Source organism: Erithacus rubecula (assembly GCF_903797595.1).
Source record: "Erithacus rubecula genome assembly, chromosome: 1".
NCBI classification, from domain to species: domain Eukaryota; kingdom Metazoa; phylum Chordata; class Aves; order Passeriformes; family Muscicapidae; genus Erithacus; species Erithacus rubecula.
Genome location: NC_136658.1, coordinates 56,083,314 through 56,371,671, shown reverse-complemented (window position 1 = coordinate 56,371,671; position 288,358 = coordinate 56,083,314). Strand labels below are relative to the sequence as shown.

At 38.3% G+C, this 288,358-nt stretch overlaps 6 protein-coding genes across 10 annotated transcripts; 2 read left to right on the top strand and 4 right to left on the bottom strand.

Moving 5' to 3' along the window:
- Nucleotides 1-25,351: 25,351 nt before the first annotated feature.
- On the bottom strand, nucleotides 25,352-29,924 carry KCTD12 (potassium channel tetramerization domain containing 12). The gene has a single exon (XM_079304260.1). It carries the CDS (start codon nucleotides 29,773-29,775, stop codon nucleotides 28,777-28,779), a length of 999 nt encoding a protein of 332 aa, XP_079160386.1. The 5' UTR covers nucleotides 29,776-29,924; the 3' UTR covers nucleotides 25,352-28,776.
- Nucleotides 29,925-50,292: 20,368 nt separating this feature from the next.
- Nucleotides 50,293-63,062, top strand: ACOD1 (aconitate decarboxylase 1). 4 transcript variants are annotated; one of them, XM_079297507.1, is made up of 5 exons: nucleotides 50,293-50,403; nucleotides 56,685-56,846; nucleotides 57,911-58,000; nucleotides 59,957-60,162; nucleotides 60,699-63,062. In XM_079297507.1, exons 2-5 carry the CDS (start codon nucleotides 56,769-56,771, stop codon nucleotides 61,651-61,653), a joined length of 1,329 nt encoding a protein of 442 aa, XP_079153633.1. In that variant the 5' UTR covers nucleotides 50,293-50,403; nucleotides 56,685-56,768; the 3' UTR covers nucleotides 61,654-63,062. The 4 variants fall into 4 exon arrangements, with proteins under 4 accessions (XP_079153633.1, XP_079153634.1, XP_079153631.1 ...); XM_079297508.1 differs by lacking the exon at nucleotides 50,293-50,403 and adding an exon at nucleotides 55,061-55,277 and having other exon boundaries at nucleotides 56,689-56,846; XM_079297505.1 differs by lacking the exon at nucleotides 50,293-50,403 and adding an exon at nucleotides 55,062-55,277.
- A 115-nt stretch (nucleotides 63,063-63,177) lies between these two features.
- On the bottom strand, nucleotides 63,178-68,591 carry LOC306797887 (glutamine amidotransferase-like class 1 domain-containing protein 3, mitochondrial). Its single transcript, XM_079297547.1, has 4 exons — nucleotides 68,414-68,591; nucleotides 66,401-66,572; nucleotides 64,362-64,566; nucleotides 63,178-63,471 (listed from the first exon to the last, which is right to left on the bottom strand). Exons 1-4 carry the CDS (start codon nucleotides 68,519-68,521, stop codon nucleotides 63,279-63,281), a joined length of 678 nt encoding a protein of 225 aa, XP_079153673.1. The 5' UTR covers nucleotides 68,522-68,591; the 3' UTR covers nucleotides 63,178-63,278.
- Nucleotides 68,592-74,066: 5,475 nt separating this feature from the next.
- On the top strand, nucleotides 74,067-81,520 carry CLN5 (CLN5 intracellular trafficking protein). Its single transcript, XM_079308297.1, has 4 exons — nucleotides 74,067-74,300; nucleotides 77,097-77,262; nucleotides 78,371-78,596; nucleotides 80,385-81,520. The coding sequence occupies exons 1-4, from the start codon at nucleotides 74,188-74,190 to the stop codon at nucleotides 80,894-80,896; spliced, it is 1,017 nt and encodes a 338-aa protein (XP_079164423.1). The 5' UTR covers nucleotides 74,067-74,187; the 3' UTR covers nucleotides 80,897-81,520.
- Nucleotides 81,521-84,618: 3,098 nt separating this feature from the next.
- On the bottom strand, nucleotides 84,619-101,866 carry FBXL3 (F-box and leucine rich repeat protein 3). 2 transcript variants are annotated; one of them, XM_079304244.1, is made up of 5 exons: nucleotides 101,624-101,866; nucleotides 97,092-97,455; nucleotides 94,868-94,990; nucleotides 91,735-91,906; nucleotides 84,619-87,046 (listed from the first exon to the last, which is right to left on the bottom strand). In XM_079304244.1, the coding sequence occupies exons 2-5, from the start codon at nucleotides 97,452-97,454 to the stop codon at nucleotides 86,403-86,405; spliced, it is 1,302 nt and encodes a 433-aa protein (XP_079160370.1). In that variant the 5' UTR covers nucleotide 97,455; nucleotides 101,624-101,866; the 3' UTR covers nucleotides 84,619-86,402. The 2 variants fall into 2 exon arrangements, with proteins under 2 accessions (XP_079160370.1, XP_079160371.1); XM_079304245.1 differs by lacking the exon at nucleotides 94,868-94,990 and having other exon boundaries at nucleotides 101,624-101,863.
- Nucleotides 101,867-109,816: 7,950 nt separating this feature from the next.
- On the bottom strand, nucleotides 109,817-283,303 carry MYCBP2 (MYC binding protein 2). Its single transcript, XM_079304272.1, has 83 exons — nucleotides 282,857-283,303; nucleotides 260,389-260,464; nucleotides 252,512-252,727; nucleotides 248,012-248,165; nucleotides 246,545-246,741; nucleotides 246,061-246,303; nucleotides 245,715-245,786; nucleotides 243,853-243,949; nucleotides 239,435-239,508; nucleotides 238,126-238,264; nucleotides 237,437-237,513; nucleotides 235,742-235,946; nucleotides 234,673-234,837; nucleotides 233,832-233,990; nucleotides 233,160-233,364; nucleotides 232,336-232,481; nucleotides 231,498-231,599; nucleotides 222,457-222,564; nucleotides 215,187-215,306; nucleotides 214,376-214,457; nucleotides 208,435-208,552; nucleotides 206,228-206,432; nucleotides 205,720-205,879; nucleotides 203,234-203,406; nucleotides 201,007-201,132; nucleotides 200,786-200,913; nucleotides 199,039-199,130; nucleotides 198,045-198,179; nucleotides 197,877-197,960; nucleotides 196,548-196,644; nucleotides 194,923-195,115; nucleotides 194,033-194,307; nucleotides 192,851-193,072; nucleotides 191,040-191,231; nucleotides 190,036-190,242; nucleotides 189,162-189,293; nucleotides 188,439-188,617; nucleotides 185,752-185,894; nucleotides 184,881-184,981; nucleotides 183,479-183,697; nucleotides 182,633-182,858; nucleotides 182,214-182,332; nucleotides 180,868-180,955; nucleotides 177,834-177,883; nucleotides 176,986-177,158; nucleotides 176,604-176,748; nucleotides 174,717-174,929; nucleotides 172,247-172,302; nucleotides 171,676-171,791; nucleotides 169,594-169,691; nucleotides 165,336-165,452; nucleotides 164,397-164,537; nucleotides 156,028-156,252; nucleotides 155,001-155,133; nucleotides 152,195-152,320; nucleotides 137,651-139,294; nucleotides 136,575-136,744; nucleotides 135,934-136,178; nucleotides 135,092-135,259; nucleotides 133,291-133,448; nucleotides 132,689-132,888; nucleotides 132,261-132,410; nucleotides 131,005-131,165; nucleotides 130,242-130,398; nucleotides 129,409-129,633; nucleotides 128,761-128,826; nucleotides 127,336-127,575; nucleotides 127,157-127,255; nucleotides 126,484-126,564; nucleotides 125,621-125,887; nucleotides 123,921-124,204; nucleotides 123,653-123,749; nucleotides 121,693-121,812; nucleotides 120,000-120,101; nucleotides 118,486-118,614; nucleotides 115,826-115,958; nucleotides 115,499-115,602; nucleotides 114,198-114,386; nucleotides 113,616-113,723; nucleotides 112,426-112,635; nucleotides 111,710-111,817; nucleotides 111,355-111,520; nucleotides 109,817-110,602 (listed from the first exon to the last, which is right to left on the bottom strand). The coding sequence occupies exons 1-83, from the start codon at nucleotides 283,126-283,128 to the stop codon at nucleotides 110,487-110,489; spliced, it is 14,013 nt and encodes a 4,670-aa protein (XP_079160398.1). The 5' UTR covers nucleotides 283,129-283,303; the 3' UTR covers nucleotides 109,817-110,486.
- Between the last annotated feature and the right edge of the window lie 5,055 nt (nucleotides 283,304-288,358).

Here is a 288,358-nt window from a genome sequence, read left to right as displayed (position 1 = left end):
AAGATTTCCTGTCAAGGGAATGGACAATTTAGTGTCAAATCAGACAGTCCTGGAAGATCCGAGAAAACTGAAAGACAGACAGCATTCACAAGAGCCTCTCCAGTCCACTGAAGGCAAAGCATCCCACAGCTTTTGGCCCTAAGATTAGCATAACTTCTTCCGTGAAGCTTGTTTTCCAAGTGACTCCTCAAGTGAGAAGAAAAGGCTGACTCCCTTGACCTGTCTCTTCATGGAAGATCCCAAAATACGCAGATGCTCCCACAGAGCATTAGGACTGTTCCTGCTTTCTCTTTTCTGTCCCTACAAAAAGATGTGGGTGCTGACAAACAGCATGTTCCTGCAGATACAGCTGCCTGTTTCAGCTGGCAGTGGAGACAGCTGTGGGAATCTCTCATTTTAGAGAAGCAGAGTGGGTTTGGGAGGGGCTATGTAGAGACATCACATCAGACATCATGATCTTCCTTGGGTGCCAGCAAGACTGTGAGACACATCCCTCTTTTTCCTATTCTAGACAAACATTATTGTTTTTAATAATTTCAATCTCACAGGCTACAATACTCTCCTAAGACTATTCCAGGACCTTTAAGCCAGAAAAACCACCCACAAAATAAATAATGAAATCTGCAAGAGAATCCAATGGGACCCAGGTCTGGAGCATTTTACAGCATGGATGTGGCTGGGTTACTGGAGTACAGCATAGCCCTATCTGCACCCTACTTGTCCTGCAGACTCAGAATCACTGTCTGGAGCAATTACATTTGTCAGGATGCAATTGTCACCCTGCACTAGACAGGTGAAATCTCTATTTTCCTATTTTTAATTTCTGTATTCATGCATCTGCCACCATTGAATCTTTTTCAACTCCAGTACACATAAAAAATAACTCAATTGCAGTCAACTGGAATATAATATTTTAAAGAAGGTGCAAGAAGAAAATCAGGACTAGTGGTGGTTTAACTTCATCTAGCAACTGAGCTCCACATAGCCACTTGCTGACCCCCCCACTAGGAATTGGACAAAGAAAATTGAAAAAGTTAAAGTTGATAAACTCATCTGTTGAGATAAAAGCAATTGAACAGGTAAAGCAAAAGGCATGCACAGGCAAAGTAAAACATGGAGTCCATTCACCACTTCCTTACTCTTGCTCTTGACTGACACTTTAATCCTTCAATATGACATTTTAACTACACCAGGACCTTCACAAGACAAACTAGTGAATTATTATTTTAATACATATCAACCAAAATTCCACTGATTGTTCAAAAGCACGCAAAAGAAAATTATATCAAAAGGCAGCTTTTACTGGAACATAAACACCTCTAACCAGCTAAATTTCTTAAGGCATCTTGGCTTTTAATTTGAGTTTTTGCAATTTGCTTGCCTGCATTTCAGGCATCACTGGACTGCAGTTAGTGAATGGAAAATTAAATCTGCCTTCTCTAATAGTCAAACCTCTTCTTCAGCTGAGTGGTTTGGAAGGGTTGGAACATGCAACGACTTCAAAATACTATAAAAATTACCTCAGTCATGAGGGTGCATCAACTTCACAGCACTTGTAGCTTTATTTTGACTCAAGTGCAACCTGAGCAGCTCATTATATTCAAAATCTAGACAAATGCACTGGCATAAGCCTCAGTTTTCTATTCATGGCCATATAAAGAATTTATGTTAGCAATAGAGCATTTTAAGAGGCTCTACACAAATTTTGACAGTTGAGATTAAAAAATGAACGCTCTATTTCTTTGTTGTTTTTTTTTTTTACTTCCTAAATCCAATTAACTCACTGTTATGTAAAAAAGGAGTGATGAAAGTATTCCTCTAGAGCTGGAAATACTTATCTAGAGCTTCATTCTCACCTATATTGGGGTTTTATCTCCTCTCTCATGAGCACTTCTGATATTACAGTAGAGGTATTCACAACCAAAAGGCCCCCTAGAAATCTCTTAATAAGTTTCACAAATGTTGGAGTATTTTTCTTCTCTGTGAAGGCCTTATTTGAATACTGCTAAATAATCTAAACCAAAAATTATTTGTAAATTAATTTTGCAGAACAAAGTTTTTGCCTTTAGAAAAGTCTGAATTGCTGTAGATTACAATTTTTTCCTATAGAATATCATCCAATGTGTTTATAGAATCTTAATTTTAAACCTTTATTCAAATTATATCAATTGAACACAATATTATACTACAAGTGTAGGGAAAACTTCATTTCAGGAAGTAGATACAAAATTTTTATCTATTTTTTTAGTAAAGAGCTATTGAATACAGATTGCCCTTCTTGTTATAACCATAAAACCAGTCCTGTCTTAAACAAGATAAATAGCTAATTTTCATGTATTTTGATATACATTTTCACACACGTGTGCCAAAATAACTCATACTTCTTTTACACTGGATTTATTTTAGACAAAACAGTACTTGTCTTCTTGCTTTAGGTTTTGTTAACTCTCCAATAACATGTTTGGGGTTTATTCATTTCCCCTTTTCATTTCAAGTATTTTCACAATATAACTCCCAAAGACAGACTGACAGCTGGGATTTTGTAATATAAGTATCCAACTTACATGACCTGACTTCTAACTTTTAAAATCACAGAGCTAGAAGGGATTACAGGTAATCATGAGGTCATGCATCCCTATATATAAGCAAGTTTTTACAGTTATTAATTGCAGTCTTCCCTCTCATAATTTCATTATTCTTTGTCCTATTCACTGTGGAAAAAAGGGACAAATTACCATCTTCTTTGCAACACTCTCACACATCTGACTACTGTCATCTTCATAGCCCTCGTCTCTATGATTAAATAATTTTTTCAGGTTTTCAGTGCAGGTCATATTTTACAATTTTGTGATCATTTTTCATCCTTTTCTCTGAATTTGTCAGATGCCTTTATTGAAATGCATTGTCCAAACTGAGTTACTGCTCTGTTACCTTGATATTAACAAGCAGAGGGAAAGCATAAGAAATATTATGACTTACATACTGTATTTCCTGAATATATAACAATTACTTTTTCCTGTTCCATTTGTGTCTTCACTCACATTGTGATCCACCTCAGTCCCAAGATCCTTTTCTGAACTTCTGTTATTGAACTAGATATTTGTTTCCCATATGTGTCTAGTTCATTACTCCTGCCCAAGAATAATACATTACACTTGCTCCTACTCAATTTCATCTTACATTTTCAAGTCAGTCAATTTTCTGAGGTCAGTTTGAACTCCCTGGTATTCTCAAGCCACCCAACTTCATGTCACCTGAAAATTGAATAGGAGTATTCTTCAGATCATTAGAAAAAAATCTGAACAAAGACCAACAAATCGTCTCTGGTGAACCATACAGGCTTTTGTCTGTTGAAAAACATTGATCATCATTTCCTGGCTTGTGAAACTTTCCCAGTCTTTCTGTATCCACACTATGTCAGTGCTTAAAGAACTGTAGCCTAGCATAGGTTCTGCAGGAAGGGACCTTTGAAGGCCAGTTAGACAAACAGCTAATGCTGATATAGATCATATTTTTTTCAGTTTGTTACATAGGTCAATACAGAAAGCCCTTATAGAGTCAAGATAAATCGTGTTTATGTTCTCAAATCCTGTTTTCCTGCTGTGAAAGGAAATTACATGGATTTTATTATTTTGTTTTGGCTATACTCATATCCTTATTGTCTTCCAGTTCTAACAGCTCCAGTTACTTGTTCAAGCATTTCGTGAGAGCAGAAATTAAGTTACTCGCTGAATCATACCCTGATCTTCATTTCTCCTTATTTGAAGACAGGCACTGGCTCTCCCTTCATGAACTTTTCAAGTGTCAAGCCTATTACATGCACTCCAGTGCAACATGAGTACCCAATACTTCATCATAAAGTTCTTAAAATTTATTAGGAAACTCATAATTCCTTGATGACTTGATAAACCCTAATCTTTAAATTGTTCCTTTTTCATTCAAAGCTCATGTTTTTACTTTACTGTACTACTCATTTTTTCACTTGATCATGCTTGCAAGGACTAAGGCAGAACGTTATTATAAAATTTAACCTTCTGAGTATCATCCAGTAACAGCTTTTCCTCTCTGCTGAACAGCTGACCAATTCACCCTTTCCTTCACCTTCCCTGTGTTACAATTGCACTTCCAAATTGATTGATATGTCTTGGCAGATGAATCTTGTTTTGAGCTTTGACTTTTTAAAATTTTGTTCCTACATGTTCAGGTTATATTTATCACTCATCCTCAGCAGCCTGACCTAGTTTCTGCTTCCAGCTTTATTCTTTCTTATGTTTAAGGTTCATGCACAGTTCATGTTTTAATCAAGCTGATCTCTTACTGCATTTTCTCCCTTTTTCTTCACAGTGGGGTAGAATACACCTGTGGATGAATACTGTCATTGTGTGTACTTTTTGTAAGGCACATAATTATTTGTAACCCTTTAGCAACTTCTTTCTTCACATGAGATCTTGCTTACCCATCCTGTCAATTTTTTGAAATCTATTTTCTGTCCCTCAGCTGCTATTCTGCCTTCTTGTCCTGAACAACCATGAACCTGTTTCTAATGGCCACTCTTAAATGGACCTTTCAGCCTCAAATTCTTATATATTCCTCACAATCATCAACAGATATAAAAGAATCTCACCTTTACTTGCTTTCTATGCTTCTTGAGTCAGAAACATTTTTCCTCATACAATCCAAAGGTTTTCCAAGCAATCTGCTACATTTATTTCCCAGCAGACATTCCTCATTATCTCCGGTTACATTCTGCTTAATATAAAGGTTCTTGCAATTTACAACCACTTCTTTTATTTCCCCTCCATTCTTTTCTGCTTATAGCACAAAACTTGAAAATAAGATGCAATTTAAAACTACATCTTGCACTTGAGCACTGAGGTTTTGGATAATTAATGTCTAGCATGTGTTTTGCTTGATGGGAGTACAAAGATCAGCTCAGGATAGCATTTTCAGGATAGCTTCAGTCATTGACAGAGCCCACGAGCTCTTGCAAGTGAGGGAATTTCCTAGGCTCCCAATATGGGATATGGCATTAGGGAGTGAACATGTCAGCAAGCAAACCTAGGTAGCCCATGTGCTTGTCCACAGCCAATCTGGGGTTTGTCTACAGGACATGAACTGTGGCAACCAGTGGATTTGGAAGGAAGCCAGACTGCTAGACACTCATGTTTATCCTGTTTAAACTCATTATAATCTCACTGAATTACGTGGAAGGAAGTGCCCTGCTCCATTAAAAGCATGCCCTTTTCCATGCAGCTAGAAAATGAAAGGCACTTCTTAATATCAAAGTCCCAAAATATAAATCTCAATAATTTTGGTAGCTTGAGAGCTAAAAGAAGAAAAGGAAGAAAGAAAGAGAAAGAAAGAAAGAAAGAAAGAAAGAAAGAAAGAAAGAAAGAAAGAAAGAAAGAAAGAAAGAAAGAAAGAAAGAAAGAAAGAAAGAAAGAAAGAAAGAAAGAAAGAAAGAAAGAAAGAAAGAAAGAAGAAAAGAAAGAAAAAAAGAAAAAAAGAAAGAAAGAAAGAAAGAAAGAAAGAAAGAAAGAAAGAAAGAAAGAAAGAAAGAAAGAAAGAAAGAAAGAAAGAAAGAAAGAAAGAAAGAAAGAGAAAGCAAGCGAAAATGCAAAGACAATGTAATTCTAACACACTAAATGTAAACTATTTTATTTAAATATGTGGGAGGTATATAGTTTATAAAAATACAGCATGAATATAAAATAGTGATCTCATAAGAGTGAAATTTTCATGTAGCAGCATATTGGCCAAATATCCTTATATCCAAATATCCTTAGCAGAAGCAGATGCAGAAACTGTCATTTCAAGTCAAATGATTACTCATCAAGCGTAATGCAAATGATAAAATGCAAAGTTTGCAAGATGAAGCTAGATCCTGAGTAACTTCTTGTATGCAATGACATAAACACTGTCAGCTTCAGTTTGAAATTAGCCCACTGCAGGCTTACTAAGCACCACAGATACAGTGCCAGTGGACAAGGTACTTCAAGGGAAGGAAACAATACCTCTCAAGAAGAACATAATGATGAAGTTTTCCTTTTCTTACTATATATGCAGAACAAACTGGCTCTACAACAGAGCCCCAAAAATCCCTATTCTCTACCAGATCATACCTAGGGCTTGAAATTACTTCTTAGCATTTCAGCTTTTGTTCTAGTAAGAAGTGTTAGACATGCTGAATATTTTAAAAAAATAATAATTTGACTTGATATAACCAATATCTTGAATTCTGTCTGCATCTGTAAAGTTCTGGAATGAACAGATGTGAAAACACAAATTGGTCCATATATCATAATAAGGTCTTCTTTTCAAGAATGGTCAACCAAACTTTTAGACCTTCAACTTCCAATTTTTAGATATATTAAGTGAAAAGGATTTTTAAATTCTATGTATCTTTAGAGGTATAAAACTTTAGAGAATATAACCACCTGCACCATAAGAACTTCAACAGCTTGGGGACCTCAACAGCCTACTCTTTAGGGTAAACACTCCTTGCAGGAAGCAGAAAAACAGAGAAGGATGCAAAAGATGACCCAGTGTTCTCCAGAAAATACTTAAGAAATCTCAGTGGTAAATAATAGCTATAAGCACTTGTCTTAGTGATGTAAAGATTAGCTTAGTGATAAAATATTAGAACACTTCAGTCCAAAATGGCTCTTTTCTACTGAACATAGAGAAGCCTCTCCTTGCAAGTGTCACCAGGAATTTATAAGAACTTAGGTCAATTTAGAGTTATCTGAGCTACTAAAGATGTCTTGCATCAATAACAGCCTCTTTCCTTTAATTGCACCGATACCTTGTGCAGTGCATTATTCTTCAGTAACCTGTTGAGTCGTGTTTGTATGTAAATTTTTAACTGCTAGGTGATAGACTCTTGGTGTCTCTACTATTAATTTCTGATACTCTAATGGTCACAGAGCAGTATTAGGGTTTATCAGAATGACTACAGGGGGATGAGAAGATTTACAGAGACTATCTTCCCTGCCCTGTATGAGAAGAGCCCACTATAGCAATGCAGTGGGAATTATATAGCCAGTTAACTGCATGTCACTGAGGTGAGGGTGGCCTTCCTGATCTCATAGAACATCCCCTGGTCCCACTGGCAGGGGAAGTAATAGTTCTGAAATTGTTATTCTTCCATCAAATAGGAAAGAAGAGCTCCATCAAGGTTTATGAGGCCTTTGCTCTTTGTCATAGACAGTAGGTGCTGGTTAGACATTTTAGTCTCTTTCTCCTGGAGCCAAATTTAATCGTGAGCACACAGCACTCTGATTTTGACCTATTACTAAAAGGTTCTGAAAGTGCCAAAAAGTGGTTTTATCACACAGTTTATAATTTGAAACATCTGTAGCATATCCAGGTCTTTGTAAAACTCCCCAGATCACACCCTAGTTCCTGAGATTAGATTCCTTCAGCTGCTGTACTTTTCCAAGAAAAGTGCTCATCTTTATTGCCAGCCCTAAGCACTTCTGTAACCTTTAATTTTTTAAAAAATTATGGCTTAAGCACAATAAAATTAAGACTTTTAAGGCCAAGAAAAGAAAGAAGAGAAATGAAAGTAGAAAGTAGAAAGTAGTAGAGTAGATGTGGCAATCTACCCAGACAAATAGCAAGCAGAACTGCCTGAAAAAACTGTAAGAAGCTGTACAGCAAGAAGCATGCATAGTGAAAGCTATAGAACAGCTAGATAAAACAGTTAAACACAGGAAAGGAAGCATAGGAGCAAGCAGGCAGACTATAATAGTGGAGTGTTCATATACTCAGAATCACACTTATCTTACAAGTAAAGAGCTTATAAAGCACAATTCTTCTATAATCAGGAAATCAAACTAAGCTCCTATTAGAAATGGAGTCTTGCTCCCAGGTTCTCACCTGTCATAATGGCCTCAAATCCACATCCCTAGTGGGCCCACAGAAACAAGAGGCACCAGTGCTGTGACATCCTGGACAAAAGCATGTGCTGAGGCACCAGCCAGATCCATCACTTTCTCCTAGCTGGCCCATTAGCTTGGGCCTCCTTTCTCTCCAAGCATCAGCATTCATCACAAGGGTGGTAACACAACTGTATTTTGAACTCCTACTTGTCTTGAGGTGGCTCAACAGGCTCAAAGCTTAGCAGGGGAGAGAGGTCACATCTAAAACACAGTTTGCATCTTTTTCTTTTAAAAAAGACATTAAATGTTCACTAAAAACCTTACTGTTCTCAAAACAATTTTCTAATATCACAGATAACAAAACCATTCAGTATACAGGTAGTATATGCAGTACAGAATAAAAGAGTAATTTTATACTGTCCAGGGATGGTTACCCACTGTTAATGTGTCAGTTTATGAATCATGCTGTGGGGTTATTATTAAGAACTATAACATCAAACATTTTCTTTCATTCTTTCTGACTATTATATGCTTATCTCAGAGTTTCATCACCAGTGTATGAGAAACGTTTGATTTTATACTTGGCAGCATTACTTGACTCCTTGGAGCCTGATCTGGTCTTACAGCCTGAGAAAATGAAATTTTGCATAAAGAGAAAGAGTTATAAGAGACTTTTGACACGCCAAGGAGACTTTACTACAGAGATTCAAGTGTATGTGATAAATAAATATACAAAATGGAGGAGCTATCCCACATGCAGGTAATCCTGCCTTTGATTTGGGATTTGGGGATTTCATTGTGTCTAATGGTTAAACATCTACTGCTTGGATCAGTCTTCCTCAAGTAAAGGAGACAGCAATAGAGGGAAAAATGCTTTTGAAGATAACCAAACCTAAGCTCTAATTCACCAAAAGTAAGTACTTAGTGATTGATAATAAGAAATTTTTAAATTAATTTTAGATTGAGTGGATCTCCCTCTGGAGGTCTTCAAAAACACCTAACCTTTCTCCTATATCCAGGAAAGAAATTTATTTATTATACATGTTATTTATTTATTTATGTCCTTACTTGAAAAATTCAGAGAGAGAGAGAGATGCACTTAGTATGAAGACCCAAGTGATGGAGATACAAAAATGTAGGTACTTTTTCTTTGGTGAAGCAGAATTTCTGAAAAGTTTCTGAAAGAAAAATCGAAACAACCTAGCTAGCACCATTAAAAACAAAACATTGTTCCATTTCTTTATTTCTAAACTTTGTTACCACTGGAGATATCTGTAAGAAAGCAGCAATGAAGGTAAAAGAAATACCTTTCCAGTATGAACGACTGATCAATTAGGTATGTATTAAAGACAGTGGCATTGATACAGTTCTTATCTGAGGTTTTGCAAAACTTCTCATTCCTTCTCCCATCTGCATGCAAGACAGCACATTAAACTTTTCCTAATAAGTTCCCAAAGCTTTGTGTTAGTGTACACTACAAAAAAATAGGAACTAAAAAAAAAAAAGGAAGGCAGCTAATAAGTTAGCAGGGCTGGAGTACACGAGCAAAGAAAAACAAACCACTGTGCCCTGAGGCAGTTTCTGTAGTGAAAACGAAATGCTTGGCCTGAACTCAACTATACAGATTTAATGCCAAAAATGAAGTAACTCCTGGCTTTAAAGCCCCTGAGAGTCACTAGAAAGCTTCTCCAGACTTCAGATTACACTGTAATTTATTTTCCAGTGATTCTGTAGTGAGTAAATTGGTAACTGCCATTAAGGAAATAGAGTTGGTTTCCTGTTCCTGAAACAGATTACTCACAAGACCCTGGATCAGTCACAAGGCAGTACTGAAAAAGATAAAATTATTTTTTGAGTGTATACATATCAATATTGGAGTATTAAGCCAGAGGATAGTGATGGAACCAATTTTAAGGCTGCCAGTAGAGAGGTCATAAGTGAAGTATGATACCTATAACACAGGAAGGATGCGTGTAAGTTAGTGACATTTAAGACAAGAAATAAGTGTTTCCCAGTCCACAAAAAGAAGTTATTGAGCCTCTTGAATCACCTATGAAACAATTAATAGACCTAACTTCCTGAAAGTACTTACCAAAGAAAAAACAATAATGCAGAATGCAACAGGAACTTCTAGCCAAATACTGGTAAGTGCTGATAAGTAGAGTGTATGTTTTGTCATATTATACATAAGCTAGATATTTAATAAATGAAATCCTTGATCATTTGCATTTATTTAAATATTCTATATGAGTTTAAAGCATTTATCCCACACATTAAAATTAGTTATCTGATACAGAAATTATCTGATATGTGATAATCTGAACCAACCAATGTTTCTTCTGGTTTTTGGAATCTTGTGGTTGTACCTTATCCATCTTCTGGTTGTATCTTTATCCATCTCCAGCACCTTTTTGTAACAGGGTATATAAAGTAATTTTTAGGTGCTATTACTATGTTGTTTGTTTTACAAGCAGACAAAAAATAGACAAACTGTATCTATTCTAGGTATCTATTCCTATACTACACAGAAAGTATGAGTTTTAAATCTCTCCTCTTTCTGTCCTCCTTACAGTCTATACACTCAGGAGCCAAGGGAATGCTGCCCATGACAGTGGCTGTTTTACTGTACTGACAACAGAGGAAATTCAGGAAACCTGGTTTCCCCAGCTCAAAACAATTTTCTGGAGATAGAAGAGGAAATGAGGGGAAACTTCAAAAGGTCCATACTTAACACAAAAGCCATTGGTAATACTGAGAATAAAGTCCTTGTTCATGGATCCTACAGTTCTAGAAGCTGAGATGGTTGGACTTGCCAAGAGCAGAAACCATAATGATCTCTTAGATTAACTAAATCGAGGGTGGAAGTTTCCCTTCCAGGGTTTTATGACCAGCTGAAACAAACAGCTTCGTGCAGAAAAAGACAGACGCACACAAAGATGTCCTTTGTCACATCCTGGCTGGCTGTGAGAGCCCAGAGTTGGGGGCTGTGCAAAGGTGGCCCTTCTGGTGTCAGAAGGTCTTGTTAGAACCTGTAAACTCATAATTGTATTTGTACTGAGCACTTCCTACTTCTCATGTCCTTCCTTTTCTGGAGGGACAAATTGAACTTGTCTTTTGAAATCTCATTACCGCAAAAATTTCTCCTCCCTGCGTCAGCCAGACCTTACTGGCTGATGAAGAGAGAAAACAAGTTTTAATAAAAAGTAGGATTATTAAGTATGAAGTTGTTTACACAGAGACTGGTATGCCCAAGTTACAGCACACACTGAAAGTTGCCCAGCTGCTGCTCTGCCATCAAGCTCTGTATGTGGCAATAGCCCAGATTTTGGGGCTAGCAGGAGATCATATACAGTCTGGCAGATGATGACATGCATTGCAAGAAAAAGGAAGTGGTGGGGTGGCATAGATAAAACTGTAGCAGTGTTAATGCAACAGAGCAAGCAAAATAAACTGAAAAACACAATGCATCACAGTGTGTAGAAAGCTTAGTTTCACTCCAGCAGAAAGATATTGTGGTTAATTCATGCAATCATTTTGCTATCACTTGTGTGCCTGCTCCGGATAACAGAAAGGCTCAAAGTACTTTTTTACATCTCTGACAGAAGATACTGAATATTAATAAGAGCAACAACAAGGGACCATTCAGGAAGCCATCTCGCTAGCTGGCATTCCCAAAATTCCCTCTTGCTATCTTAAGCAAAGACATCAGCTGTAGTGAAGATATTTATCTGACATGCTATGAGACAAATGCACAACTTGGAAGGAAAACACAGGGAAACTCAAGCTCAATTTTTTTCTGAGGAAAGGACTGCCATGCATAACTGATGGCATTTTTCTGCAACTAGCCTGTGTGCCTTAGTTTGCTGTCCATCATGTACATTGGGAATGAAATGTAAGGAGGCTGATAATGGGAACATGAAATCAAACAATATAAAACAATTTGATTCCTCAAAAGAATTATGTAGGAAATGTAATGTTTGTTTCCTTCAGGCTCTGTTGATTTTAGCTTATTATTTATAAGGCTAAAAGCTGCTTCCAGGAAGAAATGGAGATGAATACACTGTTAACAATCTAAGGATTATTCTCAGACTGACTCAAACCCAAAAAGGTCAAAGATGTGAGCAACAAACTCTGCTTTTCTAAGACAAGCTGAGAGCTAACTGTGCTGGGAAGAACTCACTGAAAGAGAGGAGAAATACATACACAGAAATACTCAGATTTTTTTTTCAAGGTAGATGTACAAAATAACTGTTTTCTATAGCAAAGTTAGGTCTATTTGTTTACCAAAAATAGTGAAGTCAGAAACAGACACAAAGAGCACATTTTATGTTAAGTGGATTCAAATATATGTATTATACATACTTCTAGTTAAACCCACAAATACTCATTTCCCAAAGAAATAAGACTATTATGCCTAAAGTATATACTGATTGTAGGCATTATCTTTTTCATCAGAAATCAATAGGACCTTACATTTGTACTTAACTTCCTGTGGCTTTACGATTTTCAATGGGAAATTTGACAACAAAAAACTGTTTATGATTTGGTGTTATGTTGGTATGTACTGCAAAAAAGTGGAAAGATCTGATCTGTGAGATTCTTCAGACTTTTATAAAACCCATACATCAAGAAAGATAATGTTCAAAATAGGAACCTATCTAATTAGCTATGTGCCAGTTAAAATAAATTACATACACAAAGAGTTACTGAAGCAAGAGTCTATTGGGTGATAGCAAAGGCAAGTAACACTATCTTGGCTCATCCTGTAACCACTAAAACTGTGGAGAGTAATATTTTTCAGAAGAATTCATATAGATAACTCCCACTCTAAGTGAAAGATTAATCTCCTCAATAAATCATCCTGAAGTTAATTATCCCCAACTGACTTAAAAGATCCATGCTGAAGCAGCAGTTTTTAATTGCATTTTAAGTGATTCATTCCTTTATACAGTCATTACATGTATGTATGATCAGTTCCTTAGATGGTCAAAATGTTAAGTAGTGAAGGCTTTTGAGTTCATTAGAAGGCCTATACAAGGTGGGCACTTCTCAGTTTGCCCACATCACTGTATTGCCTGAAACCAGGCTTCAGCAAGGATCTTCTGCAGTCAACAGTTCATGATCTGCTATGGTAACTGAATTTTGCAGCATTCTGTATTTATTTGCTACTGTAGAACAATTTCAGAGCAGAGACAGTTTCAGATTTCAAAGTGGTTTTTTTCCCCAGGAAATTACTTTTCAGGGTGAATACAAAAATTTTATTCTTTCAATTAATAGTTATGACTGAATATTCTGAGCTTGTCTGCATTTCAGATCTTTTTATAATATAATGCAATCTCTCTTAACAGGGAAATCTCTTCCTGTTTTTGACAGTCAAAACAGAACTTGCAATCAGTAGACTGAGTCACCTTTTTAGTTTATTGTTGGAAGTAGGGGTCAAAGCTGGAGATTGAAAGGGTTAGAAACTGTCTTTTGGACAAGCCTAAATATTGCTCCATTTGAAAATGGTATGAAAAACAACTTGCAATGCTTGAACCTAGGGTTTAAATTGCAAATACTTTTGAAGAACTGTCTAGTCCTACGCACTTCCCTAGATACCTGCTATATGGGTACCCTGAGAGAGAACAGTAAAAAGACTTTTGGTCTGATCCAGTTCAGCTCCTCACTTCCAGATCACAAACTGCAGGAGTTCGTATAAAGGAATCAATGTAACTACACTTGTGAGATCTACAAGCAACAAAGAGAACATGAGAAACCACACTGAAGATGAAAATAGCATAAGACTGACCAGAGGCAGGAAATGGCAAGGAATTACCAACTAGACAGGGTGCCTTATCCTGGGAAAGTGAAGACCTAGGGGAACAATATGACAGAAGGCTAAAAAACAGCCATGTCAGGAAGAAGGTGAATGAGAAATTATTCTTTTTCTGTAAAAGAGCTAGTGGTTGTCAAATAAAATCATGTGGCAGGTTGAAAGCAAAAAGGGGAATTAAGCCCTTTAACATGATATCTCTAAAGTCTTAGAATTCTCTGTTGCTAGATGCTGAAGTTTGCATAGGTTCACAGGTGTTTGAAAAATAACCACATAAAGTCATGAACAAGAAATCCCCCAAGCATTATAAGATGTAAGGACAAAGCTACTGGTTTAGAATCTGAGAACAGGAGTAGGAAATATCATTACATGTTTGCTGTATATCTGTGTGCCTCTGCAGGTTTCCCCTACTTCTCCCCTTCTTCCCTAAACTTCCTTATTGCTCACTTGGAGAAAGACAATACTGGCCTAAATGAATCTGTTACCTGACCTGGCACACTCATTTCTAGAAGCCCCTTGTTCAACTCACAATTCTCTTAATTTGTTTTTCGCCTGAACTACACAAGCTATTGAACAGTTGAGTACTTAAAATTTCAGAAGGCAAAAAGAGTAGAATGCCCTTCCCTGTCACAACACATTTGGAACTTTCTCCTCAGACGTTGGGTTTCAGGTCTAAGAATCCAAAGAATTGTAAAGATATGGACAGATGAAAAATTGAAAGATGCCAGTGGCATCTTTAATATTTAAATAAAACAAATCCACACAAAAGTCCCAATGTCCTTGACTTAAGGCTAGGATGTTCATGAAGACTCTGTGGTACCTCTCAGCCCTATAGCTCCTAATTAGGACCTTGGCAGCTTTGCCTGCTTCTACCCCAGCCTAGGTTCCGTCTCTTCAGGGATCATACTTCACTTTGCCAAGCCCTGCAGTATGGTTGGCAAATGCTGCTTTGGGGTACAAGGCTCTGGAATGCATTGCACTCAGCATCTGCAAGGTCCCAGGGACTCTGCTGGAAATGCTGGCTTCACTAACACTGTCAGGAGTGAAGGGGGAGACAATTAGGGTAACCCTAGGCTCCCAAAAAGACTGTGGGGTAGTGATGTTACTGACAACTAAAGGAGAGAAAAGAGAGTGGAAATGCCACAGAAAGTCAAGCTCTTTGTCCACCTATACAACAGAACGGTTCTGCTGTTAAAAAGTCAGAATAAATTCTGATTTTCAATGCTCCCATAAATGTTCACATACTGTAAAGGTTTACAAAGAAATAATTGTCTCAGTGTTCTTCCTGGTTACGCACGCACATCTTATAATGAAAAAAATATATTACAATGTCTTTGTTGTACTATATTGTTCTATACCTGAGAATTAGGTTGTGTTTCATTTTAAGTATTTCCAAAAAAATACAGATAATTACAGCTCTTACTAACTGCACTGAGGCAAAAGTGAATTCTCAGGTGGGCTTTTAAGCCTCATCTCAGATGTTTGCTGTAGAAACAAATATTAAAAGCACACTAGTATTTTTTGCCAATGCTTTCCTGAATAAATTCTATTAAAAATATAGATTCTTTTGGTCTTTCATGCAGAAAGCACAATGAAAACAATTTTAATCTTAAAATTACTCATTGAGATGCCAAAGATTAAATTAGAGATCTCAACTAACAATCCTTTTCTCATTTACTTGCAGTTGGTCATACCCATCTTCAGACAACACATGTGAAGTAGGCCATCTCTACTATTTCCATTACTGTGTTATGACACAATTTGGCAGATTTTTAGCTCAGTTGCAAAAATCAATGGTGGGCCATACACATTCACAATGATATGTGATCCCCAGCAACTGTAGGGTAGTAATATATTTTTAAAAAGGGTTATTTTCTTAAATAAATGAAGAAAAACTGCATGCATTATGGAAATGAGAATTTAGTGCAGTATTTGACTGACAAAGGACAGGTCCAGCTCCTTTTCAGCTACTTCACAAAGATATTCTACCATATGAAACAATATCTAAAGTAGACATTTTTGAGCTGAAGAAAGAGCAAATGAAACAGAAAAGAGAACTGAAGTCTGCAGCAAAATATTGTTCCTAAGGGAATTTTTTTTTTGCCATCTGCATAAACACTTGAATAATTGCTCATCAGTTCTTCAAACTGGAAATTTGCAAAAAGTTGTTGAGCTTTCAGTAGTTTAAAGAGCTAAAGCTCTTCAGGGTCTCAATTACATCCTTGGAGGAGCTATAAAAAATGAAAACATGCAGATTGCTCCAATCTAAGAGAACACCTTCATTTACTACTTATTTGTCAAATTGAACAAACTACCAGTGATAGCCATTGCAAAGTTTTAGATAAATAAAATATGCTTAAAAGTGGGAAAAAATTTGTACTATCAGGTAGCTGCAGCTTTGCTGGGTGAGCTAATTATTCATGCAGAGACATTTTCTACATCTGTCACTTCAGACAGTAATGGCTTCTAATTCTAGAAAGCCATTTGCCTAGAGCAGTAGTTGCTATTGCTCTAACTTAGCAACAAACCCAGTGCAACCTCCACTCCTTCAGCTGAACAAAGACACTTGGCTCTCACCAAGTGTCTCTGTCATGGGCACATTTTTATATTTATATTCACATGTAGAGCACTGAATTGTGGAATGATTGGCTCAGAACACTGCTAGGTTAATATCAATCTACCTTCCCTGTCCTGGTAGCAACACTTTCAACAGAAACAGGCCAGACCTGACACTGCTATACAAGTATGCCTGGTTTACAGGTATGTTCAGTCCATGCCCAGTTTTGCAGCTCCAGCATAATTCTGTGTTATTCATTCTTATACCCTTCATGCCTTAACACTTCAGCAGCTTATACTGCATATTCAAGGAAGTCTTTGCAATCTACTTTTCACAAAAGCACCTTTTTTTAAGCTCAGGCCTAACTTCCAATATACCCAGAGTGGACTTTAAACCTAGGCTTCAGAATACACGTCTGCACACATTTCCTACATGGATGTGATTGCAAGCTGGAGTTGGAGTTCAGCAAAAAGGATAAGGCGCTGTTCTGTGGAAACTTTCTCTGGACTCTGTCATCCAAGTTCATCCTTTTTGCTCCTGCTCCATACCAAAAGAGAGCCTTTTGAAGACTGGGGTGACTTTTGCTTTCTTCCAGTCCTCAGGCACCTTTCCTGATTACCATAATCTTCCAAAGATGATGATGAGTGACTTTGCTATGGTATCCACCAGCTCTTTCAGCACTCAGGAATGCATCCTGTTGGGGCTCATGGACTTGTGGATGTCCAGTTTCCCTGGGTGCTCTCCAAACCAAATCTCCTTGGCCAGAGGAAAGTCCTTCAACACTGCTTTACCCTGGTCTCCAGGGTCAGAGGTTCCTGAGGGCTGGTCTAGCCAGAGAAGATGGATGCAAAGACTGAGCTCAGTTACTCTGCTTTCTCTGCATCCTCTGTTATCAGGGTCTCCTTTCCATTTAGTAACAGAACCACAATGATGTCAATGATGTATTTGAAAAAGCCCTTCTTGTTATCCTTGACATTCTTGCCTGGATTTAATTCCAGATGGACTTGGCCTTTCTTGTTTCATGCCTACTTAACCTGACAACCTCTCTGTATTTATCCAAGGGGCCTGACCCTGCTTCCATCTCCTGTTTATTTCCTGCTAACACTTGAGTAATGACTGGAGTTCCCTGTTCATCCATGCAGGTCTCTTGCCCCCTTTGCCCAATTTCTTGTTCATCAGGATGCATTCTTCTTGAGCCTGCAAGAAGTGATCTCTGGAAATCAACACTCTCTGCAGGGCCCATTCCTATGGGATTGTTCCACGAAGATCCCTGAAGAGGCTAAAGTCAGCTCTCCTGAAGTCCATGGTGGCAATCTTACTTGCTGCCCTGCATCCTCCTCACCCAGTACTGAGCTCCACAGTCTCATGGTCACAACAGCTAAGGCTGCTCCCAACCTTAACATCACCATCAAAGGCCTTCCCTGTTGGTTAATGAGGTTAAGCAGAACAACATTGCTCGTGGGATCCTCCACTACCTGGCACAAGAAGTTATCAGTGCTTTCCAGGAACATCTGGACTCTCTGTGCCTCTCTGGACTGTGTAGCTTCTCCAGCAGATGCCAGGGTAGATAAATGCCCCACAAGGACCAGTGCCTGTGACTTTGAGGCTGCTTCCAGCCCCATCCCCTTCCTCCTCCTGCTCCAGTGGCCTGTAGCAAACACCCACAATAGTGTCACCCTTTCTAGTCTGCCCTTCTATCCCAACCTACAAGCTCTTTTTATATAAAAATGAAAAGTACTGTGTAGCTTTTTTCTGCATACAAAAACCAGAAGAACATTCAAAATGCATTTTTTCTCATGACCCTTCCTTAGAGAAGGCAAATCAGCAAAGCATATTGCCATTTCATAGTACATTTACAGCATACAATTCCTTATTAAACTCACACAGGGCTTTGCCACATACTTAAAAATGGGTTTGTGATACAGTACTCTGAGAGGCTCTGTGGGCTTTACTGAGATCCTCATTATTTTCTTATTCTGAAATTATTGTCCTGTGTTTGAGAGATGTCTGTGGGATACATACTTCATCTTGAGAAAAACACGCAGTATTAAGCAACTGCTGTTCCAGAAGAGAGATGCCCTGACCATAGTTTCCTGCTTGATTGAAACCAGTTTTTTTCAGAACTACCTCTTCTGTATTCTCTGTAAAGGGAACGACTTGCTGAGTTCAGACAGTGACTTTTTTATTTCCCTTTGCTGCTATCAAAATTAAGACTAAAAGTAATTTCACATTGTCTAAGGATGCTAATCTAAAGAAATATTTCTTCCTCTAATTCCTTGTAATTTAATGTTGCAAATGAAAAAGTGGAAACTACTTAAGACAACATCAAGGGGCAAATGAAGAGCATGACTCTGTAGAGAGGAAATTATAGCCAAGATCTTCTCTTGAAGAGTAACCTGATGAACACAAAGTAAGAGAAAAGCTACTACAACCTATTTCTTTTAATTTTAAGTGTTTGTTATGTATCCAGACAGTATCAGCCTTCACACACCATGAATTTGTGGGGTGGGTAGGCAGAGTGCAGCCTCTAGGAAAGGAGAGGCTGTCAGCAACAGCACTCTTACTCAGCCACAAGCCTTTACCACAGTTGAATTCCATGATATCCATCTGATTTCCATAGCAGTCCATACATACTGGAAGCAGAAAAAAGCAAATACCAACTCTAGCAAGTGCAAGTCCAAGTAAGAACAAAGGAATGGCCTGTGTGCCAAGTATGTAATACTTCAAAATGTGTGCCAGTAATGTTCTTAGGTAATTTGGTAAATGGAGTTTAGGAATAACAGTATTTAATGAAGAAACTTCTAAATGTGTTGAAAGTGTGCTAGGAAAATCTTAGAAAATACTCCTCTGGTATCCACCTAGGTATTCTTTGTACATATACCACAATAGACAGCAAGAGATTAAACAGTCAAAACAAAGTAACATGATGATATAAATTCACACTAACTGTATATTAAGACACCTTTAAAAATACTCTATTTCTAAATCCTAGGTTACAGGTTCAGCAAATAACTGCAAATATAAAGTCCAGAAAGTGAAAAAGAGAATACTGTTTTTTGGCTAAGTTCTCATTAACATCCTGTGGTGACAGCACATTTTGTTGAGATCAACAGGAGTTACAGCCATCCAGTATATCCTGGGACAGGATCCAGATAGTTGCTATTAAAAGGTCATAGATATAAAGCCTGAAATGGAAAGAGAAGGCTATAACAATCTGCATAAATCAAAGCTATAAATCCCAAATACTGTACTAACTGCATTGTATAAATGTAATAAGGTAAGAAAAAAAACCACAAAGAAAGTAGTAGTCAGCATGATTACAAATGAAATTATTTAATTTTATTTGGAACAATGTGAAAATTTGTACAGATTCTTTACTAGATGGAATTTGTAGGCTTGTTAGCTCAGGAAATGTATAAACATTTTGCTCATCAGGTCTCTTAGGAATAATTATCAATTTCCCTTCCAAAGTTAATTAACAAAAAAAAAAAAGAGCAACAAGTATTCTTTTCAGTCAGGTCTGGCTAATTTAGATCTGGTATGTTTACAAGCCTGTGCAATTACTAATGCTACCTTCTCTAAAATCTCAGATCCTTGGGGAAGCCAAAGGATTGGAAAAGGACATGGACTGTTTGGACCATGGTTAAAAGAAAATTGGGTAATTTAAGAACTTTAGGCCTGCCAACCTGACAATCAATGCTTAGGCATCCATTCATGTGGTTGAAAACTACCTATGCAATGTAATAACCAGTGAAAATGATACTGAACATTCTTGTCACAGGGATGTCAATCAATGCTGGTGTGTAGAAAAGAGATCCACTTTTACTAGGCTTTGTTCCTTCATTGTTAGATGTTAAACTGTGGCATAATGTTTAATAAGAAAACATCTTAGGTACTCCCATGCATTTCAACTGATAATTGGGACAGAATTCTGGGGACAGAATTCAGGTGCTCCCAGTCATTGTTTACTGAACATAAATTCCAGTGGCACTTAAACCCCTGGGCCTGTTAATACAAACTTTAAAAAGAAACTAATGGAAAAAACCAGAAGATATGACAATGTTACTTTTCTTTGGTGAATTCCCTTATTGGAAGAAGAAGTATCTGAAATCAGAAGTTCAAAACACATTGATAAATTGAAGAGGATTTAGAGAAGAGACAGGAGATGACTAAAGGAGTAAAAAACATGCCTTACTGACAGACCACAGAAGCTCATTCTGTTTAGATATTCTTCTCCTGACACTAAGACCTTCATTATGCTGTGAGCCCGCTCTGGGAGCTGATCCAGCTGAAAGTAGGTCTGTCTTTTCCTGTTTGCTCATTTTAAGGTTTCCATCAACACCAGATCCCTTAACTGGTCCACTCCATGGACACATCAGCAGTGCCAACACAAGACTGGTTGCAGGGACAAGTGGCAAGGAAGTGAAGAAAATGACAGGACAGTTCATCCCCAGGTCTTGATCAATGGAGCTACTTCTGCACACCCCCTCCTGCAGAACACTCACTGCAGCCTCATGGTGTCGATGAAGACAGTGCAGACCCTTCTGGGTGAAAGCCAAAGCTGGTGGCATTCACAGCTTAACAGTTAACCAGGCACTGTGATGCCTCCTTTTCCACAAGCAGTATCATCCATGAAGTTAGATGACAGCCCAAGAAATTTCACTGCCTGATTTGAAGACTCCATTAGGGGAAGCACTACAGTGTGTGCTATGCTGAACCGCAGACCATATGATCTGGACATTTCATTTCTTAGAGATGTTGGAAAACATCCAATCTGATAATTGTCAAGCTGAAACTTCTCTTCTAGAAAAATAAACACTGGTGCATTTGTATACATATACTCTTTATCTAACATTTTCTAAAGAAATCGGACTGGTTGGCCCAGTCACCTGCAGGTGAGTTGTCTTCTGCTTTTTGCATGATATAAATGAGTCCAAGAGGATAAACATGCTAATGCTCCAGCAAAAGGGATAAAGCTATCATTCTCACCTTAAACAGAAAAGGTGCCTTTACACAGTGTTAATATAGTTTATAGTGCACTTTTCATGGTTTATTTAGACCAGAAATTTTTAAAGAACTGTAAAACTCTTTTAAGTGAGTTGTCCTTATTGTCCCTTGAGTGCCATGGCAGATAAGTAATTAGACAGACTACTGTAAACAGCTGAATCCTTTCCATATTCCGACCATACCTTGAGCCAGCAGATGTAGTGCACACTGTGAAAGCAAACCCTGGTAAATAAGTGGGTCAGAAGTCAGTGGAGAAGAAGTGCCAATTCCTGGCTGCTGGGCTGCACAGAGCGTACCAGAATACAAATGCTGCCCCTTTATTCAGACAAGGCACCACAGCAGGACTGTGCTGGCTCAGGGACCACTGTGCTACCTTGGTCATGGCCAGGAAGGAGCAAGGCACAGCTCTGGTCAGGGCCAGGGGGAATCCTGGGACTCTGCTACCCACCTGTAAAAGTGGCAACTGTACTGCTTAATTAGTGGCTTGTCTTCATTTTTTTCTGTTTTCACTTAGAGTTAGGATTAAAAACATGAAGGAGGCAAATTTTTTCTTGTTTGGGCTTGGTTGTTGATTAAATCTTATTTAAAGCATAGAGAGTTCTGTAACACTTCTAGCTAAAAGTGACTCAAATGGAGGCCTCAGTCTAGTTATTTATAAGGTCTTTTAAACAGTCTAATAAAGAATGAATGCTTATGTTATTTATATTTTTGACTTAATAACCGAAACTTATGTGACCCACAGTGCAGTACTATCCAACCAGAAACTATTACCTGAAATCATGAAGAAGGAAGAAGATAGAAAAAGACAACACCTAAAATCTTCCATCTTGTCCTATACTTATTATTATATTCTAAAACCTTCAAACTAAAAACCCTTTACTATATGAAACACACTTTTATTTTAACTACACACTTGTGACTTTAATTCCATCATTAAAATTTGGAAGCCTTCTCCAAGGCCTCAAATAAAAACAGTGTTCTCCTGGGGTCAGTGTCAGAAAGCTCAAAAATCTCAGGTTTTTTGGTTGCAACACCCACCTAGCTTGGTTCTGACTGCTCAAGGGACCACAGCAGGAAGGGATTGCTATGGAACAACTGAGAATCACTGCAGGACCTCCTGGTGCTTGCAGCTTTCAGAAATATTCATGGCTTGAGCTGTCAGCCATAGGAAGAAGTGGAAGTGAATTTTACAAGGTGGGAAAAATTATGAGTGTTTGTACAAGACTACAAATTTGGAAAGTGCATCATAAAAGGTCATTCTTGGTACAGTCTCTGCCCTTTTAAAGGGAAAAACTTTTAACTTCAGGCTTCTAATAATCACAAGCTTTGCTGTAATATGAGGATAAAGATTGTCACTAAGCTATTTGGAAAATATGAGTCAAAACCAAACTACATCCAAACCTATGGAAGTCTACATAGTTGTGAATATATGCTTTTCTAAAGGACTACTTATTAAGGGTGGTAGTGATCTTAAAGTTCAGCCAAGACCAGAAAAACAGACAAAATTGAGATGGCAACACTGTAGTTACTTCAATTATCTCTGAAATAAAAAACATAGGTTGTTCTCATCACACAGGCACTGCATTCCCTCCTCAAGAATGTGGGAGAGTACTTGAAGACTTTTCCTTTTTGTTTTTTTTTTTTTTTTTTATAACAGCCTGCTTATTAATAAATTAACCAAGGCTCTGTTCTTACCTCAAAACTACAAGTTAAAAACATAGATCACATGGTCATTATCAATGGACCTGTTTTTGTCATCACAATCTACATATTCTGGTCTCAACTTCTTTGGCTGAACGCCAGTGACTCTACACTTACTTCTAGGCTGAGAAAATTATTAAATTGGAAAAGCCCAGTCAGAGGCTACATGGAGCTAAGCAGTTTAATCCTAGTGATTCCATGATTCTATGACTCCTATATGCTCCCATGTGAACTTCCCTACCTTTTGCATTATGTTGAAACAAAAAGGATGATGTTAACTCAAAGCAAGGTGTGCCACTAACATTGTCACTTCCCAGCTGCTAAATACTGAGTTTCTTTGAAAGAGAAAAACAAATACTTTCTTTCATCTAGATGATACAAAATAAAACCTAGAATAAGAAAATATCATCAAGGACTTTAGCTTTCCAGGGCGAGTTGGCTTTGCAAGATGGGTGTAGTGTGTAAGTGTATTACTTGAATTATACAGAAAAATATATTTGATTGCTTACTATTGAGACCAAGAATTTTTCCCAAACTGCTTGAAGCTGCTCACACTTTGTGCAAGGCTATTTCCTAGCCTTTATATCCTCACAAGGAAAATAGAGCTGCTTCAAATCTCTCTCTGACTCACAGTTGCCAACAACTTTGACAGAAGAATCAAATGCTCCATAGTGTGTGCTAAAAAACTTGTAGAACAAGAAACATGTAGCAAGTTTAATTTTATTCCAGTTTGAGCACAGTGGAGAGTAGAATGGGGAAGAAATGTGATAATTTGACTAGCTATGGTTTTGACTGTCACAGTGGTTGTGCTGCATATTTCCAACACTGTTTGCAATGGTGGCATTACTACCTCAGCAGTCAAACATATGAGTTTTGTTTAGCAGCAGGGGAAAAACACATGCAGCTCATTTTAATGAAAAACAAAATTAGCATTCGGTTTCATAAAACTAAGTACTTTCCAAATAAATATCACATTAGCTCTAATATTTCATCGAAAACTATACTGAAGATTTCCTACAATAAAATGAAAAACAAAAAAAAACAAACAAAAAAACCCAAAAAACACCAACAGCAAAAAAAACCAAACCAAACAAAACAAAAATAAAATCTTGCCCTAAGACAAATCAATTCTTCAGAAAATATTTTCCATCAAACTTTGATTCACCCTTGGAAATGCTGCAGAAATTAAGAGTTTTTAAGTATTTTTAAGACATTCTGGCATACCCATTAGTTTGACTGACTGGCCAGAGAGCTGCAAAAGTAAGAGTGACTGCAGCCTTCTCGCTCTATAGGTATTTAGTACACTCAGACTATATTGAAAGTGCCAGGTATAAACCACAGTATTCTGTTAGCCTTGTTTCCTGCTGAAATAAGGCTCATGGCACTCGCATTGTCCATTTGGGTAGATGTCTATACCCCTTAACTTCTGAGCTGATGGGTAATTTAAACATAATCAAAAGAACTGGAAAACCTCACAGCTGTTATGTTCTTACAAATTCTATGAATATTGATGGCTGAGTAAAGGAAAGGAAGAAGAAAATACATAGCTCACAGAGGGACAAAGCCAAAATTCAGCCATAACCTTCAACCTAGCAGAAGGTGGCTCTCTCAAAGCATGTGCCTCCTTTTTCAAGTAGAAATTTAATAAAACCAGCAGGGATGAGCAGAAGGGGTAGTAAAAAGAAAATGAGACCTAAGCCTTCAGAAGGCAGTCTTAAAGTCTTGTTGCTCATAGAATGACTTCCTTTCTTGTATTACTGCCTGATAACAAAGCACTCAAATACTATCAAGTTGTCAATTAAGCAGCTGATTAAACTTCCTACAGCTGGTTCCCTTGTAGTATATCCATGATACCCAAGAATGAACTACTAAATGTACAGGCACTTCACATGTGGATTATACTAACAAGTCACTACTAATTTTGCTAGAAGCTGATCACAGGTTTCGAAGAGTTTTCTAGGTATCACAGGGTAGCTAATAAAAATTTTTGGATGCAATTCTCTCAGATCATGTATAACTTTGGGTATTAATGTTTCTTTCATTGAATGAGCACTGTATCTCACATTATTATTATTCTTATAAAATCAACATTTGACTCCAACAATTGCTCAGTGCTATTCAAATTAAACTGTACAATCACTATTTCTTCCAGTACTACAAAAATTCTCTACAATGCTTAAAAGGAAATTATGCAGTCTGAGTATTATACATTTCTGTTTATCTTGCCACAGGTGCTACTAGAGGTCTCTGTATACATAATTTTCTTTGTGTTTCTGCTTTACACATTAGTTTGGAGTCGTTGCTGAAGTTACAAATATGATACTGTGGGAGAGCAAAGCTAACAACATCTGCACAGAGAATTAAAAGGACAGCATAAACCACACAACCGAGTTAATATTTAAAGAACAAAAATTTAATTTGGTATGCAACTTTTTCCTAGGAGGATCTTTATTTTCAATGCTATACATGTGAAAATAAGAATGAGTAAGTGGCTCATTATCTACATGTATAAAAATATAAACATCCTATCAAACATACGCAAAATCACCCTTCATGATATGCATCACTGAAAAGACCTATGCCTTAATTTCTAATTAAAAGAAAGACTGCCCTTGTGGGTTTTTTTAATAGCACTTGTAAATGCTACTGCATTCATCCATAAGTACATGAAGTGTGAACAGCAACAGCTACAAAATGTATACAGGACTCCAGTATTGTGCCTTTTTATTTTTGTATGCTTTCATGTGAACAAGTCAGCAGTCATTGTGTTTATCCATTTTTTGAGCTCTCAATAGAACATATCAGCAAAACTCATTGACTTTGCCTTAAGCCTTTTTCCTTTTAAAAAGTTTACTGCCATTACTAAGTAATGGCTCAGAAAAATATCATCTTCTGTGGCAAAGCATCAAATTACTATTATATTTATGGCAGCATCATTTTAAGGCTGCTGACAATACTGATAATGAGTTATCAGTAAATTAAAGGCCCATTTCTTAACACTATTAACGCTTAAAGTTCTTAGCACAAAGACTAAAAAAAATCCTGTGTATATTACAACCATTTTTACATTAAAAATGAGAATTACTGGGTTGTCTGCCAGGAAAGGAATAGGCAACCATTAATCAAAAGACAGGCAATCTCTGTTTTAGAGATGCATTCAGCCACCTGGAAGATTCACATTCAAGCAAATATGTCATCAATTTCAGTTCTACAAGCTGATGATACTCATATTCAGTTTTTCCATAGAAACAGGTGTAAGAAACCAGTAAAACATGACCATGTTATGTACATAACATAATGTGAAAATGCTCAGCTAGATACATTATGAAATCCTGTAGCACTAAAATGATTAAAAAACTAAATGATTCGTGTAAAATGTTTATATACTGTATATATATGTACACTAAATCACAAGGTCAATTTAAAACTGCCCCTATTCATAGCTCCTATGATGGATTCAGTAAGCTACCAGATTCTTAAAAAAAGAACGCTATCTAGAGCAAATTTGAACACTTTACTGAAAACTGATTTTATACAAAATCTTAAAAAACGTACTTCAGAGTTACTTAACAGAAACTAGAAAAAGACAGTCGTTACTCTTGAGAAGGGCACTGTAAAGACCTAGTATCTGTGATCTTTCACTTGTGGTGAAAGTTAAGCACAAAGAAGTCATCTCAGAGTAAGGCATAGGACAAACAGACTTTATTCCATCCTCAGGTGTATTGGCCTCTCACTGTATCTTATTGCTCATCTAATTTGGCAGGTTTGCATTTCTATCCTTTTAAAAACACTCTGTAACACACCCATCTACAAACGGACAGTAACCAGTGCTTTTATATGCACATCTTCAATTTAATCACGTCGATAAACAATCTTGCTAACATTAAAAAAAAGAAGCTATGATAATGTAAATTATTTTCAGTTTCATGTAGTTGTGCATGCACTTAATGCAAGACTAAGTGAACAGAGACTGAGCACTAAAACTCGATAGAAATGTAGCTATAGCTGTTTCCAAAGGAATTAGGGTTTTTTTTAAAAAACCCTACTGTGAAATTCTTTGGTTAGAACACAGGTGCTAGCAGTATTTCTAAATTTGGAGTTAGAACTAGAACTAGAATTATTGTTCAAGAGTTTTAAAAACATAACTCCAAGCCTTTAATATGTACTACTAAATTCTTCAACACTTCAGATACATATAGGATATTTTTCTGTGATGGTCTGAACAGGCTATACACATTCTTAAACCAAGTTTAGGTTTTTAAAGGGAAGTGCTTTTGTACTCCAGACTTTGAAAATTTATTAGAAAGAGCTGCTCAATCTCCCCTACCGTAAAACCTGCGGCTCAGATTATCTTCCAAAGCAGACTCTGACTGCCTCCTCTGGAAAAGACTGTTATTCAGCAGTAACAAAAACAGCTCAGAAGAGGTAATTTCCCCTGAAGAAAGTTGGCATCATTCTTGTTTTTCTAAGGACATGGCTCAATCTTTTCTAAGAAGCACTAGGTTCGTCTAGGAAGAGGTACAAAACTCTTAGCAGTGTCAGTGCCCAGATAATACTGCTATGAAAACTAAGGATATGATTCTTTAAAAAGTGATTTTTATCAACTGTTGGCTTCAGAATCTTACAGCACTAACATGACAAAAAGTAACAAGGGTGCCCTTGATTACATCTATAATGCATGTCTGCACTAATTCAATGTACATGATTTCAGCCTCCCAGGACCCAGGCCCTACCTTTCCTTAGAAAAGCCTGGCCTCACCTTGCTCCCATAATTTTGAGGGTGTTTAAGGAAATATGCATTGAGATTTCTGTCCATATTATAGACAGTAACTTCAAGAGAATTATAAGGACTTCAGACCACCCATGAAAGTCACAATTCACAAGCACTTTAATTTTTCAAAGTGTTGTTTTACCTCTCAAGGAAATAAACACATGTCTCTGAGGACACTTCATAGTTCAAATAGTTGGTTATCCAGCAAATCTGTCCTTTCAGCCTTACATGCTCGCTGTGCAGGCCCCGGTCCAGTTTAACAGCTTAGAGAGAGTTCAAAAACAGGGGAGCAAAGAGGGGAGATGGGAGGAACCAGTTGTGAATGCATGCCTCCTGCAAAATTACCTATCTCAACAGATAAAGTATGAGCCAGTGCAAACCCCTGGCAGTCGGGCTTCCTTTTTATGTGACAGTCCTTCACAGACAGGCATCACTTTGATGGGTGGAGAGGGAGGAGTTAAAAATGGACCATTTGGGGTCTGCCCACCAAGGCAAACTCCCTCGTAAGGGTACTGGGATGGGGAAAGATAGCCATTCACCATACCATCTTCAAGAGAAGCTGCTCAAAGCAACTTTAAAGTTTCTCAGCCCCTAAGTGGATGACTTTTAAAACGCCCCACCCTGACAGAGCTGTATTTCAGCTCTGTGTGGGGAGAGGGACAGACTGCATGCATGCTTTTGTGGGACCGGCATCTGTCTACTCCCAACATTTCTCTCCTTCCTTGCTACCAACACAGCTACTGGGAGATGTAGGAGGGAGGGTGAGGGTGGGAGCCAGGCTATGGTGGCTGATCAGGGACGTGGTGGCCAAGCAGGGACACGACAGCCGAGGCACAAGACAGTGACCTGCTGCCCCCGGGGCCGTCAGGAGGGGACGGGGGCTGCGCCGGGACTGGCCCGCCTTGTGCGTGGAGGCAGACACCTGGCTGAGAAAAGCACGGGGAGACGCAGCCCCGCTCCACATCCTCCTTCCTTCGGGATGCGACGGAGCCGCGGGTGCGAGGGTGGGCAGGGCCGGCTGTCTTGTCCCCACGCCGCGGGATGCTCAGTCCCGGCAGAAAACATACTCGGTGTAGCTGGTCCAGATCTTGTCGTCGGCAGGTCCGCCCTGCTCGGGGCCGAAGGCGCAGGTGCCGGTGGAGGAGCAGGCGGCCATGCGGAAGCCGGCCTCGGAGAGCCGGTCGAAGGCTTGCTCGAGGAAGTTGAACTTGAGGTAGTAGCGGGCGGTGTAGCGCTCGGGAGGGCGGTCGGGGTCGCGGCTCTCGTTCAGGGTCTCCCCGAAGACCTCTTTGGCCAGGGCCGTTTTGCCGCAGACAGTGATGCGGGCCACCCGGCGGAACTTGGCGTCAGCCTGCGCCTCCCGCCCGATGGTGTAGGAGCCGCGGTAGCCGATGGTGATGTAGCCCGAGCGCCGCCCGCCCGCCCCGTCCAACGACTGCGAGGGCGTGAGCAGCGGCCCGCCCGAGGGGCTGCGGCTGGCCGTGGGCGACGGGGCGGACGCCACGGCCCCGCCGCCTCCTTCCAGCGGCTCGGCCTCCAGGTAGCCCAGGAGCGGCGGCGGCGGCTCCTCGGCGCAGACGGAGCCGTCGCGGTGCAGGGCGGCGGGGCGGGCGGCGACCGCCCGGGTCTGCGCCAGGCGCCGCGCCAGGTCGGGCAGCTGGAAGTACTCAGCCTCCCGCTGCAGGCGGCTGCGCTCGGGGAAGTGCTCGGGCAGCACCAGCTGCAGGTCCCGCAAGTAGTCCAGGATGTAGCGGAAGAGGAAGCCGTCGCGGTCGAGGAAGAAGCGGCCCTTGCTGTCCCGGGGCAGTTCGCTGGGCTGCTGCTGCGAGAACATGCGCCAGAGCAGCGAGTCGCGCACCGAGACCACGGTGCAGCGCCGCGTCACGTACACCTGCCCGCCCACGTTCAGCTCCACGATCTCCGGGAAGGACGCCCAGCCGCCCGGCGCCGCCGCGGCCGCCGCGCTGCCCGGCGCTCCGCTCCCCGCCGCGGGCGACACGCCGCCCCCGTTGGGCAGCCCGCGGGCGCTGTCCGCCAGGGCCATACCGGAGCGAGCCCGCCGGAGCCCACGCCCTTCCTCCTCCTCTTCCTCGGGCCGCCTGGGCTACGGCGGGGCCGCCGCCCTCGGGGGAGCTTCCCGCCCCGTCTGGCACCGGAGCCGCGCTGCCGCCGCTGCGCTCCCCGCGGCCGCTCTCTGCCCGCCGCCGGACGAGCTCCTCCGTCGGGCTGCGACCACAGAGCCCCGGCGCCGGCGGCAGGGCCGTGTTTATGTAGCGCGGCCGCACCTCGCGGGAGGCGTGGGAGGCTGGCGGGAGGCAGAGCCGAGCGCACGGGGAGGAGAAGGGGACGGCCCTGCACTGACGCAGGGTCCCCTGGCGTCGTCCGTCCCCCGTTCCCCCCCACCCCGGTCCTCCTTCCCCGGTTGCGGCGGGAGCCCTCTCCCAGCCGGTGCGCGTCCAGCGGGGATAAGACCTTGTGGGTCCCGCCTCCCCAGCCACCCCGAGCGGGGCTAAGGCTGCGGCTCACTCCTTGTCTTCTCCAAGACGTCTCGTTTCTCCAGGCGGGAAAAGCCCTCCGTTTGCCCCGAGGTGCTGGAGCGGGCAAGCGGTGGGGCGCTGCTGCTCTGCCGAAGGCGCTGTGCTGCACTCCTGCTAATCTTCCTAGGGCTTGTCCCAGCCCTCTCCAAATGAGAACCCTGGCGAGATAACCGTGTCCCCTCCCTCCTGTCGCCTTCGCAGGAGAAAACGCGAGTCTGTGGTGCTGCCCGCTCTCGCCCCACGCGGGTCCCCGGCCTGTTTCGGGCTTGTAAGGCACCCCCATCACTGCGCAGGTTTTATTGCCCTGAAGGAGTCCGCAAACCCCCCGGCGATCCTCATTCCCGCAGGGAGGCGCGGCGGATCGCGCCGTCGGGAGCGCCGTCCGAGGGATGCCCCGCCGGCCGGGGAAGACCCTGGTGGCGAGGGACGTCGGGCGCGGATGGGGTCCCCTGCAGCTGTTTGACAAGCGGCACTTCACCCTGAGAACCAGGCTTCTCGTGTCTGCCTGCATATCTGTGTATTTAGGTGCCCTTACAGCTCAGATTTAATTAGGATTAATTAGGTACATCGAGATCTGCGTGAAACATAAGCACCTATTTAACATGCGTTGGTAGAAAGCATTTAAGTTGTTTCAGGCTTTTGCCTGAATTTAATCCACGCTTCTGTATCTCTTTGCCGGCACCAGTAAGAGCTGCTGCCTTGATGCATTCGGCTGCTCTCTCGTGGGAGTTCAAGTGTGTATTCTTCCTCGGGAGAACAGCTCGGAGGACAGCAGGAGCTGAGGAGTAGGAAGACAATGGTCAGTGCTCACCTTTCGTACGGGTGAAAGAAACCCTCTCTCTACCCTACTGCAAGTGCCCCAGTGCAGTGCTTTGTGAAGTAGAAATCAAAAGATGCAGAGGCAGGGGTAGAAGTCTTTCAAAAATTGAGAAGTGGGAGAGGAAGGAAAGGCAAGTTAGTTATCAAGAAGCAAGATAAGTTTGCCCAAGAGAAGAAGAGGAAGAAGGGGAGTTGAGAAACAGTTTTCAAAAGGGAATGGATGGTAAAAAAGAATAATGTGTCTAGGGAGAGTTGACAGGGAGATACTGTGGTCTGGGAAGAGTAGACACTCAGAATTTACAGGAGTTCATCTGAACAAGACTAAGAATATGGTAACAAATATGTGAACCATTACTTTTTCCACGTTGAAAAGCCAGTTACCAGGACTTTGACCACCAAGTATTTTCGTTCGTGAAATGGCAAAGTAGGTTAATCTGATGCTGACATTTTGTTACAAAAGCTTGTTTCTTTTTTTTTTTTTCTTTTTTTTTTTTTTTTTTTTTGGTTGGTTGGTTTGTTTCTGGGTTTGTTTTTGAGAAAAGTAGAAGAGGGGTTAAAACAGTTCTGAAAGATGAGGGGAAAATTAAATAATCTTGATTTAAGTTAAACATTTAAACAGCTGAGTTTGTTGCTAGAGGAAAAAAGGAGGGGAAATAACATGACTCCTACTGCCACACACAGAATCTTTGTTTTCTTTCTGTATACTATTTCAGGGTCAATTCACCAGAGTAAAAGCACATGAAATTTTCACGTGGTGGTTTGCTGGTGACAGTTTCATGGAGCCGCTTTTACCTCTTGGTCTGTTAATGTGGCATCTCCCCCCACATCACCCTGCTCCCGGCCATACTTAGCAAGAAGCCACCTCAAGAGCCTCCCACAGATTCGTATTTTAAACTCCACTTCCCTCGTGTGGGCTCTCTATTGAGAGCACTGTGATTAAACTGTGCACCCAGAGGATGAGATCATATAATGCTTGAGCAGGCGCTTATTCATAGCAGAATTTGCAGTGGAAGATTTTGTACCTACCAGCAGGTGAGTTTAACAAATGCTCCCATATAAGAAAGAGGGATTTTTAATTAAATCATCTGTTTATTAAAATAATTTCATTTTTCTGGCATTAGGTGAATATTGCAGGTTAAGAAAAAACAAACAACCAACTAACACATTCATTAGACTTGAACTTTGTTTGTTTTGAGCTTTGTTGGATTTGAGACCAGACTTCATAAGACCTGAGCTTAAAGGATTCTACCAGTGCATATTTCAGAAGCCTCAGAAATGACTAAGTAATGCTGCTCCTTCAGACACTGTCTGCCCAGAGCTTTACCTTCTGTCTGCCTTCTGTCTTGTGGGTGACAAGGACCCACCGTGCTCCTGCGCAGCACCCTGTGATGTCTAAAGCCATGCACATTAGAGGGGTGGGGGGCAGCACAGGTGACACCAGAAGTCACTTGGCCCACTGTCCCAGGTCTCTTTTTAAGGACACAAGCCAGTCCATCCCCCTTCAGTGTTCTCTGTCAATGTGAAGCTGTATCCAGACTCCCCTTTGAAAAGGGAGGAAGGAGCCTTCTCATAGGAAAACGTTGTTCATACAGCCTGTTCAACAGTCCTGGGCAAAGAACCAGCTTGCAGTGTTTGTCTCTGAGATAGATGCCATTTTCTGGGCTTAAAAACATGCCCAGCACTGAAATAACTGTTTGGAAGCTACATCTCTTCAGAGAAATTATATTCTGTGGGCATCTCTCTGCTGCTTTATGCCTTGCCTGGCTGCAAGGCTTTGGTATTGTAACTTCTTTCGTCAACAGATTTTTCCTCTTTTCACAATATGTTCATCTAATTTCTTCTCCATTTCCTATCTCTCTTCATTTGGCAATGTTTGTCTCAGTGAGGAGGATTGGACTTCATCTGTGGGTATTACAATGGGTAAATATATCAACAGTTTTTTACTTACGTGTCAGTCACTGGGTTGCGTAACACAGTCATAGTGGTTTATTCTTATTTTGTGTGGGAGACAGTGAAATATTGGTGCATGTAGCATTAAAGGCTGCCACAGAATGCCTCCTGTCAGGCATACAGCCTCCATAAAGGGCAGTAAATATTAAATAGGGTCTAATGAACGGGCAAGGCTTTATGACAATAAATGTGTAGTTGAATGTCTCTGACTGTGCAGTACTGGGACATTTCTGGGCAATAGCTCTTTCAGTTAAGGCAGTCACATTTCAAAGTTTGCTGTTAGCTGCTGACCTGAACTAGCTATAGGGATAGTCTTAACCTGTCAGAATTCAACAGTTTTTCTCTTTTAATGTTTTGAGAAGTTTACATTGGTTTGGGGGGATTGGTTTAGTTGATTTAGGGGGGTTTGTGAACTCTGTTTATTTGTGGGGGTTTTGCAGGGGAGGCTTTTTTTGTTTCCATGTTTACAAAGATGCTTCCATCACAATAGGCCCGTTTTGGATTTTGGGTGGTACACCCACGGATGATCCAGGTTTGTTCAGAGGACAGTTTTCTCCACAAATGGAGGAAGGGTAACACCTAGTGGGAATAAATCCACATTGCAATTAAGAAATTCAAAGGGCTTCTATGTATTGCCAGCATGACCAAAGGCACATCAAGATAAAAAGTATACTTTTTCAGTAGATTATGTATTCATTATTATGTAAATTAGAAAATTAGAGAGAGAGAAAATTAGTAGAGCAAGAACATATTTTATCCCTGTTCTGAACTAAAACGTTAGTTTATTATTTCTTCTAGCAGTCTTCAGTGTGTGAAGTTGTTTAATATTGCTTAGAAAATACCTAATTGCATATGACTGCGTTTTTTGAATTTTAATACTAAATTCAGTGAAATATTTAGCCTTCTGAATAAAATCATCAAAAGGAGTTAGTGATCTAAACTGAACTGGAGGTTCAAGTGCGTTCATTTAAGCTCCACAGTCTTGTTTAGACAATGCAAGAAAAAGAGTCTAGTAGTCCCACAGCAGAGCATGTTGCCTAAGAGTCAGAAATCCTTCACTTTTTTGGGACTTAGATGCTTTCTAAAACGTGTGCAGTTCCATAGGTTTGACTTTGACAGTCAATGGATGGCTATTAGGTTGAAACCTATCCCATTTCTGAATAATTTTTCAGAGTGAACTTTTCAGCCTCGGCATTAAGCTCAAGTGCTACCAAGTAATATATCCAAAAACTTGAATTATGCATTATTCCACCCCATGACAGGAGAAGAATTCAACTCCTTTTAAAGAGAGTGCTCTTCCTCTCTCTCTGCAAACTCAGTTTCACAGGCTGTACATAGTTGAACACAAATACATACATTCATAGATTTCAATATTTCATGTGAATTGTAATGAATGCTACCTGTGAAGTTACATCTGATAATATCTGTTCACAGAGATTGTTTTGTCTCTGTGTTTGCATATGCAGCTGAATACATTTAGCTGGAACTGCATGTTCTAGAAAATCCAGCTGCTGTGAAAATCTGCACATTCAAGCATGAAAGAAATTGAAGAACCAGAATAATATAGGCTGTGAGGGACCTCAGAAAGTCATCAAGGGCTCATGCACTTTCCTCCTGCCAGGGTGCTACAGGGTGCTTTGGATAATTTTGTGGAGCAATGCTCAGCAGAGTCTGGGGAAGAGGGAGGGAGAGGAGGAGGACAGACATTAGATGTGTATTCTATGTCCTTGGCTGATACAGAGCTATAGAGTGTGACTGAGAAACATAATCATGGGAGCAATTAGTGAAGGTCAGAGCTGTGTTCATTTCCTTCAAGCACCTTTGCAAAAATTAGAAGCCAAAAAGTACCCCTCAATGGGGACATGCAGGTAGTTTCTGCCTCAGTGAAGAAGAGCACCGAAGGGGACACTTTCCACAAGCATCTTGAGCATCACTGAATTTGGAGAACACAAGAAAAGAGGCTATGCACCTTATGTCAAATAAGGAAATACACACAGCTGCTTCTTTTCAGGTAGTATCTAAGAAGATGTGATACTTGATCTCTTGGTTACTTATCAGGAAGTTACAGCCTGTCTGATACCAAAGGAGCAGAGGACAGCTGTGTCATTTTATAACATGCAGTGGTGTGGTATTTTACATGCACAGCATGTGAGACTTTTCTCCTGTGCTGAATTACTCACAACCCCTATGGAGCAGCTTTAAATCAGAGTTCTTTTTGTGAGCCTGGGCTCTCTGAAAGTAATCTTCCATATCTCTGTGAACCATTTCAGTCATGTCTTCAAATCTCTCAGCAGTTCTGCTGTCTGTCAATAAATAGCATTCTGACCTGGCTTCTACCACAACAATAGAAGGACAGCCAGACCTCTGCAAGACACGTGAGTGGAAACTACATCCATCTTCTACATTGCCATCAGAGTGAGTCAAGAGCCTTAAGCTGTCTCTTAGAACTTAACAGTGTGAGGATTCAGCAAAAGACTCTCCTAACAGGGAAAATACAACTCATCATCTAGCTAATCGGGATAAAAAAGGCAACCTCTACTCCTCCTTCTTGCCAGTCTACCTTCCTGTGGGGTTGGACAGGCTTCAGAATAGGTTTTAAAGGGGTAAAAGCACATTTTTGGTGTTTTTGGATACAACTAAATGATAAGAGCATTGATCTGCAGAGGAGCAAGTTAAGGGCTATCCCTAAGTCTGTTCTTCTGAGAAGATAATCATAAGGGTGGTATCGTTCCTGGGTAGGAATTCCATCCAAGAGAAAATGCCTTTTAATGAATTTCTTTCAATTTACAGGTCTTACTTACACCCTTTTCTTACAAAAATGTGTTTTTAAAAAAGGAATTTAAAATGTATTGATATAATTACTACTTTCAACAGAGTGATCCCTCAAAGGTAGAATAGTTAATAGTAATGACATTGGTGGTTGTGTGCTTCAAGTTTTTGTATTCACTTTAGCTGTGATTGGTGGTATACTGCTCACTAATCGAGCATGTTTCAAAATCATAACTGGTCAGTGAACAGTAATTAATGCATTTGCTTTTGCTTTCTTCCACTATGTACCAATGCAAGCTGTGCTTAACCAACGTTAACTCTTTAAGTCAGATTAAATAAGCAAATGAAATGCATTCATTTCAACACTCAGAAATTGAATGTGCTGCTTTGTTCTCTTTGCATCTTTTTCTGTTGAAAATAATTTAAAATGTTTGTTATGTTTAATAGGAGAAATAACTAAACCCTTAGCAGGGGTGCTTACAGCATCTGCAAAGGTGTGAAGGGGGTGAAAGCTCACAGCAGGCACTCTACCACAGATGAGTTGGTGAATTATTTTTTAGTACCTTAGGTACCTTGCTTGACTACCTGAGAAAAACATGTTTGCACTAGTTTAGTTTATTTCCTCTGCTGAGACCCAGGTTTCTATCCCTGATGACAGAACTGACCTTATTGGTGTCAAACCCTGCTGGTTTCACACCCCATGTAAATTACTGAATAGTGTTAGACTGCCAAGGAATGAATGGCACCACAGAGTTTGTGCAGTGTTTCACAGTTCCCTGCTTGCTCCTGTCCCCGCAGAGTATCAGTCCTGAAGGATGCTTGGAGTGGAGGTGGCTCCAGCTTTCCACTGTGCTTCACAGTTAAGTGACTCTCCACCAGATTTCATCATCTCTTGACAAAGGCTGAAAAGAAATTAATGAAATCTCTTTAGAGAATTGCTGTTCACGTCCACAGAAGTGAAGATTAAAAACTATCTCTGTACACATAAAGAGAGAGAACCTTCAATGTTAGCATACTCAAACTTGTTTCTGTTATGGCCTCAGAGCCTCCTACATGGTGAGTGAAGCTCCACAAGCTCTTAGCTGCTCCAGACGTGCTGGAAAACATCCATTCTATCAAGTTGTTGCCAAAGTACATGTCACCAGTGGCTAGAACTAGAGTTCATGCCAGGGAGGACATCTGTGAGTGAAGGCTGTAATTACATACTCTTAGCTCCTGCAGGCAGTGTCTCTCAGCTGTTCAACCCATGCCAGAAAGGGATGCTGGACCTCTATTCACTGATACCCTTCCTGACCTGCTATGTCAAATAATGTGTCATGGAGAATACATTTCAGTTACTTGGCAGGGGAAATTATTCCCTCCTAAACTGCCAAAAATCTCTGCCTAGAGGGTGAGATAGCAAACAGCCTTCTTTTAGGGCCAAAATTGATTTTGCCAGAACATTTCCTTCATTATCCTTTGCAGTGTTTCTAGAACTTCTACCTGTTATCCATGCATAAACCAACCTTATTTTTTCTTTGGACTGAACCAAGCTTGAAGAAACCTGGAATCAACTTAATCAGGCATTGCTGATGTTTCCCAGCTTGCTGATGTGTTCTGCTAATGAGATGTTGCTGCCCAAAGTCATGAAAAGCATCTGTTTCTTACCTGTAAAGAAAGATTGAGGGTTGCTGCTGTTTCCTGGAAGGTGAGTTTGACAAGCTTGTCTTCTTTCTTAGAAAAGTTCACTGCATATATTTTGCTCTTGGCCTCTTGGAGAGGCCCAAATAGAATTCAGTTCATGTGTTTAGAAAATTCTGAATGAGCTTTCCTCTTCCAAGTGTTTACATAGAGGGATTATTACTCTGCTTTGTAGGGATTTCCTGTAAGATACCATCTATCAATGATCCATGTTTGTAAATGCAAATAATACATTATCACTAAAAATAAATATGTCAACAGAATAAATATTTGAGAGACATGTAAGAGATACAAAATGAAGAGTGTGTTTAGATTTAATGAAGTTTTAATGAAGCAAACATCTGGATTTACAGAAAAATCGCAACCACTTAATTCCAGCAGCCTACAGAGTCTTCAGGCCCTTGAGAATATAGGAATTAGATTTTTAAGAGGCTCTCTTCTCTTTGTATATTGCAAGCTGTTGAAAAAGAAAGATTATTTATTAATTGCTTTATGAACTAAGCACAGGAATTATCTTTCCTGTGTTAGCAACATGACAACAGCAGAAGTATATGCCCCAAAGTTTTCCTAGCCTGGAAAGCTTTATGCCCATGCAAAGCAAATTATTTATTTGTTTTTACCTTTTAATTTTTCATGAATGTTGTGTGTGTACAGTTCTTGCCAAAATGCCTTTCCCAGAAAATTGAAAGCTTTCTTCATTATTGTTTGTATTTTTTAACTGAATGCCAAGAGTCTAGATTGTATCAGAACTGAGTCTTTTTCAAATAAAACAAGCTGAAAAAAATCTATTCATCTCAAGGAGGTTAAATCACATATAAATAGGTTGAGATTATAGGATGGATCTTAGTGGAGGGGAAGCTTGTCTGAAAAGCATGAGATAAGCATAAAGCCTGCAGTCATAGTGACAGTAAAAGGCTTCTGAAATAAGAAAAGATATCTTTTTAAGTCAAGATACTGTTTGTGACTGACAGTTTGAAAAAGGAAAAGAATTAAAACTGCCAAGTATAAGGATTGTTAAGAGAGAAGACGAGAAAAGAAATTAAATATATTTTAAGGAAAAGCAAAAGAAGTATGGAATTATTATTTCTGTATTTTATGAGCCCTCAGGCACATCTTTTAAGTGTTTTAGGGGAGTACAATAACCATGTATTTAATACTGTGTATAATACTGATATATATAATACTAACAATAAATGTGGTTCTTCACACCTGTTTAATAGTGGAGTGACTTTAAGATACTCACCAATAACCTGCCCAAGTGATGTTGTCTCCTTAACCTCAGCCTCTGTCCCCAGGTCAAGGCTGGTGTGCCTCTCTGTGATTTCTAGTGGACAAAGATGATGTTTGAATCACTACCAGATGAAAACAGGAAGGCACATATTGTAGGGGGGTTCCGATTACTTTTTTCCAAGAAACCTCTACCTTTATTGTTTGTTTTTTTGCTTTGTAGTGGAAAGAAAATATTTGTGAAGGCAAAGAAGGTGCTTACCTATGACTCTAAGAGTTGACGTCTTTGCAGGTCCAAGGGGGCACATTCTCAACAGTGCCGAGTTAGCTACATGTCATGCATCCAGAACAGGGCTCAGGAATAAGATGATCTGGAGGAGCAGATGAATGGAATGGAGGGGTCTTCTGGTAGCTATATGGAGGAAAAATATTTTTAACTATATTTGGTATGAGTAATCATACTACACACAGGAGGTCTTCAGGAGTGAGCTGGGTACATTCCAGCAGTATGTATTAGATTTACAGGTTGGGAAACATCAAGGTAACCTCACCTATACATACTATACTGACTGATATCTGTAAAACTGGCTGTAACATCTGTAACAATTAGTTTCTCCCTGCTTCATGTAATTTATGCTAAATAAACCTGTTTTTTTTCTCCATACGTTGAGCAAAATCGGTTTTGCTTATACTGCGCTTCCTCTATGAAGAATAAAATTTTGTTTACTGATCTCAGCTGGGTATTGTCAGTAAGTTTATTGGGTATTTAAACCTTACAGACCACACCAGATTAAGCTAATACCTGGTTTGTTCTATTCACCATATTAATATCTTGAATGTTCTTGTAGAATTTAAACAATTCTTCTTCTATATAGCATTCAGCTTACTCAGAGCACAAAATATGAGGCTGTATAAGAAAACTTGTGACATTCTAAAGATTCTTGGTTGAAGATACAAACTTATGAGTTGTCTTAGCCACACAACTTGTATTAATTGGAGCTATTTGCCTAAATCTTGGAGCAGGTGATCATTGTAGGTCCCATCTGACTGAAATATTCTGTTCTGTTTGCCTCAGCTGTGAGTATTTCAAACCTTGCTATGCAAATCACAAATCCATCCACACTTCTTCTGGCAAATTGCTGCCCAGGAAAGCATAACTAATTTAATGCATTAATCTCTACCTCTGAAGCACAAGCATCTATCACCTGAGCTAGTAAGACTGTAGTTAGGCTTGTGGTCTTTCAAGTTGCTGTATCAGAGTGAGAAACAATGTACTGTGAAGTGCCCATGAAGCCTGACCATGTTTTGTCTGCTAACATTGTATGAATAAGAAAATGTGTACTAATTTACCCCATATATTTTTTCTTAACTTCTGCTTTCTGTCTTTACTAAGGTTGAACTTTGTAGTAGCTATATATATATAACCCTAGTTATATTCAATGATTTCTTGATTTTATATTTTTTTATTATTATTGTTAGTAGTAGTAGTAGTTTGTGTGTTGTGCCATCTAACTAGTCTGGGAATATCAGGTTCAACATTTATGTTAAGATTCATAATAATTTTCCTTAGAAAGAATTCTGAGTATGTTTACAGTGCTTTGACTCACAAACCTCCTAGCCTGATGCATCCAAATGAGAGCCTCAGTTGGGAAATGCCAGGCACCTAGTTGTCCAGAAGATAATACTCTATTAGTCTTTTTCTCACATTTGAGAATTATGTCTGTCTGGGGGAATATTCCTTTGCTCCACTCTTGTTCAAGCTGCTGGTGCTAGAAGCTAACCTGCCTGAATTTGCACTGCAGGAGGAAAGAAATAAGCTGGAATGCATTTGTTTCATTTGGCTCTTTTTGACATCCCAAAAAGTTTCCAGCTGTAAATAAAGCTTACTAAAGGCAGCAGTAAAGCAGGGTTCAGGCTGAGGGATTTGAATGATTCATGAGCAAGGACTCTAATAGGGAAGAAGAATGGGCTTACAGAGTGGTGCTGATACACCTTGCAAACAGCTTGACTTGATGAGCAAGGATGATCCTGATTCAAAGCACTGCAGGACAAAGCATGGGCAGGTGTTAATGCCACACTGTGTTCCAAGCACTGCTTTTAATATGAAAAGCATATTAGAATCTAGCACAATAGAATCTAGCCCCAAAAAGTGGTGTTCCAAAGCCAGGAAGCAGTTCTTTCCCAGTGAAATCAACATGCAAATGTAAATATAGAAGTTGAAATGTTGGCCTCTCTCAACTTGGTGGCTGCAGTTCCCTGCAGCTTTTGCCAGGATGCGTGACTGGCTGCACAGCATGCATGTCTTTCCATATCCACTTCTGAATTTCATCTAAATGCTTTCTGGGGAAAGATCTGAAATTTAATTTCTGAAATAGTACAGTCACTTTAAAAATTGCATTGACATTGTTGTAAGAAAAAATCATCACCCATTATCAGTTTCTGGCAGCTTGTGCAACTCAGTAGTTAAATCACAGATTCTAATCTAATTCCTTATTAAAATGTCATCAAAAGCTTCAGGGTCACAGGCCTAGCTGTTAAAATCCCAGTATAGTTTCATTAGCACCAACTTTATAGTAACCCTCAGATATCCTGCACTACTCAGTCTGTTGTGACTGAATTTATTTGCAGGAACCACAGCGCTCACCAGCCACAAACATCAGTGCCCCATTTCCACTAAACTTTATAGCAATTGTAGTGGTTACTGTCTTTTACAAATAATGTACCATTTTAGCACTAAAAATGTTGTGATGGTTCATAAAATGACATTAAATAGTGTTACTTTAGGTGCAGTTCTGATAGTGTTTATCAAAGACAAGGTGTGTAAGACTCAGGCTAATGATTTCAGCTCTATAGGAACAGGTGATGCAGAAGAGGAGTAAATACACACACTGACTCTTTTAGATCATGCATTTCAATAGGATTTTAACATATTTTTCTTGCATATTATTCTTACCACTTTCACTCCTGTCTGTTGCCCATCATGCCTTTCTTTAAGGCCAGCATATGTTCATTATAAAGTCTGGTGAGACTTTATATGGTGAGACTTAGTCTAGTGAGAGGCCAATTGCTTGCAGTTTCAGTAAATTCCTAACCAAATTCTACACTGAACTAGCCAAAGACAGCATCAAAACATGTGACTAAACTGCAAAACAGGGTGGCAAGGCAGCTTGCTTTCTTTTTAGAACTGTGACAGGACAGTAATGGTAGCTTATGTTATTGCCTGATGCTTTGCAATGATCAAAGTTGGTATTTCGTTTTATGGTAAACAAATTTCAACTATAAATTTTTAAATTTTTATAACATTTACTTTGGCGGTAAATGTATTTTTACAGTGCATACCAATTTTTAGCATCCACGCTTTAAGAATTGGAGTCAGTGACCTTTGTGGGTCCTTTCCAGCTCAGAATATTCAGGAATTCTAAAGGAAAGCCTTGATGCCCTTGGTGAGCATGAGAGCCATGTCCCTAGGAGCAGCAGTTGGCAGTGCTGTCTCTGCTCTCTGTTTTTAAGGCACTGCAGCAGCACAGCTGGATGAAGCCATTTTATGAAGGATGTTTAATAGTTCGGGTTCCTACAAACAAAGGTACTTCCGCTTATGGGCAGTGCCAACTGGCCTTAGCCTTCTTTCTCCATGTGAAATTTCTCCAAGTTATGCATGTAGCATTTTTTCCACTTTATGTAGCAAGGAGTAAAGGTATATAGCAAGGAGTACAAGTGAATTTTCTGTCATTTTAATTTTAGCTCAAGATTTATTTGCCTAAAAATGGTTGAACTGTGTATCTTTACTGATCTTGTTGGCAGCATCCTCTGGCAAGCACAGTTGTCACTCATCCCTAGAGGTTCTCAGCACTAGTGTCAGTGACAGGAGCAAACACTACTGCTCCTTCTTTTTTTAATTCTCCTTCTTTTTTACTAGCATATTTTTAACAACCAAGACAAAAGCAGAACAAATGAAAACAAGGAATGTCTTCTGTGGTCTCTGTTATCCCAAGAGGACTCACATAAAATATGAATTAAGTCACAGGAAGTAAGATAAAAAGCATAACTTTAAACTGAGAAAACAAGTGAAGTAAAGAATTTTTTTTAAAGGATGAGATGTGAATCACTGAGGTCAACAATTTCAAAACATGTTAAACTAGATGTCTTTCTAATCACCAAAGCATTTTTGTCAGCTTCTTTATTACATAAATATGAATCTGGTTTTGTTTTTAATCTGAATTCCTCAAATGGGACATCTGAGTTATTTGATGCAGTGTCAGCAAAATAAAGAAAACCCTTGACCTTTCTCAAAATACATATCAAAGAGGAGAGATTTAAAAGTTCCTCTCTGAGAATAATTTATAAAATTTATTCTTGTTAGTACAGGTGTCTTATGAAATGCTTTTGTCAGAAAGGGCTTGGATAAGAAGTGGTATTTTGGTGAATCAGCTGAGAAAAGCAAGGGCATACAGAAGTGGGAGAAGGAAATAAGCAGAATATACTGACCCAATGTTCACTGCCAGGGCTGAGAAAGGTGAGATAATTTGTCCATCATCCTGCTTTGGACTGAAAGGTACTGCCTCTGGCAATGGGGTAAACTGACAATATTAGCACAGATCAGCATTCCATGAGTGAAATTAAATTAAATGAATACACACACACAGATGTCTGGAGGAATTACCGACCCATCTTCAGAATTTTGTTAGCATTTTCAGAGAATCACAGAATAGTTACTAAGATCATTATTGAGTCCAACTGTTAACCATATTTTGTCCTTTCCTATTCCATGTGTCAGTTATTACTGCCCTTCTCACTGAATTTTTCTTTTAGTACTCACAGCCACGTATCACACTGCTGAATCAGGATCACGACAAAAATGCATGAAGCCCAGAGGGAAAAATATGGGAGAATCCCATCTGAAATAGAGGAACTGTTCATTTTACAATGTTTCTGCAAGCTTCAGTGTTCTCACACACAAATGGAAAGAAGATGCTAATGTTAAAGGGCAGAATGAGGAACAAGTTAAAAAATAAAGTATGGTGCGTGTCACAAGAGTTTGTCAGTGCAGCCTTCTGACTAGTTAGTTCACAGAGCAGTGAGGTCTTTTGAAGCTTCCTCTCCCTCTTTAATCAGTCCTTTTAGAACAAGCAGTTCCCAGCTTCAAAGGCTGCAGGGCTTGTCAAAGAAGAAAGCTGCCTGCTCCTCAAACTGAGGATGGCAGCCCAATGTCCCACAGTGGTGGTTCCCATGTGAGGCTGCCCAGCTTCGCAGGGTGGGTGTGATTGCACAGCAACTCCTGGGCTCAGATGTCTTTGAAGGGTTTCTGTGCTCTCCCTGCATTAGTATCGATCCTCTCCATTTGACAGGACTTCCAAAGACTTGAAAAGATACTTGGTAAAGCATACTTCTCAGCTTAATCCCTCCCCCAGAAAGTCTAGATGAATCCACAGACTTGCTGCATTTAGCAAGTTTTATCTAGTTCTTTAAATAATAAGGTTTTCTTAATTAAAGGGATTGTTATATTTTCTTAATAAATGCCTCTACTTTTTCTTTTCTTGTTCTACCTACAAGGCTTTTCCCAGAATTTACTTGCAGTAAAGTGAGTAGAGAATTTTGTATAAGAAAGCTGCAATGTTTAGTTTGTCTACAAAACATTTTGTTAGAGAACATCAGTAATAATGACATTTACTGATTCTGGGGAGACAGAAGGTTAAGTGCATTTCAGTATTTTCCAAATCTGTGTGTGTTGATCCCATAGCCTGTCATTTCTGGTAAAAGTTTTCCAAAGGAAAAAAAAGTCCCTAATACAGCACCTCTACTCATTTGATTTTCAATTTCCCATTTCTGCACTACTGTATTTTAAATGTGAACACCAGTTATATTTCAACAAAACTTTACTGTTTGCTATACTTTTCTTCTGATATATAAATAAGACTGTATATCTCAGCATATACATTTCCCTGTTGGTGACCCTGCTTCCCCTATTTATTTGGATTTCTGTCGTGCTTCAGCAGCTACTTGCAAGAGCTGCAACCCCATTTGCATGACATATCTTTAACCTGGAAATCACCTCTGATGTGTGACTTGTTCTTATGGGCTTATTTTCATTCTCATTTTATTTAGAGACCAGCTAGGACCAACTAGGAAGTTTTCCAGAATGCAAAGCAGATTGTGAGAAGTGTGTCTGGTAATGGGTCCATGAGCAGTGTATTCACAGATCCTTCTCTGGTCTTCAGCAAAATATAAGTCAAACAGCAATATTAGAATCTGGCACTGTTCTTGTTTAAGTCACTTTTTCAAGCACTATTGAATTCTGTTAGAGCTAACTCAGACAGGATGTGTGAACTTGGCAAATCGTGAAGTCAGAAAAAAGGAGGGATAGAATGAATCTCAATAGATCATTCTCAAAATCCACATCTGCCCCAAGGCAGGATAAAAACCCTTGAACTAATCCTGGCAGATTAGGGTGATACATTGGTAGTGATTCCAGTGAAGGAAATTCCGCTATATTCTTACATACAATATTTTAATACCCTTCCTGTTATAAAGGAATTTTATCACATCAGTCAAGAATCTGATAAATATTTAACAGATTCTTTTTTTTTTCTTTCTCAGGAAATAGAGCAAAGTTGCTCAACACTCTCTACTTCTAAAATATACCGTTTGTATTCCTGTATTGTGTATAGAAATACACTTCCACACTAAAGCTGTGCCAATCTCAAGGTCAGATGCTGCAAAATGAGCCACCCTATATTTTTCCCCATTCATCCAGCCCTTGCGATTGTGATGAACCAGTTCAGAGGATAAAGTGGAGAAGCATTCAAATAAATAATAAAAATTGTTTCCTGGTGATTTAGTTTGCTGGATTAAGCCCTAAGGAGGGCATCAGACAAGTGCCAGTGGTCAGACTGGCTTAGCTGTGATGTGGAATGGAATTTCTTCCCTTTTCTAGGCTAAACAGGCCTCCTCACATCTCTTTCACAGACCATGCTTTCTAAGGCTGTTATTGTTCTTAGGCTTCTCTGAATCCTTTCCATTTTTTCTGTGTCTTTTTCATACAGTATATTTAATGTATTTCTGTGTCCAAAGAATATTAAAATGGTTCAGTTGTGAGTGAGCAGGACATCAGAAGCATAAAAGAGATCAGTTCTTCCTCATATACTCTTCTGCACAGTTTTTCCCTGCCTAATTTGTGTTGCTGTTACCATGACTTTTCCTGCCTGTGTAATAATTGTTCTTACAAGATGATGGATAAACACAAGTGTGTCACCCTGTTCAGAGATTTTTCAGTTTAAGAAATTCAGATTCCTTAAATTCAGTGCAGTCATTCCAATGTGCACCATTCCCTATGTGGTCACTGCTCATGTGGCCATCTTATCATTTTCAGTTTTAACTTAAGACATCATCTAAATTCCAGAAGAACCTCAAGCAAGAGTTTCTCAAGTTTCCTTCCGTTTCACTCTGTGTGTACACTGACCTACATTGAGAGTAGGCACATGACAGATTCTCAGTCTTTCATGTAATCAGAACTCTTTTGGGGTTAATGGCTTTGTGCAAGTATAATTTTGTGGCACTCTAAAGGAATGAGATGTTAAGATTTGCTGTATTCTTTTAGATATTTATACATTTAGATTTTTATAAATAATTTATATTTCCCCCTATAGATTAACTCCTCATTCACATTCATGTATTTCTCTCAACACATTATCTGGAATCTTGAAACTTTTTTTTTTTCTTTTAAAGCCATCACCACCTGAAGCTATGTAGTCAACTGAGAATTTAAGTTTTTACTATAAGTTTCTCATTATTACCATTGGAAAAATGGGAAGCATTTGATATACCCACCACCAGCATTTGATACAGCAACAGCAAAGTTAAAACAGTAAAATTCCAAATACGTGCAGCCTTATAAATCTCATCAATTGTTAACCACTGTGAGGTTGGAGTTTGTGCTAGAGTGTGCTGTGGATAAAATTCACACTGTAAAGAAGGGTGTACCAGTCATGGTTCCATCACTGACTTGTATCCCACCACAGGCTCTGGTAACCTGGGTGTTGCTGCATCATTTGTAATCAGATCTGGTCTGAGATTGTTCAGAAACATTCCAAAATGCCTGATCTGAAGATAAGGATTGCCAGGCCTTCCTGTCCTTCCTATGAAGGCTCTCGTGTGGTTCTCAGAGTACAGGAGCAGCAGAAGCCCATGGACAGACTCTGGATACCCTGCCCTGCAGGCTCAGAGATGATGTGGGACCTTTGGGCAAGTTCTCTCCACTCCTGGCTTCTTTGTGGTGACATGGAGGAAGGAAGGAAGGAAGGAAGGAAGGAAGGAAGGAAGGAAGGAAGGAAGGAAGGAAGGAAGGAAGGAAGGAAGGAAGGAAGGAAGGAAGGACGGAAGGAAGGAAGGAAGGAAGGAAGGAAGGAAGGAAGGAAGGAAGGAAGGAAGGAAGGAAGGAAGGAAGGAAGGAAGGAAGGAAGGAAGGAAGGAAGGAAGGAAGGAAGGAAGGAAGGAAGGAAGGAAGGAAGGAAGGAATGAGGAAGGAAGGAAGGAAGGAAGGAAGGAAGGAAGGAGAAGGAAGGACGGAAGAAGGAAGGAAGGAGGAAGGAAGGAAGGAAAGAGAAGGACGGAAGGAAGGAAGGAAGGAAGGAAGAAGGAAGGAAGGAGGGAAGGAAGGAAGGAGGAAGAGGAAGGAAGGAAGGAGGAAGGAAGGGAAGGAAGGAAAGGAGGAAGGAAGGAAGGAAGGAAGGAAGAAGGAAGGAAGGAAGGAAGGAAGGAAGGAAGGAAAGGAAGGAAGGAAGGAAGAAGGAAGGAAGGAAGGAAGGAGGAAGGAAGGAGGAAGGAAGGAAGGAAAAGAGGAAGAAAGGAAGGAAGGAAGGAAGGAAGGAAGGAAGAGGAAGGAAGGAAGGAAGAGGAAGGAAGGAAGGAAGGAAGGAAGGAAGGAAGGAGGAAGGAAGGAAGGAAGGAGGAAGGAAGGAAGGAAGGAAGGAAGGAAGGAAGGAAGGAAGGAAGGAAGGAAGGAAGGAAGGAAAGGAGGAAGGAAGGAAGGAGGAAGGAAGGAAGGAAGGAAGGAAGGAAGGAAGGGGAAGGAAGGAAGGAAGAAGGAAGGAAGGAAGGAAGGAAGGAAGGAAGGAAGGAAGAGGAAGGAAAAGGAAGGAAGGAAGGAAGGAAGGAAGGAAGGAAGGAAGGAAGGAAGGAAGGAAGGAAGGAAGGAAGGAAGGAAGGAGGAAGGAAGGAAGGAAGGAAGGAAGGAAGGAAGGAAGGAAGGAAGAAGAAGGAAGGAAGGGAAGGAAAAGGAAGGAAGGAAGGAAGGAGAAGGAAGGAAGGAAGGAAGGAAGGAAGGAAGGAAGGAAGGAAGGAAGGAAGGAAGGAAGGAAGGAAGGACATGCTGAGGGTGGCCAGAGACCTACCAGTATTGTTCACCTGGACTCAGTGAACAAGGTCACCACACATCTTACTCTGCTGGAGCATGGGAATGTTTCTGGGGCCTGAGAAGAGAAGACCTCTGAGCAATCAGGGGACCTTGGATGGGAATATTTAAGGGCTTGGGGTATCTTTCTTCCCTTTCCTTTCTCTCCCTTCTTTCCCTGTCCCACAAAAATGTGCTTTTCCAGTGTCCTTGTGAGACATGTCATGTTTTATTCCCACACAGACATATCTTCTCTTTTCTCTCCTCCTTCACTGTTGCCATCCATCTTCACTAATTGATTTGACTGGAGAGGCTTCCCAAATCTGCACAGAGTAGACAAGCATGGGGAAATATGCCTGGCCCTTACTAACACAGGAAGAAAACGGGCAGTGCAGGGCTCAGCTGGGCTGGGCATGTCAGGGAGAGTCCTGTTGCCTTTGGTAGGGTGAGACAGCAGGAAGCTGTGGGGAAAATCAGCTTCTCTGCATCAGCCATTCCCTTCCTCCTTAGGAACCCTTCCTTTGACAGCAGCAGCAGCTGAGCACAGATGTACAAAGCAGCAATGGGTGGATCAGGCTAAAAACCACTCAGATTTATTTTTTTCTTTCACAGGCAGCACAGGCATCACCAAACTGTCTCCTACAGCTTGCTGCCAAAGGCTTTTCTTTTGTGGTGAAACAGCATTGCATTGGCCCTACCCTGTGGATGGCTGGTGGCATGGTGACTTACACCCCATTGCAATTGTGTTGACAGCCTAGGATGGGCAATAGTATTTCACTGCTCTTTCATTTGAGACTCATTTAATTCTCTGGGGAGGAAAAAAAATATACCTCCTGGTTTTTTTTGGACTCCCCCAGCCCCCTCTCCTTGAGTTTAGTAAAATACTATAACCCGTCAAGGAAAGAAAAAATGAAAATAAATGCTCAAAGAAAACACAGACTTCAAAACAGACTTCAAAAACTGTCCAATTTGATAAATAAGGGAAATAGCCAGATTGCAGAAATAGGAAAATAATCTGATTGTGGAAAGGAGAAATAAGAATGGTTTATTTCCTTATTATAAACCCCAAAGTCATAGTGATGGCATTGTGCCATTCAAACAAGTTACCAAAGTGGGGAGGATAAGCTGTGTGAGCTGGTGGTACCACTACCACCATCTATTCTCTCTGAATATGACCTTATTAAATAAATAAATGCAAGGCTCAAACATAACATTATTTTCCTTACAGCTAACCCTAGTGCTCCTGCAATAATTCAAGGCCACACAAGGAAGAATATCTTCCAACTGTTGCAGGGAGGGAGAAGATGAATAAAATACTGTCCACTACATCTGATAGTAGGTTTCATCTTTAGGTGAATAGTTTTAAACCCTGCCAACACTGAAGCATCAAAATGGTTGATCATTCCTATCATTTCATGAAAGTAGTTATTTTTCTTGATTTTTAATTCTTCCTGCATCTGGTTGAATCTACTATGCTGAAGATGAGTAATCATAGGAAAAAATAGTGTCATTATAAATTCTAAAACCTACAATTCTTCAAATGCTACTTGTGTAAAAAGGACCAATTTAAATCAAATCATTAGCTTCTGCTTAGATGCTCAATTACAAGTGTAATAATATAAATGTTTTATGTATTCACAGCTCTTGTGTTCAAATTTAACCTTTCTTCCATTTTTGCTGTTATTTCTCCCTTTTATAAATGTTGGTGTAATTAAGCCCATTTCCTCTTTAGAGGTGAATACACAATCACAGCTAGAAATTCCTCAGTATGTTTTACAGTCTGAAAAATGTGATACTCAATCTCAGAGCTAATAACTACCATGACATGTTTCATAATTGCACCATAAATCAGAGACTGGTACATTTAAAGTGTAATTTCAGGCTGTTTTGCAATATCTCTTGGCTATTTTAGAAGTATATCAGGGTGGAAAATGCATGATCTAGCTGGGTACAACCAAAAGGTTTTTTTGCAGTTGTTGGAGTGTCCCAAAAGGGCAGGGACATACTTGTTACTGATGGGATATCCAGGCTGCCTCGGGGGTCTCAATGAAATGGAAGTTTCTGTCCAGCAGCTAGAAGGGATGGGTGGAAATTAGCTCATGGCAGGAGCTTGAAGAATGGGCACTCCATTAGCAGCAGGTACTCTGTGGCTTTTGTAACATGACTCACTGTTTAAATCCTTCCAGGAGGGGCCAAAGCTGAGAGCAATAGAGAAAGCATCTGCTCTGAAAGTTGGAGGCACAATTCTGTTAACTGACACAGCATCTTCCAGTACCTGTCTCAAGCATTCTGCAGCTGCTGCCAGGTAAAATGATGGACTCCCACAAAATTAGGTGATCTTTTTGTCACAAAGCTGTTTCTGTTTGAGGAATGCTGCTTTATTTTTCATTCTGGATTTGCTGTATACTCTATAGGTGTTATTTTAGCTCTTTCAGTGCATACAAAAGTTTGTAATGAGTCTTGGATAATTTTTTAGGGATTCCAAATCCCTGAGAACTAGTATAGATGCAGAGAGGCTCTTTTGTGCCTTAATTAATGTTTAAGCTTGTTGTGTACTAGATATTGATACCACATCTCCCCACTGGACTGCCACCACAGCCTTGCTGGGACACCTTATGTCCTGACATCTGGCCTAGCTCTGAAGTGACCAGGAGCATCAGTTTGCTTGGTACCTTTCTGTGTATGATGCACAGCCCAGCACAGTGGGTAATGCCTCATTTGCACCCCCAGAGTTCTGCTGGCAATTTAATTAAAATTGCCACATCCCTCACATGTGCTCTCATTACTTTGGTTTCTGCTCATCAAACTCTGAATTTATCCTAGTCAAGTTTTATTGTCTCCCCAAATAGCACAAGTCATGTAGTGACACCTGGCTGCATTTTGGACATAATATAGACATCATGGGCTGCTCTTTGATTAAGAGAGCAATGTGTTCTACAGGCAGCCAAAAACAAAACCAAGAAGTAGTTATGCAAACTGCAGGAACACAAACCCTACGTGATCTCCCACACCCACTGCTATTATTCATACTGGAGATCATTGGGAGAGACATTAATGGCTATTGTCTCAAATACCTGGCCATCTGCAGAGGCACAGGGTGCTTTGCTGGAGGAGGAATTGCACCCACCGAGGGGAGGAGATGAGTTTTGGGGTATGTGGTGGCAAAAGCTCTGATCCAAATTAGACAGAGGGGGAGAACACCCACCACCAGTGGGGTTTTAGCCAGATGAGATAGAAGGTCGATAAGAAGCATGCCCTGTGGAGGGGGGTGATATTTTTTATAATGCCAATTGTCCTCTCTCACACTTGTGACTTAGGTGTAAAACCTCCCCCCTTGGGGAAGGTCACATTCACACCTAAGCATGAAGGTATTTATTCCTTCTGATGGGGCATTACTGGCTCAGCTGCATGAGGTGCAACTGTCTTGTCTTAGAAGGAGTCATAAACTAAGATCCCCCACAGCACAGCCTTGAGGAATAGCACTGCTAATTTAGGAAAGCAAGAAGGGTAGTGTAATGTTAGTGCACTGACCAGCACACTGACTCCTAGCAACCTTTACCAGAATATGGCCAGAAACTTCCAAGATTTGCTGTGGGAACTTAGGAAAAAAAAAAAAACAAAACAACAAGCGTGATAACTTCTCAGAGATTTCACTGCCATTGTCACTAGTTGGGAGTGAATAAGAGAACTACTAGCCTAGAAATTTCCAGGATGATACATTTCGTGGTGCAATCATTGCCTGTTGCATTTGCTGTGTGTTTTTGCTGTCTGGCTCAGTTCCACTGTTGGGGTAAACATGGGAAGGTAGTCTTGAGGAAAAGAGGAACAGAGACTATAATGACAGTGACAAAAATATTACAGCATCTCAAGAGTTATGGCTGTAGGGCTGCTAACAGGTTTTAGATCAAGCCATCTATTCCAGACAATTCACCTTTTCAGTATGATTAAAACATCCCAATAGAGGGAAAAGGAGCAAGTTCAGCACTTGAACTTCTTTTCAGACCGTCAGCAACAGCAGTGTCTCTGTAAACACTACACACCTGTCTCCTGTTTCTCATCTAAGCTCAGGCCATGAACAAAGTTACTTCTTGAAAGCTGGCTTGGAGAAAAGGAAGCCTGGACTTCATATTTTGCCATAATTTTTAATATTTCCTTGGAACAAAAAGAGCATAAGGCTAGGGCCAAAATTGCTTTCAGTTGCAAACATAGAGCTTGCAGGTGTGGGCAGAGTTTAGCCTAAAATAACTGGAGGCAAAAGAAGGAAAAAAAAGCAGCTTAAAAATGTGATGTCAGCAGGAGAAAATTGACTCTGTGGGGCACTGGTTTTCTAAAGCCTTGTTCTATAATCAACACAGCTCATTAGTGTAGCTGCATGCAATGCTGCAAATGACATTTGGATGAACACATTTTGTCTTTCCACCACACTTGCTAGTTAACAAATTGTCTGCCCAAATTGCTGAACCATGCATATTGTGCCAAAGAAGAGGAAAGCAGCAGATTCCCTTTGTCAGGGTGGACAGGCTGTACCAAACTCTCAGTCACTGATTTTCTATTTAGACCCCTAGGAATTCTCCTGTGGAGGTACAGGGCTTTGTATAGATGCCTCTTTCCCCTGCAGTGATAATCATATTGCTTTCTTTTCCCTCACAGTCTACAGTGTACACCTGAGCCTCAGGTCTGCAGACTTCAGTTTAGAAATTGATTTCCCAAGCAAATGTACAGTTTCACTTCATTCTTTTTTTAACAAAAAGTCACTTTCTCGTGATATCTCAGTTCAGCCCATAAATAGTATTAATGTTCTTATTGCAATGCATGGGACAGTCCATCCTGCAATCAAGATCACAGAAGGAAGTGACCACGTATCTGAGATCAGCTAGAAGCATGTGACTGCACATCCCTTTGCAAGGCACATCACAAGTTCTGGGTTCTATCCAAATTCACTTTGGAGTCTCACATTGGATTAAGGCAGGGGGACCACTGTCTCACTTGAGGAGAAGAAAGAATTGAGAAACAGAATGGGGTTATAAATGATACCTCAAAGGTAATGGAGAAAGAGGATGGAGTTTAGGGTTTGAATATCTTTTATCTATTATTTAATATGTAATTTTTTGCCTAGGGGGGCTGTGGAGTATCTGTCTTCAGACATCTTCAGAACCTAAATGGCACAGCCTGCTCTGGGTGGCCTTGTCCGAGGTTGGACAAGATGGTCTCTGGGGGGGTCCCTTCCAACTGCAGCCACTTTGTGATTCTGTGGTTCTAAATTTAAATATTTTCTTCTAATTTTCAGAAGAGAAGAATGAGCTGAAAGAACAAAAGCAAAAGTTAACAAAATCTTTCCCTTTTTCAGCTCAATAGCGTTAACTTCTATTAACCTTTTTAACGACTGCCAACATTGTCAGTGTGAGCAATCCCATTATGTTGGTTGGATTTTATCAGCACCAAAGGTATCTCTTCAGGCTACCTCTGAGGTTTTACTCAGTGTGGAAATATGGGGGGCAAGGAAGAAGCACAGATGCATGTTCTGGTTCTCTGTCCCTATAGGGTCAGGATTTGGCAAAACATACCCAGGACATGTGCTGGGATGTTTATTGTAGATGCAAGTTATACCTGCATGTGTGAGGAAACTGTGGCATACTCATTAGAGGAATGTGTGGGAATAGGTTTAGTAGCCACACTGAACAGCTGCTCATATTTAAAAGAAAGACAGGAAAAGGGTTTAAATGGAACCTTCAAATGATGCAAGTTAGCCTGTACAAAACTATATATGTGTTTGCAGGGCTGGGTTTTTAGGAGTCTCAGGCCTCAGGCTCTTTGGCTGTATCCATGAACTGACTCATCACTGCTTCTATCATTTAAGGCCCTTTGTTGCCCAGCACAATTTTTGGCATCAAATTATGCACCAGCAGATGATATCCAAAAGCAGAACTGGCTAAAAGCATGGGCAAAATAGGCAAATATCTTGCTTAGAGCTTGCTGGGGAATAGCTGCTTCCCTCTTCTTTCATGTTACCTGTCCATGCCCTCCCAAAATTTCACAGAATACTGCTAGCCCTACTCCTCTCTCCTTCTGCTTGTGCTGCAAAATTTAATTTTGCATTTCTGAGGGAATGAAACTCAATTATGCCTGATTGCTGAGAATCACAGAGCTAGCTCTGGAGACAGGCTGGACCAGCTCAGAAATGGGTCTGCTCAGCACCAGGGCTGGCCCATGGAGGAGGAGAACCACATACCCAGGGAAATGAGAGGGGGGAAGGACCTGAAACAGGACCTTTCAATAGTGGTTAGAACCACTCAAATAGTTCAGCTTCATCTATAGACCCATGCTGTTATCTATTTGGAAGCACTCAGGAGTCAGATAAGGCTTTACTAAATTATTTGGAGCTATTCTCAGTAAAGGGCTGTTTTAGGCAGCACTTTTCATGGAAGAGCAAGCCTGCAATTCTGAGATTTGATACTTCCCTAACCCAGGTGATTCCTATACTTTAGAATTATTCAGTGGACCCTAGTCATGCTCCTGTGGGGTCCGCTCCCTTCCTGATGGGATAGGCAAGGATTTCTCACACACTATCTCTTGCTAACACACAGTGATTCATGCTGTTAAAACACTGCTAAGTGCCAAGAACTGCCTTAATCCAATTTATGGTCTGAAATTCTTATGGCACACATTTCCCAAGGCTGAATTGTATCTGTTAGAGAGGAGACATATAGCAAAAGAAGAAAAGAACCCCAAAACAAATTAACAGCAGGTTGTTTAACCTAAAACAGCCTTTGCCATCCTGTAGTCTAGTACTGGACTTTCCCAACCAGTAGAGCTATCCATGGATTACTGTGGTTCCACACAGCTCTCCATGCTACCTAATGAATTAGTTTATATCTGGTAATGAAATATTATGTGTATTCATTTACACAACGTGTAAACATGACTGGCTAAGTCCTATCATGTGTCCCAGAGGTTTAGAGTGCAATTAGTCAGGGGAAAGTTGAAAGTGAAGCAAAAAGAACATTAACAGGCAGAAGAGGAAATGGGCAGGACGAGATGCATGAGTAGAAAGGCCTAATATTCCCCAGCTCAGAGAGACACATATAAATAGTGAGAGAGTGAGTTCCCCTGCTCACTGGCCACCACTCATTTTCTGCATCTCTCTGGGACATGCATCACCCCTGCAGGATGTGGGCAAAGGTACTGTCTTGTTTCTTTGCACTGTAAGATGTGATTCTCTATTTAAGCTTTCGTGTCCTCACTCTACATGTTGCAGTAGTGCCCATCACACCAGGGAATATGTGGTTCACCTGCTTTAAACTGCTTGTAATTGCTGCCTTGGGATAACCTTAGTGCTTCACTACAGGTGTGAGTGAGAACTTGTTGGTCATGATGGTACAGCTCTGGTCACCATTGCTAGAGAAAGAGGAATGCAGTGTGAACAACGCAATGAAAATATATGAGCATAGCAGGGGTGAGTTCATATTGTAAAGGACAGAACAACACAGTTTGGTTTGTTCACCTCAGCAAAATGAAGGTCAGAAGGAAATAATACTAGCACTCTGTGTGGATATGTGCAGGGGAGTAAAGGAAGGGGAAGGAAGGGGGGAAATTAAAGGAGATAATTCCCAAAGTGAGAGAAGATAAATATTCACTACTGCCAGTATAAAAAAGAAATTATGTGCATAGACTGGTTGTAAATAATGTGTACCTCTACAGTGGGACATTTCTAATGGTCCAGGAAGGGAAGTTTTAGGTTATTTTCTAATACAGATACAGCAGCTCACAGCCAAGAAGCAGGGTGAATTTGCATAATAGGTCATTGCTCAATAGGAGAAGGAAATAAATATGTATAATTCCCAGATCTGCAGGATCCAAGAACAAGGAGCCACTGCTTTTCAAAAAGGCAAGGTCTTGTCTTGGAGAAAAGCTGAAACTCCAGCTGAGAGTGAATTCAATGGGAGCTGGGAGCTATGAGCAATATGTGCAGAGTAGGGCTGCCAGCTCCTGCTTCCTACTGAGCTCCAAGCTCAGCAAGATTTGGGATAGTAAGGCTGCCAATCAGGGAGATTAAATCTTGACTTCTTGTGTGGTAGTGGGTGATTTGGCTTGAAATGCTAGTCTCCCACTGATTTCAATACCAACAAGTAGGTGGCATGGCAAAGACAGAGGTTTTTACTTCAATTTGGGGTGTGTGTGTGAGTGTGTGAATAGTCATTAGAGATGGAGATGAGTTGGGGATCAGATAGAGACGACTGAGATAATCTTGCCTAGTTATAGCAATTGTAGTGCATACTCTTAAGGAGAAAGAAGAAATACAGAACAAAAAAGGATAATGATGAAAGCATAAATAAAACATAAATACACAGTGACATTTCTGGAAATAAAAGAAAAAGAGGAAGAATTCTAATCTTGGTTTTGCTTATGTAATTCATGTAAGCAGGGAAAGAAATGGCCAGTGTGCTAGACAGTAGCCCAAAACTGAAACGAAAAAAAAAAAAAAATGAGGAAAGAAAAAAAAAAAAAAAAAAAGAGGAAATAAAGCAGTGTTTACTTTAAATATAGAGAAACATCTACTTATTTTTCTCTATTTTTTTCCCTTTCCAGACAGTTACAGGAAATTTTGCCAAGGTAATTCATGGTTTGAATGCAAATCAGTTGACAGATCAAGTAATTCAGAGAAGTAAGCGAATGATTCTGGATACTCTTGGAGTGGGGCTTGTGGGCACCAGCACCGAGGTCTGCCACAAAGTGGCACAGTACAGCAAGGTAAGCTGCCTGGCACTGATAACACACCCTAAGGTTTAGCTCTAAGAAAGCAAGGGAAATCTTAGGCTAGGAAAAGGAAATTTTGCCATGATGGTTGGAAAGAAAGAAATTGTATTCATCACACGGAGGACAGTAAAACTTCAGTGCTCAAGTTGTTTTTCACTCTGAATGGGCAAAAGTATGCTAAGATCCCTCTCTATAAACACAGTCAATTAAGAATCCCTTCCTTCATTTCACCTATGATATTTTATTAGAAACATCAACAAAATAAGCATCACTTATCATCAGCCTCTTAAATCAAGGCACTGTTAAAGAGCTGGGGATTTAGAGTGGGTTACTTGCAGTCCATAAAACATAATTGTTGTCTGAGGTGCATTAGCCATCCTTCTCCTCTAGCCTTGCTCTCCTCGCTCTCCTCAAACTAGCAGAATCATTGACCCTGAAAAGAAGCTTTCCCAACACAGGAGTGCATCAGTGAGGAGGAGTTCAGCCCACTGTTCTATCGTTCAGACCTGTCTGGGTGGACTTGTGCTCCAGAGCTCTGTGTGCCAATTGTCTCTTCCCACAGAGAATTCCCCCATCCAAACCAGGGTATTTTATGCCCTTTTATTCAGTTTGCAGCACCAGGAGGCCATCTATCGTTTACTCAGTGTTTTACTGAAACACAGAAAACAAAACCCTTTAATGAGACATCTTCCCCAAAGAGATGATGACACTCCAGTCATCATTTAGGTAGGACTTGATAATCTCAGAGGTTTTTTCCAGCCCAGCTGATTCTGTGATTGTGTCAATGGATGGTGCAAAGGGAGGTCAGTGGTCAGAGGTTGTGAGTGTCCAGGTGGGTGGTGTTGGTCTGCCCCCGAGTTCTGTTTGGATGGAATAGGACATCAGCCAACAGGAAACTGTCTTTCTTTTCAGACTTTCTGAAAGAACAGTATTTTTCTCATAAAAGGGAGCAGTCAGGTCCCGAGAGGATATGGTCTGCTCCCAGTTACATCAGACTTACAATGAGCATTTATCCTTAGGTTCAGGACTTTAAATTAATTTATGTCAATTTGTTTCAGATCTACAGCTCAGATTTATCCAGTACCATCTGGGGCCACTTGGATTTCCGACTGCCTCCTCTGTATGCAGCTTTTGTGAATGGAGTGGCTGTAAGGGATGCTCTTTTATTTGCTCTGAAATCATACAAATTGGTGCCATTCTTGCTCTATAGAGAACAGAATGTCCCAAAAATCTTAGCAGGCTTCAGAATAAGCTACAAAACTTTCCTAGACTATTCTCTAAATGTGCTTCAACTTCCATCCAGTGAGATTTAACTTAAGGTATAATATATGTATGATCCAACTTAGCAGTATCCCAGGGTACATTTAATGTGAGACCTGGGGCTGTTGTCAAATGTCAGAACTCTAAAACTTACAACCTGGTAAGCTTCTAGCAGGGCTACAACTTTGCTGTAGCTGCTTAAAAAGGCACCCTCTAGCTCTAGCTATTTCACTGGGATCCGAATTTCCTGCCAACTGGTAAAGTACAGTTACAGGAAAACACAGATGCACATATAGATACATGCACACATAATATCACAAGGAAACTTAATCTTCAGTTACACAGTTTCCAAAAGCCAGTGATATATTTTGGACACACACTTTGTCATTAAAGCAATAACTAGCTCTCCAGACATTTGTCTAAACTCAGACTGAGGTTGTAACCTGTTTGAAATTGAAAGATGCACAAGAAGTGGAGTAGACAAATTTGGCAATTATGCAAAACCAGGGAAGGTGACCAACCAAGGAAATGGTAATATTAAGCCTATTTAAATTAGTGTGACAACAATATCAGAGGTCCAATTTAACAGCTCATTTCCAATGTAGAGAAAATTGCCTTGGAAATGAGATCTGGTACTGCTCAGCTCCTAGCAGTCCTTATGATATTCAGATCTGGCTGTTAACCTGTATATGATCACTTCAGTTTACATCTTGGTCACAGGTCAATTTAAGCATTTACTGAAGACACCAGAAACACGGCTTACAGGGTATTGCCCACAACTTTCCTTATCCTGCACTGCAGGGCATCTTCCCAGATGCCATCAAGGTTTTTCAAGGCAGACACTGCATTTTCTTCTTCTATCTGCTTAGAAACAGTCCTCAAAAATCCACAATCACAGTATTACAGGGCAAAACCTGACTGGTGAGCCTGACCACCTTCTTTCCCAGTTTGCTCTGAAGTTAAGACATGGGTGAACAGAAGTGAAAGTTTAGTTTTTCAGGTGTTACTATGCTACATTTAAAAAATGCTATTGTTGATGCTCTCAGGTCTTTGGGGGTTCTCAAACCTTTGAGGAAAGAAGGAATGTGTCTGATAAGCAGTACATTGCAGACACTGACTGCACTGTTGGGGACCATCTGCTGCCAGATCAGCAGCCATAAGCCATGCTGGGAACACCAAAAGTCTTCCTGAGCAGCTGGGCTCTGGGCATGGGATATTCTCTTGAGCCAAGCAGCTCCTTCAGCATTAAGATGGTAGCTTTATCCTACTCCTAGCAGCTGCAGGGAGTCTGGTTCCTTATGTGACAGGTCTTGTTTTGGTTTGTGCCTGTTGCTTGTGGATGGTTGCATCAGAGAAGTAGCTCTGATGATATAAATTCCATTTAGCAGTATTTAACTGCTACAGTTTTATGGTGCGAATCCTAATGGAAGCATCAGTTGCAGCACAGGGGAAGTAATTTCATCGTGTTTGTCTTTCACTATGTTTTGGGGAAAGTGAAAATTCACTGTTCACATGGTGGACCTAGAACAGCTGCTTTAATTATACCAGTCTAATTTAAAGTAGCAAAAGCCAACTGCAGAATGAAGGAATCACTGTCACGCCACTTTCAGGCTGGTACAAGTTGAATTAAAATTATTCTTCTTTGAGGCAAGATCTCTGCTTCATTGCCACTTCTCAGACAGCCATGTTGGAAGTAAAGGTCTTCAAAAGAATTTTGAAATTTTTGCTTTCTAAGGAAGATCTAGTTCTTTGGTGCTTTTTTATACCAGTAGTTTCATTTGGCTGAGGCACCCTTGCCAAGTCAGAGTTTATTTCTAACATATCAATGCCTCTCTTTCCATTAGGTGCACTCAATGGACTTTGATGACACCTGGCATCCAGCCACACACCCATCTGGGGCTGTGCTCCCTGCACTGATTGCACTCTCAGAGGCCTTTCCTCAGAAGAAAAAAGTCTCAGGTCTTGATCTGCTCTTAGCTTTCAATGTGGGAATCGAGGTGCAAGGCAGATTGCTTCACTTCTCCAGAGAGGCCAGGAATATTCCAAAAAGGTACATAGAAATGTTTAAAGTAGAAAGTGGAGGTGGTTTTTAGTCAGTGCTAATATACATAATTAACTGTCAGTTAAAATACAGGTGGCACAGTTAGTCATATTTCCTAAGCTGTTTGTCTGGAAATTTAGGGAAGGCTCATCATATAAATACATTTGACTCCTAACTCTTTAGCCAATAGATTTCTTTTTGAAAGCATTGAGCAATTCACAATGACCTCTCTACTTTGAATTTTTGTAGATTGATAATCATATATAAATTTAAATAATAATAGATATAACTTTATATTTGACTATAAATTTGCTTGGAACTATGAGCAACACTAATGTTTCAGTTGCTTTCTGGGAAGGACTACTCCAGTTTTACTTTTTCCTGGGGAAAAGTGACAATTCTCAGTTAGGCCCACACATGAATGCTGAATGTATGTTTCTTTATGGTCCAACCCATTTTCCATTATAATGAATTAAAAGCTTTTGTAGATAGTAAATTTGGTGAATTTTTGCAATCTGGTGACGAAGATACTTTTGTTTCCTCAGGTTTCACCCACCAGCTGTGGTTGGTACAATGGGGAGTGCAGCAGCTTGTGCTAAACTGCTAGCTCTTGACCAGATGGACTGTAAAAATGCCTTGGCTATTGCTGCCTCCTATGCAGGTGCCCCACTGGCTAACGCAGCAACTCAAATAAAGCCCCTCCATGTTGGGAATGCTGCCAAGCACGGACTGGAAGCAGCTTGCTTAGCTTTACAGGGCGTTCAAGGAAACAAACAGATCTTGGACATGGAGTCGGGGATGGGTGCCTTTTATACAGATTACAGCCCACAGACTCTGCCAACCTTGCAGTCCTACCCCTGGCTCTTGGACCAGCAAGATGTGGCCATCAAACGCTTTCCTGCTCATCTTGCAACACATTGGGTGGCTGATGCAGCATCTTCTGTTAGGAGGAAGCTTGTGGAGAGCACTGAGAACTTGTTCCCCCTTGATAAAATTGAGAAAGTAATTCTCAAAGTCCCTGAGGTCAAATATGTGAACAGACCCAGCCCAGCCTCAGAGCACGAAGCACGACACTCCTTCCAGTTTGTTGCATGCTCCACTTTGCTGGATGGCAGCATGTCAGTCGAGTCCTTCACCAGTGAGAATGTTCACCGGCCGGCCCTGCGAGCACTCCTTTGCAAAACACAGCTGGAGCACCCTGCTGACAACACCCCCAGCTTCGACAGCCTTTACTGCGAAGTCAGCGTCACGCTTCAGGACGGCAACACCATCAGTGACCGCTGCACGACCTTCTACGGGCACTGGAGAAAACCTCTGCAAAAGGAAGACTTGGAGAAAAAGTTTCAATCCAATGCTCTCAGCACCCTGCCTGCAGAAGCTGTGGAAGGCATTATAGAGACTGTGTACAATCTGGAAAAAGTAGAGGACTGTTCTGTGTTAAGCACATTTCTATCAGGACAGTCAGCTAGAGCGTTTCCAGAGAAGCTGTGCCTCCTTTGAATGCTCCAGCCAACAGCTACGTGCTTTTCACAGAGCCAGTGCAAAATTCAGGACAAACTCTTACTTGGTGACTCAAGCACTTTTAAATAAGACTCCTATAACTCAAGAACCATATTCAGTCCAATATTGTTGGTTTTGACAAAGTAAATAATTTGGTGATTACATTCCCAGCTTAGCTAGGCTGAGCAGAAGATCCTCTGCTGGCACAGCAAACTCCAGCTCTCTTTGTACCTCTAGAGACAGAGCACTCACTGCTTGCACATGGCACAAAAATCTCCCTGCTCTCCTGCCAAAAATCTGTGTTCTGCTTCTCCTAAATAACTCCATACAGGAAATCCAAATTCTGGAATAATAGGGAAGTGCTGTGTCTGTGAAAATCATCATGCTTAGAAGTACAGAGAACAAAAGCCTTTATATATTTATTTCTGTAGATTTATCTCTACAACCTCCTTGAAGAGGGCACCTGTTAGGTCTGAGCATTGACATTTGTGCTAAAATAAACACAGCACCCGTAGGGAGGGGTAGCACTCAATACTCTGCAGCGTGTCAGGTGTCACTGCAGCCATTGCCCTTGAGGCAGCAAAGGCCTGGGCCCAGCCCGATGACAGGAGTGCTGAGCAGGAAGGACAGATCCACACTCCTCACCATAAAAGCTTTATTTCCCAGTTCCACCTGTTGGATCCTCTGTGGTACAGGTCTGTTCCTGTTTTATTCCTGCCCTAGTTCCATAAGACACAGAGCTGGTGATGTCACTTTAGGTTCCTTCAGGCCCAGCAGTGTGGGTTACACTACCCTGGGCAGGAGTGACAGAGACCTGTCAGAGCACCAGGGCACTTCTTATGTGAGACAACCTGGTGTCCACGTGGACCTTGATAATGAATTCTGGGAATTTTTTGTTTCTCCAGGAGTACAAAGCCTTGCCAGACTGAGCTTCTACAATAAGCTGCCAATCCTCTGTTCACATTTGTAAGATCAAAGCATATGCTCTAACACATATAAAATTGTCTTCCTCAGGGCATTAAACAATGTACATTAAAAAAAAAAAATCACAAAATAAATCTAATTAATTTTACTAAATAAATCTGAAATGATTTCATTTATTTGCACAAAATTTGTACATTTTCCACATGCAATGCATTAATTTGTGCTGGGTCTTAGTTTATAAAGTTGGTTTACCTAGGGGCTCTGCAAAAGTTTTAAAAGTCCATTAGTAACACTTACTTAAAGACTTGCAAGTGGAAAAAAGAAGCCAAATAACCACATTCTTTTAGTTTTCCTTCCTGATTAGAAATCAGAATTTATTACTCATCTATATTGAAGGTAAATAGACTTATTTCCCCATTGCCCATTCAGTGTTTTAAAAACTGAATACATTTGGATTCAATATAAGAAATAAAAGTACTCCCCCCCTAACTTCAACATATGGTTTCTATTTTAAAAGATAAATAAATAGGTTAAATTCAGCAGAAACCACCTGATGTATTAAACAATTAAAAACACCCCACCACACCAAACCAGGAACTGTGAAGTTTAGCAGTTGCATTATTTTATTGATTCAGTCAAAGGAAGCTAAATGTTTATGCTTATCTACACTGATTTCCTTAGAGAAGTCTGTACGCTTCAAGTCAGGCAAGCTTCAGGACTTCTTGTACCATTGTTCCAATTCCATCAAAAATTTCATGCAGAGGAGCCTTGCACATGAAAGCACAGGTAGTAACTATTTTATTGGCTGTATCCACGTGGGATTCATTTACATTTTTGCAAATGTGCTTACATCCAAGCTCTGTTATAGCAGATGCCGTTTCAGCATCAGGAAATCTGTAAATAAAAAGACTTGAATTAACAAAAGCAATGATATAGCCATAAAATTCTGCACACATAAATTAACTGAGAGAATTACAATCATATCTATGTGATTCTTTAGCTGATGATGACAAGTTAGCTAAAGAGGCTGCTACTATCAGATTCTCCTATCCCCTATGGACACATCAAATTATCTAAATACCTTTGAAAACAAGGCCTGAAATGCAGAGCCACAATATGCAAGGTACAATAGTTTTTAACAATCTTTCCATACGTTTGGAAGACAATACCAAGTACAGCCATAACTGATCTTTAAAAACTTGAGAGAAGCCAACTGAACCTGCAACCTTTTCCAACTCCTCCATGTAAGGTGTTCCTCTGAGTTATGTAGAGATTTTGATGGCTTTCCCCCTTCTGGTAAGGAAGGAACAGATGCAATCTGCTCTGAACAGAATCCCTCACTACAGCTGATGATAAATTTAATTCAGAAGTTTTATTGGGAGCTGACACTTGAAGCAGTACTGATTTCTGCCAGGCCCTGTTCTTATCTCCCTCCCCTAAACTGGCCTCAAACCACTACCACCAGAAAAATTTTACTAAAAATCCCTGAGTTAGCAGCTAGACTCAACCATCCTAGAGGAGTTTTCCAACCTAAACAATTCTGTGATATCACAGATCAGTGTATATCTGGTTGTAACATCACAAGTCACCTGACCTCATGGATTCATTCTCTCTGCTGTGTGAGTTCTGTGCCTACTACTAGTATTCTAGTGAAAACTGTCACTAATTTTTCTTAAAAGTAACTAAGTTCTCCCAGGTTTACTGGTACCAAAGAGACTTTTGAAGACTCTGACTTTTCCAATCTTAATTCCTATGTAAATCACATCCATCCATTTCCTTCTTACCTTCCATCTACGTTTTTATCTTGACCGACTGTAACTTCACAGCCAGGAAACACTTTGGCTGCCAGGACTGGTGATATACAGCATAAACCAATGGGCTTCTTAGCACTGTGGAAGGCTTGGAGTGTGGAGTTCACATGCTCATTGACAGTACAGTTCTTGCCATCTACAGCCCAGGAACACAGATTCTTTGCTACACCAAAACCACCTAAAAAAAAAAAAAAAAACCAACCAAAAAACCCAAAACTAAAATCACAAAGCTCAAATATAAGGCACTGCTAAAAGCTATTAAATTTGATATCAAACAGAAGCTCTTTTTTACAACATATTCTTGGTATCTGGGACTCTTTAGTAACTGTACTGAAAGCCTTACACTGTTACTGTAAATGTAACCTGTTACTTACAATGTAACCTGTAAATGATGGGTTTACAATGTTAAAAGTTTAACTGCACACTTTTTTATATCATGTAGGTTACATAAGCCAGAAAACTTAACCTTGTTTCAAAAAGCAACAAATAGACAAACAGGAAACCTCACATTCATTTGCTAGTCACTAGAACAGCTGCACCATCTCCTTCATAAGGAAGAGGGATCACAGGACTAATACTAGTTAAAAGCAGAAGTATGGAATTCATGGGAGTAATGCAAACAGTGATTTGACCCTCTACAGTAACGAACTCTTAAGTTTTACTTTGATGCTTAAGCAATTATAGAAGAACTTTTCTTCTTTACTTTTCAACTTTAAAAAAAGAGATTAACAGAAGAAAAAAACACTGGGGATTTTACATAAAACGGACATTATAACATATGGTATTCTGAGCCAAAAAAACCCTTGTAAATGATAACATAATTTCCTATTAAAAAACAGTGCCAATTTGTCTTTCTATAACTTAGTTTTAACAATCCTTTAGGTGCATTTAATTGTTTAAGCAGATTTTATTTTACAGCTCCTTTGTCTGCTGGATTTATAACCATCAGAATAATCAAAGTAAGGTTATTCCATATGGAATGTGCACAGCATCAACTTTTCTCCAATCCGAAAAAGGAAATTTCCACAAGTACTTCAACAGACAGCATCAAGAAGCTTTGCATTTTTAATATTTTTCCTTTCCCGGTTTGCTCATTTTCAAGTGTTATCTGAAATCTCTGAGGTAAGGTTTTAATTTTCAAACTTAATAGGGTTTATTTCCCTCTAACAGTTATTACAGCAACCCCCTGAGCTTGGGTTATAACAGCATGAAATTAACGTGGAGAACATCTGTGAGCCTCTACTCCCTCCTGATCAGCCCTGACATCAGGGCTCACTCACAGTGCAGGCAGAATTGTTTGTGTTATACACACACTCCCTCTGCTGGCCTTGCAACAGTGTGAAAACTTCAAAATTAACACTTAGGCCCAATCATGAAGGCAGTATTTAACAGTACTATGAATATTCTGGAAAGAGATTTTCAGCAAGTCATGATTTCCTCGTGATGCTCCAGCTTCTTAATTTCTAAAAGTGATTACAATTATCTCCATCTGGAATGCAATTCTGTAGTCTCTAAATAAAAAATTATCCATAAACACATTTTATACAACTTGATCAGCAGCTGAGTAGATACATAATTAAAACAGAATGTACTCCCATCTGACATGGAACATAATCTATCTGGCAACCTGCTACTCTGCCAACATTTTCAGAGGCCCAAAAATTAAGGTATTGCCATGTAACTGAGCTCTGCCCAGTTTTGGAACTCTGGTCAGGGTTCTTGTCCACACATAAGTAGTGAAGTTTTCACAACCTTTAGTAATAAGGAATAGAATACCAAAATGGAATACCAAAAGAACACTCTAGCTTGAACTATGAATCAATAAATATATTGAGTTTAAAAAATCACAAATACTTTTCTTTTGAAAGATGTGCTCAGCTGGTCAGAGCATGGTGCTACTAACACCAAGGCTGTGGGCTCAACCCCTGAGTGGGCCATTCACTTAAGAGCTGGACTCAATGATCCTTGTGGGCCTTCCAACACAGAATATTCTGTGATTTTATGATACCTACCAGGGAAAATGACAGCATCAAATTCACTAGCTTTCAGTTCAGCCAAATCCTGAATGTTTCCCCGTGCCAACCTGGCACTTTCAACTAACACATTTCTCTTCTCTTCTGCTGGACTTCCTTTTAGGTGATTGACTACATCCCTTTGCTCAATATTGGGGGCAAATATCTTCACCTAGGAAGAGAGATTAAGCAAGTTTGTGAATGTAAATAAAACTCATACATATTTGTCACGATAAAACCACTTAATGAAAACAGGTTTTGTCTCTGAAGCCTCTTACGTAAGTTAAGCAAATTCCACAGGATGAATCCAGCACATTAAATATCTAAAGCAGCATGTGATATATTAGGATGGCTAAACACAGCTATTCTTCCCATCCTATTTCTGCAGCATTTTGACAGGAGAGTATTCTTACACCAACATTAAGCTTACTGATTTTAGAATGGCAGATAAGCCCAAGGACAAACAGGACACCACAATTTTTGCCAGCAGCCCAACAGGACATACAGCAGACTTTGAGGAAAGGTTGCTCTTAACTGTTATGGGATGAAAGTGCTAAAAAAGTTTGACATAAAAAAAAGTTAAAGATGCAACTGTACAAGAATTAGAGTTACCAGCTGTCCTAAAACACCAGCAGCAGAAATGAAGAACAAAACACAGGAGAACCAATTTTGGTTAGACACAAAAGGAGAACACTCCATCAGAATAAAAAGTTCTGTGACAGGTGTACCCACAGGGGCTGTATTTCTGTTTGTTTTGAAGCTTCCTTTGCAAACTTCTCAGAGATGACAATTTTGTGCTAAATGAGGGTGCTGTTACCATGAGACACCTGAATGTGGCTACACACAGACAGTGACCAGCCCCTGCCATTTGAAGCCAGAAGGGACCAATGCACACCACTATGTTCTGGCCCAGGCTCCTCTGACAAGTCCCAGTTTACCAAAGAGAACCCAGAAACATTGAGCAGAAAACAAGGAGGTGAATCCCAGTGAGGGCTGCAAAAGCAACTGGAGGTAAAACAAAGAATTTTAACCATCCTCAACTCCCCATGGCCAGAGGAGAAGAGACAGGTCTCCAGCTTCTCCTTGCTCCTGGGTTCACAGGATCACAGAATTGTTAGGGCTGGAAGGGACTTCCAGAGATCACCCAGCCCAACCCCCTGACCAGGCAGGGTTACCTAGAACAGGGCACACAAAAATGCACCCAGGTGAGTTTTGGATATCTCCACAGACAGAGACTCCAGAACCTCCCTGGCCAGCCTTTTCCCATGCTCTGCCACCCTCAATGTAAAGAAGTTCTTCCTCATGTTGAGATGAAACTCCTTGAGAATTAGTTTATGACTATTGCTCCTCGTCCTGTCACTGGGCACCACTAAAAAAAGTCTGGCACTATTGCCCACAAAATTGGATTCATTACCTGGTGTGTGAATCAAATAATTACACTATCAAGAGAGACTGGTTACTTACTTCAGAGTCGAGCAAGCCTGGGTGTTCAGTGGTATTCCACAAATCAAGCACACCCACTGGACTTTTTTTGGCATTGTCTATATACAGAAATTCAGAGCAATTCTCCAAGTGCAGTCCCTCTATTATGATTGCCTAGTCATTTCCATGCAAGTTTTGTAACTCCAGTTAACTTCTACACACGCTCAGGGGAACAGTCTTCACCAGGGCTCTCTTCGACCTGCAGGCATGACTCTCAATATAATAATTTAGTTGTAATCAGGAGGCCCCTTTTCAGTCTTGTGCCCAGCTGCCTGTGCGATCTCTACCCCCGTCAGGAGGCAGGGCGGGGATCTTTGGGCGGGGAGGGGGCAATGTGAAGGGGGATATTATGGCTGAAGAGGCTGTGTAGGGTGCAGGGCCGGCGCAGGGAGCACCGCAAGCCGGGAGGGGCTCCGGTCCCATAGACAGGGGGACTCGCGGCTGCTGCGTGGCGCAGCGCACGCCAGGCCACACAGACAGACACATAAATACGTATATTCATATACACCCACAGGCCGCCGCCCCCGGTACCTCCGCGCCGCCGCGGCTCAGGTGCACCAGCGCCGCCGACGCCTCGTGAATCTCGCTGCCATCGAAGACGCCGCAGCCGGCCAGCACCAGCGCCACCCGCTTGCCCATGGCCGCCGCCCCTCAGCCCGGGAGCAGCTGCGCCGCCAGCACCGTCCCTGCTCCTCCTTCTGCTCCTCCTGCCGCGCCTGCGCCGCCGCGCCGCCGCCGGCTCCATCTTCCGCCGCCGCCCGGGCGGGCGGGGCGGGAAATAAACAAGGGAATCGGGAAAGCGAATGGCACGTGCTTGTAGTTTTAAACGAAACAGGCTCAAGCGCATTTCCGGCCCCAGGCCTGGGCTGCGGGTGCGGCGGGCGGGTGAGCCTCGGTGCGCTGCAGAACGGCGCGCTCTGTCGCTAGGCACAAAGTTGCCGCGGCTCGCAGAGCCTCAGGGCGGTGCCCGTGAGGTGGGTTTTGTTCGCTGGGTTTGTTTTACGCGTAGGGCTATAATCGTGCAATGAAAATCGGCTTCCAGATTGCTTTGAAAGCCAAATAAAAAGTGGGGTTTGGTTAGAGGCCTGCGATACCGCTGGGTACTGCTGGTGCTGTTTGTTTCCGTGACGCCTCGCTTACCAGCCCCGCCTGGTCTGCTTTTCTCCATTAATCTCATGCCGCGTTTTAAGGAGCTGCTTCACTTTATTTGGAAAAACTGAGACATTTAGCAAACCAGCCTTTCTTCCTTGACCCATTCCCAGCTTAGTCCCTTAGGGCAGAACAAAAACGACATTTGAAAGCTGAGCCTTTTCCTGCAGCAAAATGCAATCCTGACTGGTTGGGAGTCTGTGTGGCATGATGGACAGGGAGATTGTGGAACAGGACAGGGCCAGGATAGGGAAATTGGAGTCTGCCCTTCAGCAGGCAGTCTGCTGGGCAGTGTTTACTCTGAGCAGGACTACAGCATAGCTCCACTGAGAGTCTGCAGAGCTGGAATCCTGCTGGAATCATCCTTATGCTTGAGAGCTAGGAGAAAGCTTCTGCCTGGAAGGAGTTTAAGCTCAGTGCATGTTTGGAGAAATGAGTGTAGTCCCAAATTCTGTAGTGTGTTAGGGGCAGGGTTAATGTTAGAGCTAGAGAAGTGAGCATCTTGAGAATTCCCTGCTCCTTGCTGTCCTGACTCACTGGCTAGTCTTGGATGGATCCCAGGATCCATTTGAATTGTCAGTAACCTCATCTCCAGTCTTGTTTCTGACCCTGTCTCTTAGATGGAACTCAGATTCTCATTATAGGTCAACCCTTTTCCTGGATGGACCCAAGACTTGATTGGGATATGATGGTCATATCCAACCTCAGGTTCTCAATGTCACATCTCTGTGCTCTGTGCTCTCATGCCACATCCCTGCCCTGCCTGTCTGACCTTGTCATGGCCTTCTGTGTCTTAGGTCAATGTTTTTATCCCAGCTCATGACATGTCCTTGCCCTAGCTCTCTGTAACCCCAAAGCAGTCAAGAGGACTCTGCTCTATCCTGGCCCCACAAAAGCGAGAACATTTTACAAGGAGTACAGCTCTGAAGCCAGATGTTTGCAAGGTGAGAAGTCACACCTTGATGGGAGAAGGAGCTGTGGCCAAGGCCCTTGGTGCACTAGTAGCCCTATAATTACCTGACAAGCCTCTGCTGTGGGCTCCACCCACACGCCCTCCAGTCACAAATCCATGGGCATCCAGACATCACCTGAGCCATGCTGCAGGCGTGTCCTGTTTCCTGGTGTCCTGATGTATGGGTCCTTCCTGCACATCCTGTGGGTTGACCTCAGCACCAGTAGTGTCATCCCAGCCTCTGCCTTGCTGTATCTGGGGCTGCTGCTGGATCCAGCCACTACTTTGTGCTTGTTCCCTTTCAGAAACTGAATAGCAGAGAGGTTCCACCAAGTGTCCAATCACTAGAAAAATCTGTGGTGATGCAGCAAATGGAAGGTTATACTGCAATGACTGATGCATGGGTTGGGTCTGCATTGAGCAGGGTACACAGCTGGCTTCAGGTGTGGCTGCAGTGTAGCTCAGGTGGGAGGCAGGAGCTTTGGCTTAAAAGCAGCTTGCCAGGAAAGGAGCAGGGAGCCTCTTCTCAGGTGTCTCAGTGGAGCAGAAGCAGTTTCTGACTTTTCCTCACAAGTTTTTATTAGACCTTGAGCAATCAGCTACACACCCTGATGGGAAGAGAGCAGGTATTGTCCCCTCTGGACTTCAGGGGGTTCAATTACAGCTCTGTCCTAGACTCCAGCCTTTTTCCTGCTGCCCAGGATTTGAAAAAGATGTTTTCTCTAATGTAAATCCTGCTTTGAAGAGTCTTAGTTGCCTAACAACAGCTGTTAGCTTAAATTTGACTTGGACAGCTCTTTGTATTTCACATGCACCCAGCTGACTCATCAATTCACTTATCCTTACCCTGCAGCAAATCCCAGAGGGTTCATCTCAGTTTAAAACTCATTATGAACTTCCTCTGCATCCTTATCCCAACCCTCATCCTATCTCTCAGGCTTCAGCAGACCCCCTAGAATTCCAGCTTGGAAAGAAATAATTTCCATTACCTGCCTCCTAAGCTGGCAGACAAAGGAGGAACTGTCCTGCAATCCCAAATGTTTACTGAACTGCACATCTGTCCCGAGCACAGCTCTCATCCTAGCTGTCAGGGTCAAGGAGGTCCTGAGGGGAACTCTTAGTAGTATCTTACAAAGAGAGCCCTTTCATTTCCCCCTTCTGAAAAAAAGACGTCTTTCTTCCAGCCCAACTCATAGCTCAAGTGGCATCTCAAGCTATGTAGCAGAGTGTGGGTGCACAGGAGCCCTGTTTCTGGCTCTTTTTTTATAATTCCTTTCTTACTCCTCAAAGGCAGAGATTGTGCCTCTGATTGATGAATTCCTTCAGAGCAGCTTCAGCGTGACTTCAGGTAATGTTTGTATTTCTCAATATGCACCCAGCTTACTCAATAGCTAACATACACCAGCGTGAGTGGGAAAAAACTCCCCTGTTATCAGTAAAGCTGCCAGATGTGTAGCTTTATCTGCTGTGATCCATAGATATAACTGTGACTTTCCTACCAAATGCCCCACTGCCAATATATACATTGGCTGGGAGATATGCAGCTGTGGTGTAAGCACCATCCAGAGCAGCCCACTTTTGTGAGACAGGGGCTGCTACAGAGGTCCAACAGCCTTTCTGCTGTGACTTCAGTACATGCTCAAAGCCAAACTAGCTGTTCAAACCCACGATTTCTGACTGAAGCAGCAGGATCTGTTTTCCCTTTTCTCTCAGTCCCTTCCATCCTGTTCATGTCAAGGGTAAAGATGGAGAAGTTACTGATTTGTAATGGGAAACCATCAAGAGTCTTTGTTGTTTCAGGAAAATGTTGTTTTCACTCATCAAAAAAGAAAATACTCTGAGAAAGAAGAAAAATTGAGGAATCCTGTCAGGTCTAGAATTTGATCTTTGTAGTCAGTCTCAGTATTTCCTCAGAGCCTGTTACTGGACAAAGATCCAGATCAGCTCTGTGGGTTTATAATGGGGAATTTGACATGTTTCTGCATAATAAACTAGACAATGTCTTTTTAGCTCAAGTTTATTTATTCATAAATGTATTAGTGGTTTATTTTCTATGTTCACAACATAACTTAGGCTGCATGAGAAAAAAAACAAACAACAAACAAAAATGGTACCTTGCTACAAAAGTTTCCAGTGAGATGTAATGAAGTGAGATATAAAAATGCTATTAAAAGGAAAAAATTAGCCCCTATAGCATCTGCATAGTGGAGATTTAATAACCCACACTACAACCATATGCTGAGCCAGGACTAAGAACCTGTTCATACCACATTTCTAGTTTGGCTAGTGAGCAGTTATGGCAGCTTCATTAGGCCATTTCACTTCCTTGCATCCTGGTTTCAAAGAAGGGATAAATTAGCTGTCCTTCATTTCATAAAGCACTTCCAGAGTTACACATCCAGATCTCTGGCACTAGGAATTATGGCTATATTCCAAACAAACATATATCTTTTTTGAACAGATTAATGAACTGGTATATTGTACTACACTCAAGCTATGAAACACGTGTGATTACTGGCACACTTTATTTTCTAACAAATAAACCCAGAGATTTTATAAATCAGACACAATTAACATGATAAAAATGAGATATGGAAATATTAGTATGTAATCATGATCAAATTAATGTATAGTGCTGAATGGCATGGATTTTAAAAATAAATAGAATAGAATCAACAGGAAAGTGAGATAAATAAATGTTGCTGAAATTAAAGGTTTTAAGGTACTCTGAACATCTTTAGTACCCTCAGCATTACTGAAACTGATATTCAGAAGCCCATCCTGCAGTTTTATGAAGGATGCAGGGTTTTCCACCTGCAGTTTTGTTTGAATATATAGCCTAGCATAGTGCTGAGTAGACAACTGTTTGTTCTTTAGGGGCTCACGTGAAGTGAGCAGAGATATTTTTCTGGCTCCTGACAGTCAAAAGTCCACAGCACGGTTATTATTTACCCAGTGACTAGCATACACCAGTGTTTTCACTCTGGATGCCAACTACTAAACTTAGCCTCCTGGACTCTGACACATAGCCAGTTTTGAATTCTACAGAGCTGGAAATAGCTGTGTTTTCTGCAGGGATGCTGCTGGCAAACCTGTCTTCACAGTTTCTCTTAGTTCATCTGCAAGATAGTTCTCACATTATTATAAAGATGAGAGAATAAACTGCTATATAATTCCTGTAATGTAAACTGTTACGATTTGAAAAAGTGTTCTGCAGTGGGTGACTATATATAAACTTAGCTTGAAACCCTGAAAAGTTTCAGACAAGACTTCTGGGCAGTCTGAAGAGGGTCAGGGTTACAGGGTTCATCACAGCAGAAGCCTCTCTGCCCTTTGGTGGGGCCTCTCATCATCATCCTGGGGCCGCACCCAGAGGTCATCCCCCGGTAGGTTCTGGATGTGAGGATGGGCACTTGATGTGACTTTTGCAGAATCAATTAGGTTGGAAAAGATCTCTGAGATTATCAACTCCAACCTATGATCGAACACCCCTATGTCAGCTACACCACGGCACTCAGCGCTGCCTCAGTGCTGCATCCAGTCTCTCCTTAAATGCCTGCAGGAATGGTGACTCCACCACCTCCCTGGGCAGTCTATCCCAGTATGTAATCAACACTTCTTGTCAAGAAATTCTTCCTAATGTCCAACCTAAATCTCCCCTAGTGCTGCTTAAAACTGTGTCCTCTCATCCTGTCACTGGTTACGTGGGACAAAAGGCCGACCTCGGCCTGGCTACAGCCCACTTTCAGGGAGCTCTAGAAAGCGGTAAGGCTCCCCATGAGCCTCCCTTTCTCTAGGCTAAACGCCCCCAGTTCCCTCAGGGCTCCTCGTAGGGTTTGTGCTCCAGACCCTTCACCAGCCTGACACTTCTCCAAAGCAATGCGTGGAACAGACACCGTACTCCAGCTAAACGACAACAACGTGTAGTTGCTGCAGGACCTCCAGCAGGCACAGTCGCAGTTCAGCCCGCTGGCTTTCCTCGGACGATTCGGCTCACGGCCGGCTCCTCTCGGGAGGAGGAGCAGCAGGAGGTGGAGCAGGAGTAGCAGGAGCAGCCCCTCTCGGCCAGGCCCCTCCACAGCCCGGGCTCGGCGGCCCCGCCGGCCTCCCCGGCCCCGTGGGCGGGCGCGGGGGCGGCCCCTTCCCGCCCGGCCTCCTCCGGCCCGCCGCTCCCCCGCCGCTCCGGCCCGGCTGCGGCTCCGCCATGGGCCCCGCTCGCTGCTCCCGGCTGCTGCCGCCGCTGCTGCTGCTGCTGCTGGCGCCGTGTGTCTCGGGGCAGCTCCGCTGGCTGCGGCGGCGGTGGCCCGTGCCCTACAGGTGAGTGAGCGCCCTGCCTCTGCCTCTGTGTGTGGGACTGGAAAGGCCGCGGAGGGCTTCCCCTTTTTAATCTGGGGTGCCGATCTTTGACAGAGTGTTTGGCGTGCTCGGCTCGCTGGGGGAGCCGTAGTGCCATCCCAGACCGAGAGCTGTGGGCGGCGGGAGGGATTGGTTCCCCGGGGGTGACTGCCCGCCTTTAAACACGCTTTCCTTCTCCGTAGAAAAGGTGGTGATGAGGAAACCAGGGTACGGCTTGTTTTGCTTTTAAAATGTAACTTAACGCCACACTTGGCGGCAAATGAAGCGGTACAAAATCCCGTTCCAGAGCTGCGTGAGCTCCAGAATTCCTGGTGGAGTCGGGGACAGGAGGAGGCTGCACATTGTGGCGTGAAAATAGCGACAGATCTGGCTGTGCCGAGGACATGAGCCCCTTCAGAAGAAGGGCTGCGCTTGGTTGTGTATTTTGTGCAGGTTTACTGTTTGTAAAGGGAGTAGTCATCAATGTTTAACTGTAACTTCATAATGCACATCTGAAATTTTGAGAGCCTGTTGTGTAATTCTCAGTAGTTAAATTTGCGTCAGGTGATGCCTGAAGGAGCTGGTCTTGCAGTCACGAGTTGTTGGGATTTTCCATCAAGTTCAGGAGTTAAAAGACTGGGTCACAGGTGGAGAACAATCCCATTGGTGTGAGATGCTCAGAAATGTGGGGTTTCAGTATTTAACATTCTTCTTACCTTCTTGTCACATGCAAGGAGTAATTGAAAATGTAAGGTGTACAAGCTAGAAATGGACTTGAATATATGGTTTGCCTAAGTCTTTGTTTTCTGTTTTTTTCAGAAGTTAGAGTTTGGGGATTGTTTTTCCCTTCTTTTTCTTCCCCTCCCGCCCCCCGCCAAAATAAAGGCAATCATGCTGGAGTTCTCAGAAAGTCTGGGGAAGAAGTCCACAGGGAAAATCAGCAATGCCTCAGCTGAGCTGCTGGCTGAAGTATTGCTCAGGAAGTCCTGTGTCCTTGAGTCATCTCATGACTGGGGTATTTGTATCAGTAGCCCTGAGCAGCTGAGTGTGTTAGACTCTCAGGCTTAACCAGACAAAGTCTGGACAAGCTGTGCATGCCAATTTGTCTTGGTAACGGGAATATAGGAACCTTATTTTAAGTGAAATACAATGAGTATCCTTGGAACAGGAAGACTTGTTGCAGTGGGTTGGTCCTTGCTGGATGCCCAGTGCCGACCAAAGTCACTCCATCACTCTCCTCCACAAGTGGGTGGGGGAAAGAAAATACAGCAAGGTATTTTGGGGGTTCATGAGTTGAGATAAGGACAGGGAGAGATCACTAATCTAATACTGTCACAAGGCAAAATAGACTCAGCTTTGGGATATTAATTGAATTTATTACTAACAAAATCAGAGCAGGATAATAAGAAGCAGAATAAATCTTAAAACCACTTTTGCCCCACACCTCTCTCCTTCCCAGGTTCTTCCTTCTCCCTCTAGTGGTGCAGGGAGATGAGGAATGGGGATCAGGCTCATTTCATCAGATGCTGTTCCTGCCGCTGCTCAGGGAGAGGAGGCCTTCCCCTACTCCAGCGTGGGGTCCCTTCCACAAGAGACAGTTTTCCATGAACTTCTCCAACCTGAGTTCATCCCACAGGCAACAGTTCTTCATGGACTGCTCCAACATGGGTCACTCTTCCATGCAATCCTTCTGGCACAGCCTGCTCCAGCGTGGGTTCCCCAGAGGTTGGCAGGTTGTACCAGGAAGCCTGCTCCAGCATGGGCTCCTCTCTCCATAGGTTTACAGCCTGCTCAGTAGGTTCAAAACCTTCTTTAAGGGATCCACCTGCTCCAGTGTGGGTTTGTTCCATGGCCTGCAGGGGAATCTCAGCTCCAGCACCTGAAGCAGCTCCTGCTCACTCCTTGTTTGCTGACCTTGGTGTCTGCTAGCCTGTGCCTCTCACATATTCTAATCCTGCACTTCTCTGGCCACAATTACATTGGTGCAGTAACTTTTTTTTTTACTTCTTGAATCTGTTATCACAAAGGTGTTGCTGTCATTCCTGATTGTCTCAGCCCTGCCCAGTGCAGGGTCCATCCTGGAGCTGGCTGGCATTGGCCTTGCCTGACATGAGGCAAGCTTCTGACAGCTTCTCACAGAAGCCACCCCTGTAGCCACCCTGCTACCAAAGCCTGTCACACACCCCTCATATCCTTGTCAAAAAGGTTCTTTGCTGTTTGTATGTAGTGTGATAAGGAAGCAGATTGAGTCTTCGGTTTTTGAGATTTAATAAGAATGAAATAGAAACAATGATCCCAGCTACGTTCTTAAACCTCTTTATCTAAATTAGTATAGAGATTAATTCTTTTTCTGATCTTGGCAATACTGTAGAGTCAAACAGCTACATCTGGAGACCTCTTACAGGAACAAATTGAGTAATCCCTGTGTAAATAAATTGCCAGGAGAATGTTTTTGAGGCAGATCTCAAATTGACTTTTACCCAGCATCTGTGTGTCTCTGATCTTGTATATCACCCTTTATAATCTGCATTATTTTCACTCCTTCACAATCAGTACAACATTAATTCCATTAGTGAGCCTTCAGTCCTGAAATCCTGTTTCTGCAGATGTGCACCCCAGCAGCCTTATGAACTTGTGTTGTGAACAAGTGTTGCAGTGTCTGGGTCACAGAATCTGTCTTTGGGAGTGTTGGACACTGTCCCCCTCAGTAAGCCATGACAGTACCTCCAGCTGCAAAGCTGTGCTTGTCATTCTGTGTGCTCCTCTTTCTCAACACAGGCGCTTTGACTACCGGCCAAAAACCGATCCTTACTGCCAAGCTCGTTACACCTTCTGTCCCACTGGCTCTACCATTCCACTTATGAAAGAAGAGGATGTCATTGAAGTGTATCGATTGCAGGCTCCAGTGTGGGAATTCAAGTATGGGGACCTACTAGGACATTTGGTAAGGTGATGTTTTAAACAAAGTAATAGTGACAAATTCAGCTGAATTTAACAGCAGGTGTCAAGAATAGGAGCTGTAAAGTTGGGATATGCTTACATGGAAAAATATTAGAGCACACAAGCTAGGCTGTCTATAGGGAGGATACTCAAAGAGCACTGAGTTTCAAACAAAATGTACAGGATTTAGCTGGGCTAAAGGCAAGAGCACGAACAGCACTGTTGGTGGATTTGCACATGTTCCCCTATGTAGCTGCATAATGATACTTTGTATGCACACACCATTATGTCTCAGAGTCTTTTCTTCTGTGCTGTCACTGCATCAAGAAAATAATTTTATTTGTTCCCTTAGATAAAATAGTTGATTGGTATTACTTTTTCTCTTGTTGAAAACTCACATATTTGTTTGGACATTGGTATCTGTCAGGAGCAGACAGACAGCTGGTCAGAACGGTGGATCATGAGGAGTTGGTTGCTTTTACAGTTCTTTCTATGATCAGTATGGAATTGAAGTCTCCATTCATGGAATCATGCAATTACAGCAAAATTAATCTTCAAATCATGATTCCTAATTAATAAAGAAATGTTGGTGGATCAAAACCAAGCACAAAGAGTCAAAAGTGGAAATAGATTCAAGTATTGGTATCTCAGTTGTTAATTAAGTTTGGCTTTATGTTTTTACTGTGCAGCTTTTAAATGAAGTATTTGTCTCATTAGTTTTATGGCATTCATTAGCAAGATCTGGTTTTGGTAACTTGGTTCTGTTCTTTATTTCTCTGATACCTCCATGAAGTTAAGGATTCAAAAGTCACCTTGAGTCTTGATGATGGGCTTCCACTAAGTATCTGCCTCCAAGTGGCAGAATTTACAGTGCATGAATAGACAACCACTGAGACAGCATAATGCTCTGATAAAACTATGTGTGTCATGCAGTCTGTTGTGCTGTGCTTTAGTGTTACTGAATCCAAGATGTTACAGGAACTCCCTCCCCTCTTCTCACCCTGTTACACAACAGCTCCTGAGCATCTTACCTTCTGTACAGGTCAACCTGAAGTTGTTATGAAATCAAAGTTTTGATGGTTTGGTTCTTTTTTTTTTTTTTTTTTTTCCAGAAAATTATGCATGATGCTGTGGGTTTCAAGAGCTCACTGACAGGCAGAAACTACACAATGGAGTGGTATGAGCTCTTCCAGCTTGGGAACTGCACATTTCCACATCTGCGGCCTGGCATGGATGCACCGTTCTGGTGTAACCAGGGAGCTGCCTGCTTTTATGAAGGAATAGATGATGCACACTGGAAGGCAAATGGAACTTTAGTTCTTGTGACCACAATATCAGGTAGATTTTAGATGCTTTGGATATTGTTAATACAAAATATAGAGTCAGCCTTGTCTTGTGTAAAGCAGCATATTTTAATTTATGTTCTATAAGTTATTTGCAGTGTTAGTCAATGCTGCTAATTTTAAACACTCTCTTGAATACAGAAAGTGGCATGAAGCTGTGTTTTGAACAATTCACACTGGAGAGCTGTTAAGTGAGAGTCATTTGGTGTTGTTGTACAAAACCACTTGAGTCTCTTGAGTGTAAAAATAGCAAAACAGCTTATACAGAATCATTATGGACTCTTTTCACATGGCCTCACCAAAACAAAAACTTCTATTGTGAAGTGGCAGATGACTGCTGAGATAGAAAAACTGTTGAAAACATGCTCATTACTGAGCAAACAAGGCATATTTAGAAACAGTCTCAAAGATAAAAAATATTAATCTCTGTTGTTGTCCCACTCATTATATGTTCTAAAAAATGTGGAAACATCCCCAGTAATAAGTCTCTTGTCATATGTTGTAGAACAAAGCTAGGCCTTATGCCTAAAAATACATAGGTGACCACCAGGAGAGTTTCCTGGTATATACTGATCACTGCAATCCTAAAGTAAAAAGGCCATTCAAATCTGATTTATGGCTCTAGCAGTAAAGTGAGTGACTTACAAAAAAAGTTCACTGAGGACTTGGAGAGCTAACGTTTTGTGTGACCAAAACCACTTAGTTTCTGAAGTTGGTGTAGTGTGCAAGACACAGTGGAGAGTCAGCTCATGTGATGTGTGTTGCTTTGTGTGTCCCCACTTCCCCTCTTAGCACCTTTGCTGGCCTCAGTCTCTGCATAATCTATCCAGTGCTGCTAAGAAATTCTGGGCAGTTCTTTAAACAAGGCAGCAAAATGGAGCTGCTTTCCTGTAAGTTTGTAGTTCATGACTGAAGTATTTGATGCCTGATACAGTTGGATTCTTTTGTATGAATACCAAGTTAAAATTTTTCAGCTGGGGAACTTGTCATGTTTCCTCTCTCTGTGGATTATTTGATGCCCAAGAAAGGTGAAGCTACACTGGTGCCTCATGGAGGCACTGTTACAATTCTCCTCACCTCTCTCACTTTCCACATCCATGAAACTTTTAAGGAAATAGCATCTCAGAGTTTTCAGTTGTCTGAATTTCACAATAACTTTCAGATTTCTAGTCAAAGAGGGTGAGTGGATGCAAGCACAGATGAACAGCATCATGAGCTGAACTTTCTCCCTTCAGAGAGCTGGCAAAAAGCATCCCATCTTAGTGGCCTTGCATCCCACTTATAATTTGGCTCAATTCAGCTTTGCCAGCTGCAGAGCTGCTAAATCAGCAGGGTGTCTCAGTCTGCATCTCTTTTGTGAAGAGACGTGAAAATTTCTGCTCTGAAGTTTTGAATTTAGTTAAAACTTTAAGTGCAGAAATGTCTGTTGGTCCGGTGAGCATTTTGACAGCATCTCTTGTAGACTGTACTACCTCTGGCCTGTTTGTCTGCATGGATAAAGCAAAATGAGAAGTGTCACTCTTCTCTAATGTTTGAATGTTCTGGTATAGTAGGAGCAAAGGATCAGAAAAAGGAATCACAGTTTAAATAACCTGCATGTAAATGTAGTTTGTTCAGTGGGTTATCCCTTTCGCCTCCAACCTACACCTTGTGTCTGTATATGATGAGGTGGTGTAGGTAAACTTTTGCAGGGGAGGCAGGTGAACCTTGAAGTAGATGGAAGATATTTTGAATCTTGCATTTGTTACCTCATCTCTGCAATACTTATTTTCATCTCTTACAGGAGCCATGTTTAATGACATGGCACAATGGGTAAAATATGACAATGAGACTGGCATTTACTACGAGACCTGGACAGTTCAAGCAAGTCCTGACAAAAAGTCTACAGTGTGGTTTGATGCTTACGAGTGCTCTAAGTTTATACTGAGAACCTACCAGAAGCTAGCTGACTTAGGAGCTGTATTTAAGAAGATACAAACAAACTATACAAGCATAATTTTAGTCAGTGGAGAACCTATTTATTTGGGGAATGAAACATCTATTTTTGGACCACAAGGAAACAAGACACTGGCAGCAGCTATAAGAGACTTTTACAGTCCATTTAAACCTCATCAGAGTGTCAGAGAGTTTTTTGTGGATATTTTCAAAATAATTGATCATGTTGTCTTGAATCATCAGTTTTACCTCTTCTACAATTTGGAATACTGGTTTTTACCTATGAAGTCCCCTTATCTCAAAATAATTTATGAAGAGGTCCCCTTGCCTGTTGGAAGCAAAGCATCCTTTGGTGTATGACTGCCTACTGAAGAACAAAACTTGCCTTTATGGCAGAATATTCTTAAGGATTTTCGTGTTGAAGAGTTGTATGTTTCACTGCTGACTGTAAGAAACTGTGTTGGGAAGGCTTTACTGTACAAGGTGGAAGACTCTGTGTTTGTGTTCTTACTACTTGTATGACACATTCTTGAACACTTCAGCATCTCTGACCTGGTTCTGTGTAACCATGGCCCTCTGCTGCCTGTAGGGAGACTGCACTGGCTCCTCTGGCTGAGCTCTGCAGTGCCAGAGGGGGAGTGGAGAGGCAGCTGCCTGCTCTGGCTCAGGGGCTCTCCACATGCATGGCTATGTGGCAGCAGAGGGCACCTGGCCACCAACAGAGGTGGGACACAAGTTACAAGGACTAACTTACTCAATGTGAGTGTCTTGATGTATCCAGTTCCTTAAACACGTGCCTTGCCCTGGTGTTCGTATAGTTGCTTGGTTTGTACAGCTGGGACTTATGAACTTTTCTCTGGGATTCTGGGGTAGTGAATGTATTGGAGGATGGCATGGCTGTTGGTTTCTCACCACTTTGCTTCCTTCTACTGTGCTGTAAACACAATACAGATGACTCTTCTTCAGATTCATGAGTGTTCTGTGGCACAGATAAAAGTCAAACTGCCCATTTTGATGTTGACTCATACATAACTGCAGTGTTCTACCTGTCTTAGTCTACTTGAGGCTTCAGTTGGGTCAGCTTCATAGAATATGTGAATATTCCTTTCAATTTTTTTAAGAAAGCATAGAAATCTTAATAAGAAAAAAGTAATGACAGGTTGTAGGGCATCAACATTGGAGTTAAAAACCCATGCTTATCATAGAGTTGCCTCTAAAATGTGACTGCAGCCTCTTGCTGGCAGTGATGTTTGCATAGTGGTGCTCCGAGTACTGTTCTAGGCTCAGCCTAGAGCACTTTGGTAACTAGCTAGTTCCCTTTAAACACAAGAGACCAAAGCCAGAGGAACACTGGCTTTCTGGAAACTACTGTGGTGCCTGCACACAGAAAAGCCGCAGCTGCAGCAATGTAATCATCTCAGGTGTTCACTTCTCACTTTAATTTTGTTTCTAAAACTCGCTGTGGGATGAATAGTGCTCCTGCAGAGGTTATTGCTGTCTTGTGGCCAAGTACGAACACAGGAACCCAACTCTGCAGTTTCATTTGGCTTGAGCCAAGCTAATAGCCAGCTGCAGCCAGAGAGAATACACAGTGCTAGGATTCAAATAATAAGGATGGCAGAAAATTACCCTTGTATTCAGAAAGTCACTAAAATTAATTAGTTAAATTGCATTGTCATGTAATGGGATGAGCGTGAGAGGTAATGGGAGAGGAATGAGGGGATGAGCACACCTCTCTTCCACTCTTAAGTGAAACTTCATCTTTTGCATCAGACTGAAAGACTTGAGTCTTTTTGGCCAAAGTCACAGACCCTTGTGACTGAGCTCAGCTTTGGATTTTGTCATGCTTTCACCCCAGTCAGCAACCAAGCACCACACAGCACTACTAGGAAGGCAACCCAGGAGGCTCTAGGGAAGTCAAAGGGGTTGCAGCAAGCCTGTCAACAGAAGTCACAGACTTTGTAACCTTCAGTATTGTCAAACCCACATTTACCTTCCAAGGAAAAAGCCTCAACATCACAAACCAGCATTCAAAGCTCTGAAAGGGAAACAAGACCACAGAACCAAGCCCATAGATCACACTGCCAATGATGCACCCACATGTGTCTGTTCACACTTTGTACACTATACTCAGTTGAAAGGTAGCAATTGCTTATGTAGGAGTTATCTGTTATGTAACATACATGAATTCCTTTTGAGGCCAGTATTTATTGCTTCTGGGCACAGGGGTTGGAGAGAGAGAGCTCTCACTTTCTTTGCATCTCTCAACTGGGTAGGGGTTTGTGTGTTAATTAATTGTTCAGACTGAATGCACAGCTGGGTGGGAATAAACTCCACCAGTACAAACTGGAGTCCTGAAAGAGGGGCCATCATTGCAGTTAAACTGCAGCCGCTGCACTGAATGAGTTGCAGTTGTTGAGTGCAGTGCTCTCTTGTAGGCAGTCCATAATTCTTGAGTTAGGCCTACAGAGTAAGATCCAAAGAAACACAGAGATGATGAATAGGCTAATTTTGCAAAGTTTAGACAAGCCTAGAATAGATCCATAAAAATGACGCTTTTGTAACTTAAAAAGGAAGTGTTAGATACCACAAACAGCTTCTGTGCCCCTCACAATCTGTTGTGACTGAAAACTACCTATTCACCTCAAACACTTAAGGATGGCCTCCTCCTCAAAGTCACACAGGGAGCAGAAATAGGTAGGACCTCATGTTATTGCACTCACAGCCAGGTGGCACTAGCACTTGACCAACAGTAGGAACCAGGGGACTGTCCAAACTGCCAGGCTCAAGGATAAGCCTGGATTGTGTCACTGTCACTCAGTCTTTACTCACACTTTAAACACAGGACTTGTTCATCACTTCAGACTGTGCCTGGTTCTGTTCCCTGATCTTATGCATGTTGCACTTTAGGACAAAAATACACCATCATTCTGTGCTACCACAATGGCACAGTAGTCTAGTGCAAAACTGCTGCTTTGCCATACCTGTGGGCTGCTTGGGGTTATAAGCCACACTTCATTCCAGGAAGCAGATCCTGGCTCATCATCCATCAAGGTCAAATGGAGTGTGCTGCTCCTGTTTCCCAAAGGACCATGTAATGGACAGCACTGGTACCAATGCTCTCTGCCCTCCCCCTCACAATCCCACTCACAGATGTTCTGGATTAGGAGAGCTGCTGCCTTCAATATCATAACTTGTGATTCACACTTGAATGCAGAGGTAAGATTTGTTACTGCACACATCAGCTCCTACCCAAAACTGGACAACTGAGCCAAGACTGAATTTTGTTACTCTGAAAATAAGAAATGAAGGTGAACTCAGGGAAAAGTGACACTATGAACACATCTTTGACACTCATGTTCATGTTTCTAGAGAACTTTGTGAGTGTGGTACTCTTACTACTTGTGCCATGTTTTTAATGTATTTACTATTCATTTGTTTCAACATGTAGAAGACAAAATAAGATGTACAGAATTTGCTCAAAAAGCACTGTAGGCTTGCCCGGCAAGTTTGTATTATAGCTGGATTATCTGAACCAAGAGTTCAGTAATTGATTCAATGTATAAAATCTGCTCATTTCCACTGGAAGAGAGACAACTGCTTTTGAGCAGTTTTCTTGTGCTGAACATCTTAATAACTGTATAACATGGTGTTGCATTCATTTTGATGTCGGTGCAACAACCAACACAGCCTTTCCCAGTTTACTCTGCTGGGGAAGCAGTTCTGCTACAACCAGCCCTGCCACCTTCAGCTCCTACTATGTTCCTCACACCAGGGTCTGACAGAGGCCTCTGCAAGCAGCAGAACGCTGGGTTTCAAAGGTGGGAATTCCAGGAGTGGGATCTGGTATCGAGGTTGTGCCTTGCCTTGCAGTTATTGCCATGACCAGCATGTTGGTGACTTACCTTGCCAGCATCAGGACACCTGCAGTCAAGGTCCAAAGATGTTTTGGCTCCGTTACTAATGGTATTATTTCACATTAATTTAGTGAAAACTAAATCCTATTTGCCAGACTACAAGTGTTACTCCACCTTTGTCATACAGGCAGTTCTGAGAGTCGGGTTATAAAAGACACAGAGCTCTTTCACTTTTACGGACTAAATATATTGACACCTTTTGTACAAATAAAAGCAAATTATAGTATTACATTAATTTAACAAATTCTAATACAAAAACCGTGTATTTCATAAAACGCAATTTTTAAATCAAAGCTCTACAGAAACATACAACTCCCCTATAAAGATGTCCAGTCCGCTGAGCATTGTTTGCCCAAAATATAGTTATGAACTTAAATACACTCATAAGTGTATTACACTAAATTATACATTTGGATAAACATGACTGAAATCAGAGATGAAGGAAATCTACTTACTACCAGCAGGGGCTGTACAGCTCAAGTGAGAAGCAGCCACCAGCTAAGCTCAAGCCAGCCTGCGGGGGCAGCTCTGCCTTGCTGAGGGCTGACCACATCTCCCAAACATGCAGCAGTCCGGCCAACACTTCAGCGTTACCATCAGTAACCGAAGAGAAAATAACTGTTGGCAGTAAGAAATGAAGTCACAAGCCACATCCAGATCACAGGCAGTGCCTTGCCTACACCACTTACAAACTAAAAACTTTCTTTAATAAAACTGATTTATCAAATGTTCAAAACAAAATTTTGCCTATTGCTCTACTTCACCAAGTCTACTCCTTTTGGGTTGTTAAATATAATGAAATGACAGAACTAGCTGAATTAAAGGTATACAAAAATTATTATCTATCAAACATCCACTTTATACATAAACATTTCTGAAACAGATTTACAGTATACAGTTAGTTTATACAGCTTAAGCAACTGTTCCAAACATCATTTCTGTCAAACTGAAAGCAGCCAAAAGGTCTAAGGTTTTCTGAAAAGGTTCTTGGTCAACATTCAAATTTTACCTTTCTCACCTCCCACTGCTCACGCCCACGTCATCAGAATAACATTGCTGGGTTCATTTCACAAACCATGCATTATTCCATCTCGCAGTATGCTGCCAAACCGGTTAATGTGCAAGAAAAGCTCATTAACTCCAGTGTGGTTTTAAATACAATGTATCTACATTTTTCCCCAGAATGCTTTCGCTTCCTGAGCTAGACATAAAATACCTTAAAACAGGTTTAGACACAGATCTGAGACCCCATAAGCAAACTACATTAAAATGCATAGAGGGTGGAAAAAACCCCACACCGCTTTTGGTAGCTCACACTACTGGTCATTAGCACTCTAAATACATTTTAGATGGATCTAATAATCTGTTGAATAAGGTGGTAAACTTACTGCTTTAGTTGTCTAAACTTATTATAGTGTATTGCTCTTGCCTTTATGACTTAACAAAATGTGTGCATTTTAAGGGCTACTAAACACTTCTTATAATTGCCATCTTGTCATCGAGGTGACTGGACTCAGAAATGCTACAGTCTGCAACAAAAGCATGCAATTTTGGTGGGGTTTTGTTTGGCTTTTTAAGAACAAATATGATTATGTCCAATACTACTAATCTAAATCAAGGAAAAACAGCACATTAAAACTGGTATTTTGCAAGTACATTTCAATATTTTAAATAATTTTTTTTTTTTATTTTCCAAAAACATTTGAGGTCACTTGTAATGACAAAGAATAAATCTAAAACAGAAAGCTGAATTTTGTTTGGATGAAAACAGGTTTTGGAGCTGTGTTAAGTTCCAAAACAATTTTAGAAAGAAAAAAAATTTTTGAATCAAACCATTAATTAACTTGCAGTAAAATCTATATTATTAAATAAGCTTATACAGGAAATTGCAATATTGTAAGCGTGGGTTTAAGGTGCTACTCCATTCGCCCTGGAGTCTTTTAAGGACTTTACCAAGTGGGCATCATGTCTGGGAACCAGACTCTACCAAGATGCTTTGAAACTTCCCAGTGAATCTGCTCTAAGCTGTATTTCTGATCAGGAATCAAAACTTCCTCCATAATAGAGAGCTGAGACAGGCGACCGCCACACATCTTCACAAACTCAACAAAGGCACTGCAAGAGACTTCACATTCCCCGAGGCCCACGGCCGACAGGTACTTGCACCGCTCGGCGATGCAGATCAGCTCCTCGTCCAGCGGCCGCAATCCATTGGCACACACCACCAGTTCCACCAGCCGCGGGCACGTCAGCCCCACGCGGCCCAGCACGTCCTTGCTGACCGACCGCCCGAAGTACAGGTGAGTGACGGGGATCTCGTAACGAAAGAACGGGTCAAACTCCTCCTCGTACAAGAAAAAGTACATGACTAGGTTCACTTTAGGAGAATGCTTGATGAAAGCGTCCCAGCTGCTCTTCTGAATCGTGTGGAACTGAGTCTGTCCGGGGTTTTCACTGACAACGTCAATGCGCAAGTGTTCTAGCCTGACGTGTTTCTCAGAAGACAGAGCAAGCAGCAGCTCGTCGCTCAGCAGGTGGTAGTTCAGTGCCAGCTCACGCAAGCCGTGGCACTGGTCAGCCACACAAAGGATACCTGCCAGAGGAGAACATTATGCCAGGGGTTACACAGACAAAGGCACTGAACGAGACACGGGAGGGAATTTGTTCATGGGTGTCAGGAGGGTGCTATGGGCTCCCATTTCAGACGTGCAGCCAAGACCTTAAAACCAACCCTACTGGACAACCTGAACGTTAATCTTTTGCACAAGTGGGATCTTGTGACTTCTTTGTACCTACATGTAAAACAGATACACACAATGTGACTACATCTCTATTTTGCTGGGAATCATAAAGAAGTGAACAAATACATAAACAGAAGTGTCAAGTACACAAATAGCATATTCTGACTGTTCTGTCCTGTTGTAAGACCACATATACTCAATCTCATTTTTGTAAAAGGTCCTCACTCATGATAAAAGTATTGTCTTAGCCAGCTCTTGAAGAATTGCTGACAGCTCTGTGGGTGACAAAGCAACTGTGAATGAAATTTGTCATCTGAAGAAAGCAAATGTAAAGCAAAGTAAAATGAATGTCAGATTTTAATTCAATAGAGAGGCTGCTGCTGTCACTAAAGGAAAAGATAAATGCCTAAATTTGGAAAAGCTACAGAAAAAAAAAATAAAAGAGGCAAAACACAAGAAATTTGGAGCAGTGATTTCTGGAACAGCAACTTTCAGACTCTTTAATGACTCAATATAAGCTGCTGCCCACAGAAGACAAAAACATTAAAAAGAGAATCTGGGTCAGTCTAAGGTTTCCACTCATACTATCTGTAGATACAAGCAACGGTATTATACTGGTAACAGTACTGAAAAAAATAAAAAAGCACTAAGAACAGCATACAGTCCTCTGCATTTCATGTGACCCAGAAAACTGCATGAAATGTAGGATACGGCCTTTCCATTAACAGAGGGGATGAGAACATAGCATTTAACGTGGAACTGAAAACCCTGAGCTCAATACACTATAGTTCTGAAGCAACAGGAAGAAATTCAGAAAACAGCAGTTATTTTAAGGTACAGCTATTAAGAGAAGCCTATACTGAGCACAGAAACACTTTCTTTAAAAAAAAAAAAATCACTGCAAAAGCATTGCATGAATCAAAAGGGTTACTATGATCACTATCTAAGGAAATTCAGACATGTTTCTTCAGAAAACCTAGGTCTGTTGAGATATAAAGTGTTTTAGGCAGGTTCAAGATCCACATACATTTTCTCATCCTGACAAAGCTTCTTGTTCTGGCTGCCATCCTTCCACAAATAATCTTTATTAACTTTAGGGGTACATTATGGACCACTGCAATGCAAAAACAGTGGAACAGCTGGAGTTCTACTTACTGTGATTTCTATGGGTCTAGAACTGGATATGCACAGTCTGTCAATGCAATTATGCATCCTACATACAGAGCTGACAATGAATACAGTGTAGACAGCTACTGGAGGGCATGCCTGAAGCCCATGTACTTCCAGAAAATCCCTAGGCACTGCCTATACCTTTGTGTCACTGAGAGGTTAATGGTTCTTCCCTCTCATCTTACTGCAGCGTTCGATCAAAAAAATCCCTGACCCATGTTGTCCCTGATGCAGGCTCACCTGATGCCTGCTCTGCTTCCCAACACCCACTCCAAGAGAAGCAGCCCTCCTATCCCCGTGCCACAGCAGAAACACCACCTTTACAGGAACACTTTCCATTCTATGTTCCAACAGGTAGTATTTCAGAGCAGAAACAACAAAAAGAAGAAACTTCAGATAAGCTCACAAAGATTAGAAATACATCACTGCCTTTGTTTCTCCAGCCCAAATTCAAACATGCCTTTTTATCTCTGTACAGTAACTTAGAGCAATTCACTGTTTGATATCAATCTTTTTCCTTCATCTCTACAGTACTGGAATCTCTCTTGCTCTACTTTCATTACTCTTATCTATTCTTCACTAAAAGGTTTCTTGAGAACTGACCTAGTAATGAAAATTCCTCCCTCCTCCATCTGAAGACATTTTAACTGCATCTGTAAGTAATTTAGTTTTGCAACTCATAGTCCTTTTGGTTCAATAGTCTTTCCACATTTATAGCAGCCTGCTAATTATAATATTCCCATTACAACAACAAAAAAAAAAAAAAATCCAGGTCACATTTTCCTTCAAGAGTCTCATTTTTACAGCCTGCCTACTCCTGAAGCCAACTATCCACATACCAGCTTCTTACTTTTGTTCCACTTAGTGGAACATCCCTGAACATCAAAGGTGTGCAGTCACTTCCTTCCCCAGCTGGATAGGGGAAAGAGAATACAATTAAAAACTCAAGGGTGAAGATAAGGGTGACAGGGAAAGATCACTCACCAATTACCACCACGGGTAAAAGGGACTCAACTTGGGAAAATCAATTTATTATCAATTTAATCCGAGTAGGGTAATGAGAAATAAAACTGAATCTTAACACACCTTCCTCTCACTCCTTTGTTCTTCCCAGGCTTAACTTCCTCATGATTTTCTCTACCTCCTTCCCTCCCAGCAGCACAGGGGGACAGGGGATGGAGGGGCTGTAGTTAGTTCTTCAGATATTGTCTCTGCCTCTCCTTTCTCCTAAGGGGTAAACTCCTCACACTCCTTCCCAGCTCTAATATGGAATCCCCCACAAACTTCTCCAGTGGGAATCCTTCTCAGACCACAGTTCTTTCCAACTGCTCCAGCATAGGTCTCTTCCATGGCATGCAGTCCTTCAGGAACAGACTTCAGTGTTCCCCACACGGTCAATTCCCATCAAATGTGCTGCAGGTGTGGGCTTCTCTCTCAACATATGCTTCCAAGAGACTCTTCCAGCATAGGCTTCCCACACGGTCACAGCTTCCCTCAGACATCCACAGCTCCTCCACACAGGGGCACAGCTGCCTCACCATAATTTGCACCATGGGCTGCAGGGGAATCTCAGTTCTGGCACCTGAATCAGCTCCTGACCCTCCTTCTTCACTGACTTGGTGTCTGCAGAGTTGTTTCTCACATGTATTCTCACTCCTATCTCCAGCTGCAATTGCTCTCCTCCAATATCTTTTCCCCCCTTCTTAACCCTTCCAGTTATCCTGTAGGCACTACCATTGTCACTGATGGGCTTGGCCTTGGCTCTCTTGGACATGAGGAAGCTTCTGGCAGTTGTCACAGAAGCCACTCCAGTAGCCCCCTCACTGCCCTACAAAACAGTGCCATGCAAACCCAGTGCATCCATTTTTTCTCCATCTCAAGGCACACCCATACCTGAATTAAGCAATTAAATCCTCCTACTGTTTGCTTAGCACTCCCTGGTTTTGTTAGTAATGCATCTTACCCCAATCTATTCATGCTCCATGAAGGAAAATAGCAGTTGTGCTCCTTAAACAGGCACAACCATTTCTTACCCATTGTTCCTTCTATTTGCAACCAAGATACATCAATCAGAACACACCCACGTCCCCTCCCAAATTATCAAGTGTATGATGTTCCAATGAAGCCTTCTAGCAAGGATTATCCACAAACTAGCCAAGTCTGCTACAGCTGACAAGTTACTCTTCAATCCAAGTCCAAGGAAATTGCTCTCTGCCTAGCTACAAATTACTGCTGAATCCTTCTCCTCTTAACAGACAGGCTCTTGCACTTCTCAGACACAAGGATTCTCAAAAAACAATTTTAAGTTGGAAAAGCCAGTCCCTTAAGCTAATTTAAACAACCCCCATTTATGATTAGAAAGTTTTGGAGGAGGCAAAATGCAGTTAATTCTGTGAACACTTTGCTGGACCAGGCTACTGCAAAACATCACTCCCACATTTTCAGGACTTCTTTATACAAAGCCAAATAGAAGGTTTTGTCTGAGAGCTACATCTTTAAAAGGTATTAACTTTGTTTTGTTTGTTATCACTACAATAACACCCTCTGCAACAGAACTGCTCTCCCCTTTTGGGAATCCTGCTGGTGAATGTGACAGATAATAAATCCAGCATTTACAGATGCAATATATTTGCATGGAGAAAGTTATGGTGTCATCCTCATCCTCAGAAGAGAAATCACACTAAGCTGCCAGCATTTCATTTGCAATTCCTCTTTTCAGTGGAAAACTCTAAGTGTTAAGATGATGGGCTGTGCATAACTCTTAAACCTGCTGTGCATTGTGGAAGTCTACCACAAATGTTAGTTCTGTGAACTTTAACAACCCTGAGTGATTTCATTCTGGTATGAGCTGGCTTCATTGTTACAGGCACACTTTGAGAGTGTCAGAGAAGTACACCTGGTGACAGTAGAAGTTTTGCACAGCTCAGTCTCATCTCCCCTTTTTGATGCTGTCTGCAATTATTCTCCAGCAATGACATTCTTTCAGAATGACTAAATCAGCATCTTCCTAACCCATGGCATGGCAACAGTAAAACCCACACAAAATATAGGAAAGAAACTCATATTCCAAAAAAACTTAATTGCATTGAAATACTTTGTCATTGCACAAATAATGCATGTTAAATTTTATATATTCTCATTAAGTTCCACATGAGGTTAACTATTTGCCCACAACAGCCATGCACTATTTTAGTATTATCCCAGTAGCCACTGTGAAGTGGTAGGACAGATGGATTGACCACCACCTGAAAGTACTTTATTCAGGGACAGTTGCTGTTAACCCTACCCCTATTTTTCAGGCAAAATTTAATGCATGCATTAAAAAATTCCAAACAAGCTAACACCTGTTAGTAGCTCCACAGTAGCTTACCTGCTGGAGAAACATGAGGACAACTGCTCATTTTCAACAGTTTGAGTGTGTCGCTGTTGTTAGCCACCAAAACCTTGAGAGATGGATCATCTACTGGTGTGTCATCAATCTTCAGTGAAGAGAGAGATTTAGAGTTCACAAACACCACTGTCAGTGCAGAAATAAAGTGAGACTGAAAAAAAAAAAAAAAAGGTTTAAATGAAACAGAAATATCTGAAAAAAATCTCGATGGTTTTACACTACACACAGCAGTCCTAGCTTTTACTTCTTGACAGAATTTGTTGAAAAAGTATTCTTTTGATATTGCATAATTTAAAAATAACACAGAAACTTTCATTTTTAGTAGAGGAAGTGTAATAATTTTTTGCTATCAGTTTATGAATGGGGCAAATCAGAATGTGTAACATTAGATGCTCATCAAGAACCTGACCCTGGTAAATTCTCTGCACAAATTTAGATGTACAGAAATACCACAAGCAAAGGGAAAGCCTAGAAGATCTAATTTTGAGAGATTTTTTTAAATGCCCTTTGAGCAAAGGAGGCAAGTCACACTCTAAAAGAAGCATCTTCTAGAAGAGGAATTCCTGCATGGCAAGTTGTGCTGCATTGGTGAGATGCAAACAGTCAAGAGGGTTTGTATCCAAAGCCAAATGACTGTACTGCCTGCCTACCACCCACACTTGAGTATTCAGGGTTTGGATGGATTTCTTGGAAAGCTAACTGGAGTGGTCCAAACAGAGCCAAGGAGCAGGAAAGCAATTAATTACTGGATGAGCAGTCTACATAAGATAGGACAAGTGCTCAGCATTTTTGCATAACCACTGAAACTTTTCATTTAAGACAGAGCCCTGGGAACCTGAACTTGAGAAACACAGACTAAGGAGTAGATACAGCAGTGATTGTAGAAACCACTGGTGGTATTAAGTGAATAGATGGTTCATCTTCATGATTTCTTACAAAACTGACCAAAAAGAAGACTTGAAAAAAGTATTTTCTTCATGTGCTACATTAAGTAGCTTAAAAAAAATTATGTGCTACTTGGATTTCAAGCCTGTTTCACTCTCAGCCACAGGCACATATCCTGAATTACAATTACATGAGAGAAGGTGTGGCAACAATATTTATTCATTCTTAGATGATAAATTTGTAATTTTTGATAAAACTGCCACACAATTTAGATTTAGAATAGGACTTAATTGCTTTCATATTTACACAAACTTTCAAAGTCATTCATGTAAATGGAAACAAGAAGTTCAACTCAGAATCTTTAAGCACTTAGGATTTAGGGACCACTCCAAGTATCCTGACAGTATGCTACTCATATATGTTATGTCCAGAAGATGTTTTCATATTATTTCAACTCTATATTATGAGAGTTAGTACTGTGGTTTTATTCTCTCTATTTAGAAAAAGAGAAAGGCAAAGAAAGTTAACCACCCTTATAAAAGTAGGTAACTTGAACCTTCCAGTTTGAAGAGCTAATGGGAAACAGGCAATATCCCAACATGTAAAAGCTAGTCTATTCAGTATTGTCACATCTGTAGTCTGTAGTATGATTCTTTAAAAGATTCTACTCACCTGGAGTGTACTTCATGAAAAGAAAGGCAACACAAGTCTAAATGAGTTACAGATATTTGCCACATGTCAGGTCACTTGACAACAAAAGAGCACTGATGAAGATAATGCCAAGTAGTTCAGACTTCCTATACAGTCTGATAAAAAATCTCCACCATCCCAAAAAAAAACCCCAAACCACAGTAAAGTATTAACAATTTTCCAAATTAATTCATCTTTGTCTCCTTCTCATCTAATGGACCTGTCACTAACAGACAAGAATTCAGTCATGGCCAAATTCAGTTCTTTAGTTTCACTACTTGTCCCTTATGCCAGTGACAAAACTACTGAAGTTGTAAACACCAAAAGGCAAATTATCCTTAGTGCTAATTTTGGCTTATTTTGAATCTTTTTTTTTTTTTTTTAAGGCTAAATGTGAACTTATTGAAAGCAAAAAAAAAAGGAAGCCTGTCCTTTATAAGCCTCAAAGCTGAGTAAGAACATAGAATTCACAATCACAAGTAATTACTCAGCAAGCTGAACATGACCCTAATATATCCCTCCAGCAAGAGAACTAAAGTAGCAAGAGCTGAAAGCACAAAGTATTTTTAACACACTGCGGATTGTTTTCACTACATTCAGGTTTTCTTATCACACCTCAAAGAACATCAGAAAAGGAAAAAAAAATCAGAGCAAAACTAGTTAAATATCTGAAAAGCCTCTTTGAAAACCATGGATTAAAATTACTTATTTGAGAGAGCTACATGATGTGGCAGTGACCACTGCAAGAATAATAACCCATCTGTAGTTAGCCTTACCTGTAGCCTACTTCCTTTCCCAAGGCTGTCTCTAGTTCCTCCTTGTCCTTACTGCCATCACCAGCCATGACATCACTGGGATCTAGCTAATAGTCAATTCATATCTGGCCTTTCACAACCACTCCCCTCCTCCTTAGCAATAGTACACTTCCACCTGACTAGCAGGAATGCTTCTCTAGAAGCACATGTAAGAGATTTGTTGCCTTCCAGATTAAATGACTTTAACAATATCTGATTTTTGGTAATCATGCAAGGTAAAAATCTTCTGAAAAATTCAGAAATACAGGGCACTCCACCAAAGATGCTGATGCTTGACTGCATGACATGAAGCCCTACAAATTATGATCCTATTTCTTTCTGAAGAGATTGTGCAAGCCCTATGGCAAGTCCACATGGATAAACTACCACTCATTCGACTGTAATTGTCTCCTGAACAAACCCCACAATACAATCACACAGACCTGAACTGTCTAGCCTCTTCATTTGCACCATGCAGCTCAACACTACACTGAGGTCGACAGACAGGAGGACTTGAAAGAACAAGGTCAGGCCAACATTCTCACATGATTCAGAGACTGAATGGAACTTTATATATCCATCACTGTACATATCAGCTCCTCCCTTTATCAGAGACCAGACCACTAATAAACTTTTCCTTATTGAAGATTCTTATTCCTACAAAAGAATTTTTCATGAAGTTACAGAAGTTCTGTATGAAACACTGCAATACTTTGCAATAGAAAATATGCATAATAAAATACCTTTGGTAAATCCATGAAGCTTGGCCGGGCAGTTGAAATTAGCCCAAGTGTTTTCAGAGAGCAATTCACAAGCTGTGACAAAATATCACAAGCTGCTTCTGCAGATTCCTTGCTACTGTCCACCTTAAAACAAAATGAATTTCGTGTTCAGAAAGCACTGCAAATACACTCTTTAACTTTTTTTTTTTACTTTACCTTCTGAAATGCGATGTAAAAAAAACCCCTCATCATGAATCCATCAATGTTATACTTTATTCCCCAAAAAACATGAACCAAAAATCCAAGACTATTTGCTATAAATTTACTACTCTTCTAAACACTTTGGTAAAATATAGCATTGTGAGAGATCAGCTGAACAGTTTGTTCCAAGATACTCATTCCACATTAAATAACAAGCAAGCGGAGGGTTCACTGCCTATTCAAATTCTTCTTTACATTTATCCTTACCAAAATCCAAGAATTCTATAAATCCTTTATGATGTGCAAAAGCCACTTCTTTTTACAGTCACTCAGTTCATAGAATTGAGCTGCTGGAGAGTTAAGTGCATTGGCATATGAACCTGGATGACTGGCCCTTCACCGTTAAAACCACAACAGATACAATGGAAACTCAAAAAAAAAAAAAAAAAACAAACCCAAACCAAGCAAACCAACACAAACCCCAAAACCTTCATTATGCAGGTTGCTACCCAACCAAACCACTCAGTATGTCTCCAGTGGATCTCCCCTGACACTCGTGTGCTTTCTGAATAACCCCTTATGTACAGCAGCCACGACAGCTTTACAAACCTACAGAACAGCATACAGCCTGATCACAGGGTCAAGTTTAACCCCACCATAAGCCATGCTACCTTGACAGCAACAGATTAAGTCCAATGAACGTTCATTTTCTGCTCAAGAGCAAGCTGAAAAACCCTGATTTTCAACAATATCATCTTTCTTTGCCTACAGAAAACAACCCTCTTGTTTTCAGCCTTTACAGAGGAATGGTGAGCATTATGCCCACTTCCTTGTGTATTTATTCTGCAGCACTGAGGACAACTGAAGCAACACGTGAAAGAAATTATGGATCACTCTATGAGCAAAGGGCATCCGAAATTCTTTGGGTGTAAAGCAACACAGACAGGAGATAAGACACTGGGAGGTCACTCCACTACAGCCCCAGGTTTTCTTCATCTGGATGCTGATAAAAGCCCTGCAAACCTTGTGGTAACAGTTTGGACCCACTATTGCAAGCAAGCAGTAGCAATACATGTGATCAGGCAGAGGTGACTCAGCTATTCACATGCTGATGATTCCAGCATTAGAACTCCCTGATCTCAGAAACAAGCATGCTGAACTTGCTGTAGGACACATTTCCTTCCCAAATTTCTCACATAGCTGATGTATATGCAGCCATGAGATTCACAGCCTTCCAAAACACACTGGTATGTAAGCCCACATTAAAGGTTTTCATCTGCTGAAAATAATTCCACGGTGTGAACAAAACCAATTCTCATCAAACGATATTTCTCAGCCAGGCACGATCAGTACATGCAAATCAGTACATCCTACACAAATTCCACATACTTCTTCAGTGCCCTGAAAACACAGTTGTGCTGCGTACAGAAAATCCCATACAATTTAATATTAAAACTGCTAATTGATGACTAGTAGAACTGAAGTCGCTCTCTGTGCATTAGATGATTTCTAACCATGAATATTAGAGCCAAGTACCTACAGGATGTGAAATGGGGAAATGCTCAATTTATGCATCCTGGCTGATCTTAATTCAGAGGCAGTAACGCACACATGTAGTTGTATCAAAACTATTTCTGTCCACTTCATGAAGCAGAATTTAAGCAGCTAAACTGCTACAAAAATACCTCAAAAAACAAAAAAATCCCCAAACTAACCAAAAAATGCACAACCCCCCCCCCCCAAACAAACCAATAAAGGACCCACAAAAACAAACCGCCAAACAAACCACACCAACCAAAAAAATTCCCGTCTAATAGAAATAAGACAATGAAAAGGTATGTTCAGTACTGTTATTCCAAGTTTTGGTTCTGAAAATATACCCAAATAAATTAATTGGGAGGTAACTTCCTTGTCTACGTGTCCATTTAGAGAATACATTTCCTCTGTATATTAAGCTCGAAAACAAGGCCACTTACCACACTGACAGCTGCCCTATTCCTTTTAGGATAAAAGTAACTTTTAAAAAGCCTACAAAATACACTACCTTGAAGCTAACATATTGCAGGTGGTTGGAATGCCTCTTTATTATCTGCTTGATTAGTTCGGGGTGCGTAGTCCTCAGGTTGGATGTGGCTGGTTGATTCAGTTCAAACTCAAAGCACCTCCAGAGATCAGGCATATGGAACACCTGGTTCCAGCTCCTGCACACCTGGGATGCATGAGCACGATCCAGAAGTGGCAAGTACTGGAACACCTGCAGGATAATGTCTTGGAGCAGGTTTGCCCAGTCAGGACTCTGCACAAGTGTGGTTTTCTTTTCTACAACCTTGTGTCTCTTGGATGCCTTCTCAGTTGTGTCTTCAGATGAACTGCTGTTGGCCTCATTAGTTTTCCTTCCTCGTTTCATTCTATAGAATAACAACAACAACAAAAAAATCTATTTATTTTGTAAATGTAAAAGAGCTGAGAACAGTATTAATAGAAAACTGTGGAGGCGAAAAAGGACATTTTATGCAGTAACACCTTGGCAGAGTTTTTTTTCATGCCATTTATAAAGGAAAAACAATCACCAAGTAACAAACCGAAGAGGCAGTCCAGAAATAACCCCATCATCTAAACTGATATCTTTAATATTACTTCTTTAATCATTAACAGTGCCAACCCATTTATAACAGTCACTCTCCTTTCAGTGTTTCATTTGTGTGTTTTGAGAACACTTTGAACCTAATTTGTTTTACTGTGTTGTTGATTATTACTCTACTGCTCTACTAATGGAAGGACAATCTTCGAAACAATTCTTTGAACACCAACATAAATATTGCTGCCCCGATCCTATTTATTAGGAACAACACTTGGAACTATGGAGATAAAAATCAGGCAAGGAAGTAAAAAATTACTGTATGCATGCTTGCAGACACTGCATATTGCAGATGTTGTATCAGACCAAATAATTTTCTCAGAAAGGAAGAATATTTTCTTTTTAAATTTATTTATTTAAAACACATTAATTTAATAGGCCTCTGTTTTAAATCAGCATCCTTGAAAATATATTTCATCAAGTTCATTGGTGTGTTTTCATTTTTCCAACTTACTAGTAAGTAGGGATTACTGAAGATTTCTAGTAAAAGTCTGGAAGTTTCAACCCACAAAAAAACTTAGAGAAGGGGCAGAAAAATTTCTTCAAAACTGTATTAAATTCAGCCTAGGGCTTATATTACATTATTAGAGAGAAAAAAAACCCTTCATGTATGTGAAATAAATGTAGGGCTCACTGGGTTTTAATCCAGAGGTGCTCTTTTGTACATGCCACCTTACAACTAAACTTGGCATCTGACCATTTATTTTTAAAAGCCTCAGTGTGATGCACATCATGTCCTAAAGGGCTCTGCTACCTCCTACTCAGCTACAATGTGCTCAATTTCAGTCTCTGAGGAGCTGAGAGAATCTGGGGGCAGGGTGAGCCTGACACAAAAGGAACCCCTAGCCTCTCGGATTTCTAGAAGATAAACAAGGACTTCATACACAGCAGAATCATCCTCTTTAACATTCAAGTACAATTACATGTCTCGAATTATCATATGCCCAGTCCTTCTGGGATCTGAAAAATTAAGTTTCCCTGCTATGTAATGTAACAAAGTCTGTAAATACTCCTTAAAACAAAATGTCAGCTAAAAATTATTCTGTTCATACTCCAGTGCATCACAGACTATTTTCTCAAAGCCAGCACCTCCCTATCTTTAAAAGGTTTTAATCCTAGCTACTCGTATGTCAGAAGCAAGCCAGCACTTAAGGTCTAAAGCCACTCATAAGGTGATGGAGACAAACCTGAACATACAAAAGTCACAAAAGACTGATGAAGGAAATTTGTCTCAACTTTTCTCAACTCCTATTTTTACTCCTAGCACATTTGGAGGCAAGCAGAGGATGAAAACAGTACTGGGCAAAAATCTGTACTTGCTTCCTGAGAACTGTTTTCCATGATTCAGTTCCCGTCTATGGGACTATGCAGAACACAATTCCTGTGCTGGAACAAGCTTTCTGCCAGAGACACAGTTCTGCTGCTGAGCCACTTCTCCACTGAAGAAAAGCAAGAGAACTGAACAGTGACTCAGAACCATCTGCAACTAAAAAAAATATATAAAGGAATTGGATTTTGCAACCATGAAAATTGAATTCAACTTAAAATTAATCAAGAATTAAATGGCAAATCCACTGCAAGCCTGTTGTGTTTCTAGTAGAGATAATAACTCGGCATAGTACAAGAACAGTATTTATAATAAGCTAGTCTGAAATGCAACATTAGTGTAAGCTTTAGGCTAAACAGATATTCCAAACAACTAGGTTACAACCAGCATTCACCACAGGCAAGCTATGAACTTGCCAAATTCAGACTTGCCTGTTTGATGCCTGTGTCTTTCCAAAGCCATCGGTAGAAAGCTACACAAGGTACTGTTAGATGGGGCTCTCCAAGTCTTCCTTTACAGAGATCCTGCCTCATCCTTTTGCTAGCAAGGTAGAAAATCTACATAAATGTTCCAGCCAGGTAGGCTACTTTTATTACTGCATTAAGAGAGGATTTGGGGTGTTTTTCCCCCTTTTTTGTCTCATTTTCAGAGAAGACCAGGAGGGAGCTGCCACTAACAAAACTGTATTCATTTTTCTTCTGGAAAAAAGACTTCTGGGATGTCCTGACAGGAGTTGACCAGGTCATCAGCAGCATTCAATGTGCATCTCTGAACTGACTGGGAGGAGCTCTAAGTAGTTAATATATGCTGGTCACAGACCAAAACCCACTCATGGAAGTTGTGGGATACTGCCCCACATTTTTATAAACAGACAACTTAAAAAAAACCAAACAAACAAACCCACAAAAAAAAAAAAAAACCAAACAAAAACCCACAACAAAAAAAAACCCCACAGCTATCACTAGAGATAACTAGACATATACTGATGATGATTTCTTCTTCCAAGAAAATAAGTTACATGTTCTAAATGCCACAACTTAAAGCAAGGGATGGGGAAAAATCACACCTTTCCAGACAACTCCTTCTTGTTACTGACATCTTGTAATTAAAAGAAGATTAAGTATAACCTTTCAAAAATATTCCCTTGGCAAACTTTTTCCAAACAGGAAAAAAATACCTAAGCTCAAGACTAAAAAAATATTATTTTAAGAACTGCGTGACTGTCTCAGTCATCTAATTTTTAACCAATTTGTTCATCTAATTTTTGGTTTCTCATTTCAGAACTCGAAGTATCAGAACAGTTTATTTTTTTAAATGTAACTTCACGTGCCAACAATAAAACAAATACAAAATTTAAAGAATGTATATTTGCCTGCAGAAGTTTACAGAGCTATCTGAAAATATATTTATTTTAAAAAGGCCACTTAAGAGAGCAAGCTTTTCTGGATATTCAACATAAGAACAGGCAAACGCGATTAGAAGTTGTTTACTCTGCTTTACATATACAGTAATTTAAAGATCTCTGACCATTTGAAATCCAATGCCAACTTTTCAACAAGGAAGACATGGATGCAAAATTCCATGCTAGCAAATTACTGTATGAGTAAAACCTATTTTTCAAGGGACGATTGCTTATCACTTCTTAGCAATGCATGAACCATCGATCTCACTTTTAACTCTTTCTGGCATGCTCAGGACACACACATACCACTGTTTTTCAAACTGCTGCTATAACCAACTTTGCTTTAAAAGCCAAGATCTTGGCAGAAAGGGGGAAAAAAACACCAAAAAAACCAACCAAACAAAAACACCCAAGTCTACTGGGGCAGAGAGATGGGTGAAAGCCGGGTGCCTGACTCCTTACGATTTTCCAAGTAAATTTCTCCACCTATTAAGGACTTGTTTCTGAACTCCGCACCTGGGCGCAACCCACGCTATCTTGTTTGCAATAGTCATGTCCAACCCTAATCACACAGTTCAGTCACCCAGCAGCGGGAGGAGGAGGAGGAGGAGCAAAGCACGTGCTTAACATTGTTTTTATTGCCGAGTAAGGTGCAGCCAGAACACAACGGCAGTTAAAAAAAAAAAAAAAAAACCCAACAAAACAACCACCCCAAAAAAAACCAACCACCCAACCCACAACCAAAACCAAACAAAACAAACCGTGCCGAGCTGTTTGCACCCGACAGATAAGCTTTCCCAAGAGCCTGCCCAGCCGAGCTTGCTGTGCCGCACCCCCGCACAAAGGCTGCTTTTCTAGGAACACCAGCAATGAGCTAAAGGGGAGCACGGGCTGACAGAGGGGGAGACCCGGGCACAAACCCAACTCCTCCCTGCCGCAAGCAACCCGCTCCGCTGGACACAGCGAAGGTTTCACGGTTTATTATCGCTATCACGGGAAGGCTGCGAGGCAGCGCCCCCAAACACTTCAGACTAGGATTTAAGGACCGCTCGCTACTCCCGCAGAACGCTGCCCTCAGGGTCGGCTCCTTCCGGCCCAGCCCCAGCCCGGGGCTCCGGCAGGCCCCGAGCCCCGCCGCTCGGAGCCCGCTCCTGGGCCCGGGACCCTGCGGATGGTTCCCTGCGCCGCCGCCCCTTCGCGCCCCATCACCTGGCGGCTCCCTGCTGCGCTTCGCATTAACCGGGGCTCGGGCCGCGCTGGCGCCTCCGCTCCGGCCACATCAGCTCTCTCCGCCGAAGCCGACCCCAGCGCCGCCTCCTCCGCCCGGTCGGTCCCGTCCCGCCCGCGTCGCCGCTTCGCTCGTTCCCTGCCTCGCTCTCTGTTTACTTCCAGCGGCGGAAGCGATGCGGACCAGCCAAAATGGCGGCGGGCGGGGAGGCGACGGCCCCGCCCTCCCCTCAGCGCACCCGCCCGCGGCGCCGCCGAGCGAGGGGCGGCGGCGGCTCCTCCTCCCGCCGCGCTGCGCCACGGATCGGTGCTGGGCGCCGCCTGCCTCGGCAGCGGGGAGCAGGCAAGCGGGAAAAGTCCTTCGAGGTCGTCGAGTCCAACCTATGATCGAACACCCCCGTGTCAGCTACACCACGGCACTCAGCGCCGCCTCAGTGCTGCATCCAGTCTCTCCTTAAATGCCTCCAGGAATGGTGACTCCACCACCTCCCTGGGCGGCCCGTTCCAATGCTCGGTCACCCTTTCTGTGAAGAAATTTCTCCTAACGTCCATCCTTAACCTCCCCTGGCACAGTTTGTGACTATGTCACTTGCACAGTCACTGGTTACCTGGGAGAAGAGGCCGACCTCAACCTGGCGACAGCCTCCTTTCAGGAGTTGTAGAAAGTGCCAAGGTCACCCCCGATCCTCCCTTTTCTCCAGGCTGAACACCCCCAGCTCCCTCGGCTGCTCCTCACAGAACTTGTGCTCCAGACCCTCCCCCAGCTCCATTGCCCTTCTCTGGACACACCCCAATGTCCTTCTTGCAGTGAGGGGCCCAAACTGAGCACAGCACTCAAGGTGTGTGTCACCAGTGCCGAGTTCAGGGGCACAATCACTGCCTGGTCCTGCTGGCCACACTGCTGCTGATACAGGCCAGGATGCCACTGGCCTTCTGGCCACCCTGAATATTACCAGCAATGGAGCTGGATCTTCATCTCCAGTACCGCCAGGTGATTTTCTGTGATTTGAAAACCCCACCTGGGGCTGGCCTTAGGAAGAGATGTAACTGGGAAAGCAAACCATCAACACATTCTGGGGCTGGCAGGCACTGGGAATTCTGTGCTTGGAATTTTGCCAGGCAGAGAAGACAAAGTGAGGTGTGACATTTCCTTGTCATCACGTGTCCTTTGCACACGTGGAATGCTCCAGTACACCTCATTTTTTCAGCCCTGTATGTGTCCAAACCCTTTACAGTTGTCAAGATTCACAAACCTTAATTATTCATTTATTGCATGCGATAGTAAAGAAATTACTGCTCAAATTGTTGTAATCTCAATTCCTGTCATTATGTTTCTTGGAAACTGCACTTATGATCTGGTGCTTGCCCCAGTCTTTAAACAGCTTTTGAGCGTTCTTCAGTGGTCACTCAAATGTCACTATCCCTAAGATCTATAAGAAGCAGGAGGGAAGACTTGTCCAGAAACAGGATTGTTGTTCAGTGAGAAACTTTTTTTTTTTTTCAGTTTCTGTGAGAAAATAGTATCTTTTTCTCCATTTCAGAATGTCTTGAGCTTTTTACTAAAGCTCAGCCATTAAAGTTCTATGCATATTTACGAATCTACATCCAGTCTTCAGCTTTTCAGGAAATGCAACAAAAATCTGGAAATGAGAGTTGAGCTATCTCCTCACCTGGAGAAGATTAATGAGTATTTTAGCCTTGTAATAGCAAATATGTGACTGTATAATTTGCTCAGTTATATGAGACAGCTACATAAACCTTGAGATATGTTTATGAATTAAGCCAATACTGTCAAGAAACATGCAATAACTGTTTTGCCATCCCCATCTGGAAATGTTCCATGTCTTCCATTCTCACTGCTTAGGAATTCCCTTTTCAGCCTTTGAGTTCCAGTTCAGAGCTGGTTTCTAATGGTGGGAAGATAACAGCCCACAGTTACGGTTTCTAGTAAAGACAAGTCATATTTGCAAGTATGTAACTTGAAAACTGCTGGAGATGCTGGAGGCAAAGTCAGACTGACTGCAAAGGTTGCAACTAGACCTGGGCCCAGTCTGTGGGGAAAAGGATCTATTTTTTATCAACAAATACACAGCAAGCAGCTGCTGCTTCTCCTGGTCACCTCTCTTACTTTTAAAGCAGCATTACATGCATTATGATGTGATGTAACTCAGCCATGTCATATGAAGCCAGTAAAAAAATATTTTCATCAAGATTTATGTTCTGATCAAATTCTGGTGTCTGAAAAAAAAAATTAAGAAAGGAAGAAACATCTTTTGACCAAAACAAATATTTTCTGAGTTTGTGTAGAAGTCTTGGGAGATGTAACAGCTGCAATTTTATAATTTTTAAGATAACATTACTTTAAAACCCTTACTTGCATTATCCGAGTTTCACGGTATTGACTTACTGGGAGGGACTTCTTACAGTGCCGAGCAGTTACAATTTGCTGCCTTATCTTTGGAGTAAATAAAGTTTGGCTCACTGCCTGTGCCCTTTTTTGCTTTGTTGTAACCGCCTGTGTGAGTTTAAGGCATCCTTTTGTGCGGGCAGGAGAGGAGAGCAAGTGCAGAAAGAACTCCCAGCATCACACTGTTTATAAAATCAGCAAGGAAGTCGGCTGCAGCTCTGTCCGTGGGGCCAAACCAGGCCCTGGCCATGGTGCAGAGCACCGACAAAAATGTCTGTTGTGTCTATGGGCAAAGCACAAGAACGGGCAGTTTATCAGAGCTGAAGGAAAGGAAACCTGTGGGCAGCTGTGGTGTGGGCTCCCGGTGACCCCCCAGGGCTGGCTCTGGTTTAGCTGGCAGGCAAAGGCCTGCAGAGCTCTTGGACTCAGCTAGCTGGCACTGAGATAGGTGGCAGCAGGTTAAGAAAGGGCCAAGCAGCAAAGGTTCAAAGAACATCCACACCTCTGGGCTGGTCTGTGTTGTTGCCAGCTGTGGTGGGGCACTTTGGAGCTTTAGTCAGTAACTTGGACACCTCTATCAGGTGTGTCTGCATTCAGTATCTCTCTGCCTTACTAATCATTTAACTAACAGCAGATGGGTTTTTGAGTAAGGAATTTTTTTTTTTTTTTTTTTTTTGTGCTTTCAGTAGTAACAGAAAAAGGCCAGGGCCTGTGCTGAGCCCTGCTTTGCAAAAATGAGACTATTGAGGAGACTGCATTGTAACTTTTTTTATTTTTCCAAAAGAGAAGCTCTCTGAAGTTTCAGTTTCTCTGGTGGGAGAGTCACTCACTCATAGCAGAGATGTGAAGCAGCCCTCACTGCCACCATTTGAAGATGAGGAGTAGCCCACAGACGTAAAAGGCAGTGTCACAGGGGATCTCACCTCCTCAGGCTGAGGTTGTACAGAACACCTCATTTCAGCTGGCAGACTGCCTGCCCGATGAAGCCATGGCACCTTTTCAAATGCCAGGCTTGATTGTAAATGCTGGACGTATGAGCACTGAAAGTCTCCTGTGCTGACTTTGTGGCCATATTCAAGTAGCTCTGAAGCATTGCTGAAGCAAGCAGCGGTGCTCCACCCTGATAAGCCTGGCTTGCATTTGGCTGGGATAAGAATGCAGAGGGGAAAATCACAGAAGCAGTTGGAAGAGAGTTAAGTAACCATAGCAGACCAGATCCAGCTATGATGAAAGTATGTCAGGCTTGCAGGGCATAAGTAGACTACTCTGATTTAATGAAAAGAGAAGCTCTGAAAAATATGGAGAATATTTTGTCATGAGTAGTGGCTGAACGACCTAGTCTAGAATGTCTGTGACAATCTTAATTCTCAGCAGATTGTGCTGAAAAAGAAAAAACAGAGGAAAACTGAACCTGTTCTTTGTCAATGCCAAAAGAAGTGAATGTTTTTCATTCAGTAATAGATATCATTGAGGAAACTTCCTGGTTTTATTTCCTTAATATGTCTACACAGAAAGTTTTTCTGTGGTGAGGAATTTTCTCATACTCTTAGAAGGTGGTATTGTGGATTGGTAAAATAAGTATATTCTATCCATCCATCACAAGCAAGATCTTACAGAACAGGAGCTGTAACTCATTTCTTTTTTTAAATAGTAGCTGCAAATAAAATGGTCTTTAAACCAGTGGGCCTCAATTTAAGGTGTCATGGCCACAGAAAAATAAAAAGATAAAACTAAGGATAAGCAACAGCAAGATACAGTGTTGCCTGCAATAGGCTGATTACCTGATGTTGCTCATGGTTCAGTAGAAGCTGGAGGTAATTATTTTAAAAGGTTCCTCACTGTGTAAATATTGTTTCTGTCTCTAGAGGCTCTAGTAATTCTTTCCAGATGAACGGTTGCTTCATGGGTTAAAACTGTTGTACCACTCTAGTTAGTTAGGAAATAGAGTAAAAACTGCTGTTTGCTGGACCCCTCTGATAGGGGAGCAGCTAGGGCTGCTGTGCAAACAGGCAGAGTGGGCTGAGCTGTGCCCAGCAGCACAGACAGCACCTCATCTTTGCCATGGTGTGATCCATGGACAGGATAATGCTGCTGGAAAATGCAGTGCCAGCTCATTGACAGGTTGGTCTGACATCATCCTGGCAGAAGAATTCTTTGCAAGAATTTTCTCTGTGCTTTGTGTGGCTCCTGGCAGATCAGTTCAGCTGACTCTGCCAGTGGGTGAGGAGTTAGTATGATTAGCAAGCCAGTGTGGTAAAAATTCCCAAACATACTTATGGCTAAGAGGGGGCTGGAATTTGTATTAGGATTGGCCTTGGTACTAAGGAATGGAAGGAGGGTACCTGATGTGTGATGTGAAATGTGTCCTGCAGGGACACCCTAAAGCTGTTTTTCAAACATGACTTGTTTCTAAATCTTGTATCCTAGCACTAAAGGCAAACATCAGAAGTTATTCACCAATTCCTTGAATGTATGAGTGTTGGATGAACAGATCAAAAATCCTGCCAGTGGTGAGCTATTCATGGAAAATGTCAAATCCAGTCAGCAGTAAGGCACTTGGGGTATGCCAAAATGTAGGATTTGCTTGGTGGGAGGCACATCCATCAGGAGGGAAATAAAGATTTATGAACCCAGGCCATTCCACAACCCACTAGGAGTATGGCAAAACCCAAAGATGTAGAAATAGAGACAACAAACTTATGAGTAACAACTGGAATGTTATTGCTGAAATTCTCTTTGTATTGCAGAAAAGGGAAACAGAGATAGAGGCAAACCCATCTTAACGTACATTGGTCCATTAGAGCAAAACCTGTGGGAAGTTGTGTTTACCCTGCAGCTTAGATCATCCCATTGTAATTACTGCTCCGTGACAGAGTCCACTGATACAACCTGCCCTCAGGCAAATGCTTTTAAAAAGCTGCTGTTCAGGCACCCCAGACAAGTTTCTCAGTCTCCTTTTTAGGAATTGGCATTAGGATGGTGAGTTACTGCTAGTAGATCATACCCCATTCACACCAAAACACCTGAATCTCTAACTTACAGTAATGTGACACTGCTGCCCATAATGGCTGTTCTGGCAGAGAATGTGGCAGAGGTGAGACCTAGGAAAAGGGCTGGGTAGAGTGGGAATGCTCTCCAGGGCAGCTGGGTGAGCAGAAAAATTAAACTGTGCAGACGAGGATGTAAACATAGTCACATTCAGGAAAGGAGTTTTACTGAATGGACAGACAGGGAAGTGGAAATACTAGATTAGCTAAGACCTAACATGGGCTGAGGATACTTGAATCACCTGGGATGCAGAAATGAGTGGGAGTACAAAAGTAATGCCACGGATGGCAGTGGCAAAGGGCACTGTGTGTGCTACACAGTGGATGACCCAAAGCACTGCCTCAAGTTCCCATCCAAGGTTTCAGTATCCAAATCCCCTTTCAGGTGCAGAAAAAGAAACTTGGTACATCTAAAGGCATGGTAATTCAATGAGCAGCCCACAGCCTACATGAAATATTGAGGCAAGAGCAGAGAGTATTTCCTGAATCCCAAGAGACTGCAAAGGTGGGTATTACCTGAGAATACTCTGGACCAGCAGGCAGGAGACATCTTTGGGTGATTATCAATGACTCACAGTCCCTGTTGCATTTGGCTGCTGTGTAATCAGTGTGTTGTTCTGCATTTGGCTGCATCTCTGTAGGAATACTTGGTGAGGAGCCAGATCCTGTGATGCTTGGCAGCACAAGCTCACTACCAGACCCCATCAGTGAGAGTAGGGGTTGTGACAGCACAGTCCTTCCAGCTTGGGCTGAGGGACAAGGCATCTGCCCCACCACCACTGCACTCTGGCAACTGCAGTGCGTGGCATGGCTTAAGGAGAGGGCTGTGGAAAAGCCCTGCAAAGTTTGAGTTCTATCCTGAATGACTGGGTGGGCCTGAAGCTCCCTAGCTAAGCCTCTGTCTAGGTGAAACACGAGGCTAATATGATGGAATTAGCAAAACCTGTTTTATAAGGACCAAGCTTACTTGGCCCTGATGGTGACGTTAATTAGCTGTATCTTATTAACTTTTACTGTTCACATTGTGTTCAGTGGGTGGATACACCCATAGAAGTTTAAGCTATTTTTAAAGTAATGATCCAAGTGTGAGCATTGAGGCCTCGCCTTGGCCAGCAGCTGAGTTTGGTATAAATTAGCTGAATGTGGTGGGCTGTGGCAAACAGGGTGGTGCTAAAAAGAACTATTTCCATTGCGTGGGCTGTGGATCAACAGCTGACAGAAAAACATGTGAGACTGCTGGAAAGGCATACAGCAATCTTATTGTGGACTGATCTGATTAGTGGCCTGTGCTGGCATCTGCTATAATCACCGTCAGAGATCGGCGTGGGGGGATGTGGTGACGTGAGTGAATGTCTGAGACATTGTGAGCGCAGCGCGTCCAAGGTTCAACCATTACGTGAGAGCTCAGCTCGGTGCACAAGCCTGATGCTCACACGTGACCATGCTGCCTCCCTGGAGTGTGACAGGGGATGGGCAGTGGTGTGTGACACAATCATTTCCACAGTACTGCCTATCCCCCACTCGAACAGTGTCATGTCCTTTCCATACCATAACCTCAACTTCCTAAATCAATACTCATATTAATCTAAAGTAAAAGAGAAGGCTGAAAAATTAAAAAATGAAAATGGGTCAGACACCCGGTATAGGAACAATCACTTCCCTGGTTCTGCTGGTTACACTATTTTTGACACAGCCAGGGGCCATTGGCTTTCTCATCCACCTGGGCACGCTGCTGGCTCATATTCAGTTGCTGTTGACCCCCAGGTCCTTTGCTGCTGGGCAACTTCCCAGCCTTTCCCCCAGTCTGTAGTCTGCTAAGGGCTTTTGTGTCCCAAGTGCAGGATCCAGCACTCAGCCTTGTTGAACCTCACACAATTGGCCTCGGCCCACTCAGCCTGTCCAGATCCCTCTGCAGAGCTACAGTGAGTAAGATCAATTGTACTTCACAGGTGTGTGAACTATTTCAAAGTGCAGAAACATATGCTAGGTGAACCTGTTTTAGCAGGGAGGTTGAACAACATGATCTCCAAAAGTCTCTTCCAATGCCAACCTTTGATTCTGTGATTACAGATGTCTGAAGTTGTCTGAAGGCAAGATGGATCCCATGGTTCCAGTTTGATCAAAGTTGTCTGGTGTGGGTGCCATCTACCCATATTTTAAATGTAAAAGTCAGCAACACAGTTTTCATCAGCTTCAAGATGTAAATGTTAGAAAGGAAGCTGAATACATATATGAAAAAAACCAAGTTAAAATTTTATAGAAAGAAGTTTTTACTTGAAGTTGTATTTTGCATTCATTATGCAGGTGTAGAGGACTTAGGAGTCTTATGAAATGAACATTTTAAAATTCAAAAAGATGTTTATCCTAGAAGTGGGAATGATTAGAAGTCTTCAGTAAAATAAAACTACTCCAAAATAAATTAAAATGCAGTCTTCTTTTGTGGTTTAAAATACTGTTGGTAATTGAAATGGAAATAGAATTCTTTGTATGAATGCTAGCACAGTTACCCAACTTCTATGTTGAGAAATGGAGCAGTGCTTTTTATGTATGAAGTACTTCCGTAAGCAAAAACTTTCCCAAAGTTTACCCAAAAAACTTTCTTGCTTTTCAAGAGTCTGCTGAAATAATTAAAGGATACCTCTATTCTTCCCCTACCCCCCACTCTGTTTTAAAAGTGATCCTGAAAATGGAGGCTTACACATTTGTTAGACTTTCACTGTATAAAAATGTACAGTGGCTTTATTGACATGTACATTCCAATATGTTTACAGCTGCAAGATATGAGGCACACTCAGTATTGCACTTCATTAAAATTTCAGGCTCAAACATAACCCAGAAGTTTAAATGAAACTGCTGTTGTAATTTAATATTTCTTATACAGGACAAACATTGATACCTTTATATACAGTGTGATACTTGTTACATTTATGCCTTCCTAACACATTTTTTTATAACAGTCTAGGAAATAAACCAGAATATTCCTCTTTCCCATCCCCACTTGTGATGCGTTACAATTGTACAAGATTACAAAAAGTCAGTATACAATAATCAATATTTTTTTCTTTCTCCTGAAAGCCAGCATCATTCATAGTCCACAGACACACAGATCCTTTAATAACAATTGTTTATTTGTAAATGTCCAATGTTTCCTAGCCGATGACTGTAATGGCCACATGCAAACACCTCACAAATTTTGATGTCTCGGTTCAAAAAATGTCAATATCTCACAGCAAGAATTATGTACATGGTATTTGGCATCCTTCTTGCACTGTAAATTGTTCCTTTTACCTGGGTTATGGAATGGTCCCATCCTCATCCCAGCTGGACATTGTTTTCAGGACACTTGAGGGATGAGGGCACCTGTTTTGCTCTGGTTAAAAAAAATGCTAGTCTAAAAAGTGTGTGCATTTCTGCAAACCCCACAACCCAGAGCAAATTCTTCACCAGTGGGTGGATGGACAACATGAAGTGGACATTCTGTTCCTTCAAGTTGTTTACCTTTGGGACCTACAGTGAATTTAAGGATGAGGGAAAAAAAAGAATAAATTAATGCTTGCAGACAATGTAAACAAACATATATTACATTTCCTCAAAAAAACCCCAAATTAAGTGAAGGTAATACATCTTATTCAAATGATGAATTGGTATTTTAAGAGAAAAGATCAAACTGCCATGTAACTGAAATCAATCAAATTCAAATTAAAAAAGGCAAGATGCTTATAAATCAGTTGCTTAGGGAAGCTTTATCTCATTAATATTGTGGAATAAATCCACATAAGCTAAGAGAAAAATTGATAATAATGAACAAGAGTTACACTCTGCAGTAAAGAATTTTAAGATTATAGGAGACATTGGAATTTATTTACTTATTTTATGTAAATATCTTAACAAAATGATCGCACTTTTTACCCCAAATCATTTACTAACATGAAATCAATGCACAACACATTAACTTAGTAACTAAGACATTGGGGTAACAGTTTTGCAGAAAATGGCTACCTACAGATACATCACTCAATAACATGTTAGTTTTATCAATGTACAATTTTACACATCATTCTACATCTGGAGTCTAACCTGGTATAGGGGAAATTAAAATGTCTTTCCTCTATCAAAGTTGCTAATGTTGAAATGATCAGTGCAATGACATTGCCAGAAAACAAAACAAAAAAAAAATCACCAAGAAGAGCTAATATCAATTAGAACTTGTTACTTATTGCAGAATTAAGTGTGGTAAATTTTCTTTATTAAAGTCCTACCTGCAGGACAGTGTGGGAGCTCTTCTTTAGGGATGCTTGTCATTCTTTGGAAATCATCATGGCAAGCATTGCAAAAATGTGTTGTCCCAAAACAGAAGAAAACAGCAACTGAACAGCAGTAGCGGCATTTGTATTCTAAGAAATCTGTACCGTGTTTGGGACACATCTGAACAAAGGAAAGCAACCATTAGTCAATGAAGTAGCCATGCTCTAACAATCTCAACAACTCACTTCTACATTCTGGAGAATATATTAATAGTATACAATATTGTACAATACATGTGAATTATTGTACAGCCCAAGTACTCAGAGTTTCAGAATGAAATAAAAACATTAATAGAAGTTATTTACTCACCTGAGCCCTTGAAACATCAGAGCATGCACCACAAATAAGTTCTCTTGGATCATAGTCATCTCCTTGTCCAGCCTCAGCATCACAACGAGCTTCACCACCAAAATATGCCTTAATTGCATACAGAAATGATTGGTTGTTAATCCAGAGACAATTATTGTGTTAACTATTCTTTTCAGTTTAACCAATTCTATTTGTAAGTGGAATATGATAAATGACTGCATTTTCAAGTTCAAAAAGTGGACTCCACTATTCTGATCTCTTTCAACTCTGTCCATAGGTGTGTGGTTTTGAGGCACTCAGACAATGTCCCTCAGTCTCAGGATGAATAAGACCAAAAACTGAAACATCCCCTGCTGTATGCATGCAACTGCAAGGCTTCTGGAACAGTATTTGGATGCTCTATGAACTCTGAGTCAGAATTAAGTAGTAGCTTGAGGTGAAAAGGTACTGGAGGAAGCAGGTACTGCACCTTCTTCTAAGTGTCCATGGTCTCCAGGTGCTTTTGATTTCTGAGCTGTTCTATATACACACTTGAGCTTTACTAGCTAAGAATCTATGTACATCTCATTAGCCCAACACTTGAATTTCTAAATTATGATTCTATAAACAACATAATTTCCTGCTTTTCTGCTCCATACACAATATATTAAACATATCTTCTGTTTTAAGAAATTACTTTTGAAATGGCAACATACATTTAATAGATAACATCATACCTTTTTGCACTTGTAGCAAACGTAATAAGCATATCTGTTCATAGCATAGCCAGCTGGGTCATTATAAAATCTAACACCTGGTGTTGTGATGGCCTCACTCTTGTGCAACCCTTCATACTCCAATCTCATTAGAGCTTTTCTCCTTACATCTTCATAGAGTTCTTTGATTGGATCAAGCAAATCTTTTAATACTGTGTGATTGATTTTGTTCTGAAATAAAAGAAATGCTGATTAAAGTATCTTGCATCTTTATCCCAACAGCTACAATAATTTGTGTTATGATCAGGCTCCAACAATATGACAGATGTCATAAAAACATATGGGCCTGGGCAATGAACACTTCAAAAAATGGCTGACATAGAATATTAGCTGCAAAAATAGTATCCATGAATGCCTTCTCTACGGCCTGTTGTGATATGGAACATCAACCCTTCCAACAGACAAACAGTCAGGGAGGTGGTGAATAGTATATGAAATACTCACCACAGCACAGGAATATTCCAATTATGTATTTTCTGTAATTTTGGTCCTTTTTGGCTTATTGCTCAGCAATTAAGCATAATGACTGACAGTCCTCTATGGCAGCTCTTTATCAATTAGTGAGCACGAGCTACTGCCATAAATTACCCAACACAACAGGACAGAAGAACCACAGCATGCAGAATGGCTGACCATTCCCAAATTTCCTAGGGTGGGGTAAGGTACTCTCCAGTAGCTATCATATGCTTTTGCTTACAGCAATTTATTTATAGAGTACAAGAGGAATTGTTAGTAACTTAGCTGAACTAAGTACATGTATTCTCCAGCTCTGAAAAAGCAAAGCAGCTTTAAAAAGTGGTTAATTAAATGGAGAATTACTGCTTCAAGGTAGGGTGCCTTAGGACTACTTCTTCCCCTCCCTACCATCACCAAATACTGGGAATTTTCAAGTGGAGGGTTCTAAGACAAAAACAATATGAAGACAATGTCTGGACTATGCTTTCTTTTTAAGAGGACACCTCAGAGAACAGTAGGAGAAAGTGAAAAGATGCATCAATGCTAGTTTTTCTATAGCAACATGTGGAATTAATAAGAAAAGTAATGTGTAACTCGTTTATACTGTAATAAGCAATACAGTATTAACAAAAAAAAAAAAAAAAGCAAAGTATCAGGTAAGTTGGTTGACTTTGGCAGGCACACAGCTCATTTACCTTGCAAATTGGGCAGGACATAAACCCGAAAGTTATCCTTGGCCCAAGCCATCTGTTTTCTAGTACTCGTTGACAGCATTGCAAATGGAAAACATGGCTGCAGTCCAGCTTTAGAAAAGAGTACATGTAAGTGAGTATTGAAGTTACATTAACCACTAAAGTAGCAAGTGGAAACATAAAAATTGCAATATTAATTTATTTAAAATCCTGTTTTCTTCTTAACAACAAGAAAGAACATAAAATGGGCATTAAAATCATAACCACTCCAAGATCACCTATGGCTATATGAAATACCTGTGAATTATATCCACTAATTACTTCAGTTGCTTTTCTCCTTTATAAAATACCATGTATTTAATAAAGTAGACATAGCAAACTAAATTGATCCAATCTGCTTTCTTGAAATAGAATGACAGACAAAAAGAAAAGCTTTTTAAGTAACTTAACCATTGTTATGATTTCTGTTTTCAAATTTTGAAGAGCATAATTTGAAAGACTTGATATTTTCACTTCCTTCATACTCCACATTACAGTCATACTAGTAATCTCTTAAAAGGGGAAACAAACAAACAAACAAAAAACCTGGATAGCTGGTGCTGCTGAAAGTGCTTCAGTAAAGCAGATCATGCACATGTCATCAGCATCTTGTTTGAGAGTTGTAGCATTTTTATCACAGCCATGCAGGCACGGCAAACAGTGCTCTTCGTTCTTAACGCCTCCACAGGGGTGACCGCAGGGGTGTGTCTTGCTGCAGGCAATCTTAGCATACTCCTAACCAAATTTAAAGTAAAGAATTAATCATCTTTTCCCCTTCACTGAGTGTTCTGACAGTGCTGCTTTTTGAAGGACTGCTGGACCGTGCAATAAAGTGAGATGGAAGAATCATCATTTATATTGTCTGCTGCTGCCTCAGGTACTTGGGAAAAGCTGAACATTGTGTACTTGAAATAACAATGTTTCCTTTGTTTACCTGCATTGCTCCTGAAAGCAAATGGCTTAATGAAACCATAATTTAAAACTTTCAATAAAAAGAGAACTGTTCTTTGATCCTCTGTGTGCTTTTCATATATTGAGTGCTTCCTGCATAAACATTGCTGACCCTGTATTAACAGCCTTTAAGATATCTGCAGATTTTGGAGAAGTTTCAAGTAACTCATTCAAAAGAATACATCATAAGCTAATCATTAATCAGCAATTTTGCAAAAGCAAATTTACATGGAAATGGATTTTTAACCACCTCCAATTCCCATCCCTAATAAATAGAAAACTTATACAAGTTACCCACAGGCTAACAACAAATTGAACTGAATTTAAGTAACATTAATATAATGTCTTTATAGGCTGAGAGAGAAAAGAAGATGACCAATTTGCTTAACTTAGAAGGGAATAAGGTGAGATAAGAAACTGGTTATGCTTTGGCCCTCTGCCAATTGTGCCACTGTAGGTCACAGAAACACTCAGGATATGTGGATACAGATGACAAACCTGGCCAAGTCTTAAATGTTGTACACTCACATAAAACATGGACTGTTAGGCAAATGCTTTTTATCAAGCTTTCCGGTACATTTGACTTTGTGCTGACAGGGTACATATTACTTTGTACTGGCAAGGCTGTTGTGAAAACTTGAGATACTTTTGAAGATAATAATGGAATTACCAAGTAAGTTAATTGACTATTAGTGTTTGTATTCTGTAATTAAAATAAACATTTACAAACTCAAGTATTTGAATGGTAATATTCAATATTAAAACTATTTTTAATGAAAGATCTGATCTAAAATGGACCACAGGGATAAACAAGGTTTATTCAAAATAAACCCATTTCATCCTATGATCTCTTATATTTATGTAATTAATAATGACTAATACTTGCTAATACACACCTGGCAGTCTGTGTCAGAACAAACACTTCCCACTGCTGATAATTCTGTTCCACTCCTGCATCCACAGAACCGACATGCTTCAGAACTGCTGGTGGTCGGTTTGCCTACGGCCGCAACAGAGAACAAGGCCAAACATTTTCTAATGAAACACAAGGGACTGATACTCTATCAGACATCAAAGCAGCAGGCACAGAAAACAACCAGAAACCCAATGATTCTTATGCAGCTAAACTATTCTACTTTCAATAACAAACATTTAAAAACATTGCCCTAAAGCAGGTGAAAATTCCAATAATCAGGATAAAGAGAAAGTAGTAACAGTTTTACCTGTCTGTTCTCTAAATTCCACCATAGCTTTCATAGTTTTAGAATCTGCTAATGCCATCAGCCAGAAGAGTTTGGTCCTACCACAGCCCTCATGGAGATCAACTTTGATAGCCTCTTCTTCTTCTTTGAACACCTGTCAAGTTAACCAAACATATACTAAATAGCATGTTTAATTAGAGCATGGATGTGAGTCTGTTATTTTTGGTGCTCTCTCTCAGGATTCACACTAGGCATTTTATAGATTCTGTGGAGATTGTCCACTGCAAGCTGTTTTTCTTTTATATGTTCCATAACTTGTAGATATTGTGGATATGCATATACATATTGTGGATAAAAGCTTCATGTTTTTAGAAGCAAAAATGAATACAATTAACTCTTGATCTAACATGGTGGAGAAACAATAGTGCAGCAATGCTAACAACAGAGCTGCACATTTTTTTCTGATTCAATAAATACAGAGCTTGGACTTCATAATTTCTACCCAACACATCCAGTAGGCCACAGAATATTAAAAGCACAAGATAACATCAGAAATATCTTCACATAACCATGCTAATAGTTTATCAAAGCAACATTGAGAATTAGGGTCCTAATAACATGTACTATAGAGTAACAATCAAAGAAGTATGTAGTATTAGTGTTTTTGACTTCCATATAAATACACAGTGGATACTTTTGGTGACAATGAGGAAAATATGAAATTTTTGCAAAATAAAAAAAACTGCACGAGATCCTTATGGAATTTCATGCAGTCTCTTCTTTTGTTCCTTATCCCAAAGCTTTGAAGGCAGTTCTGTTTACAATTGTTTCACCTGCAATGCAATAAAAGTTATAATTTTCCCAGCTATGGATGCATACAACTCACTTTAATTCTTACTACAATCAGAAAAAAACCCCATAACTGCTTCACAAAATATTCACATAAGCACAACCGAGTAACTTATAGGCTGTCCTTTCTGAAGGGGAGAGAAAATACATCAAAGAGGTATGTATGACTGAAGCTGGACAAAGAACAGGAAGCAAACAGAAAACAGGACAAAGGGAACATGACAGAATTAAAATTCAGATTGAGAGGTTTAACATGTGAGATGTAAAGGTAAAAGTGGTGAATAAGAGCAAAAATTTAAACATGCTTTTAGAAGTAAATAGGAAAATCTGGTAAGTAGCTATTTTGGACAGGTAACAGGAAAAATGTGAGGTTTTCTATGAGATAAGAACTTACTTTTTATCAACTGTAATCTGAACAGGCTATATAGGAGAAATCAGAAAAATGAATGAGACTAGACTGTGCCATGTCATGACAGAAGAGTAGATATAAAATTATCTGCTCAGGATGATGAAACAGGAAAATTTCCAAGAGGATTGCAAGGAGTCTGGCTAAGAAATAGAAGACAATAGACACAAATGGAAGTGCCAGGCTGAGACCACTACAGCAAATGCTGTAGTACCAGAGGAGTGTTTCACTGGAGAGTGAAACTCAGTACCAAAGGTCTTATGTTTACATCACACGGGCTCTAGACCAGCTGATCCCTTGCACTAAACAACCATTAGCAATGTGTCTCTGCATTTATCTTTTGATTTGCTTTTAATTTCACCTGGAAGCAATCCAACTCATGCACTCCAAGGCTGCTTAATAACAGAAAACATTGTACTTTAAGGAGATATGATCATCTCCTTTAAAAACCCATTCCTGAACATAACTAAAAAGTAATATAAGATGCATTGCAGGAGAGGGAGAAGAGGACTGAGTTCCACTGAAGTAACTTTATTAATGACATTTATTATTTTCATCTTTTTACAAATATAAGTAGTCAGAGGGAAAGGGGAAAATAAAGGATCACAAAAGACCCATAAATGAGAAACAGTGGCAGGAAAGAGGAAATGTTCAATAATCCCAGAAGGAAAGGCATCTTCAACATTAATTTCTATGACAAAAAGAAAAGATGCAAAGAAAATGTAGTTTCAAATTTAGAGATGAAAAGGATAAATGAATACCATGGAAGAATACTAATTAGCAGACTACTCAGAAGTTACAAAAACTCATATCTAGCTAAAGTTTCAATCCTGAAAACAAACCCAAAAGAAGTCAGGAATTTTTCAAGCTGATGGATAGGGCAACATTTATCTGTAAAAACATAGTGAAAGCTAGACAAATATTGAAAAATAAGAGAAGATTCATAGGGGAACCAGCAGGAATATTTGTTGTCAAATCATCTTCCTGGACATTAAAAAGGAATACACATATATTAAAAATGAAGGGGTTGACAAACACTGACTCATATGACAGAAGTAGTAAAGGAGATAAAATTTAACAGGAATAAAGGACCAACATATACTTAAGAAAGTTTATACAGCTTCTAAATTCTTCTAAAAAAGCATTCCTAAGCAATGTTAAGCAAGAGAGGAAAAGCTGATGTAACATAAGAACTAGAACTAAGAACAACTGCAAGATTTCCTAATATTTTACAAAGATAAAGGACAGGAGAATGTAACCAAAACCAACTAAAGATAATTAACTGGAAGCACACTTATCCAATCTCCAAAATAAAATAAAACACCCTTTTCAGATTCAGTATTTGCTACTACCATTTGTTTATATTTTAGCTGGGGAGATGACACAATGATGCAGTGCACACAGCATGGGGCCATATATACTCTACCTGTCTCTGGTGAGTTTTTGTTCGCCGATGGAGATGAAGGAATCGATCACAGTCTGTGCACAAATTCCCACAGACATTACATAAAATGATTGCAGCAGTTTCACCATCATCATGGTTATCACACATTGGCTGAGAGAAAAAAAGAGTGATTTCTCTTTATTAAGTCCTTCCTTTCAGCATCTGTTTTTATTCTACCCTCAGTCACACACCCCCGCACCTCCCCTCCAATTTATAAAAGAGGATAAAGAGCTTGTTTGGACTATTAATGCTATCTTTAAAATTATCAGTATTTAAAGAATTATTCCTTGACACAAACCCCCTCAATTCATGACATCAGTTTTTCTGATACTCTTCATCTCATATTTTGTGTGATGCACCAAAAATGTGTTTTTCAACAACAGAGTTGAGACATCACTAGTCTGAGAAGAGGTTTATGTGGTAACAAAGGGTTACAGGCATGTTAACAGGAAAGTTCAGAGATATGGTTACTCGGGTCAGTCAACAGGCATGATATTTACCCTTCATTACTTTAATATGGCATGTTTACTCTTTTCAAATATCTAAACAAAGCTGTAGGTCATCCATACCTCAGAGACAGTATGGTTGAAGTAGCAAACTTCAAAATCCATCATAAAGTTATGTTGCTCTACAGATAGATTTTTATTTTTTTTTTTTAATTCAGCAGGGTTCTGCTTGACAATGTCCTGGCTGTTCCTCTGACATCTCCAAGACCCTCAATTTTCTTAATCACCTCAGAAACCCCTGTGTTTGCTTCCTTCTCAGCAGAGTTTCATTCCTTGCTGCTGCTGCAGCAGCTGTATGCCTCCTGTATTCTGCTTCTACCTACACTCAACTGCTTTGGATGCTTTTATGCTCTAAATATGCTTGGTTGCTATTCCCTTGCTTCCCACAGGGATCCACTGAACGAAGATATATACAGAGGCCTGCTTCATTACTGTGCTCTTTTAAAAATGGTATTAAAACAAAAATCACAAGCTTTTCATCATAATTAAAAAGTGCAGGCATTTTATCAACTGAAAAGTATGGACAGAATCATATTCTATCAAATTTATAAATCCTCTGAGCCAATGGCAGTTTTACTAAATTCAGTTAGGAGGAGTTTCTCCCTGGGGTAATCATTCTCTAGTGAGATGGGGAAGAGGAAGTGAAATTACAAAGAAGTAGTTACTGAGTAACACAAAATTGATTTTATTTCATGACAGGGATTAAGACAAAAAGAAAAAGATCTGATACAGGGTGCTGTACGAACTGAGTCAATCTACTAAAAAACTCATCCCAGAGATATTAGGAAGGCCTTGTTTCATTCTGAATACTGGTAAAATTGCAACATTACTGTTTTAAGTTGAATTTCTCTCTTTGGAGTAGTGCTTATCTATACTGGGATTGAAGAAAAGGGAGAAAGGCCAACTTTACAATTTTCTATAATTATTCTAAATTCTTTGATGAGTGAATGTATCAAAATAAACAAAAAACTGTATAATCTTCAGTCTCACCATCTGTTTCTGCTGCCCGTCCTTTCCCATCCATCTTCCTGAGGATAGTCTATCAACATGATCCTGATCAAGTACACAGAGGGATGCTAGGGCCAGCCACAGCTATTGAAAGGCAAGGTAGAATTACATGTCTTAGACATATTAAAATCAAACCAAATTAAAATCACAGTGAAGAGAGAAACTTTTTTAGATAAGAAGGTCACCATTACCTGCAAACTCTATTATTGTTAGCTGAAGCCTGCTCATACAATGCATACTGATTTTCCAAAGTAAGTCAGGAGCACAATAAAACTTATTTAACTTTTGGGAACTACCTTGTTTCTTTCAGGTATGCCATTTTATGATTGCAAATACAGTAGTCAGCACACAAGTAAGAAAAAGTAGAAAAAGATCAAGCAAAGCACAATATGAAGAAATATGACAAATGCAGAATTGCATTGCTTCCAAACATGGCAGGCTTTGGGGAAGAAGAAATTCAAGGACACAGACTAATAAAAATAAAACCAACATAAAAAACTTAAAAATCAACCACCCAAAAACTTCAGCTCAGTCAGAATGGTTTCCCTGTTCCCTCCTCACTGCACAGGGCAATTGGCATTACCTAGAAAAGGGTTTTGAGCTAACTAGTTCAAGGAATCTTTTATCTCTTCTTCTCACTGACTACAGTGAAATCCTGAACAGATGAGCTACATGAGGATAATCTGTCAGTGCAAACAAAACTGAAAGGCACTTGACAGCCACTTTTTGGAACAATCTTTAATGAAACATTTGATTTGAATAAAACTGTTTTTGTTGAGAAACTTTACTGGACTCTCCCCAGAAATCCCACATCTCCATGACAGAACTACAATCAGTCACAAAACCAGCTGGGCTGGCATTTAGGGCTCCTCTAAGGCCTGGTTAAACTAATATGATTTCAGTAGAAGACAGTGGTAGTCTGAGACTCTGACCTCCAGAAAGCAGAGTCCATATGAGTAACAAAAATTATGAAAAGAACAACTGATACAGCCTTTTCAGATGGAAAACATGAGTGCCAAATACTTGCAAACTTTTTTTTTTTAATTTTATATGTAATTATTAAGCTTGAGAAGCTAAAATCTGTACTCCCTACAACAGCAGGAATGTCATCATTAAGAAATATATGCTTTTAATGGCATTTCAAGCAATCTATTAAGGTTAAAATAGTCCTCAGTTCCTGTAAAAGATTCACAAAGTAAAGAGCAAGGAAAGAAAACCACCAGGTTACACCATGTCAGTAATAAAGGGCTCAGCAAATATTTTTTGAGACAAACACCAGTGAAGCTTAGCTTAATTGTCCCAGAGAACATCTGTTAGAGTGTTTTCATAATAGCCTTGAAAAGTGGCAGCTGATTACTAGAAGTCAAACCACTTATAGTAATTGCTTGGAGAGATGAAAGGAGACAGCCGATACATATTGTGCAATTTTCCACAAAGATGATCTCAGATTTAGTGTAAGGCAAGTGTGACAAACTTCAAGCAGAATTATTTAAAGAATAAATCCCCAAATATATACAGACATCACACTTGTTCTTCATTATTTCTGAGATTCCCAAGATGCACATTTAATTCTAATTCAGTTTTGACTTGTGTATTTCAGACATATAAGAAGGTTCTTGAATGGGCTCCTACTGCACATTTACAATGAACTAATGCTATTTGGTGAAGTTCTTACTCTGGTTGTTGCAATGCACCTCACAGGTGATCTGTACTCTTCTTCCATTTTGGTCAGAGCTATGATGGTTTCAGCAATAGCATTCTTTGTCACACGTGACCAAGCTTCTGACAAATGACCCTGTTAAAGAGGAAAGTCCATTTATTACAGCTTTTGTTAATATTAAGAGCAACTAAAATTGTAATTAGAACTGCTACAAAACATAAGGTTAGTATCTCAAAGTTAGAACAGAAAAAGAGGAAATGGGAGATGACTTGGATAAATTAGGTGTTTTCACAGAATCATTTGTGTTGGAAGGGATTTTCAAGATCATCTGGTTCCAGCACCCTTGCCATGGGTGTTGCCCATGCCATTAGAATGGGTAGGGACACCTTCCACTAGACCAGGTTCCTCAAAGCCCTATCCAACTGGCCTTGATTTTCAAATCAGAGATCTGATAAAATTAGCCCTAAAATACCGAGGTGAGTGACCGAGGCTGTCTCTGAGCAGCTACTGGAATAATTAACTTGGAATAGGTAGATTGCATATGATTTGAAGAATGGAAAGTCCTTTTCCTAAAGTGTCCCCCACCCCTTCTGGAGTAAGAAAGATGAGCTGGAGCAGGGATAAGTGATTGTGATCAGCACAGAGATCACAGTTGGGTTCTTAAAAGACATTAGCTTCTTGTGCCTAGCTCAGCCTCCTGAATAGACTCCACAGTTCTTGTATCAGAAAGAAAAAGAGTACACAGCAAACATCAGGACCACTGTATACTTTCCAATCTTTAATATTCTGAGCCTATAGCACTGATTCATACTCTCAAATTTCTGATTCAGAGGCTGCTGCATTCAATTCTTAATGTAATCTCTAAAGTTTTAAAGTTCATGGTGAAGGTAACACATAATTGAGATTCACTGGACTCTAAAAAGGAAGCTATAGTGATTAACTCAGATCCAGGTCCTACACACTGCAAATGGTGAAAAAGTTATGTGAAAGGAATCACATTTATAACTCCTATGAAGAGGATAGTTAGACTGATGCCACCCTGCTGATAATTAGCAGCTCTAGAAAGCCTCAAAAAAGTTTTCCAACACAGGCAAACTTTAATTGTAACTCTTAACAATTTTGAGATTCTAAAATCTTGTAATCAGAATCAACAGTAGCAATTGCAGAGAACTCCCATCCAGCTTTAGCAACTTTGAGAAGGAACCTCCTAAATCTAAGGACAGTGAATGTTTTAGAAAATAGGACTCTCATCCTGAAGATACTGAAAAACCTTTCAAAGAGTATTTACAGACAAAAGCCTGGGTCATTTAGAACATCTCACTGAAATAGGTGCAGAATTAAGGAAAACAAAAACAACATCCCATCTAAATTCCTTTCCCAAAAATATCTACAAAATCTTTTTTGCTTTTGCCAGTATTGTTTCTGGGAAATAGCTGAATTGCTTCTCACCAATTTTTCTGCCAAAAAAATTGTCTGAAGCAGAACTATGGAAAATTTAGGCCCAGATAAATAAAGTAATAATTAACTGTAAGTGTAGGTTTCAGTGACTGAAGGAAGTCAACCAGAAAATCCATACAGTAAGTTTACATACACATACATGAAAACAATGCTATTATTTTACTTCACAGATAAGTTTTACTTTTCAATTAAAGTTCTGAATGCTCAAGATTTAAAAATTAAACTTTAAAGTTAATAATGTAAGAAAATAACCCTCAATTAGTGTTTACCTCTTAAATTTCTAGTATAAGCAACTTATAAACTTAAAAAGCTTATTTCAAAACTTGATTTCTCTTTAGAAGAATCAGAACTCAGTTGCTACTGTTCTTAACCCTAGACTCTATCCAGAAAACTGTATATTTTTTTTTCTTGAGACCAATTCACATTTAACAGCTCAATCTGATACTAACTGTAACAAAATACTTTTCATTATCAGAAATTTTTTAGTATCATCCACATTTAAAGGATAGACACTCACTGCTGCCATGTCTTTAATGAGTTTAATGATGATCTCTGAAATCTGTGTAGGTGTTGATCCCTTCATCCACCAATGACTTTCACCTCGCCGAATATAGCTGCGAAGGATAAATGGTAATAGATTAATATAACATATATATATATATATATATATAAAATGGAAATAAAACTCAAATAATTAGTTAGTATTTGTCAAAATCCAGCACAAAAAATAGTATACATACTCAGCATACAGTAGGTTGTAGTTTGCTATGTATTTTTAAACGAACCTGGAATTGAAGATCATTGGAAGTGTGACTGTAGTAACTCCTTTGCCTGCAGTAGTGCCAGCTGTCCCTGTGATAGTAGTTCCTTTGGCTTTTAGCTGTACAGTGAGAGCTTTGGCAATGCATCCCAAAAACATGTCCAAGATACCTAGTTTGTTCCAATCTCCTTTTTCTGTTGAATGAATTATATCACTTATATCTGCTGGTGGAAGAGACTTCACCCCTATAATACTTGCGAGGCGACTGGGGGTTACCTCGGGCAAAACACGTCTCAGCAATGATGTTACCTGGAGAAAAAGAAATCACAACACCACAATTCTTACCAAGACACCTGGAGTTTCTAAGCAAAATCAAATAAAGTCCTTCTTAAGAAGTTATTTCGGTTAGGACTCAATCTAATTGCTATACTTAATTACTCCTCTAAGAAATTCTGCCATATTTCTATCTTATGATGAAGTGTTTATTTATGTATGCGGTGAGACAAGGCCAAAGAATCTAAAACTGATCTCACTCAAACAATACTTAGTCTCCACATAATAACAAAACTATATTTGGTACTGGACTTAGGATAAGAGTGATGCAGATGTTTGTACAACAATGTTTGTACAATTTGCTTGTATAGTACAGACATGTCACCCACTTCACATGCATTACTGAGACGTCAGAAGCTGTGGTAGGACTGTTAGAGACACTTTAGCCTTCTGGAAACAAAGTACTTGCCTGAGGTACTGAGAATTATAATATTCTTTTCTGACTCCTTTGTTTCTCCTTTTGATAGTCTAACTGGAATTTTTTGCTGTGCCAATAGCTCTGGACCCAACAAGAGCTGTTATAAAATGATATAACCTTACCAACTGGTGAAGATGGAGTTCGCACATATGCAAAGTTTGGTCCAAATCAGCATGAAAGCTGATGAAAGCTTAAAGACTTAAGATTTCATAGGTAATTTTGCAAGCCCTCAAGGTTCTCTTGAAAAGCTATTGCACATCTGCAGAGTATCACAATTACTAAGTATCTGCCTGCAGGCAAGTTGAGATGTGAGATTTTAACAGTTCAAAATTGTAAAAGGAAGAATAAAGAGTATGAGACACAAAAACTTCTTCAACAGAAACTTGAAATACACCTGAAGAAGGCATAGCACCTAGTAACAAAATAGTGCATTACCTTTACTAAGGCAAATATTTTTTATGTTTATATGTTATTAACATTATTATATATATTAGTATGTGTTTATATATCATATGTATAAAGCTATATATGCACTTAGACATCACTCAAATTCAGAAAGAAACAGATATTAAAACTCACCTTGAGGATATTAAGAGTAGAAAGGAGTTGCCTAGCTCTAGCTGTCTAGCACACTAGTACACTTGGAGCCTGAGTGTAAGACACAGATGCTAAGGACTCATGCCAGATCCGTAAACAGACTCTGATAATTATGAACCTCTTGTCTTGCCTACACAGGCTATATGGGCACTATATACACATAATATGAAATACTGAAAAAGCACTGCACTGCTCATCTGGCACATATTCCTACTCTGCTTTACTTTTTAAGAAACACAACCACCCTAAAACCTGACACTTCAATTCCCACAAGAAATTCTGCCTTTTTTTTCATGACTTTTTCTTTTCGTGACTTTAGGACTTTGAAAACGCTTCTGTAGGAACACCAGGACCCTGGAGGAGCGGCCAGCACTGACCTGCCTCTGCACCCTGGGAGAAGCCGTGTGCAGCAAGGAGAAGAGGTCCTGGAGCAGAGTGAGCTGCTGGGCCAGGTACTGGCGGCCCACGTTGGAGCCGCTGAGCGCCAGCACCATGGAGAGCAGCTCGAAGCAGTAGGCGTCGGAGGCGGCGTCCTCGTCGCTGGGCTGCGAGTTGGCGTTCTCCTTGCTGGAGATGGCGTGCTCCCACTCCTCGCGCACGCGCGTCGCCTCCATCCGAATGGCCTGCACGATGTGGGCGCACACCTGCGAGCCAAACACACGGCAGCTCCGAGGCACCCGCAGCACCTGCCAAGCTGTGCCACAGGTACCCTGGCAACTGCGGCTTACACGGGAAACCTCTCCAATTTGGCCTGTACTTAAATCGTTTCTCAGCATAAATTCAAATGACAAATAAAATGCTGAAATTGCTCATGTTTGTTCTGGAAAATTTAATTGAAATTAGTCTTTATTTTATTTCAGATCCCACCTTTTCATTTACTGTTTACACAGAATTCAGGCTGAAAAAAACCACTCCAGATAATGGCCTAAGAAATAGCTTTACTCAACACACAAATAAAAAGCACTTATTAAAATAGTCTCTTGTTCAATTCAATAATCAGAAAGCTTAAAAAAAATTTAGAAAAAATAGCATGGTAAAAAGCATTTTTAGAAGACTACAATGTTTGCTAAGATGAGTAACAGAAGAGCTTACTAAGCTAAAAATTTTCAAAATTAATAATCAGCTCTATTATTGTGAACATCTTCACAGCAACATCTTCACTGAAACATTCACTGAAAATGAGCTTATTTATTACAAGACATCAACATCTAATCCTGAAATAATTTCAAAAGAAACAAACCTGTTTCTGCAAATTTGTCAGTTTGCTCCGGCTGAATATGATCCCTACCATGTGCTCCTTCAGGTCTGCATCTGATGTTGCCTTCATAAAAAGCATATTTAATATTAGATCAGAAATTTCAAGAACACTTCCTAATTACTGTAGCAGTTAACATGGAATGTACCAAAAAAACTGTGTTTTATAAGTTAGCAGCTTTTTTTACAGGAAGATATGTATGCAAGATCAATTTAACTGTGCTTAATAAATACCTCTTTAATGTATTAGCTTTCTCTTTTTAAGAGGAAATTAAGCATCAAATGAAATAATAGGCAAAACAAGTAGAGTGCAGTTTCTTCGTGCTTTTTCTCTACATATTAACAGAGCCTCTCTTGTGGCAAAAGATAATAGCCAGGACTTTCAGGTTCAGATCATTATTACAGGTGTTAAGTACTTCTGTAGATGTGGGCATCACTTGCATCACCATTACTATGGTGTTTCCATTAAATGCATATGCCTCAGTTATAATTTACTTTAAAAAAAGACACTATGTTTACTATTAGAAAATCACCATGATATTTAAAAAATAAGCAATTGCGACATTTTACTTCTGTTTTAATCTAAAATTAAATTAACAAAACATCATCCTGGATCATTTTTTTCAGCAAAGTATTATTGATAGAATACAAATAAATACATTGTGTACTTTTTCTTCTCCTTCTGGGGAAGACAACAGTGCTTTTTCTTCTTGTTCTGGGGTTGGCTCAGCATCTCCAGAGATAAGTTTCCCAAATACCTGGAAGAAAGACAATGATAATGAATTGAATCCACAATTCACAGTAACTTTCACTGTATAATATATCATTAAAATCCCACCTGGGATGTTATAAGTCGGAATACTCGCAGTGTCTCAGATTCACAGTTTCTTTGTTGAGCCACACTTGCAGAAATCTGGCCTGCTATTTTAATGCTTTCACCATCCTTCCACCCAAGAATTTTTACTTGTCGCACTCTTAGTGTGTTCTCTGGACCCTTCAATTCAATTTTGATGATGTGATTATCACCCCCAGGAAGTTCACTTGTTACCCAGCCAATATGTCTTGAATCCAAGTCTACCTATTAGAGAGGAATAAAAAGTTGGAAACTGACATTGCATAAAAAAAATAAAGTCACCAAACATCATGTATCACTGTAACAGATGCTATGCTTGCAATGAAAATCTCAACCTGAGAAATAAGACTTATGTTTATTATAAAAATATTCAACCTCCTGAGTTCAAATTAAAAAGTGACTTAGAGCCATTTCTGTTTCATCTGTAAAGCTGATTAGAAATAGTGGCCTGCCTATCTCTTTTATCCTCAAAGCAACAGTTCATGTATTTAAAAAAAACCAACTCTTAAAATAGTATTTGGTCACTACTTTTATGAAAAAAGAAAAAAACAGCCTCTGTAATTTAACTGAAAATATGATGCATAATTATCATTAGATACTTTATTTCATCTTTATTCACACAAGCTCCTGCCAAAGAAATTGTTATTTTGTGGAAGTCAGGATTTGTTACCCTAAGCAAGACATGCAGGACTTAACTGTAAAAAAGGGAGAATTGTTTCAAATTAAGTTTGTTTTAAAACAAGTACTGTTAAAAAAAAAAAAAAAAAAAAAAAAAGAAAAGAACATAAATTATGGTACATGAAATCATGTATCTCATATGAAACTGTAATTTCATTACTGGAAACTAAGCCACACATCACTACTCAGAAGAACCCAAGCCCTGAGCTAAGTGAGCTCTCTCTCCTATCCATGGACTTATTTACAAACAAACTAGTATTTGTTCTTTCCCATTTCTGTATTAATTCTCAGTGTCTGCACTGAACTGTGCTGCAGCAGACAAGGCTAACTTTTTTTTTTTAATACCATGAGACAGGATACAGTATGTGGGTGTGCTGGAAGGCAAAAAGCTGTTGGAAAAATGTTAGAGCAAAGATGAATCAGTCCCTGCCTGTGTTCTGGGAGTCTTTTTTTGAAGCCTTTTACAACTGAAAGGGTAAATTACCATATAGTAATTAAAACTAAATTAATCTAAGGAACATTTTACATAACCCTGTTCTGTTTCAGCAGAAAAGTAAAAGCTTGATCAATAGTCAGTCTACATAACTGGATTCCATCATTAGTAATACAGTATTTTCCAAGGCTTATTATGATGTCTGATATTTGCCAAGTAATTTATCTACCATAAGAAAAGGAAACTATTGGCACAAAAAATGACAGCAATTTTTCTATGTCAACTGTTAAAATGTTTACCTGCTTTATTCTGCAGAGATCTTCTACTGCCTTGCCAGTTAGGAAGGTCATAGAGGTCACTTTGTTCTGCAACAAACAAGCAAAATAAGAATGAAACACTGCAACTGAGAGTTCTGAGTACTTCTTTCGTATTAAGAGAGTAGTACATAAAAGAGAAAAATTGCTTCATTACAAAAAAAGCCCCCATGATCTAAAGCAAGGATAATACAGCTCTCTAACACAGTCTGCTCTTTGTATTAGAAGTTTAGTTGAAATACAGATATATATGTAACATTACTGTACAGATCAATAAAATAGAATGTAGAAAGTCTAGAAAACTTGGATTTTACGACAGCTCCTTATTTCAATGCTTCTGCAGAAACCATGAGCAAGAAAAATAGCTTAAAATAATTAAAGGATTGAAAATGCATCTGAAATAGAACACGCTACTAATCCATCCCATTTTCGTTTTATGGAACTGCAAATTCAGACAGACTGGCCAGTCAGTTCCTGTTACTAAATCACAGGACTTAGAAACTTTACTTTGAAATGTGAACTTCTGAATTAGAATTACCAGCTGACAAAGAAAACTGACAGTGCTCCTTGTTTGATAAACACATACAGCTTGGACTATGAATTTTATGAGAAACAGTTTAATTTTCCTCTTACCCCAAGATCTCTGGAATTGTCTACATGAACACAAACATAACGTGCATTGATTCCTTTTACACAGTTAATTGTGATGTTTTTAGTTTTGTTTTTGTCCTCATCTCCTGACTCCCAGAACGTTTCTGTAGACCCATCTGTTAAACTACCAATCATGGCAGGTCGGCTTGATGTTTTAATGTCAACAATGCTGGTTAGGTCTTTCAGACAAACTACTATACACAGTTCCTGTGAAAAGAAATGGAAATTTTTAAAATACTTGAGACTAAGCCCAAATACAGGCATGATTTACATTTTTTAAAACCACACAGGCATTTCTGTTTTGAAGAATGTGCTCTCCAAGAAATCTGTCCTTTATTGATTTAAATTATTCAGTCCTTTAAACCAAAGGAAACATTAATAGCTAAGAGTTGAATATACTAGCAAATGCCTAAATACATTAGCCAATGGGAGAAAATATTTTAAATATTTTAAACAGATGTATTAATTCATACTCCTTGGAATAACAGCAGGAAAAAGATGCAAGCAAGGAAGAACTGGAAGTACAATATTTAAAACGTTAACCAATTCCATTACATTCTCCAAAAACTTCACTTGCAAACAAGCACAAGCACTGCACCAAAATTTAGGTGTGAGTAATACACAGGCTAAGGTCAATATTTGACCCTCTAAAGTTAAAAATGAGAGCCTAAGTAGCAGGGACAAGATCCCAAAGTGAGTTATATTCAATGAAATAGGATACTGCAGTATGAAATCTCCTAATTTAAAAATACTCATCAGAAGTACAGACTGTTCACAAACAATCCCTGCTTCTGAGCCAGAGCTGTAATACTTGCCTGATTCATGACTTCAAAACCAGACTGAACGCTGATACTGAAACTCTCTTCACTATCTCCATCATCAGATTTAGACAAAATATTGTTGATATGATGAAAAACATTGCTCTGGTGCAGGAACTGGTGATCAGATTGTTTGAATTTAAGACTCCAGCATCTGAAAACATATTTAGTTGACTTTAAAATTTTGCATGTTGGCAAAAGACGTAACTCACCCATGAAATTATTAATTACATTTTTGCTTCTTGAAGTATTTTCTATAAACATTTAACTTCAGATTTTGCAGGATCTCAAGCGTTTCTAGTGCACCATTTTGAGGAAAGCAGAAACAAACTTTTCTTAGAATTTTAATAGTAAATGCAACCGTTATTATTCAGTTTGTGTCTCTGAGACAAATATACAGAAAAACATCTCAAAGTTTAAACATACTATTCAGGTGACAGATTTTTTGAGCAAAGTGCATTGCACTACCATGCACATACATGCAGATTCTACCATATTATTCTGTAAGATGTTTTATTTTTCATAGTGGACATAGCAGAGAAATTAAAAGAAAGTACATTCCTCTCTACAAAGTCTTTTATGCTATTATTTATATGTATAAACATGGAAGTGTCTTCTATAGATCTTCCCTAGTGGTAAAGATAGATGTGCTCCTTTTTGTACAAAGTTTTCAAGCATCCTATTTATGTTGCAAAAGCTTTTAACCTACAATTCTCCTACATTTCCAGCCTTTTCAAGAATTTTCTTGATTTGTGCTTACCTTAAGGCCATTTGCTGTAATGCACTTCCACTGGGAAGTGACATCATAAGATCAGAGATTGTCTGAAGAAGGCGATGGAAAGTGTGGGGTAAGGGGTGAGCAGCTTCCCCAGCAATCACTATATCCGACAGAGGGTGTTCACACACTCGTGTGTCTTTTTCCTACAGAGCAAAGCCATTCATGTGTTATTTACAGACTTTCTGAGACAAAAGGTTAATGAACAAAAACATTTCTGCTATTTGCTTTAAGGGTAACTGCAACAATCTTGCAATGAATGTGAACATGACACAGCTCTTGTCAGACAATTTTTACAGTAAGTTACTCATGAGCCTCAAACAGGGAATTTGGGAAGTATATTGTATACTGCCACATATTTCTCATGATTTAAAGATGTGAAAAATTACATGGCAATAATTCAAAAACAAAGAAACAAACCAAAAATAAATAATGTATTAGAGCAGTTGGAACCAACTCTATCTGAGCAGCAAAATCCAGCCATAGCAAACTTGGTAACTAAGCTAATGCTAACAGTTGCTGCATTTCATTAGAGCTGTGAAAAAAATTCTTAGTTATGGTGTGTCAGCATCAGAAAAACAGTGTAACAGGTTACACGGCAAAAGACTAATTTCAGAACAACTAATTTCAAAACTGGATTGGATTTGATGCGATATAGATTATCCTGATTTACTGACCACACTAGCAGGATTTTTTTTTAGCTATTCATGATAATGTTTTCAATCAGAGCAAAGCCTAGAAGAGGTTGTATGAAGATATCTTTTGGAAGCATGATATGTTAGGCTTTAGCATTTTGCATTTTCAGAACCAAAGACTTTTCTTAAATCACTATATTAAGTAAACCTAGTGCACATATAATTATTTCTATGCATTTTCACAATTAACTACGGACTTTTCTTAGAACACAGAAAGACATAGTAAACCAAACTACAAAGCCTCTCTAAAAAATATTTTATCTTCTGTCTAGCTGCAGGGCAAAGAAGGAATAAAAAGCAATTTTTAAAAAAAATGTATTAGCAATGTGCTTGTGCTTTTTTTGCTTTATTTCTATGAATACTAAAATATAATGCTTTAGAAGACCTTGTAATACATCAGAACATAGAAAGTGATGATTCAGAAGAAAAACTAATCTATGTCTACAAAATGAATTCAACTAGACCTTAAGGTTTTGTTTTGTAGAGGAGGGATTAAGGAATTTCTTTTTTCACATTCGCCTACAAAATCAGCAGAACCTCACTTACTTGTTCTGCATTTTCTTTATTTGATTTATTTTCTTCATCCTCTTCTTCTTCTGGCTCTACAGGTGCAGGAGTCAGGGAAGCCACAAAATGCCATAAAATATCGTGAAGAGAAGTTGTTTGAATGACATTACAAAGAAGCCAGTTGAAGGCCTAAAATAAATTACATACAAGGAATTACCAACTGGTTAAGCAAACCCAGAGTAAAACCATTTCCTAAACCAATTATCTAAGGAGGTTCACTGATGATTTGGACACACAAATAATAATGCAAAGATCTTCAAGTAAGGCATTATTGCTCTGTAGCTAGAAGTTTATTAAAATGACAACTATATCACAGGGAACATAGAATAAACTTAAAAAAAAAATTCCAAGACAGAATTTAAAAGCATCACATTATACTCATACAAGAACCATCAGTACATGAATACCTCCATGGCAAAGACTCGGCAAGCAGATTTCCGTAAGGCTTGTTTCATTGCTATTTCAAGTCCTTCCAGATCATGATGCTGGATTACAAATGCCAATACTGGCCACTGGAAATTTCTCTCTCCTTTGGAAAGAGAGCTGTGGGCGGAGATTAACCGAGAAAGTTCAGGTGATGGATGTCTCAGGAGAGAGGACCCCACTTCTATTCAAAAGCATAAAAATATGCAAACATTAGATTTCTTGTGCATTTCAATTTTATAACCACAGTAAAAACGTAAAGCAATAAAGCACTCTTAGAATTATTTTTTTTTTTTTAAAGAAAAAAGCAATAAGGAAAAATGATGCTTCAACTGAGAAAAATATCACCTTCACTTTTAGATCAGGCACAGAAGATTCACCACTAATTTTAGAATTACAGTAAATCCTAATCCAAGTTTAGGTTAATTCTGTGCCAATTATCAAACATGTAATGTTTACTATTATTGTGTTTTGTGACAAAAGAGTCACTACACGTATTTACAAAAAACATATTTGTCTACAATTTTCAAGAAAAACTGCAAATCCTTGAATAATTTTTCCCTGCTTCTGATGTCTGCACTCTTACCTGCATCTCCACTGTTGACTCGTCTCCTGGGGATTGCCTTTACACGTGCTGGCAAAATTGAGTGTTGTTTGTCATATTCTGATGCAACAACTGAATATGATCTTTGAAAGACTGTGCGCTTTGCAAGATCTGTATCTGTGATTGGACTGGTTTCCAAACTACAAGAAATCAATGAAGAAATACACTTATTAAAAATATATAGAATGTATCCAAATTACACACCAATAATAAATAAGGATACATGCATTTCATAATCACAGTGTTATTACTGCATGGAACTTTGTCTTATGTACCTAATAACTGTTTAAATGCTGGAAAAGAAGGAGCACATATTAGAATTACACATGGTGAAAAATCATGCAAGTGCTTTATAAAGAAATGTAATGATGGACATGATGAGTTACAAGAATATAGGTATTTCTTTTAGAGAGATACAAACATTCAGATCATGCCTAAATTGAAGTTTCAGACCAAATTTCTCCTGAGAATTCATGTGAAAAGACCTATGAAGTGAGTTTTTAATATGCAAGCCAACTGAAATTTAGAACTTTATGTGAAGTAATAGTTTCTAACATCATTAGCCTTTAAGTCAAATTTGAATTGCTACAGCTATGCCTCTGACACATTTTACTCCTTACCTTCAATGGACTTCTTACAGTCTGCAGAAGGACTCCCAGTTTATGCTGTCCCTATAGGCCTCAGGAGACCATGGTGTCCACAGTTTTAATACAGGAATATACCAATACGATGCACTCTTAAGGAGTTTTGTTAGAAAAGTTCTATTTCTGAAAAGACTACATTATAGATTGCAGTATTCCAATAAACTATTTGTGCAGTCAGTATGAAATACAACAAATGGAAATAAAAACAGATTAAAAGCAAATTTTCTCTTCATTACATCCTCACTATAATATGAGGAATCACTGACATCTGGAAACACTAAGCATCTAAGAAGTTTCTGGACTATTATTAATAGTAAGAGCTATTTTTTCCCTGGTGAAACTAAAATTTTTGCTTGAATTAGATCACAGTAAACTTAATGAGACAAGAAAGTGGCTTAATCTGGCAGAAACCATTTAGCACTCTTGCTCCTAGACAGCACTGTCATTGCTTCAGTGACATTTAAATGTCCCAGCATAACAAAGCAGCATCTACTTTGAAAAATGTAAGATGAAATTTCTTCCTTTAAAATGAAAACCTGAAAGGAGAACCACAGCTACTTCCTTTCAAAAGGGCCATTAATCTGTACTCAACCAGGTGTGGTAAAGAACGGTCAAAAAACCTGCTATATATTCAAGGAGTTTGCAACAGTTACAGTTCTTGGATTGTTGATCTTTAGATCACTTCTTCAGTTCTGTAGATTCTGGAAAATTTTTCTCTATTGGGAAATAAGCAGGCCTGAAGTAGAGGCTATGGATAAATTTCACTGTACGCTATGAGTCTTTATAAATTGAACAATTTTTTTTTTTTTGTATTTGGTTTTAAACCCAGGATGTTTCTAGAGAGAAGTAATTGGTTTGAAGTACAGTAAAAAGTTTCAGGTTTGATTTGTGTATTCCTAGCATATTTACATATTCAAACATTCCACTGCTAACAGCTGAAAATATACTTGATATGCTATGATTCACTGAAAATTTCCTAACTACAGCTTCATATGCTTTTGGCTTTTACGCTGCCATTTCAGAGACTGATCTGATACTTCAGCTTCTTGCTGCAGCAATGTTTTCCTTTTATTCCCTTAATTGGTGTTATGTTACTGCTTTAACATCTGCATGTAGTGCCTAGAATTGCAAGGAAGTACCTTGGGGGCATAGATTTCATGTTACTCTCTGGCTCTTCGAAGACGTTAGGGCTTGCGTCAGGCGTAACAGAGATGTACGGTGCAGGTACTGAAGTGGAGCGCAAGTATCTCATCTCATCCTGGAAGAGGTTGTCATCCTGGTACCCAACAAAATTTTCATGATGATGCCTACACCAAATGAGATTTTTGAATTAGGATTAAGGATTAAAAACTGTTGACACACATACTACACAAAAGTTGTTTGCTAATACACTGTCAGCCAATGCTATTCACTTATTTTTCACCTATTAATGCTTTTAAGTTGGTTGTGACTTTAAAGTGTTTATGGAAGATACAGTGGCATTCTCAACCAACAGGTAGTGGGATCACCCTTTTCTAATTTTTAGTATTTTCATCAGGTATTGCCACAATGTATTTTAGGTCCAAACATCCATCCAACATAAATAGGAGACACTACAGTGAAATTTACTTAGAATTACCAAGAAAGCACAAGTCTTCTGATTTCCTTTTTATTATTTTTAAGTGTGAAGAGAAAAAAGTAGCACATGACTGCTACTAACATACTAAATTAGACTCTTCAGAAAATTCTGAATTCTATGGACAGAAACTGAACTGTTATAGAATATTTAGCATCAAAAACTAATCAGGGTGTATTTGACTCTAGCAGAAAATCTATTATAAAAAATTGAACAAGATCATGGATCAAAACAGAAGAAAAAAATATAATGAAGAATTAGGAAAAAACGTCTTTTTCTATGTAAGTTTAGTTTACACACACATTTTTATCCAATACTCTACACAGAAAAGTATTAAATCAATATTCATACATTTCCTTTAATTACCTTGCTAATGTCTGTAGATAGAGACATGGCATCTTAATGGGAAAGTCTTCAGAAATTCCTTCTTTGAGACTGGGAAGTTGAGATTGGAATGCTTTTGCAGGGTTATAGCAGAGGATGCTGGGCTCAGCAGCACTACTCAATGACAGTAAATACAGTGCATTGGCTTTAATCACTTGATGAGCTTCCATAGTTGGCAAGGCACGAGGTGTCTTAACTTGCATTGGTTTTCTCCTAGATTGTTTAATCTAGATAAATTTAAATAAGGCATAATTAAATTCACCAAAGGAAAATCTGACAACCTAGCTCATAATACAGCTGCTTAATTATAACTACTGTAAAATACCTTCTATGACAAAAACACATTTCTATTACTTTCCTACATTTGCAAACTCTTAATGAACAGCTGATAGTTTTGACATTTGCCTCAGGATTAATTTTACACGCAAAAAGTTTCAAAAACTTTAGTTTTAAAAAATGAAGTTAAACTAGCATCGTTAATATCAACATATTTGCATACTTTATGCAACATTTTGAAATTAGTCCTTGAAGACCAGTGCAAGGAAAACACGTTTTGTTTTATTCCCATTAGAAAACCAGCACTGTTAAGCAGATGGAAAGTTCAAAATGTGAGCTGAAAATACCTTCTCTCTTGCTGCTGCTTGCTTTTCACGGAGATACTTTTCTCTGCACCGATCGCACACCAAATACCACGTGCTCCCTCCAATGCCACCATCACCACAATTCCCAGCCCATCCTCCACAGAAGTGCCCAATGCTGTTGTAACCTTGGCCACCGGCGTAGCGGCCACAGCCTACATTGGGGGAAGGTGGGAACAAGTTATTTCAAAAGAAGGATCCTTATTCTATTATTTATTTATGTAAAAGAGGGATGAAGAGGGGAGAAAGGAAGATGCTTGTTTTTTCCTGGCCTAATTTTCTACTTTTCTGGATGTCTGAATTGGTTACGAAACAAGGTTCTTGTCAGTTCTTGTCCACATGTCCCACAACTGTTCAAAGGAAACAAATGCACTGTAGTTTTCAAGTTTTATAAAGAACTTGTCTGAAGCACATACAGCTCTTTATTCAGACAGCTAAATTATGGTAAGGTCACTATTTTAAGTTAGCCAACAATATCTGTAATTTAGCAAACATAAAAACCTCGCCTCCTAGCTAACAAAGCTTAAGAGGCAATGGAGGGTATTCTTTTTGCTGATTAGTTTCTCAGAAAGATTCAGAACTTTAACCTTCCACACGTAGAGCTAAAAAAAGTACACACCAACAAGTACATAATAAATATTAAATCACTGATATCCAGTAATGACACAGCAGACAGAAGTTTTCTACTCTTGACAGTAGAACAGTAACAGAAAGCTTCTGTCAATGTAGAAACTCTAACTGACCAATCTCATTTTTTATTTTCAATTTTCTCAGCAATTTCAAATCCTTAAGTGTAAAACACGCCATGTTGCTGAAGAGCTACTGTAAAGTCAGAGCATTATTTTGACCTTGTTTCAAACAACTTTGAAACTTTAGATCCCTAATTCCTTAAAGTTATACACAAAGATGTGTAAATAATGTGTATGCAACTGTAATTTTTAATTTAGAGTATATAATAGAAAGGATAGCCTGACACACTTTTGCAACAGTAACTAAATACCAAAACATGTGTGAAATATATTTTATGGATGGACACAGGAATTAAAAATACGGAGCCTTACCTGGATGAGCTTGTCTCATGTGGTAAGTCACTGGATATGGATGGGATTCTCCACACAACTCGCAGATAGTGTCTTTTTCAGGACCTCCCACTGCAAGCTGGGCCATCTCACCAAAAAGATTTCCCCTTGGCCTAGCCTCAACCTTTTCTTTTTTCTTTTTCTCCTTTTTGGCTTTCTTGCTATCTTTATCACTTTCCTTCTTCTTTAACACTGCACAAGACCCAGGACTTGGAAAAATCATGTTTTGGGAAGCTGCTTTAATAGTTGCTAAAGAAATATCTTCCCAGAAAGCTACTAAGTGCTGCAGTGTTAATGGAAGGGGAGACTTGGATTTCATTGTGTGATGACCGGATGTTTCAAAGGAGGTAGTTTCACTTTTTCCATCCTCACACTTTTCATGCAGAGGTGGTTCTTTTAACATAGAGAGGACTTTATTTTTATTGATGCTACCCATCTTAGATATATCTGGTCCATGAGGCGAGATGTTGAACATGTTAAGAGCAGATGATATTTCCAATGAATGCCTATTTTTCAACTTGGTTTCTTTTTCCTCTGCAGGTTGTTGAGTAAGACTGCTTCGTATGGGTGCATGTTCTTTGGACAGTTCTGGATTAAACTTCAAAAAAGATGAGCATGCCATGGCATCATGAACTATTCCTTCATGCCAAAGAAATGCGGCAAACACGGCTCGAGCACATTCTGCAACAGAAGGTGACATTGCTTGCTTGGCAGGCTCTATGGGCTTTGATCCATCTCCTTTGAAAAGGAAGTTGGATTTTTCCTTTTTGGGTCTTGTGTGCCTGCCAGCACATTTACGGCTCACTTTTGGAGATGCTCTCATGTCTTGCTCATCCTTCAGTGGTGCTTTTCCAATGCTGAAATGAACTTTATTAGAACCATCATCCAGACTTCTGAATTCGGTGTTGTCTTCACAGGTGGTATCGGTAATGCTGTCAGTCTTTAAAGTAGTTGAAGTACAGACTTCAACTACCTCACTGTGAAGATTTTCTTGTACAACATGAGGGGAAGGAGCTCTGTTTTCAGTTTCTTGTGCAGGTTTTCCATCTTTTGCAATAACTTTTGGTTTGGGTGAAGTGGACCTCCCCCTTAAAGGTTCTGTTAGTGGCACTTTCTTTTTGCGAAGGGTGTCTGGATCTAACGTGTAAGAATCTGATTTGGAGCGTTCTCGAGGAGGATCGAGCTTTGTTTTCACAGGGGATGGAGCTTTCTGAGGTAGAGTTTTGTCATTGGGTGATGAGGATCGTGGAGAACTAGCACCAGATCTAATGCCTGTGAGTGTCTTTGTCTTTGGAGAAGATGACCGGGTTCCTGGGCCTGGAGATTCAGCTCTCAGACCAGGAGTTGTTCTTCCGTCAGTTTTTAGTGTTTGCAAAGTGTTATGATTTGGTGACAAAGACCTGCTGTGTGAGTCTGACCGCAACTTTGCGGCATCTGATTTCAGCATCAGGCACTCACTGGCGGATAAGCCATCGGTATTTCTGGGTTTCTTCTGCTCGGCAGCAGCTCGGTTCATTCTCACATCAAGCTTGGGTGACCTGCAGTCAGCTCTGTGTTTTGATGACATGTCTGATTTTCCTGCTGGAGAAATCGGTCTAGCAGCTCCTGTGAAATTCATCCGGTCACCTGTACAAATTTCATAATTGAATTGTTACGTGTTGACAGTGCCACCTTCAATAGTACAAAACAAGGACTAAAGACCTGAACGAAAAATTAAGATCAAACACATGCTTCTGTTCACATCAAAATGAGAGGAAACATGAAGGGATCTTTTTCCCCCTAGAATACTTTTGATACATTTCTTTTCCAAAGATACACCAAAACAAGAGGTATAAAAGGCACAGCTCACTCTAAGAAATACTAGTAAAGGAAGCACAATTTACATCCTTAGGAAAAATTCCAAAAGTTAAATAAGTTTACCACAGTTGCAACAGAAACCAGGGACTATTTATCTATTATCTCAACATGTGACAGGCTGACTGCAACAGGAGACTTGCATAGAGATCAAATGTATTGCCAGATTTATTTTCTTTAATGCTCAGAAGTCAGGAATTGTAGGAAGTAAACACTGTTAATACAGCAAATTGGGAAAGAAGCTTGCAAATACACTCAAAACCACTCAAATTGACAATTTGAGGAATCTACTTTTTAAAGACCACAATCTATCCATGTTCTGCTACCAAAACACTTAAAAAACCCCTCAAAACAACAAACCAACTTTTTTTAACCTTTAAGTTAAATGGCCAACTCTGGTCAATGATGTCCTCCTACTTTGATGCACTAATTTATTGTTCCTATGCACACTGACTTTGTACATACATTAATCTACAGAGCTGTAAGACTGTAAGAGCTATAAGAACTACAGGTAGCTTAGTAAAAGTACATACAAAACAAGTATATCCAAGAAGTAGCTTATTATGGCAATCTGCTTCTGATACCTCTGTGAACCGTCTCTCTTGTAGATTTGTATTTTGAAAATTAAGCCAAGCAATATGGAAATTACTGGCAAGCAATGCAGCAGCTAATACAGCTGTCTCTCCATAAATCCTTACACTGCAAAATCTTGAATACAGCGTTAAATCCTTTTGATTTGAATGGATTTTCATTAGTCAAACATGAGAAGTGTTTCCCCAGTAAGGCCTGCAGAATTAGGATACAGTACTTAGGATTATTTTACTTTTCTAGATATTGAAAGGCTATTTGCACTTGCCTGGGCATATTTTTTGGAAAGCAACAATTTGTTAAAAAAATAAAGTTTAAATCAATCAGAGAATATTTAAAATGTAAGCCTTGATTTCTAATGGTAACAGGGTAGACAATCACCTTTTATCTAGTACCTTCAGTATTAGAAGATGTGAAATCAGTGTCTACTTTCTCATGCATTATGGGATCTGAAGCAACTTCACACAGTTCTGAATTACCAACCCTTACCCTTATGCTAGAAAATATACAGATGGAATTTTTTCCATTTTATCCCTCACAATATTAAAAAAAAAGCTGAGAAAAAAATTAGAAATTTTTTGAGCAAAATGTAGCAACCGAGATGCATCCTCAGGTTACAAAAAAATATTTTTTATTTGCTATTTCCATATTTAAGTACCTTACAATAAAATTAAGAACAACAGGAAAAAGTAAAGCAATTAATTATATTGGAATATTTAATAAGCCTGAAAGTTAGAATACTCTCCTGCCTTCCCAAGACGTGGCAGAAGTTCAGATTTTTCTGAGCAGGGAAGAAATACTGTATCTATCTGTCAGGAATAATACTTCAAATGTAAGCAGTAGAATATAATGAGAATATCTTAAGTACTTATCATCCTAATCAATTTTGAGAGTCTAATCTGTATTTATTTTTACAAGTTCTAGAACTGTTTTTCACTTGGAGGGAGGAGGTAGAATAGGAAGGCAAGAAATAACATGGCACATTGGGGTTTATAAAATGAGTACTATTGCTAAAAGAAAAAACAAAAAAGTTTCAGAAATATCAGTCCAAGCATTTCAACCATTCCAATTTAGGTATTCACCAATTTTATTGATGAGCTATTTTGAGATGCTTATTTTGTCATAGATAAATTCTGAAATGCAAACTGGAATTACTTTCATACACATTCTTCCCAGTCTGCCAGATGAGAAAATACTTTAGATTGAAAGTTTTGCAGAATGCCTCATAAAAGAGAAAAAAAAAATGAAAAGATGACAATCATTTTAGAGGATATAAAACACTTCAAGCCATTTAGCAAAGTATCAAATTTAAGGTACATGCATGATTAGCAAATACTAATGTGGAAAACATTCCAAAACAAAACTGCTTATAAAAGGTGTAGCCTAACAATGGCTTCTAACAACAAAACCATCTTGTTTTTTAAAAAAACAAAGGTTTGGATTTGCACATATAGAGATAAATAATCCCAAGTAGCATTCAAGAGTACCAGCACAAAGAGAAAAATCTCCCAAAGGAGAAACAACATAAAATAGCAAGTTGGTTTGTCTGTAAGGACTAAAAAAAAAAAAAGAAAAAAAAAAATAAAAGACAACCAAAAAAAAAAACCCAACAAAAAAAAAAAAAACCCCAAAAATCCCAGATTTTATTTCCTGTTTCCTCTAATATACTTCTTTTGCCTATTGTTTGAAAACAGGTGTAATTAGAGTAACAGTCGCTTTCCATTTTACAAAGAGACAGCTAGATTGTGTATCATGGAGTTGCTGCAACTCAAAAAGGCAACACTGAATGATTACATCAGATGAGGTCCCAACAAACACCAAACTTGAACATTCGCTTTCAAAACATTATTTTATTATATGAATGAAATGAAAATGATTGGAAAGAGGAAAAAAAACAAACCCAAAACATTTTGCAGGTAAGAAATCTGAATAACCTTGCTGTTTTGGCATGCATACCCACCCTTCAGTTTGTGAGAGAGAGATGAAATAGCAGAGGCAGGCCCAGCTACATCACTAGTTTTGTAAATACGCTCACGAGAAGCAAGGCAGCAGGATGGAGTTTCTACAGCGGAAAACAGTTGCACAGAAGCAGCACAGATTGAATGGAAAAGCAGCAAAGATAAAAACAAGCATTTCAAATGTTATATATCTTCTTTCTTATGTATTCTGAATTCAGTGTTTAGGTTCCTACAATAGTTTTAAATGACAGACAGTAGTTTGTAGTAGTATGTAGCAATCAGCTTCCTTGATCTAAAAATGCTGCAATTTCAGTATTAGTTTCTAGGATATAAAAATGTAATCTATAGGGGCTAGCCAATGAGATTTATGATTTATTATAAAAAACAGCAGTGTCTAGGTTTGAACTGAATCTAGGTTTGAAATGTTAACATTTAATCTGTATATTTAGGAATTAATTATTTAGAATGTCAATACAGACTTCCAAATGATTGATTTACACACTCATGGAAGTTAGAGAACATCCATTTGAGCTGGAGTCTTGTTAATCACTAATGAATGAAAAAAAAGCCATCAAAACTCTCCATTTTCAAAAGGGAGTGCACCTCAATAATGTAATGTTTTGATAATCTTCACTTATGTAATGATGAGCTCCTCAATAACCAGGAGTGGATGAGTGTCAACAGTATATAAAAATATTATCAGCTCTTAAAATAATTTTGTCTGAAGAATAATTCTGATGTCATCCATGATAATTTCAGTAGAGTCTACTGACACCAAATTGTTAGAAGTACAGCTCTACAAAAATGAAACTTGTAGAAAAATAATGACTTTTTGCTTCAGTCCATAATTTTATTTTTCTCATTTTTCTGGTTTTTTCTGTTTTTAATTCTAATTCTAATCCCTATTCCTTCATTTGAAAAAAACAGTAAAATTCTTACTGAAATAGTAATTGTAAAGAAAATGTATATATTAGAAGACACTCTGCTTTAGAAACACCCTTTTGTACAAATGGAGTAAGGTAGTTGTATTGAAAAGAAATAATTTCAATTTCTACACAATTTAAGATATCTTTTTGTTCTGGTATTACATTTACTAATTTGTATACATCAATTTACCAAGCCTCCTACCATATGCAATGAGCTATGGTTCTAGAAACTCTACAATAGGAAAGTAGTTGAAGCAAGAATTTCATCCTTTAAAAAAAGAAACTAATCCTTGATTTCTTAACACTGTATCAACACAGATTTAACACCAGTATTACCTACTTTGGATACCTACAAATGATTTGGAGAGATGCAATAATAACTATATAGCTTCCAAGTAATAGGATATCACTGTAAATTTTAAAAGGTAAAAGCCAGACAAACATTAGGAGCACAAAACAGCAGTAGCAGCAAATCTAAAAATGTCAATTTGATACACTAGAATCCCAGTCTAGGAGTATTTAAAGAAAAATCTTTATGAAATCCACTTTCATGAATGCACATTTACACTTCATTCTTTCACTCTGTCTGAGAACATTTGTATTTTATGATGTTGTAATCTGGTGTTGAATGATGGACTACTACTACTACTAAATAATTTCAAGGGGACTGTGGATCCACGAGTATGACAATCTATGTATATCAAGGATAACAGGAAAGCCTCAGGAACCAACAGGACTCCCTCTTTCTGAAACATTGGCAAAGACTACAAAGACTTGAAATAGAAGGCAGGCAAGGTCTGCTCTTGAGCCATTTGATTGTGACAGTGTGTCTTCAGTAATGCTCTTTCCTCCAACATGGAAACAGCTCCAGCTTGAAAAGCTGCCCCATATGGAGATTTCTAACAGTTGTGCCTACTTCCTCTGAGGAAACCTAGGGAGCAAGACATGTGATGGTTCATGTGAGACTTCTTTAAACAAACTCTGTAACAATCACAAAATGTTACTGGAAAACAGAGGTAAGTTCAAGTTTCTTCTGAAACACCACTGCTTTTCTCTATCATTATGAGGAAAGCAGTGACCTACCTTTACTGTGCTGCCTAATCAATGGATGCATCTCATAAAAACTATGTATTCTTCTTTCACTCACTTTTACTGACATGGAAACTACAGTACAGCTGTTAGCTGAATTTCCTCAAGCACTGCAATCAATGCACCTTTGTTCACCTCCTGAAAATGCCAAATGTCATACTGACAGCAGGACTTGGACTTTGTTTAGAAACTATCTTTCCAAGAAGTAAAAAAAAATGCTTGAATATTAAAAAAATCAAAAAGTATTCAGTATGGGTAAAGTAGGGGTATGAGTGAATGAATTTAAGCAAAAGTTGAAATATGGTATCATGAGATATATTCTATAGCAGTGTTGGGGTTTGGAACACTAACACTTCAGCCACATACGTTTATTAACTGAAAGAAGCATTCCTGTGCTGGAAAGGTAGATAAAGAGATTTCTATGCTTTTCTAACTTGTAACTTCAGCATTTGAAGATGTGATATGAGGAAATTAGTTCTAAAAAACCAACTCATACAATTTCTACTCTTCTCTCAACCTTTACCATACCAGCCCCTCAAGGATGGTTTTGGATTGACCTGGCCAAATATATTCTTCATATGTACCCTTGCTTACAGAACCTGAAAAGCCTAGGTTATGAGACCATTTAATTTAGCTCAAATTTTCAGGAATCATGCCTCGGTAATATTCAGCATCTGAAAAAAACCAGTTAGATGCTGCAAATTAGACCAGTTGTCATTTGCTTAAACTGATGATAAAGTCACACAGAGAAAAGATCACCATGCCTGATCTCCCTTCATTTTACTGAAACACTATCAAGAGGCATATTATATGCTCCATATGTGTGTGCTGGCCTTTTGTGTCCCCTCTACAGTTTTATAAAATGCAGAGCAGCACTGTGGTTCTAAATGCAATTTCACCAGCACCGAGATAGGAAAGGAACAAAACCAAAAAGAAACTGATAGCACAATACTGAAGGGATGTATCAAGGAACTCCTGACAAGAATGGCAGGACCTGACAATGGATGGTTGGACTGCAGCACGGATTGGAAAGGAAACAGCCTGACAGGACACTGCATTGAACATCAGCTTAGCACTGCAGCTTTTGCCTGGACCAGGAAGCAGTACCTCAAGCAAGCTGCTGGGGCTGCATTGGAGGAGGGTTAACATATTGGAAGGCACAGGGGTCCAAAGATTTTTAGTCCATTTGCCATTTGCAGTACCAACTCGGGTGTGAGAAACATGGCATAAAGGTCTAACACTGGTGACTGCAAAGTCTCACACTTCCCTCCTTAACTTCAGAGCTCAACAGCCCATCGTCAAATTTTGGTAACTGATGCTGGACAGCATGCCAAGATCCTGCTACCCACACTTGCCACCTAAAATGGATGGAGATCTAAGGAGATTTATGACCCAGCACATATTGCTGAAGCTGAGAAACAAGATCTTCCATGACCCACTAGGCTTCCACACTTCCCTGACACTCAGAACTCAAATAGAAATCTGAGTCTTCTATGCTTTTAACAAAGTTCATCGACAAATAAATCAAGCAACCAGTAATAACCTTGTGGCTATGGGAGTTTGCAGTCACAAGCAAATCTGCTACTGATGATCATACAAACTTCTCAGAAGCAAGCATAAGCAGGCTGCACAATTTATCCTGTTTTGGCCAAATATTAAAGGCAGAAACATATATAAACTTGTGATCGTAATGGAAAAAAATTGCTAGGCTCCAAGTCAACACAGATGTTCTTGCACTCCAGGTAGGTTTTGTCAGCTCTTCTACCTTTTCTGACCTTTTAGTTGCATACAAGACTGACAAAGAATTAAAATAAACAGCAAGAGTATCTTAATTTTGTATGTCTCTGAAAAAGAAAACAATCTTTCTGAAAATTAGCAAAGGAATTAAGCAGGACAGAACAATCTGCCCTTCACAGAGGTGTATCAAGCAACACAAAACTGAGGAATAGTGTTTCCCTTTTGCTTTTTTTTCTAATACCAGTCCTGTAACAAATTTTTTGATATAATACAGAGTGCTGTTGTTACTTATTTATGATGTGAAAGGTGTAACAGAAACACTTTTTATTTCTTCAAGCATCATATCTGAGAAGGTGACTGTCCCAAACTGCAGTATTTCTGAAAAAAAATAACCAGACACTGTGTTGGAGGGTAAGAGGTTGTGACAATTCCTTTTCTTCCTTCTTAAATGAATTTACAAACCAAACCTCAAGGACAGAGAAATCTCCTGATAAACCAACTACCTACAAATGCTTCTAAGAAAAACTATAATCTGTCACCAGCACAAAGTATGTTTCTATCACATCAAGATTTTTCTTCCTATAATAAAAATCTAAGTTAAGGAAATAATTCCAGAGGGTATTCAGCAGGATCCTTAGCTTTCCTCAGAATTATGCTTCCAAACTAAATTTCTCCCCAGGGGTAGAGATATCTGAAGAAGAACAGAAAATGTAAACAGCAGACTGAACTATTAAGGCTGACTTGCAATTAAGATTGGTATTCAGTATATAACCTCTTCAGAAAGGGAAATCTAGGCTGGCCTAATTGCTTTCAACTATTAGACCATCTTTAGTCCATTTAATTTAACAGTATATTGACTATAAACATTCATTTTAATTTTAAAATATAACTTTACTGCAGGAAGTACTTCAGGATGGAGCACATAATTGGAAACTAAAACTAAGCATGACTAGGGCAAAAATTCAATTAACTTGATATGGACTCAAGATATGTTGTTTAATGGATTTAACTTTTAATTACATGTTTGGTAACAGGATGCTATAAAGTGATTTAGAAATAAGGAATTAAAATTGCATACTTAAACTGAGTTTCTGTTACAGTTCTAATGTAACTGCGTAAAACTATTAAATGAACAAGTTTATGGATATAGTCTTACAGGCATACCTGACAATATGCTGAATTTGAATGAACTTGCAAATGGAGGATGAACAAGTTAGCTAAAGTTTAAGGAAATTTAAACAAATCTTCTCCTATGTTATTCTTAAATTTTGTGAAAACAAAAATGTTAATATTTCTCTCCTTTATGAATAGTTTACATTACCTGCGTCAAACCTGACACTGGATAAAAAACTGTTAAAAAAAAAAAGTCCTTGTATCAAATCAGAGTCAGTGCACCAGTTCAGGCCAACAATTTTTGCCCTTTTGGAAGAGTAATTAACCAAATTAGTTGAGACATTATACTAAGCTAAGATCCTAAATCAGACACAAATTTGAAAAAATTTTCTTGTTTCATCATTTTTTTATTTGGTAGACCACCAGTGCTCCCCTGCTACCTGACAAAAAAAGATTGTTTCCATTTGAATTGGATCCTTATTAAAACACAAAGCAGGGATGTAGCACACTGAACACAGTTTATCTCCATGTCTTGGACAAAGAAATGCATTGAACAAGATTTTGTTGGGCAGTCAAAAATGATGCTTTTGTTTTCATACAATATAGGTCTCAATGCTAAAGGAAAAATACTCTGAAATTTGAAACCAGACAATTAGGGTTATTTTTGATGCAAAGGTGAGTAACTATCTCTCTGAATAGTAGGGAAAAAACCTCCTAAAAGTGATGGGAAAGAATAAGTATTTGACAAATTCTCAATGAGGGTGTGCTGATGCCACTGGCGATCAGCTGTTTTATCTGAGTGAAGTTTGGAATATTCTTATTTCAGGATGTTGGTGTAAGTCTAGCAAAACTACAGAAGATACTTCTGTACAATACTTCTGACAGTCCTTGTAAAAGCAAATTAAAAATCTTGACCTAGCTCTCGCATGAACTTCACTGCACTTCAGTAAACCGAGCTGGAGAGATACAGGACCACATATACCCAGACATTGAACTAACAAGAAACAGTTGAGGCACCCCAGAAACCCAGTTTGTGGGAGACAGGGATAAACTAGTATTCCTGTGATCTGTGATGTAGCTGCTCTGCATGTAAGAGAGAATTTAGTGCAGTATCAGCTATCCATCATGAATGTTGAGCTTTTTGTTTTTATTAATCAAAACAGTTTCCTGTCCTCGCATCAGTACCAGGTTAGCTGATATTCACCTCAACAAGCAAACTTGCATTACCATGCCAATCCTATGAGCACCCAACAGAAAACTAACAAAAGATTTCTTATGAATAGTACCAAGCTGTTCCCACTGTCCTGCTACAACATCCCTAAAGTTTGGAGCAATGACAAAAATAGAAATTTAGGAAGTAAGAAAAGTTAATACCTATGTATTCACTGCAGTAAAGACTTATCAACATTTTGTACTACATGAAATATTTACCTTAATTATAAACCAGTGTTGCATAAAATATTGGAAATGTACCTCATGATTTGTCTACAGTGAAGAACACATACAAACCCAAAATACTGTCAATATAAAAATTAAAGTTGAACAAGTATACTTCTTTGGGAGCATTACCTCACATGCTTCTGAATCATGAAGAACTTAAAAAAACAAAACCAGAAAGATGCACTGTGGGATGATTAGTAGCTCGTAAGCAACTGAGAACAGCAATGTCAAAGCTGCAAAATGGACTGATGAGGCAGGTAAGGCTGACAAACTTACTCTGAAGCTGTGGCTGAGGCTGCTGGAAGGAAAGGGGCTGTCCGAACACAAATGGACTGTGGACAAGGGAAGAGGGAGGTTTTGCAGCTTGATCAAAGATGGAAGGAGCTGGGAGATTTGGCCGTGACTGAATGGAATTCAGTATGGCACTCAGTTGGTCACCTGTAGTGGGCAAAACAGTCAAAACTACAACCTGTTACCTGTCATTCTCCAGAAAGGCAGAGAAAAATGGTACTCAAAGGTTAAATGATGATAATAGAAAAAGCTCATAAACTTCATTTAGCCACATACAACTGTGGTTGTGGCTAAACATAAAAATCTCACTCCATGCATGGAAATAAAATTAATGTTTTTTAAGGATCATGGACACTTTACTGCAATTATTTTAAACATTTCAAAATAGAGATTTGTATTTGTCTTGCTAAAAAATGAAGAGCAGCCAAAGAAAAAAAAACAGAAATCCCTAGCATTTACAATAATACACACATGCAACAGTACATGCAGAAAAAACATTAGAAAAACTGATGAGAAAGGAAAGCTAACATGTAATTAGGCTTTGGCAAATGTATTTCTGTGACAATGCTTTGGTAAATATTTGCTCATTTTTGCAAATATTTTTAAAGTATTCTGTCAAGCTGTTTTTTGAGGTCAGATTGAAGGTAATTTAAAAAATCTGTAAGTACCACTTAAGAACTGGAACTGGTTTTCTGAAGAACTGCCTACATTTGCAGGGAGGCAAATGAAGGCCTTCAACAAACTATCATGTTAGAAACAAGAGTTGCAATTTGTGAATGCCAATTTTCAAAAAACCCTATGTGAGCATTAGAAATACATGATGCCTCAGTAGAGAAGGCCACACCATGTTTTAACTTGAAGTATACTTAGTAAAATGAGGTATGAGACACCAAGAATTTGAGAGAATCTCAGATTTGAACCATCACCAGATAAATTCTAACAATGTCATTTTATCCTGCAAATTCCTATATAGATTTTGACAGCTTTGCAGAAAACCTAATAAAAATTTTAGCAGCTAACAGAATTTACAACTCACAGAATTTACATTTTTTTTTAATTATTATCAGTTGTCTTTTTAAGGAATTAGAGAAAGACCAGAAGATGTATGAAACCCAGTATTACCTAAGAACTCCTAAGTTGTCTTGATATTTTAGGTTAAGAAATAAGACGACAAAAATGCCAGAAAATAGCTGGAATGCCCTTCTAAATAATCATCTACAGGAATCAATGAATCAGTTTTATTTCACTGTTTTGGAAGTAGCGTAACTAAAAACTAATGGAATCTATACTTCAGCAGCAATCATTCCTACCTTAAAAACATAGAAGTGATTGAACAACCTGGTCTAGAGGCGTTTGGATCTCTAAGGTCCCTTCCAAACCCCCAATTCTGTGATTTACATGTCTGACAAACTATTTTTCTTAAATGCAATGTGCCTAATTCCTAAAATGAGCAATTATTTTAAAGGGAAGAATATCTGAGAAGTTGAAAGTCATCTACCCACAACAATCAAATATGGAGTTGGGTAGGGCCAATTATGAAGAATATTAAGAACTTGCCTGTAACATAAAAGGCTGGAAGAGAGAAGACATAGCTGAATCAAACAGATTCTTTGTCAAGTCTTCTTTCTTGCAGGTAATACTGTAAACCTAAATTTAACAGTTTTACAGCAGGAAACTCTGTTACCTAGTGTAAAACTACACACCTATTATTGAGATCTTCACATTTGATTAGACATTTTGAAACACTTTGGATAGGACTGATTTTTAAATCAAAACTAGGCGTTCCTATAGAAGTAGTTTTAACAAACAAGCCCCTCCAAAAGAAGTGCTTCCTTCAGAAATTCTCCTAAGAGATCGTGCCTGTGCCTTCCATTATTTATTTTTCACAAAACTCAAAGCTTCTTAGACCTAAGAATACAGAAAGACTACATGTAAGTAATGGTACAGCTGAAGAATTCTATTTTTTGCAAAGTAAGACCATTATTCTTTCAATATGGTTGCTAACAACTCTCCACTCTTGGGCATTTCAGAAGGAAATACAGTACACTGAACGAAGTCATCTGGCTGAGTTTTTCATTCATGCTAAACAACACAGCTTGAGGATATGTTAAGAAAATAATGCATACAAAATAGTATGGAATTCAATGCCAGGAGTAGCTTCCAAATGTTTTTCTAACTATACTATACCAAAGAAACACATTAGAAACTGCTTAAGATACAGTAAAGAGAATCTCAATGTCTTCAGAAATCAGCATGTGTGTTAACATAGCATATTCATCTCTAAGATTTTATCTTTGGACAACACAGAATAAAACAACAGTTGTCTTAATATGTTTCTGCAGAAAAAAGAACAGACAATTTTTCTGCATTATTACACAATTAACATTGAGAGACAAGCTCTGATACTGCCTCACATCTTAGATACTTCCACTTCTGTGATTCCACCATTACTCTGAAATGAGTATGGATGAACTGGGAAAAGGAGGTTTAAAAGGCTCTATAAAACAAAAGGAAAATGCTATCTAGCCTTTGTCCAGAAAGAGGGTTTCCTATAACAATGCATGGATAAGTATGAACCACTCTTTACACAGTAAGCCACTGTAAAATGGTATAAAACTATTTCATGCTATTAGATTATTTAGGAATAATTATTTTCCTAATATTTTCTCCTTTAAAATAAGTTTTAAGTTCTTTTATTTAGGATACCATGAGGAAATACATACTGGTGCTAAAAAACACACAGCACACTGTAGGCCCCTATTTGCAGTGGCATAGACTAGAGCAGTATGAGAAAACAATGCCAGAGCTTCCTTGTTTCAGGAATGTTTCTCAAGAACCTCTGCCTACAGGCAAATCCCTTCTGTATTATTAAATCTGCTAGAACTAACCTAGAAATGAATAGAAGGCATGCAGATTGAGTTTATTTTTATGCCTTTTATATATATATATATGTGTGTATTTTTTTTTTATATAATGTGTTTAGATCTTCCTAACAAAATAAGCCATTATGAAAAGAAACAACTATTTTATATCAGTAAAAGAAACTAGATTTTATTTCTTTCCCAGCAGTTGTAACTGGTATCCACGTGATTCGAAGGTAACTTCAGTTTTACAACTCCTTTTTATAATTGCACAACAATTTTTAAATGGCATGTTTCATCTTATCAACCATTAAAGGCACTTAAAAAATTAGCACGGCAGATGACAAATGTTTCTGGACTTTTAAAAACATGTGCTTTCTAAATCAAATAATTTTCTAATCTTGTTTTACATGTATTTTTCATTTCCGCATTTCAGTTTTCCACTACAGAAATCCACAACTAACTTCCAAATCGTCGTTGATCCTTTTTATACAGAATACTTAAGACTGAGTGAAAATAAAGCAGAGAAAAAAGCAGTTTAACAGCATACAATTAATTATACTACTGCTTTGGAAAGGACCTCTGGTGCTTAAAATAGCAGAAAATGAGTAATAAAACAAGCAAAGTTAAGATAGACATAATTTTAAAAAAAGGAGTGCAAAAACATACCTTTGTTATTTCCAAGGCCATAATCAAACCCTTGTCCATTACTACAGCTTGTCCCCTTACTGAAAGCTTGTATTGAAAAAGGACTTGGGGGAGGAGTCTGCACATTTTGATCTAGAAGGACTTGCTCTGTAAAAAAAACACATCACTTAGGAGTTAGACTTGTCAATAACAGATTTACATTAGAAAGATGAGTCACAAAGCAAAAGAGTGATATTTATTTCCACTGATAGACTCTTCCTCTTGATTAAATTCTTGTCAAAAAAACCCACGTGTTCTTCAGAACTCATGCTCTTAAAATATAAAGACAGAGGACTTAATACCATGTAGACTGTTTTTTGTGTGACTGAGTTGCTGACAGTTATGCCATTATTTGACACTTGTTTTTTCCAGTAACATCATTCAGCAGTGTTTATTCTTTGGATAGCAATTGTTAAAATCACTTTGACAAAGCAAGGTGGAGAAAGGATAGTTTTCAGAGTGGCAAACTCAAGAGTTAATAAACATTTCATATTGGCTATCCCTGATGGTTCATGGGATACAAGACATTTTTTTCCTGACAGATTTATTTGTATCTGTAAATATGTATTATAATTTTGCTTTCTGCATGACACTAAAGCAACCTTCAACCCAAACCAACCTTAAGTATTTAATAGCATTAAAAACTACAGTAGAATTATAATAAATGAGACAGAATCCACTTGACTATTTAGATTTACAGAGAAATACCAAAATACCATTCCAACTGATAAGAAGAAAGCACTCAGAAGAAATATCCTACCTAAATGTAGGTTTAAAAGCTTGAGCTGGCACCTTATTTTTTTTTCCTTGTCAATATACTAAAATTAACATGGATTAAATTAAAAAAAAAAAATCACAACTCTTCAAAAAGTAATTTTTAAAAAACTGCATTTCAGGACAAAACTGCATTTCAGTTATGTGTGTTATTTCAGTTGAATATGTTGTTTACATAACATATTCAAGTTAAAAACAAATTACAAGAGAGAAAGCTGGAAATTTAAAGTCAATTTATAAAAGAAAGGTTCTAGAATTTTTTAATCAGAGGGTGCTCTAGATCTTGCTGTAGTATTTTAACTAGAAACCTGGCTAACAGATCTAGTTATTTAGACTTTTGCCTTGTCTGACAGAAATCCTACCTCATTATGGTAATTTAATTATAATTTTATTAAATAATGAAAATATGAATGTAATGTGAAATACAGTGCTATTCATGGATAAAAAATAGACATTTGCAAATCTAGCTAGAGCTCCTGCAGATCCTTACTATTTCCCTCTAGCAAAAGCATTGAAACTGGTGAAAAATTATTTCTCAATAATTGCACGACAAATACAAACAATCAATTTAAAATAACCTTCAGATATGGCCTAAGCTCACTAAGTTTTACATGGCACCGAGGTGCACTAGGAACCTAGAACAGGTTGAAAAATTTCAGTAATTGCAGCTGAATGAACTACTTTAGCTAGATGCACAAGAGACATCTATCTTGACCCTACTGTAAAAAGAGACTCATCTAGGAAAAATTAAAAATTGGTATAGTGAGGCACAGGATTTGGATCAGAAAGTTTCTAAGATGGCATTTCTATGAGCTGTATTGCAGAAATCCTACTACAGAGTTTTGTCCTCAAAGCCTGGAACTTGAATTTCTGTTTTTCTGTGAGAGCAATGCTATATATTAAGATGTCCCTCAGTAACAGTGCATAAATATCAAGAATTTAAAGACACACCTTCAAACAAGAGTCTTGTTTAAAGTCTTCCTGATTTGTGAATTCTTTCTTAGACCACACACATTGACAAACTTTAGACAATATTAAATGATAGGTCAATTGCTGAAGATGAAAAGACTACTTAAAAACGCAAAATACTGTCAAGTTACTTAAACGTATTTCTCAAAATAAGCACTCTGGAATGGAAATTTTTGCATACTGCTTAATTGATTTAATTTCAGAGAATTTATTTGCTACTGGAAAAGCAAACAACCCTGTATAAAAATAAAAAATTATGACTTTATCAACCCTATTATTGAATACATGTGCTTTCAACAATAAGGTACTGTTCCAATTCACAATTATTTAGTTTCTGGAATCTACTTGGGCTCTTTGAGCACCCCAGCACTTGACATTATCAGGCAACTAAAAATAGAAAAGCTGTTACTTCTAAGGAAGTGCTTAAAGAATTATGTAAACATTTATATATTTAATGAAAAACTCTTTCCCTTCTTTGCAGAACGTTTTATACCTGAAAGTCAAGCTGCAACAGTCTACAGAAAACACTTATGTTTTAGCAAGGAATCACTTTGTTCTAATACAGTAATGTGATGATAATTGCTAAGCGTTTCTATGTGTGAAATGAATTTCAGCACTAAATGCCAAAACAAAAAAAATGGCAGAGTCTATTCAAATGAAGAAATGATAGGCTGACATAAAAACACCAACAGAATATGACTGCTGAGGTCAAAACTTTTCATGAAGACACTTTTTGGAAAACAGATGCATTATTAAACAGATGCAAAATTACCCAGACAGCTAAAAGAAAAAAGATGGTTAAAATTATTGACCGTTATCATAACCAGCACAGAAGAAATCGTAAGGAGATATTTTAACTGCTTTTAAAAAAAATCATTTAAAGTATGTGTATAAACAGCTTTTAAGTCTGACTGAGCAACGTAACTCAAGTGAAAATACATAAACTAATGTTATACCTGTTCAAAACTCAGATCCTTCTTTACTTCTCCCATTCAGACTGCTTATTATTTCTAAGTTAATTAAAAAAAATAAAACAACCACTTGCCATCTTCATGTCGGAGGTACTGGTTTCCACCTCTGTCTCTAGCTAATGACCATGCCTCGCCTTCATCACTTTCACAGAACTCTACCATGCTGTTCTTATCCATCTGCACCCACGTACCTTCTGAATTAGTCACCTGGTGCACACACATAAAAAAGCAAAATTTATTGACTTCTCAAACAAATCAGTAGTATGATTCAGCAACTACTTACAGTATCTGGAAAACACATTACATTCCAATCTTTCTATTACAAAACAAATGTCAAAAAAGTTTCTTAAAATAAGGCCACAGCCTGAGGCAGACTGAAGTACCAAACCTATTTATGGCACATTTACATTTAGGAGTAAACCAAAAACTTTAGACCCATTTATGTTCAGAAGAAACAAAACACCAACATCACAACTTCACTAAGTCCACATAAGCCTAAATAAAAACTTGAGGGAAATAGTCACCAAAATACACCTTCTAATTGATAGTGGCAACAGGAGAATTATAATACCAAGATATACATGAAAGGTTTTCACAAGCATTAATTTTGTTCCTGATATTATATTTAGGAAATAGCATGACACACTTCATCCTTAAGCCCTTCTTAACCATAAAACACCATAACTGGACAACCCAGAACAATGACAATAGTTCAGCAACTAAATAAGTTAGTACAATCAGTACAGAAAAATAAGAATTAGTGAAATGGTTAGGTCTTAGAAAAACATTTTGTCAATGAAACAGAATTCTTTCAAAGAATAGGACAAAAAAGTAGATCAAGAAACAATTTTTAAAAGAATACTGTAACAGAAATACATTAGCAAGCACAGGTAACTGCAGTGCAATTTTAACATTATTCCAATGAATGCAAAAAGGCAAAAGACTGCATTAGTACTCATGATATCAACCAAGTTCAAAGGCCAGTATTGATCATAGGAGGGAAAAAGCAAACCTGTACAGAGGCAGATTCTTTTGTTGCAGTTACTACTGTTATATACTGGTATCTATGAAGACATGAACTGAAGCTACAAGGATCCATACCTCGCCCACTGCCTTGACTTTGTTTCCCAGAACTAACATTCCAATTGGGATACCTCTAAGGTTAGGGCAGCTTCTGATGTTGTGACCTGATGGGCCAGTCTTCACTACCTTGTACACTCCAGGTCCACCTCGAAGGAATGGCATGTCTTGTTCTTGCATCACTGCTTCCTGAGGGCAGTGTGAACTTAGGTCTTTGAAAAAATCATCAGCATTAGACCTAGATTCCTGAGAAATTAAAAAAAAGGCAAAACATAACAGAATAAAATCTATTAATACCATCTTTAAACTTCTGAGATAACAAATACTTACTTCAGGACTACAAAAGGTAAATTTCAAAGCTAAAGAAGATTCTAGTTATGATGCTAATTTTAGTGGGCAGTGTGGAACAACTAACTATCATTAACTGAATTACTCCTGACATTATTCTTAAAGCAAAAGTGGTAAAAATGTAACCCTTTATATAAAAATAATAGCTCATATCTAACATTAGATACAAATTATTTAATCTAACTGCTTTCACTTCATCCTCATTGACATTTCTCAGGATACACCTTCATTCCTCCTGCTCTGTTTGTGAAATTTTTTTAGTCTGGGGCTATGGAAAGGGAATTTCAGTATTACCTCCATAAGACATGCTTCTTTTTTTGATTTTATGTTTGGAATATATTGTTAATTTAGAGTCAAGGCAAAATTATGACAAAAGAGGAACAGCAATACCACAGATTTTAAATGCACATGTAAGTATTAGTGTGAATTTATTGTTTCCACAATGACAATAAAATGTCCAGCAAATTCATTCCACCTCATACTATTTGCTGATTAAATATATATCCAAACCTTAAGTAAGAAAACACTTTGAAGTAAAAAAAATAGTTACTAAAAGAAGAGAATAATTAGCATAGATTTTTCAGCCAGCAACAGCTTAAAGTTTTTGTATAAAAAGCTGTAAAACATGGGAGTAACAAATGTGCATTTATTTCAGAAGAATGCAAGTAAGAAGTGGGAGCAAGTTCTATTACACTGGAAGTCACAGGTGCTTTTAAAGGAACATTTGAAAGTTACAAACTACATAATATCCTACTGGATGAAGCCAGCGGTTCACCACATTCAGTCCACTGTGCTCTGCAACAGGAGATGCTCTTTAGAAGCAGCATAAAAATCTTTATTACTGATCTGTTCCTTATATACCAACAGCATTTAAAACCTTTTTATTATGGATGCTACAGGGCATACTCTATTTTTTTAGTGTTTATTTATGAATCTAGTTTCTCAAAATTTATTTCGTCTGAATATGCTGATACTTTCTGCCTTGACAATTGCCTTGACAATTTAAAAACACCTTCCAGCAGTTCACTTCCTGCTGTGAGAAGAATACATTTTTTGTCAGGTTTAAACCCAACTTCTGGTTATGTTATTTACTTTTAAATGAATGCAATTTCCTCTGATCTCTTTAATTATCATATTTTAACCTTTTTTTTTGGCATGGAAGTCTGTACACTGTACTCAGACTAATACAGCAATTTTTTTCAAGAAGCCTTTATACAAAAATGATTCTGCTATGTAAATATGTAACTTACAAAGCAAGTTAATTCAAGCTGAAATAAACTGGTTTGAGAAAAAAAAAAATTAAACATAGTTTAGATCTTGACATAATGAAGTCTGCTATTCTGGGGAAAAAAGATCAGTGGACAACCAGGTTTTAAAATCTCTAAGCCAAAATGCACAACATGTTATCGTGTTCATTACAAAGTTAATAAAAAAAAATCATCCATCTCAAAATATTACAGATCTGTTATTTATATAAACACTTTTACAGTCAATTTAAACAGCTTAACTGTACATAACATATCTTGTTATAGAATTAAATAACTAAAACCACCCAAATGTTAAGAATGGGCAGAGTATTTACCAAATATCTGTGTCTTTACTCACACAAATATCATCACATTAGATGCTGCAACTTTTATGTGGAGCCTCCAAACACAGAAAAAATTTTACCAGTAAATTCTGCTCTAAAGGAGAATGAAAAGCTTTCTTATGTTACTGGGTCACCTCTCTGAATTTCTGATTTAGTTAGTTAAAAAAGGAAAGTGCTACTCATGAATTAATAAAAATTCAAGAATCTGCCCTGGTATTTTTTTCTCATTTTAGAAGAAAGAGACAGAGATACATCACTGAACACAAATCTGCTATTTCCTATAAAAATAATTCACAGTAAAACAGACTTCAAAGAATATTCAGCATAAAGTTGAGTCATAAGGTGCATTCTGAAAACATGAGGTACAGTGTGACTGTTCCTGTAATTTAACTCACCTTAGAGGGTAAAGCTTTGGAAGTCCATGAAAAAAAGTCCAAATCCCTTACTTCTTGGCTAGCATTAAAGATATTCTGAGCAACAAAGTTTGAAAAAAAGAGACATATATCAACAAAGAAATGGGAACAAAGAAATATTGGAGGAAGAAGCTCAAGATACTACAGTGCAAACTTTCTCCTGAAGTAAATTTACTAGTAGAATATTTTGCAAAAGGGGAAAGTTTTGTTTTCCTAATCAAGTCACCTGAGTCCATTGCTCACCATGGCAAATCATCCATTACACAGAAACAGTTTAGTATGTCAAAAGCTCAAAATGGATGTAGTGTGTCATGCCATTTACTGAAATTAAGAGCCAGACATCTCTTACAAAGCTTGAGACTTCACACACAGAAAAATCTCATTTCTGTTACAAAGAAGCAGTAGTTGGTCCCGTCACAAGCCAGTTTTCTAATGAGATGGTCTCCTGTTCTGAAAGATGATTTCAACCAGTGCAGGACAACTGCACACAGAATTTTTGTCACCCAGTCAGAATCAAGGAGATGTAGAAGGACTAAACTCTCTGTTGCAGAAAGGAGTTTACTTGCACAGCATGATTTTACCAGTTTGCACATCAAAATCATTCTTTTTACCAGAGCCAGAAATGTCAGTGCTATATGGAGAACAATTGCTAACATTTCATTTGTTTTGTAAAACATACAATGCATTAACTAGTTTGCTATGAGTAATCATAAACCAAATACAGCTGCCAGACAGACATCACTAATTTTATAACCAACTGCCCACACTATAGAAATAAGCACTGCTGTTCTGTTTGATTTTTCCTCCCACAGTACAGTGAGGACAGCATTTTTTAATAATTGAAAAACATGAAAAAGAAGCCATCTTTTCTCCATAAGCTAGTTTCTAGTAATTTTTAAGAAATTTTCACTGTTTCTGTCAAATGAAAGAATAGTATACATACAGCAGTACTAACAATCATATTTATGATGAAATCCCTTTGACAAAGCACCCATTTCATCCACATGGGTAGAAGTATCAAAATCTAATTCCCTATCCCATCCTGATATGGGAATCAAATGAAATCCCTGCTCAGCAGCCACATGAAAATTTAACAGTAGATAAGGCAGTAAATCCTTTCAGGCAGAAGCAAGTACAAAACACCTTGGCATGCTTCATCTGTATTTCTTGAAAAAGTACTAACGTTAAAAGTAAGTAAATCTACACTTTTATCACAGGATAGAAGCAAATGATCTACTATATATTGCTTGCAAACATCAAGGTTCAATATATCTGCCATTTTGACAAAGAGAGGGAAGTTGTCACAACACCAGCATTTCTTTAGAACTGCGCTCCTTTACCCAGAACTGAAGGAGGTTGCTATGCACTAGTGATGTAAGCTCTGGGGCACTGGGGAAGGTGGGAGGGTGTTAGACAGGGAGACAAGCAAAGTAAAGGCTTATCAGTTTGGCATAAAATTATAGCAACTATAAAAAGCCTACATGTGCCTAATGAGTGTATTTCATAGGCACCCAACCTACTTAAACTGTCTGATTCAATTACTTTGCAGCATCTCATTTGTTCTGATGGACTTCCACTGAGAAACATGGGCTACTCATACCTAAAATATTTAGGTATCATTTAAAAGATCTATTTTTCCACATCATATAGCTCTCTGTGCCAAACATATAAGGGAAACCAACAGCAGTGAAGCAGGACTATGCTGGCCTAAAAACACCAAGAAGATCAAACTAGAAGCTCCCCTTTGCTCTGTGAGCTTGAGAACTTCCTGGATATTCTAACACTGTATACTAGTCTAGATAAATAGATCAGGCATCTGTTTGACGACAAAGTTTTCATTCTGAAGCAACTACTAGACAGAAGCTTTGAATTCAGCCCTTATGCTATCATCTGTAGATTTAGTTAATGCTTTCCTTCAAGACTTTACTTTCCAAGATCTAAAACTAATTTTAGAAATTCATACTTTTCCCAATAAATTTTAAGTTTCAGAGATTAAAAAAAAAAGATTTGTTTTGCCATGAAAAATCATTAGACCATTAGGAAATATTTAAACCTCAGTTATTATTTTTCAAAACTAAGACTTATCTTAAAAAATTATCTTGACATTTTATCCAACACAGTCTTGCTTTCCATCATGCTTAAAAGAAATCTTTTGTCAATGTCCTTCAGTGTTTCCACAGAATATTCAGCTTTCTGAGCTTGTGATCAAGCACTGGAGCCTACATACTAATTTTGATTCTTTCTTCCATTGCAAAACGGTTTAAAAAACTTGCAATTTCTCAATCCTCGATTGCTTGTGCTGGTTGGGGAATGTAATCTTGTAGCTGGGTACACCAGGGTACAATATTCCTTCTTATAAAGTTTGAAATTTAAAATGAACTAATGGGAACTTACTTAGAATGTGATTTTTTTAAAAGACAAATTCTGGATAAATTTCTAAGATAAATTTCTATTTCCTCCTAGTGTGCACTGTTTTTATCACTGTACCTTTCTACTAAATACCATGTGTAAGCACGAATAAATAGCTGTAGTAAATTCTACATAAGGAATTTTACAAGTATTGTTTCAAAAACAGATACCTGAACACGTAAGACAGAAGGAAAGATAGCTACCAGAGATGGAAACAGCTTATCCAAAGTCACAATCTATTAAATTCACAATCTCATAATTCTATTACCCACAATGGATTGGATGCACAATTTCAGATCATGGGTTGTAAAGTAATTCCTTGTGAAAGGACAAGAGAAACAGAAGAAGAGCTGAAGATTTTCTAAGAAGGTAAATGACCAAATAAATAAAACCTGCTAACTACCATGGATTTCTCCTTTCCTATGATCACTTATCTTAATAGCTCTGATAAAAATAGAGATAGTGCATTTATGAGATCCACAATATTCAGTGTTTGCTTTATCATAAAATACCTAGTTAACTTAATACCTAGCTAATAAACATATATAAAATGCAGATACAAAATACACACCAAGATGGAAAGATATCATAATTAATATTGCTGAGAACCTGTACTGTTGTTCACCTGCTCACTGTTCCATAACACAGTGAAGAAACAGAGTAACTAAAACTTTTAAAAGAAGCTTTTACATGTTTTCCAAAATGTACTGAGAAATTTTATTTACTTAAGCCTGTATATTTAAACATGAAAAAGCAATGCATTTGAAGATGACAATTCTGCACACTCAAGAGAGTTGAATAGAAAATGGAGTCTGGTAGAAGTAATGTGACATAACATATTTGAACAGGGAATACACAGCCTAACTCAGGCATTTGATTTTCCCTGTGCATTTTCAGTCACACAAGAGACTTTCTCCAGTCTTCCTATCAGGCCAAAACTGGTTGAACAGCTTGGCTCCAAAAAATCTCACACAGTGACAATTTCTTTTACTGCATTCTGCTCATCATGTCATTCAGCTACTCAAAACAACAGGATTGAGGAGATATGAATTATATCACAATTTAATCTAAGAAAACTTCAGCATTTATTACCTAATTGAAGATCCTTTTTGACATAAGTCAATATTCTCTAGAGGACTGCAAAAATCAAATTTGACAACTTACAAACAGTCCTTTTTTTGGACAATTCAGAGAGAATAAGTATAATTTGAAATATTTTCAACCTAGTCGTCATCATAAAAAAGGTTTTAAGACTTCCTACCAAGAAAGCAGTATCTATGCAGAGGAAGTATCTAGTAAGAAAGCAGTACATGCTAGACTAGAATGCTGTAAAGACTTAAGGCATTCAAAAGTCAGCCTCTGAACCTTGACTTACTTTTTGTCACCTTTAAGAAAGAAAATGCTAGAAAACTAATTTTTTTCATTTTTCCTCTTATTATATGAATTAAATCAGCAAATCTTACTGCTAATATATAGTCATAATGAAATCAAATAGTTTCAGGACATGTTAAGTCCTCTTAAAAACCTCAAAATGAGAGCCATGGAAGGAAACCTTTCTGAAATTATCTCAAAACATGTTTCTTGCACATGCCTGCATTGTTTTAAGAGTTGTTTTCATAATCCTTATGCTATGTTGGCTGCCACTTACAGAGCAGAAACTAAGAAAGCATGTGACTTTTAACTTATGTCAGTCAAGAGATGTGACTGGCAACCCTAAAGATAATTAAGCATATCTAAGAGCTTCTAACAGGCTAAATGGCAGCAAAACTAATTCACAAGAATGTTTAAAAACACACAAAACGAAGAGAGGATATTTTATCTGAACTTTATAGACACAGAGAATTAAAAGCTTGAAAACTGAATGTTGTTCTTCACATTTGATTGTACCTCACCTCCTTATTCATGGGAAATTTGAATTCTCAAAATTATATTGTCAAGATTCAGTGTTCAGTTATTCATGGCAGACATGCCTTTTCAGGCTTTTCTCAAGGAGCACAGCATATGCTTTTCCCTAGAACTACATGTACACCAGAACTGTATGAAATATGCGAACCAATAAGTTCTTGCTAACCACAGACAAACTGCTGAGCTCAAAAATATTCCCTTCAACAAGGGAATATCAACAAGATATTGAAGATTAACTGAAAAAAAAAAACCAAAAAAAACCCAAACAACCAAAAGACCACACAACTATGAAAAAATCTACCAGACTATAATAGTCATCTAGAGATACAACATTTACTGAAGTTAGTTACTTAGCCAAGATGAACTCACTTTTACCACAGGTGAGCTGCACAACTACTGCACAGAAATATTAATATTTCATGGAAGTATAATACAGCAATTTTATAATAGCTACCAATTTCTAAGGCAAAAAAATACAGGCAAAATTTTAAACAATCTAATTTTGATCATGTTTTCAAATATTCTACAAGAGACTAGAAAAACACTGTGATGACAGGCATATTTGAGTGACTGTTTCTGAGTACAGAAATAATTTGCTTCCCAAATGCAAAATTAAAATAATTTCCCAGACAAGGATTGTATTGAAAGAAATCCATAAATAGAAATATGTCAACAAATGATTTATAGACAAGAAGACTGATTCACATCATGTAACAGTGTCTGGCAGAACAGACACAGGGTATTATGAATTTCCAGATTTAGCTACTAGCAACTAGCCCAATTTCACTCAGTTTTTGTATTACCAAAAAACATGAACAGTGTGATATTCATGGTTGCAGTGTTTAATTTAATGAAATAGCTCTCAACTATCTTCAATATCAGCACAGGTCACTCAGATAACATGATAAATCAAATCTAAATAGCAGCATCAACTAGATCTGATTCTCACATTCTTCCCAGAAGAAAACAAGATATTGTCCACTCAGGGGAATGCATGAAAACAGATGAACGAGCCAGAAAGGCATGCATTTTCATGAATTTTTTGAGAAACACTGGTTTGGATAATACAATTTTTCCTTTTTTGTCTTTCACATTTTTCAAAAAACTGTAATTAGTTATCAGAAAAGGCATAACCTTTAAACCGTAGTGATTATGATCACCATTAAAGTTATTCAAATAAATTAGGTTTACTCTCATTATAAATTCAATGTTTGTCTTGAAGCCCTGGGATTCTTTGATTAACTAATTAAGTGGTAACTCAAGGATTCAGGTACAAAACTCACAAAAAACATGCACAAAACCCAGAGCCTAAAGAACTTTTTGTTTGGTTGTTTTTTTTTTTAAAGCATCAATTACATTGATTCACTGAAGGCTGCAAGCCTCCTCTGAAATCATGGCACCAGTGGACCACTTCAAAGACAATCCCAAATAGCATCAGAAACACCTGGTGCAGACCACAATCAATACTGTCAGCTTTTGTTACAGCAGTCCCTGCACTTCTGTTTCTCTTCCAGGAGAAGAGGCCTCAACATAAAAAGCCTCATATCTTTCTACACTCCACCCTCATTACAAAGCAGCCCTCCAAAAGGCAAACACATAAAAAGTTGTATTTGATAACTGAAATATTGTTTACCTCAGTACTTTTAGCAGCCTTAATTAAAGAAAGTCTTGTAATGAGGATAGAGTGTACTTTTGGATATTTTTCAAAGGCACCTTTTACTTACGTCAACAGGTACCAGAAGGCTCTTGCCAAGATGTTGGTTAAAAGACAGACACCAGGCTTCAGTGTAACCATTCATGTTAGGAACATACTTCTTTATTGTTTCATCATTCAGCCTCAGCCAAACACCATCATCATTGTGGATCTATGGGAAACAAGCAACAAGAACGAGCCATGCCCTCCTGTAACTGTTCTGTAGCTAGCAAGGATTAACAGACTTCAGGCAGATAACAGCAGCAAAGAAGCAATGAGCCTTACAATGCTGATACAACATAAGTAGATATAAAGAGGAATATTGACAAAATCAGAATTCCAAAGCAATGGAGAAGCATATCTTTTTATAAGTCAAGGTGTGAAGGTAAATTTAAATTGGATCATGCAGTAATAAGAATTGCTTTGAAATAAAAGAGCAAAGAAAGTCAAGCCTTCATAAGCTTTATAAATGCCCCACTTCTCATCTTCCCATTGCTGGTATGACTGGTACTTTCCACTGCTGGTAAATGGCAAAAATATTCCTTGCATATGAAGTTACATTGTAAGAAAAATACATGCAGAGTAGTCTAACATACTAGTAGTGATCTTTCAAACATCTAAGTGAAAGATGCAATAAGAAGGACATCTACATCTGAATTTTTGTGTAGAGTTATGGTAAGTAGTGAAATAGTAAGTAGTGAAAAGCTAAATCTTAAGAGTTATTACTGTAAGATGAACTCTAGGAATTTTCTTTCCTTGTATCCGTCTCAAATGTTTGTTACACAGGTTCTGAAGTAAGTAAATTAAAGGAAAGGACAGCTTGAAAAACTAAATTAGTAAATTTAGATTTTTGCAATTTATGATCTTAAGTTGTGTATGTCAACATTTAAGCATGGAAAAACCCCCATTATTTGCATGAATTAGCTTTACATCTTAGCTCAATTTTCAACAGCAATGTCTTATTGATTACCTCGTCAATGAAAGTGATGGATCCATTGACTTTCACTATGCCTATCTGCTCACTCTGAAGGGAAGGGTGGCTACGGATACGAAGCCCTGCACTGTCCTTGGCCACAAATTTGCGAACCTAAGAGAAGCAAAGAAAGACAGTAAGGAAGAAAAAAAATTGGAACAGAGCTCTCAGAGTAAAAAGAAATAGGTTTAACAGATTCTGAAATGCCAGTGACAAGACAGCAGTCTTAAGAGTTACAGTTTGTTGCTAGTTTCCCATGGCTGCTGTGTATAACTTCACTTTTTTTCTATAATCAATAAAATTATAATAATGTTCCAAAAAAGCATAATGTAAGCATGAATTGGCTTGGAAATACTTCTATTATAACCTTCAATAATCAGTACAAGCTTCTGATATTTTTAACACAAACATTTCATTAACTGCTGGAAATTTTGACAGATTTGCATTTTCAAATTTATTATTTCTCCTAACTGATCAGCCTGGGAGTACCACTTCTTAGTTATAGCATTCTGTAGTATTCTCTTTAGTCAGTTTTTTTACCAAAATTTGGATATTTTCCTTAGCTGAAGAGTTTAACTAGCCATTTTAAAATAACTTTATCTTTCTACTTCATTTTTCAATTAGCTATTTCAATTGCTTCCTTTTTTCACAGGAAGGTTAGAGCAGTCTTGCTATTATCTGGACTTACTACAGCACTCCAAAATCTCCTACTTATTACTCACAATCACTTTTTTACCATTCCAACATTATCAGGCACTTGTCCTGAGAGAACAAATGTAAGCCATCCTATTGGTCTCTTAAAACCAGAGATGCATGTATTTTATCCATATGGTATAAAACCATTTTCTTGAAAGGTTATTTTCAAACTCCACGGGTAAGAGTGATAAAAACATCAATGGAAACACATATTTAATCTATAATAACATAAAGCACAAAATGATATGTAAGGAACAAACTCAGTGATACATAATGAAAGTTAACACCTTAAGTGCATGAACCTTTTTTCCCTAAAGAAATTATTTAAGAAATTATATTTATTCTGAGGCTAATTTAAAAAACAAAATATGAACCCAAAAAAACCAATACCAGAAGCATGTAAAGGATTTCATACATAAATTACTCCAAAACATGAAAGGTTTCGCATATTAACAGTCCTCATCATAATAATAACTGGATTCCCATAATAATTGGATTCTCGCAACAGACTAAACTAAGACTTACAACATTCTTGTAAAAGTATAAAGCTGAATCACTGCTGACAGCATTCTAAAAACAGACAAGCCAAAAACAAACTCTTGCAAATTAGGGATCCTTGCATCATGCTACTTCAGAAAATCATTATGACAATTTGGTAGAACTTGGATTAAAATCTTTAATTTAAAGGAAAAACTCATATTACAGATTATGAGTAGGCACAGGCCTGAAAAGAGCCTTCTTCCTTTTTGCAACAGCTAACCTAACTAGTTAATAAAAAACTTCAACCCACAACTAGAAATTGCTTAAGGATCAGATCCACTGACACACAATACAATAACAAACAGATTAGGAAGTCCTCTTATGCTGATTTCTGACCATGATGAAACATTTTATCATCCGTGTCTTCTTTCTGATACAGCACCTCTTTGCTAGGAATATTTCTGTACAGCACAGTGGTTTTATAACTCTGTAACACCTCCATAGGCAGTTCTTCCATGGAGTATCTACAAATCAGATTCCAACTGAAAAACTGACTAAGGCAGAAAGGCTTAGGCAATTAGGATGTGCATCATCCCTACAGAGCACAGCAGTTTTCAAGAGCTGCGCTGCTGTGCTTCTTTATTTGACAAATCTGCAAAGAGGTACATATCACACAAGAGAAAGGGATGTTGTATAGGATAAAGTAACCTTAACAAGGGCGTTATCTTCTACAAAGGGGTGAGAAAACCAAACCCAGCAGAGGTTTTGGGTTTGGTGATTGGTTTTTGGTTTTGCAATTGATGCTAGCTACTTGTTGTGTCAGAACAGTAGAAACATGTTAGCAACCAATCATTCTGGTACCAGTCCTACACCTTCAAATTTAGCTAAATTAGGATAATTTTCTTCTAGCAGATTCGATTCCAACTACCCTGAATTACACCACATAGCTTGAAAAATAATGTGGAATGAAGTTTCCTACAAGTTCATTAATTTAAGCTTTGCAGCAGCTAATAAGGAGGCAGCAATTCTTACTGGTCATATACCCCAGGTTGAATACAGATCACTACATAGTCTCCTTCAGATTTTTCAACTGACTTCAAATAACAGATAATGAAGAACACACATATAAAATCATAACACAGTACCCATTTTCAGATTGCAATTTAAGTAATGTTTGGCTAGAAAACTGGAATATTCCAGTGCCTCAGTGAAAATATTTTGGTGGTTCTAGTTGACAACAGATCATCCATGAGAATGCACTATTTTGTGTGTTGGTTATAACTATCTGAAATTTCAGGCTGACAAAAATGATGAAGAAGCATTTAGAGTTGAACCAAGCCCTTCTTCTTAGCAAAACATGATTTGGTATATTGGACTGTCTCTGACTGATATATATCTAATCTGCATTCCTGGCTTCAGAAACATGGAGCTATTACTACCTTACTGTATTACTTACCAATACTGCTGTTGATACACAAAGAATTATCCTGATTTGTTATGTGATTTATTATGACACGGAAGAAAGATGACTAATTAAATGATTTACCATGAAAGGCCTAGGTTAATTTTTCAGTAGGCTCACAGACACTACATACAGGACAAAGATGACTTGTTTTTCAAAGACACTAAACTTTGGAACAAGAAATTAGAGATGCACACAGAACAACACAAGGACACGATTAAACACTATATAATGTCTCAGAAGACCAGGTGACTGACTTCTGTCAAGTACTTTGACTGTTCCTTGACAAACAGAGTTATGTATGAATAAGTCACCTCAATTTCCACTGTAATAATAGAAAAGAAAAACAGAACTTCTGTTCAGCAATTCATCTCAACTCAAACCAGATTCTCTCAACTTGGGGACAGTAAAACAATACATATGATGATCAACTTGGGTGGAAGTATCATAAAGTTGCACAAGATAAATCTCTCTCACTAGGAAGTGAGAGTTCTAATTAAAATGATGAATTAACCAGGAAGCGTTCCTTCCAAGAGAAAGGAGAAAGTCTAAAAACAACTTCCTGGGGAAAAAGTTAAAAGAGACCCAGTGAGGGATAAATGTTACATTAAAGCTAAAAGTACATTTATTAATTTTAATTTGAGGCATAGCTGCAGGGGAAAAAAAATCTTGTTAGTAGTAGAAGCAGATGCTGGATGCATTTTAAAGACTGCAAAACTATGTAACAAAGTTACTGTCTCTGGATTATTGCTGAAGTCTAGAGAAAAAAAGATCAGGATGCATTGCATAGGTAAGAAATTGTCAGAAACCTGATCCTTTTTGTAAACATGTATATCTTAACCACTTTCCTAATTTCAGTAGGAAGGAAGGACAACCTTATGGTATTTCACAATTCCACATCTTTTAATACAGGTTTATTCCACACACACACACATATACACACACACACAAATAATAATAATAAAAAAACCCCTAAAAATCAGCACCTCATTTAATATTCCTTCCTTTGCATGCATCTAAGAGGAAATGCAAGGTAATTCCTTCATCTGGGCATTTTCCTTATACCATTGCCACCCATTTCAGTTTACTTGCTCTACTGTGTATATTTTATCCCTCAGAGTGGAATGATAAGGTGAAACAGGGATGTCAAAAGCTACAGAAAGGATCCTTTAAAAAACATCATCATGCCATTCTCTAAGAAAGAAAAATATACTGAAGAAACTAGCTACAGATTTTCTTTTATGGACAAAACAAACAATCTCTGTAAAATTTCATGCAAAACTATATTCATAGTACAATATGTAAAAAATAGAACTAATAATAGGGCAAAATTTTGTCTGTGGCTCTAATAATAGCTGTGCAATGTTTGTTTGAGAAGCCAAGGCAAAGGCAGTTTCTGTAGAGCTTCTAACAGTTTATGAATTCATGTACAAAAAGAAAATTAGCAGACCTTGTTTCACTTTATATAGTATATTAATTTCATTCTATTCAGCATATTAAAGTGATCTGCAAATATCCTTAAGCCTGCAGCATTATTATATGATAAATATATATTAAACAACCATAAAGTCCCACCCAAACATAACTATCTGTTTTGGGTATTTTAGTTCTCCAAACCTTGTTTGGCTGAGGCTCTGCTTTTGGTTTAATAAGTTGGGTTCCAGGAGGTATCATTCCTTTTGGAGGATCTTTTACTTTCACTTCTAGTCCAGCATCTATAAGCAAACAAAGACCAAATTTAGAAAGAATAAATACAAGGGGATATATCAGTTAAACAGTAACTAAGTTCATCTGTGCTTCAATTTAGAGTAAACAAAATGACTACTTACATATCTGTCTGCCAAAATCAACCCTTGTGGGTGCTTCATTGTGAAAGGCATTAATTTTTGAACATTTCTGTTTTCATATGTGGAAATTTACAGAGATGTGGTTTCGTGCTGTTATTAGATATCTGTCACAGTGTATGTACAAAGCACTACCAGGTAATTTTGTGTTGCAATAGGGTCGGCAGGGTTATGTTTCAAGGAATGGCCAACACAAGTCTAATGTTTGAGAGGTACAAGTGAAAGCTGCAGGAGAGGCAGTAGCTTATACAATGCTGTACTGCTACAGAAGCTAATTGCTACATGAGACATAGATATAAGAGCCTGAAAAGCCACATCATACAACCAGAAAAGGCCTATAATGTAAAGAATTGGCATATTTAATTACCAGTGTTGTTACAAAACCTGAAGGCACTGGAAAGCGACATCCTTGTTTGTGAAGAAAAATGAATGTAAATACATCTAAAGACACAACATTTAAGTAACAGACGAATACAACCCTGAGTAATAACCTTCAAAGACATTGCGTCAGCAATCAGAGTTAAAAGCAAACTGGAAACTTTTGTGGTTTTTGTTTCATGTTTAAGAGTGATCCTCTGAAGAACAACATCTTGAAAAGAAGCATCCAGACCTACCAATACTGTTGGTTTCACCTTAATATCCTTTTAAACATGCAGTAAAAGAAGCAATCTACAAACATCAAGAACATAAAAGGTTTGAAACAAAGAGAAAGTTGACAGAATTATGGGTCAAGCATAGGTACATGAAAGCTTCAGAGGGCACAGTCTAATATAATGACCGAGTCACAAAGTTCCATTGCAGAAAAATTAAGAGTATACTCATACTTGTTTAATAATGAAGGCTAAGAGTTATACTTTAAAAGTTTACCCTACACAATGCTTGAGGATGGTAGAACTTGTGCAAAAGTATAAGAGCAGCTGATTTAAACAACAGTGTAAAGTTTGCTCCAGAGATGACACACCAGAAAAAATACAGATGAGTGCACTGCAGCTCCTATGAAGGCAAATGCTCTTCTGTTTGAGGAATAGAGATAACCATTACTAATAATATTTTATACATCTTAGCTTCTGTAGTTACACATAAAACCAAATCCCACTCCAGTTCTATGTGAATTATGTGTACTTGTGAGTATCACTATGTGTTTAGTAAAGTTGCTGGTCAATATTATGAAAGATGAACTGCTGGTGCTCGTGAGCCCGAAATGTCTTATCAGATGTGGGTCTGGCTTCAGTGTTTCTACTACCATCTTCAACACATTAGCAGTAAGGCTAACATGAGAGCATTCAAGATAGAGTATTTTTGGAAGGCCACTCTACCCACTACATGCTATAGTATCTCACAGCGTAGCCCCCAAGACTGGCAAGATATGAACCAAAAGCATTTAAAAATCAGTACAAATAATTAAGAGTTCAGGTAGAGTCTCATTTAAAACCACACCTTCTCAATTTGTCAGAACAAATGACAGTATGTATTTCAGTACGGTCAGGAACAATTTTGCCTTTCCTTAGGTTCTTCAGTGTTGGGCTGGGTTTTTTCCTCTTTTATAGTTCTCTGTTACTCTCAGCTAAAACAAGACATTCTTCTTTCAACACTGAGAGTTGAGCATAAGAGCCTGTTAATCTGGTTGTCTAACCACATTATAAATATATGGTTTGCAGCACATAGTCCTATTTCAGGCTGTGGGTTTTTTTCTTCTGACAAAGAAGAGTGATTGAACTAGAAAGCTTCTGAATGAAAATTTGCTGCTAGGTTTTGCTATGAATATTAAATCTTATGAGCATCAAGACATAAATGTGTCAGTATACAAAGTGGCAATAATATAAATTTATGCTTAAATATAGTGAAAATTCAGTACCTATTTCAATGCCATCTATAGTAACATGAATGGTGTAGAGACCAACAGCTCCTGGAGTCCAGTTTGCACAGTATGTACCATCATTATTGACTCTGATCAACATGTTTTCACTGGGTCTAGGCACAAACAGAACAATTAAAATCACTGAACAGTTACTGCATTTTTGGACATAATATACGTCAAACACATAGTAATTAGAATAACGTTCAGTTTGGAAACTACTCGTTTTTTTCTAGCAGATCATCTAAATAAATTTTTCCCTTTTCAATGTCTTAACCCCCTATTATTTACTATGAGAATATAATCCTCTATTCCACATTTATTTATAGCAAATGATAAAAGAACACATTCAGAAAGCAGCTAATACAAAGAAGGAAACAACATTAGAACAATTAAGAAAAAAAGATTTTAAATAAAATTGCTACACATAAGAAAACATAATACTTGACTTCTGTGTTTCTACCTTCAGACACAGTTACCTGTCAGGCACACTTGGGAGTCTGGGTGCAAGCAGAAGTGTCAGGACATGTTAATTTAAGTCCCTATCCAAAAGAAATTTTTTAATGTTTACCTCTTTGGTGTTGGTGAAGCAAAACGCAGTTCTTCAAAAGAATAATTTTCATATGCCTATAAACAGATTGAATTCAAACATAAACCAAACAAATATCAGTTATACCACTGTCTTGAATAAAAGAAAGCAGAGCAGTTTCTTTAAGAACACATCAATCTAACTTTACACAACCCAGAAACATTGATCAGGCAATCAGAAACAAATTTCAAAACACAGAAATATATATGCACACATGAAAGAGTGACTTCACCGTCTCATTAAACAGCCATTATTTAGATAAGAAGGATTGATACTGCTAATAAAAACTTTGTTAAGTCTTTGAATCTCCTCAAATCTGACTTGTATGTATAAAACCCTTTTGAATCCAGGCAGTGCACTGAAGACCATACGAAGATAAGAAAGCAAATATGTTGCAGGTGAAACCTGCAAATCAGCCCATGGGCTTTAGCAATGAAATTTCAGATCCTTTTTCTTTTAACTCCGAGTGAAGATGAAATTCCCTCAATTGAGGTGATACTTTCATTGACTTACACTACACAAAAGACCTGGTTCACTTCTATATCATCTTGTGAAATCACTGCTCTGAAAAGCCCCATAAGAAAACAGAGTTAGTCCTAGAGATGCACAAGGTCCCTTAGCAAGAATCTCCCTGGGCTGCAACAGCTGCTGAATTACCAGATTCCTCTGTTAAGTCAAAACCAACAAAAGGTAGGATAAGAACCTTGAAACATATATGAAGATCAGCCATTTTGGGTCCCTATATAAGGATATAGTTTTGGGTAGCAGTTCCCCAAACAAGTGATAATTTATTTATAAATTTTTATGAAGTGAGAAACTAGATTTTATAATCATATTTAGGCAATTGTATCAAGCACTTATACAATGTGCAGGCTGATGTAAAATGAAAATATCAGGTGATGTCCTCATTTTACACTGAAATGAGTGTGCTTAATAATGCAGGCAGGAAATAGAACAGAATTATTTCCAATGCCTTGAATTCATAAAGTTTCGGATAGAAAGGACTCAACTTGAAAGGATCCTTGGGAAGATTCTCTGGAAAAGCACTAAATACAGAAATCAAGCACATTTCAACAAAGAGAAGCGTTTTAAATTTAACCTTGGTGTCTTTTCACTTTTATCTTTATGAAGATACATAGTGTTATTATCTACTAAGAGGATTTTCAATGAATCCTTTCATTTTCATTTCCCTTTGCCTTACTTCAATTAAAAAATTATTACATATTAACTAGCTGATATTAAGCATTCCTCACTTCATCAACTCTACAAGAGATTTTGAACACCCTACACTTGCACCACCACCACTTACCCCAGAACATAAAATGAATTACAAGATACACCACCCTAAGAGTTGAGTGGGGAGAATTGACACTTCTCACTGGAAAGGAAGCAGCAGGTACCTGCAGACAACGACTATCAGAAATATAATCTAAGCCCTAATTTAGGGAATAACGTATTTTTGCCTCCCCTCACGTCACCTTTACAAGAAGCATCAAACCAAGAAGTGATGTAGGCCAAATAAGAATGCCAAAATCACATTTTGATATGACATGATCTACCAAGTTCTTAAACCATTTGTTGTACACTACATTGATTTAATAGTTCTTTCATTGATCTATTAAAACACTATTCTGTACTCAGCTGCACTATTTACACACAGGTACTATAGCACTATCCTTGGCAAAAATACCCTGTACCCTCTACAAGGTGCTATTTTGCTGGTTCCGCCCCCTCAACAAATCCATACTGATTATGCTAAGTATTATCCTTCTCTACTCTCCTGGCTAATCCTGTCTCATTAAGCTGTGCAACTGTTAGCTGTACACAACATGTCACATCTCTTAACTGGGTCAGTATGGTCCACATATGTAAATTTACTGCATGTGCTATAATATACTCAATCAAATCAACACTAGCTGCTCAGTTTTCACTTGTTTAAAAACTGTTCCTGGAAAAGTGTGAGCTGATCTCACTCCATGAGATGGTGCTTAAGACATATACCATTGATATATAAATCATTTGTATGTCTTGTTTTAACTATGCTTAGCTCTTATCTTTTCCCATATTCACCTGGTCTAGTTTTAAATATGCATTGACTGCAAGCCTCCAACTCCATATAAATAAATATATTGGTTTAAATTTCCCTCACTATTTCAATACCTGATTTTATTTCTCCTGAGTGACTCAGACTAACTTGCTAATCTACCTAATCAAAAATCAAAGACAACTTTCCTTTTTATGTTAATCCAATCTAACTGCTTTAGAGTTTAAGTAATTAGCCCTGTTGATGTATGCAGTTTATTGCTGAACTAATATATAATCAAAGTAATTTGCATTGAATTTATTTTCAGACTGGGACCAAATGCAAATATACATTTTTCCTTCTCTGTTGCATATCTTTGCACACTTTGCTGAATTCTACAGTTATATTGCCAAAATTACAGTAACTTACCTTCATCATTGTAATAGCAATATAGCGAGCTTCTTTGACTATCATTGGCTCATAGGAGGAATCAAGCTTTGGTGAAGGAAGTCCTCCAAAGGTCATATCACTGCTAGGGGAAACAGCTGTTGCAGGACTCCCTGGTATCCGCTGCACTTTTTTAACTTGTTCTTGTTGCAAAGATGTTTTTTTCTGAGAAACAGGAATAGCTTTGACTTCAACCTGTAATAAGATGTGGAAGAGGGAATATGATTTACTGAGAAATATACATTTTTCTAAATTTGATGCAGTGCAGTGACAAAGTGCTTAGAGCACTCCCTGTAAATCCAGCTGTGTCAAAACCCAACGTATCTACCCTTCATCTGCAAAGCCAAGCACAGCATCTTGGAAAGATGCCAATGTGCAGGGGAGAAGCACCCAATTGATCCAGCACACCATCAACACAGGCTGCTGTCAGTTCTGCCAGTCCCACAGCACTTCCTGGGAAGCAGCACACAGTCTGGTATGCCTAGGGAAGTTTTCCAAGAGCAGAAAAGTGCAATCAAGTAGAAAGAGAGCCTTCCAAGTGGGTGCACAAATTTTGGAGTGAATCATCATGGCCACTAGATCTGGATCAGCAGTGGCCAGATTGGATCCTGGCCAGCTCTGCCACCTCACACCAGCACTGCACATTTATACTGTGTTCTTCAATACATGTTTTAACTGACTTTTTCTCCCAGAGGTACCACGGATCTCCATTAGTGCAGGTAACAGCTAGCAGTAAACAATTTTCTGAGAAAGACAGACTACCTGGAAAATAAGCTTATGTGTTACTCATCTGAAATCTGCAATGAAGTGCTGATGTTTAAATACTGCAGTTTCCACACACAGTTTTATCAAAATTTGTCTTAATTTACCAAAAATTAATGACAAAATTGATTCAAGATTTTTGTCACTTTAAAACATTTGTGAACAGTAATTAAATAATAAAGCCAGCAATAATTTGGATAATATTCTGACACATCCTTTTCCTGATTGATACAATAAAATCGCTACTGAGAGTTTTCCACTTGTTGTGTCACTAATTTAAGTCAGTAATTAAAAGTTTCACTCAAACAGTGTTTGAGACTAACCTGATTCTTGTGTTATTGTTGTAGAACTGATGTGGGTTTACAGCCCACTGTAAGACAAGTCTCAATTATTACATCACATACAAAGAACAGATTTGAGAGCTTTTATCACAGGAATCATGCCTTTGTAAAAGGTATTTTATCTACCCCTGGGCTTGAACAAAACCTACTTCACAGCAGTGAGCTTTAAAACACAGAAGTAACCTGATGTATTAGAACTACATGAAAACCATTTTGTGTTTGTTTTGTTTGCATTGCTTTACTACTTCAAATCAAGCAGCCCACTTTTACACATTCCACATAGATTTTACCCCAAAATGTGCAAAATTCTTCTAACTCTACCTGAGGATACCTCCTCTCCTTTCCAGTACTGAAAAACACTGGTTAACTGAAGAGGCTGAAGGCAAACACCAGTCCTTGCCAGTTATTCTTATTAACTGAAAGGACTACAGGAATTTCTAAGTATTAGAAACAGAAAATGAAAGAGTATTGTACTAGTCTAAAATAAAGTAGCTATAAGGTGGTCCATCACTGTGCTTCTGATTTTTTTCCCCTCACAAACTCTATGGTTCATAATGCTCTTTCCTGGCAAGTTATGAATTACATGAAATGGAGCTGGCATTATACACAATTCAGCAGTTTTGTGGATTTAATGGTAAAAAAGTCTGACTGCAATGAATTTATGAATGTCACTTTCTGTCCCACATAGGAGTATTCTCCGGAATACCTACAATAAAAACTAAAAGGCAGTAAGATGAAGCAGAACAGCCATGATGACAATAACTACCTTCATATTAGGAACATGAACAACCTCTCCATACTGGTCTTTTGTTTGTACTGTAATAACAGTTGGCCAACCACATCGGATGTCATCCTTGTTCAAAATCAATGATGTTTTTTGAGGATCAGCATATGAATCAGGCTGCAGCCACCTACAGCAAAGAAAACCACTTAACATTAAAATCTCTTATAGCCTCCAAAACAAATGGATACAAATCTGTACAAATGGGACATAGAGCTAAAAGACACAGAACATCTGAATGCATACATGGTTTTAACTTATGCATTATTGGAAACAATACAGCCAAATAGTTTTATTTAACTAATACTTCAAGCAATTATGACAGTTCTATAGCCATTTAAAAGGACAAGTAACAGTGCAGCTTTACCTTGCAAGTCGTCCACCACTTGATCCTGGTACACAAGCAATGAAATCTTCCAGGAATGACTGCTCATTGCTTTGCACCTGCAGTGGAAGACTTCCCTCGAGAGCTTCCAATATGGTTGGTGAGTGAGATAGTGCCAAGCCTTTCCCAAGAATGCCTGAGTGAGATTTGCACACCTTTTTTTTTTTTTTTTTTTTTTTTGGCAAAAGTTGGGGGTGAGAAGAGACATAGAACAGATTTTCAGTAATGTTTGCATTTTCCCGTAACATGACACAATTGGTACAAACATTTTGGGCATTAGAAAAAATTCAAGAAGAATAAACCTTACTCTGATAAAAGCTTTAAAAAAAGCCATCTCAGTCTATTAAACAATAATTTATGCCAAAAGATGTTAAATGACTTTTAGTTGAGGGAAATTCAGCATTAGCTCCCATTGCACTCAACAAAAGGTCATCAGCAAACAACTGCAATCATTATTTGGGACTTGGTTAACATCACTGCTCAGCTAAAAAAGTGATCTTATTTCTCTAATTATGAAGACATGCGAAAGACTGACTTTGGTAACATTTAAAACTTGCCAAATACTGCAACTTCAGCCAAAAGACTTTGAAATACTTAGTCATCTAATGTTCTGTGTGACATTGTATATATTTTTTCCAAGCAGATTCATTATAAAAAATGATTTAATGTAAATACAAAAATTTTGTATGATATTCTTAAACTGTAACATAATAAGCTGGATTCCATTCTACTATAAAACCTTACGAATTATTTTTTTCTGTAGCAGTCAGAAAGTATCAATGCAATTATGTGGTAAAGTACATTGCAATGTATAAAAAGCTATGGCAAACCTGTAAGGCAGCCTCTTCAAGTATCTCAAGATCCTCTTCAAACTCACTACCTGCTGGAAAAATATAATAGTTACATGGGCAGCTATCTACATATTACAGAATATGAGATTCAATCCTGTTTTGTGAAGTGTTCCATATTACAAGTTGCAAGTTTGCATAATGATGTGTCATACTGTTCAATCAGTAGCTGAAATATTAATATTTTCAAATGACATAGCAAACATGCAGTATTGTGTAGTTCAGTGTACACACAAGTAAACAACGTAAGTTACATATAACAAAAATTTGGTGCTTATCTTTTTATCTCCAACAGTATGTATGGCAAGCCTTTGGATATGACTAGATACTTTCAGAAAGATTTTGAGAGCTCAAGATGGTTTCTGGGAAGCAGTATCTCTAAGTATGCAATAGCTGCTCCCTCTTAAGTGTTTATCTTTGTAAAAATATTTGAAAACCTGATCAATTCTGCCCAATTTTATAAATTATGATTTCTCCTAAAACACAAAGCTTAAATACATACTACTACACAGTATTTTTTTCTCACAAATACAATTCAAAAGTCTGATTCCAGGGTGACCAGAATTGCTAAACACAGTCTTTTAACAGAAGAGTGAAACACATAAGGTTATCATACTTCTACTCTCTTTTAAAGACGTCAGGCAATTTTACTAGTCAGAAGAAATAGGAAAAATCAAGTCCCAAGGCACTTTTAAAATTCAAAGAAATAAAGACACCTAAAAATTGCCCTCATAAATAAAATACTACCAAATTTGATACATTTAGGAACATAATAATGTTAAATACATCAACCATTATTTAACAATAATGTTAAATATTGTTAATCAAACCAACTGTGGTTTAAGTCAGATCTTGGTCATAAGACCAGATCTCTCTCTTGGGAAGAAGCATCTTAAATTAAATTCTTTAATTGGCAAGAAGGAAGAACAACCTTTTGAACATGGTAACTTGAACAGTATTTAGGTGTAACTCAAAGATAGTTTTCCTAATATGCAAAGAAATCACTTTCTGGTCCATCTTCCTTTGGAGCAAAATAGGTTTACTTTGTTATGTCCTTCAAAACACTTTTCTTCCTAATATTTCTAAAGGAATAGTCACATAAATATTTGATTACTTGCACACTGAATATACCCACTACGAAAATTACTAAAAAGTAAAACTGTAGAAATTATAACAAAGTATAGAAAGTCTACTAAAAGGGGCCTTCTTGTATGCATGCATTACAAGAAAGTCTTTTATATGATTATTGATTCTATAGATTCTGTTATTCTATGTAGGTTTTTCTTAAGGGACACTCTTTCACAAGTAAGATGACAAGGCTCTGCAGATTAGGAATTATGGTATTAAACAACCATTTCACTTGCAGCAAATGGTAGAAGATACATAACCTAGATGCAGAAAAAGGAAAAAAGTTTGATCTTAAGGCATTTAAATGTTGCTCTGGAAAACCACAGCTTTACCTCTTTCTGCCACAGTGTTTTTCTGAGACACCAGGCAAAACACTCAAACAAAGCAAAATTACACACAACTGAAAACCATCTTAAAAGGCAGCACAATAGTTTCCATTTACAAATATTACACTGTTGACTGTAATTCACCAGATTTGTTTACTCAGAGGGTACAGTGGTCTTGTAGAGAAACAACACACTTATAAAGCACAAGCACTGTAATCTTACTAGCACCATTAACAGACTTGGTTTAAGTTATTGAGCTGATGTCAGATCAACAGTCATGCAAATAAATTGCCATTAGAGCAATAATCAGGAAACTACTTATAGGCAATGTACCTATCCCTCCTCTCTTGCAGATCCTACACAACCATTTCTATACACAGCTGTGACTGCACAGGTAACATAACTGCATATTTTATTTCAAATTTCTACGGGCTAGCATAAAGCCAATCCATGTGTCACCCTTCTTGTTTTAGGCATTTAAACAGAACAAACATAAAAAGCTCCCAAGAGAGAAGTACAAAGTATTGTAGAAGATAAAGACATGAGGACTTCAATCTTTTTTTTGTTGTTGTTGTATAGAAAAAACAGCAAAACCAAGAGAAGCCAATGAACTAAGGAGCTTGAGGAATAAGAGATGAGGGCAGTACTTAACTTGTAGAACTGCCTGCACTTTGGAGAGTAAAATGCAGATCTATTAGTTCAACTGAGGTGCCTCCTTACAACACAAAGTAAGAAATCCAAATACGCAAGCAAAATACTGAATTAAAAATGCAATATAAGTTCCATGATTGTAACTCCACACTGATCAGTGCTCTTCTGCTCATTGACCATCACTTCCATTGAAACAGTTTCTGAGCTTTGATTTGTGCTCCTAAATTAAAATGATCCTAATATTATGAGCCTATTTTCCTATATGCTGATGCTATTTAAGAGAAATTATATTACTCATTATATGGCTGCATCATTAAAAGTTTTAATTTGATCTCCATATCGATTAATTTCTACAAGCTCACTTTTCCTTATATTTTAAATTGCAGTTGCGTTACTAGAAACCTTTATTTGCAGCATCTACTGTAGAAATATGTGACTTCTTTTCTAATTGTAAAAAAAAGCTATAGTAGAAATATTTTTAGTCATAAGGTCTATAGACAAAATAGTCACTTTAAAACAGTAATTTTAAATTTTACAATTCAGTGTTGCAGGTATTTTTTCGTTCAGAGAGGTGGGGACTGTGGGGAGAAAAAGACAGTGAAAGAGAAATACAAAGATGATACCTGCATGTTTATGAAGTACCATGAGGAAATTGTGGGACACAGTTCATATAGTCATACACTACCTGGGGTGAGTTCATTCAAATTTAAATGACCAGGTCTCCCTCCTCACCATATGCACACAACAGGAAAACAGTAAGCAGAAAATATTGACATCTTGATTGTTTGATTAATTGAGTTTGAATACTCAATTTGGTACTATTACCTCTAACTAAAAGCAACAATGAGATTTAAATGTACTATTAATTCAGAAAGCATGGACAATGATGAAATAATGAAATATGCTCTTACCAATAGGAAGCGCTAAATCCTTCTTCATCAAAGCTGCTGCACATGATCCTCCTAAATTTGCCAGCTCTTTCTCCAGCTGAATAATACCCTTCAAATAAAAAAAATTAAACATAATTAAGAGTCTCAGAAAATAGGAAAATAAATACATTTTCCTGACAATGTTTTATCTTAAGGAAAACTGTGTGTTCCATTTTGAAGCTCCTCAGTAATATATTTTTGTACATTTCTTGTTGTACAGCTACTGCCATGTTTTGCTGTGGCATAGGACAGTATACCAAAATTTTTAGAATAAAAAATGTAGGTTTGAAAACAATTACTTAAAACTTTTCTTTAGATTATAGACTTAAGGCACTGGATAGCGTATTTTAGCACTCCCCTTTCATAACATGCCAGAAGCTTTCTTCGTCAATGCTTTAAAGAAAAAGAATAACATGAATCTACATGGTTTTTTTGCTTTAGCAAAAGTTACTTCTATTAAAACACTGACTAATTAGATCATCTGTAGGAATTATAAATCTGATTTTGCTGAAAGCCAGTGGGCCCACCATGCATAATAGTCTTGCGGTGTGTTTTCTAACCTGCTATGTAAAGAAATTCCAAAGAATTTCTGAAAACATGATTTTGCTTGAGTAAAAGCCAGGAATAAGATGAGGTAAATCTTCAGTGAGGATTGTAGTGCAAGCAAGATGCAGAACCTGCCAAGACCACATGAAGCAACAGGCCCAAAGACTCCCTGGATAAGGGAAGACTTATTTTTCTGGATTTGTTATAAGACATACTAAGTGTTTTCAGTAATTTCATAAAATAAGCCAAAAGAAAGAATTGGGTCAAGGAGAAGAAGAAATTTGATCTTCCCTTTGCAATAAACAGTGGTGGAAATGACTCATGTCCTTTAAGGCAAAATGAGGAGACCACTGGGTAAAACCTGAGGTAGGCTAAATGCACACAGCATTTTCAAAGAGTTTGAGAGTTCTGGTGTAACTGAGCACTGGAAAATAATGCAAACATGCAATTCAAAATCAAGAGTAGGCCAGAATTTCAGGAAATCTTATATCCCACTGACATACAAGATAAAATCACACTACGTTTTTGCAGAGTGCCACAAACCATGCAAAAGCCATTGTAGTAACATCCTGATTAAAGAATTCCAGATGAATTATGTCTTAAACAAAAAATGTTAGAACTTTTATAAAATTAATCTAAAAATATTTTGCTAACGTGACTTAGTCATAAGTGGAAATACACATGTTTTTACCCCAAATTTTCTGCCCTCAAAAAATTGATTAGGTGCATTATTAGGAGATTTATTAGGTGCACCAGTTAGAACTTCTCACTTTTTTCCTTACCTCATCACTTCCTGGACTAAATTCATATCCAATTGCGTAACATTTGAAGCCATAAAAACAAGCTTTTTCATCTTTCACATAGTCTGATGCAGTCTCCAGAGAAAAAAGAGCTTCATTCCCTTAAAAAGTAAAAGCATAAATTAAATAAATAATATATTCCTCCTCTTTTTGTCTGTTTCTTTTATATAAGTATATCTGAAACCCAGCCTTTATATGTAAAATGTGAATTAAAACCATGGGACAAACAAGCAGATCAATAATTCAAGCAAGAAACCTACTACAGACTAATTAACTTCCAGCTTGGATTAAGACACGTCTTTAACCTTATGTGTCAAGATAATTCTGCAGAAAAATGAAACTTCCTTTAATTATTGTAGTAACTCACATTTCTAGTAAGTACATCAGAATCTCTGCATTACCTGGCAATACTAACACCATAGTAGGCCATCCTGAAGATCCAGAGAACTTTTTCAGTTCTATCCATGAATTAAGGTTTTCATGAACAGAGGTATGCTTTGGTCCAAATCCCAGGCTCTGTGCAATTCTGACAGGAATTAGTAAACGAAGAACATCCTCTGACTGAGCAGTGCCACACTGAGTGTCAAACTCTATTGTTATCCACCTGACACATTCAGGAAAAGTCACCTATAAGAAAGCAATAGATTAATTATCTCCAAGCTTTGGGGTTCCTTGGTTGTTTTTGTTTTTTGTTTCCATTTACTTCATTTTCATTTGGCCTTAACTCTAATTTAGTCTACAAAAGTGATTTAATTATGCAATTCTGCGCAATTGTTTTGACAAATAAACATTAAACTAATTTATTCTTTGAAATTCATGTCTATCTGAAATGCTTTGCACTTTACTCAATTAGAATCCTGTATTATAACTTAATATTCTGATTAAGTATTTGCACTAGCACCACTTGTAACTGTTTTTTAAGAATTCCGTACAGGTTCATTAAACAAAACAACCACAGACTACTAAAAACATTGAACTCTCAGATACCTTCTTCAAACTCAAACTTCAATAAACATAGTGAATATCTGTTTTGTGCAATCCCAGAAAAGTACAGAGCAGCTGAATCCCACTTGTGAATGTGGCCTGCAGTACAACAGCTTATAGCTACAGAAATGCAAATACAGTAATACTAAATCCAAGGCTTTAAACATGTTCTGTAAACTTTCAGGGCTAAAGTAAGCATTAGTGCATCAGGATGATCACATGGTAGCTACATTTTCTGCAGTGCTCATAGAAATGGTGCTCACCTTATAGTGTGTAACAGAGGCAGGCTTGTAGGGATGCTCGCTTTCCACAACAGCATAGTGATTGGAGGTAGTACAAGCTGAAAGCCCTTGCTCTGGCTGGTTTCCAGTGGTGCTGTCTGTAGACTGATTTGGGTTAAAAGCTGGAGGGGCGTATTTCTGATTCAGAACTGCCACAGAAGGAAGTAGCTGTTGTACCAGGCCAAAGACCTCAACAGCAACCTGGAACATAACACCACATGGGTTACTAGAAAGCATATTACAATTTGGTGGAAACAATACTTCCAAAACTAAACTCTAATATTTCCATTTCTCTTCAGTGGTTGTTTGACCATTCTCAGAATATCACTAATAACAATTAATTTAGCCAGTTTGCAATTCTGTACCTACACAATCCTGACAGAAAAAGCACCAACACATTAATCTCCTTTTGGAGACTGGGCAAAGCTGAAGCAAGAATCTATGTACAATTGTGACATCCCTTCTCCAAAATAGCTTCTACTAAAACCCTGAACATTAAGAAATAGTAAGCATAATTTCACAGAAAGTAAATACCATACTAAAGTCATAATTCAGTTACACTTTATAAGCATATTAATATTGGGGGATTTTTCAAATATTCAACATATTTTAATGCACGAAACCTTAAGCATCACACTGTTCCCTATAATCTTCACTACATTTTCTAACTAGAGGAACACTTCTAGAGAGAAACACTTGGTTGCTTCAAATCCCAGTTCCATGAAGAAACAAGCTAACTAAAATCTGACACTGCCTGTCACAATGTGTCTGCTAGATTTTAAGTGGTCAGTTCTATTTCCTTCCCCTTTAAAAAGAAGTCAGAAACATCTTAGAGCTCACAAAAAGGCAATAGCTGTCTATTAGCTAAGCATTACTGACATTTGTAGACCTAAAACCAGATTTGTTCAAGAGTGTTGAAAGACCAGACATACGCAAGAAATGCCACAGCACTAGAAAGAAATGTTCTTTTATAGCAGACATCTTTCAAACTCTAAATTTGACAGAAAAAAAAAATCGTAGTTTTTTTGTTACATAAATTCTATTTTCACAGTAAAGAGCAAAAGCATTCACTCATTAAATTATTTCATCCCATCAATGTTCATCAATGAGTTCCAATTACATTCTTCTCATTCCTTATATTTTCCTACTGCTAAGCCTGTCATATTTCTCTGCTTCCTTAAGGGATGTTTTCAACTAAAGTTAAAAAAAGGTCATTAATGTTTTTAAAATTCTTGACTCATGGAAAATTCATAAGTCATGTTATTCAATATAAATCACTGATTCACAAAATAGTAAGAAATCAAGAAGCTCAAATTTTCAGAGTAAACCTTTTTCTTGCATAACATTCATACATTTTTTCAGTAATTTCTGCTGAGGAGCATACCTTGGGAATAGCTGCTGCTACTGGTCCTATGTAGGCTATGATGAGGGGAAGCAGCATTGAAAACAGACTGGAAGAGCTGAGTACTTCTGGAATGTCTTCAGCTAAATAAAGGTAATTAGAACAGAGGTATTATAAATAAACATGCTGTGGTTCAAAGCACATCTTATTTTTCTGGTTTGCCCCTTGTGAGTTAAACTTCTATTTCCTAGACTATTATTACTTCAAATTGTTTCATTATTTAGGCACTGTTTAATTCTGAGTCTGCCAAGTCCACTCAAGATAAATATGTCATTATATACAGTACTCTATTGAAAAATGCCTTTTCTTAGAGAATAATTTTATTGCATTCTCTGCCATTTTGTAAAGCTGTATTCATATTTTCTACAGGATAGAAGTTAGCACAACAGTCCTCTCAGCCCTTCAATATTAGGTTTATAGCACTATGTAATATTCTGGACATTTTGGGCACAATGGCTGATATCTACATTTCTCAAAAAGGGATGCTAAAGTGCATATTAATTACATTAATCAGTCCTGCTCGTTACAGCCTCTGTGCAAAACCCTCATGAAATTTGCAACTAAGCCATCATGGAACATGTTCTGGAAATAAAGAATCTTAACCAGCTTTAATATGATACTTGTTAAATTGATGAGGAAATTTATATGAAGTATCTGACTGATACCACAAGCATAACTCAAATGATATAAAAGTTACTCACAATTCGCTATCTACAGGAATGAAAGGTTAGGAAAAAATTCTTTGGAAAGCAAAAGAGAAACATCATAGCTTTTTTATTCAAATGACATTCTACTATTAGGGCTTGCTAGGCAAAGTTAAAAGTTTTGAAAAGTAAATTTTCTCAAGCCTTACCATCTACAGCAAGAGCTCTGTGCAACAAGTCTTTGGCTGCTCGTACAACAGCACTCACAACAGAAAGAGCCCTGCTACAGTTTTTGTCTTCTTCATTAGCTTTGTTCAACAGCTGTGACTGCAGATCTCCATCATACTCACTCCTGGATAGTGGATTAAGTTAAAGTAAGTTCACAAATACAAAATTACATTAAAAAAAAACCTGACTAATTTTTGGCATAGAATAAGCAAAAAAAATTTATGATACAGCAATAAAAACCACAAAGAACTTATAGAAGATATTTTGGAGGAAAAGTCTCCTTGTTAGTCCTTTGCAATAACTTTGTCTGGCAAAAAGTACAAAAAGAAATTTTCTGAAATGTTTCCTATCTCTAGATGCCTTTCAAATCACAGGAATGTATTAACTGCTATCTCTTCCCACGCCAGTAGCCTGTCTTGGTAAAAACAAAGAAATGCTAAATGCTTCAGAGTAACAAGTATTTCTGCATTTTCATAAGAGACAAAGATTCACCCTTCTTATTTCAAAGATCAATTATGGCTTTGGAATACAGTCTTGGGCTCACCCTTATCAAATAGTTCTTTCTTTTAAATCCACTCTGTATGTCAAATTAGGCTCTCCTAAATAACATTTTATGTTAAAGCATTTCAATAAGGTTCAATTTGCTTTTTCAAAGCTATCAAATGACAATTAAAAACTAATTCAAGCCTTCAGTATGATAGTGATTAAGCTTTGGCACAGAGAAATAAAATCACTTAGTCAACATGTAAAACAAAATCTACCATTCTCTTTTGGATATGTTTGTCCGGTAGAATTCTGAGGATGAGTGCTTCAGAACATTCAGAAATTTTACTTTGAGTAGTTCAGTGAACAAGGATCTCTCTCCTTCTCTGTGATGTGAATCAACCACTCTTACAAAAAGATTGTTTTTTCAAAGTATCCTAGAATTGTAGCTTTGCTGTCACCTTCAAGCCTTTTTCATCTGAATTTTTTAGCAATGATGGTAGGTGCAATTCAACTGAGTACTTTTCCACCAAACCCCTCCAAAACTTTCCTGCCCTTACCAAAAAGTGTGTTAACTTCTGTATGTGGCCTTTCTTTGCATATGGCTAAGAAACAATTCAATTGATATCTGAGCATCCTCCAAACAAAACACAGTGTGACTTTTACAAGCTGTTCTATAATAGCTGACTGAACATTTGTTTATTTGCTGTAGGCAAATCAAAACTTCAAATCACTATGTATCAAACAATGAGTCCTCAAACTAAGTCCATAACCATAGTCATGCATCAGAGAACATTAAATTTATCTTGTCCATGCAAACTACAAAAGACATTGTGACTACAGCACAGCAGCTGCAATTTCTCTCAACACAATTTATGCTGTAATAGTTCTGACTTGTACCACTAGTCTTCCGAAAGCTTCTTTGTATTTTATCAATTGAAACAAAAAAACCTGAGACTGTTCTGATCTGAAGACAGGACTTTGGTGTGGGTTTTTTCATATGTTAATTTACCATTGTTAGAATGCCTTGAAGATTCCATTACTGAAATTACTTCCTTTGTTTTTCTGAAATCAAAGAAATTGCTAGGTCTCTTGAATTTTCTCTCTTGCCTGTATAAAAGCAGACAATCTAGGAGTGTCTTTCATCCTTCTTACCTAATGACACTTTCCAATTATGATACTTAAAAATAAAGTCCAAGATTTCAGGAGACTAAATCAATTAAAGGATCATGATCTGCCCCACTGAAATTCCATTCTTTAATAAGCAATTACTGTTTTTACTGACAAGCTGGATCTTTGAGCACCATCCCGTGTTTTAAGGTAGTTTAGCGCTATCTTACATCTTCAAATATACTATGACTATAATTTTGCAGGTCACCTTATTTCTTCCTATTTTATCTTCTTAAAAACCTTCTTAAGAGCAACGTGTTCATGTGCTTGTTAGCCTAAAATACATCAGTTGGTGTAGTATTACTGTTTATATCTACTACATCTTTTATTACATAGGTACTTCTCACACAAAAGCAAATTATTATTCATTGATCCATTTATTCCTTCCATCTTCTGTTGATCAGTCTTGTGCTGACAGTTTGAAAACCATGTCTCTGTACAAATCAGGGTAAGCACCTCAAACACAAAAGCAATGCTTTCTGCAAAAGCATTACCACAAGTGAATTCCTACTGTCATCCTGAAAGGCTGAAGTATAGCCCCCCTGCAGGACAGTCAGATGTTTCAGCTGATTTTCTTCCAGCAATTGCAATTTCTCTTTTTATACCTTTCAACTCTAAGTAAGAGAGGAGACAGTTCCTATATAAATGGACCTTGTTCACTACCTGATGCAATTATTTTTGGAAACTGAATAAACTGGGGAGAGAAACATGCCAGTGCATAATCTCTCAGATATCTCTTATGGCATAGAAAAAACAGAAATTGAAATAGTGTATCTTACAAATTCCCCATACTTAGAGCTTTAAGATAATAAACAATGGACCTTGCAAGAAGTCAACCACCACATTATTTGTCAAGTCAAAAAAACCAGAGAATCTAAAACAAGACTGGAAGATGCATCACAAACACATTTTGCATGCGTTTATTTCTACCACTTCTTAAGAACAGATATAGTATAACATCACCGTGATGGTTTCATTCACTGTTCTTAGAAATGAATCACTACAACACACAAACCTGTAATAAAGAATCTGCGGGATTTGACCTCGTGTTTGGTTGGTGCCATTACTGCTCAGACTGCATGTACTAAATGTAAAGGTTACACCATCTGGACACTGAACTGTGGTCATTCCACCATCTCCATTGGCAGTCCGGCTTCCATAATTCCTCAAACGAACTGCGTATTTCACGTTTTCCTTAGAAAGGACAGCAAAAATAGGTTGCATTGTAAAACAGGTAACATCTTCTACATAAGTATCTAATGACTTCATGGTATATGAAAGCCATTATTTTACATTAATACTGGAGAGTCTGAAAAGGCCTTCAAAGCAGTCTACAAATGAAATTGGACAAAAAACCTGCAGCATTTAACAAAAATCAGAGCTATTCCACATTCCCAAACTATGTGCCATAATTACTACTAATTACTTGAAGAGCAAGCAGATATCCAAGAAAATTAACTATCAAGTTGCACAAAAAAAGTTGCACTTTTAAAAATTCTTTAAAATTATTAAGCAACTACAGTCTCAAGCAATTATAAAATTTGGGATTTAATTTCTTCTAGCTGACAGGATTTGGAATTTTTAATTTCTAGGTTGAAACTGAGACTTTATGAAGCACATGTGTCAAGATCAGCTTGTGAATGGGCACCCATAAACCCAAACAATTTACACTGACCATTTCAATTCTGTTATTTAAAAAGCTTTATGAAATGTACAGATGTGCTTTTATTTTATTTACCTTCAGTGGCACAACTTTGTCAAGTCTGATTTCAGCTATGTCACTAGGAGAATCATCCGTGGTGTAAGTTCCTTTAACCAATTCTAACGAGGTCCATCTATGAGAATGAGTTGCATCTCCAGTATGATCACTCTGATTCAAAGAAACAAAGTACTTTTAAAACATTTATAATGTAAATACATGACACATGCAATTGTGCAATTTATGTTTCATTGTATAATTTTTACACATGGCATTACAAAAAAAAGATGAGAAACCTGTTTAGACAGGTTCAACAGTAAAGCCTTTCCCCTAGAGAGGAAATTACTGAGATGAGAGGTTTATTTCCCCTAGTAACCTATGCTTGTCCTTTGGAAGAGATCAGAATCTTCAGTTATAGCAAACCACTATGTGCAAAAGAAAAGTTTTGCTTCATTAGAAGAACCCACAATGCAGTTCTATGCTGTTTCTGAGAGAGTACATCAACAGCAAATGAAACAGCTGTAGGTACAGCCTGATCATGCAGGTAGGCTGTTACTCTTTTCTGCAATATTTGGTTTTAACCTCATTTCTTATTTTCATCCATGGTTTACAGTGAGGTTACTGGTACTAATTTACATTTAGCTCCAGAAAGTGAAGAGCCCCTGATACCTCAAATATTACTTGTAATAAAGGACGAGTTCAAGACAATAACAAAGATAAAGATCCTCCTAGATATGGTATGAAGCTTGCAGTAACACAAAAATCTTCATCACAAGCAAAAAACCCTACTATCAGTGCATTGTTTTACTGTTAACCTAGACTAAATAAGAATATGAAAATATCACATTGTAATCACTCTAAAAAATCCTGAGGTTACTTCTGTTCAAATTGTTTCCCCAAATGCAGTACTTACATCATCGACTAATACCTCCAACTCATACTCATGAATTCCTCCTCCACCATAAACAGAAAATCCTACTACAACTACACCAGGTTTGTCAACAGAGAAACATATTGCATCAGGAGATCCATTCCCAGTATTCCAGCTTCTTCCCTGACTCGTTTTAGTGAATCGATTTGGAGTGGATTTGACAGAATGGAGAGAATTCAGTCCATCAACCTGTGGAAAGTTAAATACAGTTGTCAGAAAATATTAACTGCTAAATGTTAGCCAACTTCAATAAAGTGAATTAAATTAGGGGATTTTTCAGCTGGATACATTTTAAAAGTCAATTCATAAAGCACAGAAGATGCCTCTACTTAGCCTTCTAGTTGATACTGACTAAAGAAAAAAGAAAGCATTTCTGATAATTGGAAGGAAAAATTAGGAAACCAACTTGGTTTTTTAAAGTATTTAAATATATGTTTTATGGGATGAATTAGCAAAAAATACAGATCAGATGTTCTAAAAGAAAAGTTTGGTATTTCTGCCTTAGGTACAGTCAATTAAGAGAGGGCAGAAACAGATGTTACATAATGGTAAAAACACCTTGAATCAAGATGTTATCAAAAGATTGGTTCTTTCTGTGAGAAAAGCCTGCTGATAGCACAGAGACAGTGACACGCCTTTAACAAAGTCAAATACCTTTCTGTCACTTAACAAAGTTATGGTCTCCTGAAAGGATTGTATATGAACACACATATGCAGGCAAAAAGCAGAGCATTCAAAAATTTGCCATTTTAAACAATCTGCAGTATTCTGCAGCCCTAATGAAATAGCTGATTATCAACAGTACTTCTCTAATACACTGAATATATGCTTTTAAATTTATGCAAAACATCTGCACTACTCAAAACAGAAAATTCCAGAATCTCTGAAAGATGTGTATACCTCTAAAACACCCATCATGGCCTGTATTACATTCATAATATTTTTGCCCTGAAAGACTTCTAAAAATGATTTTAAAGCAGCTTTACCTCAGATCCTAATGCTGATGCTGTAAGCTCACTCACAATACTAGCAAGCAACCCACAGGTATTAGAAACCAGATGTGAGGAGAAAAGTTCATTTTCTCTTCTCAGGCTGTTCCGTACTGGTAAAACAACAATGACCAACATCTTTTCCAGCACTTCCCGAAAGCTTGTCATCCCTGAAACATTTTCTTCACTCTGCAGTATGAACAAAAACAATGATTAATGACGTGGTTATTAAAAACCAAAACAAGCCAAATAACTTTCACATATTATAAGTATCAGGCAAGTGAAATATCTGTGACTTCATAAAGATAAGCAATGTCTAGAAGGTGGAAAAAGAATTAAAATTCTCAAAGCTATCATAGCATGTATTCCTTTGTCAAAAGAATTGATTAATGTCACTAATTTCCTGAATGAGCTGGTGACAAGTCTTTTATTGCATTGGAAAAATGTAATATACAGGTGTCCTTCCTAGCAGAGGTCTCTTCTTTGTCTACAATATAGCCATAAAACCTGAGGGCTTTAAAAGCATACATTAAAACACAGTGGATAGATACCTTTGAAACTGCTCATATAATTTTCTTCTGTAGTGTTTAAAAAAGAAACTTGGAAGCTTTATTGTTTTGGTGCGAGCAAAAAGAATCTTCTATACAAAGACAAAAGCAGTGGTGGGATGATTATAAACACAGTTGCTCTCTGCTGAATGAAGACTAAGAAACAAATCTAAGCTTAGGCATCTATTGTGTCTTCTGGCTAGCAGAGACATCCACTGTTTCTTATAACAGTCAACCATGCTGAAAATAATTTCCGATAAGAAAAATAAAATTAGCTCTACTGATGAAAATCCAGTGATTAACTCTCACCCCTCTGTATCCCCAGAAAGTATCCAAGTAGTGAACAAATACGGAAATCGATCAGGTGAAGGAAACCTGTACAGAACACTTTTCCCTCCTTTACAGTCAGGAGGCTGCTATATCCAAGACAAATATTTAATTTACATTTAATAGTGCCTTGTTGGTTTTTTCCTTCATTAATTTGCACTGGTGCTTTCCAAGTCCATGAAAGCTTTCAGCACAATACAGGCCTACAGGAGTGTGCCCCACAGCTTAACTGTGTATTTTATGAAGAGCAGAAAACTTCTGACCGTACCTTTTGCTCTAAACTTCCTGTAATGGTAGACCTTTATTTACTATTTATATCCTTTATTTACTTTTCTTGCATAATTCATAATTTCATATTATCTTACCCCTGTTGTCTCCCAACTGAAGTCCCATTTCCCTGATTATTATCTATACCCTTCTCGTTCCTGTAAATCAATTCTAAAATTACAGAACTGCAACAATACAACATTTAGAAGCCCTTGATTAGGAAATTGTTTAAAAACCTTTGCTAGAATAGTATGAACTGGGATTCCTTTAAGAACTCCAGTTTGGGCCATGACTGTTTATTACTCAAGTTGTGTTGACTCTTCCTCAAAACATCACATGTATTTACATGCTCCTCCTTGTGATCACATGAAAAAGCTAAAAAACCGTTGCAGAAAACACTATGCAACAGAATACTACTCCAAAGGATATTTCTTCCAATTTAATATTCCAATATGAGAACCATGCTGCTTAGACATTATCCAAAGAAGAAACAGTTGGAGTATTTCAGATAAAATGTAGAAAATCGTAAAAAAGAAGTTTCTGAAATAAGCCTTTTAGAAAGGAAACAGGTAAATTCACGTCCATCCTTATCAAGCAAAACCTTGCAGGTATGTAACAGCTTTTTGTTGCAAAGTAAAATATTAAATTTTTAGAATACACCCTGACCTGACTCAGCTTTTCCATGTGTGCAACCAGCAGGGGAAAGCGATGGGCGAGAGCAGAGTCGTTCTCTGTGCTGACTTGCTTGACCATGGAGCGCAGCAAGGCCTCTCCGTCGTACGCAATGGGGAAGATGGAGGTCAGCTTCACCGACGTGTGGCACAGAGCTGACATGACAGCAGCAAGGAGACGGCTGCTGGAGGTCTTGAAATTCGCTTCCTGGATATCCTTAGGACGTAAAAAGAAATTAACAGAATGGCACCACTGCACTGAAGTAACAGAAAAACTACTTTTGAAAGGAACATCTGAGCTTTATTGTAATTAAGAAAAATGATTTAGAGAAAGCTTTCCTATGAATTTAACATTGCCTTCTCTCACAAGCTTGAATTTAGATCATCAAAACTGGAGTAATTAAAATATCTTGGTTGGCATATTCTAAAATAACAAACTCGTCTAGTATTACTTTTGAAATGACGGTATCTTTTGAAGATAAGGCTTTTCTTATAATTAACAATTATAATCAACTTAATTAGAGTAATACATTAAAGAACAGATTTTTCCTTGAAATTGTATATGCTAAATGAATTTTCATGCAAAACAGCAAACTGTTTACATCTCACCACAAGGAATGCAAGCAACCAACTACACTGTTTGATGTGGGATGCTCATTCACAGTAAGCAAAAGAAGAAAGTTGTTGATTATAGAATAGTATTTCCAGCTGCTTCTTATGTACTTGGCTGGATCAGAACAATGTTTAATGCTTAATAATGAGGAGTTACTTAAGTATTAGTGATAAAAAATACCCATAGATGCTCTTATGCAACATGCAGCAAGAGAAAGCACATATAAGGCATATATTTCAACACTGAAAAAGCAGGTGCTGACAGTTACCAGCACCACAAATTCTCATCACTGTCCCACAGAAAATCTTAAAAGCTAAAGAAGACAAAGTTCCTAGGCTCTTATTGAACTAAATATAGAGAACAGCCATAACAAACAAAACCAGAAACAAATGCAATAACCAGTCATTAAAAAAAAAAAAATCCAAAACATAACAGAACAACAGAATTTAAGAAGCAAACCAGGATAACTGCAAAAAATTAGTAACAGTTTTAAGTGTTACTGGGCTTCAATCTGAGCAAAAGGGCAAGCTAAGCTTAGTATTTACTTGTGCCACTTTACTGTACCTGGTCCAAACAGTTCAGCAAGTCACAAAGACATGCCCACTGGAGAGCTGGTGTTGGATAGAATGAATGGAAGCAAGCTGTGAATGTATTATGGCATTCCTGAAGGACAGCTTCTAACAGACTGAGAGGCTGACTGAGATATCCTTGTGGATCATTGTCCAACTTCACCATGCAATGGTCAACTCCTTCAGATAAAATTTTTCTCAGCAAGGTCCTAGTTTTTCCAATGCAATCTGCTAGTTTGCTGGTTTCTTCTACAACCGCCTTAGCTGTAGCTAGAAGATTACATAAACAGAAGCATTAAATGTACAATAATGAAACATTTTCATGTTAAAATGCGTATTTTACATGCAAATAGAAAAAACTGGAATTTAGAAACATTATTGAATCTACATACAGAGAAGTAAATTTCAAAAGTAAAACAGTGAAAGGGTGTTAAACTCTATCAAGAAACCCAAGTATTAAAAACTCCCACTTTTCTGATCTTTTATATATATACTGTGTTTTAATGAGCATTGTTAAAGTACAGGCAAGAAAAACATACAATCTTTCAAATTCACACTGTGCTCACCACCATAGCAAACTCTATGTCCAGAAAGGGGAAAAAAGAAGATACAAATAGTCTAAACACAACTCAACTTACAAGTCAAACAGGAAATTAACTTTAAAATACACTGGTTACAGTGTAAACATGTGGTACTAGGATACTTAGTTATGCAGACAATTGAAAATTTCCTGTTCCTGACAGCAAGTCTTTTAATTGCTCCAATAAAACCCTGTGTGAGCTAATCTATTTTATATCATATCCTACATGAACAATTACATCAAACCATAAATGCCCTGCACATTATTTCCTAATAAATATGAAAGAAGTGAACTGAGAGGAATACCTGATATTGGATATATTTCACAGGTGTAAACTCTCAGCAATCTCAGGCAGCAAGTGCCCACAAAACGCAACCTTTCTAAATCCAGAAGAGTAGCAGTGTATTGGAAACCCTTCAGCCCACGAAGCTCCTCAACTCCCAGCACCAGTGTTGTCCAACTCCAGTGAAGAATGCTCAGTAAAGATTCAAAGCATTCCTGTTTCCAGGTATGAAGGATACCAAACACAGATTTAGTGTTAAAAAAAAAAAAGAAATTACTGTTCTGCATCAGTATAAATAGCATCTATATCTATGTTTATTATGAAAGCACATTTATATCTATACATATCTACCATGCCACACACAAATCCTAATTTCCTTGAGAATAAAAAACCTACTGAGAATGCAGGGAACACTTCACTGTAATACCACAATAAAATCTACCTATAACCTAATTAGAATATTAGGTGTGGAAGCCTCTCAGTCATTGAATAACTAAAAAATACATTCACCTGTAAAGAAGATTTTTCAGTAAACTTTATTTACTTTATCTACAGAAGAGTGAAAGACTGACTTTTGACATAATACATTCTGTGGGAGTCCAGGATTTTTCCCTGGCTCCTTTGGGGGTGCAAAAACCCCCCTGGCAGACCCCTCAGAGACCCCTGAGTGCTGCCCAGGAGCTGCAGGGGCTGGATTTGGCTCCTTGGGAGAATCTGCCCACATTGAGAGAAGAGACACAGAAAATAATGATGAGTAGAGTGTAAATTAGAATGTTAGAACGTAGATAAATAGGTTTTCTTGAATGTTTATGATAAGGGACACGTGGCCAAGGAGAATTTGGGGGGTGGACACCTTTTCCTCCTTCTTCTCCATGTCATCCATGTTGGGTGACACGTTGGCACTCTTGGATTGGTTGGGGTCAGGGCTGGACCATTTAATAAAATTGTATTGTATTGGTAAAATTTTGTAAACATGTAATACGTAGTACTAACTATATAAGATAAGCCCTGCCTTGACCAGGCAGATTCCACCATGGATGCCAGGCTGAGCAGACCGCTGCTGGCCAGGCAAAGTGTCCCAGAGATAAGAAACAATAAACTGTCCTTGGAAAAAGAGAAAACTGTCTCCGGCAGTCTCTCTTCGGCGGCTTCGGGGAAAAACAGGTTTTGAACCACCTTCGTGTCCCTCTGCAGTGATCTCGGGGCAAAGGAGGAACCCCAGACTGGGACAACATTCCTGCCATAAAGTATTATTTGGGCTGTCTTCACTTTATTTTTAAACAGTTAAGATCTGCAGGACCATGGCCACTACATGACATTTACAGTACTTGAAAGCTAAACAGAAGTGCATGATAGATTACAAAAAAATGGAGGATTTAAAAAGTTTTGTTTCTGTCATTATTATCATATGTGGTGAATTTCATGAAGTTGTACCTTAGAGAAAGCAAAATACAAGTATCTGGTGTTGAACAACAAAATGAAATCTTCAGAAAAAGTGAAAAATAAAATATGTTGTCACTGTACCCCACTTCTGCTTGAGAAAGTGAGCACAAAACCATTATTATTTCCACATTATTTCTACATCTTTCAGTTTCCTAACCATGAATGAACTTATAGGAAAGACAGAAGATTCTTGATAGTACTCACCACTGAGACTGTTCTGGCAAAAGATCTCTTTAAAATATGTACGGGTTCACTAGTTTGCTGTTTTCCTTTGGATGCACTGCCATCACTTGTTGGCAACCTGGAAGAACAATTTTAGAACTTACTTGAAATCTCCAGGTTTTACTTTAAGTAGAGTTTTGGGTTGGGTTTGGTGTTTCGTTTTTGTAGTTTTTATTGGTTTTATTGTTCAAGTGGGTAAAATAAAAAAGAAACCAAGTGAAACAAAGGTTTAATTTTCAAAAAAAATTCAGTTTCAACATAACTTCTTCCAGCTTCCTAATCATTCTAGACCAGGAACCAAGTATCTTGAATTCTGTTCAACTGGCAGTACTGTGACAACTGAAAATGAGGAGGAGATTTAATTATATGCAACTATTACAAGTATCTACTGTATTTCCTCAGATGACATCATGACTAGAAATGTTACTCATTAAAAAACACCATTTTATGAAGGGAAAATATATGTGGAGGTTAAAAATGCATACAGCACCTATCACCACAGCACCTTCCCTTTTGTGCCACTCATTGATCTTCAAAGGCCTCAAGGCTTGTTTGCTTTTTGGCTACAGCTATCTCTCCATAGAAATCACCCAAATGATAAATCTGTCATGCCAGGACTTCATATACATCAAAATGAAACCTTCACCTAGAGGGACAGGGCATCTATGGACAGAAAGCTTAATGGCAGAAGTGAGCTGTTCTGTGAAAGAACTTAGAAAAGGACATAGCAAGAGAACTGCTATGAAAGAATTCTAAGTCTCAGAATTAGCATGGAGGCCAGGGGAATTATACACACACACAAAATATAAAAATTATGTCATGTATGTATCTGAGAAAATTTGTAAAATATACTATCAACACAGTGAAAGAGTTCCTGATCATTAAAACACATAACATTTATCATGGTAATGATAAGTTTATGGTACCTTATTGTAAAGCACAGTTCATTGTTGATTTTGGCTTTGTTTCATTAATTGTCTGCTCAAAAATATACAGTTCCTAAACTGAGGGCAATCAAATACAGTAGTTCCCAACTAGCAAAAAAATATTACTCATATTATATGAAATTGTGAGATTCTAGGGAGGTAAATGAAAATCTCAAGACTCATGCAGGATAACTGCATGAGAAATACAAGGAAGTAAATGTGGGTATAATTTCATTACTTTTCTCAAAGACACTAATTTTCCTCACATTTTTCAGATACTGATTCCCTTTGCTTAATACAATAATACTTTCATAAAATACAGTTAACTTAATACTTGTATTTAAAAAAACATGTCAGTAAACTGTTCCAGAAGTTGAAGTATTACCTGTATAGCAGTTGCGGAATCTGCCCTGCATTCACATCTGTACCATTATTTGATTTCTTGGAACTTTTAAACTGAAATACAACACTGAAAGAGAAATAACCCAGTTATTATTCAAGTCTTACTAGAGCTCCTCCTTTCCCAATTAAAAATATAGAAAAAAATATATACCCATCATCTGTAGTAATAGAGGCTTGTCCATGAGATCCACAATCACTGCTAGGTCCTGACACTCTTGCCCAGGCTACGTACCACCAGCCAGCTTGCAGGAGTACTGGCTCATCAAACATCATTGCATATTTCTCTCTGGGAGAAGTAAATTTTGGAAAATGTTAGATGTGAATTATTTTTTATATTAACTTTTAACAAATTACACCCTAATCATAAAAGAAATTGAGAAGTGATGGCATTAAGTTGTACCTATTTATATTCAAAACTCAAAGTTTTTAATCCAAAAATATTGTAGTAATTAAAAAATAATTGTTCAGAAGGACCTAAAAATGACTAAGTCACGCTTGATCTTTAACTGCGAAAATCACAACAATGCCAAACAGGGTAAGGAGACATCATGTTAAATTAACGCACATAAACCAAATTACATTTAATATATAACACTACAAGCAAAGAATTAATTATAAAATGCTATTTAATATTGATTTCAGAAAATGTTTGCAAATTACAAGAACTTGTACATAAATTCTTAGTAATTACAATAATTATTAAAGAAAGTAATATAATACATATTTAGGGGACTGATATGTAAGATTTAAACCTGAAAGAATTAATTACATATGAATTCAAATTTAAATGACTTCATTACAGGGAATGAAAAAGCAGCTACAACATGGCTAACCCAAACCATATGCACAAAAGAGCTGCTGCAATATTTTATCTTGTGGTCTCAACAGAGGAAGATAAGATTTGACTTGGATGAATACAAGAGCAAGAATTTGATTATTTTTTCTTCTTTTAATTTAAATACCATAATGGTTTGGGGACATATCTGGTGTTTTACTATTTTGCTATACACTTCAACTGTTTTACTTGCTACAAAATTCTAATGATGTAGACCATCTCTGTTGATATTTAAAGTGATACTGAAATGTGTACAGGGAAGTAAAAGAGATCAAGAAGCAGGTATGAGTAGGTAAACTAAACATTTTACCTGGCAGCACAATCATATGCTAAGACATCTGTCTCAGCAAGGAGGTCTCCATCCGTCTCATGATCTCCCCCATCTGGACCCAATTCAAACAACTGGTGAAATAATAAACAAGGAAAAGTTATGTCTTATATGTTAGAAACTTCATAATAACATCTTTTCTTGTCTGGCATTCTGGAAATCGTATACTATTGTTCCTTCCCAAAAATAACTAGTACTTAATATCACTAACAGGCAAAACCCCATTTGGAAGTTAGGCATTAACTGTTAAGAAACAGCAGTTGACAGTGACCTCCCAGCCTTCTGTCCAGACATATTTATAAGTGGATAAACTCCCTAAATCTTGCAAATAAGACAAAAGCAGAGCATCTAAAAAAGGCAAAGTTGGGCAGAAGCTGTAGGTTTTCTGTCACTGACTGAAATGTACTATATAAACAAAAAATACACTCAGTTTCTCTAGAAAGGGACAGCTTGACAGTTTAGCACAGACAGTCAATAGTGTTAAAAACAGTTGGTGACTGGGACAAAACACGATATCCAAGAGAACTTTGCTTTCTTACTTAAAAATAATTTCTACAGTGTGATGATTTTGAAAAAGGACCACAGTACATGTCTATATCTTCTCTTGCAAACACCTATTTAATACACAGCATATTTCCGGCAAGATTGGCAAATCTTATCTTGGCTATCTTATCTATATCTTATCTTAGCTTGGCTATAAGCTAATCCTAAACAAATTGAAAATATAATATTAGAGCATTATCACAACGTTATTACCTCTGGCATTTAAAAGGCATGACTAACATTAAGTTTCTTGGCTGTACTTAGTCACTTGCAATTTTCAGTCATTATGTTAAACTAGAATAAAGTGCAACTACTTGTTTTGGCTCTCCAGTTGACTTATGCAAATGTTACTGCTAAGCATGTGTCATCCATTTACCTAGAGTAAACCTCAATACCTATTCATCTGAAAATAGAGGAAGAAAATTCAGTAATTCACTAAATGACAAGTAACAACAATTATATGTTCTGAATATACAAATACAAATATCTAATAGAAATCTCAGAGATAACACCTTCTTTTACCAAAATCCGCATTAAATATAGGAGCAGAGAACACTTACCCAGAACCAGAGCTTTGACACTACACTGTGTGTTTCTGTGAGGTTTATTTATCCAAAGCCAGATTTATTTATTTTAAAATAATCAGCACACATGTTCCTCCTGTAATCATGCCTACATCTGGCATAGAGTTAATTGCAATTGGTGCCATTTTCTCTCAATGGAAGAATCCCAGCGCAGAAGCTATCCAGACAGCAGACTGAGAAAGAAGTGGCAGGGAAAGTGGAAAGCAATGGCTCCTGATAAGGACTCTCTTTCTGCTTTTGAAAACAGCTCATCAAGTATCACATAGGATGTGATTTTAACCTGAAGCCCACAACACCAATTTTCTGCTGCTGGACCTTGGAGCTTTGTGTAAATAGATCACAGAACCATTCAGACCACTAAAATACCTGACCAAGATATCTCTAAGACGGCACAGCATTTAGTGAAGGGAAGAATGGGCTAATTCATGAAAAGTAAGGATGGCAATTCTCAGTTCTCTGCTTCATCCACAGTGCCTGAATAATGCTGTCCACACACAGTAAAACACTCATCATGAAATAAAACTAATCATGGTTTTAGATAGCATTACTGAAGTTGTGATTTTGAGACATACTATTGTTTAAAACAAAACAAGAACTCCTACCTTTATTTTAGCAGTGTATTCACCTCTACCACCAAAGAGACCAAGACCACCTAGTAATATATCTGTATCAGCACAGAAACGGATGGCTTCTACTGAGTGGGCTGAATAACCCCAGCCTCCTCCATGACCTGCAGAAAAAAAACCCAACAAAAATATATTAATCTTAGTCTGTTGTTCGCAAGCTGACCAGCTTGTGCTATAGAATTTTTGTATGTACATACTTTCAAATCTGTTAACAACACTATAGTCCTCCTTAGAATAAACTTTCATTACTGCTTGAGTCTCTTCTTCTGTATTTGCAACACCCATTTTTAAGTCCTGCATAGCAGCCAAAGTATCAAGGCAACCTAAAAGAGAGCAAAAACAAATAGAACCCAAATTCTCTCATTGTTGATTATAATCATTGAAATTGAAATGAAAATAAAAGCAATCAAACCTAAACCACACATATGCTTCTGTCAGGGGTTAGTTTCTTTCCTGTTGTTCCTTTTTACTTATAGAATTTTTCCCCCTAAGTTGCTAGGAAACACTAACAACTGGGTACTTCAGAAAAATGAAATGGCCAAGCTCAGGGGAGAAGAGCATCTGGTTGCCCTCCTCTTATCCGGAGTTTCTCTCCAAGGGCCAGAGATACTGTGAGAATTGGGCAGGTAAAGAACAGGGGTTGGAGCAGCTGCAGCTCTCTCTCCTGGCTTTGGAAGAGGATGGTTGGAGCAGAGCTCGGGGAAGGGAATTCACTGCTGCTGCCAGAGCCCAGCCCAGAGCTGCTGCTTCTGCTGTGGGGTGAGCCTCTGGTCATGGGAGCAGCCACTGATCTGGGACCTTATAATCACCTACCTCACTAAAAGAGGGACCTATCACTCTCTGCTTGGGTGCCCAGGGTCCTGAGCTCACCTCTCCCTGCCCTGCTGGGAGCTGGGCTGCCACTGCCCACTCCTGCCACTTCTTTGGCATTGCTCTTACACTGCACTGTAACCCCACACCCCCTGCTTTCTGAGACATCTTGCTGTCCCAGCTTGGTGCATCCAAGAGTCCTGCTGGGGCATTGGGATCGACTGCCCCAGGGGTTAGTGAAGCAAAGCCTCTCTCCCATCCCTCCATCCCATCTGCGTGCTGCCCAAGCCCGCGCCACAGCGCCCCCTGCAGGCGCGGGGGAATCATCGCACCTGCCCTGCCCAGCCAGGAGCCAGCAGCGCCCCTGATGGCCATGCCCAGAACCGCACCAAGAGGAGTGCCTGCAGCCAAGGGAACTGTTATTGGGTTCCTGTTCTGGCTGTTGTTCATTTCACTGTCGTCCTTGTTTGTTTGCTTTATTGTACACAGTAGTGAAGAACTGTTATTCCTATTCTCATATCCTCATCTGAGAGCCCCATAATTTCAAAATTAGCATAATTTGGAGGGAGCGGGTTTACATTTTCCATTCCAAGGGAGGCTCCTGCCTTCTGTAGCAGACACCAGTCTTTCAAACTAAGACAGCTATCGAGTAGTTTAATATTTTGATTAGGTAAAAGGGTCATAGCTGCAGAATCTCAAAGCTTGCTACTTAACATAAACTTAATTTATTATCCAGAAGAACAAACAAATGTCATTAAACCTACTTTGCAACTTTTCCTATGGCAAATGAAATGCCAGAAATGTTTTTTTTTTCCTTTTTACACTTACAATATTACCCAAAAACAGTTGAAGTAGGAACTGAATTATGAGCAGATCTGAAAGTCTTCACAAAAGGTGTTATGTTTCATACACATAAGTACCTAATATGCCTTACTTTGACACAGACACCAAAATGTACTGTTTAAATTGAAAGCTATCACATCTCTAGCACGCAATGAAGTGAGCAGGTCAAGGAACAGATGACTTAGCATATTCAGTGGACAAATGAGTTAAAATAACTTCCAAAGTGTGCTTTGAAGTACTGGGTGTGTTGCATATGGCCAGTTTATACATGAACACAGTATACTTAAGTTTTGCATTTTTAGACCAAAAAAAACCTACAAAATGAAATAATACTTCTCTTAGTAACTCACTATACAAAACTGCAAAGATACTATTTTAATTTTATATACTGCATTTACTTTAAAATAAAAATAACTTATTGAAGATCACTTTTTTTTTAGGTCTGAGTTCTTTCTTTTGAGATTCCAGGTTTACAGTACTGACTTTATTCTGCAGACTTTCCAAAAAGGTCATCTAGGAAGGTCTCTTACTTGGTTATGCAGGCATCTAACAACAAGTTTCACCAGAACTCTAAAATCCTCTAACATTATTAAGATGGCAGAAGATAACTTTTATAATTTGGCTGATGTAGTTAAGATCAATGGTGAAAGACTGTAAAGTAAAATTTTAACTGAAAGAATCAGGAAGTTTTTAGATTACAATTTGTTTATACATGAAGTTATGCTACTTTATTTCATCTAAGGTTATGACTCAGGAACTATAAATGTATACCTAGAATATGCAAAGCTGCATGAGATCTGGTGGTTAGAGCTTTGGACCCTGTTGGCAGAGCAAGTTCTGGACTCAAAATACTACACCGGGATTGCATGTCTGGAGCTGAAGGAAGCCTGGAATCGGCAACTACTGCGTTGTAACTCCACAGTTCCCTGGCATTCGGGCAAAACCTAGAGCAAGAAGAAACAAAACGTTTCATCTACTGAAAAAATACATAACCTAACCAATAATTAATTTTTAAAGCTATTTAATGCAATGTGTAGATCTGCTGGTATAAACTTTTGAAATTGAGCATCACTATTGCAAATACATGAAAACTTTACTAGCATAACATTCCAGCAAATGAAAATATACAAAAATATTATTATACTTTAAGTCAAACAGTCTTATTATGGGTTTAGAAATTTCAAAAATTGTTAAGACATTTTTTAAAGCTAATAAACGTTAAAACAGTATTATCTATTAAGAAGTATGAAGTAACTAGCAAAGTACTAAATAGAATGGCAGATGTGCTCAAAAATTTTAAAGATGCCAAGTGAAAGTTATAGGCTTACCTTCAAACAAGAAAAAAAAATCTTGAGGAATCCAACCTATTTTGTTTGGGCTTTTTCAAATGGGTAACATTGCCTCATGAGTTTTTAAGGGATTATAAAAAAGGGCAGTATAAACAAGGGAATACAAAGACTTTCTATAATATAGATTAACACATAGAAAGAGAAAATTAAATCTTTGAAACCATTATGTAGAAGGAAGAAACAGCAAGAAGACATAAGTCTATGGGTGTGTTCTGAAGAAGCACAAAAGGATCTTTCACTTGGTACACTTTTAAAAATCTAATGGAGAAAGAAATAGTTTTAACTAAAAATATTAAAGGGCACCATATGCATTCAGGATTTTAGTAAGTTATCAACGTTCAAATTTATACACATGTGACATTCCACAACCACTTGAATTTGACTAAGAAATTAAGTCACAAAGCTTTGAAGAAATGTTTAAGCTGCACGTCATCAGAATGCTCTCTTGTACGAGAAACTGAATCTATCATTTAAATTGGCATGAATTAAAATGTCCAGAAATAATAATATATCAATTATTTAACTATTACTAGGCATATTTATTAACATGTCTCTTCTGCAGACTGTTTTAGTATTTTCTATTGAACAAGAATGGGATAAAAAAGAGAAATAAATCTGCAGTCTCAAAAGTCCACTCTTCAGTTAAGCATTTAAGCTCTAGACTTAATTCTACAGTCCCCAAAATACTGCAAGACAGTAAAATACCTCAATTCATGTTCACCCATAATATCAGACATGTGACTTTGTACTTCCTCAAGCTGAATAAGTATTTTACTGTCTTCTAGTTGGGTATCTTTGCCTTGCCTCCCCAGAAACTTGCTGTATTCCCATGGCCACTGGTAACTGGTTTATTTCACAAATTGAGTCTTTCAGTGGATTTAAACACACTGAAAAAAGAGAGAACTCTAAGGGATGTGGGTGCTACTCTTATTCCTCATCACCACATAATTAAAGTAAGAACTGAACCAGTGAAATTCAAACAATCCTGCAGATGTGCAAAATGCAGAAGTAGAGACATCCAAGATATTTCCTATGTAATACAGAAATGTGCCTGGTGAACACATGCTTCAATGTTAATTGGCTGTTAAGTTCTTGAATCTCAATTTTGGATGAAGACATCCCAAGTAGGATGCAAGTAGATTTTAAAGACAGGATCCTATGAGATACCATCTTTTCCAGATGACTGCTGGCTAGGTGGGCTTCCCTGCATCACTCTAACTTGTTTTGTCTTCAAACAATTTAAACATCATCAAGCTCTTGAACTCAGATGAAAGTTCAGATTTCTCTCTAAATCTTAGCTAACACGGTTTTTAAATTGTTATAGAAGAATTAGATGCCATGATTCTGTGTTGGAAAAAAGGCTTATTATCTATGCTTGCTCAAAGACTACATTCCAAAGTCTGAAACAAATACAGTTGGTCTGAATGTCTGTATCATCTAAACAAACATCTTTATTTTGACTTCCCAAAATGTCAGAACTGAAAAGATTACCATTGCTACACCCCTTCTCTAGTGATCTTAACCACTAAGCCTCACAGAAGAACAACAATTTATGATAGACACACATGGCAGCTGAATATGGCAAAGAAGCGACTCAGTCAAGTGTTATGTAGATGGAGAAAAGGGAATTAAGAGAGTAAAGAAACAGAACAGATGTGAATCCCCAAATTATTATGAGACTGGAATGAAAATGATGCAAAAAAAAAAAAAAAATTTGAAAAAGGCAGGCAAGACACATGTTTGTTTTGGGATTACTTGAAGAAAACCATCCAAAAAACGTGAAAAATATTTATGGAGGAGTAAAAATTGCTTTTCATTTACAGGAAAAATAAGTGCAATCAAATTTTCAGCCTTGTAAAATACCTAGAAAACAATTTCTCTATTACTATTTTAATAGCAATAATCCACACTTGCCTCCAAATAACATCATAGACAGGATCCAGACACACACCAGAACCTTGAAGGTCTTCCTGCTCAGAATCATTGAATGTTTTGCAACTGCCATCTACTTTGTTTATCAGAAGACATTTAAAAGGAGGTGGTTCTGATATTGAAGCTGGTACCAAACCTAGATCAGGGAACAAAAAGAACAAAGAAATGTGAAGACTCCACTCATTAATGCTTCATACTTAGAAAATGCCACATAATACAGTAAGGAAGAACAGATTTACTGGCACAACAAAAGAAATACTAATAAGATTTAAATGCAAGTGAAAGTGAGATTTTTGCATTATTATTTTTAATAAAAACCATCTTCCTAAAGAAAGGATCATCACATGCAGTAAAACTAGAAGGCTGAAGTATTTTCATTCTCTCCATCCATGTTTTTGACTTGTTGCTCTATTGTTCACACAACTGAACCCACTTTCTTCTCCAGCACATCTACAAGCATTTAAAATAATATAGGAGTTCTTGCCTATTATATGCCTGCTTGCAAATATCTCTGATGTAGCAAGCACATGAGAATTTATGAGAGCTTCATCAATCCGGAGAAAAGTCTGGTCTCCACTCGCTCCGATCCATGTAGCTTTGCGCCCATATTTGGAGCCTATGTTAGGCATAGGTGCTGGTTTTGCATTCCAGTAGGGCATATCCAGAATTGGTCTGCCAAGCTGACCTTTCTGTGGAGAGAATGCAAGAATCAGTGATAATAACAGCCTCAAAGATGGTTAAATTACTTCAGTAGTTCTATCACACAAAATTGGTAGGCTGGAAGAGAATTTACCACAAAACTACCTTCAAAATGCAATGGCTGCTCCAAGTGAAGTGTTACATATTTAACTACCAGGAATGAGCTACTGACAGATATACTCCTCCCTTTTCAGTTAGGTTTTTGAGTAAAGTTTTTGTTAATTACAACTGAAATTCTCTATGATGGATAACTCTCATCTCCATCTTCAGAATCAAAAATAAAAGTATTATTTTCCTACAATGTTCAAGATCTGATTAATGTCAGTGCTAAACAAGGAATATATTCATAAGAAAAAGTATCTATATTCAGACAGATTCACATATATTCAGATAAAGTCCAAGTTCCATTGAATTCTGAATTCATATGGACTAAGTTTTATAGAGCAAATACCTCTTTAAAGTACCAAGAAATCAATCAGCATATCAAACGTGAGCTAAAAAAAGCATAAAGTGCCTCAGCAAGCACTTTTGCACATGTTCATTAACAGTTATCTGGAGATCTAGGGCCTTACCTCTATGTATAACTAGTTACTGAGACAACAGTTCTTCTACTGCACCTAAGTATAAAAGAACTGCTGCCAGAAACTGCTTATGCTCCACCTACCTCCCTCAGGCACAGAAAATGCATTGTATGCCAATGAAGTCAAAATTGTTAGAGAAAAGAAAAAAGTATATACAGCAAAATGTCTTCTGTTCAGTACGTTACTCATCTTTACTTCTTCATAATAATATAAGTAAACCTAGTGAAGACATCTTCAAGTAACACGCTTTGTTTTGATTTTGTCTTAACTTTATGAAGCTTTCAGCAAACTTTCCAGTACCACAATATTAAAAGCAGACACAAAAATGAAGTGGTCTAAATACAGCTCAAACTTATTTTTTCTTTTAGAGAAAGGGGACAAACCCTCAGGCAACTGACAAGCTTTCATATCCCATTTCTGAGAGTGGATTTAGTTTTTCAGGGTTTCAGGTTTTCAGGTTTCAGCACAAGACAACAAAGCTTAAACCTTCACATGTCCATGTCAGTCTTGACAGGAGCACAGACACCAAAGCTCTTGCTTAAAGTTTGAAAAGCAACAAAATATTACTCACTTTTAATTCAGGATATGACTTTCTACTTTCAAAATTTCAGTCTTCACTTGTAAAAAGGTTTTTGGTTTTGTTTTTTTTTGTTTTGTTTTTTTTTTTTTTTTTGGTAAGAAGATTTCAAAAGTTGAAATTTCTCCTCTGTTGTGTTTGGCAGTATGTAGTTTCTAAAGTATGCAAAAATAGCTCAATACCTATGTTCTAGCATTTACAAAAAAAGTCCCCAATAAAAACACTTGAGAAAATGTGCAAACAATGACCATGCAGAGATCGCTATAAGGGGCATTGTAGCAAAGACAGGGAGGCACAGAGGGAAGTAAGCAATACTTAAATGCTTGTTTAGTGAATATTAGGATGGATTCCACATGGACACGGGAAAATATACACTGTGTGGATATGAAAGAAGACTACTGGAGTTGTGCTGTGTTATACTGAGCAATAACCTCTCCCCTCAATTGTAAGCAGAATTTCTGCAACTCACTGCTGTTCCTATGGAAGAAACCAAGACACTTTGTTCTATCAAATGGAGACAAGTAAGAGAATAGACAACATTTACTTAGAACCAAGCTGGAAACAGTAAGAGTTTGAGAAAACTGATGCACCTTATAAAATAACACTGTTGTAAAACACCATCTTCATTAATGTATAATAAAATCCCAAGAATTCCTGGCATCATGCTTTTCTAACCAGAACTTTAATAAAGGCTACATTTTAAAACATAATGGGCACTGAAGACATGCAGAAGTCATGCACAGTTCTGTAAGAGCAAGTATAAGCAGTCCTCACAGGTCTCTGAACAACACAACAATATTAGCTTATTCCCATAAGCAGATAACATTTCCTTACTGAGAAACTTCCAAATGTGAAAACCTGTCCATCCATTAAGAGAATAGCTGTGTGGTTGCTCCCAGCAGTAACTTGTGTACTAGGACCTGGTAATGCTTGTACCAAAGTGGGACATCCCCTATATAAAAATAAATTAATTATGTATCAGTACATGGTCATGCAGCATTTAAAATATACATAAGTATTATAAGTATTTTAATCACTGTGACATATATTCACTAGCTTCACATACACTAGAAAATTAGAGCCAAGAAACATGTTACACATTAAACTAACAGAGGTTTGAAAGACTGCACCAGATAAGTTTATGCTCTTCTGTTACAGGGGAAACAGATCAGGGACCGTCTCTTCAGTTAAAACTCAAATTAGCATACAATAAGAATTAATTTAATATATAATTCTAGAATTACAGTTGTGTAGATACAATAACATAAGTCTGTGTGTATTTTTTATGAATACAAAATATATCGCAATGAAATGTAGCAATAAAATATGTTCTGAGAACGCTATCTAAGCACTGAAACCCCAGAAGCAATTGAAGCATTGCATGGCTGATATTCTAGCACAGTTACCAGAATCAATGTTGCTACAGCACTCTCAAGATCATTGTCTAGGGAATTACAAAAGAAATAAAGGCCTACTCCTCTCCCATCAAACTCAGACTCAATAAAGAATAGACCTCTCCAAACTGTTTTCCATAGAGATATGAAAAGGTCTAACCCTTTTGTCTCCCAAATATGGACAGACAGAAGAAAATAATTGTTCCATTTCAGCAAAAATGAAGGGAAAAAAATGACAGGGTGTTCGAGATGCAAAGAAAGAAAACTTGAACTGATGACTTGGAACAGAAAGAGCACAAAAGATAAAAACTATGAAACACTAAAATTTTTATTTCAGTCCCAACAAAGAGAAGAGAAACCTACAAGACTTTGAATCCCATTATGAATGTCTACCTAGACTTAATGTTTCCTGTAGAGTTAGAAAGACTGTCAATTTGAAGAACAAGTTATTCCCACATAGTTTTATGTTTGGAAGCGGGGCTCAGAGCTATACAGAGGATGACAGCACTATGTGAACTTACTTTCAAAGAGAGCCTTTGAAAAGTAGGGCAACCTAAAATAAGAACAGGTTGTTTTATACTGGAATAAAAAAAGGCCAGCTCATAGTTAGCTAGTTATTGTTTAACAGCTGATGTGCTAAAAAGATGGTTCATCTCAAAGTTCTGAGTTTGGCTGAATTGCAGGTAAAATAGAAGTCAACAAAGTATGAGGAAAATGAAGCATCATGTTCAGCAGAAAAAGGGTAGATGGGAAGATGTGAACATATGAAAATGTGGAACAGAGGAATGCAGCATGAAGACAGGTTGATGACATAAAGAAGGATGAACATAGGTATACAGTATTCTTCGGTGGTAAATGTGGATTTTGGTGGATGATTAGTAGAGACGAAAGGACTGAAGGTCAGAATAAAATTAAGTAGATAACATGACACAAATTTCGGCACTTTTCTTGGTCTACAGGCACATGGATTTGGATATCACTGATTATACACAGATCAAAGTTTATTAAGCAACACCGATGACAACATTTAAAAAAAACCCACAAAACTTTATATTTGTTTCTCATTAACTTTAAGAAAGCTCAAAAAAGCATCAAAACATAAATAAAATATAACTAGCAACTAATCCAAAAGCACTTCTGTTAAAAGAAAGTATTTTTATCAAAAGGGTTTCTTCCTCTCCCTCAAAATTATGACAGCTGCAGGCATGGAATGAATATATCAATCACATATTTATATATTAAAAAAAAGTAGTGAATATTTCATTTTTTTAATGCTTAAAAACTAAGCTATTATAACCATACTATTTATCTTTCTGTTTTTCCAATTGAATCTATCAGCAATGTTATATGAATGCTGTGTTTGATAATCTCTTGGCAACAGCAGAGCAAAATCAAATCGGCCCCTAATACAGAGAGATTAAATACATTACCTGCTTAAATAGCTTTTTCATTACGATCACCCAGCTTTTGGAATGGCCAACTACAGTCTATCAGTCAATTTAGAAATTAACAGAAAAAAAAATTTAAGATACTTAACTACATCATAAAACAAACATGAATTGCAAGAAACTACTTTTCACTTCATAAAAAGAAGAGGAATTTAAAAAAATACATTAAGCCAGTTTGAGTAGTGCACATAGAATTTAAAACCTGTGATACTACTGAGTATTTCCTTATCCCCCTGAAACTCAAAACAGGAAAGCTCAGAATAGACACTGAAGAGTCTGAGAGACTCTGGGAAAAGTTTTAACAACCGAAGTTTCCCTATCTGAATCAAGGAAAACAAGGACTATTCTTCTGGGATGGAGTGGAAAGACACTCTGGTGTTAAAGTCACAGAATGTTTGGTCAATCACAAAAGTCCAGCTTCAGCTATAGAGAAAATATAACCTGAGATCCCTTGGGGGAAAGCAACAATTGCTGAATAATTGAGTGGTTGTACATGCATCAGCAAACTCAGGATCCTGAAGAAGGTCCAGACGCATTCTGGCTGCCCACAAGGAAACGCTCTTCCATCCCAAAGGGTAAGCACTTCTGAGAGCAGTTGCAGTCTTTGGAAATTCATCATGCATAACCTGTTTGAACAATCGCTGTCCGTGGTACTTACACAGCAAACAGCTGCCTGCCAGTTCCCAAAACATGTCACTTGGGGCAGCTGACCATGGTGCTGTAAACACAGTGCACCGGCAGCTGTTACTGTGCAGTGGGTAAGAGGAAACCAAGAGCAACTTCTGTCCATAGCAAGCACAGCTGTAACTTCATTACAGAGAAAATGGAGATTTTTATATTTTAGAAGTGACTACATGCTACAGGAAATCTGGTAAAAAGATGTACATATGACCTGTACTCTACCACTGGAGCAAAACAATCAGAAAATATACCTAGAAACATGGTCTAACAAACAGAGATGATGGAACACATTTTTTTCCCCTGGAGTTATTAACAGAATATAGTCTCTGTTTTTTATCTTCAGGTGAAACATAGCTGACCATCTATGGAAGGTCTGATCAATTTTGGTTTATGTTACTGCTGAACCTTTGGAAGCAAAATCCTATGAAGACTGTATCACTGTAGTCATTCAATTTCTGGAGCTTGGCTGCCAGGTCACGTACTTGCTACTGGAATGCTGAAATCAAGAGTTTTAAAAAAATGCAGACAAATTTTGAACAGTAACAGAAAGATCCTGGAGCTTTAACTTCCAGCTTCTTGAGAGAAGCATCATCAACAAACAGGTCTTTGCTTACCTGAGCACAATACATGCTATTTTTCACCAAGACTAGACATTGCAAAGCATTTCTTGCTTCCACTGAATTTCTATTCACCAGCATCTAATTTGAAGAGAATATAAGCACAAACTGACAAATCTTTCATGTAGTGAATAGCTCATCAACATCTGCCACTGTGGATGCTACAACAAAAAGCCTACACAGGCTGATTTAATGGTTCCAGCTTACTGACAGGGCATGTAATCTATCTCATTTCTACTGAAGTAGAGGAAGAATTTGTGATGTTTACAATATTCTAATAGAGGAGTCCAGAATCCTCTTAATTAAGGAGAAAGGCATGTCTGAACAGTTGTTCAGAATTCAAATACTTGAACATTTTCAAGACTTTTAAATATATAGTCTCACTACTAAATCTTTACACTGCAAGGCAAAAGTCTCTGAAAGGATGCCTAAATATTACTTTTTATTTCCTCTCCTCTCTTCTCTCTCTTTCTCTCTCTCTCCCCCAGAAACACAGTAGAGTATCAGTTCCTGGATTCAGAAGATGATGCTCTTCCTGAGGTCAATACAGGCAATGTGACACACTGCATGACTGACATACCACTGACCTGGCAGGAGCTGGCCATCTGAGCACCACTGCGTCCCAACTGAGGTGGAACTCTGCATAAGGATTCCCTGTTTCCTTCTCTGAATCCCTTACTGTGAGGACAGAGGAGAGATCTCTACTTAAAGCTGGAAAAAGAAGTACATCAATGAAGAAATTATAATTTGAATGATGGTGCTAAATAGCAATATAGTACTATAGCCAGTTCTCATGCACAGGACACACTCCAAATTTCTTCAAGGCTTTTTTCAGACACTTTCTAGGGTATGATGTAGAATGATACAAAGGTCTGTGCCATGTCACTTGCACCTTCTCAGCTTCTACTTCTGGTCAAGCACTATCCTTCAGCACAAGATTTGTCATATTCTTCTTTAGGATCTCACTTGGAACTACTATTGGTCTTCACCCAATTTCTATCTAAATAAGCAACAGATGTAGGGTTTACCACCTGAAATACTGACAAATACAGCAGACAGCTCCAAAGCCTTCTGAAAAGCCACATCATTTAATCAAAGTTGAAAATAGGTGACATTAAGTTACCAGTACAAATGTCACAGCTGTGTGTACCTCTTCAGTCTTTAAGACAGGAAACTGGCCTTATTCTAATAGCAACTTGACTTGCTAGTTTAAGCCATTGTTCCTTGGAACAAACACCCAAGAATTTCCAGGAAGGAAAAACAAAGCACTTGTCTGTGATATGACTATCACAGACAGAAACCCAGACTGCATTCACCAGTCGAATGCAAACTGAGTAGGGGTAACAGTCCAGAGACTACTATGAGGCACAGTAGCCAATACAAGGCAGTATTTCCAGTATACTCCTTCTTTCCTCTCCCCCTTTGGCTTAGTGAATCCAATAAAGTTTTAAGATGAAGATTTCTTCAGGAACTTGACAAAAGAAAGCATTTTGAAGTTTCCAAAGACATTAGGAGGATAGATGTTCAGTAATTGACTGCTACAAGAGAAATGAGAGAACTGAAGACAGGTCATGGATGTTCTGCTCTGCATTTTATGTAAGGATACTTGAGTATTACTGGACATCAGTAGTCCAGTACAGAAGTCTAAAATATTTCTACTATAGAAACCCCATAACGTGCATTATATGGCATATGTACACGTTCAAAGATCTAAATCACATCTCCTTTTATGGCAGGACAATGGTTTTCTACTTTAATGAATAGATGAGACTAAGCATGAGATCATAAGGGTGAGATTGAGCTTCACATTAAAGAGATTTATATTTAATTATCTATGCTCTCACTGTAGTCAATGGAGATCAAGTTTACAGAGCTACTAGGCACACCTAAAGCATGTAAGCAGCGGCTGGTTAGTCAAATACCTTTCCATGCTCTGTTGACTTTTCTCTTTCCACTGACCACAGAGAAAGCACACATCACTGTTCTGCCAACACCCAAAAGAAATGACTACAAAATGCAACTGAGACCAAAGCTTAGGGACTTGATTTAGGAGATTACTGATGAGCAAAAAATCATATAATAATTGAACTGAGATGAGCTCAGTTGGTCAGAGCACAGTGCTTGTAACACCAAGGTTGCAGGCTGGATCCCAATACAGACCATTCACTTAAAGAGTTGGACATGATGATGGTTGTGACTCCCTGCCAACTCCAAATATTCTGTGAACTCTTATCAATGATTTAACAGGAACAGTTTTATTGAGGTTTACAATATCATATTTGAATTATTGCACATGTAGTGTATTACAGAAATAATGAAATCTCAATGACTTCAATGTAATTCTCACATATGTAGGGAGAATTAAAGAGAGAAGTACTTCAAACTATTATCAAAGCAATGCTAATAGCTATGCACAGAATCTTTCATGCATTAATTACTTATACAGTACAAGAGTACTGTTATTGTATCAATATTCAGAGGGTTATGGGGAGAAAGTGCAGAACAAGAGCTTTTCAACTTTATTTGGTCTGTATTTGAAGTTCCATAGTTGCTAGCTACAGAGAATCAGAAATGCAGCCATTTCTTACATAGCAGTACAGTAATACACAACCACATTCTTTGATTACCCGCTTACCTGGAATTAACATCACCGTGTCCGAGCTGACCATGCTGCCCATATCCAAATGTGTAAACATCACCATTCTCCATCAAAACCACTGAAAAACAACAAAATATTTTTCTGACATACACACATGATACGGCACTGCAACAGTGTTCACTACCCTTCCGTGTAGCAGTTATTGATTCCCAAGAGATCCAGACCAGATTCCACAACCCAAAACAACTAGCACTTCTATGCAGGAGTAGAGCTCTGCCTCTGCCATGCAGATGTTATAAACTGACTCCAAAATTGCTTACAAGCTCTGATGTAACTCAGTATGTAATACTCATAGTCCTTTTCACTGTTGAAGGACACTGAGCTGCCCTTCATTGCTGGAATCGAGGAAGTGATGTGAGGATTTGGGTGGTGATCTTACTTTAGCCTGAAATAAAATGGTATAAAATATGTCAGGGCAAGTTTAAGCTGGATATTAGTAAAAGCTTCTTCACCCAGAGGGTAGTCGGACACCACAATAAGCTCCACAGTGAAGCAGTCACAGAAGCCTGACAGAGCTCAGGAGTGTTTGGACAACACTCTCAGGCACATGGTGTGATTCTTGGAGATGGTACTCTGCAGAGCCAGGACTTGGACTCGATGATCCTTGTGGGTCCCTTTGGACCAAAGATATTCTATGTTTCTATGACTGTATAGTAGGTTACAAAATGACCCTGCCACATTTTCAACTTTTCACATATATATTCACATTAAGAATCAAAAACAAAGCAGTGAAGACACACCTTAAAAAAAATCCTATCATAATTAACATAGATGTATTTGTTTTTACCTGAATGGTGAAATCCACAACTGACTTGAACAGCTCGCAGTTCACAGTCAAAGCGAACAGCCCCTGGTGGATATGTTGTGATTTTGCTGGCATCCTTCTCACCTCTTTCTCCACTTCCATCTATAAACAAAACTTACAGTTATAGCCTATGCATTCTAATGAAGTTATATTAGAAAAAATAATAGAGCAAGAATAGTAAACAACTGCCCACTCCACCACTTGTAAGGTAGGAGAGAATTCACAGAGTAGCAGAAGAGCTCAAAATGTGGCATCAAAGCAGATGTGGAAAATGACAGAAACTCTATTTTTAAACAATGTTCTATAAAGGTACACACTAGAAAACATCCTCTAAAGCAGAAACATTCCAAAGAGCAGACAAAAAGAACAAGTTAAGCAGAAAATTCAAACTTTAGAAGCTTTGTTTAAAAGCCATCACTTTCATTCCTCAATAATATCACATTAGTAAGTAGGCAACACTGCAATTTAAACTTAACACGCAAAGCCTAGTCTACCTTTTCCAATTACTACTCTTCAAGAAGTTTACTTGACTCCAACTCAGCCACAGCCTGTTTTTAAGCAGCTGACAATTACTTACATAGTACATTTGTAGCAATGCAGACAACTCACCAAGAGCACATCTGTTTCCATCCATTTTTAGACAACATTTCTGAGATTTTCTTTACTAAGCAAGTATGTGTTTAGTAAGTATAAAGTATATTATTGGTTCCTGAAGTCAAACTGCCTCCACATTGCACAGAAGCACTGAAGTGCAATGTGCTATTCCTAAATTTCTTGCAAGCTACCATCTCTTCCAGAAATCAGAATGTTTCCACCATCTATTAAACTTTAGTCATTCTCCAGCATTGAGAAATTATAGAAATTCATGAAGTGAGAAATAACTGTACATAGAAGACTGCACATTCTCTCTGTGATAAGTCTGAGTACTGCTCTTTTAATAAAACTGATACAGGAAAATACTGTTGCTCAAAGAATTCAAGGTATTGTCAATTTACATCTGTATTTAGAATTTCTACATGTTTTCCTGAATAATCATCAGCATAAGTCTGAACTTCAAGATTTTATTATTCACTCTGTGAAGCACAGCAATTACAGACTTATAAATTTTTTTTAATATAACTCTGCTTTTATACATACTGCTCAAAAATTTCTTTTTATTGCAGAGGAACAGCTGATACAGTAAACTCATTTCTCACTTTTATTACATGCCAGTTAAAAAAAAAAATCTTACTGTTCTAAGAATAAAGCTATTTTCTAGTGATTACTCGAGTATAGAAATTACATGAATCTGCATGTAGTTCACATCTGTAAAGAACAGTGTGTATAGGTTCTAATGGTTTTCAAGAACTAGGTTTAAAAGCGTAGGTAAAGTATCCCCTTTGAAACATGCTTTACATGCTGGATATGTGTGAAATGGAGATGTAATTAAAAAAACCTGCCTCTCAAAATTGCCAAGGGATTTTTGAGGTTGTGTACTACCATACTACACAAAAATTAGAAGAAATGTCTCTGAAGGTCTGTGCGCAGCTGAGTTTTTTTGGTATTAATAACAAAAGCAAATATAAGGAGGCAGAATAATGACTTAACAACAACCCCCGCAAAATTACAGTTTTCCTCTTAGTCCTGCAATTCTGCCTTGAGCAGCTCACAGTATTTCATTAAAATTTTAGTACTTCTCAAATACAGTACCTTTGAACTTTTTGTTTTACTTTTGCATTAAATGCTATGTATATTAATCAGGAGTAATCAGGAGGTGGTTCTAGCAGCTCATATTGCCACCAGAATTATTTATTCAGCAAGCAGTCTGCTTACTGCTTCCCAATTTCATACAAGTTTTTCGGACAGAGTAGAAAAACAGTTGATTATTCTGTAAGTCTTCCTGTGGCCCATCTCCCCTCCCCCCACAGACATTGCTGAATAATGAAAAATATGAGCTCTCCCACAATGCAAATGCACTTGAATAATCCTCTGTCAGAAATACACGTCCAGTAAGAATGTGTCATGGCTGCCTGCACCTGCAATGATACACACTGGGCATACAGCAACCATGTCACCTGCACAGTCACATTAACAAAATGTAGCAGTAGGTGTCTTCTGGTCATGCAACAGCAGCATATCAAGTGATCTGCAGAAACTTAAAGAGGCATATGTGCATTTTCTGCCTCACTGTAAGAAAAACATTCTGCTCTAAAGGGCTTCAAAAACTACTAATAAAAAGTAGGGGATTGCTGTTTTCTCAGCTGATAAATATGTCATACTATCTCTCAATAAAACCTGATCCTAGATATATCCTCATTTTCTTCAAAGTTGTAAATGAAAGCATAACATCGTACTTCCCTTAAGGAAATACTAAATATTCGTTGCAAGACGTGAAGACAAGTACCTTCACACGAAACAAGTTTTACAATTACTTATCTGAGAAATAAATGTGTTTTAAAGTATAAAGATTTATAAAGTTTGCATTTTCAATTTCCAAAAGTGACTCCTCAAAGGTTCTAAGAATGCAGGAATAGAAGCAACTGTCTTTCATACATATCTTACTTTGCCAAATAGAGTATAATTACTTTTAGAGCAATACTTCTGCACTACACTGTTTATCAATTTCTTCATTACATGGCCAATATATATCATATTTTTACAGCAGCACTGGCTTGGAGAACTTGCACTTAGAGATAAGGCTTCAAATAAACTGGACCATCCCCTTCCCTTCCATTACTTTCAAACAATCGGGTTTTTTTGTTTTTTTTTAAATGTGAGTCAAAGGTGGATGCCCAAAGCTTACTTGAACGTTGCAAGGAACAACTATAACTAAGAAGACACACTTAGCTTTTCTTCAAACAATTGTGCACTTTTTCATTTCAATAGAAGCAGTATCAAAATAACTGTTCCTAAAGGGGAAGCATAAAAAGATTACTGAAGCAGAGACTCTTCTTGTGGAATGCATGGAACCTTTAAGCAGAGAAAGTCAGAACCTCCAGTGTTATCCAACTCAAGTACCACTGTACAGAAACTTTGACTCCTCTCTGAGAGAAGAAAGCCTCAAGGAAAAGGTGTGCAGCACTTCCTGCTGTCAACACAGAGGTGTGCTCCATGAACAACTTCACAATGATGGGTTTTCATCTCTGATATCTCAAAGTTGGCAAAGGAAAGAGAGAACCACAAATACAACCCACCAATCCCCACTACCACTCCATTTTCCTCAGAACAATTCTTAACTTCTGAAGACAATTTCCTCCTCCATTAAACATGCTTAGAAGTTCTCCTGGCTTATATTGCTGCCACATAAATACCTATCTTCCAGGAACAAAGGAAAAGCCCATTCAGTCCAAATAGCAAGTGAAGTAATAAGCTGTAAATGAGACTTCTTCTGGCATAAAAAAACCCAAACCCAGCAACGTTACAGAAAGATGTGGTGGACCCTTGCTTGGCCCAGAAGAGAGGAAAAGCATTTTCTTAGCATTCTCTAGCAGTAAGGGCAGTGATATTCCATTTCTCACTCACCATCCATCTTTGGAGGAGAGAAAAAGCACTTCTAAAGATGTTAAATAACCCACAGGTGAAAAGTGTCAATGGAATATGACTGTACATTAAAAATTCTTACATTAACTGTCTCTTCAGACCACATCACATGCCAAGAAATCTTGGTTCTGTTCAGCAGCAATTACCCAAATAAAGCACATTGGTCAAGTTACTGGTTAGTCTGTGTGATGTCCAACACTCACAGGGTGTTCTGAGTGCTGTAATTTACAGACTTTATACACAACATTAATCATCCTGTGCCTGCAGCTTCTTGCCTGTCTATACCAGGCTGCAGCTGAAATATCTGTAACCAATTTTATTGCAACAGTGCAGGGGGAAAAGGGACATACTCTGATTGTGAAATTCATCCATTCTACGAGGGCAGCACAAAAAGTACGTATGTTGGATTCTTTAGAGGTTTCTACGGAGCTTACTTGAGCTTATAGGTGAAATATGATATGCAGAGTCAAGAGCATCACATGTAAAATAAACTGATAATGTACTCTCATTCTAATTATAAACTCAGTCTTAGATGTAGGTTTTTCACTGTCAGCTGTCCCACTCCAATGAGTGCTTCAAACTACTCTGCCCTTCACACAGTATCTTAGCTAATAAGGTAAAAAGCAAATTACAAGTGCATTTTCTTGAATATCTGGTAATTTTGTCTTAGCATTTGCAAAATGATTGGCCTATATGTTGTTCCATCCATGCAGGTTCAGATTCATCTCGTCTTAGTCCTTCTGAGGGTACTTGTTTCATATTCCTTAGAACATTTACCACTACTTCCGAATACAGGAAAAAGGTGGCATTCAAACTGCTGAATCTTAGCTGACTCAGAAAGCTTACTTTGTTTTTTATTTCTACTCAGAGTCCATTTCTGCAGTAGAGAAAATTTTACAGACTTTCATTAATCCTTTTTACTCCGATCCTCAGTTACGGAAATCCACAGGGATTGGAGATGTAGACTGGAAACTCACTACCTCATTAAAGAATAAGTGATGAAGCACAAGCTCATTTTTCTTAGTGCCAAACCACTCCATGAATACCAAAAATGTTGTACCTAATCTTTTCTATAAGTAACTGTGAAAGACACAGAAGACATAGATCAGGAAGAATATGCTTAATTATACAGTTTTTTGCAGTAACAATGATCTTGCTATGCAGACCCTAAAAATGTGAAAAGAGTAAATGGCAATGGTGAGATTTCTAAAAAATGGCTGTTTCAATGAAGGAGTTTTCAACTGGACAACCAATAGAGGAATTCCACAAGTGACAGACAAACAGATTATTACAAAAAAAGCCTTTACTCAGAGGGTGATGAAGCATTGCAACAGGTCACCCAGAGGTATCAAGGATCTCCCACCCCTGCAAGTGTTCTAGGCCAGGCTGGATGGAGCTTTGAGCAACCTGATCTAGTGGAAGGTCTCTGTCCATGTCAGGGGGTTGGGACTGAATGACCTTTAAGGTCCTTTCCAAATCAAACTATTCCATGACTCCATGGTTTGACAATATTTACAAGTACATATCAAATACACTTTTTATATTAGACCATAATTGTCTGAAGAAGTCCTGAGGAAGCTGTCCACACTCATTATCAAGAGGAGTTCTGCAGCTGCAAGCAGAACTACCTGCAACAGGCAGGTACCAGCAAGTTTAGTACTGGCCTTATCAATACTGCCAGCTGAACTAAATGTTCCTTGCCCCAAAACCTTGAAGGTCTGGATGGTATGAAGAAGACTACTATAGCAGAAACATCTGCATGAAGGAGGGAAGTTGGGAAAGCATCATGTTCAAAAATAAAAGAACTTGCTGATTTTGATGTGGTAATGTATTTTAATCTCTGCTCTATTATTGCTTTTACATTCTTCCTCAAGAAGAGAGGCATGCTTTCTAAAATAAGAGATATACATAATCTTTTTCACAATTCCCACCTTGCCTATTACTTGGATAACAAGTCACTTCACTTTTCCTTTTCCCCTTTGAATCTCTTTGACAAGTTATGGGGTATTTCTAGTTCCTAGTGGAATTTATGGCTGTCTTTAGAAAGGCAGTCTTCTGAGGCAGAGAAGGGTCTAAAAGTTTACTTGTAAACCTCCTTATCTGTTTACCACAAGATACAAAGAACTAAAACTGAGTATTTCCTTCCATATAGACTTCCTTAAAGAAAAAGAAATGTTCAGTTCTACTGGGCATATCTGGCAATTTAACCTTTAACACTGTTCTGACAATTCTTAAAACTTCAAGGCAACATAAGCCTCAAGCTGACACACTTCTTGTAAGGAGATACTTGACCTGAAATGAGTTCCAATGACTAACACATTCCAAAAAAAACCACAGATGAAGGCAGGACAACCATACTCTTCTTTATGCACTTGCCTGCAGAGTCAAGGGTTTGCAGTACAAGTAGCAATAGCATCCAGCTAAAGAATAATGGCCATCAGCAAATTGTCACCCACGTAACACTTAGATTCAGTAGGTTCTCTTTCAGCATGCAATGTCTCCAATAAGACTATGATAGGTTATTCTACTAAATCAATCAAGACTTAAAGCTCGGATAATATGCCTTCCAAAAAGACTGAATGTTATGCACAAAGTATCAGATTTTGCTTTCATTTTCATAAAAAATAAACTTAAGATGATTTCATGATCCAGTATGTTCATAACACTGTAAGCCTATCACCCACACACACTGTAGCTTTATCCCATAAGGCTTCAAACTGACATACAGTTTGTTTGCATACATGCCAAACACAATCAGTAACTTCCACTAATTCAACTGAAATGCCATACTAACTCTTTTAATATTAAGCTATTCTTTAGCAAATAGTCAAAGCACTCTGGGTTCACAATTTTTAGGAGCTTCCTATTTTGATCAGGACTGTAGCCTGCATTTTACATATCTTCTATAAATAAATAATATATGTACAGACATATTAATACACAGGTATGTATAAACTAAGAACAGATTTGAGACAACTTCAGTAAGTTCAGTTAGTAATACACTACCACTTTCAAAGAAACATGTAAGTCTGAACAAATATTTGAATAATATCTGAACAAATGACACACTTAGAAATTGAAGATATAATGAACTGGCTTGCCAGACATACAAAAATGTCCAAAATATCACCTCCATATCTATATACTCTATAAAAAGCCATTTTACTCAAGAATACTGCAGAGAAAAACCTGTATTTTGATTCTCCCCATTCTAAGTTAGCAAAAAGTAATGTTTATATTATTTCAAATATTTCTCTCTAAAAAGGGCTTGTTGAAAGACAACATACAAGAAAAGATATATGCTAGAATTAACAAGCCTGGAACTGATACATTTAAGTAAATACTTCAAATACACAACATAAAGGATAAAAAACACAAACAGTGCAACAGTCTTGAGTCACTCTAGCATGTAAAATTTCCTAGAGTAAAAATAAAGAACCTCAAGAATGAGATAGCATTAGAAATGAAAGAAGACAAACAGAAAGACAGTGCATATTTCACTAAAAAAGGGGGAAAGAAAAACAAAGATGATGCAGACTAATGAACATTAACACTTCTAAAGAAAGGTCAACATTTAAATGCATTTTCTTTCTCCTCAGGTAACTAGATACTAACAGGAAGAAAGGCAGAACTCATTTTGTGCAGTTCTTTGAAAAGACAGATGCAGCATCTGGAAGAAGTGACTGGGAGGCTGGGTTTATTTCCACCCTAGTCAATAAGGAAGACCAAATACCTTTGTGCTTGTCCCGTTTATGCTTTAGCGGTGCTGGAGAGAGTCTGATTCTGGCTAGAGCCTGTTCTCGATGGTTCATAAAAATAGGACCAGGAATTACAAGGGGGCCTGAGGAGAAACATTTTGCACATGCATAGGAAAGCTCACAAAACGAAAACAGTGTGTTAAACAAAATTCAAATTAAAAGCAATGAAAAAAACAAAAATAATGATAATGACAATCTTGTCTTAAATTCAAAAGACCTTAAAATACAAAAAAGTTGCCATTTCTTGATAACTTAAGCAAAAAACCAATAAATATCCCATAGTGATAGTTTTACCTGAATTTCCAAGTATGCAACTGTACTGCAAGCAATGGAAATACAACATATGCACACTAGAGCAAAATTTGATAGCAAATACTCATTATTGTGTTGAAAAGATAAAAAGAATAATTATCATGTCTCAAATCCTACCATATAACATTCAAAACACTGATTTGGAACAAGATCATAATATAAATGCTCAATTTAAAAATCACCACCATAAATGGTTTGCAATTACTATACTTAAGATGCACAGTTATAACCTTCAAAGAAAAGATTCCATGTTTCATGAAGAAAGTTATTCAAATAATGACTTTTATCCACTTAGTAATTTTGAAATCCTTTTAAAAATATTTTTTCCATCAATTTAAAGGTCTTCTCTAAAGAGAAGATTTGATTTAAAGAAACCAATGATTGTATTTAATTTTTTTTCCAGATTGCTTTTACTTTTTACAAATCTAGACTTAGGCAGTGAGGTACTATGCTTAATTGAGGTTGAGTATAAGCAGGTAATGGACAAGGAATTTGTTTATTAAATATGTATTTCTACTGTTTTATAGGTTAAGTATGTCACAAAGAATTTTTTGGACACTTTTTGTCCTTTCAAAAGTCTCATATTCAATAGAAATCATGAATCAGGAACAAATAATTCTGCTAAGTGACACTCAGTTCCACAGATTCCCAAATCCAGCCCTTCTATGAACAGTAAACAAAAGCACCCCAAATCAGGCTGTGGTGTTACAAACCACTTATGCAGAACTTTGAATACAAATATTCCTCCTGCTTCTGCAAATTCACTGATATCCTCATTCCTTAGTTGAACTTTATTATGAAGACAATGTAGGTTAACTTCTCATAAAATGCCCATTGCCTCAGTTTTTCTGCTGTCAACTTTATACCATCACCTCCTTCACTAATATTAAACAGCATGGATAGACATTTAAGTACAAGTTAGGGCAAATCTATGTAGCTTTAGAACCTTCAGATTAAGAAACTTTCTTCATACAGAGAAGCTTCCAAATTTGAGATTCACTTAAAAAACAAAACTAAAAATATTTTAAAAATACACTACTGTCTAGCTTAAAGGTTCATACATGTGTTAGATAATATAATAGCACAAAACTTCCTCAGTTATGTTTGTTTCTGCACACAGCATGGAATTTTTATTTTTGTTATACTGTACTTATTAGGACTCTCTTTATTCCAGAACAGATCCTCTTGCCAATTCAGAGCTCCTTTTCCAAATCAAAGATCATAATTTGCTTTTGATTTGCCTTCATTCTGCAGATTCTTCCTTCAATTGTCTTGCTATTGTGCTCCTCCTTTTCAGTCTCCTCTGAATTGGAATCTCCATTTAATAAATACATTTTGCAAATATCACTTTCTGCCAAACCATTTGCTGTGTTTAATATTCTACTTTTCAGAGTTTTGGCTTACATAAAAAATTACACCACATTTTGCTTCTTAGCAAGTTGGGGGGGATATAGTGAGGAGTATCCTGAGGCACACCAGGAAAAGGCAAAAAGAGGAAGAGATGAATGACAAGCAGATTATGAAAGCTAAAAATGTCTGAAGGACAAATGATACAGAAGAAAGGCGAATGAAAAACATAGGAACATAAGGCAAAAGCAGTGAGACTTACTTACTGAAAAGTTTCTAATGAAATTAAAATCAGAAGAAATAGAGCATGGACAAGACAACACAACAAAAGTGAAACTCAGATTAGCAAAGTTGCAAAAAGAGATTAAAGGACTGAAAGGAGTGTGGCTTGAAGAGTGTAGAGCTAAAATATTTGTGGGTGGCTGAATGATCTCTAGATAACTTAGGCAAACATTCTGAAGTTCCAAAAAATGCTTGCACAACAAACAGTGCAGGGAAGGAGATACAGCCCAGAAGGCAGCCTTTGGCAATTTAGTGCTAAGAGCAAAGAGAAGAGAATTGCAGGAGGACAGAAGGAAGTGAAGTACAATAGGGTGAGCAAAAGAACTACAGGAGATTTGTAAGACAGAGGATGTTTAGTAAGCATAAGAGGCTGTCAGCTCCAACATGGTGCTAGCACACAGCTGCCATTACTTTCCAAGCTATTCATCTGAATCACACTGTCCTAGACAACATTACAATTCTGTGACAATCTTACCTTCTGAACAATGCAGGATTTATCTTTGCTTCTGGATATTCCTATATACTCTACATTTATCATTGTGTAAAGAACTTGAATCCAAAATAAAGTGAAATACAACAGATTGCCATTTCATAGTAATTTGTACCCAAATCCACGTAACACATCTGTTACCTTCTTTGGCTTTTTGTGCATGCTAAATCCGAAATATATTACTATAATAGAATACGAAACTACAAAAATGAAATCAAAACCTACATTTTGATTGCATTGTGATGTCTGCCTCCTTGGTCATGTGCTGGCAAGGTGCAAAGTACCTCCCTCTCCCTCCAAAACAACACAGGCAACAAAACACTACAACAATTCATGGAGAATTGCAATCTGCTTACATCTGAGGTTGCCTCTACAAAGGGAGCAAAGCTTAGGTGCAGAGAATATTCTGGTGGAACAATTCAACCTTGCACTAGATATTTCCTTTAGTTTGTTAAAAAATGCCTGCAGAGTATTATTTGGAAAACTGTTTTAGAAGCCTCTAAGATGGATCTGCATGGGAAATAGCTATCCATTACTAGTCTCCACTTTAGAAGATCAAGTGACAGAGATAAGCAAAGAGGAGTCACTAGTAGATTATAGAGCGATTTTAAATCAGTCGCTATATGATGCAAAATGGCATTCACTCTCTCCCTTCAAACTGTTTTTCTACAGCAAAGCTGAGATGCTGAACAGTCCTAGCTGAAATGTCAAGACTAGCTTTCCTTTCTTGGTCCAAACTTTTCAAAATGGACATTGTTTCGCAGGGAATTCAAAGCATAAAAAAAATGCGTTTAACCGTAGAAAATTTCATTTTCTCCAAATAGAATGCATTTATTAAATAATGCCGTGAACTTCAGAAAAATGCATACAATTATTTTATCTTACATGCACTTATGTGCTTTTTTGATTTTATATAAAAAATACTTTGATTTCTTCTAGTACCTCACCCTAAACAAATGCTATTTGGGAAGCTGTGATTACAGAAGACTGAAATAAATCACCTAAAATGCTGACACTTCTGCACCAGTGCACTGAACACAGCAGGCTACCTGAAAAAGTAGTACATGATGACACATATATACTGGAAAGTAGTATAAATTCTGATTGCAGAACAAAGTCCTAGGTTGGATCATACTCTCTACTGTCAAAACCTATTTCTGGCTGCTCGAAAGACACCAAGCAGGTTTTTTTTAGTAATAAAATAGGAAGATAAAACCTTAATACAGGAAACTAGGCATCTAATAAGTCAACAGGTTGCAAATTTTGAAGAAAAATATTTTAGAAAATGGAATTGGGGACAAATGCTTCACTTCAGTTCCACTCGAAGTAAAAAACATTATAGCAAGATAATGTCCCACCTATAAAGCCTTAAAGGAAACAAAATGTAATCTTCTTATGACGCAGGGCTAATAGTTATGGTGCGTGTAAAACCTGTATTTTTCAGACTCTTACTAGCAATTTGTCATTAAGGCAAAAGTATTCACGGAGAATGTCATGTGGAGGCACTAAGGTTAATTGCAGTTTGCTTCTTTTGTTCAAAACACTGAAAATAAAGGCAGGATACATGTCTCTCCCTGTAGTCTAAATGCAACATTTAAATTGTACAGATCAGGTGTGGAAGAAAACTTAAGGCCTTTTAAAGGGGAAAAAGAGATGCACAAACAAGCATGCAGGGAAGTAAGGTTTATCATAATCTTAATTTTGATCTTTCCTCCCTTCTGAATAATTGACTTTGTATGTTAAAAAAATATGAAATATGCATTTCCATATATAAATACATAAAGCAAATTCAAACAGCAAATATTAACCAGAACTGTTCTCGTGGTTTCTACTACAAATCTGACTTATGAAACTATAAATATAAATACTTTTACTTTAAACATCGGTTTTAATAACAATAATTAGCTCTTTCCAAAAGCAATCACAGACTCAAGTGCAACTATGCAACTTCACAAAACCATACATGATGGCCATTACAGGCAAAAACCTATAGCTTTCTCTTGAAAGAATTCTTAAAATTCTTAAAATGTGAGAATTCAATATTGCTTGAAGTGAAAAGGCTTTGAGTGGTTTTGGTTTGTTTAAAGAACATTGGAAAAAAAGGAATCCTGAAAGCATCAAAATAAACATTTAACTAAAACCATAAAAATAAGCTGCACCATTATTTAATAAGTAATATTGCACTTGTACAGATAGTTCTGCTGCATATTTAGATGTATGTTCAGCAAAGAACAGACAAACTGATTCCCAGCTCAGAGTGGCTTGAGCAGATGTTGAACAGATTTATATGATACTTAGCCTACTATGGTAAAACTAATCACTGAATTAACTGAATCAGTTACACTTCAGAAAAATGAAAACAGGCCCAAACCTAGGCAGCCTCAGATAATACTGTCTTAAAACAGAGCGGCTTGGACTAAAATTAATCAATTTTCTGTGGATTCTTTGTTGTTGCAAGTAGGATAAGACTGATGAAAATTCATTTTCCTTTTCTGTAAGGGCATCAAAAGCTAAACCTTGCTTAATTGGACATCAAATCTGCATCCCAATAATGATCATCTAGACGTTTTTACATCATAGGCTGAGAAAAAGTGAAGCATGAGACCATTTATTATTACTGCATTGAGAACCATTTTTGTATTTTTTAGCTTATTAGTTATATATCGTTTAAAAAGCTATTTTAACATTCTCATTACCTTCTGAAAAAAACCACCCCAGAATTATATTCAAGTAATAAACTGAAATCTTTGACTATTCCAACTTCTATTACTTCAAATACCAATCTGAAAAGGTCTCATGAACACCTTCCAAGATTAGCTCTCTCAGAAAATGCTTGTCTTAGGTTCATCACAATAATTTCATTACATTAGTTGTACAAGGTGGCCCACAGACTTCAGTAATCCATTAAGGCATTTAATGTCCCCACAACGAAAAAAATTAGTTTCATGGAAAAATAACCATGTCCTGAACATTCTAACATACAAAACTTCCTCATTGCCACAGAAAACAATGAAGTTCAAACATTTCCATATTCATCTCTCATCAAGCCCCAAACTAGATTGAAAAACAAAAAACACTTCACCATATGGAAAATCAGCTCCTTCACTTCTCACCAGATGAACAGGGATTGAGAAGAGCTGAGATAATTCCATCAATAATTATGTTGAGATATGATTTAGCATAGAAGCTGTGATGAATATAGCTGGCTTCATTTCTCAGGAGGTCATAGACCTTTTCAAAAACGTCAACTCAAAAATGTGGAATTGATTTTGAGTCCTCTTCACCACTTGTCACAGTCACTTGTGAAAATAGCAGAGAACTATAATAAATATTAAAGAACTTAATTTTTTTAAAAATAGTGGGTTATCCCAAACAAACACTTTTTACCCACTATTAATTTAAAGGATCTATGTTTTTTGCACTAAAGCAGATTTTTCTTCCTGAATACAGCAACATGAACAACTGATTCAAAACATCAAAATCATTAGCTGGTTATAATTCCATTAAGGCAACTATTCAGCATAAGTGTTTAAAATTTCTGAAGCTACTTAGAGAGCTGCTGCTGAGCAGCACATATGCAGGTCCCTCACAACAGCAGCATGCTACTTTGGATGATGTGTGAGAAGCGAGTTAATAGTTTGTGACAGTAATATTGAACCAGGTCATCGATACTGCTGCTATTAACAATTACTTCAACCCAGAACATTTAAATTCTGAGTTTGTATTTTCAAATAAATGCAAATAAAGATGAGCATTTTTTTTTTCAATACAAGAGACCACAGCTGATCTTGTGAAGGAATTAAATTACAGTCATACCTGCAGACATCACTTCTAAATTCAAGTGGACCCCAAGAACATATTTTTAAATCAGAGACCACAGTAACAGGACTAAATCTGGAGTTTTGCTAAAGAAGCACAAAAAAAATAGACAAAAATCAGTATATTTCCACTGCTTGTACTCTTACACCCCTCTCCTAAACTTTAGTCCTATTTCAATATATTTAGTGGACAAATGGGTGAGATGTTTCTTTGTGATTTTTGGTTTTATTTGTACGACTGTTATAGGAATTAAATATTCCTGTATTTTTAAAGCTTTAATAGTCCTCTTGTTTACAAGACATTCAAGATTTACTGAATATATTTGTATTTAATAAAGGTCACCAATTGTAACTAGAGAGTGAGCAGCACTATTCAGTAATGGATCCCATTCCTGACTATCATAAACTATTCACACTTTATTTCTTATAAAAGACCAAAGGACACAACATTAACACACTGAATAACCCAGAAATCAGAATCCTATCAAACTAAACACTGTGTACCTTAAGGAAAGGCCCTAAAGAGCTAGTCTGGCCTTTAACTGATTAAGCAGTGTTTTCAGAAAACTGAAAGGTTGAAAGTTTTCTTTGGATCTCTAAACAGTTATTTCATTAGCATGGATTTGTTCAGTTACATGTGCACAAATACTAGAACTCTTGGGAAAACTAAGCAGCAAGTAACCTAAAAATCTAGTAGATTATTTATATGTTCTCATTCTCTCTTATGAGAAGAGCTGCATCATAAGAGTTGTCAGGAATGGTGCCACTCTTTGCATCAACTCATTAATGAAAAACTGCAGCATCTGGATGGAGAAGCAAAAAAGCTCTTTAATCTGATTATCTGCAAATCAAGATTGATTATCAAATCAAATATTCATACCTGATTATATAAAAAAAGACCTCTAAGTATTTGTGAAACACTGATTCCAGCTTTATCACAAGAAGCAATTCTGAACCAAAACAGGAGACTAATCTCCAGCCTTTCCAGATTGGCATAACCACTTCCTCCCACAGCCACACAGGTATGGGATTTTAATGTTCTTTAGATAGTGAATGTAACACAAAATGTGTGCAGCAAGCTGGCCAACATCTTTTTACCTACAGTCCCTACACAGAATCACAGAATCAGTTAGGCTGGAAAACATCTTGGAGATCATCAAGTCCAACTTATGATCAAATACCCCTCATGTCAATTAGACCATGGTACTAAGTGCCACATCCAGTCTTCCCTTAAACACCTTCAGGGATGGTGACTCCACCACCTCCCTGGGCAGGCCATTCCAACTCCCAATCACTGTTTCTGTGAAGAACTTCTTCCAAATGTCCAGCCTAAACCTCCCCTAGTGTGTCCTCCTGTCTTGTCAGTGGTTGCCTGGGATAAGGGACCAATCCCCACCTGGCTACAACCTCATTTTACCCATACACCTGTAAAATCAATTGTAACAGTACATTCCTGATACTGTTCAACTGATCTTTTTTTGCTTTTTGAAACAGATGGCATGGAGAAGGGATAAGCTGCTCTGGTTCTACTAACCACAGAAATAGAAGCAAATGTAAATTTTTCTCTGCCACTCTTCTTTTTCTTTTAACTGAAATTTACCTCCCAGCTCAGTCACCACTGATGGGCTGAACAGCGGCACCGTTCAATAATGCCTGGGTATTTAACTAGGATTCAAGGAAAAATTGTTAGCTGCACCTAACATTTGCCTGCAGCATGCAGCAGCTCTGACATGACCCAAACAAAGGCTTCCTCCTCTCTTTACCTCACAGCTAAAATTAGCCACAAAGATTCAAAGAAAAATAAATATTCCATCCTTTCCCATATGCATAGGCAAGTACAAGCTTTCTCTTTCTTGTTGCTCCTTATTTGTGGTTACAACCAGCAATTTCTTAATGCAAGTGAAATGAAGACAATTCACAAGATGCACTGCACAGTCTAGGAAATAATTTGGATTAACAAGGCACATTTTGCATTCAAGTAAAATCAGTATCTGATTCATAAAGGAAGAATAAAAGAGAAAAAAAAAATTTACTAACACTGCCAGAACTTAGAAAAGCATATGTCCCAATAAGTTATTCCTCTTCTCAACACACAATAATCTTAGCAACCACATCATCATATTTTATGAAAATATTACAGCTTACATCAGTCTAAATTTCTCAAATTTACTTCAACAAGACACTGACGTATTTTAGAACACAGACTACTGAAAAGTTCTTAAGGTACAATGAGGTATATAAAACGTAAGAAAATTTCGAAATGTTGCTCTTTTGTTTTTTTTAATTCGCTCCATGTCAATATTCTCATGTAATGCAAATACAGAAAAGTTCATTTTATAAAATAAAATTCTTCCTATTATACAACAGAAATGGAATAATTTATTATAGCAATTAGATAGTTCATATAATAGGCAAATATGATGGGACAGGCTTGTAGTCCTTTTTTCATATAAGTATGTTTTAGGATTTACATTTTAAAAAACAATCATTCAACTATGAAACAGAAAAAAAAACCAACCTGACCTGTGAAAGTGATATAAAGTACTCCTTTTCAGCATTAAAATTATGATTCTTATGTGTAGACTTTGTTAAACACACTGATTTTTTTGACTATTTTCCAAAAGCATGCTACATAAACTACCTACTTAGGAACTGATTTAATTTGATCACTGTTTGGGCTTAGTGGAGGAAGACTATTTTTCATTCCTAGAAAACAGACTCACAAGTTTCTTAAGCTATTCGAGCCCTTTCTCAGTAAGTCACTCACCTCTTCCTTCTTCCAGTCTATGTCTCCTAATTACACGTTGCCGTTTTTCTTCTTGTCGTAGCTGAAGGTGTTCTTCAATATTAACTCCAGGGACAGGGACAGCTAAATAGATTAAGAAAATACAATACCTCAATTATCTTTAAAATTGTTTTGGTGGCAATAAGCCCTAAAAAAGTAAAGTAAACAAAAACAGAAAAACCAAAACTGAAAACTAGCTGCTCTTTACGTGGCCCTGACAATAAACAAAAAGGATTTGAGTAAATTTGGAGGAGTTCTAAGCTTTATCTCCTAATTTCCTGCTTTTCATGTATCTGACAATTCCAATATCATTAAGTAGGACTTAGGCATATACATATATAAATGCACTTAAAAATATACATATATCATGTGTTGTCATGGTTATCTCCATTCTCCCCTAAAAATTTGCAGAAAGCATTATTAAATCAAGTCTACAATTGTTTATATTTTTAAAACATTACATGAATTAGCCATGTTTTAGTTTAAGAATGCTTAAATCCTGATAAAAACATCATAGAAAAATTTTCAGGATACCAAAAAGGACAAGAACAACTTTATAGCATCAACATTAATATAACTGCACAGGGCACAAAGTGGCACAGGTGATTATAATAAGGGTAAGCTTAGAACTGTCCATTGAACAGAATGATCCCACTTTTTATATACCAATAAATAAATCTGACTGTTAAACATCATTTTAACAATATTATACTAAAATTGTGCTGTAGCAATAAAGTGTGTGAACAAATTTACTGGGGGGAAAAACAGGTGCAGCAAAAATGAGAATTAAAAGCAATTTTGCTAATTTCATATTACTTACCCAGTAAGAGATCTAAAGGTATCATCTCTTTTACAGCATCAAGGATTCCTCTTTGCCTTGCTTCTTGGCCATCCAGTTCTCTAGCACATGCCTTGCAGCAGCCACACACAGCACAGCCTGACTCACCCGAGCCACAGCCACAGATTCTGCAGCAAACAGAGTTGCTTTATCGCTATCTTTTATTTTTGTGTATTACTGATGCCTTTGTAATTAAAACATAGATTATTTACTTTGTTCTATCTGTGGATATGCAAGTTTTCTTGAGATAAACAAGAATGACACCTAGTTTAAATCCTAGCTGCTGCAGCATGATGCCAGGACATACACTGACTGCCTACTAAATTGACTTCTCAGCATTAACTTTTCTTTATTCAATGCATTGTACACCACATGAGAACATGAACAAGGAAACAATGAGCACACAAAATGCTGAAAAATTACTAATGGTGACACAGTGGCCCTCTGCAGCTTAACCAAAAAAGTATCAGATAAAAGCAACTTGAACAGCAAGATAAAAAACTTTCACCACAGGATGAAGAAAGATTATCCTGAGCCAGTAGCTCTGTCAAGAGTCAGAAATTATATTGGTGTTCATATCTAAAAGCTTCTAGTAAAGAACTACATGCTAAAGTAAAAAACAAAGTTTTAAAAATAAACCACGTCCAATAAACCACAAGCTATTTACAGAAATTTTAAGCTATTCCTGATTTTAAAAGCACATTCAACTATGCATTTAGCCATAACATTACTTCATATGGAAAGTTCACATTCAAGAAGTGTTTTAGCCATCACCATACCACCCACACTCCCAGACATGTGCTTACCCTCCAGGTACTCTATCCGGACGCCCGCTACTAACACAGCTGGCTCCATAGCCCGTGCAATCTCCACATACAGTGCACACCATACACTGCTCCAGCTTCCATTTATGCATGCCTGGAGGACACATCATGGACTTCTCATCTTTTTCATCCAGTTCCTCTTCCAGGTCCTCATCCATTGCTGTTGCCATGTTTTCAACTCCAAAACCTAATTAAGATATTGAAATAAGAAATACTTCCTGAGGCCAACAGAAAAGGTTTCTGATTTACCCAGAGAGGTAAGGACAGGTTGGACAGGGCTCTGAGCAACATGTCTAGTTGAAGATGTCCCTACTCATTGCCAGGAGGTTGCACTAAATGACCTTTAAAAGATCACTTCCATCTCAAACTATTCTATGTATCTATGAATATTGGCTCACTGCTGAAGCTCTGAAGAACACTCACAGATCAGGTTGCAAAAGGAATTACTAGGAATGCCTGATTTGCCTGCTCAGCCAGCACAGTGACTTTGAGATTCTCTCTGTGCATGGGCATGCATGATTTTTTAAATTGCATGTATTCAAGCTTTAGTGTTGGAATTACATTTTTAAACAAAATGTTCAGCTCTGTTTTCACTTCTGATATTTGCTAGCACACAAAAGGAAAATAAAAATAAAAATAATCAAGGTCCCACACCTTTTCCTCCTTGGCTCATAGAGCCTGTGTCTCGTCCACACTGTCCTTTATTATTTACTCCAAATGTCCAAACTTCTCCATTCTTCATTAACACACAGGTATGAGCTTTGCCCATGGCTACTTGAGTCACAAAATGGCCTTTCAAATCTGTTACTAAACCTGTAAGACATAAAACACTTGAGTGACAATTGCACTTTCTAGCCAAGAAGGAAACTGATGTAACAAAATTGCTGGTGGATACTGACAATTTTAAAGTTTACAGCAAGGGAAGAAAAACAGATATAAAAAACAAGTGTTAGAATAAAAAATGAAAAGACAATCAGTCCTAGGCCACTTGTCCCACAAAAAATGAAAAGCCAAAAGCAAACCTACAACTGCTGCAAATCACTTGTTTTGAAAAATAATTCTAAAGGAGTCATAACGCCATTTGAGTTTGTTTCATTCATATTTGATTTACACTGTGGTGTACAGGATCACCTGTTACCTTATGAGCAGAGAAGCACATAAGGCCTAGTTTCCAGCAGCCTTCGTTTGTAGCAAAGCACATCTTACTTCTGTGACTTTTTCCTGTGTGGCCTTCTTGTATCAGATTAATAAAAGTGATTTTTTTCTTTCTTCTCCTTAGTGGAAGAATGAGTTTGGATATTTGCCACCACTAGTGCTAAATTATTTTACAGAACTTTTGGAAACTGCCTTTCTATCATATTTGTCTGAATCAACAGAATGTCAGAAATATACTAGGAAAGCAAGAAACACACATACAACATTTTCATGGGCTAAAAACCTTCATACTAGTTTCAATTACTTAAGCTGAAAAATCATTTAAAAAATATTAACTTACTTGTACTGTCAGAGTAAATGGCATCTTTTCCAAACATGTAGAGTTCTCCATCTTTGGAAATTACAGAACTGCTTCCATTATTGCACGCTGTAGATATGACAATCTTCCCTTCCATTTTAATAATTTTTTTAGGCTTATATGGTTTTGATTGCCGTCTGCTTTTAGCTTTAAATGAAGAAATAGAATATAAGTATATCTACAAAAAAGTCCCCAAACCATCACAGGTACAACCATTAGTTTTCCAGACTGCTAATGAAGAACATCCAAACAAACACCTAACTATACGTACAATCTCCTGGTCTAATTTTATTTGGATTATACTGGCTCCTCTCAAAAAATACAATGCAAGCAAAGACATGATTACATCAATATATTTTAGAAATGATTCTTCAAGTATTTCGAAACACTTTAATTATTCTTACTAATCTACCACATCATCATCTATCATCTATTTCCTAAAGTGAAGTATTTAATTTAGTATTACAGCAGATTACAGCTTCAGGGCACTTAAAGTTATCTTTAATGGTCTTACAATGTCTATTTCAACCTACACAAGCCACTACAGAAACCAAAACTAGAAAATGTGTTAATTTTATATTGATGATGCATTTTTTGGTCTGAAGATCAAATTAATCTTTCTTCTTTAATGTCTGAAGAATTCTGCTTAATCAAGCCCAGAATATTTGCTTCTACAAGTCCTCATCAAGGCACCTCTCCATGAACCAGCAAAAACATCCACTTCCAAAGCTCAATAAAACAACAGTGAAGAGGCAAAAGGTTTGACTACACTTGGCTCCATTTTGAAGTTCAAGGCAGACAGCATGGCCTCTTGACGAAATTTATGACTGTCTTTTGTTGGGACAATTTTAAAATAGTACTTCAACCACACAAACCAAACTGTGGTAAAGCACAGATAGGATTCTGTAGCTGGGAGAGGACTTGTGGCCCACATAATTTCCAGTACAAATGGCATGCTTACACTTTCCTGGAAAATGCTGAAACTCTTCAAATTAAAAACTCTTAAAGAGGCTTTTACCAACCACTGGTCAAAGCAAGCAATGATACATACTTGATTCACCATCCTCTCCTTTACTAGCAGAACCTGTGAAGAATATGCTTCCATCCTCAGCAACAAGTAAGGCATGTGAGCCGTCATGTCCAACAGAAAATTGAATAATCTTTGGAGATTTTGTGATTGGGAGTTCAACCCATTTGCCAGCTGAAGGGCCACCTTGTTTGATTCCAAGGCTCTGATATTTGCCAGTGTAATAAATCTAGGAGAAAAAAGTTTATCAGTTTTAGTAATACCACAGCACTCCAAGCTTACATAATTTTCAAAGTTGCATTGTTTTAAAATCCTTTCATTTCAAACCACACCGCACTGTTCTTGACTTTGTTTATGCCATTTCAGTATCTCTGTCTCAAACCCATCAATTCTGACTTAATGGGGGAAACATTCTGGTTAGATTCTTATATTAGATTGTTTTGAAATGTGTTTTCTACAGAGTCACTGAGTTTTCACATATATAATTGTTTGGCTAGATGAGTTGAAGACACAAGAACGGAAGAAACTACTCACAGGAAACTAAACATTTAAAACACTTCACAAAAATGTCTGGTCCATGTAAAAATAATAAAATCAATTTAAAATAACAATTTACTATCAATTTTAATATGTTTCAACACATTTGTAAAACATGTTCAGTAAATGCACAGTGGCCACTGACTATACAAATAATTGAATGAAACATTTCACGTGAACAAACAAAAATACTGACATGAACAAAAAATTTTCCTTTAGAACCATGAAACTCAACAGCTCTACAAAATTGGTATGTCAACCTATGGGGCACCTAAAGCCATTTTACATTGCCTTATATATTGTATTTCCTACCTTAACAGACAACGTTATAGACCAAACACAGGAAACTTGTTAATTTTATACTGCACAGGAATTTCTCTTAGTTGAATGATAAAGTAAATCTGTCTTCCCCAATGCTGAAGAGTTCTATTTGATGAAATTCTGTTACATACCATTAAATCTTCTTTAAAAATATTCACATTTTCAACAATCTCACTGCTCTGACAGCAGCAAAGCAAGGCCTTCATTCCAATAAAGCAATACAATTTTGAACATGTTAAGAACTATGCTTTTACAAGATAAATAGCATTAGTTTTTCATACTGAAATAAAAACACAGTAAATAATGTAAAGAGTCAGTGACAGTATTATTTCTAAATTTCCATGAATATGCAAATGCATCTAAAAAAGTCTCCACTGAGCAGAACAACATACCAAATCATCAAGAATAGGTTTAAAGAAATCAACTGAAAAATTTACATAGGGAATCAATAATTCTCTAAAGGATCAGAAAAAAAATCAGGATGGGATTTATTTAAATTACTATGGTCAGATTGTGAAAAGTTATGAGGTGGTAAAATTTGCAAAGGTGTTAACACATTATTTGTAGACAGAAGGCAATTTTGTTTCCCAAATTTAAAACAAAGCCCTTCTTTCTAAGCCTGACTGTAGAAATTCCTGTATATTCAAGCCATGGATTTCTCATGGGCTCCAACTATCTGTTTATGCTTTTAAAATACTATTTGCCTTTTATGTTTTAAAGCAGGCTCTGAAAAATATATTTGAATAGTCACAAACATACATTCTAATACACTGAAAAAGCGAAATTATGGAAAATAATGATTAAATTAAAAAAAAAATCTATTGGTGCATTTTGCTATTTACTACAGAACATTTTCAGTACCTTTCCACTAGCAGTTTTCATCAGTGCAAACTCTCTCCCAGCACCAAGGACAGCTGATTCCTCATCAAACCCTGTACCTGTGCAAGCAAGATTGTGTTAACTGAACAGTTTAACCAGGCAGTTTCACAGACCAGAGTTATCTATCCAATTCTGCTGGTCCATGTAGTCAAATATGCTTTATTTTCATTCTGACAGAGCCAGAAACAAACTCGACAGAGCAAAATACCCCAAAACAAAGGCCAAGTGATATTTTTTCGAAGTACTTTCATAGATACTAATGATTCTTAACCTCACATTCCAATGCAAATGTGCTTTCCAATGTAATAATTTCTCCCTTTAATCCACTCAGTGATCCTTGTAACTTGTTAACTTTGACCCACAGCAAGGAGTTCCACAGCTTAACTATGTCTTATAAAGTCCAAGCTTCAAACAATTATATATTTATTATGCAACTGAAGGAAAATACTGGAAAACTATGAATATTACTAGAGACAGAAAGGTGGTTCAAAATGGGTGTATGGATTTGACTCTGAGTTAAAGAACACTTAAATGGTTTCAAACACCTCTCCATGCGTTTACTATGGAGCTACAGCTTCCTGCATATAGCAGAGCCAAAGGAAAGTGCAGTGTTTCTGCTCTATTGTTTGAATTACCAGGCTTGATATTACCCTTCAAAGAAGAGAACTTACTGATAATGTGCAAATCTTTCTCCAGATCAAACAATGAGATGCCACAGGCATGTAAGCATTTTCTTGCAAGCTTAAGCTGCAGTTCTTGTTGCAATACTGGCTCAGTACTCGTGGCAAATATTCGCACTACAAAGCCATCCTGCAATAAATACAAAAGTCCACTTTATACTGTGTAAGAACTGCATTAATTTGCATTCCACATCCTGAGTGCATCAACATAGTATTATTTTAGAATAAACTATCAGAGGACACATTCATAAGGTAACATTTATTGTAAAATAACATTTACTACAGAAGAGAAAAGAAGAAATTGACCATCAGGACAAGCTGAATTAAATATCTGACACCTTAAACATAAATCAAGTTCTATGAAAATGCTATGAACATTATAAAAATAGTGGACTGCTGTAGATATCTTACTTTTGTAACTATTTACATCTATCTTTTAAGTCCTTGACTGCTCCTGACTCATAACCCAAAATTCTGGAGAGTGACTGCTGTAAAGAGTAGCTAGAAGAGTTTTCTGTTTAAAAGTAAAGAATATCTTCTGGCAACATAAAAAAAAAAAAAAAAGGTACAAAATGCAACAGTAGTTCTGTTAGGAGGGAAATGGATAAATAAATCCTCGCTTTCTTACCATTGATATTTGATGTCTTTTAACAACCCCATCACATCCCACTCCCATACTACAGATTTCTCACTACCAAAAACCATAGCAGAACTAAAAACATAGTAACTGTCTGCTGAAAAAAAACAACAAAAAGCATACAAACACCACTACAATTTTGTCTCTAGTAGGAGCACTTCTTTGAGCTTCCACAGCTTTAGCCAACAGGCTATTTTCACACAAAAATAGACTGGAATGTAGCATATTTCCTATTTCTTCTAATAAAACTGGCTGAAATGCCCCAATAAGTTCCAAAGCAATTACAGGAAATTATATCAAGGGAAAAAAATTTATCCTTAAGTTCTAAGAAGCTTATCCCACAAAGAACCTGTAGAACATGTTAAAAGGACGCTATTCAATGTAGAAGATTTTTTTCCCTGAAAGGGGAATGGAGTTTTTCTTCAAACTTATCTGAAAAAATAAGAAATCCATCACAAATCAAAATTATGTGAATAAATACCAAAATACTGGATTTTTATGCACAAATATGACAGATTCTCATTAGTTCTAGTTGCATGGATTTCTTCCTTAGTTGTGTTAGCAAAGAAAAAGCCAAACATGAAGTAAAAAGTAAGCTATAAATATTGTAAAATAAAACCCAGTTAAGAGAAAAAACGTTTACCCATCATTTGTAAAACTTACATCTCTAGATGCTGCTATTTGATTAATATATTCTCCATCTGTAAAAAGGATGTTCTGCCCTTCAGTATGACAATCTGTGAGAGAAAAATGAAATGCACGGCATCAATTTATATTAGCATACATACACACACTAATTAATCTCTGCTTCTGTCTAATTCATTCTCACTCCAATCAGATTAGGAGAGCTCTACTTTGTCTCAAGTGAGATGATACTGTTTTGATAATGTGTTATTTTACATTAAGATGTCCTATCTCATCAAAAGTATGTAATTCTCCTTAGTTCCTGGAAGAGTTATTGCAGTACTTTCCATTGTATGGAATGCAAGTGGTTACACCCCAATATTTAAATGCAAAAAAAAACTACCACATGGCAGTCACCTGTGAGGCATATTCTAAACTATTACAACACAACTGAATTCAAATTTTCCAGGACTATTAAGCCTTTTTCCTTCCCCAAAGCCTTTTTTTTTAATATAAGGACCACTATCTTTAAAGAAACATTTCCTCAATCCAGAATATAAATCCAAGAGAAATAAATGAATCAGGGTTTTGCTATTAATCTCATTTTTAGATTATTTATAAATTTCACCAAACTATTAGCTGAACATCTGGGTATTTTCGAAAACTATGAATTAAATATTTGAACACATAACTAATTTATTGAAAACAGGTCAGCTAATTCCATGAAAAACAGTAGGGAAAGAATTCTACCCCAATTAGGAGGAAAAAAAAACCTACCACTTTCTCTGCAAGTTTAAACCTATGTCCTTACACTATTTCTTCTTCCCTTCCTGCACTGTTGATGCAGCTACTGGCAAAGAGATTGACACCATATGGTTTCTAAGGTGTTGGTCTCACTGATTACACAGAAGAAAGAGACCTCTTCCAAAAATACTACAGAACAACAACTTGGCACTCCAAGTATTTGCTTCATAATCTGAACAAAAGATCCAGTTAACATTTTATTGAATAAATATAATGCTAAATGCCTTTCTAGCAAGTTTGCTATTTTTTGCTACCTAGCTAAAGCATTAAAAATAATAGAACTTAAAACACCCCACAGAAACCCATTGCTTACTTTTTCCTGATATACTGCCCTTACCAGGAACAGAAAATGAATTAGAAAGCCTCCTGTAACTTTCACATCAGGAAACAAAATACTAAAAGTAGAAAACTGTCCTTCCCCTTAGAGCACACTCAGGTATGAACCACAGAAGGTATGCAGCAAGCATGATGGAAAATGGCAGCAGAAACACTGAAGTTTGTAATGCTGCTCTCTCAAAAATAATCTCAGATTTAACAACCAAAGGCAGTTTACATTACTAATTCTCTATGCTGCAAAGTTGTGTTAGTGATAAAAGAAGTACCAGTAACTTGACAAGAAGTTGCGAAACTAATCTAAATTACGTTTCTCCAAAGGTTACAGGAAGCTGATAAACATGAAGTTTCCCTGAATGACTGAAAATTACATGCTCACACAAGCAGTACAGCCAAGGAAACAATCCATTCTGCCACCAGTGGGTCCATATTGCACTATTCAGCCTATTGCTTGAGTCACTTCAAGAAATGTGAGTCTCCTTGTAAACATTTCTGGGGGTTGTTCCTACGTTTTGTAGATCCGTTCAAAGAGGAAATCTGGAACAGGCATGGGGTTTTTTTAAATACATGCTCTCCAGAAGACTTCCTGAAAATTAGCACAGCTAACAAACAGGCCCAGCATTAAAAAACAAATTAATGGGAAGACTAAAAAATGGAAGGCAAATGGAGTATCTGGAAAAACTAATATAGTGTCTCAGCTAGGAAGGAGCTTGCATGATGAATCCTAAATCTTACTCAATCTGACTTTGTATGTTACTATGGAGGTGAGGATAACCCAGCTTTCTGTCTGGAGATGGCTATAAAAGAATGGGCTTATGTTTTACTGAAAACACGTAACTACAGACATCTCTTAATCACAGCCTACTTAGAGGCTTCAAATGAAGATGACCATGAAGCATCACCTTCCACATTCATACTATGCATTCTGCACCTGCTAATAATGCAGGCATTGAGGTCAACTAGGCTACCCTCAGTTAGCAGTACTTTTCACACTAAGGGAATACTCCTGAGCCTAAGATACTAATTTACAAATTCAAAGAGCAATAAAACCATATACCACATGACTTCAATTTCTCCAGCTGAAAATAGAAATTGTTTTAAGATATGCAGGAAGCATTACTGTTGAAAAAAATGACAAAGATAAAAACCTCTGTAAATTCAGGTCTAGTCACTTAGTAAATTCTCATGGAATTCAGACATTCTTTTATGATATATGGACTGAGAATACAAAAGCATAACTCAGGTACAGTGTATAAATCTGGGCAATGGCATCAGACACAAGAATGTTGACACACAGCCTGGTAATTCCAGATATAAGGCTGGATTTGCAAGATCATCTATCAGAGCGGAAAGACTGCCTTTTAAAAACAGATGTTTATGGCTTCAAGAAGCTGATGGATCCTACTGTCTGAGAAAGGAGAAAATAATGTTCCACAGTTCTCTGACCTTTCTAAGGTCATGTGACTTCTATCTAGGATCAACTTCTAATCACATCTCCTAACCTCCTATGCATTCCCTGTATGAATAAATCCTAATACCTTTTTTTAATGCACTATCACCAGCCCAAGCATTCGAAAGAGATTAATTCCACATAGAGCCAAGTCTGAACACCATACCAACTAGGAGCAAATATTTGCTGTATTCAGCTGTTAGCAAGGTCACTGGCCTCTAGTTCTATCCAGCATGGCTTTTCAGAACTAGAACAACTTGGAAGTCACTGAAAGATTTCAGTGAAACAGCCACTACTATTCAGAGTTAAGTACCTACTCAGTTTTTCTCAGGTCAGACACCTTCCTCCTACTTTAGTTTCATTTTTTCTAATGGGAAAGGAAATAAACACAAGTAGACCCCCTGGAATTTGTCCTAGGCAAAAGAACAAGGTCATATCTGCTCACAGTTACACACTGAGATAAATGTGTAGAAGTGTACAAAGCAAAACAGCAAAGTTCAAGGACTGAAATACAAAGCACTGGAGTTACAAAGAACATGTAATTTTGACACCATCACAAACCATACAAAATGCAACAGTACAGATAGTTTGAGAAATTTCTGAATGGGCATTTCTATTCAGATTTGCTTTTGCATTTTGTTGAGAAGGCACACTCCCATTTAATTTGTGCCTTTTTACAGTATAAACACAAGGCAGTCTTGCAGAATGACACTTGTCACTGCAATTTGCAAATGCAAGCTAACAGCTCAGTAGAGCAGACTTTAAATGTGCTTAAACCTCTCTCAAGACTTGCATGAAGAACACTAATTTGTTTACAAATGGTAACATAATTAAAGACATCAATGAACCCTACTGGGTATGAAGCTGCCCTAAGGTGAACAAAGTTGAAATCCCACTCTGGAAGGCATTTTTTCAGGTCTTTGAATGTGCTCCCAATGAAATAGCTCCTAGAGCCCCCACAAAGAGCAAGAACAGCTGAAAAAGATATCATGTTTTAAGGATGTGCAGAAGATTGCATGGACTAAATCCAACATTTAGAACTTGTTAAAAAAATTGCTGTTTGCATTTTAAAGACAAAAATCCTACAGAACTTTGCTGAGATTTCAGTCAGTGGTTTCTTATTTACGTCAGGATGAAACAAAATTTCTTCTAATCTACAAATAAGCCTGTCATTACTTGATTAAAAAACATTCTTGTTTCCTTCTGCTATTTATGTGTATAGCTAAGAACAGATGTATTTCACTAGAAAGTCATTAAAGCATGCTCCAGGAACATCCTCATTCTCTAAACAGAATGAAGTTATGAGGCTCCTCTGAAAAAGGACATCAAAAAGAAAACAAACAACTCCCCACAAAACAAGCAAAGCCCGCCCAAACAGTCAAAACTGAAAAAAGAAATTCTAAACAAATACACCAAAATTCACCACCAATATAACATCAGAAGCACAGTCCATTAGTGTTCATTAGCTGGTATTGCTTTCTGGAGATATTTTTGCCCTATTAAAAAACAAAATGATGTTTTTCACAGTTTACAATGGCTTAAATGCAAGAGATTTTGGAAACAAAGTCATACATGAGCCAAACATTCAAAGTTCAAATGAAAAAGAAATTTAAGTTTTTAGGAAGGAATTTAAGGTCTTGTAGTCTTTAATTAAGATGATTACATATTCTAAAATGCTGCAACATTCTTCCAGCAACTGGAGTAAGATGCAAGGCCTCTAAGGGAAATACTGAAGCTTGTCTGAAGTGAAGAAAAGTCATAAAGCAATCTATTTGTGACAAAGTCTCTCAGTTTCTCTTCTGCTTGCCTGGAAATACGTAACATGCAAACAGAAAACTGTACCAAATTTCTCTCATCTGGAGGTTCTTACCTGGCAAAGCAACTGTACCGTCTTGTTCCAAGGTTTCAGGGTTTATTCTTATGGCTGTCATACTGTGATTATTTGTATCTCTATATAATAAATAGCCCTGGCAAGAACAAAAAAAATATAGGGAAATATGAAAAATGAAGATACTCTTAAATATATTAACAGATGTTAAAAGGGAAAAAGCACCATCATTATTTTAGATATTGCTTTAAAACAGTGCAAGCCTTTTACATCAAATAATGCTCAACAATTTTTTACTAATCAAATTCCACATGAAAAAATGGAAATTTGACTCCCTTCCTCCACTTTCTATATGTCATAGATTAGCACGCTGAAGCTTGTACACAACTTTTGAAGCCCCATATGTTAATTCTGTTATTTAGATCTGTATAAAATAGAGTTAAAAGCCTCAGCCACAGTAAAAACCAGTGTTTCTGCCTCCACTTTTCAAATCAACAAAATAGTCACAGGAATTCCAGAAAGGCGATTGATAATGTTACCCTATATAGAAGGGAAATCATTAATGCATATTTATACATTAAAACATTATACATTTATGCATTAAAACTTAGAATAAAAAAAATGAATTAACTACTTTGACTCCCACACCAAGACGTTTTCTTCTATTGAAACTACAGGATAAATAAATCTCAGTGAAATGAGGTAAACAAGCCCACATAAATTAAGCAAAGAGCATTAAAGAAGATAGAAAAGCTTCGTTTTAAAAATAACTAATATGATGAAGTAAGAAAAATCACTTGAATTTAAGTTAACTAGTCATCGAAGGGAAATGACACTAAGAACACAGTTTCTCTCTCTTATGGACACATAGCTTGCAACAAGTGCAAGTCACACACCTTTCTATAAATACAACCCCAGCATGACACTTGTCCCAACTGAGGTGCCTTTGGCTACAGTCACTGTGTGAGTGCATACACCTATACAAGCACTCAAAAGGCATCACATATTTACAGTTATGTATAGAATGTCCAACATGTAACACTATATAATGAAACCACATGAATCCTGCTCCTTTCCAAACTGATAAAACATGCTCCAGAATGAATGCATCCACACCCACTTGTTTTGTGCCAGTGTACCTTTTGTGATCTGCTTTTTACATTAAATAAAACCAGATTTCATGTGTTTTTGTGTATACACACACACACACACAACACACAATAACTGCAATGAAAGAACATGTATCTGTAATGGACAATTTAACTTCAAAAGCATGGCAAGAAGTATATTAAAATTCACACTGGGACAATGAAATCACTCAGTTAATAGCAAACATACAATAAATTAAGTAAATTAATTGTTCTCTGAAATTTACTTTTTGGTATGTTTTGAGGGTTTTTTATAGGGAATAATAAAGATATAAGAAAAAGTGGTTGCTATGCCAGAAACTAACTCTAAAAAACCCAAACCACCCAAATATAGTTAACTCTGCAAAGACAATGTCAACAATATCTCTAAGTATTGCTTACATATGCTCAGTCCTACCCAAGCAAAACAGCATTTCCTTATCTTACTGCAGATGTTTTAAAGTCAATTTCTTTTCATAAACAAGCACTTCAAATATTTTTTACATGTTTGTTGCAACAGCACTTTTTTACATCCACTGACATGCACTTAGAAACACGTATCAATTGACTGTACAGTACATAAACTCATGTGCTAAACCATCATATTTTTAAGTCTTCACAGGGATAACAGATAGCAAGAACACTCCATTATTCCTTTCTATGGGCCAATACAATCACATGGCCATCATCTTCCATAATTTAGATGCCAGTACCAAAAATTTTTTTAAACTACTCATGAGGGATGAGGAGGGTCATACATTTTATGTATTCACCTACCTGAGCATAGCCTAACCAAGACTTTTTTTCTTTTCTGTTTTTGATGCGGGATGTAGAATTGTATATATGGCCCTGAAAAGCAAAAAATTTCCATCATTAACAAATACCAGAGTAAAAACTCAACAGAATCATTTACTATCTAAGCAATGTCTTCAACTACATTGTAAAGTGAAAATTGTAATAAAATGTTGTCAAATTGTCATAGAAATTATGATAAAAATTTGCACAAATTGTAATAGAACTGATTATCAGTAAGCTACATAGGATTCTCCATGGAAACAGGACATCATAAAAGTTAAATTAAAATACTAAGTATCACTTATCAGACATGAAGCAGACACCTTACCCTCACTGTCCCACTATAGCCAGAGCCAATTTTGTAAAGTCCATCTTTACATAAAAGATAGAGAAAAAATCCATCACTCTGAAGTAGGCACTGGTCATCTTCATCTACAGATATTTCTTTCAATGGCCATTTGTGCATCAAGGCTGCCTTCTTTATTCCATTACTGAACCAGTCCTGGATTTGGATTTTGCCCACCAGAACTGCCTGCACGCTCCGCTGAAGAGAGTTTAAAATGGTTGGCACCTAAACAGTAAAAGAAATAGTGAGTGAAAAAGATGACAATTTTTTTATATGTTGTATTTTCTGTTTTAACTTCAACTCAAGAGAGACAAATACCAACTCATCTCAAAAATAGTGAGAGGGGAAAAGGTAACCGAATTAAACAACACATCTTCCCAGAACTCATGAGAAGTACTCATTTACATAAATTCCCAGAGAAGTTTAATTCCCAGAAGAAGAACACAGAGAAGTTTTAGTGCAAGACCTGAATAGTCTGACAAGCATGGCTGCCATTATTGGTGAGGATTGCAGAGATTGCTTGCAATGTCCTTCCTGTCTCTCCCCAGGCAGCTACCAAACTGAAGAGGCAAGCGCAGGAAAGTGCTGTCAAGGACTGTCCTGTACTGTCATTCATTCCCGTGCTACGGACAGTTATTTCCAGAAGCAGCTGGAACAGGGATTCTGGAGATAAAAGACAGCCATTACACAGAGAATTCACAAAATCATACAGAACAATTTAACTATTAATGGGAAATTAAACTAGGAAAATACAGTGTATCTTTCCTCAGCTATTATGTTTATAGCTAATTTTAGACCGAAAAGTATCTTAAATAAACCTAAATTATCCTTAGTTTTTCTTCTTTTCAGCCAGAAACATCAAGTCTGGATAATCACCATGGCCGAAGAAGAAAAACTACAAGTCCTTCCATCACAGTTGAACACATTAACAAGAAATGTGCCCAAAAGTGTTATTTTACCTGCCTATTCAATCTAGCCCATCACTGAGAGGATGTATAGGTCGTAACCAAACTTATCAACTCTTTATGACCGTTACCCATGTTGAAGTACAGCCCACTTCACAGAAATTAGCATTTCAAATCGAGGCTTGAAAATTATTTTGATCACATGCCTCTTTCCAAACAGTATTTGGTGGCTGAACATCTGTAACAATTAAGGTGTGAACAGAAATCCACCTAAATTTTCTTGGGAGCAGATACAATTAATCACTAAGGCAGTAATTAAAAAGTCTTTTCCGTAGATTTTTAATACTCCATGCATCAATACAAAATAAGTTTTCTGTAGCAAATTACTACCTTTGGAAATGGAATACTGATAAGTCAGAAAATATTTAAAAAATATGTGAAGTCTAAGGACTTATTTAAAATTGTTTTTAAACAACTCAGGCTACAGCCTAGACTTCTCTGCAGTTCTATAAACTAACAAAAGATAATGGGATTTTAACTTAAAGGATATAGTCAATCATGTTCTGAAACACATCAGGAATTCAACTTTGATTTTTAGTACCATTAAAAAGAAAATTAATTTTCAGGGAAGCTTTGGGGTGGCCAGAGAAAATAAAAAACAAGAATTTTGACACTCTGTTCAGCAGCTTCATATAAATTACAACATAAAATATCTAAGCTATAGACCACAACAGCAGATTGCAAGAGAAATTCACCCTACAACTGTATTCTTTCCAATAAGACCAAGTATGTTATGTTTCAGTAGGACAAATGAATCCCAGTTTGTTAGGCTGCAATGTTTAGGTCTCAGTGAGGAAGTACTGTGTATTTCCATAAACACCATAAGCAGTTTATACTCCAGAATGAAGTCAGGCATTTGAGAACAAGCATGGCACTATCTCACAAATACTTGCAAACAACCATTTTCTTCTGTCCAACAAAATAACAGATGTATGTTAATAAAAATAGACTAAGAGATGAGGTATTACCTAGGACTTCTGGAGGCTCTGATTGCAGGCCTTCTGGTTGCTGACCTTGGAGCACATTAAGTAGGGCTTGTAGGCTCCTGAGACACAAGGATGGATGAGAAAATCTTGTCTCCTTTATCAATTCAAAGACTTCACACAATCCAACTTCAATGATCTAAAGAAGAGATTTTTCAGAACAGCTGTCAATAAAATATTTTTAGATCTTCACCAGAAAAAGTATATTGCCATGTTCACTGAACAAGACAATTACTCAAATAGAAAGTTGTAATATAAAATACAGTGTTAAATGAAACAAGAATCCAAATCAAGAACCCACCTATACAACTATAGCAGCAAATATTACATGCAAGTCAGCCACTACATAAAAGAGGATCTCTAAGCAGAATAATAGTTTCCCAAAAGAATAGGGGAAGTTAAAACTTTTTGCACAATAAAAGGCAAATTGTACCTCTGAGCCCTTCTAATTTCTATCCAGTTCACACTTTGACAGACTTCTTTTTCCTTTCTCATTAACATGAGCCAGCAAACTAGAATGGTCTTGCAACCTGGCTTCACAACCTGAATAACAATACCTTTGACAGCTGATACTGGCAGCTCTAGCACTTTCCTCTCCAAAGCCTTGGAGACTGTTTTTTATATTGTGACAAAAACACAGATAAATTGCTTGTCACTAAAGCTCCGTATGTAATCATCACAGACGTGGATTAAGCCAACTAACATAACGTGCAAAAGCCCTGTTACAGCTACCTCTAACTTTTCCTGTTAGAATTCCTGAGTATTCTGAGATTACAGTCATGCTTCTCTGCACTGACTGCTCCCTTGCACTTCCTTTTCAAACTCTGTATTTGATAACAATGAAGACAAAAGAAAAGAGAGGAGGGTACCCTCAAAACTGTACCTTCAAAACCTCACTAGGTGTTTTGGTCATAGAGCCCCTATGTATAGAGTATTTAACAGAGACTCACCCCTAAGTAAAATCTTAGGAGAAAAACTAAAATGTGAAAATAAATAACACCATTAATACAACTGCCACTCACGCTTACAACATATATATTTTGGCAGTCAGCTTTAAGTTCTACTGGATGACTTGTAACTATCTTTGCTGACTTATCATTTGATTCCTGTCCTTCGGAAATTATTTTACCATCTATTTTATTCCTGAAGGAAGGATAAAAACATAATCAAGTCAAGTCTTCAAATCACAACAGCAATTTTCCTGCTAACTACACCTTACACTTCACACCTGCAATGGAGTGGGGGGAAAACACATGCATAGAATCTACAGGGAAAAAACCTGTCAACATAATGGTATAATGGTTTTTCCAGGATCTAAAACTCCCCATCATCCTAAAGGCTAAAAAATAAAATACATTGTAGCACATTTTTAGAAATGCCCTTCTTGTTCAGTTATAATGTCTGAGAGAAACTAAGTCAATTTTATTCTTCACAATCTTCAGTCAGAAGATCCCATCTAGGAGCTGGCAAAGGCAGGTAGAGAAAGTAGAGAACATAACACAGTGTAAAAAGTTTGATGAACTTCCACTACAGTAGGAATCAATAAGAGAGAGTTCTGAGATGCTGCGATGCTGTCAATTCTTCACAGGTTTTGGGTTAGGCTTTTAAATATCTGAGATCAAGAGACTGGGTAGGCTTCATAAAATAGATCTATTCACCATAATTTTATGTATGTATATCATACACACACACACATATGATATATATATATATATGATATGTGTGTGTATCTCTACCTCCCTCCTCCAGACTGTGCACTGAAGGACAGAATAAGCATATAGTTCTTTTCAAGACATCTTAACCTTGTTCTCACTGCTCTCTGAAGGGCTTTTGAGCCAAAACAAGCACTGCTCTGCCTCAGCTTCTGTGCCACAGCTTGGTCTTACTGATGCTCACTGTGCAGCCATTCTCCCATTCCCTTTGCAACACCTTTGAGACTTCAGATCAAAACTTTAAGACTGCTCAACAAAAGATAGCCAAAATTCTAGCCTGGATGCAGGCATTGTGACTCCTAACTAATTCCTAACACCCCTCCTATTTAATCATGAAGTCTTATCTGTGGTCATGTTTTTCTTCCTTCATCTCTCCTCCCATAGCATTGTGAGCATTATATCAAATGCTCATGTTTCTATAATTAAAATTACACACCACTCTGAATTAATTTATATTATATACATACACAAAAAAGTACATTTACAAAGGTAACATTCTCCTAATGAACTTTAAAAGACTTTTAGTCAGTTTCTAAAGAAAGTAATTATTTTTCTTTTTTATTACAACTTAAATTTTATTTTTGCTTAAGCTTATTAGCAAAATGTATGCCAGTGCAGGAACAAAGAATATTTAAGTCAGTCAATTCCACCTTAACCACTTTAATCCAGTATTTGTTCCTTTTCCTACAGGGCTTCTGTGGATCATTTGTAACTCAGCATTAAGTTTAAAATTGGGGAGGGGTGAGGATGAAGGGTGTGGGAAATACCTCTTCTTTACTCTGCAGATTACAAATCTTATAAACAAAAGTGAATCTACTCCATTCTAAATAGTTAGAATTCCCCATCATTAGCTAAGGTACTAAATAAATAAGGTAGCAAATAAATATGTAAGACCAAGGAAAATATTTTTTTGAGAAATCAAAAATATAAAGCTATCAAAGCAAGTTACTAACCTATCTGAACACAACCAAAACACAATTTTTTTGTTATATATTACAAGTAGCAATGTCTCTGTCTCTCAATGTTAAAAACAAATATTCTCAATCTTATTATAGAAATTGCACAGGACAGATTCTGATTCCAAAATACATTCTGCTCTAACAAACCTGACTTCCTCAAGTTTAGGATCTGAAAGAAAAATACTTCAATAGAACACCTGAAGTCACCCTAAGCTACAAAAGTGCAGAATGTTTTCAATTCAGTCTCAATTAAACCAAAAAACATCAACACACCAAGGACTATACTAGGGAGAATCTGTGAAAGCACAAACCATAGCCACACTTTTTTTTAATTTTTCATCTCACTGTCACACTCAAAATACATCAGTATTTTTAATAAACTAACAATTACTATCAGAAATCTGTCTTGTAAATATTGTAAATCTTTGAAATTTTATATTAACTTTCTTCTTTACAGTTAACAAACAAAGCCCTACACAATATTGATCATTATCATGAGACAGACACCTGTATCCAGAATACCAAGGCATTTACATAGTCAGTCCCTACAAATTTTACTGCATGTGAGACAGTTCCAAGCAGATGTTTTTTTCAAATACATGAATGCAAGTCCAACTTTTACCTTCAATTGACCTAAACAACCCTATATTACCTGGATAGTTATGAAAAATACAGAGGTTGTATCAGGCATGTACACCTATTTTTGAACCAAAAATTCTCAAATTTGATATTTTGTAGATTCTTCATTAAAAAAAAACAGTTTGAAAATATACTGATTTTCACCAGTTTTATATTTGCTGTACTGAATGCAACAAAATCTCAACAATTTTCTGTCTTGAGAGAAGTTTGTTATCTACAGTTTCCCTATCATTTTTTTCTAAGCCACCATCTTTTTAAAACTGTGCTACTTTTCCAAGTCTTTTTGTAATAAACTGTCTGACACAATACCAATGTTTTGGTTTCCACATGCAAGTCTCCTGTCCATATCACTCATAAATCTCATCCTTCTTGGAACCTCTTTTAATTTCAACATGTCTTTTAAACGCCACTCCATTTGCTATAAATGCTACACTGTCTTTCACTTAAAAATAATCATCTACAAGCACTTGCTGATTCATTTGATGCAATCCATGAGGACTCAGATGTAGTTCATAAACAATGCTGGCTTTATTTCTAGTGACCACGTATTTTGCAATCATCAATCATGAAATTTCAGTTGGCTGACTTAGTTATGCTTTCAGCAATTTGTGACCACTATTTTCTAGAGTGTCAACTTTGCCCTTCAGATAATAACACTTAAATGCAATCATCTATAAAATCCTAATTTTCTAAGACTAATTCAAACATTCTACATAACCACAGCTGCAGCCACCTTTTAAATTCAGCATTTGTATTAGTTTTTAGGAATCATTCCACCAAAGTATTCTCATTATTAAGAAGAATTATTCTTTTTGGAGGGTAAGGCAAAAGAAAGTACTCTTTAACATTATGAGCTGGTAGCCCCTCAGAGATACAAGAGATGCCTTATTTGCATTATTTCTATATAGATTTTGAGGCTGTAGGTGTTCAAGCACCTACATTAATACTTTTAAAGGAGAACAACTTGAGTGTTTACCTGATGTTTAACTGACTTTAATTTGGGCAGGTGCATAGATCATCCTAATTCATCAAATAATTCTGAACTAGATGAACTACAAATAAAACTACAGCAGTGTTTTAAGTAGCTGCCTTATACTATTGGTCTTTAATCCCCGAAAAGAATACACCAGCCTTATGTGACATACGTGGCACACCAAGTGGTATCAGTCACTTGCCTTTGGAAGTTTAATAGGTGGTTCTTTGGGCTCCTCTTCTTCATCACTGTCCGAATCCCCGCTCTGGACACTGTTCTTTGAAGCCAAAGACACAGACGCTTCCTTTTTCTGCCACTCCAACACACAATGGCGGACATTGCAGTAAACATTAAAAGCTGAAGGATTGCTATGCAATCTGATATCTGGTATGGTTATTGTACTCTCTAAGTTTTCAGTCTGAAAAACAAGATTGGTTTTAGTTTATTAGTTTAGTAAAGTTTCAAGCTTTGCTAAATATAAATAATCTCAACAGTTTCAATAATTTTCACAGACCAAATTATTCCCAAACTTGAGATAAAACTGGTACTTCAAGTGGAAAGTTATTTCAGGTAGGGAAGAAAGAAGAGGAAGAAATTTCAATAGATTCCATCTAGCTTTAGTCTCTACCTCTCATAACTTGATGAGAACACTGGGACTAAAAACAAAAGCAGCTTAGGGTACAGAATGGTCCAAACCTGTGCCACAGTGATAGGAGTCGCAGAATCAAGCTTCATCTTCTCAACAACAGTGTGTTTTGGGGGTTTAATGATAATTCAATTTTTAAATGCTTGCCCTGCTATTCTAGTTGTTAGTTTTAACCTGCTGGCAAATACTAAAAATTTAAGCTGTTTGCTAAACATATAGTAGAAATTAAAATTTTCTTGCTTTGCCATTGATTGAAAACTGATGGCAAGTTCAAAAACTCCTGTCAGGATGCTGCAGATAAGTTTTGAGAATAATAATCTAACAGACTAATTCTTAAATACATAAATCAACGTCTATGACTCAACAGGACACCACTCTTGTTTTCAGAAGCCCTGAGCCACAAAGGATGAGCTGGGAAATCGATCTGAGAAATTATCAATACTCTGGCCAACCTTTGTACCTACTACTGGTGTATTACCTAGCCAAGACACAAAGTAGCCTTCATGAGGCTGTCACTGAACTTGGAAAAGAATAAGAAAAAGCATTTAAAAAAAAAACATTTTTAAAAATCTGCTCTGCACTTTCCCTGTCTGCAACAGTAAGATAGGTGAAGAGTAATGACTGCCTAGAAAAAAACAGAACTCCACAATAATTAATTCCCTGGCAGGACTATTCTTTCCATCTGGTTGTGTACTAGCAAAGACCAAGCTGGTTTGAGCATAGGTTTTGAAAACTGGATTTCAGGCATATGGGAAGAAGTAATTCTCTCTAACAACTTGCTGCGGACACAGGGCACAAAGAGAGATGGCCCAGCTTAAGAGTGCAGGACCAATTTGCTTGACCATGCAAAGCAAATGTGGGGGATCACTAGGCCAGACAGACTCAGGGTCATGACAAACTTCACAAGGTCATTTTGGTATCTTTCTTGTATTCTTGTGGGATAGGGAGAGGAGGGGCACAGTGAGAGTAAAGGCTTTCTCTCTTTTTTTTTTTTATTTATAGGGTATTAATATTATTCATTGTCACATTCATATAGCACAAAATTATGCAGTGAATTTTTCTACAGTGATTTGAAACAGATGACTGAGAGCAGTGATGGGAAAGAGAATATTAAACTATGAGAGGAGAGGTGAAAGAAGTCTGAGAACCAGTGAACTGGGTAATATTTTAATGGGGCGGTTTATTTTTCTACAATATTGTTGCCACAATTTTCTACATCAAAAATATTTTTATCTGCACATACATTTTTATTAATACCAGAAATAACACAAGACTCTAAGCTAGACCTTTTAACACCACATGATACAAAACATAACAAAAAAATTGAAAATTACTTGAAAATATTTTGTTGTTTACATATTTCCTACTTTTGACTAAAATATTATTCTGACTGTACTGGTATATATTTATCCATCCTTCCTTTCCATTATTACTAAAATTACTGCAAGCTAGAACATTAAGAAGCAATGCTTTATCAAACACAGATTCTATGTTATTTTTCTCATCTGCATCAGTGTTAGCAGTAAGCACAAAAATATAAAGATAATGAAGGAGGAAACAGAAAAAGCTGGAAAAAGTTCCCTACACACATACTCAAGCTTGGCAGGGTTTTTTCTTTAGCTCAACAGAGCTTCTGCCATTAAGGATTGAAAACACGCAAAATTTAGTCCTTGTTCAATATTAATATCTTTGAAATAGTAAAGCTCTCTTAAAAATCCCTCAGAATTAATCAGTACAAGAACCCAAGGTACAACCTCATATGTTATTCCAATATCACAATAAATTTGGATTGACTCCACTGACAATGAGCTTTTTTTTAAAGTTTATTTAACACCAGGAAACTCAATAGTTATAACTCTTCAGTACAACTCCAGTTAAGGCAAACACATGGTATAAGCTTTCAGCTTTAAAGCTAGCTCAGTTGAATGGCACAGGTAAAATTCCTTAGTAAACTCACTTAAGTAAAGTTTTTTACTGACAGTTACAGGAAGAGAAAGAGAGATCACAGAGGCTCCAGATATTTACCTGAAAGTTCACTTATCTAGTTAGTACCACATATTGCAACTTCACAGAAGTTTCCTTTCCAATTCTTTCCTGTCAGCTCAGCTAAGTCTTTGATCCAGAAGAGCCTAAGTTCTGTAGCTCATACAGTCTCATTTGAAACAGACTGGCCAAACTGTTAAACCAGCACAGATGATTTTAAACATTATAGTGCTAGATAAAAATCAATGTATGTTTTCTTGCCTATTAATAACAAGCTGACTAATTTTCAGAAATAAACTCCTTCTTCTCAATACTTTGCAACTATTTACCAGAAAGCACTTTAACTATTCTCTGTGTTCAGTGTTTTGCTTTTCTGCAACATGCATGAACAATACTTATATAGACTAATCTCCTACCCAGACTTCCATTCAGCACAGCATCCTCCAGAAACTTCATTATAAGATAAAGAACACTGATGTGATTTGTGATGGATTTGCTCAAGTCTAAGGGGTTTAACTATAATACTTATAGTTGCTAGGTCTTCAAAATAAGTATCTGTTTAAAAGTGGACGTATATAAACATGCTGTATACATATCACTTTCTTAGATTTCCTCTACATAAGGCAAGAATGGAGCTGACAAGAAAAAAAAAAAACCAAAAAAACCACTAAAACTTTCTGCCCCTCTAACGCAAATGCTTATTCAGTGAGCAGCTTTTCTTGTTTTTTCCTTTTTTCAATATTGGTAGAGGAAAGTATTGAAAACAGACATCAGAAGCTTTTTCCATATGAAACAAGTGTTTTTTCTTTCCAGATAACAGATTCCTAGCTTCACTGAGGTCAGATACACTGAACAAGTAAGAAAACTGGGATTTAAGTTCATCCCATCATCATCTGAAAGTCTTTTCTGCAGCTAATGGGATGGGTGCCTTCTACATAGTTCTCCAATATTATGAGACTCATGATACCATCTGCACAATCTTGCTGCTGACTCATAGATTTTGGGGTAGAATAGATCAATAAGAAAACTAACCAATATCTGCACCTACAGAACCTCACTATCAAACTAATAAAGTCTATTTTAACTTACAATTCTCTTAATGATACTGCATTTCACGTTGGCACGAAATACATCTACATTGCCAAGAAAAACAGTAGAACATAAAACCAAAATGCTAGTCAACTTCTAAGAACTCACTAAAGCAATTCACTAATTTTTCACAGATTTAGAATTATTAACAATCCAAACAGACTGCTCTTGAGCCACAGGATAAATTATTTCAGAAAGAAACAACGCCTTACAGCTTGTTCTTGTGGTGTTAAGAGTATGGAGATTCCCATGACAATTGTGAATAAGGTGAAGATCAGCAATCACTTTTTCCACCTCTGAATGTCCAGTTCTTAACAGCTGCTGGAATATTGCAATCCAGAGCGCTCATTAAATTTGACTACAAACTCAGTTTCTAGAGTGCCTGAGTAAAATAATGAGATGATAGCTTCTACATCAGCTTTTGTCCCAGAGCATCTGGTTTCTCGGAAAATGACATCGCTACCGCTTTCAAAATAAAGAGAGCTTACAGACTGGAAAATAGAATTTTGCTGTTTGACTCAGTAGTTTTCATATGAGCTGTAACACAGTAGGAACACAGTTCTGAATCTTCATCTTTGCTGTTTCTCTTGGTATCATCAAAAATTAAATGTGCACCTTCTTAAATCAACATAATTGGTGAAACAAGCATTGTAAAACTTAAATATCCACCATTGGTGAACACAGTTCTAAGATGTGAAGATTCTCTCTCTTGTGTATTACTTTTTATTTTCTGAAAGATGGATTCTAACTTATGAGAGAGAGATATCAAAGCACAGATGCCCACACCCTGATGCCTGGCTTGCTCTTGTAAACATATAGTCCCTGCTAAACAGAAGAATAAATTATGTAGGAGAGGGCAAACAGCACAGGTTTGATTCAAAAGATAAGAGCAACCTACTACTAATTGCTCTTCTCACTCAGCCTTTTGTAATGTTCCAGTACACCCAAGGAAAGGAGTGGGGAAAACCAAAATCCTCTGGTCGCCTTTACACTTGTCTCACACATAAAGCAAGTGTTTTCCCTAAAGATGAAATCCATACATAGTTTATTTTCTGACCTATTTTTTTATTCCTCTTGAATCAGATGACTGTAGTAATGGTTTATTCTTATATATGATGGAAATAGACTATAATCTAGGAGAGGAAAGTTAATCTGCCGTTAAAGATGGGTCAGGTTATAATAACCATCTGATCTAATCCATGTGTAACACTGAAAAGAGAAGCTCACCAAATTCTTCCTCGGACAGTGAAAAAATCTCTTAGAAAGGGATGCCCTCTTGAGGTTGAAAGACCAAAAAATACAAGAGCCACTGAAAACAACACCAAATTATTTGAGAATCTACAGGTGTTTTTAATGAGACAATATTAATCCCAGTCAATCTGTTTTATACATCTATTAATTAGCTCACAATTAATTTGTTTGCTACATGAATCTCCCCCTTGAAGTTATGTTCTTCCCATTTGTATAAAGTTGTAGCTTAAAACTGCTGCATAAACTAGACATGTAGATGCCAATTATTTCAAGTACAAGCTATGTTTGGTGGACTCCAATTTTTCATTACTCTTCAAATAACATTAGGAAAACAGAAGATGGTGAACTGTGGTTTTCTGTCTAAGTCTCTCTTTCACACAGGTATGCTAAGCAGCACTTTGCACAGCAAGGGGCAAAATATCCAGGGTGTCTGAAAGGGAGAAGGGAGATTAGCAGCAATATTTGTAGCACTGGGGAAAGTTACATGGACTTACAATTTTCTGGTGATATTCTTTGCTAAAGGGAAAAAAAAGGGGAGGAGGCAGGTAGGGACTAGAATCCAAGGTGCTACACCCATGTCTAACAACCAGATAGTTGTTTTTTATGTAAGTCATTCATGTCAGCAGTGAATTTCTAAAGCCAAAATAGACTGCACTACATGGAAAACTTTTATACCTCCATTAAAAAAATAGATACTAAACCACAATCCCAAAAATTAGTGATAGTTCAAATACCAGTGATCATAGTACAAACCATCTTAGAAACAGAAGAAGGCTCAAACTACTGGGCTGTGTTAAACACCAATTAGTTTTATACCTAAATGTTATAACATTTAATACTTAAATGGTGGAAAAAAATTTCTTCCAGTTGCTCAACAATTACTTCTTTTAAAGTTCTCTCCTCTTTCATTACTCAATTACTTTTAGTAATCACAGGATATAAATAACAAATTTTTGGGTTTGTTTTTATCATATTCATGATTTAAGGCCCTCTCTGCCTCTACTAAGTATATTAAGAGAAAGTGTCCACCTCTGATCAGACTAAAAGACCCTTTTTCTTAAAGAAAAAAGCTGATGCACACAAACTCTACTACTCAGAATGGTCAGCAGTAAAATACTTTTCACACTGCTCTATTTTAAACATTCCAAATGGAAGTTCATATTTTCCTGACAATAGACACATCCATTTTCAGACATTGCAGTGCAAAAATAATCACTGAGCTGATTCCGCCAAGGTAAGCATTCTGATGTATTGAAAAGTATATAAAAAACCAAGAACCAAAAAAACTCTCCCATAACAAATCAACTACAAAACAACCAAAAAACAAAACCACCCCACTTTGTCAGTTTCATAACCTCAAGATATGAAGATGGTTTTATCTTTCCCTTCTCAGCTACATTTTTCAGGAAACACACAATTTTTTGCTATCATGCAGAAATGAGCTGGAGTGCCTTTCTGGAGTATCTGAGTCACTTTGAATGAAGACCAATGTTCTAATGGTCAACCTCAAATACTGTCTAGAATAATGGCAGCAGTGAAAGACATACAAAAGCCCTTTATGACTTTGAAAGATATAAATCTCAATGCTTGAAGAAGAAACTGAGTTAAACCCAGGAAAAATCTTGAGAACAACCTTCCATAGGGATGAGGAGAGATTATTAGTTAGTGCCATATCCACAACTATTAACAAGAACTAATATGTCCACATTGTCTTGGCCAAGGATCTTGCCACTCCATTTATCCAATGCAACTAAATCTAAGAACTACATCCAACTGTTAAGCTTGTGAACAGCCATTCTGTATTTAGCTTTCTACCTGGCAGTAAAACTAGGGCCTCACCAACTAAATGGGCAAGGATTGCTTTATAGAATAACAATGATCAAAAGCTGAAGAGTTACTTTATTTTTAAAGCACAAGTTTCTGCCATCAGACAGGCAGACTAATTACATTCTGTGAAATTTCTCTGAATTTCTAATTTGGTTTTCTTTCTTTACAATGGGTTGATAAAGTCATGGAGAGGACAGAGGTAAAACTTCTTATAGCAACTGAAGAAAGGACTGAGAAGTTCAGTTTGGACCACAAATATTTTACAGTACAGTGGTGAGAAAACAAATGAAGATAAGCTCTTTCTATACCATAGTCTGAAGCTGCACTACTTGAGATAAGCAGAATAATCTGGTAAATTTCCAAAGAGTCAACACCAAATTAATAGGTAGAGCATTTACCTCACCCTCCCAAAGTCATCTGTCTTGAGATACAGTAACTACATGAGGTCTGGCAAGTAGGGATAAGATGGCCAAGTTGTTCTACAGAGCATTTGTACTATAAGGACATTCAGCTGACTAGAAAGTGTTTTCACTGGATATTTCAGTGGTTCTGTCCTTCAGAACTATTCCAAAAATGAGCTTTCTCTTGACTGACTACAAGCCTTCATGCCTACAGCAAGCCTTCATGAAAATCCCTCCAAGACTTCAGCTTAAATAGACAAATAATAGCTTTCTAATAGACAAAGTACGCAGCACAGCAGTAGTTTAAAAGAGCACTACTTCTGCATAAATTTATGCTCTCCAGACTAAAGATGTAAACATTTTTATTAAGTTCACTGTATGGTTCCCATGAATTTAAAGTGATGGAAGGCAGGAGCTACATGGGGATAAGACATTACTAGAAACACTTAGGTATCATTTATTACATTTTCCATTATGGAGGAATTTTCAGAGGTAACTTTGGAGTCCTTAAAACACTTCCTTTTCTCCTTTAGCCAATATGACCAAATCTTTGCAGCAGCAATCTCTAATTGTTGGCTAGACACAGATCTCAAAATTTACCTCTAAGATCAATATGTTTAGCTACACTTAGGGTTTAGGAACTGGAGAACTAAAAACACTGTTCATATTATTTCTTGTTGAACATTAGTAGCAAAAGCAGCTGAGTAAGGCTAACATTGGTATCATGGTCATGCAGGACACAGTAAACAGTCAACACTGGTCTGCTATTAAGTCCTCTAAACAGAAAACCTGTTAGTCTCACTTAGGTTTTCTTGTATTTCTCTCAACTGAAGTCACTGTCATTTTTGAGTCAGAACATTGTCAGGTTAGTTATAGGCTTACCTTGTTGCGTGTTTTTACTTTCAATTTAGTCTTCTGTTTTCTTTTCAACTTTTTCTTGCTAAAAAGTTTCTTACTTCTGTAAAAGAAGAAAAAAAGCAATGAGAACAAAATAAATAAACTCCCTTCTGTACCCCATGCTAAAAATCACAGAGGGAAAAAATATCAGAAGCACTCAAATTTTTTTTTAGGCAAAGAGAATAATCACAGGTAGAATTTCAGCATTCAAAACAGAATACAAAGCACTTAAAATTATGCTTTCCTAATGTTCCACTGAATTATGGGCCTTTACTCTCATAAATTTAAGGAGAATATATGCTAGAAGTAAAACAAGTCCCTGAGCTCTCTACTGGCTTACCCTATTGTTTCTATTACAAGTTCATTAGTGCCACAGCAATGCTAGAAGCTAGAATTATTGACAATTCTCAGTAAAACAGCCTGTTAGTACAGAACATTGATTTGTGAAGTCATTATCACACTAAGATTCATGCCTTCCAAGACAAACATAAGCTTTAAAAATACATCATTAAGCAGAAGATTCAGCTGATGGAAGAAACTGCAGTTTCTTTACCTTTCATTTGAGCTATTTCCACCCTCACTTTATACACTTAATGTCCATCCCTTTACAGATCTAATTAACGCACACTTTTATAAGACCTTTTAATCCTCTTCTGGCAACACTCTTTTTCTCATTTTACTACCCAGGAAAAAAAAGAAAAAGACATCATGCAAAAAAGACACCATATGCACATACGCTTGTTCTGACATAATCACTGAGGTTACTCTGAAATGCACGTGTTTTTTACCTACTGTTTTTTCAGATTAAGTCCTCCAAAAAACAAAAAAAAAAAAAAAAAAGAAAAGAAGTCATATGTTACCTGTGCAGCATACCTTATATATAAGGTCACCTTATACAGGACTTCAAGCAACAGTTACTAACACTCCTCTGTACCACAAACTTTACTCAAATAGCTTACAGTTCAGATTAGTTGAAAAATAAAATTGTTACTGAAAATCACAGGCAGTGAGAAGTTGCATTTTTAGTAACAGACTGAGAATCAGAAGAATCGTAATATTTTATTCAAACGACTTTGTTCTAAATAAAAAATGTGAGGTTCTAAAAGCATAGTGGCTACTATCCTGTACAGCATTCAGACTGAAAGAATATAGAAGCCTCATGGCCCAGCAGCTAAAAGCTGGAAAAACTGAAGCCTGACCAACAGCCAGCAGTGACCATACAAGCTCACACAAAGAATACCTGCAGAGTATGCCAAGAAAGCTGCCTCCTAGAAATTTCACCACTTTTCCCCTCTTGACCTATATCAAAAAGAATGCATGTTCCTCAAGACACTTCCTACAGAAACAAACCAGCTCACTGCTTTTCTTATAAGGAACAAACACCGTTATCCTGGAGTTAAAAGAATCGCTTCAGCAAGCAGTGAATGGGAATGCTCCCACCATCCCCAGAGACTTAAAGCTTACAAAGAGAATGGAGATGACTGCTCAAGGTTCCCCCAACAATAAAGTTGTACATAAGCCAATTAAGAAGCAAGGAAAAAAAGCTTCATAAAACCTTTACTACTTAAATTTCAACAATCAAACTCCATAGTCCAACTCACTATTTAGCTTTTCTTTAGACAAGTTTTTTCTTCCTTATTAGCATTTAATGCAGCTTATTCTTATTCTGCTGTCAAACACTGAGAACAGTGCAGCCCCTTCCATTCTGTAGCCACTCAATCTTCTGATCTGGACCTAATGACTTTTTATGAAACTTACACCCTAACTTTCAGTTTAAAAGTCCTGACGAAAGCATTTTCTGGGCTCTCTCAGTCCATACCACACCTAAACCACATAGACTAAAGCTGAAAACAATACTTCTTGTTTGCTGTTAGAAAGAGGAAGAAGAAACAACTCATATGCCTCCAAGGTCAAACTTTTAATTGCATTCCAGGTATTCTTTGGCAGCTTCATAGTAATATGGTATAGCAGACCTATTTAACCCAGACTAGCATGAAAACATTTCCCTGCAAACCTCAAAATTGAGCTTCTAATACTCTTTATCTATCTGCGCTAATAATTATGCCTTTTAAACACAATATGATTTGCACCCACCACAGACAACTTGATATGACTAGCTTTCTTCTTTTTGTTTTAAAAGATACTAATTCAAGTTGCCAGGACATTTCAAATTTAATCCTTCCTGCCAAAATCCTTGAAAACTTTCCAAATTTGTTACAGTCTGCAAACATCATAAACACCTTTGCACCTTGTAAACATTTCACTGGACCGGTCCCTGTAATTTTTGCAAGTATTTCTTTGTGTTTACACATACATCTGAAAAACCCCCAAATTAAACCTCTTCCCTCCCCCCAAGATTGGACTCATTTCCATAGTAACAAAACCTCTGCCAATTGGCAGGTTACCTTCATTTGTCACGACACCCACACAATGTTTTTTCCAATTAACAAACAAGAAAGGTCAGCAGTGGATTTACTGATGGTGCTAAGATCTCCCTCATTCATACAACAACCATTAAAAATGCTGCAAGGAATAGCACAGTCTGACCTCTCCACTGTGGCAGTCTTTATCTTCAGCAAGTTTTGGGCTTGAATAATTTTACATGTAAACAGTTTGGGATAGAAATGCCATAGCAAGAATCCACAATTATGTCCCTATATTTTCTAAAAAAGAAATCTCAAGGAGTTGGGAAGTATACTTTCTTCAATATCCAAGCAAACCTTCAGAACAAGTAAGCAATTAATAAGAAATACATCACACTAATTCTATAAATAGTTCTGAGCAACCTACAATTACTATGCATAACACTAACATATTCACAATGTATATGCACGGAACAAAGACATATCTGATTGTTCTACTGTTATATACAATAACACTAAGATGTTTTAATATACAGAAAAAAAGTATAAAATGTGGGCAAATATATTCATGAAAAACAATGTTAAACAGATTATGAGCAATTTCTGTTGGAAACAACGTGTTAATTATAAGCCAAACTCTTCTACTGCCTGAAGATTAACAAGATCTGATATGGCTCAGCTGGATTTTTTAGCTAAATTATTAATTATATTTCTGGTTAACAATTGTAAGCCGCTGCTGGCTGTTATTTCTAAAGGTCTTCATACTCTGCGCTGACAATCAGCTTCTACTGGCAAAAAAGCCTTTAGCCTTCAACTTCTAACTCAACTGTTGATACCATTTAGTTTACAGAAAACAAACACTCATTATCAGCAAATCTCAGACAGGCTTTCTGTAAACTTCTTCAAGACATTATAACATTGGAGATCAAGTTTTGAACCGGACCACAAAGGAAGTGCCAGTCAAATAAACACAACCATAAAGACACATTGACAAAAAATACTGCAGCAAATGGACACAAAAAGAGTGAATGGTGCTATTACAGCCTTTACAGAAAAATCTGTTGAGAATAAAATAAATATCTAAAATGTTTAACCCTGGAATATGAAATAATTGCCTCAAATCAAAGGCAGAGGAAAAAAAAAAAAAAAAAGGAGGGGAAAGGGGAGGGTGGACAATAACCAACTGCTTCACAATTTCACAATTTAAAACAGGTAAAATGACATGACTGCAACTTCCAATCAGGCTTGCAGCACTTGCAGTAGGAGGAGTAAAAAAGCCAGAAGTAGCATTAACTAGTACTTGGACTATTTAATGCATTATTAGGGGAACATTGTTCAGTTGTCTCAACACCATTGCTCTGTTTAAATGAGATGAAGAAATGCAAACAGAGCATCTTCCCTCAAGGTGCAACAGTCTTGAACTGCAATTCCTAAGTTTAAATTTGAGGGAAGTTTTACATGTTGAGTTTGTGTTCCTCGCCTCAATGCTGCTATTGAATTACTCAACACGGATTAGCATTATGTTAGTGCTACACCTACATAACATCTTCCAGACTATATGTCTATGCATGTCTAACAAATGGAAAAAATATTATTCCCTCTCTGCTGTTGAGACAGAATAGGAACAACAAAAGTCTTATTTAAGTTCTGTCTGACCTAAAACCCTTGCTTCTGGAACATGGTACCTAAGAACCATTGTAGCTAGTACAGTAAAGTTGTTCTGCTGTTGTATCTATGAGTACGCTTTTGAAAAAATTTTTAATTTAGTAAACCGCATACTAAGACATCCTCAATTTTAAAACTTCCAAGGGACTTTAACTCAGAGCATTTGTCTAAATTTGCCTGCTCTGGTTCAAGTGCTACACATCTTTGGGAAGAAGCATACTGTTGACAGGGCAGGTCTAGCAAAGAGCAGCTGCCTTGAGATAAATGACAAAGACATTCTGATACTCAGTTTCCATAAGTGCTTACTCAACACAGTTAGCTTAAGTATTCAAGAGCTTGTGGAAACTCCCTTAAGAGGCAGAAACCATTCAGTCAACACTGAAAATGAAACAGTCAGGTTTGGTGTACCAAACCTTTTGTTTCCTCCATTAGGTGATATATTGCTGCTGCTGATCAGCTTGGTTAGACAAGATGCAGAAGTATTTGCTTCTGAACAGCCCAAAGTGAAATCCCAATCTCAGATTGTCAAAGAGACAACAGCAAGCTATTATCACTCGAGTAGTCATCATCAAGTTTGAGGGCGTTTCATCACAGCATCGTTTCACTGAACGCAGTGACTGCAGGTGAGGTTCAGGAGCCTGAAAGAAGGGAGCAAGACCAAAGCAGGAAAACAACCCTAGACTTCCTAAGAAGAGACTTCATCAATCAAGAACAGCCTGTTCATCAATCTGCTTTGAAGAATCCATGGGACACGGTTCCCTGGAGAGAAAGGGGTGCAGAAGAGCTCTCTGACGCCTGCAGACTGGGGGAGTTGACTCATGTTCTACACACAACTTGCAATGCTGTATCTAGAATACCACCACCAGCCCTGGCTGCCCCAGCACAGGAGACATTTGTTTACTGGAGCAAGTCCTGAGAAAGGCTACTAAGATGCTTAAAGAACTCGAGGTTCTGTCCTATGAGGAGAAACCAAGTAAGCAGAGATTGTTTAGCTGTGAAAAGAGAAAACCTGGAAGGGTGGAAGTGGAATCTCCATGTGAGTATCTCCACCTCCACCTGACGGGAGAGAGCAGAGATGATGGAAACATACTCTTCTAAGCAGTACCCAGTGACAGGCCAAGAGGCAATGGAGAAAAAAAAAAAAATAAATACAGGAATTCCAATTAAATCTAAGAACAGCAAAAATGGTCAGACTGGAACAGACTGCCCTGAGAGGCTGCAAGTTTTCCTTCCTTGAAGATACTGAAAATACAACTGGACAATGATCAGAGTAACCTACTCTGTTGATTCTACTTTGAGCGCTCGACAGCTTCCAGAAGCCCCTTCTAATCTCAACTATTCTGTGATCTTCACCATGTGCTTGTAAAACAAAGTAAAATTGGACTGTACAATAAACATGCTTCTGCATTGTGGAAAGAATGTATTTTTTCTCATTCTGAGTTTTGCATTTCTCCTGGTGTCATGCCATGTTTCTGATTATGCTTCCAAGTAGAGACATACTGAGCTTTTCATCTGTTCGCCATCTGGATCAGCAAACAGACATCAAAATCAGGCATAGGAACAACTTCTATGGGAATTAGTCAGCATAATCAAACCTACAACAGTACACAAGGCTAACAAGAGAACAAGGGATGAAAACTACTTTATCACACTTAAAATATCCGTCTGCATTTAAGACAAGCCAGTCACTTGAATTGATCCACACGTTCTTGCATATAACCAACACTCACAGGTACCCTAAGAAGGGCATGACAGAGAACATGCTTACATTCAACAATCAAGAGCTTCTCTCTGCAGATGTACCAATATGGACACTGTACAGGACCTTTTACAACACTTTTTCAAAGAGAGCTTGTGCACACAGCATGTCACCCGGAAAACTAAAACATAATTTGTCAAATGGAAGGTACTCTAGAATCAGTAAAAAGAGTGTCTGGAGCCCCAAAAGGTCAGCATTTCCATTTCCTGGTCTATCACAGAACTGAGGGTCCTGGTCAATGACAGGCTGACTGTGAGTCAGCAGTGCCCTGGCAGCCAGGAGGGCCAGCTCTCTCCTGGGGGCATCAGGCACAGCATCACAGCCAGGCAAGGGAGGGGATTGTCCTGCTCTGCTCTGAGCTGGGACAGCTTCACCTCCAGTGCTGGAGGCAGCTTTGGGCACCTCAATATAAAAAGACATTAAACTATCAGAGAGCATCCAAAAGAGGGCCACGAGGATGGTGAAGGGTCTGCAAGAGGAGCAGCTGAGGTCACTGATCAGCCTGGAGGGGACCTCACTGCAGTTACAACTTCCTCATGAGGAGAAGAGGAGGGGCAGGTACACATCTCTTCACCCTGGTGACCAGGGCAGGACTTGCAGAAAAGGCATGAAGCTAAATTGGGAGGTTTAGACTGGATATCAGGAAAACATGGTTCATCCAAAAGGGTGGTTGGGCACTGGAAGAGGCTCCCCAGGGAAGCCACAGCACCAAGCCTGAGTGTTCAAGGAGTGTTTGTACAATGCTCTCAGGCACACGGTGTGACTCTAGGGGATGGTCCTGTGCAGGGCCACGAGATGGACACCCATCTTAATGGGTCCCTTCCAACTCGGCATATTCTATGATTCTAGTCAAATTCCACTGCATTCCCAACATCTCTTTTCCATGGAGAGATATTAAACACTGTCAATGATCACACACTCACCATGTCCTATGAAATCCAACTAAAAAACTCTTTTTGAGCTCTTTTGTAAATGGTCTTTATAGCAATCAAATGCTATTTTTCATATATTTATTACAGAAAAATCAGTTTATTTTTCTCTTTCTCCGCAACTTGCTTGAATTTTTTTCAAGTCGGAGCAGAAATTAGTCTTCTGACAATTAAGCAGTCTCAGTTCCTTCAGCCTAAATCATACTCATTTACACCACTACCATGTAATTTCACTATTCTCTCATAGTAACCAGTCCTTTTTCAGAAAACAACAACAAAAAAAAAGGAAGGGGGGGGAAAAAAAGTCCCACAATCCTGAAATGCAAATAAAAGATCAAGAATTACTTCAGGTTTCCTATACAAGAGAGAAAAAAATCTCTCACAATTTGAAATAAAATTCTGCAACACACCAGTAGCATAGCTGCTTCTGAATCACAATCACTTTATGATTTTATAGAATGCATAGAATCACTCTTTAGGTACCTTTCATTCATTGTTGGTTTTACATTTTTGCTAACTGGTTTGGTAGTGGGATTTTCTGAAGCTAAGAATTTACAATCTTAAATGTATCTAGTCTTCCACAGTTTTACACCCTCTGTTAACTTTTTCATCTACAATCTCAACTCCAATTCTGAAATTCTCAGTGAGAGACTATTCAGTTCAGGACCTAGGACAGATCCAGAGGCAACAGCTACTCCCTGCTCTCACATGCTTCCCTCTTGACAGCCATTACACAGCATCTCTCCAGGGTGGGCTCCTGTGTTGTTTTAAATCTACTTCACAGTTGTTTTATCTAGAACAGAGGCAGCCAAATCATTAGGCTGAAGGCAACACACCTAAAAATTCTAGTTGAGGAAGGGTACAGTCTAGAAAATAAGACAACAGGAGCAACATCTGCTTTTCCTACTTGCCCTGCTTGAAAATCATAAAATGCCTGATAGATCCCAATTAAATCACTTCAAAGCCTTCCCTTTTCCAGGCTGAACAAGCCCAGTTCTCTCAGCCTTTCCTCACAGGAGAGGTGCTCCGTCCCTCTAAATATCTCAGCTGCCCTCGCTTGAACTCACTCCAACAGGTCTATGTTCTTCCTGTGATGGGGACTTAACTGGATCACATCCAGCCTCTCACCCACCTGCACCCCCAAACCCTTCTTTGTGGGGGGCTGTTCCCTCTGTTCATCCCCCAGCCTGTGTTAATAGTGAGGGTTGCCCCAACTCATGTGAAGCACCTTGCACTTGGCCTTGCTAAACCTTATGAGACTTCTATGGGTACACTTCTTGAGTGCATGCTACCTGCTGCAGTAAGGGCACTGATACACTCACTGATCTGGTATAATAAGATCCATCAGATCTGCATCAGGCTTTCCTGCTGTACAGAAAACCAGAAGGTACACTTCTGATGAAATACAATGTGAATTTTTTAAGGTTTTTTCCTTGTCTTCTGTAAGCAGGTAATCTATTTGACACTTGATCATACAAGGAACAATACCATTATGAAGAGCAACACAAAAGCAACCACAACCTCTGATGGACTTCCTTATTTCCCAAATCTTTTACTCCATCCTCTGAAGTGCTCCAAAATAGTTCTTAAATTTGTAATCCAGCTTCAAGGCAATTTAATATCAAACACAGAACTACATCTGATAAGCATCAGTTCACTTGTCAGCAAGATACTATACACTCATCTCATTGCTACAGCAGTTCTGTAGAAGAACTATTAGAGCTTCAAAATAAAGGCAATACTAAAGAAAAAAGGATTATCAAGTCTGCTCAGAAGATGTGAGATCTCAAAATTTTGAGACCATCTTATTTTAAAGGACATTCTGACTTGCTATCAACAACTGAGAAGCATCTGGCATAGAGCCAAGAAAAGAAGACTTTCAAGAGAAGTTCAGAACATACAAGCAACAGCTCACATTAAGGAGTTGACAACGATAAGAAACAGAGCAAAGGAAGTGGGCAGAGCTTCAATGGCCTAATCTATAGACAGAGAAGAGGTTTTATGACCACAGAACTGAGTATCAATAAAACTACATGGAGCCAGCATGTTGGCAAGGAGACGAAGAGGTACCATGAGACAAAATGAAACCAACAAACCTTGTAAACATATTAGAGCTGCTGCCTGCATACTTCCTATTTTCATACCTCTGCACATACACATAAGCTTCAGTGTTCCATGACATTTAGGAGTTGTTGAAGCACCCTGCAACTGAACTTTCCTAAAGCTTCTGGTGCTTAACTTTCCGTCCTCGCAGATACCTTCCATTGATAACTAAGTAGCCAACATGTTTATCCTTCCTTCTACTGCTGGAACATCCAGCACACTTTCAATCATAAGGAGGGATAGCATCAGCAGATTGCACAAATAAAGAAGGAAAGTAAATACCACTCAAAACCCCCAACCTGCTCTTGTCTTGATAGACAAAATGTCTGCTTTCAAACCATAGCTACAAGAGCTTTTCATTGCTTCATTTTTCATATCACCTACAGTAATATCTATCAAGTTTCCAAAAGGACTTGCCATAAAACAGTTGACAAGGAACAATATACGTACATATAAACTGAAACCTGGCACACAAATGCCTAGTATACAAATACAGAAACTCTTAGTGTAATGCCAAACTAAGTACTGGCAAGCTTTATGAAATAAACATGCACCAAGTATATACGATACCATACACTTATGTAACACACTGACCCAAAATTTTACAAATCACAGATAAAGAAAAACAAGAATATCAATTTCTGAAGAAATAAATGCACTGAATCTTTTCACTGTGATTTGGCAATGAAATCTACAGAAAAATAGGACAAAATGCTTTTTGCAAGCACTAGTAGTTAGTATCCCCGGATTTAAAAATATCTCTGAAAAAAAAAACTATTGCTTTGTAAAATACTTCATGAAAAATACCTCCATGAAGCAGTTGCTTGACATTCCCTTCCTCTTTGCGCAGTTGCAGGCAGGATAGGAAAAATAAGAAACTGCTTCTGCCAAAATCACAGCCAAAGTAGCTCAGTTGCATGACAGTTGGCTCACAAACCATATTTTTGCCTGTTGTGATATACTGCTAGTCTGAACACAATATTTGCTCCCAAAAGAAAAAAAAGTGGAAGGTTGCAGAGAGGAAAGCTAAGATTTTTTGCAATAATATCTCCAAACTGGGGACTAATTGCAACTAGCCAGCAAGACTTCAACATACAAAACACCATAAATTCAAAAATACTCTAAATAATAAAATTACTTACATTTGGATTTTGTTACCATGCAATTCTTCCTACAAGAATGCTTGGAAAAATATGCTACTTTACCTTAGCTAAAACTGCAACTGTTCCTACCTTTTCAGCTCCTCTGATATTCCCTTTACTCATATCAAGCTACAGCATGAAAATTTAATATCTATTTCTAAAAATATGGTTACAAGAAAAAGAAGGGAGAGGACAATCTCCATCCTGTAATGGACAAGGAAAATCTGAGGTACCCAATGCCTTCTCAGTCCAGTTGTGTTCTCAGGATATTCAGCCATCATCATTCAAGGGGAAACGATCAGTGACTTGCTACACACTTAAGACAAACACGAGTCTACAAGGCTGGGTGAGATCCACCAAAGAGTACTGCAGGAGCTGGCAGAAGTGCTCACTGAGCCAATTTCCATCATTTACCAGCAGCTCTGCCTAACCAGGGAGGTTCCACCTGACTGAAAGTCAGTGAATGTGCCACTCAATTACAAAAAATTCTGGAAGGAGAATTCAGGGAACAGCAGCCCAGTGAGTCTGACCTCAGTGCTTCTATGACCAGGTGTCCCACTTAGTGGATGAGGGAAAGGATGTGGAGGTTGTCTACCTGGCCTTTATCAAGCTTTTAGACACTTTCTCACAAAATTTCCTTGGAGAAACTGGTGGCTCATGGCCTGGGAGGAGATTCTTTGCTAGGCTGAGGCCAAATGTGTGAGATTCAACAAGGCCAAGCCCTGCACTTGACAACCACTTGCAGCACTGCAGGCTGGGGGAAGGGATGGAAAGCTACTCAGCAGAAAAAGATCTGAGGGTGCTGTCTGACAGCTACTGAACATGAGCCAGCAGAGTGCCCAGGTGGCCAAGAAGGCCAATGACATCTTGGCCTGTATCAGAAATAGTGTGGCCAGCAGGGCCAGGACAGTCATCACCCCCTGTACTACACACTGCTGCAATCACACCTTGAATCCTGCGTTCAGTTTTGGACTCCTCACTCCAAAAAGTGCTGGAGTGTGCCCAAACAAAGGCAGCAAAGCAGGTGATGTGTCTGGAGAATGACTCTTATGAGGAATGACTGAGATAACTGGGTTTGCTCAGCCTGGAGAAAGGAAGCTCAGGGGAGACCATATTCCTCCACTCAACTTTCTGAAAAAGATTGCTGCAAAGTGGAGGTTTAGTCTCTTTTCTCAAGAAACCAGCAGTAGCACAAGAGGAAATTGACTCAAGCTGGACCAGGGAAGGTTTAGAGTGGTTACTGGGGAGAAATTATTCAGCACAAGGGTTTTCAAGAACTGGAACACATTGTCCCAGGAGCAGTGGAATGACCACTCCAAAAGCATTTAACAGGTGTGTAGATGTGGCACCCAGGGATACAGTTTAGTGGAGGACTTGGCAGTGTTGGGCTAACCCCACCCAAAGTGGAACCCAGCGAGCTTAAAGATCTTTTCCAACCTAAACTATTTAATGGTTCTGTTTCTAGTACCATAACAATCACCCTCTTACAATACAGCTCCAATGGAAGATCTGATTGTTCAGCACCATGTTTGTTCCCTGTGCCACATCTCAGAGGACAAATAAACTTCACATTGATTCCTACTCCATCTGGTGTTTTTTCTTAAGGATTATAGAATCACACCATTAAGGTTAGACGGGACTTGTTAAGGTAACTTTTTTTATTTTACTGTGAGGGTGACTGAGCACTGGCACAGATTGCAAGCAAGGTTGTGGAATCTCCATCCTTGCTGATATTCAAAGCCATCAGGACACTGTCTCGGGCAACTGGCTCCAGGCAGCCCTGTTTGAGCAGGAGGGTGAACCAGATGAATTTCAGAGGTCATTTTCAACCTCAACCACTTTGTGTTTCTAGGTCTGATTCTGTCAAACTTCCTGTTAAAGCTGTGTCAGAGACAGTAAGCTGACCACTACTATGTGCAGCTGCATTTCTAATACTACCAAGAAGATACTAAACCTCTGTCCTGGTTTGAAAGGACAGGTGTCTGCCAGTAAGGGCAGAAGTTTCCCTTTGGAATAGAGACTTTGGTTCCACTCCCCTCCCCCAAGTATTATGATTGTTTGAATCAAGGACTCTGAGGCAGAGATAAGGGGGGTGGGAATAACAGCTCTTTTACTAATATATCTAACTATACAAAAAGAAAACAATAACAGTTAAAATTGCTAACAGAACGAAATAGATAACTCGGTGTCAGTCCCTTTAGATGCAAGCACGCTGTCTCTGTGCTTAGTCCAGAGCCCGGATTTGCCAGAGGGCAGACGGGAACGGAGGCAGGAGGGAGGGGGGAGGGGCAGCAGCGGCCACGCCGGTCTCGGGCGGGAACGGGCTCAACCTCACCGAGGGCGGCGGCTCCTCGCTCACCGTGTGTGTCCGGGGGATCAGCTGTGTCCGCAGAGGCAGGAGGCTGAAACGGGGCAGATGCAGGGCAGGTGATCGCAGAGGGTCTGGCTCTGCTGTGCTCGGCCGCGTGGCTGAACGATCCCAGGCGTCCTCCTCCCGGCTCGCCGGAAACGCGAGTGCCCTCCCGGAAGCCTCAGAGGCCCCTCCGGGGCCGTCCCCACCCACCCCCTTTGTCTGGACCCATCAGGGACCCTGGGTGTAACCCGGCCAGCTCCATTGGCATGATAATGGGAAAAATTCTTTCACTTGACACAGTAACAGAAAAACACTCAACCCCCAACAACCTCTCTGGATACCTGACAATGATTGGATGCTTGACCCTTCCCACAGTGAAGAACTGCTTTCTTGGGATGCATTGGAACTTTGAGACTTAATTTCTGCCACATCAGTGCCATGTTGGGGTGGGGGACAATACTGAGAAGCATTTGGCTCTCCCTTCTTCCCTCAGTTCATTAACAAAATCACTCCTGAACCTTCTCATTTCCAGGCTAATAGTCCCAGCCCTCAGCCTTTCCTTACCAAAGGATCCTTTATCACTGACATGACCCTGGCACTTAACTCTCTGTAGTATCTCTTCTCCTACTGGGAAGCTCAGAACTGGACACTCCAGATGAGCCTCACCAGTGCTGAGCAGAGAGCACCTCCTTCAACCAGCTGGCAACACTCTTCATGAAGCAGCCCAGGAGGCTGCCTGCCACCTTTGCCATGGCAGTGCATTACTGGCACACAGATGGCTGCCAACCAGTACATCAAGCTACTTCTCTGCAGAGCTGTTCCTGATGCAGGATTCTGCAATTCCCCTTGCTGCACTTTAAAATCCCACTCAGCCCAAATCTCCAGCCAGGCTACATCCCCCTAAATGCAAACACAGCCCCCTGTGGTATATGAGGAACTCCTCTCCATTTTGTACCATCTGTGAACTTGCTGGGAGTACACTGTCCCAGCATACAGGCCATTAATGAAGATGTTGAAATGCACTTGCCCCAGTATCAGCTTTTAGGGTACATGACTGATGACTTGACTCAAGCTGGACTTTGTGTCACAGATCACAAACCTCTAGCCCTGATCATTCAGACAGTTCAAAATCTACTTAGCTGTCCACTTATGCAGCCCATCCATTGTCAGCCTGTGCATGCTGTGGGAGGCAGTGTCAAAAGCCTTACTCGAGTTGAGGTACAGCACATCCACTGCTCTCCCTGCCTGGAAGGTATCTGTAGATTGCCTACAGTTATTTTTCACAAAGGCTACAGATAGTTAAGGAATTCTGCTGTGAGAATCATTAGAGAAGGAAACTGTTCGGCTTGATGGGTGAACTTCAAAACAGTACTGAGAGCACAATCAGTACTTCCCCAAAATAATAAAAGCTTAGTATTTTTTGATTGCTGACAATATTATCTCAAATGACCTCAAATATTTAAAATTATTCGTATTTTTATTTAGTAAGCCTAAAATGTAACATTTTTAGTGAAATGCACAATAAGTCAATTGCCATTCAAAGAGCCATGAGTATGCTCTCCAAGCCATTACCAGCTTACACACTATCTTCTTTAAATAATTAATCAAGCATTCTGACATGGATTTTCATCCACGCCAACAATAAAAGGAAAGTCAGGGCTTAAGCAGTATATCTACAAATGGAAAAATCATCAAAATCCTGTCCCCTAAATCCGTAAATCAGGGTAAGGAACATCAGCTGCAATCCAATTACCACAGGCTTAGAGGAAAACATAGGCAGACTAGCAGGACAGGTTTACATTGGGCTTCTAAGGCATCTGAAAAGAAAAGGCTAAAAAAAAAGGAACAGAAGAAAAAGGCCACCCTACTCATTGATCTTCCAGTTGGGATTTTTACGTGCTATTATTGGTGAGCTGAAATCACAAACCTTTTTAATCATTACTTTAATTTCATAACTGAGGATCATTCCACTATGACAATAACTTTCTTAATAACTACCAATTTTCTGAAAGCCAAGATTCTGGAGGCTTAAGAAAGGGGTTGGTCAAGCTGCTGGAATGCCCTAAGGCCTCTCCAATAATGACAGAAACAAATATACAGGTTCTAAAAATGAAATTAAAATCCAACTGCACAAGTAAAATGGAACTGATTTTCATTTGCCCATGACAAAAGTGCAAAACAGTATCTGATTCCTTTTGTAACTGAAAAGGTTTCCAAAACAGCATAAATCTGTCTCAAAGTACTCAAAAGAAAGCATCCCTCCAAAGTGTTCTCCACACAAAGAGAATGTCTCTCAGTACAACTACTGACAATTGAAGTTTCTTTTCCACAATTATCTGATTTTTCACTACTCACTTTAATGCTACCTATGAAATTAGATCTGCAAGAACATATGCAAGGAAATCCTTATTCCTCAAGTGAAGTCATCAACGCAGATCAAAGTATTTATCTTTAAACATTTCTAGGATTCCTTTTTTTTTTTTTTTACATTAGGAAAGTCATTAAACCATAGCAAAGATGACAAGATCTGCACCTTTGGCAGATCCTATCTAAACACAACCACCAAAATCAAGTGTATACAAAGCTATCTTACCCATAAATCAGCAGAATTTTAATTCAGAAAATATGAAGGAAAATCTGTACTTATTAAGAACAAGCCCATTACCAGTGGTTAATGACAGTGTAACATCTCTGAAGTGATTATTACCAAAAGCACACCAAAGAAATTCTTAGTCTGCAACAAATAGCAGAAGACACAACTGCCAAGTCCAAACAACTGTTTATAGCTGTCAGTGGTCTATCCTGTATAACAGTCTAGTCTAGAAATAAAAGGGGATACATAATTGATTGGTTTGAAAAGGAAGAGAGACATGACTACCCTGAAAACACACAAGCATAATGAAGACATATGAGCACATCTGTTGGAAAGAATTATGCATTGGCTAGTGGGAGAGAAAAGCAAGGCCAAATCAGATAGGAAAGTCACAAGTGACTACACGTAATAGGATGAAACAAAAAGAAGAGGCTGAAATAATAAAAATAGAATAAGGTATTTATTTAACAACAAGCTCATCTCAGTGCAATGTAAATGACTGACTGCAGATCTGTATAGACACAGCAATAGAACAGATGAGTGATGTTACCAACTGCAAGAAGGAGCACAGTAGAGAAGTAAGAGGAAGACTTCTGTTTTTACCCCACTGAAGTTAAAACTCTAGCTAGAAACTCTTCTAGAATGACAGATCATGGCTAAAATCATATAAATACCATGGCACCTGTGAATTTAAACTACAAGCAACAGACCTCTACTTTTTGACCTTTTCAGGCTTTGGCTACAATAAAGCTAATTTTCTTCCAAGCAGCTTGAATCATGCTTGTATGTTTTGGATTTGTGATGGAAACAGTGTTGGTAGCATACCTGTGCTTTATCTGTTGCTGACTAACAGACAGGGTCAAGGTCTTTCCAGTTTCTCACACTACCCTGCCAGCAAGTAAGCTGGGACTGCACAAGGAGTTGGGAGGGGATATAATTGAGACAGCTGAATCCAACTGACCAAAGGGATATTCCCTACCACACGACATCATGCTCAGTATATAAAGCAGGGAGGAAGAACGAAGTGGAGGGACAATACATTCAGAGTTATGGCACCTCACTCCCCAAGTCACTGGGAATATGAAGCTCTGCTTTCCTGGAGATGGCTGAACATCAGCTGCTGATGGCAATTAATGAATTAATTCCTTGTTTTGCTTTGCTTGTACACACAGCTTTTGCTTTACCTACTTAACTGTCTCTACCTTAGCCCCTGAGTTGTTACACTTTTATCCTTCCAACTGTGCCCCATCCCACTGCAGGGGGAAATAACCAAGGAGTCATGTGGTGCTCAGCTGTCCACTGAGATTACACCACACACACCCTTTCATACCAATTATAAAGCATTTTCCAAGAGTTTTAAATCCATTACATATGACAATAATGCTTGGGAACACATGAATAAAAAAGTTAAGGGAAGAAAATGAAAATAAGGAACAGTACTAATCTAACCACACATCTCCAGTTTCATGTGGGAACAAGGAAACTCTGTTTTTAATTTTTTTATAATGTGTACAACAGGTATAAATTTAGATTTATTACACTAATAAGCAACAAAGAAGTTCTCAGGCCAAAGTAGTTATAGATATACTAGATGCAAAGAAAGAACTATCATTCAGTTTAAGCTCACCTAAGTTAATACAGTCATCAGTCTGAAGGGAATGAGTTACAGCATGCCATATACTATGACACAGTAAGAAAAAAACCCACACATTAAAAAGCACATGCTTTGAAACATATGAAACACTAAATCTCAAAGTACAGAAACCATTTGCCTTAATGCAGTCACTTACAGCATAAGAAGCCTACTCTCCTGTGCTAACTTCTAGCATTGAACCTTTGAAGGGCCACAATGGTAGGAATTGACTGTGAAAGACCAATGGAATAGATCAGCTCCAAAATGTATTTACAATATGAAGGTAATTATAGGAGTACTATTCCACTTCGCACCTCAGCACAACACAGTGTTTATGGCAAGCAAGGTAAGAAAGAAGACAAAAATGTAACCATGTGTTCAAGTAATGCTGCAAGGGATCAAGTTTTCAAAGTAAACTAAGGATTAGGAAAACAGTTTGCATAAAGTACCAAAAACTGTATCACTGGTACATCCCATGTGCTTTCTATAGAAACATACATAATCTTTAAATAATGGTTTTGGCAAAACATACATAGTCATATGTCAGAAGGAAAATTCACTATAAAAAAAAAAAAATCTTCAAAATATTTTGGCCACAAGGAAGATCATAATATGGGAGGAAAACCAAAACTAAACCCTGACAGCTGATAGTTAACATAGTAAAAAAAACAAATTCAACATCAAGTTTTTAAGTATGCAGGAAACACATTTACTACATTTAACATGGCTAGCAGTGAGGAATGGTAACTTATTAAATTTTTCCAGCCCAACCTTAACTGTCTCAACTTGCCACCCAACAAACCATCAGTGTGCCAGAGCAGATTGTGCAACAAACTGAAACTGACTAGCATGTCCTCTCAGTTTATACTAAAAAATACAACATCCCAAAAAACCACCACAAACAATGGATTGATGTTTTAATTTTTTACATTACTCATATAAATGATGATAATTATCTTTTACGTATATACACAAATAAAATGCCCCTCTTAAGCCTTTCAATGTAATATTATTGGGGTCTTTCCAGCTTCTATTATGTTTTCTACACCAATATTGAATAAATACAACCATGTTAGACTAAGAGATGACTAGGTGCTTTTAAAAAAACTACTACATAAAACTGTTTTCCATAATACAAGGTAAATAAATAAAAATACACTATTTTAGTAGTTTTCTAATCTCCATTAACCAATAGGACAGCGCAGTATTAAAACATTACTACACTGCAGCTAAACAGTTTAACAGCACACAGCAACTCTCACCAGCGCTAATGCACAGCTTAATCCAAGACTCAACAGCACATCAATTTCCCAATTAAAAAAATTTAGTTCACCCAAGACTTGAATTTTGTTTTGTAAAACCATATCTACAAAACATAAGAACTGAAAAACAGAGAACATAAACAAGACTAGAATATTTCAGTTGGAAAGGACCTATGGGGCAAACCTTTGCACAGGAATAAGCAGGAAAATGTAGTATGATTTTCCTAGTCTTTATATACACAAGCATTGTGTTTTTTTAACTAAATAAATGCTTCCTAACTCTTTGCAATTACTATTCCATATTAAAAGAGCAACAAGTTCCAAACCCCAAAAATCTAAGAGCTTTTGCAAAGGCTCTATATCTGAAGAAATTAAGGCTTTCTTGTGTAGCAACAATCAAAATTAACACAAATCTCATATACCTGAACTTGCTTTAAAATAGTTTTCACAAAATTTTTCAATTCTGGGAAGGTGAAGCTGAAGCTTCAGTAATATTTCTGCACTAAATTTCCAAGTAAATATACCTGAAAAATCCCAAATAAGCACTGCATTACCAAGCACAGGTAAGGGTATAAAGAAAGACTGTCAATTTTGAAAAGCCTAAACACTAACCTAATGTCCAGAGAATGTATAATCTACAATTAGAAGTGTGAATGAGTGGCCTACTTTGCAAATTTGCTGTAATCATCCAGTTGAAACAATCAACATTAAATAAAGTTGCCTAGCTTGTCTTCAGCCAAAATAGCTAGCAAAAACCAGCCATATAACTTCTGGTTAATACAAGAAATCTTACATTCCCATCATTACTGTAATATTCTTGGTCTCAGTGAGACCCCTTCACAACATCAGAGTCCACAACACAAACAGCAGCTCTTCTTCTTTGAAGGAGTTGAGAGGCAACTTTAGCAACAAAGTAATGGTTACTTTGGCACGATTATAAACTTCATGTCATTTTAGAGTACATTGCCATTGCGATATAACAATTTCAAGTTAGTCCAAATTAGGTAGTGAACACTTACACTACAAAACAGGTCACACTAATGCCATGATGAATGTATATAGCTATCCAGATTTGACAAAAAGTCTCAAAGAACATACTGAGCCTAACTGGCAATTCTGGTAATACATAAAAAGGTGAAAGAAAAGTAAAGAGACTGGCAGTTCAGGGAAACCTCCCAAGATGCACAACAAAAATAGCAGCAATTCAGATGAATAGGGATGTTTGTTAGGATTAAGTTATACTACAGGAAAAAAAAGTGCATTTGAAGACAGCAAAAATATGAAAATCAGAAATACCTTACTTTGCAAATACGGAGCTTTGGTACAGTACTAAAATGAGTACACACTTGCAGTTTTGTCTACCCAGAAACCAGCATACAAGACAACAGTTTAACATTGATTTTTACTTGCCCTCTGAAGAGGCCAATACTTCCTACTAGTTTTACACACTTTAATGGCTACACTAGACATTATGCAGTTGTTACGTATTTCACATTTTGTTTTCACATATTTCACTGGCCACAAAGCAGAGACTAAAACTGAGGCATGATCAGAGTACATTTTTATTCCAAACCAATCTTGAATTGACAGATGAAATTTCCCACTGCTGGTAGTACTGTAGCAGACAATTAACATTGTTATCTGCACAAAGATGTTAAATTGCAGAATTAGATACTTCTTCTGCTTCTTTTCATAAAAACATTAGGTTGGCACAAGTGACAAAAATAAGTTTCTTTGCTCTCACCCCTCTGTACACAAAAATCTTTGTGCAACCCTTCACCTCCTGCTGTCACAAGTGCAATCACAAGGTGAGCCAGATCAGGGAATTAGTCTGGATTACAACAAACCAGTTTTGCCAAGTTAATTTTAACCCAGAGTGAGTCTCTAATCTGTCACTGCAAGACACCATATAAGTATTATGTCAGTGTGGCAGGGGGAGCAAGCACACTGACTGACCCATCTCCTGGGGAGACCAGTGTTCATGACACTGCAGCCTGTATCACATGAGGAAATGCAAAGCACTGCTGGTTCTGTTTCAAAGCCAATTACTGCATCCTACTCAACACGTGATATTCATCCCTTCAGATGACAGCCAGCACAAACACCTTGCAAATGTGATACTAATCTTGTGACTTTCAGATATCTCCACAATGTTTGATTTCCTTGTCTACACACAAACATTTTCATACTGCTTGCCAGCTCTTCATAAACATAAAAGTTAGGTTTAGAATAGAAACACTTACTAAGACAGGCATTGGTCACAGCCCATGAAGTGCAGAGTACCATTTTGCAGACTTGGAGCAAAAATTCCACATCAACTTTTTGCAAAGAGGTTGCATTATCATTCTTCACATTAGTCTTCTTTGAACACAGGAAGAATTTGTTGATAAGCCAATTTGATTAGCTTTTTTTCAGCTACTTCAAGTCATTCTTCTAGCCACAAACAATCTTAGTGATTAAGATGCTTCAGATTTTCCATACATATAAAAATCAAGTTTTCTGTCATAAATTATATTATCTTAACCTCAATTTAATTTATTTGGCACTGTTTTCCCACCATAGCAACTAGAGGCAGCCACACTTAAATTTAAAGCATCTCTTGAGAAATTATTTGGAATTTTTATTATTTTTGTAAAAAGGCATTATGGACCATTTCTGTTGAAGTCTACCAGGTGGCTGAAGTATTTTGCAGTATTTTGACACCAAGATAGAGAAAGGGTGGAGATCACAAGCACTATCTTGCCTGCCATCAGTCCTCCACATAAGATAGTGGGGGTAGTGACAGCAGGAAACTAGATAATTATTAAATATTCCTCCTCTCAAAAGTCCCATACACACTGGCTGTATTCACCAGTATTAACTACCTGTTATTTACTTGCCAAAGCTTAATATAACCTGTTTGCTTTCTACAAGGAACCAGTCTTCTTTGACTTGACCCCAAAAAATCAATTAAAAGAAGCATTAACACTTACACCCACCTAAAGCTAGTGTTTTCTATAATTTTAAGTATAAGGGATAGCAGCTGAATCATCCTGAAACCAAAAGACATGGAGAACACGACTAATGCAAAACTACAGCTTTAAAAAATTTTGCCCCTTAGGGCAAAATTCAGACAGGTATCTGAGCACTGAGGAGCAATTGCACAGCTGATTTCCTTGCACTTTGTAGCATCCTTACATTTAGCACTTGCAATCCTGGGATCAAACAATACAAAGCTCGAAAGCAGGAAGAGATTTAATAGCAAAAAGTGTAAGCATTGGACTAAGGAATATGTGAAGTAAGAAAACAAGTGCAGGTCTTCAGAGGGGAAAGAACTATATAGCTCCCTATCATTTCATCGACACTCTGAAAAGAAGACGGAAGCTGCAAAGATGTCAAGCATCCACGTTTCCAGCATTTTCCAAAAGCAAATTGGGAAAGGTACGTGTCTTATGTTAATTCCACTCCTAGACAGCTTTCTGGGGTGAGGGGGTGGGGATAAGCCCTGCCGTTAAGTCCGACTGACAAAAACCTGAAGAAGCCAAGCAAGCAACCTCCTCGTGCTTTACAACCGTTTGCAAACTTAAAACAACCGTGACTCAAAGCTCTCCATACGACCCGGCCACCCGCATCACAGCCTGAAGAGCAGCAGAGGCTGAGAACACAGGAAGGTGCTGGTTTCATGGCATCCACATCCTCGGCGACCTCCGCAGGGAAACAATGGGGAGCGCCCGGGCACGGCGGGGGAGCCCCTCGGTCACACAGCGAGACCGGGCACGCCGCCAGGGCCTGCAGGGTCCGCCCGGGGGCTGCGGGTAAGGGCGGCCCCGCACCGCCTCGGCCCGCAGCCCCCTCCCCGCCGGGAGCAGGGCAGGGCGGCACTCCCGGCCGAGGAGCAACAGGCACCCTGCTGCGGCCCCAGAGGCGGCTGACAGGACGGGAACGGGAGCCCCGAGGGGCATCGCCCGCCGCGGGAGCGGTGCTCGGGAACCAGGTGGGGCCACACCGCAGCCCACAACACCCAGGCTCCCCCCGCAAGGCGCTGCCTTCCACCAGACACCGAGGCCGCCTATATGGCGATAGTAAAAGGGGAAGATACCCTAAAGAGGAGGAAAAAAATAAGGCAGGGCAGCTAAAGGCAGCCCCGGTACATGGGAAAAGCGCTCGGGTAACACGGCCAGCGGGACCGGCGGGTGCCCTGCGCAGCCTGTCTAGGGAGACACCACGGGGTTCAGCCCTTTCCGGCAAGCCTGAGCGGAGCGAGGTTTGCCCGGGGGCTCAGCACGGGCAGTCTCCATCCCCCGGGGGAGCTGGGCCGCACACTGGGGCGGGCACAGGTAACTCTGCCCCGGAGGGCCCCGGGAGAGGGGGCGGCAGCGCCATCTGCGCGGTATCGCCGGCCCAGCGAGCGGCGGGGCCCGGGCGGCACCTGGGCAGCAGCCGGGTTACATCACCGCCCCTTCCCTCCGTCCGTCCCCCGGGGCGCGGCGGCGGCGGCCACATGGCAGCGGGGACAGCCGCGCTGCCCGGCACGGGGGCGGGGAGGAGGATGAGGAGGGCGGCTGCCGGCAGGGAGGAAGGTGCACGCGCCTCATGGGCCGCTCCCAGCCGGCGATGGGAGGGGTGGCGGGGGCTGCGCGTCTGGCCCGGGAGGGAGCGCGGCGCGCGTTACCTGCCCGGGTGGCTCCCCAGCTCACGGTCGCTCAGAGCCGCCGTGTAAATCCTCCGGTATCTGTCGGCCAGGGCCTTCCCGGAGAGCAGCAGCTGGTAGCGGCTCCGGCAGCCCGGCGGCGGCGCGGGCAGGGCTCCCAGCCCGCCGGCCGAGCCCTCCTCGGGCCCCATGGCCGGAGCGGCGCCGCCGGAGGAGAAGGAGTAGCTGCGTTCGGCCCCGGTGCAGGCGGCGGCGGCTCCCGCAGAGGCGGCGGCGGCTGCGGCGCTGCTCATCCCCCTCCCCGCCCGCCCGCTGCTTGCGCGGCGCCGCCTCCTGGCGCGGCGCGGACACAGGCGGCTCCCGCTGCCTTCACCGTCGGGGCCCGGCCATGGCGAGGCCGCAGGAGCCGCCGCAGGAGCCGCCCTTCAGGCTGCGCATCCACTCGCGCTGCGGGAACACCCCGCTCCTCCCCTCTCCAGCGGTGGCTCCGGGCCCCGGCCACCCTCCGCTCGCCTTCCGCCCCGGGCGCAGCGCCCGCCGCCACCGAGTCCCGGGAAGGACCGTGCACCGCCGGGACCGGGCAGGGGGGGCGGGCCGCTCACTTCCCCCTTCCCGCTACGGGGTGTGTGTGTGGGGGCGGAGGCCGGGCGTGCCGCTTCCCCTCCGGAGTTTGTGCTCGGCGCTGCCGCCGCCCTCTCCCCGCACACCCGCCCCGGCCCCGGCCCCGGCCCCGGCCCCGGCCCCGCCTGCCTCCCGCGGGCAGCGCGGCCCCAGCGCATGCGCCGCCCCGCCCGCCCCGCGCGGCCCCCGGGAAATCCGGGCTGGCGGGCGGGAGCGCCCGGTGCCGCGGCTGGAGCTCCGCGGGTGGCCAGGGGACACCGGCACCCCCGCGGGGACACCGCCACCCCCGCGGGAACACCGCCAGCCCCGAGGGGACACTCACACCCCCGAGGGGACACTGCCACTCCCGCGAGGACACCGCCAGCCCCGCGGGGACACCGCCACCCCCGAGGGGGTCGGGCTGTGCGGCCCCGGGAGCGGGTATTCGCACGGAGCTTCTGCGCCCTACGGGAATGCGTATCGCAGGATCAGTTGGGTTCGGAAAGTCCGCAGGCGTCGTCGAGTCTAACCTGTGGCCGAACCTATCGCCTTGTCAATTACACCATGGCATTAGTGTCCAGTCTTTCCCTACACACCTCCAGCGATGGTGATTCTACCACCTACACGAGCAGTCCATTCCAATGTCTACTCTCCCTTTCTGGGAACAAATTCCCCTAATGTCCAATCTAAACTTCCCCTGGCGCAGTTTAAGACTTAAGACCTGCTCTGCTTCTAGCGCGCAGGAGAAGAGGCTGAATGTCACCTGACTTCAACCTCCTTTCGGATACTTGTAGAGAGTGTCTGTCCATCGTATTTTTTCAGGTGTCCAATGCCTCACACTTTGTGTGTGTGCTATGTAATGATACCTAGGAGGGATCTTTTTCCAGGAGCAGTATCCTCCCTGACTTGAGGCAGAATCTGCTAAATTGAGTTGCCACATTAGGCAAAATTTTCCTTAAGTTGGCTTCACAATCTCCAGGACAACTTACCTGCTTTTAGAGGATAAGAGAGGCATGGCAGCAGGCACTTTCTTATCTTCGGGTCACTTACCTTATTGCTTTTTATCTGTTGGAGTTGTAGCCCTGCAGTTTTGCCACACTTTCTACTGCTATATGCAGCTGAAAACTTCCAAGTGTACAGGCCAGAATATGTTTAATAAACAATAATTAAAAAATAAATTTATAAAGCCTTCATGCCAAATGTGGTTTGGATAACAGTCTGCAGAAAGCTCTCATCCAAAGAAGATAATGCGCTGTATTTTCTTACCTTTAATTCTACATTCCAAAAAAGGCCCCAAACAAATTCCCCTGCTTGTATCTGCAGATAAATATTTTTGCAAACAATTTCTGCATAATCATAGAATCACAGAATACCTGAAATGATGTGACCCACAAGAATTGCCAAGCCTCTTAAACCTGCTCAGGACAACCAGAGTCATACCATGTGCCTGAGATAAAATAATAGCAAATATAAGAAGGCTATGCAATTGCCATCTTTCTTAAGCTTGTGTGATGCCCACCAATGCTTAATCTTTCAAGCTAAATTTCAAGTACCTTCTTTTAACAGAGAACTAGAGATGTTGAAACCAGTAAATTCATACAGGTTTTCACAAAGATAACTGTTCAGGTAGCAGAAAGGCAGCCAGAGTGGTTCTGCCACTGAAGAAAAAGATACTTTCTGATGCACTTAGAGTGAACTAGAGACCATTCCTGAAATATTTAAAGCATTGACTACATAAAGCTTTCAGTTATAATTCTTATACTGTAGTGAGTGGGAGAAAAATAAAAAGAAAAAAATAATAATCCAGCAGTAATTAAAAGGAGCCATGAAAAAATAAGTACCATGTCTTACGGTGTTCACCACCACCAAAGCACATTCCCTGGAAGAATCAGAGTGATAAGTTTTTCTAGCTCCTCTTCTAGGAATTACCTAGAATCATTCCTACAGGCGAGATCCATAAAAACAAAGAAACAAAAGCAAATAAACAAGAAAACAAATGCACCCCAAATAAACAAACACACTCCAAAAAAACTGCACATGAAAACCACAAAAGCTGCAAATCTTTTTAGCTCTTTTAGCCCTTTTAGCTCATATTTTTGTTTTCTTGTAAACTGTTACTTTATATTAAATAGCAATTTTTCCTTCACCAAACACACTGCTTGACAAAAGGGTTATGTTCTAATATAACATTGTCTGTCTCATCACAAAATTATTCTGCCCTGCTGGCACTGTAGCTATCTTACTGCATGGGCAGTAAGTGCTGGCAAACTTTTATGGAAGTGATGCAATTTATTGCACTTCTTGCATATTGCTGCAAACTGGAGAATTTGTCTGGGCTTGTGTTGTAGGTGAGCATTATTTGCAAGCTGCAGCTGCTAATCCGCATCTGTTTTTATCTCAGGTGTTTTTGGGTTTGGGTGAACCTTGCCAGGTGGTGGGAGTGCAGAGTCCACCTTCCATAAGCTTCAGTCTATGATGAGCAACAGAGTTTGACAATATAAGTCAGATTTGCCAGGCCAGGATAACACTGTAACTTCCTCTAGTCCACCTCCAGCCTGTCTTCACTGAAATACAAACAAGTGTCCAGCTTGTGAGACTCCTAAATGCACCAAGTGGGAGCTGGGTGTTCAGTCCTCATTCACAACCATATTTTCACTTCTTGCTTTGTCCTCCAAGGAAGCCACCTTTTATTTTTCCTTTCTTTCTTTCTTTATTCATTTATTTATTTGGACTGTGGTACTCTGGTTTCACATTCTGACACTGTTTCATATTTTGAGCAACAATATCACTGCTCTGCCGTGTAAGAACATTCAGGAGTACACATTTCATCTGAACTAACCTTATGCTCGTTCTGATATTGACTATGCTCCTGTAGTTAGCATAAAGCATATTCTGCAGTTCCAGGATAAAATCATTGCCAGCTCAAATTTATTTCCTTGCTTGTTAGTTGGTGGTGTTTTCTGTTATTTGTTTCATATATTTTTTTAGGGGCAGTGTCATTTTGGAGATTGTTTGCATTGGATTAGCCCTTTGCTTTCTGTGACTGCAGAGGTCTAGCAGTACCTGTTTGAAAGATGGATTTACTAGACAGAACAAACTCAGTCAACTGAGCAAAGCTACTTTGTGCAGAATATGCCTTACTTCTGACAGCACTCAGCTCTTTTCCTGTTTGCAAACATCTTCCTGCTGACACAGAAAGAGGTGCTTTGTCCATCGGCCTCTCCCTTATTCTTTGAGGTGGGGCTAACCAGCAGTTCTGTTCATTCACTTGGCACCTTTATAAATAAGTTTTAGCAGAACAAATTGTTCATGTGTCATCAAGAATCAGAGTCTGGCAGTCTATCTTATTCACTCTCACAGTTCACACAGATCAGCAGTGTATAGACCTCAGTTTCAACACAGCAGAACTAGAATTTCCACCAGGTAATTCCCATATCTGCATGACAGAATGTAAAGCAGAAAATTCCATGATTTCATAACCTAATTTTTATACTATTCAATTGTATTTCCAGGACATTTTTTTAAGCTTTCAACATACTATACAAACCAACACAGTAGTTTTTTCACAAGCAAGCAGTGAATTTAGAGTAAGAAAACTTTAAAATTTGTAAACTAGACAGTTTACATATCACATTGAAGCCAGGAAGTTATGAACCATAAATTTCAGTACTTCTGCAGTAAAACTTGCAGTTTGCTGCAGTCAGGTGAAGTTGTTTGCTTGAAGCAACTAGCTCTTACCAACACATTTGCTCCAGAAACAAGACTTAAATCAGTCTTAAATGACATAATAAGACTTAAATAACAGAAAAAATATATTTTGGTCATTAAGCTTATGTCACTGTCAAGATGTGAGGCTGTTAACATGATTAGTTAACAGGACCATTTTTTACCATATAGTTCCAGCAAAGCTGGAAATCTATTATTATTAATTAATTATTTAAGTTGTCAACATTTATTTAGAGATTTCTTTATTTTTGGGGACACACAAACATGAGCAACAAAACCCACAAAACTTCATGGCACAATTCCTATGCTTGTCTATTATAAAGAGCTCTTTAATGATAAAAAGCACAGGACAGGCACTCTACTGCCTCCATATTGGAGACAAGGCTTTCTTCTCCATGCTGCTGTGGAGGTGTTTATTCCTCCTTATCCAATTGTTTTCCAGGTCAAACAGTGACACCAGCTTATGCTTAGCCAGGCTTAGTTTTGGTATACAGAACAAATGAAGGAAAACAAAACTCACATACTTAAAAAATAAAAATAATTTTTGGAATGCAACTCACCAAATTTATTTACTTTGTCATGGCTTTTTTCAAGTCAAGTTTTTCCATTATAAATTGTAGAGATATGCTAAAGCAATCAAAGAAAAAAAAACCCACTTCATTTTTTATGCCAGCTGTCACAAATACCAGAGTTCAGTAGTCAAAAGGTACCTCTATGCATCCCTGAACCCACTTTTGTCTTTATGCTATTTACTGTGCCAATGTTTAGACTTTATTTCCACCTTAGAAAAACCCTGTTGTCTTTTCCTTTAAATGCTTTCTTTAAAATTTATTATGTATGCACAAAAAAAAATTGTGCTAAGTAAAAACTTACAGTTTAAAGTTGACGAATATATAAGCTCTTCAGTTAAGATAATTATTTCTTTTAGGTGGGGATATCAACAAATAAAACTCAAAAACTTACTTCTGCCACAGTAATATAATTGGCATTAGTCTTAACAAAAATAGGTACACATTGAAGTAAAAGAGAGTATTAATGAGTAACTTTTTCCTTTCAAAATTTCAGTAATCATTATTTAACAGCATTCCACCACATTTCTCCTTGTATAGAAATTCAGTGTGTGTATATATATATATATATATATATATATATGTCTAGACCAGCTAAGCATGACATGAAGACAAACACAGTTGAAGA

Excerpts from the sequence above, each read along its gene's own strand:
- KCTD12 (XM_079304260.1), bottom strand. The coding sequence starts at position 29,775 with ATGGCCCTGGCGGACAGCGCCCGCGGGCTGCCCAACGGGGGCGGCGTG.
- ACOD1 (XM_079297505.1), top strand. The coding sequence starts at position 55,248 with ATGCATCACCCCTGCAGGATGTGGGCAAAG. Across the intron at positions 56,847-57,910 it reads AAGTGGCACAGTACAGCAAG|ATCTACAGCTCAGATTTATC; the intron begins GTAAGCTGCCTG and ends AATTTGTTTCAG. Across the intron at positions 60,163-60,698 it reads GCCAGGAATATTCCAAAAAG|GTTTCACCCACCAGCTGTGG; the intron begins GTACATAGAAAT and ends TTGTTTCCTCAG.
- LOC306797887 (XM_079297547.1), bottom strand. The coding sequence starts at position 68,521 with ATGGGCAAGCGGGTGGCGCTGGTGCTGGCCGGCTGCGGCGTCTTCGAT. Across the intron at positions 64,567-66,400 it reads TGATGCTGTCATTTTCCCTG|GTGGTTTTGGTGTAGCAAAG; the intron begins GTAGGTATCATA and ends TTTTTTTTTTAG. Across the intron at positions 63,472-64,361 it reads GATAAAAACGTAGATGGAAG|ATTTCCTGATGCTGAAACGG; the intron begins GTAAGAAGGAAA and ends TTTTATTTACAG.
- CLN5 (XM_079308297.1), top strand. The coding sequence starts at position 74,188 with ATGGGCCCCGCTCGCTGCTCCCGGCTGCTGCCGCCGCTGCTGCTGCTG. Across the intron at positions 74,301-77,096 it reads CGGTGGCCCGTGCCCTACAG|GCGCTTTGACTACCGGCCAA; the intron begins GTGAGTGAGCGC and ends TTCTCAACACAG. Across the intron at positions 77,263-78,370 it reads GGGACCTACTAGGACATTTG|AAAATTATGCATGATGCTGT; the intron begins GTAAGGTGATGT and ends TTTTTTTTCCAG.
- FBXL3 (XM_079304244.1), bottom strand. The coding sequence starts at position 97,454 with ATGAAACGAGGAAGGAAAACTAATGAGGCCAACAGCAGTTCATCTGAA. Across the intron at positions 91,907-94,867 it reads GCTTCATGGATTTACCAAAG|TCTCACTTTATTTCTGCACT; the intron begins GTATTTTATTAT and ends TTTTTTTTTCAG. Across the intron at positions 87,047-91,734 it reads TCCTCATGTTTCTCCAGCAG|GTATCCTTTGTGTGGCTGAC; the intron begins GTAAGCTACTGT and ends CTCCTCTGGCAG.
- MYCBP2 (XM_079304272.1), bottom strand. The coding sequence starts at position 283,128 with ATGAGCAGCGCCGCAGCCGCCGCCGCCTCTGCGGGAGCCGCCGCCGCC. Across the intron at positions 127,256-127,335 it reads TCCGACTTATAACATCCCAG|GTATTTGGGAAACTTATCTC; the intron begins GTGGGATTTTAA and ends TCTTTCTTCCAG. Across the intron at positions 115,603-115,825 it reads GGAATTTAGAGAACAGACAG|GCAAACCGACCACCAGCAGT; the intron begins GTAAAACTGTTA and ends TTGCGGCCGTAG.